At 41.3% G+C, this 288,358-nt stretch overlaps 3 protein-coding genes across 7 annotated transcripts in view; 2 read left to right on the forward strand and 1 right to left on the reverse strand.

Moving 5' to 3' along the window:
* Nucleotides 1–32,023: 32,023 nt before the first annotated feature.
* Nucleotides 32,024–180,523, reverse strand: wdfy3 (WD repeat and FYVE domain containing 3). 5 transcript variants are annotated; one of them, XM_072915982.1, is made up of 68 exons: nt 180,255–180,523; nt 147,492–147,687; nt 147,305–147,428; nt 142,849–142,958; nt 142,355–142,585; nt 142,090–142,282; nt 136,214–136,400; nt 135,977–136,143; nt 131,858–132,337; nt 129,337–129,447; nt 128,022–128,215; nt 121,645–121,916; nt 121,388–121,576; nt 116,979–117,062; nt 111,832–112,003; nt 111,551–111,765; nt 108,494–108,606; nt 103,175–103,412; nt 97,978–98,078; nt 96,637–96,855; nt 96,385–96,566; nt 93,967–94,198; nt 93,741–93,901; nt 93,269–93,380; nt 92,999–93,189; nt 92,703–92,855; nt 87,061–87,134; nt 86,821–86,982; nt 86,662–86,756; nt 79,730–79,850; nt 79,447–79,664; nt 77,974–78,164; nt 77,763–77,897; nt 77,507–77,686; nt 77,216–77,449; nt 77,051–77,150; nt 75,807–75,967; nt 75,000–75,229; nt 74,833–74,942; nt 73,858–74,040; nt 71,906–72,063; nt 71,754–71,831; nt 71,456–71,683; nt 66,022–66,190; nt 65,781–65,944; nt 65,378–65,526; nt 59,817–59,937; nt 59,658–59,743; nt 57,849–57,929; nt 57,730–57,784; nt 57,539–57,658; nt 57,353–57,470; nt 53,818–53,924; nt 53,595–53,748; nt 53,433–53,524; nt 53,161–53,373; nt 51,444–51,585; nt 51,225–51,379; nt 45,319–45,477; nt 45,061–45,240; nt 44,820–45,002; nt 44,657–44,750; nt 44,445–44,591; nt 40,544–40,780; nt 39,553–39,664; nt 39,289–39,486; nt 33,984–35,888; nt 32,024–33,502 (listed from the first exon to the last, which is right to left on the reverse strand). In XM_072915982.1, exons 2-67 carry the CDS (start codon nt 147,669–147,671, stop codon nt 35,771–35,773), a joined length of 10,623 nt encoding a protein of 3,540 aa, XP_072772083.1. In that variant the 5' UTR covers nt 147,672–147,687; nt 180,255–180,523; the 3' UTR covers nt 32,024–33,502; nt 33,984–35,770. The 5 variants fall into 5 exon arrangements, with proteins under 5 accessions (XP_072772083.1, XP_072772082.1, XP_072772080.1 ...); XM_072915981.1 differs by having other exon boundaries at nt 74,833–74,939; nt 77,968–78,164; XM_072915979.1 differs by having other exon boundaries at nt 77,968–78,164.
* A 27,442-nt stretch (nt 180,524–207,965) lies between these two features.
* LOC133620612 (rho-related BTB domain-containing protein 2-like) lies at nt 207,966–229,749 on the forward strand. The gene is made up of 11 exons (XM_061982207.2): nt 207,966–208,117; nt 208,229–208,322; nt 211,555–211,756; nt 214,956–215,059; nt 215,123–215,308; nt 219,036–219,976; nt 220,159–220,277; nt 223,551–223,701; nt 223,768–223,856; nt 223,920–224,025; nt 229,405–229,749. The coding sequence occupies exons 3-11, from the start codon at nt 211,577–211,579 to the stop codon at nt 229,608–229,610; spliced, it is 2,082 nt and encodes a 693-aa protein (XP_061838191.1). The 5' UTR covers nt 207,966–208,117; nt 208,229–208,322; nt 211,555–211,576; the 3' UTR covers nt 229,611–229,749.
* Nucleotides 229,750–244,404: 14,655 nt separating this feature from the next.
* Nucleotides 244,405–288,358, forward strand: part of LOC140679808 (phosphatidylethanolamine-binding protein 4) — a 224,441-nt gene continuing 180,487 nt past the window's right edge. Inside the window, exons 1-2 of the mRNA XM_072916029.1 lie at nt 244,405–244,508; nt 246,773–246,899. Of these exons, the coding sequence (XP_072772130.1) occupies nt 244,405–244,508; nt 246,773–246,899 (231 nt within the window). The remainder of the gene's footprint in view (nt 244,509–246,772; nt 246,900–288,358) is intronic.

The raw sequence follows: 288,358 nt of genomic DNA on the forward strand, positions 1-288,358 counted from the left end.
AGTAGACAGGAAGTAGTTGACAGGAAGCAGCTGACAGGAAGTAGTTAAGAGAGGGGTCAATAAAGATTTATTGGAAGACATAATCAATGATCAAGTTGAGTTGTTGGCGTCTCTGACGGCACTGCACACATTCTACATCCAGCAGCAAGGAAGTGAGGACTTTTCGAAATAAGATCGTGAAACAAACCATGAATATTTTCTTGGTGCACATGTTCTTCTCCTCTTTGATCCTTGGAGCATCTTTGGAGGCACACCAGGCTGAGGAGGAGAGGTTGTAAAATGTGTCATTCAACGGGAGTCAATGAGGACCAAAAGGGGCCTAAGGGTAATAGTGTAGAGTGAATTGTAAAATGTGTCTTAAAATGGGAGTCAATGGGGACCAAAAGGGGCCAAAGGGTAATAGTGTAGAGTGAATTGTAAAATGTGTCTTGTAATGGGAGTCAATGGGGACCAAAAGGGGCCAAAGGGTAATAGTGTATAGTGAATTGTAAAATGTGTCTTACAATGGGGACCAAAATGTCATGGCGCGGACTCGAACCCGCGTTTCCTCGGCAGCTGGAGCTGCCGGCACCTCCGCTGGCAGACAGGCCCCTGCTCGCGCTGAGCGCAGCACGCCCATGCAGCAACAAGCTTGCAGACGATCACTAATTAACGCACCTGGACCTGATGAGAGGGAGCGGCATAAAGACCAGCGGACCCGAGAAACATTTGCCAGAACGTCGCTCATCTTCCCAGTAAGCATCACGTCTGGCATTCCCTCCCCTGTGCTTTGCTCGCCTTCTCTGTGCTCTCTCCGTGTCTCCCTTGTTCATGTCCCTTGTGTCTTCCCCGTCATCTGTGATTGTGTTTTGCCTCTCGACATCCATCCGGATCTCTGACTCCCTTCCTCGATCCTCGACCCCTGCTCGGACACAGACTTCGCTGCCTCGCTCCTACCCTCGAACCCTTGCCTGTTTACGGACTGCCTCTTCGCCTTTCCCCCCTTGACTTGACAAAGGATACATCCAGCACTCACACAACAACCTCTGGTAACACTTACACATTTAAATCCACACATTATCTACACCCATTCGCTTAGAGTAGCATACACACCCCACGTACTCATCAAAGGTTTAAATAAACCTTGTGAACCGCATTTCTGCCTGGGTTGTCGCCTCCTTCCCTTCTCTGTACATAACACAAAAAGGGCCAAAGGGTAACAGTGTAGAGTGAATTTTAAAATGTGTCTTACAATGGGAGTCAATGCGGACCTAAAGGGGGCCAAAGAGTAATAGTGTATAGTGAATTGAAAATTGTGTTGATTGGGACCAAAACGGGCCAATTAACCGTATAGTAAGGGTGTAACGGTACACAAAAAATTTGGTTCAGTACGTACCTCGGTTTAGAGGTCACGGTTCGGTTCATTTTCGGTACAGTAAGAAAACAACAAAATATACATTTTCTGGTTATTTATTTACCAAAATTTGTAAACAATGGCTTTATCCTTTTAACATTGCTTTAAAATAGCTCTGTGTGTGATGGATGTGAGTCACCACTAGGCTGATCAGTGCAACAGCAGGCAGTCATGGATAAGGATAACAATAACATACATATACACAAAGGGTCGATTGCCAGGGTTAATGCATTCAACATATATAAAATAAAAACTAAATAAGATAAGGCTCGGAATTGGTTTCTTAACAAAACCTTTCTACATATAAAGTGACCCCCCCCCCTCCCAGCCTTTAACCCTGGTGACTTTCACTCAATTTTCATGTTTTTTGCCAGAAAAATCAGTTTATCCACATTGTCTGCAGAAAGAGCAGACCTGCTTGCAGTTACAATGTCTCCAGCTGGGGAAAACACCCTTTCGCTGGGCACGGTGGTAGCAGGTATGGCGAGGTAGTGCCTGGCTAACTTGGCAGTAAGAGGATATATGGGCTCATTGTTCTTCCACCATAGAAGTGGGTCAAAATCTAGTTTTTAATGCCATATGGTCTTAAATCTGCTGCTATAAAAACACCAACGGCATTTGTTATTGCTTTAGCCCTGCCTGACTCGCCGAGGAGAAGCTGCTGGAATGCGGTGGGAGCTGTGTTTGTTCGTATTTCTCTTCGTTTAAGCGATGTTATCCATTGTTATATCGCACCGCGAAGCCGAAATGTTCCCAAACGGGAGATCTTAATGAGGCAGGAGGGTCTTCCAGCTCTGGCTTTTGCATGTTGTAGTAGCACGGTCGTTGCTAGCATGCCGTGTGTTGTGCCTCAGTGTGCATTGTTTACACAATGTGCGGTGCGCTACTTAATATGTCCGTGTGGAAACTCGTTCGGGACACCTCCGAACCGAACCGAACCCCCCCGTACCGAAACGGTTCAATACAAATACACGTACCGTTACACCCTTAGTGTATAGTGAATTGAAAAATGTGTTTTACAATGGGTGCTAATGGGGACCAAAAGGGGCCAAAGGGTAATAATATATAGTGAATTGAAAAATGTGTCTTATAATGGGAGTCAATAGGGACCAAAAGGGGCCAATGGGTAGTAGTGTATAGTGAATTGTAAAATGTGTCTTACAATGGGAGTCAATGGGGACAAAAAGGGGCCAATGGGTAAAAGTGTAGAGTCAATTGTAAAATGTGTCTTATAATGGGAGTCAATGGGGACCAAAAGGGGCCAAAGGGTAATAGTGTAGTCAATTGTAAAATGTGTCATACAACGGGAGTCAATGGGGACCAAAAGGGGCCAAAGGATAATAGTGTAGTGAATTGAAAAATGTGTCTTACAATGGGAATCAATGGGGACCAAAGGGGTCCGAAGGGTCATAGTGTAGAGTGATTTGTAAAATGTGTCATTCAACAGGAGTCAATGGGGACCAAAAGGGGCCAAAGTGTAATAGTGTATAGTGAATTGAAAAATGTGTCTTATAACGGGAGTTAATGGGGACAAAAGGGGCCAAAAGGTAATAGTGTATAGTGAATTTAAAAATGTGTCTTACAAAGGGAGTCAATTGGGACCAAAGGGGGCCGAAGGGTCAGAGTGTAGAGTGATTTGCAAAATGTGTCATTCAACGGGAGTCAATGGGGACCAAAAGGGGCCAAAGGGTAATAGTTTATAGTGAATTGAAAAATGTGTCTTATAACGGGAGTTAATGGGGACCAAAAGGGGCCAAAAGGTAATAGTATATAGTGAATTGAAAATTGTGTCTTTCAATGGGGACCAAAAGGGGCCGAAGGGTAATAGTATATATACTATTACCCTTCGGCCCCTTTTAGGGTGATTTTAGGGTAATTTAGGGTGATTTACTCTATAAGGGTAAATCACCCTTATAGAGTGATTTGTAAAATGTGTCATTCAACGGGAGTCAATAGGACCAAAAGGGTAATAGTGTATAGCAGTGGTCCCCAACCACCGGGCCGCGGCCCGGTACTGGTCCGTGAACCGATTGGTACCGGGCCGCACAAGAAATAAAAAAAAATATATATAATTTTTTTATTTAAAAAAAAAACACTTTAAAAAAAATAATAAATGTATTTTATTAAATCAACATAAAAAACACAATAAATACATTATATATCAATATAGATCAATACAGTCTGCAGGGGTACAGTCCGTAAGCACACATGATTGTATTTCTTTTTGACAAAAAAAAGAAAAAATATATTTATATATATTTAATATGGGACACATTTTCAAGCGTTGACCGGTCCGCAGCTACAAAAAGGTTGGGGACCACTGGTGTATAGTGAATTGAAAAATGTGTCTTATAACGGGAGTCAATGGGGACCAAAAGGGGCCAACGGTAATAGTGTAGAGTGAATTGTAAAAGGTGTCTTGCAATGGGGACCAAAAGGGGCCAAAGGGTATTAGTGTAGAGAGAAGACGAGAGAGAGATGATGCAGTATTATCTGCCCACAAGTGCTACCTGGTGGTTGTGTGAGCACACTGCAGCTAGTCCTGCAAAGTCCCGCCCCTCAATGCTTCAGTTGCATGCAGGATTCTTACAGGACTGAGGCCAAAACAGCGGCCAGACCACATTAGTGAGACACAAAGTTTGAAGGGAAAGAAGACAAGAGACTTTATTCACACAACTTTTGTCACCTTTTTCACCTGCAAACTCTTCATGCTAACATAATCACATTAATAATTTATAACATTAATTAATAATAATAGTAATTAATAATAATGGTAATTAATAATAATAAGGCACATTAAAGAGACAGAAACAGGAAGTGACAAAACGTTTTCTGATCTTCCAGAATCAGCAAGATAATCAACTTTAGCAACGTGAGTGCTCGCTTTTCTTCTTCAGGTAGGCGATGGCTCTTCGAACACAGCGGCTCTGGTCGGGCGGGGGGGCACACAGCTTCTTGCCCCTCTTGGTCATCAAGCTGGGAAACACAATTTTTTTTATAACTGTAACATTTTGTTAAACATTTTTAATGACTATAAAAATCACAACTTTTTAGAAACTATTAAGACCAAGCATTTTAATAACTATAAAAATGTAACATATTTAATAATTATCAAAATTATAACATTTTTAATAACTAAAAATCTATTTTTAACAACTTTACACATTTTACATTTTTAATAACTATAAAAATTGAATGTTTTTAATAACTATAAAAATTATTTAAAAAAAATAAAAAAATATACAAATCTAATATTTTTAATAACTACACATTTAACATTTTTAATAACTATAATAATCGAAAATGTTCAATAACTATAAAAATCTAACATTTTAATAACTATACAAATCAAACATTTTTAATAGTTATAAAACCTGAAAATGTTTAATAATAATACAAACCGAAAAATTGTAATAATGAAAATCGAACATTTTCAATAACTATAAAAATCTAACCTTTTTATTAACTATAAAAAACAAACATTTAAATAACAATAAACATTGAACAATTTGAATAACTATAAAAACCCAAACATTTTAATAATCATAAAAACTGAAAACATTTTATAACTATAAAAATGTAACATTTTAATAACTATAAAGACAACATTTGTCTTCCAATTGTTTTGTTGTGGTGTTGCTGGTCAAACAAGAAGATGCTGGTGCAGAAGGACAGGGAGAGTCGACAGCAACACGTTGAAATCCTAACAGGAAGTTAGAACTTGCTCTGTATTCACTGTCAAATACTTGGAAAGAAGGAATGTGCTAATTTAGCCTGCTAGTAAACATGCTAGTGTTAGCAGGGAGGCTAATGCTAGCAAAGATGCTAGCAGACACTTACATGGTGGCGCTATAATGGCAGCCCTTGTCAGCTTCCTGCAAGTGATAGCAGGCCAGCCGCTTTAGGGGGACACACTTGTGGTCGGCCATCTCCAGACAGCAGTCCAGCAGTTTCTGTCCTGCAGGGAGAAGAAGGTCACAAGGTGAAGTGGACAGGTGAGCAGAAGGTGACAAGGTGAAGTGGGCAGGTGAGCAAAAGGTGACAAGGTGAAGTGGACAGGCGAGAAGAAGGTGACATGGTGAAGTGGACAGGTGAGAAGAAGGTCACATGGTGAAGTGGACAGGTGAGAAGAAGGTGACAAGGTGAAGTGGACAGGTGAGAAGAAGGTCACAAGGTGAAGTGGACAGGTGAGAAGAAGGTGACAAGGTGAAGTGGACAGGTGAGAAGAAGGTCACAAGGTGAAGTGGACAGGTGAGAAGAAGGTGACAAGGTGAAGTGGACAGGCGAGAAGAAGGTCACATGGTGAAGTGGACAGGCAAGAAGAAGGTGACAAGGTGAAGTGGACAGGTGAGAAGAAGGTCACATGGTGAAGTGGACAGGCGAGAAGAAGGTCACATGGTGAAGTGGACAGGTGAGAAGAAGGTCACATGGTGAAGTGGACAGGTGAGGCAGGTGTCTTCCTCTACCTGCTGCAGCGTGGAAGCAGAGCGCAGCCAGCAGGAGCACACATGCCAGTCGGGCGTCCATTTTGGCTCCTGGAGGTCTTTGCTGCAGGTGAGAAGGTGAGAAGGTGTGTGCTGCTCTGCACAGCTGCAAGTGTATTTATGCAGGTGTGCAGGTGAAAGTGAAAGTCACATTGCTCAAGATCACACACACACACACACACACACACACACACGCGTGCGCACGCACACATTTTCCCAGAAGGCCTCGCCCCCATCATCTGCCTCCCCCAGCTTCACAGAAATTGATCCCAAAAGAAGAAATGAAAGTTTTCTTCCTTGCAAACTTTCAGTTTCCATAAGAAATGCAGCGTCCCTCACACAAGCTTTACTACTTCAAACGGTTTGTAAGTGTAAAAAGAAGTGAAGTTGTGTTTGCTGCATCAAACCTAGAAGGAGCACTTTCAGCAGAAACTGTGTGTGAATGTTGTAGGTGCTAATGCTAACATTAGCATGTTGACAGCTGTGATAGCAAGTTGTATGACATATGTCAGTACCCACTCTGGGGTCAAACCTTGGAGAATAAGTCAAAAAAATGTTTGCACACTAATTGTAGCATGCTAACGTTAGCATGCTAACAGTTAGCATGTGTGACTAGCATGTTCTATGACTTTTAAGTGTGCGGCTGCGAAATTAGCTAAAAAGTGATATTGCGATAAGTGATAAAAAAGTACTTTGATGTATGAAAAAAGTACTTTAATGTATGATAAAAGTACTTTAATGTATGATTTTAAAAAGTACTTTAATGTATGATAAAAGTACTTTAATGTATGATAAAAGTACTTTAATGTATGATTTAAAAAAGTACTTTAATGTATGATAAAAATGTACTTTGATGTATGAAAAAAGTACTTTAATGTATGATAAAAGTACTTTAATGTATAATAAAATTGTACTTTGATGTATGAAAAAAGTACTTTGGTGTATGATACAAGTACTTTGGTGTATGATAAAAGTACTTTAATGTATGATAAAAAGTACTTTAATGTATGATAAAAGTACTTTAATGTATGATAAAAAAAAAGTACTTTAATGTATGATAAAAAGTACTTAAATGTATGATAAAAGTACTTTAATGTATGATTTAAAAAAAGTACTTTAATGTATGATAAAAGTACTTTAATGTGTGATAAAAAATACTTTGTCTAATAAAAGTACTTTAATGTATGATAAAAGTACTTTAATGTATGATACAATTGTACTTTGATGTATGAAAAAAGTACTTTGGTGTATGATAAAAGTACTTTGGTGTATGATAAAAGTACTTTAATGTATGCTAAAAAGTACTTTAATGTGTGATAAAAGTACTTTAAGGTATGATTAAAAAAAAGTACTTTAATGTATGATAAAAGTACTTTAATGTATGATAAAAGTACTTTTTATGTATTATGAAAGTACTTTAATGTATGATAAAAAAGTACTTTAATGTATGATAAAAGTACTTTAATGTATGATAAAAGTACTTTAATGTATGATAAAAATATACTTTGATGTATGAAAAAAGTACTTTGGTGTATGATAAAAGTACTTTGGTGTATGATAAAAGTACTTTAATGTATGATAAAAAGTACTTTAATGTGTGATAAAAGTACTTTAAGGTATGATTAAAAAAAAAGTACTTTAATGTATGATAAAAGTACTTTAATGTATGATAAAAAATACTTTAATGTATAATAAAAGTACTTTGGTGTATGATAAAAGTACTTTAATGTATGATAAAAGTACTTTAATGCATGATAAAAGTACTTTAATGTATGATAAAAATGTACTTTGATGTATGAAAAAAGTACTTTGGTGTATGATAAAAGTACTTTAATGTATGATAAAAGTACTTTTCTGTATAATAAAAAAGTACTTTAATGTATGATAAAAAGTACTTTAATGTATGATAAAATGTACTTTTGATGTATGAAAAAAGTACTTTGGTGTATGATAAAAGTACTTTAATGTATGATAAAAATACTTTAATGTATGATAAAATGTACTTTGATATAATGATAAAAAAATAACTTTGATGTATGATAAAGGTACTTCGATGTATGATAAAAATACTTTGATATTTGTATTAAAGTACATTTCCATCTTTTTGTTTTGATGTTTAAAATAATATGTGAACTAACTGAAAAACTGCTATATTGTATTGTAGTAGTATTTGACTGTGGTAGTATTTTAAATATATATTTTCATGTATTTTGTGTATCAGTTTCATTTTCCAACAAGTAGAATATTTCTTTGAAAAAAAAACAAAAAACATTTGACTTGTTTGTGCTCGCAGTTTTCACCTTTTTCTTCTACTTTCTCTTTTCTACATTGCAGTAGTGCAATACTATTGTGTATCAGCTTCATGTAGTATTACCTCCCTGCTTGGCACTCAGCATCAAGGGTTGGAATTGGGGGTTGAATCACCAACCGCTGCTGCCCACTGCTCCCCTCACCTCCCAGGGGGTGATCAAGGGTGATGGCTCAAATGCAGAGAATAATTTCGCCACACCTAGTGTGTGTGTGTGTGTGTGTGTGTGTGACAATCATTGGTACTTTAACTTTAACTTAACTTAATATTTGACTGTGCTAGTATTTTAAAGATACAGTATATATGCATATTTAGTATAGTATTATATGTTAGTTTACTTGTGTGTGATATCATGTGCGATACAAGCAGACCTGAAGCATGTTTACATGTGTGTGATATCATGTGCGATACAAGCAGTCCTGCAGAGCGTTTACTTGTGTGTGATATCATGTGCGATACAAGCAGTCCTGCAGAGTGTTTACTTGTGTGTGATATCATGTGCGATACAAGCAGTCCTGCAGAGTGTTTACTTGTGTGTGATATCATGTGCGATACAAGCGGTCCTGAAGCATGTTTACTTGTGTGTGATAACATGTGCGATACAAGCAGCCCTGCAGAGCGTTTACTTGTGTCAAAATGTTGTTTCACCTCAATCCTAGTTTACTAGGACAGGTGTCAGGATGACATCAGTGAATGAACCAGAATGTAGTCACAATAAGACCCAGGATAGGTCAATGGTCAAAACTGCTGCCTCTCAGTCAGTAATTCTGGGTTCAAATGTGGATCTAGTTTTTTGTTTCACCTCCATCATGGTTTACTGATTGCATTTGGATATGAGAGAAAATCATATCTTGATGGGACCCAGAATAGTTCAAAGGTCAACACTGTGGTCTGGGTCTTGTGAAAGGAAGATTTTGTTCCATACACAAATGCAATGGAGGACACCTTGCTCAGTAAAGTATGATGGAGGTGGAACAAAATACTGTCAACCAGAGTGGGATTTGAACCCATTACCTTTCATTCCAAGTCAACAGTCTTAACCACTGGGTTGTCCTGGGTATTGTGAAGGGAGTATTTTGTTCCATACACAAAAGTAATCAAGTACATCAGTACTTTTTATTCACACATCAAAGTACTTTTTAGCATACATCACTGCTATAACTCATCATACTAATGTTAGCATGCTAACGTTGAATGCTAGCATTTTTGCGAATTGATTGTTAAAACCTAAAAATCAAGTCTTTCGATACTTGGCGCTATCTTAGAAGTACGCTAACCTTTTCTTCGTCATCATGTCAACATTTTAGCTAATGATATTATTTTTAATCTAAACATCACATGGCTTTTGATACACGGCACCATCTTAGAAGAACGCTAACGTTACCTATGTCATCAGACTACTGTTAGCATGCTAACCTTGTATGCTATCACCGTTGCTAATTTGATCGATTTCAACCTAAAATGTGAACTTTTCGCCATGTTGCAAACATGCCCACTGTTCACATAATAATATGCCAAAGTTAGCATGCTAACGTTTTTAGCGTCAATCAACCCCAGGCCGGAGGTTCACAGCACAGACAGCAGGCCCATCAAAATGTCTGCGGGAATTTTGCTAAAGCTAATGCTAATGTTGACTGTGCATTTACAGTAAGTACATCTTCTCGCAGTAAAATGCCGTATTAATGCAGTATTTTAGAGAAGAGGAATTGCTGAGACAAAAAAAAGAAATGTTCTTTGTGGTGATAGTTGTTGTACATAATGGAGCCACTAGAGGGCACACTAGGACCATGTGTGTGGGTGACTGCTTTAGTATACGTATATAGCCCCGCTGCCTTGTAGGTTAGTCTGGGAAGACAAAAGGCTAGGGGAGCACACCCTGAGAGAAAAGCAAGTGGTGGTAGGTGCACCATAGACGGTCGTCCGACAGACCGGAGCTCCGGCAGCTGTGAGGAGGTGCCGGTCGTCCTGGGTTTCCCTTGCCATCGGATACAGCTCCCCACAGCCAAGAAGTGACGTTAGAGTCTGCGCGTCTCCCTTGTCGTAAAAGACCTCAACCGTGGAGTGGGCGGATGATGGTTGTAGGCAAGCTCCACAACGGTCACAAAGGATGGAGGGAGGCTGCAGCAAAGATGGGGCCTCAATTGTCTTGGTCTCCATGCCATTGGACCATGGCCTTCTCTTTGCCAAGGACAGTGTGGTGGCTGACTGTGTACCAGTCTCCCCACTTTAGAAGATTCCACGCACAGGCGTTCTCCTGAAGGCAGTCCCACCAACAGGAGGACAATCATACTTGTTTCGAGTGATTGCCGACGACGATATATATGGCCAAGAAGAACAAAGCACATTAGCTGATGTCCTACCTGATGGCATCAAAAACGCGTTGGTGAAAAATCAAATGATTGTCTTACATAACATTCCTGTCATACTGAGAGAGAAGTGCTCTTATGAATTGTGAGAGAATGAACTTTTGGGAGGGTGAAAGTCGAGCACAAACATGCTCGACGCTCGTTACAGTCCTTCATAATGAAAGCAAAGAGTTGAAAGTGAAAAGAAGAACTTGGCACACATCCGCAATAAGCAGCTCTGATAATATTCATCTTCATATTTGAAGCTTCAAGGAGACTCCAGTGGTGATAGATCACCAACAGAAGACATACAAATGGCCAACAAGTTAAAGTAAAAGACTTTATATCCCACATCATTTGGGAATGACGCCATTACCGAAGGTAGTAGGCCAGCAAGGCCATCGTTGTGACAGCATTAATGTTGCGGTTGCTAAAGCAGTTATTACTAGCTTGTTGACAATGAGTCACAACTTTATATAAGGTAATGATCCGACATTTCTTTAGTATACGGAAGTATCATAACTTTGGAGGTGGTGACCCCCCTGACCAGCACTAGATCTATCGTATTACCGTTGCGATGCGTGGGTTCATTTATTATTTGTGTAAGACCACAGCTATCAATTATAGTCTGGAGCGCCACGCACGGTGGGTCCAATGGGGTATTCATATGGACATTAAAGTCCCCCATTATGATTATATTGTCGGCGTGCGTCACTAGATCAGCAACGAACTCTGAGAATTCACTGATAAAGTCCGAATAGGGCCCTGGGGGTCGGTAGATAGCAGCCAGGTAGAGAGGCAGCGGTGCGACAGACCTCATAGTAAGCACCTCAAACGATTTATATTTATTATTTAGGTTAGGGGTAAGGTTAAAGTTTTCATTGTATATTAGTGCAACCCCCCCACCCCTTTTAAGGGGACGGGCAATATGCGCATTCGTATAGTTAGGAGGAGATGACTCATTCAGCGCAAAAAAATTGTCTGGTTTGAGCCAGGTTTCGCTGAGACCAATGACGTTAAGATTGTCGTCTCTGTCAAATACAAATAAGGCAACAAGAGAAGTATCCTACACTTCTCTTTTGTAAAGTAAATCTGAACAGCCGATATGGGCATCTACATCAACTATATGATTTGCCTGAGAAGCTGGACAGGACAAAAAAAACAAACAAAAAAAAGATTGTTGTCTCAAATGACCTCATTAACTAGTAACCTTTTGGGAGACAATGATCTTATGTTTAAAAAGCCCATATTATAGGTAGTGGGCTGTTTTGAGGAGTTTTTGTTAAAATTATCCGTAGTAGTAATATTAATAATGCTGCGTTTATTTTGCCTAGTGCGCTTTGAATAATTTCGACTATATCTAGAAATTGATATGACGGGAATTTTCAGATTGTTTGCTTGGTGCTGCAATACACTGAACGCATCATAATTTGCCACCTCAGTAGAATGCATGTCCACCTCTGGCCCAGTCACTGCAGAAAAAACATGATGTGAGTTGTGTATTATTCTAGGAGAAATGTTATGTGTGCAGGGATTTTCCAGCCCGGCGCTGGCTAGTTCTAGCTTAACTCAATCAATCAATCATCCATCAATGTTTATTTATATAGCCCTAAATCACAAGTGTCTCAAAGGGCTGCACAAGCCACAACGACATCCTCGGTACAGAGCCCACATAAGGGCAAGGAAAAACTCACCCCAGTGGGACGTCGATGTGAATGACTATGAGAAACCTTGGAGAGGACCGCATATGTGGGTAACTTTCCCCCCTCTAGGGGAGACCGAATGCAATGGATGTCGAGTGGGTCTGACATAATATTGTGAGAGTCCAGTCCATAGTGGATCCAACATAATAGTGAGAGTCCAGTCCATATTAGGGTCAGCAGGAAACCATCCCGAGCGGAGACGGGTCAGCAGCGCAGAGATGTTCCCAACCGATTTACAGGCGAGCGGTCCACCCCGGCTCCCGACTCTGGACAGCCAGCACTTCATCCATGGCCACCGGACCTGTGTGTCTCCCCCTCCATAAGGGATAGGGGGGAGCAGAGGAGAAAGGAAAAGAAACAGCAGATCAACTGGTCTAAAAAAGGGGGGCTATTTAAAGGCTAGAGTATACAAATTAGTTTTAAGATGGGACTTAAATGCTTCTACTGAGTTAGCATCTCTAACTGTTACCGGAGGGCATTCCATAGTACTGGAGCCCGAATAGAAAACGCTCTATAGCCCGCAGACTTTTTCTGGGCTCTGGGAATCACTAATAAGCCAGAGTTCTTTGAACGCAGATTTCTTGCCGGGATATATGGCACAATACAATCGACAAGATAGGATGGAGCTAGACCGTGTAGTATTTTATACGTAAGTAGTAAAACCTTAAAGTCACATCTTAAGTGCACAGGAAGCCAGTGCAGGTGAGCCAGTATAGGCGTAATATGATCAAACTTTCTTGTTCTTGTCAAAAGTCTAGCAACCGCATTTTGTACCAACTGTAATCTTTTAATGCTAGACATAGGGAGACCCGAAAATAATACGTTACAGTAATCAAGACGAGACGTAACGAACGCATGAATAATGATTTCAGCGTCGCTAGTGGATAAAATAGAACGAATTTTAGCGATATTACGGAGATGAAAGAAGGCCGTTTTAGTAACACTCTTAATGTGTGACTCAAACAAGAGAGTTGGGTCGAAGATAATACCCAGATTCTTTACCGAGTCGCCTTGTGTAATTGTTTGGTTGTCAAATGTTATGGTGGTATTATCAAATAGGTGTCGGTGTCTAGCCGGACCGATAATCAGCATTTCCGTTTTCTTGGCGTTGAGTTGCAAGAAGTTAGCGGACATCCATTGTTTAATTTCATTCAGACACGCCTCCAGCTGACTACAATCCGGCGTGTTGGTCAGCTTTGGGGGCATGTAGAGTTGGGTTTCATCACCATAACAGTGAAAGCTAACACCGTATTTGCGTATGATGTCGCCTAGCGGCAGCATGTAACTACTAAAAAGTGCAGGGCCAGGAACCGAACCCTGGGGAACTCCACACGTTACCTTAACATAGTCCGAGGTCACATTATTATGGGAGACGCACTGCATCCTGTCAGTAAGATAAGAGTTCAACCACGACAAGGCTAAGTCTGACATACCAATACATGTTTTGATACGCTCTAATAAAATGTTATGATCGACGGTATCGAAAGCAGCGCTAAGATCAAGAAGCAGCAACATAGATGACGCATCAGCATCCATCGTTAGCAAGAGATCATTAGTCATTTTTGTGAGGGCTGTCTCCGTAGAGTGATTTGCCCTGAAACCGGATTGAAAAGGTTCACAGAGATTGTTAGACACTAAGTGTTCATTTAGCTGCTGTGCAACAATTTTTTCGAGGATTTTCAAAATAAACGGAAGGTGGGACACCGGTCGGTAGTTTACCAAGAGGTCAGGATCGAGGTTAGGTCTTTTGAGCAGAGGATGAATAACCGCTTTCTTGAATGCTAGGGGAACAGTGCCAGAGGAAAGTGATAAGTTTATAATATTTAGCACTGATGGACCTAATAATACAAAAAGCTCCTTGATAAGTTTCCCAGGAAGTGGCTCAAGTAAACATGTTGTATGTTTTATCCCACTTACACGCCGTAATAGTTCCTCTAATGTTTTTTCATCAAAAAGACAGAGACTATTTTGGAGGGCAGTATCCGTCGTATATACAGTCGTATCTGTGTTAATAGAACCCAATTGTAGCTGGGATACGTTGTCTTTAATCTTCTTTCTAATGAGTTCAATTTTCTTATTAAAGAAATTCATAAAGTCATCTGCCGAGTGGGTGGAGCTATTGGAAAGAGTCCCTTGTTGGGTTAGCGATGCTACTGTACTAAACAAAAATTTAGGGTCGTTTTTGTTGAGGCGGATGAGATTTGAGTAATATTTAGCTTTAGCTAACTGACTCCTCACCCGGACTAGCAGACTCTGTAATTGCTCCCTCCCCCCGTTCTCACCACATTCTACAGAGGCACTATAGAGACCAACAGCATCTCTGTCTGGACTGGAGCCTGCAGTGCCTCAGACTGGAAGTCTCTGCAGAGAGTGGTGAGGACGGCGGAAAAGATCATCACGACTCCTCTTCCTCCTATCCAGGAGATTGCAAAAAGCCGCTGCCTGACCAGGGCTCAGAAAATCTGCAGAGACTCCTCCCACGCCCACCAAGGACTCTTTTCACTGCTGGACTCTAGAAAGAGGTACCACAGCCTCCGTAGCAAAACCTCCAGGTTCTGTAACAGCCTCTTCCCTCAGGCCATAAGACTCTTGAACGCATCATAATAATCCCCTCAATTCCCCCCAAAATGGATTAAGTGGCTGGAATATAAAGACAATATAACATACATCCATAAACATGGATGCATATGCAAAAGTGCAATATATTTATCTGTACAGTAATCTATTTATTTAGATCTGCACCTTATTGCTCTTTCATCCTGCACTACAGCCAGCTAATGCAACGAAATTTCGTTCTTATCTGTACTGTAAAGTTCACATTTGAATGACAATAAAAGGAAGTATAAGTCTAAGTCCTTTGTTTGCGCAATCCAATGGGAAGACAGAGAAAGGAGTCCACATAGTCAGCATAGCTACTGAAAAATGCACAAGTCAGACCCATATTTGGCTCTGCTCAGTCATCGCTGCACTCCGCTAGAACATCTCCTGCTGAAATACTGATGGGACGTCAACTGCGCACCACTCTACCTTACACTGCAAAACTAAATAAAAACAAGGAGTTGAGGCAGAAATGGACAAATCTCCAAAGAAGACAAACATCTAATTATGATAAATGTACAAAAGATCTAGTGCCACTGACTTGACATGACACAGTGAGAGTAGAAGATGCAAACATCTGGAATAGGAACGCCACTGTCCTCGAAGAAATAGCTCTGAGATCTTATATTGTCAAAACTGAAGACGGACACATTCTGAGAAGGAATCGACGAAGTTTGCTCAAAATTAAAGAGACAATGGAGGACACAACTGGAGAAGATGTGACTACTGTTGTTACGGCAACTGCAAAGGACACCAGGACTGGTGAAGATGTGACTACTGCTGCTACAGAGACTGCAGAGGATATCAGGACTGGTGAAGATGTAACTACTGCTGTTACGGAGACTGCAAAGGACATCAGGGCTGGAGGGACTGCAAAGGACACCAGGACTGGAGAAGATGTGACTACTGCTGTTATGGAGACTGCAAAGGACACCAGGACTGGTGAAGATGTGGCTACTGCTGTTATGGAGACTGCAAAGGACATCAGGACTGGAGAAGATGTGACTACTGCTTTTATGGAGACTGCAAAGGACACCAGGACTGGAGAAGATGTGACTACTGCTGTTATGGAGACTGCAAAGGACATCAAGACTGGAGAAGATGTGACTACTGCTGTTACGGAGACTGCAAAGGACATCAGGGCTGGAGGGACTGCAAAGGACACCAGGACTGGAGAAGATGTGACTACTGCTTTAACGGAGACTGCAAAGGACACCAGGACTGGTGAAGATGTGGCTACTGCTGTTATGGAGACTGCAAAGGACATCAGGACTGGAGAAGATGTGACTACTGCTTTTACGGAGACTGCAAAGTACACCAGGACTGGAGAAGATGTGACTACTGCTGTTATGGAGACTGCAAAGGACATCAAGACTGGAGAAGATGTGACTACTGCTGTTACGGAGACTGCAAAGGACACCAGGACTGGAGAAGATGTGACTGAGCCAACAACAATCACTGTGCCTGAAGAGACTGGACCAGCTGACCAGATGGACACATGAACTGTGCTGAGAAGATCTGAACGCAGAGTTAAACCCCCTGATATACTGAATCTTTAATGATTCATGTTGCACAATTAGAGGGTTTAATGGTATAAATAGTGTTTTAAGTGAAAAAAAACCCATTTAAAAATGGGTATAGATAATGTTAAAAAAGGGGGGATGTGGTGATAGTTGTTGTAGATAATGGAGCCACGAGAGGGCAGGCTCGGATCATGTGTGTGGGTGACTGCTTTAGTATATATGGCCAAGAAGAACAAAGCACATTAGCTGATGTCCTACCTGATGGCATCAAAGACGTGTTGGTGAAGAATCAAAATGATTGTCTTACATATGTTTTCACTGGAAACATAACATTCCTGTCATACTGAGAGTCATACCAAAGACTATAAAAATGGGACCCATTGCCTCCCTGCTTGGCACTCAGCATCAAGGGTTGGAATTGGGGGTTAAATCACCAAAATGATTCCCGGGCGCGGCCACCGCTGCTGCCCACTGCTCCCCTCACCTCCCGGGGGGTGATCAAGGGTGATGGGTCAAATGCAGAGAATAATCTCGCCACACCTAGTGTGTGTGTGACAATCATTGGTACTTTAACTTTTTAACTTTAACTTTAGAGAGAAGTGCTCTTATGAATTGTGAGAGAATGAACTTTTGGGAGGGTGAAAGTCGAGCACAAACATGCTCGACGCTCGTTACAATCCTTCATAATGAAAGCAAAGAGTTAAAAGTGAAAGTAAGAACTTGGCACACGACCACAATAAGAAGCTCTGATAATATTCATCTTCATATTTGAAGCTTCCAGGAGACTCCAGTGGTTATAGATCACCAACAGAAGACATACAAATGGCCAACAAGTTAAAGTAAAAGACTTTATATCCCACATAATTTGGGAATGGCGCCATTACCGAAGGCAGAAGGCCAGCAAGAGTCGTAGTTGTCAGGTTCAAACACCGATGACATCTAATAAACAAGACAAGAAGCAAAGAAATCAAACAGAGACAGGATTCAATTTAGCTCATGAGGAAAACGCGTAGACCTGTACCCTTGTACAGTGTCATCCCACTTTTATTTGGGCATTTCCTGATTACATTACATTATATTACGCAGCTGTTCCTAAGGGGAGGTGGTCATAAACAGCTTTTGCACTCGGTCATAAACAGTTCAAAGAAAAGGTGCCCAGAGCGAGGTCAGGTCTGCTCCCTCTCTGCTTTGTAGATCTCAGGTCGTGACAAGGTCTTCCTGTGGCTGTCCAATAGATCAGGGAGACCGACACCTCCACGTCGCATCCCATCGCACACAGTGGAGGTTTACAAGTGGCAGGCCTTTTGCTTGATAAGGACAAAGACAGCTTTTGTCTTCTCGCAGGGCAGCCTGAACTAATGGGAAAACAAGTTGTGTGATAACTTCTATACAATTATCCTGACAGTAGTTGTGGCAGCATTAATGTTGCGGCTGCTAAAGCAGTTATTGTTAGATTGTTGACAATGAGTCACAACTTTATATAAGGTAATGATCAGACATTACTTTAGTATACGGGAGCAGGCCCGGCCCTAACCAATCTGGCGCCCTAGGCAAGATTTTAGGTGGCGCCCCCCCACATCGGCAGTGAAGTGTATATACTCACAAGAACCCGAATAGCTTTGTCTTTGACCTTTTTTTTTTACTTACAACTATACCTAATATATAAAGGGGTGGAAAAGTGACGATTACCTGCAGGGCAAACATTAGCTAACCAGAAGGCAATAACAATGTAAACAAAAAACACCTGCTTAAAAGATCTAATACAAACATTTATATGCACGTACAACACTTAGAACTTTCAGCATATCAGTATGTGGAATTAAATTATGGAATTGATTAAGTAAAGAAGTTAAAAATTGTACTGATATGATCCAGTTTAAGAGGTTGTTCAAAATAATAGTGCTTACAGAGTACAAAGAAGAAGAATTATGAGAAATACTTTCAACCTTATTGAAAATAAGATATTCTTCATCTCAGTATGTTAATAATGACTGAATTAATTAATTAATTACATATTACAAAACTGTTGTATACTAATTCATAGATGTTATTTTATTATATAAAAAGGTCAGTAAATGATTCTATATATTTGTAAACGCTTTGAAGTGGGAAAGGGGTAGGATTAAATAAGCTTTGCTTCTTCCTACTCCTTTTCGGGCATGATGTAAAATGAAATGATATGAAATTGTGTGATGTATTATGATGTAAGTGTGTTCATGTTCGAAATAAACTAAAGAAAGAAAGAAATGTCCCTGAGGAATGTAAGGTGGGAGTACTGTAATTACCTAACGTTACATTATTATTTTCCATAATTTAGCCACCTCCACAATATTAACCCGACGTTAAAACAGAACTAGCTATTTATTGATTAGCAATTGCCGAATCATGTAACATTAGCTTAATGCTAAAAAGCCAGGTTACTATCACATTCTGTAACAGACAAATAATTTCATGTAGGCTAACGTTACCTACCTGCTACCTCTGTCTTTTCTCGTTTCTCCTCCTCTTCTTTTCTCTTTTTTCTTCCCTGGGCACCTGACAGTTTTGACATCTTGTGTTGATTTTTTGATGTGGTGACGTCCAAAAAGAGTCATGATACGGGAAGGGAGGGGGCGCACCGTGCGGGGGGGAGGAGGGGGGGGGGGGGGGGCGTAATGTTGTAACAAATAATATTTCTATTAAATAGGCTTTACTTTGCATTTTAATTAACGTGGGATTATTTTTTGTATTTAGAAATAATAGTACCAACTTCTTCTTCTTTTTTTTTTTCTCCAACATTTGTGGCACTGGCGTGGCGCCCCCTGATGGACGGCGCCCTTAGCATTTGCCTATACGGCCTATGCCACGGGCCGGCCCTGTACGGGAGTATCATACCTTTGGAGGTGGTGACACCCCGGACAAGCACTAGATCTATCGTATTACCGCTGCGATGCGTGGGTTCATTTATTATTTGTGCAAGACCACAGCTATCAATTATAGTCTGGAGCGCCACGCACAGAGGTTCTGAAGGGGTATTCATATGGATATTAAAATCCTGCATTATAATTAATTATATTATCTGCATATGTCACTAGATCAGAGACAAACTCTGAAAATTCACTGATAAAGTCCAAATAGGGCCCAGGTGGGCGGTAGATAACAGCCAGGGAGAGAGGTAACAGAGCTTCATGCTGTATTTACAAGCGACTGGACTGGATGACAAAAAAAATAGCACTGTTACTCACCGTGGTGGATCTCAGGCTGTGGAGGTATACAATATCTTTGTGTTTGCTGACGGCGAAGGTTGGAACGCATTTGACACCATCATATGAAAGGGGGTCGGTAGATAACAGCCAGGTAGAGAGGTAGCTGTGTGACAGACCTCATAGTAAGCACCTCAAATTATGTATATTTATTACTTAGTTTAGGGCTAAGGTTAAAGTTTTCATTGTATATTAGTGCGTTCCCCAGGCAGGGGGCCAGGGACAAGTACTCCATGCCTGGACATCTTTCTAGGGAGATTACAAATCCTAGCTATGTTCCTCTTTGTAATCTCTGACTGTCTCATCCTAGTGTCATTGGAGCCAACGTGTACAACTATGTTCGCATAGCTAGTGGTGCAATTAGCCTGTCGTACGTGTTTACTAGGCCTTTTGCGAGCTAGCTCCCTGTCTTGTTCCGTGTTGTGGAAATAAGTTGAGCCAACACACGACGTGCTGCTAACTGTACTTTTATTCACGACTCGTGGGAATAACACATCACATGTCCGGCAACGCTTAAACAGGAAGTACCTCATTTCTTGGGCCAATCATATTCGTGTATACTTCAGGGACCGCTCGGAGATCGTATTACCTAAGAATATTACATCCCCCTTCTTTTAGAAAAATATGGAACACAACATTTAAGAAAACACACTCTGTGCAATAACCATTACTGAAACGTATTGAAATTCAAGTAGCACATGTACGACTGCCATAAAGTAAGAATTCATCAACAGATTTCAATTATCACTTAACCTGCTCGAATGTCATACTGTTGTAAATAGAAACACAATCACAATGTTATTGAATTGTACGTATCTGAACACCATTGAGCATAATTTTTATAAGTCCATAACCAGAGGTGGGTAGAGTAGCCAGAAATTGTACTCAAGTAAGAGTACTGTTACTTTAGAGATTTATTACTCAAGTAAAAGTAAGGAGTAGTCACCCAAATATTTACTTGAGTAAAAGTAAAAAGTATGTTGTGAAAAAACTACTCAAGTACTGAGTAACTGATGAGTATCATACACACTCATATCATATATATATATATATATATATATATATATATATATATATATATATATATATATATATATATATATATATATATATATGTATATATATATATATATATATATATATATATATATATATATATATATATATATATATACATACATACATATACATTGATATATACAGTATATAATTTATAAGTATTTATTTTGCTGTTTTTGTTTACATGTTAAAGGTGTTTTAATGAATATACATGCATGTTTAACATATAGATTCCTTTCTTTAATGAAGACAAGAATATAAGTTGGTGTATTACCTGATTCTGATGACTTGCGTTGATTGTAATCAGACAGTCGTGATGATAATGTCCACGTTTTCAAATGGAGGAGAAGAAAAGTTCCTCCTTTCTGTCTAATACCACATGAAAGTGGTGGGTTTTTGGCATCCTATTTGTCCAGCTTCCATATTTGTTTTTATACACTTTGCAAGAAATATATTGGCGTCAAACTCCGTAGCTTGCTAGCTTGTTTGCGCTGGCTTTCGGAGACTCTTGTTTTGAAAGCGCAGGCGCGATGGAGCGGCACTTTTATTGTGAAGACAGGAACGTCCTCATGTGCGGTCAGTCTTGAGGCTTTTGACGGTACGGTTGAAATAAAACAAGTATCTTTTTTCCTTCACACTTTTGATTGATTGATTGGAACTTTTATTATTAGATTGCACAGTACAGTACATATTCCGTACAATTGACCACTAAATGGTAACACCCCAATAAGTTTTTCAACTTGTTTAAGTCAGGTCATGTGACCACCTGGCTCTGTTTGATTGGTCCAACGTCACCAGTGACTGCATCTGATTGGTGGAACGAAGTGAAACGTCACCAGTAAGGCAGGCACTTTGAAGGTCTGTCTGACAGACCAAAACAAACAAAGCGTGCATTAACAGATCGATAAAAATTAGTAGCGAGTAGCGAGCTGAATGTAGATAAAAGTAACGGAGTAAAAGTAGCGTTCCTTCTCTATAAATATACTTAAGTAAAAGTAAAAGTATGTTGCATTAAAACTACTCTTAGAAGTACAATTTATCCCAAAAGTTACTCAAGTAGATGTAACAGAGTAAATGTAGCGCGTTACTACCCACCTCTGTCCATAACAACTCTGGGCTTAACCTCACGTCCAGACCTTGTCTGATACCGCACAGGCTGTGGGGCTGTTTCTTCTGTTATCTTTGAGGTGTGTGGTGTGTCAGTGTGCGGTGCATGTTGTGTGTCATGTTTTGTGTTTTCTTCAGTCTGAGTGGTCAGTGTCTCTCTTGTGTCCAAGAGATGTCGTCTATTTCGCCTACATTCTTGTCCTCCTGATGCACGTATGTGGTATGATCTTTCGGTATCAGCTGAACGAATGACAACTGCTGGTTTCCAGTAGCCTTTCTCCTGAAAACGGATGTATTGTCCTTCATGCAAAGGTGACATTTGCTTAGCTGATCTGTCATAGTATTTCTTCTGCTGGTGTTGTTTGTTGGTTCTCATGATGTGAACATCCTTGTGGCTGCTAGTTTTAGGTTGCAGCTGCTGATGGGTGTGAGGCAGGATTGAGCGTGTGCGACGACTCATGAGCAGCTGAACTGGTGATTTGAAGTTGTCCACTGGGGTATTGCGATATTCAAGCAGACTCAGATAAGGGTCTTTCTGATCAGCTTTGGCCTTTTCCATAAGGGACTTTGCAATGTGAACCGACTTCTCGGCTAACCCATTACTTTGAGGATAGCATGGGCTGGAGGTAATATGTGTGTGAACCTCCATGTGTTGGCAAAAACATCAAACTCTCTACATCTGTACTGTGGACCATTGTCTGATATAACAGTCTCTGGTATCCCGTGTCTTGCAAAAGAAGATTTTAGTTTATGTATAACAGCAGCAGCTGTGGTGCTGTTTAATCTGTTTAGCTCAAAGTATCTGCTGTAATAGTCTACTGTGACAAAATAATCATCATTGTTCCAAGTGAACAGGTCAGTAGCCACTGTTTGCCATGGCCTGTCTGGGATCTTGTGACTTATCATTGGCTCTTTAGTGTTTGATGGTTTATGTTCATTGCAGATGTGGCATTTACCAACTAACTCCTCAATCGGTTTGTTCATCCCAGGCCAGAAGATGATGTCACGCGCTCTTTGTTTACACTTTTCCATACCCATGTGACCTGCATGGATACGGGATAACATCTCTGTGCGCAGTGAGTTGGGTATGATGATTTTTTCCCCCTTGAACAGGATGTTATTCATCTGCGAGAGCTCGTCCTGGTAGTTCCAATACTCCGCTATGTTCTGAGGGCATCGTTTCCTCTCCTCGGGCCATCCTGACTTAATTATCTTTTTCAGCAAGATGAGTTGAGCATCTTTTCCAGTCTCCACCTTGATGTCTTCAAGTCTGGTGTCACTGACAGGTAGGTTGCTATAAACGGTGTGCACCTGCATGTCCATACCTTCACTGAGGCTGGTGTCCTGGTCAGGCAGTGACTTTCTGGAGAGAGTGTCTGCGACAGGAATGTCTTTGCCTGGTCTGTGAGTGATGGTGAAGTTATACCTCTGTAGCTGTAGCATCATTCTTTGTAACCTTGGAGGCGCTGCTGCAAGTGGTTTTTGCAAAATGGATTCAAGTGGCTTATGGTCACTTTCCACGGTGATTTGGCGACCATATATGTACTGGTGGAAACGCTTGCACCCAAACAGAATAGCAAATAACTCCTTCTCAGTTTGTGCATAATTGACTTCACAATCACTTAGTGACTTAGATGCATAGCCTATGGGCTTTCCTTCTTGTAATAGTACTGCCCCTAATCCATATTTTGATGCGTCAACTTGGAGTCTGAGTTCCTTGCTCGGGTCAAAATACCTTAACACTGGACCTGGTTCCTGAGTGAGGAGCTCTTTAATCTTTCTGAATGCTTCCTCCTGCTGTGCATCCCATCTGAATTCACTCGAATCTTTTAATAGGTGACGCATGGGTGCATTGACATCAGACAGTCCAGGGGCAAATTTGGACAAGTAGTTAATCATGCCAAGGATTGTTTACAGCTCACCTTTGTCTCTTGGTGGCTCCATGTCCTTCACAGCTGCAATCTTGGTTGGATCAGGCTTGATTCCATCCTTGGTGATTCGGTGCCCAAAGTAACTGACTTCAGTAGCACATATTGTACTCTTATCTGGGTTGAGCTTAACTCCTCGCTCCCTGGAGCGCTGCAACATTGCACGGAGGTTGGTATCATGTTCTTCTTTAGTCTTGCCATAGATGAGGATATCATCGACTATTGCTGTGACACCCTGCAAACCCTCATAAGTCTCGTCAACTTTACGCTGAAACTCATCTTGAGCCGAAATCAGTCCAAAAGGAGGAATCAGTATCGTCCGAAAACAGTGTTGAAGGTTGTCAGCTTTGAGGACTCATCTGAGAGCTTGATGGCCCAGTAGCCTGACCTTGCATCCATTACACTGAAGAAACAGGCTCCTGCCAATTTGGATGTGGTGTCCTCAAGGGTAGGTAAGGGGTAGTGCGGGCGTTTGATGACTTTATTTAGATCCCTTGGATCCAGACATACTCTTAGTTTTCCTGTGCGTGGTTTTTCTGCTGCTACCATTGAATTAACCCATTCGGTTGGTTCAGTGACTTTTACAATGATGTCTTGTTTTTCCATGTTTTGTAATTCCTCTTTGAGGCGGTCACGAAGGGCCAGAGGGACGCGCCTACGTGGGTGAACTACAGGTACTGCTTCGGGTTTAATGTGAATTGTACACTCTCCAGGAAACAGTCCTATTCCTGTGAACACATCAGCAAACTGATCCATAACCGATGTCTCAGGTGTGCTGTGCACGGACAGTATAAGTTTAATGAGTCCAAAATCCAAACAGGCTTTTAATCCTAACACAGGAGCAGCTTGTGTGTCAACGATGTGGACCTTTAATGTCAGATGGATGCTTTTGTACTGGCATTTAATGTTGCATTTTCCTCTGACGGATAACTTCTCACCCCCATAGCCATAGAGAGGGCGTGTTGTTGGTTGTAGTGTGTCCTGTATCCCAAGCCTTTGGAAAACATTAGTGGGAATGACATTAGCTGAAGCTCCGTTGTCTAGCTTGAAGGTGACAGTAGTTTTACTTGGTCCAACCAACACATCTGCATATGCCTGTTCAGTTTCTCTTTTGTTACCGCTGCCTTGTGTAACTGCATCAATAAATAATTCTTCATTGTCTGTCTTGCTGAGTGAGTCAATTTCACTTACAGTGTGCACTCCTGTACTCTGCTTTGAGCAGCATACTTTTACGAAATGGTTCCATTTACTGCATATCTTGCACTGTTTACCTTTGGCTGGACAGCTGTCTTTTGCTCCATGAGGCTTGTTTCCGCAATAGCCACAACTTTTATGAAGCTCTCTGTCCCCATCAGGTCTGTAGGTGTGCTCTGTTGCCTTGTCGTGGCGCGTTTTCCAAGCTGTCTTCCTTGGATAATGGCGACTGATAGCATGGACAGTCTGCTCGTGCAGGCCGCTAGCTATAGTTTTGAGCTGTGCTTGTGCCATGTCATGAGACCTGACTATATCTATAGCTTTATCCAACGTCAAATCGGAACCGACACTCAGTAGCTCTTCTCTTACTTTAGGTGAGTGGATCCCAAACACGACACGGTCTCTCACCATCTCCTCCTTGTTTGCATAATTGCAGTCCTTCACAAGCAGTCTCAAATCCGTCAAAAACTGTTCAAATGGCTCGTTAGCTCCTTGGACTTTTTCGTGAAATTTATAACGAGCAAATATTATGTTTGACTTCGGCATGACGTATGCTTCATAGCGCTCATAGTACGTAATCAGTACCTTTCGTTCGTCGTCTGTAAGTGTCCATGTGTTATATATGTCCCGTCCTCTTTCGCCAATTCAAATGAGAAGATAGCTGCACTTTTCGTCCTCTCCTTTTTTCTTAAAACGACCAGAAAACATCAACTCTACGTGGAGCTTAAATTTCCTCCATGCTTCGGGCAGGTTGCTCGCATCCCAATCCATTCGAGGTGAAGGAACTCCGGCGACGTCCATCTTGTTGCAAAGTTCTTCTTTCCTTTTATTCTGACACCATGTCTTGTTCCGTGTTGTGGAAATAAGTTGAGCCAACACACGACGTGCTGCTAACTGTACTTTTATTCACGACTCGTGGGAATAACACATCACATGTCCGGCAACGCTTAAACAGGAAGTACCTCATTTCTTGGGCCAATCATATTCGTGTATACTTCAGGGACCGCTCGGAGATCGTATTACCTAAGAATATTACACTCCCTAAGAAAATCTTCAATGTCAGGTGCTCGTGGCTGGTTTGCTAAGCTGTATGTTTCGGGTGATGGAGTCCCCTATGACTAAGGTGTGGTGCCGGGTAGACTGGGGTGTAGAACTAGCTAAAGGGCTAAATCTATTATGCATCTCAACCGGTTCACCGTTGCTTATAAGCTGCTTAGGGCTGCTACAAACATGCTTGCTTTTTTAGCGAATTCAGAATATATATATATATATATATATATATATATATATATATATATATGTACATATCGCCTTTTCAAAAGATAAAAGATAAATGTTGTTGTAATAGTTCTTTAAATGGGATGGCAATATGTGCCCATCAACACGAACAAACGCGCGAGAATGCTGTGATACAACAACAAACAGACACACACGCTACTACTACTACTACTACTACTGCTACTACTACTACTACTACTACTACTACTACTACTACTACTACTACTACTACTACTGCTACTACTACTACTGCTACTACTACTACTACTACTGCTACTACTACTACTACTACAACAGGGGAATAATACACACTGAATAAAGTGTGAATCATCAACAATAATATTACTATTTGTGGACAAGAAGACTACAGTCACTGACCAACGTTCAATCGCTTTTTTAACGATCACGAAAACATTCCACAGGCGCTAACGGCAACAATCCACGACAATGCTGAGCTCTAACAGCCAAGGCGCGCCCTCGCGAACGTCACGCTTTACTTGGCAACAGGACCCTCTCCTTTAAAGGCACACACTCCCGCACTCTTCTCTCATGAAACGTCCCTCAGCTGCTTACACCACGTTTAGGAAAGTTCAAACAAAATCAAATCAAATCAAATCAACTTTATTTATAAAGTCAAGTATTAGTATGGATGGGGACCATTCGCATTTGAACCGATACCGTACCAATTGTCATTGCCTGGTAATCGATTCCGGTACTCAACGGTACCAATTTAGTAAATATTGTTAGTAATGTTAGTAAATGGTAATTAGTAAACGGCCTCAAACCGTCAGGGGGTAGGGGGGTGGACGGAGACAAAGAGAGGGCCAATGAACTAAACCAGGTTTGACACAGTGGCTCCGACAAGCTCCTGCCCCCCCCCCAAGACATGTCAGCCGGCCCCCTGACAACTTCAGCGAACCAATCCATCCCCCTCTCCCCTCCTCACAGCCCCCCAACAACCTGAGACCCCCCCAGAGTGTCTGTCTGCAGAACAGGTGAATGCACAGCTAAATAAGTTAAAAACAGGCAAGGCCGCCGGTCCTGACGGTGTGAGCCCCAGGGTGCTCAAAGCCTGCGCCCCACAGCTGTGTGGTGTGCTCCAGCACATCTTCAACATGAGCCTTAGGCTGCAGAAAGTCCCCACACTGTGGAAAACCTCATGCGTGGTCCCCATCCCCAAGTGCACGCAACCCAGCACGTCGAAGGACTACAGGCCGGTGGCTCTAACCTCCCATATCATGAAGACCATGGAGAGGTTGGTCCTGGAACAACTCCGCCCTACAGTCAAGCCCCACCTGGTCCCACTCCAATTCGCCTACCAGCCCCGACTGGGAGTGGAGGACGCAGTCATCTACCTGCTGAACCGAGCCCACACCCACCTAGACAAGCCTGCGAGCAGTGTGAGGGTCATGTTTTTTTGACTTCTCCAGTGCTTTCAATACCATATGGCCTGGACTACTGGGTGTAAAGTTAGAGACGATGCAGGTGGAGGCCCCCTTGGTGTCCTGGGTTGTTGATTACCTGACTGACAGACCACAGTACGTGCGACCGCAGGACTGTGTGTCTGACAGGCTGGTCAGCAACACCGGGGCCCCACAGGACACAGTCCTCTCCCCCTTCCTCTTCACCATCTACACCACCGATTTCCACTATCACTCAGAGTCCTGCCACCTTCAGAAGTTTTCTGATGACTCTGCGATAGTGGGGTGTATTGAGGATGGTGACGATGAGGAATACAGGGCACTGGTGGAGGACTTTGTCACATGGTGTGGAAAGAACCACCTCCAGCTCAATGTGACGAAGACCAAGGAGCTGGTTGTGGACCTGAGAAGGAGGAGGAGTACTGCGGCGACCCCTCTTTCCATCAGGGGGGTCGATGTGGACATGGTTGAGGATTATAAATACCTGGGAGTACACATGGACAACAAGCTGAATGGGTCAAAACACGCAGAGGCACTCTACAAGAAGGGACAGAGCCGCCTCTACTTCCTCAGGGGGCTCGGATCCTTCAACGGCTATACAAAGATGTGTCTTAGGTGCCGTTTTCATTAATACATTTGGAAGTGTGGAAATTCAAAAAGTTAAAATTGCTAATGCTAATCAGTAGCATGTCAATAGCAAAGCCAATGCATATTAGCATCAAGCTAGCACATTTTTGTAGCCTTACTTTACTTATGTTGGAGTGTCTTGAGTACATTTCTGTGTTGACATGTAAAATGTAAACATTACCTGGAGGTCATTGGGCCAAGTTTGCTCTCAGTGCTGCTGGAGTGATCGCCAACTGCCCAAGTGAGTTAGCATTATTACATTAATAGTAATTAATAGTTCCCTAGTAATTATTACATTATTATTACATTAATTACTTTCCCTAGTAATTATTACATTATTACTACATTAATTACTCTCCCTAGCAATTATTACATTATTATTCAATTTATTAATTTCCCTTGTAATTATTACTTTTTTTTTTACATTAATTACATTCCCTAGTAAATATTACATTATTTTTACATGAATTACATTCCTGAGTAATTATTACATTATTATTACAGTCATTACTTTCCCTAGTAGTTGTTACATTATTATTACATTAATTATTTTCCTTAGTAATTATCACATTTACTTTCACTAGTAATTATTACATTTACTTTCCCTAGTAATTATTATAATAATGACTTTCCCTAGTAATTATTACATTAATGACATTCCCTAGTAATTATTACATTATTTTTACATTGATTACTCTCCCTAGCAATTATTACATTATTATTGAATTTATTACTTTCCCTAGTAATTATTACATAATTTTTTACATTAATTACATTCCCTAGTAATTATTACATTATTATTACATTAATTACATTCCCTAGTAATTAATACATTATTATTACAGGAGTTACTTTCCCTAATAATTATTACATTATTATTACATTAATTAATTTGCCTAGTAATTATTACATTATTATGACATTAATTAATTTCCCTAGTAATTATTACATAATTACTACATTAATTACTTTCTGTAGTATTTGTTACATTATTATTACATTAATTTCCCCAGTAATTATTACATTATTTACTTTCCCTAGTAATTATCAGAGGTGGGACCAAGTCATTGCTTTGCAAGTCACAAGTAAGTCTCAAGTCTTTGCCCTCAAGTCCCGAGTCAAGACAGGCAAGTCCCGAGTCAAGTCCAAAGTCAAGACTGGAAAGTCTCAAGTCAAGTCCCAAGTCCTGCATTTTGAGTTTCGAGTCATTTCAAGTCCTTTTACCCTCAGACTAATATATTTACACAGATTGTGTATGTTTTTAAAACGCTGTATTTATTTATTAAAACAAGTGCATTTGAAATTGCAGGGGAAAAAATAGTGCTGACATTGCACTTCATAATAGCACTATAAACCAGTCATTTTAAACATTTAACTCATTCCTTTACAGAATAAACATAATTGCAAAAACAAGTGCAACTGTACTTATTTGCCCAAAAGTGTTAACATTTTTTTTACATGGCATATTGCATTGTAACTAGTTCCACAGCAGTTTCTATCCTGTTCTTACCTCATCTCATTGATCTCATCTCATACTGTATGTGTGTTGATGTGTGCGTACACATGAAAAACACAACAAATACATGAACATAACAATGAACAGAGTTGTACTTTTTAGATGTCAAGGCCCTATGCAATATGTACACAAATTGTTAATATAGTATACATTTTAACAGACCTTTATTTGACTGTTTGTCTTTTTGTAGGTGGCTAAAATACGCGGTGCTGCTGACCGCCGTCTAACGTTACGTTACTGTGTGTGATACATTGACTAACGTAACGTTATGTGTAGGTACCTCATGCAACCCTGCTTGAAAAAAATCACTTGACAAAAAGTATGAGTAAGGTAGCGAACTGCAGTGGACGCAACAGATTGCCGTGTTTGCAATGACGTTATAACCATAGACATCTTATAAGTAGACGCAGCTGCTGTGACACGAGCAATTTGGCCGCCATCTTGAAGTGGTGATGAGGAACCGGCGAGCAGCCTAAACTGACAGTTGACTGGTAGAAAACAAAGATGCCGGTGCTCGGCGTTTTCCTGCTCAAATGAGCGGACTGTTGAAAATAGGAATCGGGAGATTACTTTTCACAAGTAAGATTTAACATTAACATACTATTGGTTGTATTTTATGAAAAGGATATTACCACAGAGTTGAGAAGGAGCAAAGATCTTCAATATTTGTATGTGAAAATCATAAATTAATCTTCTGGGGGAGGATGACGCCCCTACAGGGGTTTGCTTTACAAACTTTCAGCCCCACCTAAAAGAAAATTCACCAGCCGCCACTGATTATGATGCACTCTCATTTTAGGCAAAATATAAGACAATACTTTCTTAACAGTATAATTGTAACCATAAATAAGTCTTCAAGTAACAATATTCAAATACTAACATTGTTGGGTAAGACAGAATTTGGTTTTATTCTGAATCCAGTGAAACAGATTGGTGGTTTTAGCTGATATGAAGACTTTCAGGTGTTTATATATGTTGAAGTATTTGGCAGACGCTTTTATCCAAAGCGACATACATAAAAAATACATATATAACAATCACTGTAAACATTATCATTTAAGGGAAGAATGTGATACAAAATATCAATACAAAGTGTCAAGACAGAATAAACTCTACTGCTGCAGCAACAGAGATACAGTCTATAAGATATATAGATATCTAAAGTATTCATACATTGTTTATGTAGAATACACGCATGTATATATAACCTAATCATACTGTTTTTTGAACTTAAAAATAGCTGACCGTTTTTTTCCCCCTTCTCTGGGATTATATTCCCAGTTTTGATCTCGGACGTCTGGTCACTTATAGCGTATAAGAATATTCTATTACCGGTACTGTTAAGCAAACTATGAATAATAAAACACGCCAAAACATGTGTCCTTTATCATAGCTACACGTATGACAAAAAAAGCGCGTGAAAATCAGTGGTATTTAGTGAGGTAAGATTAATTAAATGCGCTGACAGTTCATTGTTCCTGCCAAATGAATTGCACTGAGTGGAGCGGATCACCACTCCAAGATGGCGGCCCCGCGTCTCGTCTGCGCCAGTAGGCAGTCTACTTATAAGATGTCTATGGTTATAACGTTAGCAGTGAGTTTACAGCCTCACTGATTTAACGACACAGCAAATAAAATTCACGTTACTTACACAATAAACGTTATCTTACATTCAAAACTTACCCTTCTTTGTGCAACTTCAAATGTCGAACGAAGTTGGAAGTTGTTGCGTCTCCGTCTGTAATATTCGAACTGCGTGATTTGCATTCGGCAATTCGTTTTTTATTGACCAAGTCGTAGTTTTTATACCCGAACAAAACCAACTTTAATATAATTGTTTCTCACTGGCACGTTGTTTGACAACTCTTGTTCATTGGTTCTTCTGCAATTTGATTGGATGAATGTGTGATGAAAACAACGTAGATCTAATTTGATTGGCTGTTGTACTGACAGCACACCAACTGACAGGAACAACACGCTGATCGACACAGACATAGAAAATGAAAAATACGGAGCGCTCCCAAATAACTTTTTAAGCTTTGGATTTTGGGGAAAGTAGCAAGTCATGTCAAGTCAAAAGGCTCAAGTCCAAGTGAAGTCACAAGTCATTGATGTTAAAGTGTAAGTCGAGTTGCAAGTCTCTTTACATTTGTCAAGTCGGGTCTAAAGTCATCAAATTCATGACTCGAGTCTGACTCGAGTCCAAGTCATGTGACTCGAGTCCACACCTCTGGTAATTATTACATTATTATTACATAAATGACTCTGCATGCTTTATAAAAAAGGAGACACTTAGCGGTGGACAACATTTTATTGAAAGTAGTTTAGCATCGTTGAACATCTTGTTTGAATGTCAACACAAACACTCCACAGTCACACACTGAACACCACACTTTATCACTCATATCTCTCTCTCTCTCTGGCTTGTTTGTTCCTCGCTCGCCCCGCCTTCTTTGCACAAAGAACACAAAGTTGTGCGACAGGAAGTCAGCGACATGCAGGAGGATCCAACAAAAACATAAATACTTTGTACACTTCCTGTCTGCATTAAATATAAACATAATAGTTCGAGGGACATCTGATTGACAGAGGCTGACTCCGCCTCCCGCGGCGGAAACACCTGATTGGACGCTGGTTGGCAGTCGGAGGAAAGATGGCCGCCTCGTCTGAGGCTTTAGAAAACTTGGAGGTTGAAATGAAGAATGTCTGAGTTGTGATTCAAATCATTTGCTGCCATCAAGTGGGCCAAAGGTCAATTGTTTTTTAACACCTTTAATTTTAGGCGCTGAGTGGGCGTGTCCCTGTGAGGTCGCCCCCCCCCCCCCCCCAAACACACAACCAGTAGCTAATTTGCATATTCAAATGAAGGAACACCACAGTGTCCAAACTGTGGGCAGCTTTGATGCTTGTTTCCACTCCCAGTGTTTATGCAGGTGTGACTCACGACATCTCTCCCCCAAACATTGTCTCATGACACTAAACACTTGTTTGTAAACAACCTTTTAGTTTGTTGTTTGTAAACAACTTCTTAGTTTGTTGTTTGCAAACATCATTTTAGTTTGTTGTTCGTAAACAACCTCTTAGTTTGTTGTTTGTAAACAACCTCTTAGTTTGTTGTTTGTAAACAACCCATTTGTTTGTTGATTGTAAACAACCTTTTATTTTTTTGTTTACAAACAACCTCTTAGTTTGACAATGACCATTTAGTTTGTTGTTTGTAAACAACCTTTAAGTTGTTTGTTTGTCAACATTTTAGTTTGTTTGTAAACAACCTTAGTTTGTTGAGTGTAAACAACCTCTTAGTTTGTTGATTGTAATCAACCTCTTAGTTTGTTTGTAAACAACATTTTAGTTTGTTGTTTGTAAACAACCCAATTGTTTGTTGATTGTAAACAACCTTTTAGTTTTTTGTTTATAAACAACCTCTTAGTTTGACGATTACCTTTTAGTTTGTTGTTTGTAAACAACTTTTAAGTGGGTTGTTTGTCAACATTTTAGTTTGTTTGTAAACAACCTCTTAGTTTGTTGTAAACAACCTCTTAGTTCGTTTGTAAACAACCTCTCAGTTTGTTGATTGTAAACAACCTCTTAGTTTGTTGTTTGTAAACAACATTTTAGTTTGTTGTTTGTAAACAACACATTTGTTTGTTGATTGTTATTAACCTTTTAGTTTTTTGTTTACAAACAACCTCTTAGTTTGACAATGACCATTTAGTTTGTTGTTTGTAAACAACCTTTAAGTTGTTTGTCAACATTTTAGTTTGTTTGTAAACAACCTTAGTTTGTTGAGTGTAAACAACCTCTTAGTTTGTTGATTGTAATCAACCTCTTAGTTTGTTTGTAAACAACATTTTAGTTTGTTGTTTGTAAACAACCCAATTGTTTGTTGATTGTAAACAACCTTTTAGTTTTTTGTTTATAAACAACCTCTTAGTTTGACAATTACCTTTTAGTTTGTTGTTTGTAAACAACTTTTAAGTGGGTTGTTTGTCAACATTTTAGTTTGTTTGTAAACAACCTCTTAGTTTGTTGTAAACAACCTCTTAGTTCGTTTGTAAACAACCTCTCAGTTTGTTGATTGTAAACAACCTCTTAGTTTGTTGTTTGTAAACAACATTTTAGTTTGTTGTTTGTAAACAACACATTTGTTTGTTGATTGTTATTAACCTTTTAGTTTTTTGTTTATAAACAACCTCTTAGTTTGACAATGACCTTTTAGTTTGTTGTTTGTAAACAACCTTTAAGTTGGTTGTCAACATTTTAGTTTGTTTGTAAACAACCTCTTAGTTTGCTGTAAGCAACCTTTTAGTTTGTTTGTAAACAATCTTTTACTTTGTTGATGGTAAACATCTTAGTTTGTTGTTTGTAAACAACCTCTTAGTTTGTTGTTTGTAGACAATCTCTTAGTTTGTTGTTTGTAGACAACCTCTTAGTTTGTTGTTTGTAAACAACCTCTTAGTTTGTAAATAACCTCGTAGTTTGTAAACAACCTTTTAGTTTGATGTTTGTAAACAACCTTTTAGTTTGTTGTTTGTAAACAACATCTTGGTTTGTAAACCTTTTAGTTTGTTGTTTGTAAACAACTTTAAAGTTTGTTGTTTGTCAAAAAAACTTTTAGTTTGTTGTTTGTAAACAACCTCTAAGTTTTTTGTTTGTAAACATCCACTTAGAATGTTGGTTGTAAACATACTTCGTTTGTAAACATCTTAGTTTGTTGATGGTAAACAACCTTTAAGTTGTTTGTAAACAATCTCTTAGAACGTTTGTAAACAACCTTAGTTTGTAAACAATCTCTTAGTATGTTGTTTGTACACAACTTCTTAGTATGTTTGTAAACGACCTGAGTTTGTTGTTTATAAACAACTTAGTATGTTTGTAAACAAGCGGTTAGTATGTTGATTTTAAACAAACTGTTTTTTCAACAAGCTGTGAGAATGTTTAGCAGCAACATGGCGACCTCCTCCAGGGAACACGAGCTAAAACAACAACAAGTGATATTGTTTGTCACGTTTCAGCACATAAAGTTCATCAAACTGAGTAGAAGAGAAGATGACAACCATGTTGTTTTCCTGCTGGGGTCAACAAGAGGAGATTTGTTTCCCTCTAGTGGTGACATCACTAAGTGACACTTCTCTTCCTCTTTGAACTTCAATGAAGTCTTATTGTGTTTTAGCTTTTAGTTTCATTTTTGGCACAAAGCGTTGCAACAAGTGTTGTTGTGATTGAGTTGTGTGAACAACAAGAGAGACAAAGGAGTGTTTTTGACGTGTTGGGAAACATTTTCATCTTTGTGTTGAAGGGAAAGAAGAGAAAAAATAAAAGTCTGTACAGTAAATGTGTTAAACATAAAGATATGACTTTTGTGTTTTCTATAAAAGCAGCAACTCAAGTCTTTAAGAACTCAATCATTTTGCTGACTTGGCAAAAGGAAAGAAAAAGAAGCACATGTTACATCAAGTCCATGAATATGTGCAGAGTGGCGCCCTCTGGTGGTGATGGCGAGTACTTCTTTTCCCACGCTGAAAAAGTCTTGCTGGGATTTGTACATATGGACAAGTTTGTCTGGGAGGTCACATGACCGTGATGGGGGCGGGGCTAGTTGAAGTTTGTCTGGGAGGTCACATGACCGTGATGGGGGCGGGGCTAGTTGAAGTTTGTCTGGGGAGGTCACATGACCCGGTGATGGGGGCGGGGCCAGTTGAAGTTTGTCTGGGGAGGTCACATGACTGTGATGGGGGCGGGGCCAGTTGAAGTTTGTCTGGGAGGTCACATGACCGTGATGGGGGCGGGGCTAGATGAAGTTTGTCTGGGGAGGTCACATGACCCGGTGATGGGGGCGGGGGCCAGTTGAAGTTTGTCTGGGGAGGTCACATGACTGTGATGGGGGCGGGGCCAGTTGAAGTTTGTCTGGGAGGTCACATGACTCGATGATGAGGCGGGGCCAGTTGAAGTTTGTCTGGGGAGGTCACATGACCCGATGATGGAGGCGGGGCTAGTTGAAGTGTGTCTAGGATAGGTCACATGACCCGGTGACGTAGGCGGGGTCAGTTGTTGTCATGGTTGGTGCTGCGCTCGTGTTGCAGGTTGTAGTAACAGTTCTGACAAACTCTCACAGGGGACGAGATCTTCAGCCTCTTGATCTCTGACTGGAAGCGACTACACCTGACACACACACACACACACACACACACACACACACACACACACACACACACACACACACACACACACACACACACACACACACACACACACACACACACACACAATCAATAAACAACACAACAATATTGCTTGTGGTGTCCCCCAGGGGTCAGTGTTGGGGCCAAAATTGTTCATCCTGCATATCATGCCGGCCCAGTCACAAGATATGTGCGGCTTCTGTACGCACACACGCGTGAATGCAATGCATACTTGATCAACAGCGATACAGGTTACACTGAGGGTGGCCGTATAAACAACTTTAACACTGTTAGAAACATACGCCACACTGTGAATCCACACCAAACAAGAATGACAACCACATTTCGGGAGAACATCCGCACCGTAACACAACAGAACAAATACCCAGAACCCCTTGCAGCACTAACTCTTCTGGGACGCTACAAAATACACCCACCGCTACCACCAAACCCCGCCCCCCCACACACACCTTGTAGCGTCCCGGAAGCTGCACATATTATGTGACTTGGCCAGCACTCGGACTGGATAAAAAGCGGACGTGACGATTTCCGGAAGGGTCACTGAAATTTGGGAGTCTCCCGGGAGGGTTGGCAAGTATTAGAATTAGCGGTGAATGCGGTGTTACCGCGGCAACGCCGCTGTATATAATCGGCGGGCCAGCTCTAGTGTTATTTTGATATTGCCTCAAGGGCCAAGTGAAATTACATGGCGGGCCAAATTTGGCCCACGGGCCAGAGTTTGACACCCATGCTGTATATCAATGATATATGTAAAGTGTCTAGCTTAATGAAATTAGTGTTATTTGCTGATGACACTGATATTTGTTGACTCAAATCAATTGCAGGAAGTCATTATGGAAAAAATGAGTAAACTAAAAACTTGGTTTGACTATAATAAATTGTCGATAAACCTGACTAAGACTAAGTTAATGCTGTTGGGAAATAGGACAAGTGAAACACGGGTGCAGATACAAATAGATGTGGTGGATATTGAAAGGGTTTTTGAAATAAAAATCCTTGGAGTTACGATTGACTATCAAATAAACTGGAAACCACATATAAAACAAGTATAAACTAAGCTGTCAAGAAGCATCTCAGTAATAAATAAAGCAAAGCAGGTTCTGGATCACAACTTACTCCACATTCTCTACTGTTCATTAGTCTTACCATATTTAACCTACTGTGTGGAAGTCTGGGGGAATAATTAAAAAAGCTGATTAAACTCAATATATATACTTCAGAAAAGAGCTGTACGCATCATCAACAAGGTTGGATATCAGGACCATACTCATTCTCTATTCTTACAGTCCAAAATATTCACATTTAATGATACCATTTGGTATCAAGCTGCACAAATAATGTATGAAGCCAAAAATCAATAAACTCCCAGGAAGCATTCAAAAATGGTTCAGCACACGAGAGGGGGGTTACAATTTAAATGCTTAGTTATAGAACGACCATTAAAAGTTTTTGTATTTCAATTTGTGGAGTGAACCTATGGAAAGGTTTGAATGTGGAGTGAAAGCAGTTTAAAAAGAAGTATAGGCGCATGGCAGTCCAGAGATAGAGAGATGAAGGAGGGGTTGAGTGTGTCACAGAAGAGTGTGGGTCTGCCCATTGAGGCAGTGGTGCTGTGGCATGATCACTAGTGGTAGTGTGGCATGATCACTTGTGGTAGTGTGGCATGATCACTAGTGGTAGTGTGGCATGATCACTAGTGGTAGTGTGGCATGATCACTAGTGGTAGTGTGTATATGTATGTATCATTTATGTAGATACAAGTCCATGAAGATTGTACATAGAGTGAACAGGTAGTTCTAGCTAAGAGTAATCTATGATTTAAAGAAAAGGGGTTGGATTAAATAGGTGTAAACTTCATCTCACTCCTTTTCAAATATGTAAAAAAATAAAATTAAAATAATAAAAAAAAAAGTCCATTGCTCATTTTGTTTATTTTTTCGTTTTTATTCTCCATTGTTTTCATTTTGTTATAATGGCTGTTAAGGCTGTAGCACTGTATTGGATCAGGATTGCTCTTATGTTTTGCATATTTAAAATAAAATATATCAAAATAAAATAAAAAATCAAATCAAAATATCATGTGCGATACGAGCAGTCCTGAAGCATATTTACTTGTGTGTGATATCATGTGCGATACAAGCAGTCCTGCAGAGTGTTTACTTGTGTGTGATATCATATGCAATACGAGCGGTCCTGCACAGTGTTTACTTGTGTGTGATATCATGTGCGATACAAGCAGTCCTGGAGCATGTTTACTTGTGTGATATCATGTGCGATACAAGCAGTCCTGCAGAGTGTTTAATTGTGTGTGATATCATGTGCGATACAAGTGGTCCTGCAGAGTGTTTATATATGTGATATCGCTGCTGCTCACTGCTTCCCTCACCTCCCAGGGGGCGAACAAGGGGATGGGTCAAAAGCGGAGGACAAATTTCACCACACCGAGTGTGTGTGTGACAATCATTGGAACTTTAACTAACTTTAACTTTATAACCCAAAGACCAACCCTCACTGGAAACGTGTCCCACTTACTGCCGGCAATGCGGACCAAGCTCTGATACTGATCATACAGAGAGCGGACCGCCACAATCAGACAGTCCGACACCCCATACTCTCTGTGCACTCCCCACAGGACTTCCCGAGGGACACGGTCGAATGCCTTCTCCAAGTCCACAAAGCACATGTAGACTGGTTGGGCAAACTCCCATGCACCCTCAAGGACCCTGCCGGGAGTATAGAGCTGGTCCACAGTTCCACGACCAGGACGAAAACCACACTGTTCCTCCTGAATCCGAGGTTCAACTATCCGGCGTAGCCTCCTCTCCAGTACACCTGAATAGACCTTACCGGGAAGGCTCTGGAGTGTGATCCCACGATAGTTGGAACACACCCTCCGGTTCCCCTTCTTAAAGAGAGGAACCACCACCCCCAATCCAGAGGCACCACCCCTGATGTCCATGCAATGCTGCAGAGTCTTGTCAACCAAGACAGCCCCACAGCATCCAGAGCCTTAAGGAACTCCGGGCGGGTCTCTGCCACCCCCGATGCCCTGCCACCGAGAAGCTTTTTAACTACCTGGGCAAGCTCAGCCTCAGAAATAGGAGAGTCCACGACAGATTCCCCAGGCACTGCTTCCTCATAGGAAGACGTGTTGGTGGGGTTGAGGAGGTCTTTGAAGTATTCCCTCCACCGATCCACAACATCCCAAGTCGAGGTCAGCAGAACACCATCCTCACCATACACGGTGTTGACAGTGCACTGCTTCTCCCTTCTGAATTTCTGGACATGCGTGTGGACTAAAGATGGTAGAAAACACCGAAGAACCCCAAGTCTTGAATGTACCGAGACCAAAGACCTACTTGTGACAAAAGAGCTGTCCACAGTTCCTGCAGTGATGGCGTCTCTCGGTGAGGGAGAATCGCACGCCGCATGCCGAGCAGGCGTCCACCACCTCGTCCTTCACCCAGTGGTCGGCGGCCGAGCGACCCGGCTGCTCGCTGACGGACCAGCTGAAGACTCGGCCGCGTCCGTCCCCCACCAGGATCTTACTGTGGTCCCTGCGAGAAGACCATGAGTGGCAGGAGAGCGAGAGGAAGGGGAGACGAGAAGGTTGCCGGTCTTACTTGGAGATGGCGAGCGACGTGACCTCGGCGGGCTGAGCGTTGTCCTTGCGATCGAAGGCCGTGTGCATGGTCAGCTTGCTCCTGAAAACTAGCTGGCGCTCCCACCTGTATCCTGCGAGGACACGTCAACATTTAGCCAGGACAGGCCAACGCTTAACGAGGACACGCTAATAGTTAGCCAGGACAAGCTAACGCTTAGCGAGGACACACCAACGGTTAGCGAGGACACGTGTACAGTTAGCCAGGACAAGCTAACAGTTAGCCAGGACAAGCTAACGCTTAGCGAGGACACATGAACAGTTAGCCAGGACACGCTAACAGTTAGCCAGAACAAGCAAACGCTTAGCGAGGACACGTGAACAGTTAGCCAGGACAAGCTAACCCTTAGCGACGACACGTCAACAGTTAGCGAGGTTCACGTGAACAGTTAGCCAGGACAAGCTAACGCTTAGCGAGGACACGCCAACGGTTAGCGAGGACACGTGTACAGTTAGCCAGGACATGCTAACAGTTAGCAAGGACAAGCTAACAGTTAGCCAGGACAAGCTTACGCTTAGCGAGGACATGCCAACGGTTAGCCAGGACACGCTAACAGTTAGCCAGGACAAGCTAACAGTTAGCCAGGACAAGCTAACGCTTAGCGAGGACATGCCAACGGTTAGCGAGGACACGCTGACAGTTAGCCAGGACACGCTAACGGTTCATGAAGACACACTAATAGTTAGCCAGGACACGCCAATGGTTAGCCAAGACACGCTAACGCTCGGCGAGGACACACTAACGGTTAGCCAGGACACGCTAATGATTGGCGAGGACACGCTAACGGTTAGCGAGGACATGCCAATGGTTAGCCAAGACACGCTAATGGTCAGCGAGGACACGCTAACGGTTAGCCAGGACACACTAACGCCTAGTGAGGACATGCGAACGGTTAGTGACGCCACTTGTTAGCGAGGACACGTTGGTTGGCTAAGAAGCGTGGGACACATACCCGCCCTCAGCTGGTTGTACGTGCGCGTCTCCACAGCGGGGGGGTGCAGGAGCTGAGTGACGGCGTTGGGGCCGTGATGGGCGGCGTGGAGGTGCGGCGGCAGTCCTTTGCCGTGTTGTCCTTCGGAGTAGTTGACAAAAACGAAGCCGTCCTTCTCATCGATGCTGAGGCTGTCTGACCAGCGGCGGGAATCGTCTGAGCCGCTGTCCACCGACCACGATGCTCCCGCTCGCGCTCCTGAAACGTAAACGTGCTTTGTAGCGACACGCTAACTAACTGACTAGCTAGCTAACTGACTAGCTAGCCAACAACTGCTAGCATGGACACAACATTCATTCGTTTATAACTACTGTAGTCATTGTTGTGTACTATGTTGTGTACTGCAATCATTGTAGTAATACTACTATGTTGTGTACTGCGGTCATTGTAGTAGTACTATGTTATATAGTGATTGTAGTAGTACTAAGTTATGTATTGTAATCATTCCTGTAATACTATGTAATGTATTGTAATCATTGTAGTAATAATAGGCAGTACCTTTGGGTAGTAAGCAGTAAAAAAAGTACTTTTAAAAGGTAGTAAGAAGTAGTTAAAAGTACTTTTGAAAGTTGTAAGCAATAATGAAAAGTACTTTTAAAAGATAGTGTGAAGTAGTAAAAAGTACTTTTAAAAGGTAGTGTGAAGTAGTAAAAAGTACTTTTAAAAGGTAGTGTGAAGTAGTAAAAAGTACTTTGAAAGGTGGTAAGCAGTAGTTAAAAGTACTTTAAAGCTAGTATCTTTGGGTAGTACGCAGTAGTTAAAAGTACTTTGAAAGGTGGTAAGCAGTAGTTAAAAGTACTTTGAAAGGTGGTAAGCAGTAGTTAAAAGTAGGGATGTCCGATAATGGCTTTTTGCCGATATCCGATATTGTCCAACTCTTTAATTACCGATACCGATATCAACCGATACCAATATCAACCGATATATACAGTCGTGGAATTAACACATTATTATGCCTAATTTGGACAACCAGGTATGGTGAAGATAAGGTACTTTTTAAAAAAATTAATAAAATAAAATAAGATAAATAAATTAAAAACATTTTCTCGAATGAAAAAGAAAGTAAAACAATATAAAAACAGTTACATAGAAACTAGTAATTAATGAAAATTAGTAAAATTAACTGTTAAAGGTTAGTACTATTAGTGGACCAGCAGCACGCACAATCATGTGTGTTTACGAACTGTATCCCTTGCAGACTGTATTGATATATATTGATGTATAATGTAGGAACCAAAATATTAATAACAGAAAGAAACAACCCTTTTGTGTGAATGAGTGTGAATGGGGGAGGGAGGTTATTTGGGTTGGTGCACTAATTGTAAGTGTATCTTGTGTTTTTTATGTTGATTTGATAAAAAAAAAAAAAAAAAAAAACGATACCCATAAAAAAAAACACGATACCGATAATTTCCGATATTACATTTTAACGCATTTATCGTCCGATAATATCGGCCGGCCGATATTATTGGACATCTCTAGTTAAAAGTACTTTGAAAGATGGTAAACAGTAGTTAAAAGTACTTTAAAGCTAGTACCTTTGGGGAGTAAGCAGTAGTTAAAAGTACTTTGAAAGGTGGTAAGCAGTAGTTAAAAGTACTTTAAAGCTAGTACCTTTGGGTAGTAAGCAGTAGTTAAAAGTACTTTGAAAGGTGGTAAGCAGTAGTTAAAAGTACTTTAAAGCTAGTACCTTTGGGTAGTAAGCAGTAGTTAAAAGTACTTTGAAAGGTGGTAAGCAGTAGTTAAAAGTACTTTAAAGCTAGTACCTTTGGGTAGTACGCAGTAGTTAAAGGTACTTTGAAAGGTGGTAAGCAGTAGTTAAAAGTACTTTAAAAGGTGGTAAGCAGTAGTTAAAAGTACTTTGAAAGGTGCTAAGCAGTAGTTAAAAGTACTTTGAAAGGTGGTAAGCAGTAGTTATAAGTACTTTCAAGCTAGTACCTTTGGGTAGTAAGCAGCAGAGGTGGGACCAAGTCATTGTTTTGCAAGTCACAAGTAAGTCTCAAGTCTTTGCCCTCAAGTCCGAGTCAAGTCCCGAGTCAAGACAGGCAAGCCCCGAGTCAAGTCCAAAGTCAAGACTGGAAAGTCTCAAGTCAAGTCCTAAGTCCTGCATTTTGAATTTCGAGTCCTTTCAAGTCCTTTTAACCACAGACTAATTAACACAGATTGTGTATGCTTTTCAAACGCTGTATTTATTTATTAAAACAAGTGCATTTTAAATTGCAGGAAAGAAAATTGTGCTGACATTGCACTTTATAATAGCACTATTAACCAGTCATTTTAAACATTAACTCATTCCTTTACAGAACAAACACATTGAAAAATAAAGTGCAAATGTACATACTTGTACAAAAGTGTTAACATTGAAAAAACATGACATAGACGTGAACATAACAAAAAAGTTGTACTTTTTATATGTCAGGGCCCTATGCTGCATTGCATTTGCAAAAGACCAAATTAGCCAAGAGTCTGTCAGTCATTTGTGCACGATGGGGACGTAGTATGATGCCACCATGGCTGAAAACTGGCTCCACTGGAGCACTGGAGGCAGGCACTGCCAAGACTCTCATGGCCACTCGGAACAGTGAAGGAAGAGTCTTCATGTTCAATGCCCAGAACAAAAGGGGGGAGAGAGTTGTTTTGGGTTGGTGCACTACTTGTAAGTGTATCTTGTGTTTTTTATGTTGATTTAATTAAAAAAAGAAAAAAGAAAAAAAGTAATTCTTGTGCGGCCCGATACCAATCGATCCACGGACCAGTACCGGGCCGCGGCCCGGTGGTTGGGGACCACTGAGGTAAACAACCAACAGTATGTCAGAAAGCTAGCTAAAACGGTACACATATTCATAATATAGTATACATTTTAACTGACCTTTATTTTACTATTTTTGTCTTTTTTTAGGTGGCTAAAATACGCGGTGCTGCTGACCGCCGTCTAACGTTATGTGTGATATATTGACTAACGTAACCCTGCTTAAAAAAAATCACTGAACAAAAAGTATGAATAAGGTAGTGAACTGCAACAGATTCCCGTGTTTGCAATAACGTTATAACGTTAGCAGTGAGTTTACAGCCTCACTGATTTAACTACACAGCAAATAAAAGTCACGTTACTTAGCCAATAAACGTTATCTTACATTCAAAACTTACCGTTCTTTGTGCAACTTCAAATGCCGGACGAAGTTGGAAGTTGTTGCCTCTCCATCAGTAATTTTCGAACCGCATGTGTTGCATACTGCAAACCGTTTTGTGTTGACCACCTCGTAATTTTTATACCCAAACAAAATTATTTTAGGTATAATTTTTTGTTCACTGGCGTGTGGTTTGGACATGTCTTCTTCGTTGGTTGTCCTGCAATTTGATTGGATGAATGCTGTGTGATGAAAACAAAGTAGATCTAATTTGATTGGCTGTTGTACTGAGACCACACCAGCTGACACACGCAACGCTGATAGACAAGTACACAATGAAAAATACGGAGCGCTCCCGAATAACTTTTTCATCTTTGGGTTTTGGGGAAAGTAGCAAGTCATGTCAAGTCATGTCAATTCAAAAGGCTCAAGTCCAAGTGAAGTCACAAGTCATTGATGTTAAAGTCTAAGTCGAGTTGCAAGTCTTTTTACATTTTGTCAAGTCGAGTCTAAAGTCATCAAATTCATGACTCGAGTCTGACTCGAGTCCAAGTCATGTGACTCGAGTCCACACCTCTGGTAAGCAGTAGTTAAAAGTACTTTGAAAGGTGGTAATCAGTAGTTTAAAGTACTTTGAAAGGTGGTAAACAGTAGTTAAAAGTACTTTAAAGCTAGTACCTTTGGGTAGTAAGCAGTAGTTAAAAGTACTTTGAAAGCCAGTACTTTGAAAGTACCTTTGTGTGCCTGCAGGGCACCGGCAGGCTGAGCGGTTCCTGCACCAGAAGAATTGTGTGCAGTTTTGTGTTCCTGACCCAGAAGACTTTCTTCTCCGTCAGACTCGCTGCTGTCCTCGTCGGCGCCGTTGTGGGCGTGGCCTCCCTCTGGTGGACGAGCGAGCAGCGAGTGAGACTTCCTTTCTCCAGACTTGTGTTTTGTGTCATCTCACCAAGTTTGTCTTCGCCGCAGCATTCCGCCACGTCCACTTCCACGGGTTCCGGGGCGGGGGTCTCGGGGACCTGGAGGAACTCCATCCTCCAGAACTGCAGGGAGGAAGAAGGGCAGGCATGAATGTAGGGGTTAGCGTGGCGGAGGCGTGGGGATGCGGTTACCCTGACGACGCCATCCGAGTGTCCAGTGACGATGACGTTCTGCGTGTCCCACTCATTCATCTCGGACACGCAGCAGCAGGCGATGTGCTGGCTGCGGCCGGTGAAGGTGTTGGCGCTGGCGATGGGGTTGCCGTTGATGCTCCACACGTGGATGTAGGTGCCGGCGCAGGATACGATGTCGCCCTGCGGGACACAACACCGGGTCACGCCACCAGAACAGCGGGTGTGGGTGAGTATTTACCGTCAGCTCGTTGATGCAGAGGGCGGACACGGGGGCCCGGTGGCCCCTCAGCTGCGTGACGAAGGACAGCGTGTTCAGGTCCCAGACGATGCACGTCCTGTCCCGCGAGCCGCTCACCACGATGTGGTACGCCGACGACGCCGTCAGACACGTGACCGCCTCCGTGTGACCGAGCAGCGCCTGCGAGCAGAGGGCGGGGCTCTGTTGCGGTCCTTCCGCAAAAAAAACAAAAAACGCTTGTCCGAGTGCACCCTTTACCTGTTTGAGGGCCAGAGACTTGGCTCGCTCTTTGGACGTCCCCACCTCCCACACGCAGACGGCCGTGCTGGTCCCGCCCGTGATCAGCAGCCTGGGGTTGGGGCAGATGGAGCACAGGATCTGGCCCCACTCGGACAGACACTCGTAGACCACCAAGGCCTGGAAGACAACCATACTTAACTGGCACCAACCAACAGGGGGAGTACTACTGAGCATGAAGCTCATTTTCTTGCTGGCTCTCAGCAGAGGCGGACGCATTCCCCCCCTCTCCCTTGACTTTGTAAGAGGCTCTCTTCTGCACTGTTCTTGGGATTGGTTGACCGAACTCTTCTTGACCAGAAGCAAAGGTTTGGTGACCGGATAGGACCGGATGCTTCCTGTTGCAAGTCTCGTGTTTTCAGTGTGCTTATCAATCTACATTTTTAAATAATAAATGACAAAATTTAAATTTCATAAGAAATTGCGTGTGAATGCTAGCCAGATAGCGTCAGGTAACAAAATATAAAACAGTTAGCATGCGTCAAGTACCAAAACTCTGAAGTGTAAAAAAATATCTGAAAAAGCTAACATACTGTGAGCATGCCAACACGAGGTGTATCTCTAAAAAATTGGCCAAAAAAGTTACAAAAAAGTTAACATGCCAACAGTAAACACGCCTCAAGGACCAAAATCTATGACGCTGAGGTGTAAAAAATATCTGAAAAAGCTAACATGAACAAATGTTGCCAAAAAAGTTAGCACGCTAATGTTAACATGGTTACATGCTAACAGTCAGCAGATGTCATGTACCAAACTATTAGACTGAGGTGTATACCTGCAACATTTGCGAAAAAGCTAGCATGTTAATGTTAACATGCTAACAGTTAGCAGACATCAAGTACCAAAATATTAGACTCTGAGGTGTAATAAAATGACTAACATGCTAACGTTAGCATGCCAACAGTAAACACGCCTCAAGCACCACAAGAAATATATGACTGCCGTATTTCTAAAATTCATCAAAAAAGTTAGCATGCTAATGTTAACATGGTTACATGCTAACATTCAGCAGATGCCATGTACCAAACTATTAGACTGAGGTGTATACCTGCAAAATTTGCGAAAAAGCTAATATGTTAATGTTAACATGCTAACAGTTAGCATACATCAAGTACCAAAATATTAGACTCTGAGATGTAATAAAATATCTGAAAAAGCTAACATGCTAGCGCTAGCATGATCACAGTAAATACCGCTCAAGTACCAAAATCTATGACTGAGGTGTAAAAAAAAATCTGAAAAAGCTAACATGATAACGTTAGCACACCAACAAAAAGTTTGCCAAAAAAGTTAGCATGCTAATGTTAACATGGTTACATGCTAACAGTCAGCAGATGTCATATACCAAACTATTAGACTCTGAGGTGTATACCTGCAAAATTTGCAAAAAATGTAGCATGTTAATGTTAACAAGCTAACAGTTAGCATACATCAAGTACTAAAATATTAGACTCTGAGGTGTAATAAAATGGCTAAAATGCTAACATTAGCATGCCAACAGTAAACACGCCTTGAGCACCAAAATAAATGTATGACTGCCAGGTGTGTATTAAAAATTTCACCAAAAAAGTTAGCATGCTAATGTTAACATGTTTAGATGCTAACAGTTAGCGTATTTGTCAAGTACCAAAACATTAGACTCTGAGGTGTATACTTGCTAAATTAGCTAAAAAGCTGCAAGTGCTGGCACCAACCAGCAGGGGGAGTACTACTGAGCATAAAGCTAATTTTCTTGCTGGCTCTCAACAAAGGTTTGGGGACCGGATGGGACCGGATGCCCCATGTTGCAAGTCTCTGGTTTTCAGTGTGTCGGAACACGTGTTCATATGTGCTTATTAATATACATTTTAAAATAATACACTACAAAATGTAATTTCATAAGAAATTGCGTGTAACTAGCCAGATAGCGTCAGGTAACAAAAGATATAACAGTTAGCATGCGTCAAGTACCAAAACCTATGACTCTGAGGTGTAAAAAAATATCTGAAAAAGCTAACATACCTATGTTAGTATGCCAACATAAGGTGTGTATCTAAAGAATTTGCCAAAAAAGTTAGCATGCTAATGTTAAAATGCTTACATGCTAACAGTTAGCATATGGCATGTACCAAACTATTAGACTCTGAGGTGAATACTTGCACAATTAGCTAAAAAGCTAGCATGTTAATATTAACATGCTAACAGTTACCATACATAAAGTACAAAAATATTAGACCTGAGGTGTAATAAAATATCTGAAAAAGCTAACATGCTAACGTTAGCATGCCAACAGTAAACATGGCTCAAGTACCAAAATCTATGACTCTGAGGTGTGAAAAAATATCTGAAAAAGCTAACGTGGTAACATTAGCATGCCAACAAAAATGTTGCCAAAAAAGTTAGCATGCTAATGTTAACATGCTTACATGCTCAAAGCTAGCATACATCAAGTACCAAAATATTAGATTCTCAGGTGTAAATAAAATATCTGAAAAAGCTAACATGCCAATAGTAAACACGCCTCAAGTACCAAAATATATGACTGTCAGGTGTGTATTTAAAAATGTCACCAAAAAAGTTAGCATGCTAATGTTAACTTGCTTACATGCTAATAGTTAGCATATGTCATGTACCAAACTACTAGACTTTGAGATGTACAGTCGTGCTCATAAGTTTACATACCCTGGGAGAATTTATGATTTCTTGGCCATTCTTCAGAGAATATGAATGATAACACAAAAACCTTTCTGCCACTCATGCTTAATGGTTGTGTGAAGCTATTTATTGGCAAACAACTGTGTTTACTCTTTTTAAATCAAAATGACAAAAGAAAGTACCCAAATGACCCTGATCAAAAGTTTACATACCCCAGTGACTTTGATCTGATAACATGCACAAAAGTTGACACAAACTGGTTTGAATGGCTAATCAAGGTTCCAATCCTCACCTGTGACATGTTTGTTTGTAATTAATGTGTGTGTATAAAAGGTCAGTGAGTTTCTGGGTTTCTGACAGACCATTGCATATTTCATCCAGTGCGACACAGAGGTTTCTGGATTCTGAGTCATGGGGAAGGCAAAATAATTGTCAAAGGATCTGCGAGAAAAGGTAATTGAACTGCATAAAACAGGAAAGGGGTATAAAAAGATATCCAAGGAATTGAGAATGCCAATCAGCAGTGTTCAAACGCTGATTTTGAAGTGGAAAATGAGGGATTCAGGTAGACCAGCAAAGATTTCAGCCACAACTGCCAGGAAAATTGTTCGAGATGCAAAGCAAAATCCACAAATAACTTCAGCTGAAATACAGGACTCTCTGAAAAATTGTGGTGTGGCTGTTTCAAGATGCACAATAAAGAGGCACTTGAAGAAAAATGGGCTGCATGGTCGAGTTGCCAGAAGAAAGCCATTTCTGCGCAAATGTCACAAAGTATCCCACTTACATTACGCCAGACAGCACAGAAATAAGCCTCAAAACTTCTGGAACAAAGTAATTTGGAGTGATGGCTTTCTTCTGGCGACTCGACCATGCAGCCCATTTTTCTTCTAGTGCCTCTTTATTGTGCATCTTGAAACAGCCAAACCACAATTTTTCAGAGAGTTATTTGTGGATTTTTCTTTGCATCTCGAACAATTTTCCTGGCAGTTGTGGCTGAAATCTTTGCTGGTCTACCTGAATCCTTCATTTTCCACTTCTTAATCAGCGTTTGAACACTGCAGATAGGCATTATCAATTCCTTGGATATCTTTTTATACCCCTTTTCTGTTTTATGCAGTTCAATTACCTTTTCTCGCAGATCCTTTGACAATTCTTTTGACTTCCCCATGACTCAGAATCCAGAAACATCTGTGCAGCACTGGATGAAAGATGCAATGGTCTGTCAGAAGCCCAAAAACTCACTGACCTTTTATACACACACATTAATTACAAACAAACATGTCACAGGTGAGGATTGGAACCTCGATTAGCCATTCAAACCTGTTTGTGTCAACTTTTGTGCACGTTATTAGATCAAAGTCACTGGGGTATGTAAACTTTTGATCAGGGTCATTTGGGTACTTTCTTTTGTCATTTTGATTTAAAAAGAGTAAACACAATTGTTTGCCAATAAATAGCTTCACACAACCATAAAGCATGAGTGGAAGAAAGGTTTTTGTGTTATCATTCATGTTTTCTGAAGAATGGCCAAGAAATCATAAATTCTTCCAGGGTATGTAAACTTATGAGCACAACTGTATACCTGCAAAATTTGCGAAAAAGCTAGCCTGCCAACAAAACTTTTGCCAAAAAAGTTAGCATGCTAATGTTAACATGCTAACAGCTAGCATACATTAAGTACCAAAATATTAGACTCTCAGGTGTAAAAAAATATCTGAAAAAGCTAACATGCCAATAGCAAACACGCCTCAAGTACCAAAATGTATGACTGTCAGGTGTGTATCTAAACATTTCACCAAAAAAGTTAGCATGCTAATGTTAACTTGCTTACATGCTAACAGTTAGCATATATCATGTACCAAACTATTACTTTGAGATGTATACCAGCAAAATTTGCGAAAAAGCTAGCATGTCAACAAAAAGTTTGCCAAAAAAGTTAGCATGCTAATGTCAACATGCTAAAAGCTAGCATAGATCAAGTACAAAAATATTAGACTTCCAGGTGTAAAAAAATATTGGAAAAAGTAAACATGCCAATAGTAAACACGCCTCAAGTACCAAAATATATGACTGTCAGGTGTGTATCCAAAAATGTCACCAAAAATGTTAGCATGCTAACGTTAACTTGCTTACATGCTAACAGTTAGCATATGTTATGTACCAAACTATTAGACTTTGAGATGTATACCTGCAAAATTTGCGAAAAAGCTAGCATGCCAACAAAACGTTTACCGAAAAGTTAGCATGCTAATGTTAACATGCTAACAGCTGGCATACATTAGGTACCAAAATATTAGACTCTGAGGTGTAAAAAAATATCAGGAAAAGCTAACATGCCAATAGTAAACACGCCTCAAGTACCAAAATATATGACTGTCAGGTGTATATCTAAAAATTTCACCAGAAAAGTTAGCATGCTTACAAGCTGACAGTTAGAATATGATATTTACCTACTCAGTGACCTAGTGGTTAGAGTGTCCGTCCTGAGATCGGTAGGTTGTGAGTTCAAACCCCGGCCGAGTCATACCAAAGACTATAAAAATGGGACCCATTACCTCCCTGCTTGGCACTCAGCATCAAGGGTTGGAATTGGGGGTTAAATCACCAAAATGATTCCCGGGCGCGGCCACCGCTGCTGCCCACTGCTCCCCTCACCTCCCAGGGGGTGATCAACGGTGATGGGTCAAATGCAGAGAATAATTTCGCCACACCTAGTGTGTGTGTGTGACAATCATTGGTACTTTAACTTTAACTTTTTAACATGTACCAAACTATGAGACTCTGAGGTGTATACCTGCACAATTAGCTTAAAAGCTAGCATGCTAACATCAACAGTTAGCACGTGCCAAATACCAAACTTTATACAAAAATAGCTAAACGAGCTAGCAAAGCATGCTAGCATGCTAATGTTAGGTTTGAAAAATTGCTCATGAATGGGGAAAATCGTCCTGGAAAATGTGGTAATTTGTAAATGTTTGTACAAACATAAGTGGTAGCAGGTGTGTGACAAACAAGTGGAATGGTGGGAATGGGATTAGAGATGTGAGAGAAGAAGGTGTGTAAGTAGAACATATCTCACACAATAAGTCACCAGGCTTGAGAAGCAGCAATTGATATGAAAATACAAATATTGATCATCCCTAATTGATCAACACGTTCCAATACACAAACACATGGGTGCAGTAGCACCACCTGTTGGTGACTTGTGGAATTAGCGGTTTCTCACTGACCTTGTCGGACTCGTAGTTGGCCAGGCGGCAGCTGAGGTCGGCGTAGCCCCAGGCGAAGGTCTTGTTCCAGGTGGGCGGGACCAGCGCCTTGTTCTGCTCCACGGCCAGGACGCCTTTGTCCGTGCACACGATCTGACCCACGGGCTCCTTCAGCTCTGCGGCGCAGGACAGGAAGTGGTGAGTGGGGAGGTCCCACCAGGTGTGCTGACTGGACACTACCTTTGACGGGCGTCAGCGAGGGTCTGAGGTTGTCCAGGTGGTAGAAGAAGATCTTGTCACTGCTGGAGCCGGGGAGGACATTGGCCGTGTCGCCGTTGGCTTTGCCACGCACGCGCTTGGGAGGGTGTGGCTTCTTGAACAGCTGCCACACACACACACACACACACACAAAGTCAGCACACCTGCTCTGCCAGAGCATAAGAAGACTTGGCAGGACGAAGCACAACTTTGTTATTCCGACACCCGTATCAAAAAAGTACTTCTGGAGAACAGCACGTACGCATGTATCGCTCTTTTCCCCTGTTAGCATAAACATTAGCATTAGCATTAGTCGCGCGTGCTGACAATCGATAATTTTTCATACATCCGATTAATTACACTTTAAAATTGTGATTAATCACGATTAATCAAAGTTGTTACAAAAGCCTTGCTTATCTTATGTGTGGTACTTTTGTTGATGTGCTAATAGCATTCTTGCTAGTGGCTGCAATAAAAAGGTTGATTTTTTTTTTCATTATTCAGTTAACCAGGTAACCATATAACACACCTTTCAGATAACCAGGTCACTGTTAAACAACACAGCTTTCAGACACCCAGCTAACTGTTAAACAACATGCCTTTCAGGTAATCAGGTAACCTTGTAACAACACACCTTTCAGGTAACCAAGTAACCGTATAACAACACACCTTTCAGGTAACCTTATAACAACACACCTTTCAGGTAACCAGGTAATTGTTAAACAACACACCTTTTAGGTAACCAGGTAACTGTTAAACAACACACCTTTCAGGTAACCAGGTAACCTTGTAACAACACGCCTTTCAGGAAACCAGGTAACTGTTCAACAACACACCTTTCAGGTAACCAAGTAACTGTTAAACAACACACATTTTAGGTAACCAGGTAACTGTTAAACAACACGCCTTTCAGGTAACTAGGTAACCTTGTAACAACACACCTTTCAGGTAACCAGGTAACTGTTAAACAACACACCTTTCAGGTAACCAGGTAACCTTGTAACAACACACCTTTCAGGTAACCAGGTAACCGTATATCAACACACCTTTCAGGTAACCGTATAACAACACACCTTTCAGGTAACCAGGTAACCTTGTAACAACACACCTTTCAGGTAACCGTATAACAACACACCTTTCAGGTAACCAGGTAATTGTTAAACAACACACCTTTTAGGTAACCAGGTAACCTTGTAACAACACACCTTTCAGGTAACCAAGTAACTGTTAAACAACACACATTTTAGGTAACCAGGTAACTGTTAAACAACACGCCTTTCGGGTAACCAGGTAACAACACACCTTTCAGGTAACTGTATAGCAACACACCTTTCCGGTAACCAGGTAATTGTTAAACAACACACCTTTCAGGTAACCAGGTAACTGTTAAACAACACACCTTTCAGGTAACCTTGTAACAACACACCTTGCAGGTAACCAGGTAACTGTTAAACAACACACCTTTCAGGTAACCAGGTAACTGTTAAACAACACACTTTTCAGGTAACCTTGTAACAACACACCTTTCAGATAACCGTATAACAACACACCTTTCAGGTAACCAGGTAACTGTTAAACAACACACCTTTCAGGTAACCACCTAACAACACATCTTTCAGGTAAGCATTGCGGTGAAGGTAAAGGTATTCCTCTGCATGTGATGAAGACTGATACTTGGATGTTGAAGAAGACCTGGTACCTGCTTGGGGATCTGGCCAAAGTTGTTGATGAAGCCGATGGTGGCGGTCTCCTTGAGCGGGTCGTTGATGTTGTAGATGTCCACCTGGCCCTCGTAGAACAGGTGGTGGAAGACGTTGACCGCCTCCACGGCGGGCGGGCCCTGCTGCTTGAAGCCGAAAATCAGGTCGATCCACTCGTGGAGGTGAGCTGACACGTAGTCGCACTCCAGCGCCTAAGATCAAGCAGGAGTGAGAGGATGTCCAAACGCAGGTAAAGGTGTGGCGCTCGCACCTCTCTGTGGACCCGGATGAACTCCCGCGGGTCTCCTTTGGCCCAGGGCGGCAGGATGACGTCGCCCAGCTTGGTACCGTTCTGCTTGGCGCCTGGTACCCCCAAACAGGAAGTCATTAGCATACGTTCGAGATGTCCGCTTCGATGTCGCCCCCTACTAACCCAGGTCGAAGTTGTTGGAGTTGAGCAGGAACTCGGGCAGGTAGAAGAACTCGGGGATGAGCTCCTTGACGTCGGCCATGTTGTGTTTGGAGGCAGAGAGCCAGGCCTCGCGCACGCTGTGGAACATCCTGTCGGCCAGGTCGAAGTGTCCTCCCTGTGAACGCCGGCACGGTTACTGAGGTGTGACCGAGGAGAGACTACCGCTCCTGTGCCAGAAACCAACCTGCAGTCTGAGGAAGATCTGCGTGAAGGGCTCCATGCGCACCAGGTAGGAGGCCACGATCATGGCAGAGGAGTAGTGTGTGCCGTAGTGGTAGGCGGGAGTTTCACCTGCGACACCAGGTCAGGTCGTCACTTTTCATAAAAGAACTCGCTAAGTCAGTTGTGTTTCTCTTCAAGTCCTCTACCCTCAAACTTCACTCAGTCATTACTCACCACCAGGACGCCCATGTCAGTGCAACCTCCATTTAAGAACCCTCTTTTTTATACAAACTTTTCATTTGACAAACTTTTAGATGGAGCCAAATGTGCTACTGTGTGAGAAGCATGTCTGTGCACAAACACCTCATTCATTCTTTCTGAACCCTCTAATTTCAAACTTTTCATTTTACAAACTTTCAGATGGAGCCTTTCTGCTTCTGTGCGAGAACAATGTCTGTGTACCAACGCTTCAATCATTCTTTTTGAACCCTCTATTTACAAACTTTTAGATGGATCCACATGTGCTTCTGTGTGAGAACAATGTCTGTGTACCAACGCTTCATTCATTCTTTTTGAACCCTCTATTTACAAACTTTTCAATTTACACTCTTTTAGATGGAGCCAAATGTACTTCTGTGTGAGAACCATGTCTGTGTATAAACGCTTCATTCATTCTTTTTGAACCCTCCATTTACAAACTTTTTAATTTACACATTTTTAGATGGAACCACACGTGCTTCTGTGTGAGAACCATGTCTGTGTACCAACGCTTCATTAATTCCTTTTTAACCCTCTATTTACAAACTTTTTAATGTGCAAACTTTTTAATGTACAAACTTTTAGATGGAGACAATTTGCTTCTGTGTAAGAACCATGTCTGTGTACCACCACTTCTTTTATTCATTCATTCTTTTTAAACCCTCAATTTACAAACTTTTCAGTTTACAAACTTTTATATGGAGCCAAATGTGCTTCTGTGTGCAAACCATGTCTGTGTACCAACGCTTCATTCATTCATTGAACCTTCTATTTACAAAATTTTCATTTTACAAACTTTTAAATGGAGCCAAATGTGCTTCTGTATGAGAACCATGTCTGTGTACCAACGCTTCATTCACTCATTTTTAACCTTCTATTTACAAACTTTTCATTTTACATACGTTTAAATGGAGCCAATTGTGCTTCTGTGTGAGAACCATGTCTGTGTACCAACACTTCATTCATTCTTTCTGTGTAACAATGTATCTTCCTTTCATTCATTATTTTTTAGCCCTCGTTTTACAAACCTTTCATTTCACAAACTTTTAGATAGCGCCAAATATGTTTCTGTGTGAGAACTATGTCTGTGTACCAACGATTAATTAATAAATTATTTATTTTATTCATTCTTTGTTTACCAACATTTCTTTCTTTCATTCATTCATTATTTTTTAACCCTCTTTTTAGAAACTTTACAACTTACATACTTTTAGATGGAGCCAAATGTGCTTCTGTGTGAGAACCATGTCTGTGTACCAAGGCTTCATTCTTTTGGTCGTTCGTTCCTGTATTTGTTTGTTCATTTGTTTATTCTTTCATTAATTAATTTGTTCGTTCATTAATTGATTCGTTCGTTTGTTTGATCTTCCGTTCTTTCATTAGTTCATTCGTTTGTTCATTCATGTACCTTTTCTGTGTTTTGGTCCATTTTGCTAACACAATGCGAGTCCAAAAAAGACAACAGACCAGCATGGAAAGGAGGGAATCGCTGTGGAGTTCAAAATGTTTGTGATTTCTGATCGTTTGTGAGGGCACCAAAGAGACTTCTGCGTGTGTTGGCAGAGCAGCGCATACAGGACAATTCAGCTTGTTGTTGTTGTTGTTGTTGTTGTTTTAGCTAGTTAATAAAGAGAAACCGCAAATCTCCTTGCTAAGTTTGCTTGATAAACAGTACTGTATAGCACTTGATATTATACACTAACATATGGACTTTTTTTTACAGGCTGGAACCAATTATTCATTTTGACATTGTTTCTTATGGAGACTTTTGCTTCACTATACGAACTTTTACATTTACAAACACTGTTCAAGAACCAATTTTCATTTCGACATTGTTCCTTATGGAGACTTTTGCCTCACTATACAAACTTTTACATTTACAAACCCTGTTCAAGAACTAATTATTCATTTTGACATTGTTTCTTATGTAGACTTTTGCTTCACTATACAAACTTTTACATTTACAAACCCTGTTCAAGAACTAATTATTCATTTTGACATTGTTTCTTATTTAGACCTTTGCTTCACTATACAAACTTTTACATTTACAAACCCTGTTCAAGAACCAATTATTCATTTTGACATGGTTTCTTATGTAAACTTGTGCTTCACTATACAAACATTTACATTTACAAACCCTGTTCAAGAACCAATTTTCATTTTGACATTGTTCCTTATGGATACTTTTGCTTCACTATACAAACTTTTACATTTACAAACCCTGTTCAAGAACTAATTATTCATTTTGACATTGTTTCTTATGTAGACTTTTGCTTAACTATACAAACGTTTACATTTACAAACCCTGTTCATGAAACAATTATTCATTTTGACATTGTTTCTTATGGAGACATCTGCTTCACTATACAAACTTGTACATTTGCAAAAACGTTCATGAACCAATTATTCATTTTGACATTGATTCTTATGGAGACACATGCTTCACTATACAAACTTTTAAATTTACAAACCATGCTCAAGAACCAATTATTCATATTGACATTGTTTCTCATGAAGACATTTGCTTCACTATACGAACTTTTACACATACAAACCCTGTTCAAGAACCAATTATTCATATTGACATTGTTTCTTATGGAGACATTTGCTTCACTATACAAACTTTTACATATACAAACCCTGTTCAAGAACCAATTATTCATTTTGACATTGTTTCTTGTGGAGACGTTTGCTTCACTATACAAACTTGTACATTTATAAACCCTGTTCAATAACCAATTATTCATTTTGACATTGTTTCTTATGGATACTTTTGCTTCACTATACAAACTTTCATTTACAAACCCTGTTCAAGAACTAATTATTCATTTTGACATTGTATCTTATGTAGACTTTTGCTTGACTATACAAACTCTTACATTTACAAACCCTGTTCAATAACCAATTATTCATTTTGACATTGTTTCTTATGGATACTTTTGCTTCACTATACAAACTTTTAAATTTTACAAACCCTGTTCAAGAACTAATTATTCATTTTGACATTGTTTCTTATGTAGACTTTTGCTTCACTATATAAACGTTTACATTTACAAGCCCTGTTCATGAAACAATTATTCATTTTGACATTGTTTCTTATGGATACTTTTGCTTCACTATACAAACTTTTACATTTACAAACCCTGTTCAAGAACTAATTATTCATTTTGACATTATTTCTTATGTAGACTTTTGCTTCACTATACAACCTTTTACATTTACAAACCCTGTTCAAGAAGTTACTCAATGGAGGTTCCACTGTCTCGATAGAAGACGATGTCACTGGGTCTGGTTCTTACCGGTGGGGTCCTCCCAGTCCTTGTAGCGTTTCTTGTACTGGGTCAGTCTGTCGTCCGTCTGAGCTCCCATGGGCTTGGCCAGGTTACGGAAGGTCTTGGGGTTGTTCAGGTCCAGCTCCTACGCCACAAACAAGAAGAGTCACCACGACCGAACAAGGCGCGGTTCATGCCGACCCTGGCGCTCACCTCGGAGTCGAAGTCTGCCAGGATCCAGGGGAAGACGGGGTACTGCATCAGGTCGTTGTAGGAGCGCCCCGCCAGCGTGTTGAGATGCATCAGGTACTGGAAGTTACTGATCTCGCCCCGCTGGCAACACAGGAAGTAGTGAGGGTCAGGCCAGGACAGGGAGGGTGAGACATGTGAGACCAGGACCTTACCTCCCACCTCTGGGTCACAGACTTCTCCCCCACTAGAGTGCTGAGGAGACCCGAGCTGAAGCGAGAAGTGACATGAGACATGCTGGTGTGTTTATGCGTCAGCTGGTGAAGCAACATACCCTTGTTCCACGCTGGTGTTGGGTCTCTGTCCTGACACCGACTCAGAACTATCTGCCAGGGAAGGAACCACCGCCAGGAACCTACAAGGACTTACTTTTAAATATACACTCATGCAGCGTGTTCACCCACATTTTTAATAATAATAATATTCATATTAATAATACTACTACTAATAATAATGATGATAATAATAAACACCTTCATGGTGGTAAGCTACATTTAATAATAATTATAATCATAATAATAATTAACACATAATGGCAGTAAACTACATTTAATAATAATAATAATCATCATCATAATAATAATGATAATAATAATTAACATGTTGATGGTGTTAAGCTACATTTAACAATAATAATAATAATGATAGTAAAAATAAACATATTGATCGTGGTAAGCTACATTTAATAATAATAATAATAATAATAATAACAACAACGATGATAATAAAAATAAACACATTGATGTTGTTTATTATGGTGTAAGCTACATTTAATAATAATAATAATAATTAACATGTTGATGGTGTTAAGCTACATTTAACAATAATAATAATAATAATGATAATAAAAATAAACATATTGATCATGGTAAGCTACATTTAATAATAATAATAACAACGATGATAATAAAAATAAACACATTGATGTTGTTTATTATGGTGTAAGCTACATTTAATAATAATAATAATAATAATATTACACTTAAACACCTTGATGATGGTAAGCCACATTTAATAATAATAATAATAATAATAATAATAATGATGATAATAATAATAAACATTAATTGGTGGTAACCTACATTTAATAATAATAATAATAATAATAATAAAAAACACATTGATGATGTAAGCTACATGTAATAATACTACTACTACTACTACTAATAATAATGATATTAAAAATAAACACATTGATAGCAGTGAGCTACATTTAATAATAATAATAATAATAATAATGATAATATTAATAAACACCTTGATGGTGGTAAGCTACATTTAATAATAATAATAATAATAATAATAATAATAAACACAATGATAGCAGTAAGCTACAAATAATAATAATAATAATAATAATAATAACAATAATGACAATAAAAATAAATGGTAATAGATGGTGGTAAGCTACACAGCTGCCAGTTTGATTTCTGGCCTGTGTGACCAGCAGCAAACATTCACACATACAGCAAATATTCACTCATACAGCAAACATTCATTCATTCATTCATGCGGCAAACATTCACTCATACAGCAACATTCATTCATACAGCAAACATTCATTCATGCAGCAAACATTCACTCTTACAGCAAACATTCATTTATGCAGCAAACATTCATTCACTAATACAGCAAACATTGACTCATACAGCAAACATTCATTCATTCATGCAGCAAACATTCACTCATACAACAAACATTCATTCAATCACACAGCAAACATTCACTCATACAGCAAACATTCATTCACTCATACAGCAAATATTCATTCATATAGCAAACATTCACTCATACAGCAAACATTCACTCATACAGCAAACATTAATTCATTCATGCAGCAAACATTCACTCATACAGTAAACATTCATTCATACAACAAACATTCACTCATACAGCAAACATTCACTCATACAGCAAACATTCACTCATACAGCAAACATTCACTCATACAGCAAACATTCATTCATTCATGCAGCAAACATTCACTCATACAGCAAACATTCCTTCATACAGCAAATTTTCATTCATACAGAAAACATTCATTCATTCATACAGCCAACATTCACTCATATAGGACAAGTACCTTTGGTAGACTTTGTTGCGGACTCCCTTCTGGAAGGCCAGCAGGTAGTTCCTGCCGTCAGCAGAGAAGACTTCCACTGCCATGGGCTGCACACACACAACACGTTTAAGCTAACTAAGCACGCTCTGGTCAAGGCAAGAAGTGCTAACAGGAAGTCACCTGCAGCAGGTAGCGTCTCTTGTGCACTTCCTTGATGTCCTCGTAGGCAAAGATGCTGCACGTTCTCTTCAGCTGACTCTGACCTTGTCTGGCTCCTCGCGGGATGATAGCCTCCTGCAAACTACACAATGACACCTCATCACAATAATGGCATCACACAGGTCTCCATTATTATTATTATTATTATTATTATTATTATTATTATTATTACTATCATAAGGATAATAATGACACTGTCACAGAGGCATTGCTGCAACAATTCCTCCATTAATATTATTATTATTCCTGTGCACTTAAGATGTGACTTTAAGGTTTTACTACTTAGGTATAAAATACTAAAGGGTCTAGCTCCATCCTATCTTGCTGATTGTATTGTACCATATGTCCCAGCAAGAAATCTGCGTTCTAAGAACTTATTAGTGATTCCCAGAGCCCAAAAAAGTCTGCGGGCTATAGAGTGTTTTCTATTGGGGCTCCGGTACTCTGGAATGTTCTAGCAATAACAGTTAGAGATGCTACCTCAGTAGAAGCATTTAAGTCCCATCTTAAAACTCATTTGTATACTCTAGCCCAGGGGTCAGCAACACGGTGCCCGCGGGCACCAGGTAGCCCGTAAGGACCAGATGAGTAGCCCGCTGGCCTGTTCCAAAAATAGCTCAAATAGCAGCACTTACCAGTGAGCTGCCTCTATTTTTAAAATGTTATTTATTTACTAGCAAGCTGGTCTCGCTTTGCTTGACATTTTTAATTCTAAGAGAGACAAAACTCAAATAGAATTTGAAAATCCAAGAAAATATTTTAAAGACTTGGTCTTCACTAACTGACTAAGAAACAGATAACAGATTTGGTGTCCAGTTCAAAGTGTGACATGATTTATTTAAACATTTTAGAGTTGATTTTTGTATTTTACATGAGTTATTATTTGTACAAACATGGTGCAAAGTAATTCATGATTTGTTAAAAAATGTTAGTGGCTAGCTAGTTAAAATGGAATATTGTGATTTTTCAAGACTGTCTTAGAAGTGATCATTTGAAAATGTTAAATTTGAAAAATGTGCACTTAGAGAAAATATAAAAATAAAATGTTGCATATTGATATTTATCTGTTTCTATATATATTTATTGTGAGAAATCATTAAGATGATCAGTGTTTCCACAAAGATAAATATCATTAATTATTAATAATAACTCCTCTCTGAGCTGCCACCTTAACGTGGTAGAGGAGTTTGCGTGTCCCAATGATCCTAGGAGCTATGTTGTCCGGGGGCTTCTATGCCCCCTGGTATGGTCTCCCAAGGCAAACTGGTCCTAGGTGAGGGATCAGACAAAGAGCAGCTCGAAGACCTCTATGAAGAACACAAACAAAGAACCCAGATTTCCCTCGCCCGGACGCGGGTCACCGGGGCCCCCCTCTGGAGCCAGGCCCGGAGGTGGGGCACGATGGCGAGCGCCTGGTGGCCGGGCCTGTCCCCATGGGGCCCGGCCGGGCACAGCCCGAAGAGGCAACGTGGGTCCCCCCTCCAATGGGCTCACCACCCATAGCAGGGGCCATAGAGGTCGGGTGCAGTGTGAGCTGGGCGGCAGCCGAAGGCAGGGCACTTGGCGGTCCGATCCTCGGCTACATAAGCTAGCTCTTGGGACGTGGAACGTCACCTCGCTGGGGGGGAAGGAGCCTGAGCTAGTGCGTGAGGTGGAGAAGTTCCGGCTAGATATAGTCGGACTCACTTCGACGCACAGCAAGGGCTCTGGAACCAGTTCTCTTGAGAAGGGCTGGACTCTCTTCCACTCTGGCGTTGCCGGCAGTGAGAGGCGACGGGCTGGGGTGGCAATTCTTGTTGCCCCCCGGCTCAAAGCCTGCACGTTGGAGTTCAACCCGGTGGACGAGAGGGTAGCCTCCCTCCGCCTGCGGGTGGGGGGGACGGGTCCTGACTGTTGTTTGCGCTTACGCGCCAAACGGCAGCTCAGATTACCCACCCTTTTTGGATTCACTCGAGGGAGTACTTGAGAGTGCTCCCCCGGGTGATTCCCTTGTTCTACTGGGGGACTTCAACGCTCATGTTGGCAACGACAGTGAAACCTGGAGAGGCGTGATTGGGAAGAATGGCCGCCCGGATCTGAATCCGAGTGGTGTTTTGTTATTGGACTTTTGTGCTCGTCACAGATTGTCAATAACAAACACCATGTTCAAACATAAGGGTGTCCATATGTGCACTTGGCACCAGGACACCCTAGGCCGCAGTTCCATGATCGACTTTGTAGTTGTGTCATCGGATTTGCGGTCTCATGTTTTGGACACTCGGGTGAAGAGAGGGGCGGAGCTTTCTACCGATCACCACCTGGTGGTGAGTTGGCTGCGATGGTGGGGGAGGATGCCGGACAGACCTGGCAGGCCCAAACGCATTGTGAGGGTTTGCTGGGAACGCCTGGCAGAGTCTCCTGTCAGAGAGAGTTTCAATTCCCACCACCGGAAGAACTTTGAACATGTCACAAGGGAGGTGCTGGACATTGAGTCCGAGTGGACAATGTTCCGTACCTCTATTGTCGAGGCGGCCGATTGGAGCTGTGGCCGCAAGGTAGTTGGTGCCTGTCGTGGCGGTAATCCTAGAACCCGTTGGTGGACGCCGGCGGTGAGGGATGCCGTCAGGCTGAAGAAGGAGTCCTATCGGGTTCTTTTGGCTCATGGGACTCCTGAGGCAGCAGACAGGTACCGACAGGCCAAGCGGTGTGCGGCTTCAGTGGTCGCGGAGGCAAAAACTCGGACATGGGAGGAGTTCGGGGAGGCCATGGAATAAGACTTCCGGACGGCTTCGAAGCAATTCTGGACCACCATCCGCCGCCTCAGGAAGGGGAAGCAGTGCAGTGTCAACACCGTGTATGGTGGGGATGGTGCTCTGCTGACCTCGACTGCGGATGTTGTGGATCGGTGGAGGGAATACTTCGAAGACCTCCTCAATCCTACCAGCACGTCTTCCTATGAGGAAGCAGGGCCTGGGGAATCCGTGGTGGGCTCTCCTATTTCTGGGGCTGAGGTTGCCGAGGTAGTTAAAAAGCTCCTCGGTGGCAAGGCCCCGGGGGTGGATGAGATCCGCCCGGAGTTCCTTAAGGCTCTGGATGTTGTGGGGCTGTCTTGGTTGACAAGACTCTGCAACATCGCGTGGACATTGGGGGCGGTACCTCTGGATTGGCAGACCGGGGTGGTGGTTCCTCTCTTTAAGAAGGGGAACCGGAGGGTGTGTTCCAACTATCGTGGGATCACACTCGTCAGCCTTCCCGGTAAGGTCTATTCAGGTGTACTGGAGAGGAGGCTACGCCGGATAGTCGAACCTCGGATTCAGGAGGAACAGTGTGGTTTTCGTCCTGGTCGTGGAACTGTGGACCAGCTCTATACTCTCGGCAGGGTCCTTGAGGGTGCATGGGAGTTTGCCCAACCAGTCTACATGTGCTTTGTGGACTTGGAGAAGGCATTCGACTGTGTACCCCGGGAAGTCCTGTGGGGAGTGCTCAGAGAGTATGGGGTAACGGACTGTCTTATTGTGGCGATTCGCTCCCTGTATAATCAGTGTCAGAGCTTGGTCCGCATTGCCGGCAGTAAGTCGGACACGTTTCCAGTGAGGGTTGGACTCCGTCAAGGCTGCCCTTTGTCACCGATTCTGTTCATAACCTTTATGGACAGAATTTCTAGGCGCAGTCAGGGCGTTGAGGGGATCTGGTTTGGTGGCTGCAGGATTAGGTCACTGCTATTTGCAGATGATGTGGTCCTGATGGCTTCCTTCGGCCAAGATCTTCAGCTCTCACTGGATCGGTTCGCAGCCGAGTGTGAAGCGACTGGGATGGGAATCAGCACCTCCAAGTCCGAGTTTATGGTTCTCTCCCGGAAAAGGGTGGAGTGCCATCTCCGGGTTGGGGAGGAGATCTTGCCCCAAGTGGAGGAGTTCAAGTACCTCGGAGTCTTGTTCACGAGTGGGGGAAGAGTGGATCGTGAGATCGACAGGCGGATCGGTGCGGCGTCTTCAGTAATGCGGACGCTGTATCGATCCGTTGTGGTGAAGAAGGAGCTGAGCCGGATTTACTGGTCGATCTACGTTCCCATCCTCACCTATGGTCATGAGCTTTGGGTCATGACCGAAAGGACAAGATCACGGGTACAAGCGGCCGAAATGAGTTTCCTCCGCCGAGTGGCGGGGCTCTCCCTTAGAGATAGGGTGAGAAGCTCTGTCATCCGGGGGGAGCTCAAAGTAAAGCCGCTGCTCCTCCACATCGAGAGGAGCCAGATGAGGTGGTTCGGGCATCTGGTCAGGATGCCACCCGAACGCCTCCCTAGGAAGGTGTTTCGGGCACGTCCGACCGGTAGGAGGCCACGGGGAAGACCCAGGACACTTTGGGAAGACTATCTCTCCCGGCTGGCCTGGGAACGCCTCGGGATCCCCCGGGAGGAGCTGGACGAAGTGGTTGGGGAGAGGGAAGTCTGGGCTTCCCTGCTTAAGCTGCTGCCCCCGCGACCCGACCTCGGATAAGCGGAAGAAGATGGATGGATGGATGGATTATTATCATAAGGATAATAATGACACTGTCACGGAGGCACTGCTGCAACAATGACTCCATTATTATTATCATCATCATCATCATTACTATTATCATTATTATTGTTATCATTATTATTATTATTATCACCATCATTATTATTATATTTATTATTAAAATAATAATAATAATAATAATAATAATAATTATTATTATTGTCATCATCATTATTATTATTGTTGTTAAACACAATAGGATCTGCTCCGTCAGAAAGTAAAAAGACCTTACAGAAGGATCAAAGTTAGTTAGTAGTAACTTATTTAGCCAGTAATCACTTACAAACTAACCAATTAATTAACAAACCAACCCATTAACTAACTAATTAACTGACTAACTAACCAATTGACCTACCTAAATAACTAACCAATCAACTACCTAATTAACTAACTAACTAACTAACTGAATCACTTGTTCCCTTTGAGACATTGAAAACCTGCAAGTTTAATGAAACCTTTTAGCTATTTTGCTAACTGACTAAAAAAAAACTAACATACAAACTAACCAACTAAATAACCAATTGCCTACTTAAATCATACTTGCCAACCCTCCCGAATTTTTCGGGAGACTCCTGAATTTCAGTGCCTCTCCCGAAAATCTCCCAGGACAACCATTCTCCCGAATTTCTCCCAATTTCCAGCCGGACAACAATATTGGGGGCGTGCCTTAAAGCACCTTATTGCCGTGAAACTTGCCAAGGGACATGTAAGCAAATATTAACATTGCTGTATGTATACTTTTGACCCAGCAGATTTGCTCACATTTTCAGTAGACCCATAATAAATTCATAAAAGAAGCAAACTTCATGAATGTTTTTTGTGACCAACAAGTATGTGCTCCAATCACTCTATCACAAAAAAATAAGAGTTGTAGAAATGATTGGAAACTCAAGACAGCCATGACATTATGTTCTTTACAAGTGTATGTAAACGTTTGACCAAGACTGTATGTATATACAGTAAGATAATAGTAGATGAACATACTTTGCAGGCAGAGTGTCAATGTCCCTGATCTCTCTAGACAGAGTCATGGTGTAACCGTCGATCACGTAGAAGTGTTCCTTGCCGAACAGCAGCAGACCCTCACTGGTGTCCAGACCCTGCACCCGGGCACAGCGGTACATGTGCTGGATCTACACACACACACACACACACACACACACACACACACACACACACACACACACACACACACACACACACACACACACACACACACACACACACACACACACACACACACACACACACACACACACACACACACACTACAGATTAGTGGACAGAAAAACCATCATGTGTCTTCCTATCAACTCATTAAGCTGTGTGTGTCTGTAAATGTGTGTGTGTGTGTGTGTGTGTGTGTGTGTATATGTGTCCGGCGCACCTTCTCTCCCTCCTCCAGGAGGCGCAGCAGGGAGGTGTTGTCAGTACGCTGCTCTTCCTCGGGCCCACCAGACTCCAGCAGCTGGTCCTGGATCTGATCCTGAGCGTCCTCGTCGCCGCCGTCCGCCGTGGAGCGAGACCTCTTGAGGGGAGCCTTGACCAGGCCTGAGGGGAAGACCACACAGACCCAGAGTTAGTGGAGGTTCTCACATTGAAGCAAGTACTTCCTGTGGGTTTCCGACCTTTCACCCTGGCGATTGTGTCCTCGCCGTGCTCGGGCTCGTGCTGCGTGGTCTCGCCCTCAGTGCTGTGCTCCACTGAGTGCTGGTACATGCCAGGGTTCCCTGACAACAGTCGCATGTAGTACTCCTTGCTGTCATAGCTGATGGCACGCCTGTAACGCACCGGCTTCTGTGGAGACATGGCAGTGTGTTATACAGTACTTTATACAGATATATACTGTATACATATATATATACTGTATACATATATATATACACTGTATACATATATATATACTGTATACATATATGTATACAGTATATATATGTATATACACACACACATATATATATATATATATATATATATATATATGTACACACACATATATATGCTGTATATACACACACACACACACACACACACATATATATGTACACATTTTTGTACACTCACGCAGTCACGGGGGAGGACATGCAAACTCCACACAGAAAGATCCCGAGGCCGGGATTGAACTCACGACTACTCAGGACCTTCGTATTGTGAGGCAGACGCACTAACCCTTCTTCCACCGTGATGCCCACACACACCGTGCTGCCCACACACACATATATATATATATACACATTATATATATATATATATATATATATATATATATACATATGTATATATATATATATATATATATATATATATATATACATATATATACACACTAGAGATGCGCGGTTTGCGGACACAACCGCGGAGTCCGCGGATTATCCGCGGATCGGGCGGTTGAAATAAAAAAAAATTAGATTTTATCCGCGGGTCGGGTCGGGCGGTTGAAATAAAAAAAAATTAGATTTTAAATAGATTCAGGCGGGTGGCAGTTAAACCAATTCGGAAATATATATACATAGTTAAATGTTGGTACCCACATACGAAAAACGAGCAGGCACCTGCAGCATATGCCACAACAGAAGAAGAAAAAAAAAAAAGAGATGGACACTTTTACGGAGCGGAGAAGGGACGCCTCGCCGGGGTCCGGGACCGAGGCCCCTTCCCCCGAGAGGGCCCCACCGGGAGCCGTAGCTGAGGCGATCCGCGAGAAGGGCCCGACGCACGTCCAGGGTCACCACCGCACCGACACCCCGCCTCGTCCGCCTTCGCCGTGGCCGGCGTCACGCGCAGCAGGTAAGCAGCTTACCTGCCCGCCACCCCCGTGGCCGGGGGCTCGTAACAGGGGTCACTCCGCGCGCTCCGCCCGCGCAGCTTACCTGCCCGCCACCCCTGTTGCCGGGGGCGCGTAACAGGGGTCACTCCGCGCGCAGTGCGCTCACGAAAGGGGTGGGGCTCACCCTGGTTGATATAGACAGCAGGACGGTGGCCATGGAAGTCGGAACCCGCTAAGGAGTGTGTAACAACCCACCTGCCAAATCAACTAGCCCTGAAAATGGATGGTGCTGGAGCGTCGGGCCCATGCCCGGCCGTCGCCGGCAGCGAGACGCGTTTGGAGGTGCGCTCAGCGCGGCTCCCATATGATTGCGCACTGGTGTGCGTCTGGGCCGTGACAGCGTGGCACGCGAATGTCTGTACTGCATTGGATCAGTCTCCTTTCTTTAACAGGCAAAAGCTTTATAACCTCACTAATGCCTTGCATCGTCTATATTAGATATATAACAACGGGCGGGTGCGGTTCTGATTAAATGTTAGATCAGGTGGATGGCGGATGGTTGACGACTTTCTGATGCGGTTGCGGATGAAATAATTGCCTATCCGCGCATCTCTAATACACACACATATATATATACACACATATATATATACATATATATATACACACATATATATATATACACACATATATATATATATACACACACATATATATATATACACACATATATATGTACACACATTATATGTACACATATATATATATACACACATATATATGTACACACATTATATGTACACACATACATACATATATATATATATATATATATATATATATATATATATATATATATATACATATATATATATATATATATATATATATATATATATATATATATATATATATATATATATATATATATATATATACACATACAGTGCATGCATACATAAATACATACATATGAATGATGAGTAATAAATGAGTGAATGAATGACTCTATGTCAAGGTACCTGAGCAGGTGCTCTCTCACCTTGATAGTCGTTAGAGGTGTTCCTAACGAGGTACCTGAGCAGGTGCTCCCTGACCTAGATAATTGTTAGCGGTGTCCCTAACGAGGTACTTGAGCAGGTGCTCTCTCACCTTTAAATCGTTGGAGGTGTTCTTAACGAGGCACCTGAGCAGGTGCTCCCTCACCTTTAAGTGGTTATAGGCAACATTCCCTCTAAGGTGCGCGCCTGCGCAATTGCGCACTGCTCAAGCGTCCTCTGCGCACAGCAAATATATGCCGCGCACCAAATCAAATACCATCTGAATTCTAAACAAAATAAACACATTTATTCGGTGTAATTTTGCAATGCAACTCTGAGTGACAGTGACAACAACGGCCCTAACGGTGTTCGTCAACACCGTTCAATTGAACACCGTTCAATTATTGTAACGTCCATCGAGATGCTTCGAGGACGGGAATTATATCGATCACTTTATTGAGCAAAACAGTTTATATTCGGCCATAACCACACCAAAAACATGAGTAAAACACTTCTATCTCGAAAAACTAGTCATTTTCTGCCGTACAAACCAGGCCAAAACCAACTTTCATCTGTCACCAACACGCATACCACTAAGCCACTGGTGCGTTTATGGCCACACAAAAAGTCAGACAAGTCAAACACCACACAAAGTTACACTATGACTCCTCAGTCATATGTGTGCTTATTCTACTGTCATTTATTATTAATGTTAATTTATTTATATTAATCATGGAATGCTGTTACTCGAGAAAGTTACAGGAATGCACACTTCATCCTATGCTTACATTTCATTGTGCAACTTGAGGATGTTTAAGGGGAACTAAATGTGATCTCTGAAAGGGGTACAAATGATTTCCAAAGCAGGACCCCCACCCAGACATATTGTACAATACTAATCCATAACTTATGAAAAACAAGATTTATTTTCTTTTCATTACAAGTGTGCCAAATCACTAATATTACAAAATAATCTCATGAAAATGACTCCTCTCATTTGAGTGTTATTATAAAAGATTGGTTTGAGACAGGTGTGCTGCTGGTATTGCCACGTGTGATGTTGCTCACATGTGCTCCACTGAATGCTCAGGGAGTTTTTATGTTTGCTCAGACACATGAACAATTAGAGGAACATTGGTTATAGGTGTTCCTAACGAGGCACCTGAGCAGGTGCTCCCTCACCTTCAAGTTGTAATAGGTGCTCCCTCACCTTTAAGTGGTTATAGGTGTTCCTAACGAGGCACCTGAGCAGGTGCTCCCTCACCTTTAAGTAGTAATAGGTGTTCCTAACGAGGCACCTGAGCAGGTGCTGTCTCACCTTTAAGTGGTTATAGGTGTTCCTAACGAGGCACCTGAGCAGGTGCTCTCTCACCTTTAAGTGGTTATAGGTGTTCCTAAGGAGGCACCTGAGCAGGTGCTCTCTCACCTTGAAGTCGTTGGAGGTGTTCCTAACGAGGCACTTGAGCAGGTGCTCCCTAACCTTTAAGTAAATAAATGATAAATGGGTTGTACTTGTATAGCGCTTTTCTACCTTCAAGGTACTCAAAGCGCTTTGACACTACTTCCACATTTACCCATTCACACACACATTCACACACTGATGGAGGGAGCTGCCATGCAAGGCACTAACCAGCACCCATCAGGAGCCAGGGTGAAGTGTCTTGCTCAGGACACAACGGACATGACGAGGTTGGTACTAGGTGGGGATTGAACCAGGGACCCTCGGGTCGCGCACGGCCATTCTTCCACTGCGCCACGCCGTCCCCAGTGGTTATAAATGTTCCTAACGAGGCACCTGAGCAGGTGCTCCCTCACCTTTAAGTGGTTATAGGTGTTCCTAACGAGGCACCTGAGCAGGTGCTCTCTCACCTTTAAGTCGTTATAGGTTTTCCTAACGAGGCACCTGAGCAGGTGCTCTCTCACCTTTAAGTGGTTATAGGTGTTCCTAACGAGGCACCTGAGCAGGTGCTCTCTCACCTTTAAGTGGCTATAGGTGTTTCTAACGAGGCACCTGAGCAGGTGCTCTCTCACCTTTAAGTGGTTATAGGTGTTCCTAACGAGGCACCTGAGCAGGTGCTCTCTCACCTTTAAGTCGTTGGAGGTGCTCCTAACGAGACACCTGAGCAGGTGCTCCCTCACCTTTAAGTGGTTATAGGTGTTCCTAACGAGGCACCTGAGCAGGTGCTCCCTCACCTTTAAGTGGTAATAAGTGTTCCTAATGAGACACCTGAGCAGGTGCTCTCTCACCTTTAAGTGGTTATAGGTGTTCCTAACGAGGCACCTGAACAGGTGCTCTCTCTCACCTTTAAGTGGTTATAGGTGTTCCTAACGAGGCACCTGAGCAGGTGCTCTCTCACCTTTAAGCGGTTATAGGTGTTCCTAACGAGGCACCTGAGCAGGTGCGCTCTCACCTTTAAGCGGTTATAGGTGTTCCTAACGAGGCATCTGAGCAGGTGCTCCCTCACCTTTAAGTCGTTAGAGGTGTTCCTAACGAGGCACCTGAACAGGTGCTCCCTCACCTTTAAGTGGTTATAGGTGTTCCTAATGAGGCACCTGAGCAGGTGCTCCCTCACCTTTAAGTGGTTATAGGTGTTCCTAATGAGGCACTTGAGCAGGTGCTCCCTCACCTTTAAGTGGTTATAGGTTTTCCTAATGAGGCACCTGAGCAGGTGCTCCCTCACCTTTAAGTGGTTATAGGTGTTCCTAACGAGGCACCTGAGCAGGTGCTCTCTCACCTTTAAGCGGTTATAGGTGTTCCTAATGAGGCACCTGAGCAGGTGCTCCCTCACCTTTAAGTGGTTATAGGTGTTCCTAACGAGGCACCTGAGCAGGTGCTCTCTCACCTTTAAGCGGTTATAGGTGTTCCTAACGAGGCACCTGAGCAGGTGCGCTCTCACCTTTAAGCGGTTATAGGTGTTCCTAACGAGACATCTGAGCAGGTGCTCCCTCACCTTTAAGCCGTTGGAGATATTCCTAACGAGGCACCTGAACAGGTGCTCCCTCACCTTTAAGTGGTTATAGGTGTTCCTAATGAGGCACCTGAGCAGGTGCACCCTCACCTTTAAGTGGTTATAGGTGTTCCTAAAGAGGCACCTGAGCAGGTGCTCCCTCAGTTTTAAGTGGTTATAGGTGTTCCTAACGAGGCACCTGAGCAGGTGCTCTCTCACTTTTAAGTGGTTATAGGTGTTCCTAACGAGGCACCTGAGCAGGTGCTCCTTCACTTTTAAGTGGTTATAGGTGTTCCTAAGGAGGTACCTGTGCGGGGTTGCAGTTCTCCGTGTCAGGCATGTAGGGGTAGTGGATGTAGAACATGTCGTTGCGCACCATCTTCTTCCTCATGCGACACGGACCCTCCGTCATCTCCAGCATGAACTTGTCCAGGTGCGAGCCGATGGGGGGTCCCCACAGGCCGCGCTCCCGCAGCAGCTCGTACTCGATGGCCGCCCACTCCTCCGTCACGTACTTCAGGGCGTTCTGCTGGCGCTGGCGGACGCAGACGACCACGTGTTAGACAAATGTCACCATCCAATATTGTCATGAAGGCGCGTGGCACCTCTTGATGTTCCTTGTACTGCATGGCCACCAGGTCTCGGACCACGGCGATGTGCGTGAACATCCACTGGAAAGCTTCCTGTTGGCGCGCCAAGGAAACATTGTCGTTGCTGAGTGAGAAGGGCGAGGGGGCATGGCCAAGGCGGAGCTGACCTGTGCCGAGAGACTGTTCTTGTTCAGGCTGTTCTCCTTCTTGTGACGCCGCACGCCTGTCAGCTTGGACAGGGCGAAGCCGCTGCTCACGCGGGACAGCTTGGACTGGCTGGCCGGCGCCACCGCCTCGCCACGACTGATGCACTTTTTCTCGTGAACTGAGGAGGACACAAACCGCAATCAACACCCTCTCTGCACCTATACACCAAGATTTCTTGACCATAGGGTTTGAGACCAAAGGTTTTTTATATATATATATATATATATATATATATATATATATATATATATATATATGTATATATATGTATATATATATATATATATGTATATATATATATATGTATATATATATGTATATATATATATATATATGTATATATATATATATGTATATATATATATGTATATATATATATGTATATATATATATATGTATATGTATATATATATATATGTATATATATATGTATATATATATATATATATGTATATATATATATATGTATATATATATATGTATATATATATATGTGTATATGTATATGTATATATATATATATATATATATATGTATATATATATATGTGTATATGTATATGTATATATATATATGTATATGTATATATATATGTATATATATATATATATATGTATATATATGTTTTTTTGCACTAAGACTAGGGAAGGTTGTTTGCATTGGGTCATACAAATAAATGCTGTGCAAGGGTTCACTCACAATTAAAGGTCATTGACCTGAATTACTCACACTGCCCTGTATATGGCAACTAAATAACATCATCCCATTTAACAAACTTTTAAATGAATGCAATTTTGAGACAACAGGAAGTTGAATAAATAAAACAGGAAATTGAATAATAAATAATACAGGAAGTTGAACAGATCATTAACACAGGAAATTGAATAAATAATACAGTAAGTTGAATAATAAATAATACAGGAAGTTGAACAGATCAATAACACAGGAAGTTGAATAATAAGGAAGTTGAATAGATCAATAATACAGGAAGTTGAATAGATCAATAACACAGGAAGTTGAATAAATAATTAATACAGTAAGTTGAATAATAAATAATACAGGGAGTTGAATAGGTCAATATTCAGGAAGTTGCATAGATCAATAACACAGAAAGTTGAATAAATAATACAGTAAGTTGGATAATAAATAATACAGGAAGTTGAATAGATCAATAATACAGGAAGTTGACTAGATAATACAGGAAGCTGAATAATAAATAATACAGGAAGTTAAATAGATCAATAATTCAGGTAGTTGAATAAATAAATAATACAGGAAGTTGAATAATAAATAATACAGGAAGTTGAATAGATCAATAATACAGGAAGTTGAATAGATCAATAATTCAGGAAGTTGAATAAATAAATAATACAGGAAGTTGAATAATGAATAATACAGGATACAGGAAGTTGAATAATAATACAGGAAGTTGAATAGATCAATAATACAGGAAGTTGAATAATAAATAATACAGGAAGTTGAACAGATCAATAATACAGGAATTTGAGTAGATCAATAATACAGGAAGTTGACTAGATCAATATTACAAGAAGTTGAATAGATCAATAATGCAGGAAGTTGAATAATAAATAATACAGTAAGTTCAATAGATCAATAATACAGGAAGTTAAATAGATCTATAATACAGGAAGTTGAACAGATCAATAATACAGTAAGTTGAATAATAAATAATACAGGAAGTTGAATAGATCTATAATACAGGAAGTTGAATAGATCAATAATACAGTAAGTTGAATAATAAATAATACAGGAAGTTGAATAGATCAATAATACAGGAAGTTGAATAATAAATAATACAGGAAGTTGAACAGATCAATACTACAGGAAGTTGAATAGATCAATAATGGTGTTGAATGTGAGGAATAGGTGCAGGTGTGAGTAAGCTCCTCACCCAGGTGGTTCTGCCAGCTCTTGAGGGCAGGCTCCTCCAGGGCGGGCCGGGCGGTGCTGATGTCCACGTGTCCTCTGTCATTGCAGGGCAGGGACACCTTGAAGATGTCCTCAAGCATCTGACGCTTGCTGTGCATTAACTCTGTCCACACCCGGTTCACCGCCTTCAGCAGCAGCTGCCGCCCTGCAAGCAGCTCAGTCAACGCATGCTAAATAATAATAATAATAATAATAATAACAATAACAATAAATATATTATATTTTGGTGTACAATCTTAATGTGTGAATGTTTGGACAATCACACAATAATAATAATAATAACAATAATAATATTGATAATAATAATAATAATAATAATAATAATAATGATAATAGATTGTATTTTGGTGTGCAATCTAATTGTGTGAATGTTTGGACAGTCGCACAATAATAATAACAATAATAATAACAATAATAATAATAATAATAAATAATTTGTATTTTGGTGTAGAATGTTATTGTGTGAATGTCTGGACATTCACACAATAATAATAATGATAATAATAATAATAATAAAGAATTTGTATTTTGGTGTAGAATGTTACTGTGTGAATGTTTGGACATTCACACAATGAACTCCATAAAGTGTAACAAATGGAGTAGATGAGTTATTGTGGTGTAAACAAATGTCATATTTTGACCAATATTTAAAAATCAAATGTTGATGTTCCTCTTAGACACCTAATAAAGATGCTGCTAAATGAAACACAACATCAAACATTATGTTCCACCTTTCCTACAAAATAATGTTCAACAACAACTTTGTCCAGATGTTGACCGACATTTAACATTCATCTTTAATAACTTCATATCCATCATCGGCTTCCTTGGCGACTAATAATCGGTATCGACCCTGAAAAAAGTGTGTGGGTCCATCTCTGGTGGGTACTTTTGTAGACCACCAGCAGGTACCCCAGCAGGCATTGTGCGTCCTCACCCTCGCTGACGTCGTGGTTGTTAGTGGCATCGTGCTCGCTCTCCGGGGACATCATGACGTGCCAGGTGGTCATCCTGGCCTCCGCCTCCAGGCCGAAGCCCTCCACGCTGCTGCGGACACACCAGGCGGTCAGCGGGGGTGTGAGGGGGTCGCCAGGAGGGACTTACCTGCCCGAGTGCAGGCAGATGAAGCAGTGCGCCAGGCAGGCCACAAAGTCCTGGTCGTGGTTGCCCGGACCCAGCACCAGGTTGCGGTTGACGGTCAGCACCCGCAGGGCGTCCAGCAGCGCCACCTGCTGGGCCACGGTCTTGTGGGGGCGGCACAGTTGGTAGAGAACGGTGCGGTTCAAGCAGTGGTAGATGGGGTCCAGCGACAGACCCTGGGAGCGCCTCTTGGACTGAGGAGAGAAGGTGCACTCGAAATTAATTTCATCTTCTCAAGTAGAACTACACACCACACAAAGTCCATGTGGACACTCTTCTTACTGCATGTGTGTGAAGTAGAACTACACACCACACAAAGTCCATGTGGACACTCTTCTTACTGTGTGTGTGAAGTAGAACTACACACCACACAAAGTCCATGTGGACACTCTTCTTACTGCCTGTGTGAAGTAGAACTACACACCACACAAAGTCCATGTGGACACTCTTCTTACTGCGTGTGTGAAGTAGAACTACACACCACACAAAGTTCATATGGACACTCTTTTTACTGTGTGTGTGTGTGTGTGTGCGTGTGTGTGTGTGTGTGTGTGTGTGTGTGAAGTAGAACTACACACCACACAAAGTCCATGTGGACACTCTTCTTACTGTGTGTGCGTGTAGAACTACACCCTACACAAAGTCCATGTGGACACTCTTCTTACCGTGTCTTCCACCAACAATGACACTATTCAGAAACACTAACACACCATTGGTCAATGCAGCTAGTGAGTGTGCCAGGCACTCACCAGTCCCAGGTGTGTGGTGTACCTGTCCAATGAGCTGCACAATGAAGTCCACCACAAGCTTGGAGTCCTTGTTGAACATCCCCTGCCACAGCTTGTCCACCACGCGCTGGCTGAAGTAGAAGACGTTGTGCACCAGGACCTGGTAGCTGCCCCCGCTGCCCAGCGGCAGTGTGGAGTCCTCGCCTGAAGGGAGGACATGGCGTCACACCTTCTACTTCCTGTATTAATCAACTTTACAGTTCTATCAGAAGGTCACCAGGGCTGTCATGCATGCCATTAATCACAAAAAGAGATCACATTTATCATCTAAACGCAGATTAATCACACTATTTACTTACATAATATGTCATTTACTTGCTACCGTCCCTTTAAGACATTATTTTCATTACAAAATCACCTGCAGGGAGGACGTGGCGTCACACTTTCTACTTCCTGTCTCATGTGTCAACTTTACAGTTGTATCAGAAGGTCATCGGGGCCAACAACAATTACTTTGGGACAAATCATGATCCAGAACCTTGTATTTTTGAGCCCGAACACAAAGAGGATGAACAATAAGTTTTAGAAGCTGAGTGCTAAACGGATGTAACTTTATTGTGACACTACAACATTAGCAGTATTGCATCCTCTTTGGGACATCTTCAAATGACGTGATGTCACTTGTTGCTAGGCAGAATTCATGCGCTTGAATAAATGGATTATGGAGATTCTTTATCTACGTGATGTCACTTCTTGTAGGCAGAATTCATGCGCTTGAATAAATTGATTATGGAGATTCTTTATTTTCGTAATGTCACTTGTTGCTAGGCAGAATTTACGCGCTTGAATAAATGGATTATGGTGATTCTTTATCTTGGTGATGTCACTTGTTGGTAGGCAGAATTCATGCTTTTGAATAAATTGATTATGGAGATGCTTTATCTTCTTGATGTCACTTGTTGCTAGGCAGAATTCATGTGCTTGAATAAATTGATTATGAAGATTTTTTATCTTGGTGATGTCACTTGTTGCTAGGCAGAATTCATGCGCGTGAATAAATGGATTATGGACATTCTTTATCTTGGTGATGTCACTTGTTGCTAGGCAGAATTCATGCGCTTGAATCAACTGATTTTGGAGATTTTTTTATCTTCGTGATGTCACTTGTTGCTAGGCAGAATTCATTTGCTTGAATAAATTGATTATGGAGCTTCTTTATCTTGGTGATGTCACTTGTTGCTAGGCAGAATTCATGCACATGAATTAAAAAGTGCCTTTTGTTCTCACCGAGTAGGACGTCAGCGGCCAGTAGGTGCTCCATGACCCCGTCCAGGAGGTTGGACTGGAACTCCTTCTGCTGGGTTCTGGTGGAACGCTCCGGAGACGCCTGACAGGAAAACGTGCGGTCAGGCTGGCGTGGAAACGACCGACAAAGACGGGCGCAGGACGTACCTCCAGCAGCAGGTCGATGACGGGCGTCTGCTTGCTGGCAGGCGTCATGCACAGGTTGTCCATGATGAGCGCCCGCATGAAGTCCAGGACATACTTCTTGGCCGGGTGGTTGGTTAGCGAGGTCTTGGCGCCCACGTTGCAGTACTCCGACTGGCTGCGGTTCATCCCAGAGTCCCCGGCGAAGGCCTTGAACTCCTCGATGGGCGAGCTGGCTTCGTCGTCCAGGTCGCTGACCTGGGACACGGAGAGGTCTGTGGGCGGGGAAATGAGCTCATTTGCATAAAGACTTACCATCTCGGAGTACGGCCGCATGTTGAACGGGAAGACGGCGGCGGCCAAGGCGCACAGGAAGTCGGGGCTGTGCCACATGGGCGCCAGGTCGGGCACGTTGTGGTAGAGATAGCGAAAGAACTGCATGAGGGTCACCGGGTACTCCCTCAGCCAAGACCCCTCCTCCTCGGACTGCCAGGGCTGAAGGACGCAGCACAGGAGTCCGGTTAGCCTTCACGCCGGCTAGCTAACCTTCAGCGGCGGCGGCAAGCGTCACCAGGTTGAGCATGCTGCGCAGCATGGCGAGCAGCAGGAAGGCAGCCTCGGTGCACACGCTGTGGATTGAGCCCACCACCGTCCCGCTGGAGGCCTGCAGGCCGAAGATGAAGGTCCAGATGGAGTCCAGGTCAAACTGAGGAGAGAAGAGACTTGTTGGTGTGTCCCCAGGTGAGGTGGGAAGAGTCAGAGGAGGGCGTACTGACATGTACCTGCAGGCTGTCCGGCAGCTGGCTGACCGGCTGCTGCAGGAAGAGCGCCATCAGCAGGAAGTAGAGCTCCGGCACGCTGGTGTGCTTGGGCAGCAGCGTCTGCAGCACCGGGAACCCCGGGAAGTGGCAGGCGTCCCGGTTGATCTCACGCAGGGTGGAGCGCCCCCCGGCGCTGCGGCCCACGTTGAAACCTGGAGGGAGCAGACGGTCAGTTGGACGTCGCTGCTGGCGACCAGTCCGAGGAAAGTGAGAATACGCTGCTCATAAACGCATTTTAACACACCTGCTCTGCCAGAGAGTAAAAACACGTGGCAGGAGGAGTCAGTGTTGCCAACTTTTTAGTGACAGGCGACGCCATCTTGTTTGTGTCATTCATATAGAAAGCGACAGAAGAAAGTCACATTTTTTGTGATTTCTGATCAGTCGTTAGGGCGCCAACAGGACTTCTGTGTGGAAGTTTGTCCAGGCCGTAACCAATTATTCCCATTGTCATGATTTTTGCGTGTGCGAGTTTGCTTCACGAGACCAAGTTTCTATTTACGAACCCAGTTAAAGTCAAATTTTTTGTGATTTCTGATGAGTCGTGAGGGCGCCAACAGGACTTCTGTGTGGAAGTTTGTCCAGGCCGGAACCAATTATTCATATTTACATGATTTTTGTGTGTGCGAACTTGTTTTCACGAAGCCAAGTTTTCATGTACGAACCCTGTTCAAGAGCCAATTACCGCATGGAACCACGAGCTGCGCAAGCTAGCGCTCCAATCAGCTAAACAGACTCAATAACTCCACGGTGACACTTTGGTGGATTTACTGAGGAATTTGTGAAACTGAAACAATACAAAAAGAATGCCATTATAAGTTAATACTTATAGACATATTAGCATATTCGCTAATGCTAAAAGCGCTAGCTTGATTACATTACGATATCACGTACAAATGAGCATGAAAACACTCCCACAGACATCACACATGAGACGGCTTCGTAGGTAAGAATTGCTTTAGTTATATTGTAAAACTTGCAAAGGATTCTCGGAGCGATGAACGAAGAATCCATGCGAGTAGCCTCGCTATGGACGGCTAGAAGACAGTACTTCCGATAGGTACATAGCTCAGTCTACACAGAAGCGCAATGTAAATTGGTCCAAAAGAAGGTTGAGTGTAAAGCGTTTGATACATGGCTGCCACCTGCAGGATTGGAGTGGCACTGCGTGCAGCGTATTCCCAGACTAAGCGGGATGCTATCTAGCGCTACTTCCCGCTAGAAGACAGTTGGACCCGGGGGACCACTGGGGACTACGAAGGTGCAGGGTCAAGAAAGGAGAGAACCAACCCTTGTGCGCGTGGCGCACCAAATGTGCGGCTTTCTGCTGAGCGAACGACGGCCAACCCCGGCGGAGAGCGTTAGCAGAGTGAGCATCTGCCAGGCCATAGGGCAAGGTCAAGGTCTTGTGGACGCGGGCGGAGCTGCACTCACCCAGCACCGTGCCGATCTTGTTGGTGAGGACAGAGTCGGTGTGGTCCAGCCAGCCCCCGCCACACAGGCCCTCCTTGAAGCGGTTGAGGATGGACTGGTTGGAGAGCAGGACCACCAGGATCCACAAAGCCGCCACCACCGTGCTGGAGTGCAGGTGCTCCTCCATGAACATGAGCAGCCAGTCGAAGCCCAGCGTACGCACCAGTTCCTCACACGCCCTGCAGGGGGAGACACAGGTGTTTATATGTCATACAGGACCTGCTGGACCAGGTGGCGGTCCTACTGGGCGTTGACGCTGCACTTCTCCTTGCTGGTGAACAGCAGGCACAGCAGGTTGTCCAGCAGGCGGTTCCTCAGCAGGATGAGGTTGGCCGACAGGAGGCCACCAAAGTCCTCCTCGGTACCTGGAGAAGGAAAGGTGGTTACGAGTTCATTTCGCTCAAATGTCAGGGGGGAGGAGCCACAGCCACAACTGCGTGTTGGGATCCATCATCAGCCCTGCACTACACATGGAAAACTTAGCTAACGTGCGCTAGCATGCTAAAATCCTCACAAGCATGATAACGTTTTTTCCTGGCTTTTTAGCTCATTTTGTATGTTTACACCTACAAATATTTCCTCCTAGCATGCTAACATGTTATACTAGCTGTTTAACCTGATAACCATGCTTTTTGATACTTGGCCACATCTTAGAAGTATGCTAACGTCACTTATATTAGCATTTGAACTTTTTATTTTTTACAAACTTTTTAACAAGTATTGTATGTTATGTATAAAAATTATGCCTTTTAATACTTGCCGCCTTCTATGCTAACTTGTCCTGTATCATCATACTGACATTAGCATGCTAATGTTTTATGCTAACTCTTCTACCGAGTGGGGACCCTACATTACTACACAATATGACCTTGTGGGGACCCTACATTACTACACAATATGACCTTGTGGGGACCATACATTACTACACAATATGACCTTGTGGGGACCACACTTATTACACAATATGACCTTGTGGGGACCCTACATTACTACACAATATGACTTTGTGGGGACCCTACATTACTACACAATATGACCTTGTGGGGACCCTACATTACTACACAATATGACCTTGTGGGGACCCTACATTACTACACAATATGACCTTGTGGGGACCCTACATTACTACACATTATGACCTTGTGGGCACCCAACATTACTACACAATATGACTTTGTGGGGACTGTAAATTACTACACAATATGGCCTTGTGGGGACCCTACATTACTGCACAATATGACCTTGCGGGGACCTTACATTACTACACAATATGACCTTGTGGGAACCCTACATTACTACACAATATGACATTGTGGGGACCCTACATTACTACACAATATGACTTTGTGGGGACTGTAAATTACTACACAATATGGCCTTGTGGGGACCCTACATTACTGCACAATATGACCTTGCGGGGACCTTACATTACTACACAATATGACCTTGTGGGAACCCTACATTACTACACAATATGACATTGTGGGGACCCTACATTACTACACAAATATGACCTTATGGGGACCCTACATTACTACACAATATGACCTTGTGGGGACCCTACATTACTACACGATATGGCCTTGTGGGGATCCTACATTACTACACAATATGGCCTTGTGGGGACCCTACATTACTACACAATATGGGCTTGTGGGGACCCTACATTACTGCTACCGTTAGCTGTAGCGAGCTAACAAGCCCAGCTTATAGCAGCCCTAAGCGGCCTACAAGCAACGGTTAACTGGTTGAGACGCATAATAGATTTAGCCCTTTAGCTAGTCCTACATCCCAGTCTACCTGGGCACTACACTTGAGTCATTGAGGACTCCATCACCCGAAACATAAAGCTTAGCAAACCAGCCACAATTAAGTGTATTCCCAGGGCACCTGACATTGAAGCTAATCTTAGGGCGCTAACTCACAACAGGCCTAGTAAACACGCACGACAGGCTAATCGCACCACTAGCTATGCGAACATAATTGTACACGTTGGCTCCAATGACACTAGGATGAGACAGTCAGAGATGTCAAAGAGGAACATAGCTAGGACTTCTAATCTCGCTAGAAAGATGTCCAGGCATCGAGTACTTGTCTCTGGCCCCCTGCCTGCGAGAGGCAATGATGAGAGATATAGCAGATTAGTCTCGCTTAACATGTGGCTGGCTAGTTTTTGTAGACAACAGGGACTAACGTTTATTGATAATTGGCCCTCTTTCTGGGGCAAACCGGGCTTGTTGATGAGAGACGGCCTTCACCCTAACCAGGAAGGCGCCATCATCCTGTCTAGGAACATCGATTTTTGTTTGAGTCACACTTGACTAACTACACTAGAGCAAACCCGGTCACAGGCAATTACACTGTCTGTTAGTCCGGGTGAGGAGTCAGTTAAGCTAGAACTAGCCAGCGCCAGGCTGGAAAATCCCTGCACACATAGCATTTCTCCTAGAATAATACACAACTCACATAATGTTTTTTTCTGCAGTGACTGTGCCAGAGGTGGACATGCATTCTACTGAGGTGGCAAATTATGGTGCGTTCAGTGTATCGCAGCACCAAGCAAACAATCTGAAGATTCCCGTCATATCAATTCCTAGATATGGTCGAAATTATTTAAAGCGCACTACGCAAAATAAACGCAACATAATTAATATTACTACTACGGATAATTTTAACAAAAACTCCTTAAACAGCCCACTACCTATAATATAGGCTTTTTAAACATAAGATCATTGTCTCCCAGAGACAACAATCTTAACGTCATTATTCTCAGCGAAACCTGGCTCAAACCAGACGATTTTTTTGCGCTGAATGAGGCATCTCCTCCTAACTACCGTATTTTTCGGATTATAAGTCGCTCCGGAGTATAAGTCGCACCGGCCGAAAATGCATAATAAAGAAGGAAAAAAACATGTATAAGTCGCACTTTTTGGGGAAATTTATTTGATAAAATCCAACACCAAGAATAGACATTTGAAAGGCAAGTTAAAATAAATAAAGAATAGTGAACAGGCATATTTCACTACTTCCAGCTTGCAACCTGCAGTATATGATTTCCTTTTCAGTGCCATTTTTGTTCAGCCCTTCCCAGTTTTTATCAGTTACCGCCAATGTTGAAATTATCAATTTTCATAGGTACAGAAATAGTTGCAGGTAGCAACTTTTTTTTCACAATGCATTTCCGTCATTTTACTTAAATATCCATATGAATACCCCATCGGACCCTCCGTGCGTGGCGTTCCAGACTATAATTGATAGCTGTGGTCTTACACAAATAATAAATGAACCCACGCATAGCAACGGTAATACGATAGATCTAGTGCTTGTCAGGGGTGTCACCACCTCCAAAGTTATGATACTCCCGTATACTAAAGTAATGTCCGATCATTACCTTATAAAATTCGAAGTTCTGACTCATTGTCAACAAGCTAATAATAATAACTGCTTTAGCAGCTGCAACATTAATGCTGCCATAACTACGACTCTTGCTGGCCTACTGCCTTCGGTAACGACACCATTCCCAAATTATGTGGGCTCTATTGATAACCTCACTAACAACTTTAACGACGCCCTGCGCGAAACCATTGATAGTATAGCACCACTAAAGCTAAAAAGGGCCCCTTAAAGCCGTACCCCATGGTTTACAGAAGAAACTAGGAAACTAGAGCTCTTAAATTATCATGTATAAAGCTGGAACGCAAATGGCGCACGACTAAACTTGAGGTTTTCCATCAAGCATGGAGTGATAGTTTAATAACTTCTAAATGCATGCTTACATTAGCTAAAGCTAAATACTACTCAAATCTCATCCGCCTCAACAAAAACGATCCTAAATATTTGTTCAGTACAGTAGCATCACTAACCCAACAAGGGACTCCTCCCAGTAGATCCACCCACTCGGCAGATTACTTTATGAATTTATTTAATAAGAAAATTTAACTAATTAGAAAGGAGATTAAAGACAACGCATCCCAGCTACAATTGGGTTTTATTAACACAGAAACTACTGTATATACGACGGATATTGCCCTCCAAAATAGTCTCTCTCTTTTTGATGAAATAACATTAGAGGAATTGCTACGGCGTGTAAGTGGGATAAAACAAACATGTTTACTTGACCCACTTCCTGGGAAAGTTATCAAGGAGCTTTTTGTAATATTAGGTCCACCAGTGCTAAATATTACAAACTTATCACTTTCCTCTGGCACTGTTCACCTAGCATTCAAAAAAGCGGTTATTCATCTTTTGCTCAGAAGACCTAACCTGGATCCTGACCTCATGGTAAACTACTGGCCGGTGTCCCACCTTCCGTTTATTTTGAAAATCCTCGAAAAAATTATTGCACAGCAGCTAAATGAACACTTAGCGTCTTACAATCTCTGTGAACCCTTTCAATCCGGTTTCAGGGCAAATCACTCTACGGAGACAGCCCTCGCAGAAATGACTAATGATCTATTGCTAACGATGGATGCTGATGCGTCATCCATGTTGCTGCTTCTTGATCTTAGCGCTGCTTTCGATACAGTCGATCATAATATTTTATTAGAGCGTATCAAAACACATATTGGTATGTCAGACTTAGCCTTGTCTTGGTTTAACTCCTATCTTACTGACAGGATGCAGTGCGTCTCCCATAACAATGTGACCTCGGAGTATGTTAAGGTAACGTGTGGAGTTCCCCAGGGTTCGGTTCTTGGCCTTGCACTCTTCAGCATCTACATGCTGCCGCTAGGTGACATCATACATGTTAGCTTTCACTGTTATGCTGATGACACCCAACTCTACATGCCCCTAAAGCTGACCAACACGCCGGATTGTAGTCAGCTGGAGGCTTAATGAAATTAAACAATGGATCTCCACTAACTTTTTGCAACTCAACGCTAAGAAAACGGAAATGCTGATTATCGGTCCTGCTAGACGCCGACACCTATTTAATAATACCGCCTTAACATTTGACAACCAAGGCGACTCGGTAAAGAGGGCAGCACGGTGGTAGAGGGGTTAGTGCATCTGGCTCACAATACGAAGGTGCTGAATAGTCTGGGGTTCAATCCCAGGCTCGGGATCTTTCTGTGTGGAGTTTGCATGTTCTCCCCGTGACTGCGTGGGTTCCCTCCGGGTACTCCGGCTTCCTCCCACCTCCAAAAAAACATGCACCTGGGGTAGGTTGATTGACAACACTAAAATTGGCCCGAGTGTGTGAATGTGAGTGTGAATGTTGTCTGTCTATCTGTGTTGGCCCTGCGATGAGGTGGCAACTTGTCCAGGGTGTACCCCGCTTTCCGCCCGATTGTAGCTGAGATAGGCTCCAGCGCCCCCCGCGACCCCGAAGAGAATAAGCGGTAGAAAATGGATAGATGGATGGACTCGGTAAAGAATCTGGGTATTATCTTCGACCCAACTCTCTCGTTTGAGTCACACATTAAGAGTGTTACTAAAACGGCCTTCTTTCATCTCTGTAATATCGCTAAAATTTGTTCCATTTTGTCCACTAGCGACGCTGAGATCATTATTCATGCGTTCGTTACGTCTCGTCTCGATTACTGTAACGTATTATTTTCGGGTCTCCCTATGTCTAGCATTAAAAGATTACAGTTGGTACAAAATGCGGCTGCTAGACTTTTGACAAGAACAAGAAAGTTTGATCATATTACGCCTATACTGGCTCACCTGCACTGGCTTCCTGTGTACTTAAGATGTGACCCTAAGGTTTTACTACTTACGTATAAAATACTACACGGTCTAGCTCCATCCTATCTTGCCGATTGTATTGTACCATATGTCCCGGCAAGAAATCTGCGTTCAAAGAACTCGCTTATTGGTGATTCCCAGAGCCCAAAAAAAGTCTGCGAGCTATAGAGCGTTTTCTATTCGGGCTCCAGTACTCTGGAATGCCCTACCGGTAACAGTTAGAGAAGCTACCTCAGTAGAAGCATTTAAGTCCCATCTTAAAACTCATTTGTATACTCTAGCCTTTAAATAGATCCCCCTTTTAGACCAGTTAATCTGCCGTTTCTTTTCTGCTCTGACCCCCTCTCCTTCGTGGAGGGAGGGGCACAGATTTGGTGGCCACGGATGAAGCGCTGGCTGTCCAAAGTCGGGACCCGGGGTGGGTCTGTGCATCGGTTGGGGACGTCTCTCCGCTGCTGACCTGTCTCTGCTCGGGATGGTCTCCTGCTATCCCCACTATGGACTGGACTCTCACTATTATGTCAGATCCACTATGGACTGGACTCTCACAATATTACGCTAGATCCACTCGACGTCCATTGCACCGGTCACCCAGGAGGGGTTCCTCACATCTGCAGTCTCCTCCAAGGTTTCTCATTGTCCCATTGGGTTGAGTTTTTCCTTGCCCTGATGTGGGATCTGAGCCGAGGATGTCGTTGTGGAGGATGTCGTTGTGGCTTGTGCAGCCCTTTGAGACACTTGTGATTTAGGGCTATATAAGTAAACATTGATTGACATTGATTGATTGATTACACAACCTTGTGGGGACCATACATTACTACACAATATGACCTTGTGGGGACCCTACAGTACTACACAATATGACCTTGTGGGGACCTTGCATTACTACACAATATGACCTTGTGGGGACCCTACAGTACTACACAATATGACCTTGTGGGGACCTTGCATTACTACACAATATGACCTTGCGGGGACCTTACATTACTACACAATATGACCTTGTGGGGACCCAACATTACTACACAATATGACCTTGTGGGGACTCTACATTACTACACAATATGACCTTGTGGGGACCCTACATTACTACACAATATGACCTTGTGGGGACCCTACATTACTACACAATATGACCTTGTGGGGGACCCTACATTATTACTCAATATGACCTTGTGGGGACCCTACATTTCTACACAATATGACCTTGTGGGGACTCCACATTACTACACAATATGACCTTGTGGGGACCCTACATTACTACACAATATGACATTGTGGGGACCCTACATTACTACACAATATGAACTTGTGGGGACCCTACATTACTACACAATATGGCCTTGAGGGGGCCCTACATTACTACACAATATGGCCTTATGGGGACCCTACATTACTACACAACATCACCTTGTGGGGACCCTACATTACTACACAACACCACCTTGTGTAATTGCGTGTGTGTGTAAGTGTGCGTCCACCCACCTGCGTCCACCTTCTCCTGGTCGTTGACCTCCATGACCACAAACTTCTCGAAGACAGCGAAGGTGGGCAGGGTGGAGGAGATGAACTGAGCGACCCTGCGTGAGGAACAGGACATGAGACAAGTGTGTTCCAGGTGTGTTAGTCTGCAGGTGTGGGTACCTGAGCAGGTCGTAGGGGTTGGGGAAGCCCTGCAGCAGCAGACTCAGCACGTTGCAGATGGAGGCCAGGGTGGCCTGAGACAGAGAGGGGTCCCTGAGGGTCAGCAGCAGGCGAGGGATCAGCTGGAAGTCCCGCAGCAGTTTGGCGTTCTTGGCCGCCTCGCTGTGGGAGCGCAGGTAGGGAGATGAGTGTTTGCATGGCCTGTGAGCGCGGCCGGGCGGAGGAGGAGAAGAGACTCACCTGGACTCTGTAAGCAGCTCGATAAAGTGCTCAAAGAGGGACAGGTGAAGCTCGTAGGGCGCGTGCAGCCACACCTGTGGGCAAATGTCTCTGTCTTCATGGGCTGACTATCATTCATACCATTATTAATACCTTCAAATATGATTTCTAATATCTTCAAATACTATTATTAATACCTTCAGATATTATTATTAATACCTTCAAATATTATTACTAATACCTTCAAGTATTATTACTCATACCTTCAAGTATTATTACTCATACCTTCAAATATTATTACTAATACCTTCAAATATTATTATTAATACCTTCAAGTATTATTACTAATTAGGGCTGGGCGATATGGCCTTTTATTAATATGTGGATATTTTTAGGCCATGTCACGATATATATCTGGATATTTTGCCTTAGCCTTGAATGAACACTTGATGCATATAATCAGAGCAGTATGATGATTCTATGTGTCTACATTAACACATTCTTCTTCATACTGCATTAATATATGCTCATTTTAAACTTTCATGCAGAGAGGGAAATCACAACTAAGTCAATTTACCAAAACTGTATTTATTAAACAGTTATTAAGCAGTGGCACAAACGTTCATGTAATTTCCAAAACAGAAAGTGCAAGAGTGTCAGAGACATTTTAAAACAAGCTATTAGTGCACTTTTGTGCATGATGTCACTAAGATGACATATCAAAGCAACACTAAATTAAAGTGCACTTTTTGTACAGAACGCCACGACAATATTTTTAAACAAATAAAGTGCACATTTGTGCATGATGTCACACAAGATATTTCAATAACTGTCAAATAAAAATGAGCTGCATAATAGGAAATCAAATAGTGTATGTCCTTCGCTATGTGGTAGTTTACTGCGGGCATTATCTCCTTCTGTTGTTGACTATTTTTTTCATACAGTGTTGATGTGGAAATGGTTGCTTCGGCATTTTGTGGGTGTGGCACCGGCTGAGATGTTTCAAGCACTCTTCATTCTCTAGCGGATGACTTTTCAAATGATGCTACAAATTAGTAGTGCTGCTACTTTTTGTAGCAACGCTTTTGCCGCATACTTGACATATTACGGTTGTCTGTTCAACATCTTCCCGCTTGAAGCCAAACCACCGCCAGACGATGGACCCCCTGCTGTTTTTCTTCTGCGGTATAGCTCGGTTGGTAGAACGGCCGTGCCAGCAACTTGAGGGTTGCAGGTTCGATCCCCGCTTCCACCATCCTAGTCACTGCCGTTGTGTCCTTGGGCAAGACACTTTACCCACCTGCTCCCAGTGCCACCCACACTGGTTTAAATGTAACTTAGATATTGGGTTTCACTATGTAAAGCGCTTTGAGTCACTGGAGAAAAGCGCTATATAAATATAATTCACTTCATTTCACTTAGGAATTAATTCTTCCTCCATTTGTTACCAGATGATCACCTTCTCTCTCTCGTAATACCACTCGCACCGCTCCGTTAGCACCACAGCTAACGTTACCCATGCTGCTACCTCTCTGCTCCGCGAGGGTGTATGACGTATGACGTATGTAAGAAAGCGCGCTTGTTTTATGTCTCGGTGAGAAGAAGAGACAAGAAAGAGTGAGAAAAGCCTGTAGTGTAATCAGTGTTGGGAGTAACGCCGTTAGTTTTGGCGGTAACTAGTAATCTAACGCGTTATTTTTTATATTCAGTAACACAGTTACTGTTACTACATGATGCGTTACTGCGTTATTTTACGTTATTTTTTATGTAGTATTGGCTAGAAACAGAATATCTGAGTGTGTTTTATTGGAGCGCTGCAGTGTCGTCCTTCTGAATCTCTTGTGTCTAAAAGAGGCACGCCCTGTGTGTGTCTGGGTGTGGGGAGGGAGGGGTGCGCGCAGCAGCATTCGTGAGGGAGGGGCGGAGACAGAGAGAGCAAGAGAGTTATGATAAACGCGCATGCGTCGCCAGGCTCTGCTTTTTAGCCATAGATTTATCAGATTCAATTTTTTATAATCTATAGCAGGGGTGTCAAAAGTGTGCCCCAGAGGCCATTTGCGGCCCACAGCTAATGTTTTAAAAGCCCACAACACATTCTAAAAATACTATTAAAATAAACAAAAACATAACAAAAGTGAAATAAAAAAGCTTAAAGGTGAAATGTAATTTTAAAAAAGTTGCAATGTTGACTAATAAAACAAAGCTGTTTTTTTTTCTTTCAAACTGTCATTGCTCAAAACATAATATTGTTATTATTATTATTATGACGTATTGACTTATCCAAGGTTCCGATTACTTCACATCAAATATTCCACTTTGAAAAATATTTATGGTGGAAGATTTTGCATATTTTGTGTGTTTGCCATTTAAAACAGTTTTGTTTGACAAAAAAGGGTGGAACACAAACAAACAAAAAAACAACATAAAAAAAACTAAAACATTTTGAAATGAGGGATAGATCTGAAGTTGATGTAGACTCCAGAGATTTAAGCGTTAAATATAAAATGTATGTATGCCCTGGCACACCATTATCATCATTTCATGACCGAAGCAAAACACTTTTTACACTTTTATACTGAAATAAATACACCTACAACTTATTAAATAAAAACATAGAAAAAACTACCAGCAGCGGTAAAGTTTAGATCCATGAAGGAAAGAAGAAAGTGAATGAATGTTTATAACTGAATAGATTTACATATGTATACAAATTAGTTTTCTTTTTTTATAATTTTTTTTTAATGAATAAAGTAACATTTATGACAACCTTTTTCCAAAACACAATATAGAATGTGAGATATAACAGAATAATGCATACATTTGTCATTTGTTTTCAAAACGCTTACAAAAAAGTGGCACCCCCAAAATTTAATGTGGGACCCCATTTTTATGATTTGATGGGGTCCCTGGTACCCCATTTTGAAAATTCCTAGCGCCAACACTGCTGTCAACAGAGGAGAAAAAATGCTTTATTTAATGATAATAATAAATGATAAATGGGTTGTACTTGTATAGCGCTTTTCTACCTTCAAGGTACTCAAAGCGCTTTGACACTACTTCCACATTTACCCATTCACACACACATTCACACACTGATGGAGGGAGCTGCCATGCAAGGCACTAACCAGCACCCATCAGGAGCAAGGGTGAAGTGTCTTGCTCAGGACACAACAGACATGACGAGGTTGGTACTAGGTGGGGATTGAACCAGGGACCCTCGGGTCGCGCACGGCCATTCTTCCACTGCGCCACGCCGTCCCCTTTAAATAAATATATTATTTATAAAGCAAGTTCAAGTATCATTGGCAAATTTTCACCTAGTCCCGGCCTTGGCGTGCTGCCCGCCTTGGCACGCATATATGTGTCCTCATTGGCAAATTTTCACCTAGTCCCGGCCTTGGCGTGCTGCCCGCCTTGGCACGCATATATGTGTCCTCTTTTTGGGATTTCAGAATATGGAAAAGAACATTTTAGTTAAATGTAAGTTGTGTCTTGGATCAAAGATCCCATCTGCTGCCCAAAACAGCAATTCAAATCTGCTGAAACAGCTACAAAAGCAACATGCTTCAACGAAGCTAGTAAAGAGAGACACACTTCACCTCCTAAGCAACAGCGGCTGGATTTGAACGAGGCACTGCTAGCCAGGACAACATTGATAGAGCCATTGCAGCGTATGTGCTAGAAGACATGCAGGCTATTTATACAGTGGAGTCACCCACTTTAAGGCAGCGAATTAGCATGATACCAGCATCAAACAGCAAATGGCACGAAAACATTTTCCAAGCTCCTGGACACAGTGGACAGTGAGTACATAAACATGGAAAGCAAGCTAAAGAAGACATTTCAAACTCATCATTCAGCACTGAAGGTACACACTGTCAATTCTCTTATACACTCTTTCATTCTAGACTTCTAGAGTGTTTGATTATCACATCACTCTAAATGTATAGACTATAAAGTTCACAAACATAAAGAGGGATCCTAGTGGGCCAGGCCAATCTTTCCTTATCTCTAAACTAAAACTGTGGAATTGCGTAGAGTGTTCTGGGCTTCAGACATGATTTTATTTCATAATTCTTTGAGAGAAAAAACGCCTGGTTAAGCTTTGTGTATGTAAAGTTAAAGTTAAAGTACTTCCTTGGTTTACAGCTATGTTGTTGTAATGCTGTTTGTTACTTATGTATGTTATGTTGCAGCTATTTAAAATAGTTTTGTCAATTTGTTCTGGCCTGAAATAAATTGGCCCTTTGAAACATATCTTTGTCTTTGTGTGTTGTATGTAGACCACATTGCTTAGCAGAGTTCAGTGATGCAAATGCATGTCAAGTTGATCAACAGATTGTATTATTCTGCAGTGCAATAACAATACTGAAATGAAGGCTAAAAGGGCATTAATGGGAGCTTTAAAAAAAAGAAGAAGAAAAAAAGAAGTAACTAAATAGTTACTTTTCACAGTAACGCATTACTTTTTGGTGTAAGTAACTGAGTTAGTAACTGAGTTACTTTTGAAATAAAGTAACTAGTAACTGTAACTAGTTACTGGTTTTCAGTAACTAACCCAACACTGAGTGTAATGCCCGCAGCTAAAAGCAACTGCCTAAGAACGTATACTCCAATATCACGATATAGTCATTTTCTGTATCGCACAGAGACAAACCCACGATATATCCAGTATATTCCATATATTGCCCAGCCCTATTACTAATACCTTCAAATATTATTATTAAAACCTTCAAATAGTATTACTAATACCTTCAAGTATTATTATTAATACCTTCAAGTATTATTATTAATGCATTCAAATATTATTACTAATAACTTCAAGTATTATTACTAATACCTTCAAATATTATTATTAATACCTTCAAATAGTATTACTAATACCTTCAAGTATTACTATTAATGCATTCAAATATTATTACTAATACCTTCAAGTATTATTACTAATACCTTCAAGTATTATTACTAATACCATCAAATATTATTACCAATACCTTCAAGTATTATTACTAATACCTTCAAATATTATTAATACCTACAAATGTTGTTACTAATACCTTCAAATATTATTAATACCTGCAAATATTGTTACTAATACCTTCAAATATTATTACTAATACCTTCAAATATTATTATTAATACCTACAAATATTGTTACTAATACCTTCAAATATTATTACTAATACCTTCAAATATTGTTCCTAATACCTTCAAATATTATTACTAATACCTTCAAATATTATTTATACCTACACATATTACTATTAATACATTGAAATATTATTACTAATACCTTCAAATATTGTTACTAATACCTTCAAATATTATTACTAATACCTTCAAATATTATTATTAATACCTACAAATTGTATTATTAATACATTAAAATATTATTACTAATTCCTTCTAATATTATTACTAATTCCTTCAATTTTACAATAAACATTCACCTTCAAATGACATCTCCTGACAATCATGTGTATGTAAATATTATTAAGTATTATTACGTGCATGTAAATATCAATAAATATGACCATGTGTAGGTTAATTTTAGTAAGTTTTATTATCTGTATGATTAGTAAATATGATAACGAGTATGTAAATATGAGTCCATATGATAATGAGTATGTAAATATAATTATGATTATGTAAATATGAGTCACCTCAAAGTCACAGAGCAGGTCCTGGAAGGCGGTGCAGTTGGGGATGATGGAGGTCTCATGGCCACTGTCCACCGTGCCCACTAGGGAGAAGGTCAGGTGCAGGATGTGACTGTTGAGCAGCGAGCGCTTCTTCTTCAGCAACATGGCCAACAGCTGTGAGGGTCACATGACATGTCAGCGCCAACATGTGAGGGTCACATGACATGTCAGCGCCAACATGTGAGGGTCACATGACATGTCAGCGCCAGCATGTGAGGGTCACATGACATGTCAGCTCTTCTGCTGGCCACGCCCACCTGGTAGCCTTTGATGCGCTCCATCTCCTTGCTGGCCAGCGGGTTGCTCTTCACCACGCACACCAGCGCCTTCACCGCCGCGTACAGACCCTCCACGTCTGACGCCATGGCCACCAGGCCCAAGATGGCCGCCGCCCCGCCCACGTACTGCAGGTTGTTGGCCACGGGCTTCGGGGAGAAGGCGCGCACGCCTGAGGAGCGACAGGAGAGGAGGCGTTCATCGTCCTGTTAGCGTCGTCGGCGGGAGGGATCGCGTGCAAGCTAGCTCACCCAAGTAGCCGATGACGGCGGCACCCACGGTGCGCGCCGCTCCATTGAGGTGTCCGGCGGCGTTATGGATCAACTTGACTGGCGTGGCGTTTTCATGAGACGACACGGCCAGCTACGGAAGAAGTCATGTTTCACTATTAGCTTCTTTTTACACTTTAAATACAACTGTGCCTGTACAGTCAATAAATGTTCGCTTCTTTTTACACTTTAAATACAACTTTACATGTACAGTCAATAAAGGTTTGCTTCTTTTTACACTTTAAATACAACTGTACCTGTACAGTCAATAAAAGTTAGCTCCTTTTTACACTTTAAATACAACTTTACCTGTACAGTCAATAAAGGTTAGCTTCTTTTTACACTTTAAATACAACTGTACCTGTACAGTCAATAAAGGTTAGCTTCTTTTTACACTTTAAAACTTTACCTGTACAGTCCATCACCATGGCGACTGCGTGTGTGTGCGTGTTACCTGTTTGGCGATGGCCTTGCTGTCCAGTTTGTTGTAGACCTTCCTGATCTTGGCCACGGTCAGAGTGGACACGGAGACGGCGTAGAGGCTGAAGGACACCTTCTCCTCCGGCACCAGCGCCACAGGGGAGGCGGGCGCCACCTCGGCCTTGGAGTCCTTACCTGTGCGAGCAGACCTTCAGTGGGTGGCGTGCGAGGGAGACAAGAGAGAAAGGCGGGGTCCTCACAAGGCAGGTAGACGGCCTGCAGACTCCCCACGTTGGTGGGTCCCAGGTCGAAGATGGCTGTGACGCTGGCGGCGGGCAGGACCTCCTCCAGGAAGTGGCTGGGCCCCAGGCGCCAGACCAGGCTGGAGAGCTGGCGCTGGGCTGGCGGGGTGCCCACGTAGCCGTACACGCTGCTGACCACTGGCGGGTTGGCCGATCCAGAACCCCCCGGAACACTGTGGACGTAGTGTAGCTGGAAGACACGGAAAAATGGGTGTCTTTCATGAAATTACACTTTTATGGGGGATTTTTAACACTTTATAGACATTTGACAACCAAACAATTACACACCTATTTATTAAAACTACCTTAACATTTGACAACCAAACAATTATACACCTATTTAATAATACCACCTTAACATTTGACAACCAAACAATTACACACCTATTTTATAATACCACCTTAACATTTGACAACCAAACAATTATACACTTATTTAATAATACCACCTTAACATTTGACAACCAATTACGCACCTATTTAATAATACCACCTTAACATTTGACAACCAAACAATTATACACCCATTTAATAATACCACCTTAACATTTGACAACCAAACAATTATAAACCTATCTAATAATACCACCTTAACATTTGACAACCAAATAATTATACACCTATTTAATAATACCACCTTAACATTTGATAAGCAAACAATTATACACCTATTTAATAATACCACCTTAACATTTGACAACCAAATAATTATACACCTATCTAATAATACCACCTTAACATTTGACAACCAAACAATTATACACCTATTTAATAATACCACCTTAACATTTGACAACCAAATAATTATACACCTATCTAATAATACCACCTTAACATTTGACAACCAAACAATTATACACCTATTTAATACCACCTTAACATATGACAACCAAACAATTATACACCTATTTAATAATGCCACCTTAACATTTGACAACCAAACAATTATACACCCATTTAATAATACCACATTAACATTTGACAACCAAACAATTATACACCTATTTAATAATACCACCTTAACATTTGACAACCAAACAATTATACACCTATTTAATAATACCACCTTAACATTTGACAAACAAACAATTATACACATATTTAATAATACCACCTTAACATTTGACAACCAAACAATTACACACCTATTTAATAATACCACCTTAACATTTGACAACCAAACAATTACACACCTATTTAATAATACCACCTTAACATTTGACAACCAAACAATTACACAAAGTGACTCGGTAAAGAATTTGGGTATCATATTCGACACAACTCTCTCATTTGAGTCACACATTAAGAGTGTTACTAAAACAGCCCAATATCTACGTAATATCGCTAAAATGTGTTCCATTTTGTCGACCAGCAATGCTGAGATCATTATTCACAGTCTAGCTCAGGCCTGGGCAATTATTTTGACTCGAGGGGCCAAATTTAGAGAAAAAATTTGTCTGGGGGCCGATATATCTATTTTTAGGAACACTAATACAAAACCTCACAATAATGTCTGATTGAATGCTAAAAACGTTATGACAGACCGCCTTAAACGGAATGAAATTTTATATTTTTTTACTGAATGAAAATAAAGAACTGGGTATTTACAATATTAACTATGAACGATAAAACACTGAATATTGACAACATATGAACGTTACAACCCCACTCGATCGACATGTTTTACAATCAAGCGAAACGCAACAAAAATGCAACAAACAGAGCGAAATATGAACGCGAAGGGTAAGACAAACCCTACCTACTATCTGATATATCACTAAACTTTAGAACTTTGTTGTAAAAATCTCCTTTCACGTCTGTCCCCTGAGCTGCTGTTACTTAGATAACCATAGTAACTAGTATATAATGCAAAAGCGCAGATTCCAACCATTGAAATACTTTGTATAGTTCAATACTTACGGTAATTTGAAAACATCACTGCACATCATAATGGCAGCTACAGTTTCCATCTTAAAGAGCAAAAAAAATATTTGGGAATGTCCGGCGGGCCAGTTTGAAAAGCTTAACGGGCCGCATGTGGCCCCCGAGCCTTAATTTGCCCAGGTCTGGTCTAGCTCCATCCCATTTTGCTGATTGTATTGTACCATATGTCCCGGACAGAAATCTGCGTTCTAAGAAGTTATTAGTGATTCCCAGAGCCCCCAAAAAGTCTGCAGGCTTTAGAGCTTTTACTATTGGGGCTTCGGTACTCTGGAATGTTCTAGCAGTAACAGTTAGAGATGCTACCTCAGTAGAAGCATTTAAGTCCCATCTTGAAACTCATTTGTATACTCTAGCCTTTAAATATTGTTAATGGATTAAGGATCGTTACAAATAAGAGTCGTGATTGATTTGAAAATGAATGATTTGTGATACCTTGACGGTGTTGATGAGCTGCCCGTCCAGGTAGAGCGTGGCCATGCTGTTTTTCAGCATGCCCTTGCTCATCACCAACACCAGGTGGTGCCACTGGCCCTCCGCGATGAGCTCGCCACAGCGAAAACGAGCGCAGCAAGGCAGGATCTCATAGAAGGATGCTTCCTCGCTGGACTCGTCCGCTGAAGAGAGAGAGAGAGAGAGAGAGGTGTTATTGGTGAAGAGCGGCAGGAGAGGTGTGGGTGTTCTCACAATACGTCTGCAGCAGCTCCTCCTTGGTGGAGACGCTGAGCGAGCGGTCTTTGGCTGACAGCACCAACGCCAAGCACACGTAGTGCTGCTCCGACGAGTTGGCCCGCCGCACCACCGTCAGCAGGCGCACCGGGTGGGCCTGGGGCGCCGTGCTGAAGCGCTCCACGCAGAACCAGGTGGAGTAGCTAAGGCCGGAGGGTGGGGGAAACAAGCGCTCCCCTAGTGGTGGCAGAAGGGAAGTGGGTCAGTAACATCTCTTGCATTGTTAGCGCCCCCTAAAGAATAGGTGAAGACACCTGTCCTGCAGATACAGACTGTACCTTTATAGTACAGCAGTGGAAAGAATGAAAATACAAGCAGTACACAGCACTGAAGGTAGAGGGCGCCAAACACAAAGAAATAACCTGCTGCAGTGTTATTGCAAGCAATGACCACATATTACATGTGAAAAAAAAAGATGCTTCTGACATTGTGTAGGTTGTTCTCTCACAATTATTCTGCTGAGTCATGGAACAAAAAGTCTGAAGATGGCAGATAAGAGCAGCGACACAGGGAGGGAGGCGGGATAAAAGATGGGAGGAAGAATGCTAACGAGTGGAGAGATGGAAATAATGTTGTTATTAAAGTAACAAATAATAGGCATGAAAAAAGTTCACTTTTAGCTGGAGACCAAATATATGAATTTGTAATAAAAATGAATTTGATAGTTAATTAATACAATAATAGCCAGGTTCCAACAAAGTCATGTTAGGGACAAGGAAGTCTGTCAAAAACTAAGTTTTCTGTGTGGGTTTATGTCATACATACATACATGTGATGATGTCATACATGTGATGATGTCATACATGTGATGTCATAACCAGTGACTTCATACATGTGATGATGTCATAACCAGTGACAGCATACATGTGATGATGTCATAAACAGTGACTCCATACCCCTGATGATGTCATACATGTGATGATGTCATAACCATTGACTTCATACATGTGATGATGTCATACATGTGATGTTGTCATAACCAGTGACTTCATACATGTGACGATGTCATAACAAGTGACGTCATAACCAGTGACTTCATACATACAAGTGATGTCATACATGTGATGATGTCATAACCAGTGACTTCATACCTGTGATGATGACATAACCGGTAACTTCATACCTTTGATGAGGTCATACATGTGATGATGTCATAACCAGGGACTTCATACATGTGATGATGTAATAACCAGTGACGTCATACATGTGATGATGTCATAACCAGTGACTTCATACATGTAATGATGTCATAACCAGTGACTTATACATGTGGTGATGTCATAACCAGTGACGTCATACCTGTGCCGATGCCGCTCAGCACCGCGCCGTCGCTGACCCCAGAGGCGTTGGCGTTGTTGGTGGGGGCATTGTGTGGCGCCAGACTGGGCAGGAACAAACACCTACACAATGTCAACACAAGAAGACTTGATATCAGTCAATCCACACAGTATCAAATGCATCATCATGGGTGTTAGAGTCATCTTTATACAGGTCATCTATATATATATATATATATATATATATATATATATATATATATATATATATATATATATATATATATATATATATGTGTGTGTGTGTGTGTGTGTGTGTGTGTGTATATATATATATATATATATATATATATATATACACATATATATATATATATATATATATACATATACATATATATACATATATATATACATACATATGTGTGTATATATATATATATATATATATATATATATATATATACATATATATATACATACATATGTGTATATATATATATATATATATATATATATATATATATATATATATATATATATATATATATATATACATACATATATACATATGTACACATATATACACACATGTCTACATATACATATGTATATGTCATACTTGCCAACCCTCCGGAATTTTCCGGGAGACTCCCGAATTTCAGTGCCTCTCCCGAAAATCTCCCGGGACAACCATTCTCCTGAATTTCTCCCGATTTCCAGCCGGAGGACAGCCTGTCGTCACGTCCGCTTGGCCAACCAAAAAGTAAACACAGAACGCTATACCGTATAGTGTTCTGTGGTTACTTTTTGGTTGGCCAACGGTTTACGTTGTATTGCGCACCCTGATATTTATAGCTAGAATTCACTGAAATTTAAGTATTTCTTATATATATATATGTATATATATGTATATATATGTATATATATATATATATATATATATATATATATATATATATATATATATATATATATATATATATAAGAAATACTTATGTATATCTATATATATATATAAGAAATACTTAAATTTCAGTGAATTCTAGCTATAAATATACTCCTCCCCCCTTAACCCCTCCCCCTCCTAAAAAAAATCTCCCGAATTTGGAGGTCTCAAGGTTGGAAAATATGGTATATGTACACGTGTGTGTATATATATTTTTATATATATACATTCAATATACATTCATACAGTAGAAATACATATACTGTATATGATTATATATACACATACAGTGATATATATATAGATACATATATTCATATATGTATATATATTTTTATATATATACATTCAATATACATTCATACAGTAGATATACATATACTGTATATGATTATACATACACATACAGTGATATAAATATATAGATACATATATTCTTATATGTATTTATATGTATATATATATATATATATATATATATATATATATATATATATATGTTAATATATATATATACACATATTCATATATATACACATACATACATATTAAATATACGTACATACATATATAAACACATAATATATACAAAATAATATATATAAAATCCAAGTATATAAGTGTTATGTTGGGTTGATAAATGTGTGATTAATTACACATTAGTACACAAAGAAAAGTGATTTCAGACTTTGTGTGATTAAAGGAGTAAGGTGTTAATACAGTATGTGGAAAAGTACAGTTACACACGTGAGGATGTGCTGAAAAAAAGCAAAAGCAAGATAAACAGATTAGTACACAAAAGTTATTCAGGAAGTGTAGCACTGAACACGCAACAAATGTATGTAGATGTGTATTCTTCATGGTACTACTGCAACAATGTAGTATGTTTTGTCATGAGGGTGTTGTTGAATTAATGATGAAATAAATGTTTTCATTCTGAGCTGGCACACATTGAAAACTCTCAAGGGCAGACTCACAATGAGATGTTTGACTTGCTCTGCTACCTGGAGTCTCCTTGCGATAACAGTGATGTCTGACTTGGAAATGAAGAGTACCGACATTCACTATGTGTGTGTGTGTGTGTGTGTGTGTGTGTGTGTGTGCGTGTGTGTGTGTGTGTGTGTCGTGAAAAATAAAATGAATTTGCACATTTAAAAAGATGGCAGAAAGCTGAGACGAGGATCCACTCGCCTTTTCTCTCTGCAGAGTAGATGTTTGTCAACATGTCTCCAATAAAACCTTTATTAACTCTTTGTACACACTCCAATGTCTTTGACCTACTGACCTGTGACATCATCATTCTTAAAAATTGCTAAACAACTCTTACACAATCAGGCTAGCTCACCACACAGAGGTGTATATCAGGTGATTGTTACTGCCATCTTTCTACAACCATGTACACAAAGAGTATGTGAAGAGTGTGTATGTGTGTTATTAGGTGATTGTTGCTGCCGTCTTTCTACAACATGTACACAAAGAGTATGTGAAGAGTGTGTTCGTGTGTTATTAGGTGAAACAAGTCAAGAAGACTTTTACAAACCAAGAAACAGAACTTCACTGTAGAAGATGGACTCATGGACTTTTTATACAAACAAAGTAAGATGAAAAAATGCTTTTAAGTTTGATAAAAAGTGGGAATAAAAATTATTGGACTTCAAGTGAATTATTATCTTCTTATAAGCAATTTGTACTTCATTGATTAGAACACGATACCTTCAAAACAATATCAGTGCCTCACCAAGCAGAACACTCACTAGTGTGTGTGTGTGTGTGTGTGTGTGAGGTAAGAGTGCTATTCCTAATAGCAGAGGGGAGCATCAATATTTCATGTTGACAGATGGAAGAGAAAGGAGGGGTTTGTGTGTGTGTGTGTGTGTGTGTGTGTGTGTGTGTGTGTGTGTGTGTGTGTGTGTGTGTGTGTGTGTGTGTGTGTGTGTGTGTTCATGCTGTGCAGAAAGTGGGCCAGCAGTGCGTTTGTCGCCCATGTGCTGCAGTTTGAAACTTCATGTTCTATTCTGATGTGATTCAAGCACACGCATACGCACACACATATTTAGGACAATATGTCGTACGCACAAAACAGAAGTGCTAAAAAAAAAGAAGTGAGTTGGTAAAATATTTTGATCTCACATGACAATTATGATAAGTTTATTGTACTTTGTATTATTTCCTGTCCAGGACTCTTATTTTGTTCCATTTCCTGTTTTCCACCCTTTGCCACCACTTTAGTGTCCCTGACTGGCAATCTGGACACACCTGTCACTGACTGGCAAAGCACGACACACCTGTCACTGACTGGCAATCGGGACACACCTGTCCCTGACTGGCAATCAGGGCACACCTGTCACTGACTGGCAATCAGGGCACACCTGTCACTGACTGGCAATCAGGGCACACCACTCACTGACTGGCAATCGGTGCACACCACTCACTGACTGGCAATCAGGACACACCTGTCACTGACTGGAAATCAGGACACACCTGTCACTGACTGGAAATCAGGACACACCTGTCACTGACTGGCAATCGGGACACACCAGTCACTGACTGGCAATGAGAACACACCAGTCCCTGGCTGGCAATCAGGACACACCTGTCACTGACTGGCAATCAGGGCACACCTGTCACTGAGTGGCGATCAGGGCACACCTGTCCCTGACTGGCAATCAAGGCACACCTGTCACTGACTGGCAATCAGGACACATCAGTCACTGACTGGCAATGAGGACACACCAGTCCCTGACTGGCAATGAGGACACACCAGTCCCTGACTGGCAATCAAGACACACCAGTCACTGACTGGCAATCAGGACACACCAGTCACTGACTGGCAATCAGGACACACTAGTCACTGACTGGCTATCAAGGAACACCCTGTCATTGACTGGCAATCAGGGCACACCTGTCATTGACTGGCAATCAGGGTACACCTATCAATGACTGGTAATCAGGACACACCTGTCATTGACTGGCAATCAGGGAACACCAGTCATTGACTGGCAATCAGTTCACACCTGTCATTGACTAGCAATCGGGGCACACCTGTCACTGACTAGCAATCGGGGCACACCTGTCACTGACTGGCAATCGGGGCACACCTGTCCCTAACTGGCAATCAGGGCACACCTGTCCCTGACTGGCAATCAGGGCACACCTGTCCCTGATTGGCAATCAGGACACACCAGTCACTGACTGGCAATCAGGACACACCTGTCACTTGTATAGCACTTTCCCAAAGCTGCAATGATACCCAAACATTCAAACACTGATGGCGGAATGCAAGGCGCTAATAACCAAAGCCCATCAGGAGCAAGGTGGGTGACATGTGCGCTGGAATTGAGCCTCGAACCCTCAAGTTGCGAGCACGGCCGCTCTATCATCTGAGCCACGCCGCTTTGCATTGAAATGTTTCAGAGCTTTCCCTCTGCTTTTTGTGCACTCTCCTGCTGCACTGTCCGGACCAGGTTCATGGGTTTGCACTTTTAATAGTGAAAGTAACAATATTAACAGTGCAAACGCTAACTTTGACTTTGACTTACATCAAATATATCGATATAAGTCCATGGTCCTTTGGAAGGACTCTGAGAGCTTCCTAAAGAACTTAATCTACCCAGGTAGTTTTTATTGGAAACACAAAGGGAACTTTTATGCATTATGTCTAAAATATAAAAAACAGTAAGTGTGTATGTGTCACGGTGTAAGTGTGTGTGCGTCACGGTGTAAGTGTGTGTGCGTCACGGTGCAAGTGTGTGTGCGTCATAAGTGTGTGTGCGTCACGGTGTAAGTGTGTGTATGTCACAATGTACATGTGTGTGTGATGCGTAAGTGTGTGTACGTCACAGTGTAAATGTGTAAGTCACAGTGTAAATGTGTGTGTCACAGTGTAAGTGTGTGTGTTGTGTATGTCACAATGTGTGTGTGTGACGTGTAAGTGTGTGTACGTCATTTTGTAAGTCATGGTGTAAGTCATGGTGTAAGTGTGTGTGCGTCACAGTGTAAGTGGGTGTGTGTCACTGTGTAAGTGTGTGTGAGTGTGCGCTTGTGTGTGTGAGAGCACCCTGTTGAGGTCCTCCTGTGTACCCTCAGTGCATGCTGACACCGCCACATATCGGACATAAAAGGTGTGAAATACCTTATTTGTATGCAGCTGCCTGCAGGCACACTGAAGTGTGTGCGTGTGTGCGTGTGTGTGTGTGTGTGTGTGTGTGTGTGTGTTGACGTTCCAGCCCATTGTGCTCCCAGCGTGACCCAAGAAGAAAGCGCGACTCACCCGAAGCCCTCCAGCGAGGTGTCGAACTCCACGAAGGCGGGCGTGTCGGCGGAGCCGTGCAGGCGGATGTCGTGGGGTGTGGTCATGGACACCAGACACTTGACGCGGGTGAGCGGCACCGTGCTGTCCTCAGCCGAGCGCACCAGGCTGCGGCTGATGCGGTATTGCCCGTTGTCCTCGGCCGGCGTGGCGAACACGCTGTCGGCGCCAAAGCCCTCCATGGACGTGGTCATGCTGTCTGCAGGGGGGGGGACATTTACACTTAGACAGACTGTTCATAAGTACAGTGCAACCTCTATTTACAAACATGTACAGTGCAACCTCTATTTACAAATGTGTACAGTGCAACCTCCATTTACAAACGTGTACAGTACAACCGCCATTTACAAACTTGTACAGTACAACCTCCATTTACGAACTTTCACACGGTGAGAACCTTGTCTCTGGGGACCAAAATTATGTCTTTTTGGCTCACGCCTGCAGGCAAAAAGTAGGGCGCACTACACGACTAGTCACTTCTCAGCGCTTCAGTGTGTACCTTTTCTGTGTTTTTCATCTTTTAACAAGTTTCCTCCATTTTGCTAACTCGAGACGAGTCCCAAAAAGACATCAGACCAGCGTCGAAAAGTTTAAAGTAAAAAAAACAAAAAACAAAAAAAAAGACCATTTGAATCGACAAAGTAGCCACAGCAAGTTTTAATTGTGATGTGACCCGACTTTCCTGGAAAATATGCCAGAGCAGACCTTTTTCACAGCAGTAGAGAAGAGTTACTCTCGTTCAGCGGTGCCTCTTTCAAGAGGGCACACACACACACGGACCCTTTTTTTAAAATGTGTATTATTGTAGCAATATGGTTGTTAAATTTAAGGATTTTTGTGATTACTGACCGTTTTTGTGGGACTTCTACTTGTGTGTGCGTTGGCAGAGCAGCACATACAGGACAGTTGAGCTTGTTGTTGTTGTTTTAGCTTGTTAATAAAGAGAATAAAGAGACAGTGGATCCATCACCTCCTTGATACGTGTATTTGATATACAGTACTTTATAACACTTTGTATTATTTACTGAGGTTGGAACCAATTACTCTTATTGAAATTGTTTCTTATGGAGGAATTTGCTTCACTATACAAACTTTTAAAAGTTAGTTAATCAAGGTTCTAAAATTACTTTTAATGTATGCGACTGAGTCAAAATGTATATTACAGTATTTATATATCCTCAATGTTTTTTAATTACTTGTATTTATTGTCTCCATTTCTTCTAATGTATTAAACATTTCTATTACATTTCTATTACATATATATATATATATATATATATATATATATACATACATACATACATACATACATACATACATACATACATACATACATACATACATACATACATATATATATATATATATATATATATATATATATATATATATATATATATATATATCAATTCTGATTTTTAACTCCTACTTTCTAATCGTTTGTGAGGGCACCATGTGTCCATCACTGCACACGTGTTGAGTACAACATGCAAGTAGTATAATTGTACACACTTCTTACGGTATACATCAAAAGTCGAAGTACGAGGGATGGGGACTGAATCTGGTACTTTTTTGGTCCTGTATGAATCCTGCCCGTCCTACCAGGCACCAGTTCACGTAAAGTCTGAGGTAGTTTCGGTACCTGGGTGGCGCATGACCATACTTGCCAACCTTGAGACCTCCGATTTCGGGGGGTGGGGGTGGGGGCGTGGCTAAGAGGGGAGGAGTATATTTACAGCTAGAATTCACACAGGTCAAGTATTTCATATATATATATATATATATATATATATAACAAATACTTGACTTTCAGTGAATTCTAGCTATATATAATTATTTATATATATATATATATATATATATATATATATATATATATACATATATATATATATATATATATATATATAAAAGAAATACTTGAATTTCAGTGTTCATTTATTTACACATATACACACACATAACACTCATCTACTCATTGTTGAGTTGAGGGTTGAATTGTCCATCCTTGTTCTATTCTCTGTCACTATTTTTCTAACCATGCTGAACACCCTTTCGCAGGTACCCAGAAAGGTTTCGAGTACCACCAAAAAAACTGAATCTCTGAAGACAGTATAAAAATCTGTGTTAAAGGTGTACAAATACTGTTTGTATAATAAGCATGTTATTGTTTACAAATGAGGGTTAAGAGTTCAGTACTAAAAAAAAAAAAAAAAAGAATGGCTTAAGTACAGTTTTTTAATTGAGCTGCTGCATTTTTTGGTTGGGTTGTTTATTTATTTTGAGGAACTTCTCCATTTCTAAAAGGGGAGAAATGTTATAGAGTGATCTATGTTTGTCTGTTGCCATCTCCTGGTGAATGTTGGCTATAGCGTACTGGGGTTACTTTTTGGTTGGCCAACGATTTACGTGGTGTTGCGCACCTGACGTCAAGTGTGTAAGTCTGTTCTGAAGTCTACAGTAAAGAGACGTACTTCATCACCTCGCCTGGTTATTGCCTCCAACTCAATATATTACAACAACATTGCTGTTTACGGCAGACGAACTGCTTTACGGTAGAATAAAACATGACTGCTGTTGTTGTGTGTTGTTACCACGCTGGGAGAACGTTAATGAAACTGCCTAACAATAAACCCACATAAGAAACCAAGAACTCGCCCTCGATCATTCTACAGTTATAACGTGTGTTGTGGGAAAGCGGACGTGAATACAGGCTGTTGACACGTCACTCAGGTCCGCATGGAGCTGGAGGGGGCGTGGCTTCCAGCTCCGCCTGAATTTCGGGAGATTTTAGGGAGAAAATTTGTCCCGGGAGGTTTTCGGGAGAGGCGCTGAATTTCGGGAGTCTCCCGGAAAATCCGGGAGGGTTGGCAAGTATGCGCATGACGTCACACCCACTTGCCTACTCACTTGGCGATCACTCCAGCAGCACTGAGAGAAAACTCGTCCAAACCACCTCCAGGTCATGTTGACATTTTACATGCCAACAAAGAAACTGACTCAAAAAAACGCAACAATGTGAGTAAAATAAGGCTTCACTTTTACAAAAACGCGTTAGCTTGATGTTAATAGACATTAGCTTTGCTACTGACATGCTACTGATTAGCATTAGCAAATTTTACATGGCGATTTCAACACCTCCAAATGTGTTAATGAAAACTACAACTAAAATGCACGTTACAATCAAACAACTGGTGCGGAACCTAAACCTTTATTTTATTTGTATTTATTTATTTTCCTTTATTTTATTTTTGTGGGTGTCTTGTTTTTTTGGGGGGGGAAAACCAATAAAAAGAACAAAAACAGCTGGTGCATGAAAACTACAATACTTACAGTATTAACACTTTTAGGACGCAACAAAAACACACTATGAACCAGATAGAGTATGGCCAAGTTGGTTTCGGAATTGGTCCCCAACATGGCGCCCTGTCGTCACGATGGTGGGCTTTTGATCAATCATTGAGGAGATAGTCTGTGATTGGTCAAAAGCCCGTCACATGACTACAGGCCTTGGGGACCAACTCTGAAGGCCCACTCTCTAGACTACTGCTATCTAAATGTCTTGGACCTGCAACTGTAATTTGGTACTGAAAACCACAACTAAGATGTACGTTACAATCAAACAACTGGTGCTTAATAAGTACAATACTTATAGTATTAACACTGTTTAGGGTGCAACAAAAACACTCCACAAACCAGATAGGGAGAGTATGGTCAAGTGGGTTTCAGAGTTGGTGCCTAACATGGCGCCCTGTAGTCACGTGGGTGGGCTTTTGACCAATCACAGACTATCTCCTCAATGATTGGTCAAAAGCCCACGCCATCTTGGGGACCAACTCTGAAGGCCCTACTCTCTAGACTCTTGCCATCTAATGTCTTGGACCTGCAACTGTAATTTGGTACTGAAAATCACAACTCAGATGTACGTTACAATCAAACAACTGGTGCTTAATAAGTACAATACTTATAGTATTAACACTGTTTAGGGTGCAACAAAAACACTCCACAAACCAGATAGGGAGAGTATGGCCAAGTTGGTTTCAGAGTTGGTCCCAAACATGGCGCCCTGTAGTCACCAACTCTGAAGCCAAGCTGCTCTGCCACAAACGTTAAAATACGGCCATCTTGGACTTGCAACTGTAATCGAGAGTCAGAATTGTGATAATAAAACAAGATATACCGTATTTTTCGGACTATAAGTCGCTCCGGAGTATACGTCGCACCGGCCGAAAATGCACAATAAAGAAGAAAAAAAACATATATACGTCGCACTGGAGTATAAGTCGCATTTTTGGGGGAAATTTATTTGATAAAATCCAATTGGACAGCAGTTACTCTAATCATTTTATTTTAAATGTTGCAATAAAAAAATGAGGCTTTATTCTGAAGACCACACAGAAAAGTAGTGTTAAAGGTGAACGGTGGCCCAGTGAGTGCCAGTGTCAGACAGATGGCGCTGTGCTAACGAGCAGTAATGATTAACATGCACTAATGAGGCTTGATAATGACAGCAAACAAAGCATTAGCATGTTTGCGTCTTTAAACAACCACTTGACACATGTTGCTGCCGTGTTGCTCTTAAGAATATAGTCAGAGTTCGCCCAATTCTCTCTTTAGGCAACACGGAGACGCTAATGCATGCTTTTATTACAAGTGCTATAGATGATTGTAACACCCTGCTTTCTGCTCTTCTAAAAAGGTTATTACACCAGTTTTAAAATATCTGCAGTGTTTCAGGATAATTTTTAAGGTTCTTCTTATGGTTTATAAATGTTTTTATCTTTATCTTCATATGTCTTACTTGTATTTTATTCTTTATCTCTACACATGGTTCTTACTATTTTACAAGTTTTATTATTGTTATTTTCCAACGTTCCTCAGATGAGCCATCTGCCTCAGGGGTTATCGGCCGTGCTTGTGGGGTCCTGGTGTGATGACCTCCTGGTGCATATGTGATAGTGTTTACTCACATGTCTCCTCTGTACTCAGCCATGCGATCATTGGTCTATATACCGGTAGTTGCATGTGTGTGTATGTTGTGTGTGTGTGAGTGTGTTTGGTATGTGTGTGCATGCGTACGTATGTGATAATGGGGGATATGGGTCACCGGGGTATTGTTTTTAACTTTGTAAAGCACTTTGCCTTGCATTTCTTTTATGTATGAAAGGCGCTTTATAAATGAAGCTTGATTTGATTTGACTTGACACACATGCAGCGCTCTGTACTCTGCGTGCCGAAGGAAAGGCTTCGCTACACTCCTCATTTCACTTCTGGCCTTACTTCTCATGTCGCCGTCGTAGCTGAGCGAGCTGGGCTTGTGCACGCGGTACTGCTTCAGCAGCTTCTTGTCCCAGGCGCCGCAGTTCAGCGGGTTCCCCAGACGCAGGAACTCCCTGTGGGCAGAGACATGGCTCACATCCTCAATTTGGCAAATACACCACGGGGCACCTCCTCACTTATCAGTGTTAAATACCTTTGATTAAACACACCACATAAGTGCCACAAACATGCCCAGTAAAATAATGTTGGTGAAATACACCTAATCAGTGCCACAAACAAATAACACGCACAGAAAAACAACTTTTCTAAGGGACTGCAACATGCTCATGACCATAAATATGCTAATGAGTCACTCCTGTCAGTCCCACAAGAAGTAGACACGTGTGTGTGGTCACATGACAAGAAGTAGACACCTTGACAGGAGTGTGTGTGGTCACATTACAAGTAGAAGACACCTTGACAGGAGTGTATGTGGTCACATGACAAGAATTAGACACGTTGACAGGAGTGTGTGTGGTCACATGACAAGAAGTAGACACCTTGACAGTCGTGGTCAAAAGTGTACATACACTTGTAAAGAACATAATGTCATGGCTGTCTTGAGTTTCCAATCATTTCTACAACTCTTATTTTTTTGTGATAGAGTGATTGGAGCACATACTTGTTGGTCACAAAGAACATTCCTGAAGTTTGTTTCTTTTATGAATTTATTATGGGTCTACTGAAAATGTGAGCAAATCTGCTGGGTCAAAAGTATACATACAGCAACATACATGATCAATGTTGGTGACGTAGAAAAGTTCCAATCAAATGAGCTTCATGGCCTCTTAACTTCATGTGAGTGACTTCTCTGAGCCCATTTAAATAGGGCTCATGTGATGCAGTCATTAGACTTGGTTACAAACGCCACAATGGGAAAGTCAAAGGAACTCAGCACAGATCTGAAAAAATTAATCATTGACTAGAACAAGTCAGGAAAGTCACTTGGAGCCATTTCAAAGCAGCCTAAGGTCCCAAGAGCAAATGTGCAGACAATTGTAAGTATAAAGTGTATGGCACAGTTTTGTCACTGCCACGATCAGGAAAAAAACGCAAGCTATCACCTGCTGCTGAGAGAAAATTGGTCAGGATGATCAAGACTCAACCGAGAACCACCAAAAAGCAGGTCTGCTATGAACTGGAATCTGCTGGAACACAGGTGTCAGTGTCCACAGTCAAGCGTGTTTTGCATCGCCATGGACTGAGAGGCTACCATGCAAGAAGGAAGCCCTTGCTCCAGAAGCCACACTTTAAGGCTTGTCTAAAGTTTGATGCTGATCACATGGACAAAGATAAGACCTTCTGGAGGAAAGTTCTGTGGTCAGATGAAACAAAAATGGAGCTGTTTGGCCACAATACCCAGCAATATGTTTGGAGGAGAAAAGGTGAGCCCTTTAATCCCAGGAACATCATGCCTACCGTCAAGCATGTTGGTGGTAGTATTATGCTCTGGGCCTGTATTGCTGCCAATGGAAATGGTGCTTTAAATGGGACAATGAAAAAGGAGGATTACCTCCAAATTCTTCAGGACAACCTAAAATCATCAGCCCGGAGGTTGGGTCTTGGGCCTTTCCCAAACACACGTCAACAGTGGTAAAGGAATGGCTAAATCAGGCTAGAATGAAGGTTTTAGAATGGCCTTCCCAAAGTCCTGACTTAAACGTGTGGACAATGCTGAAGAAACAAGTCCATGTCAGAAAACCAACACATTTAGCTGAACTGCACCAATTTTGTCAAGAGTAATGGTCAAAACTTCAAGCAGAAGCTTGTGGATGGCTACCAAAAGCGCCTTATTGCAGTGAAACTTGCCAAGGGACATATAAGCAAACATTAACATTGCTGTATGTATACTTTTGACACAGCAGATTTGCTCACATTTTCAGTAGACCCATAATAAATTCATAAAAGAAGCAAACTTCATGAATGTTTTTTGTGACCAACAAGTATGTGCTCCAATCACTCTATCACAAAAAAATAAGAGTTGTAGAAATGATTGGAAACTCAAGACAGCCATGACATTATGTTCTTTACACGTGTATGTACACTTTTAATCATGACTGTACAAATAATACACATATATATAAATATTAAAGGTGTCCAAAAAAAATTGATTTTCGAATGAATTAAGATTGTTATTTGTAATGATTCTTAATGGGTAAAAAAGTATATATATTTGTTTGTGTCCTGTCAACCACTCAGACAAATCCTATAGTACAGGGGTGTCAAACTAATTTTAGATGGGGAGGCCACATGGAGACAAATCTACTCCCAAGTGGGTCAGACTGGTAAAATCACAGCACGATAACTTGAAAATAAAGACAACTTCAGATTGTCTTCTTTGTTTAAAAATAGAACAAGCACATTCTGAAAATGTACAAATCATAATGTTTTTTTTATTTTTTATTACACTTACATGTTGCGGTTAATAGCATTTTATCTTTATTTGTCCTTATTTATACTTTCTGAATAAATGATGTGAGAATGTCATCAGTCAACTCATTGCTGTTCATTTTCAATCTATCAGGATGAAAAAATAATATCAAAATCAAATTACAGGATGTTATTTATGTAGTTTGATCATTTTCCTCGACTGGTGCACTGGTTTATTTTTGTTTACATATATATATAGTATATATATCTACAAAGATACAAATAACTGCTATTGAGACATCTAGTGGGCACATTTAGAGCAGCAGTTTCTTTCATTCAAAAATTTTGGCTCATTTTTATACTTAGCAAACTCATCCCGCGGGCCGGATAAAACCTGTTCGCGGCCCTGATCCGGCCCTCGAGCCTTACGTTTGACACCCCTGCCATAGTTGATACACATTTAACTGTTGATACTTCTGTTGTCTTATTTGTATTTAACTTTATTAAATGTTTGGTAGAATTGTCAACACAGCTGTTTATGGAGAATGTCCATCACAGAACTGACACCAATGTTGTAGTATGGATTTTAAATCCAGATTGGGTGTGAGTGTAATGGTTCCCCCCAAGAATGGAATGTGATGTGAGCACCTGAGCGCCATGGGCTGCAGCGCCTGCGACGCCAGCCTTTCGAACATGCGCTGCAGCGGGGGGTGCAGCGGGTGGTCCTCGTCGCCCAGCGCCTGACTGCAGCGCTGGAGCAGGCGCTGATGGAGAGAGGCCTCGCACAGGACCTGCTGGTTCCTCTCGCTGTTCACCAGCAGCTGCAGGATGTTGGCCACCGCCAGCTGCAGGTCCAGGGCGTGCTGAGGAGGGACCAGAGCCACACCGTCAACCCACCTTAACCTCTTCCTGTCTTCCCATGTCCTCACCTCCGGCTGGCTGTCCGAGCAGACCGAGGGCAGCAGGTCTACCATGGCCAGGACGGCCCCCGGGTGGATGACCACCGTCTCGCTGGAGGACCAGGAGGGAGCGGCGTGCAGCTTCAGCTCGCTCAGCAGCTTGATGGGGGCCGGAGGGCCCGATGAAGCCTGGTAGCCGTGTCTGCAAGAAGAACCCAGGTGAGTCCGCCTGGAGGTCCACTGGGCCTACACGTCACACACAGAGGTCCTGGTGCAAGAGTGCTGCTGCTGTTCTGTTAGCACAACAATGACGTTTGATAGGCACGCTAAATCCCCCTCAGGGTCTGTCAGAATTAAATGTTCCTATTTTTTCACAGCAGAGGCTGCAATTTGTTGACTGTCTGGGTACAGTGTAGCATACCAGCTAGCAACCATGTAGCAAAAGAGCTAGCAACCATGTAACATACCAGCTAGCATCTATGTAACATGTCAGCTAGCAATGATGTAGCATACCAGCTAGCAACCATGTAGCGTAATAGTTAGCAACCATGTAACATATTAGCTAGAAACCATGTAGCAAAATAGTTAGCAACCATGTAACATACCAGCTAGCAACCATGTAGCAAAATAGCTAGCGACCATGTAACATACCAGCTAGCAAACATGTGGCAAAATAGCTAGCAACCATGTAATATACCAGCTAGCAACCATGTAGCAAAATAGCTAGCAACCATGTAGCAAAATAGCTAGCAACCATGTAACATACCAGCTAGCATCTATGTAACATGTCAGCTAGCAATGATGTAGCATACCAGCTAGCAACCATGTAGCGTAATAGTTAGCAACCATGTAACATATTAGCTAGAAAACATGTAGCAAAATAGTTAGCAACCATGTAACATACCAGCTAGCAACCATGTAGCAAAATAGCTAGCAACCATGTAGCAAAATAGCTAGCAACCATGTAACATACCAGCTAGCATCTATGTAACATGTCAGCTAGCAATGATGTAGCATACCAGCTAGCAACCATGTAGCGTAATAGTTAGCAACCATGTAACATATTAGCTAGAAACCATGTAGCAAAATAGTTAGCAACCATGTAACATACCAGCTAGCAACCATGTAGCAAAATAGCTAGCGACCATGTAACATACCAGCTAGCAAACATGTGGCAAAATAGCTAGCAACCATGTAATATACCAGCTAGCAACCATGTAGCAAAATAGCTAGCAACCATGTAGCAAAATAGCTAGCAACCATGTAACATACCAGCTAGCATCTATGTAACATGTCAGCTAGCAATGATGTAGCATACCAGCTAGCAACCATGTAGCGTAATAGTTAGCAACCATGTAACATATTAGCTAGAAAACATGTAGCAAAATAGTTAGCAACCATGTAACATACCAGCTAGCAACCATGTAGCAAAATAGCTAGCAACCATGTAGCAAAATAGCTAGCAACCATGTAACATACCAGCTAGCATCTATGTAACATGTCAGCTAGCAATGATGTAGCATACCAGCTAGCAACCATGTAGCGTAATAGTTAGCAACCATGTAACATATTAGCTAGAAACCATGTAGCAAAATAGTTAGCAACCATGTAACATACCAGCTAGCAACCATGTAGCAAAATAGCTAGCGACCATGTAACATACCAGCTAGCAAACATGTGGCAAAATAGCTAGCAACCATGTAACATACCAGCTAGCAACCATGTAGCAAAATAGCTAGCAACCATGTAGCAAAATAGCTAGCAACCATGTAACATACCAGCTAGCATCTATGTAACATGTCAGCTAGCAATGATGTAGCATACCAGCTAGCAACCATGTAGCGTAATAGTTAGCAACCATGTAACATATTAGCTAGAAAACATGTAGCAAAATAGTTAGCAACCATGTAACATACCAGCTAGCAACCATGTAGCAAAATAGCTAGCGACTATGTAACATACCAGCTAGCAACCATGTAGCAAAATAGCTAGCAACCATGTAACATACCAGCTAGCAACCATATAGCAAAAGAGCTAGCAACCATGTAACATACCAGCTAGCATCTATGTAACATGTCAGCTAGCAATGATGTAGCATACCAGCTAGCAACCATATAGCGTGATAGTTAGCAACCATGTAACATATTAGCTAGAAACCATGTAGCAAAATAGTTAGCAACCATGTAACATACCAGCTAGCAACCATGTAGCAAAATAGCTAGCGACCATGTAACATACCAGCTAGCAACCATGTAGCAAAATAGCTAGCAACCATGTAACATACCAGCTAGCAACCATGTAGCAAAGTAGCTAGCGACCATGTAACATACCAGCTAGCAACCATATAGCAAAAGAGCTAGCAACTATGTAACATACCAGCTAGCATCTATGTAACATGTCAGCTAGCAATGATGTAGCATACCAGCTAGCAACCATGTAGCGTAATAGTTAGCAACCATGTAACATACTAGCTAGCAACCATGTAGCAAAATAGTTAGCAACCATGAAATATACCAGCTAGCAACCATGTAGCAAAATAGCTAGCGACCATGTAACATACCAGTTAGCAACCATGTAGAAAAATAGCTAGCTACCATGTAACATACTAGCTAGCAACCATGTAGCAAAATAGTTAGCAACCATGTAACATACTAGCTAGCAACCATGTAGCAAAATAGTTAGCAACCATGAAATATACCAGCTAGCAACCATGTAGCAAAATAGCTAGCGACCATGTAACATACCAGTTAGCAACCATGTGGCAAAATAGCTAGCTACCATGTAACATACCAGCTAGCAACCATGTAGCAAAATAGTTAGCAACCATGAAATATACCAGCTAGCAACCATGTAGCAAAATAGCTAGCGACCATGTAACATACCAGTTAGCAACCATGTAGAAAAATAGCTAGCTACCATGTAACATACTAGCTAGCAACCATGTAGCAAAATAGTTAGCAACCATGTAACATACTAGCTAGCAACCATGTAGCAAAATAGTTAGCAACCATGAAATATACCAGCTAGCAACCATGTAGCAAAATAGCTAGCGACCATGTAACATACCAGTTAGCAACCATGTGGCAAAATAGCTAGCTACCATGTAACATACCAGCTAGCAACCATGTAGCAAAATAGTTAGCAACCATGAAATATACCAGCTAGCAACCATGTAGCAAAATAGCTAGCGACCATGTAACATACCAGTTCGCAACCATGTAACAAAATAGCTAACTACCATGTAACATACTAGCTAGCAACCATGTAGCAAAATAGTTAGCAACCATGTAACATACTAGCTAGCAACCATGCAGCAGAATAGTTAGCAACCATGAAATATACCAGCTAGCAACCATGTAGCAAAATAGCTAGCGACCATGTAACATACCAGTTAGCAACCATGTGGCAAAATAGCTAGCTACCATGTAACATACCAGCTAGCAACCATGTAGCAAAATAGTTAGCAACCATGAAATATACCAGCTAGCAACCATGTAGCAAAATAGCTAGCGACCATGTAACATACCAGTTCGCAACCATGTAACAAAATAGCTAACTACCATGTAACATACTAGCTAGCAACCATGTAGCAAAATAGTTAGCAACCATGTAACATACTAGCTAGCAACCATGTAGCAAAATAGTTAGCAACCATGAAATATACCAGCTAGCAACCATGTAGCAAAATAGCTAGCGACCATGTAACATACCAGTTAGCAACCATGTGGCAAAATAGCTAGCTACCATGTAACATACCAGCTAGCAACCATGTAGCAAAATAGTTAGCAACCATGAAATATACCAGCTAGCAACCATGTAGCAAAATAGTTAGCAACCATGAAATATACCAGCTAGCAACCATGTAGCAAAATAGCTAGCGACCATGTAACATACCAGTTAGCAACCATGTGGCAAAATAGCTAGCTACCATGTAACATACCAGCTAGCAACCATGTAGCAAAATAGTTAGCAACCATGAAATATACCAGCTAGCAACCATGTAGCAAAATAGCTAGCGACCATGTAACATACCAGTTCGCAACCATGTAACAAAATAGCTAACTACCATGTAACATACTAGCTAGCAACCATGTAGCAAAATAGTTAGCAACCATGTAACATACTAGCTAGCAACCATGCAGCAGAATAGTTAGCAACCATGAAATATACCAGCTAGCAACCATGTAGCAAAATAGTTAGCAACCATGTAACATACCAGCTAGCAACCATGTAGCAAAATAGCTAGCAACCATGTAGCAAAATAGCTAGCAACCATGTAATATACCAGCTAGCAACCATGTAGTGTAATAGCTTGCAACCATGTAAGATGTCAGCTAGCGGCAATGTAACGTATCAGCTAGCGATGATGTAACATAATAGCTATCAATAATGTAAGATGTCATCTGGAAGCAATGTAACGTATCAGCTAGCGATGATGTAACATAATAGCTATCAATAATGTAAGATGTCATCTGGCAGCAATGTAACGTATCAGCTAGCAATGGCTATCAACGATGTAAGATGTTAGCTGACAGCGATGTAGCGTATCAGCTAGTGATGATGTAACATATTAGCTTTCAACAATGTAAGATGTCAGCTAGCGCCAATGTAACGTATCAGCAATGACGTAACACATCAGCTCGCACTGATGTAACATATCAATGAACAGCTGTGTAACATGTCAGCTAGCAACGACCATTTATTCCTGAGAAATATTATTTGGAGCCCACGATGGCTGCTCTCAACCATGGAGCAAAACCAACTCATTAGCTTGCTAGCTTGTGAACTATGTCCACAGGGGGTACTTCCACATTGCACAGATGCTAACAAAGTCGTACCTGAAGAGGAGCGAAATATTCAAGAGTCAAAATGCTAACTCTCTAGGAGGAAGGATACATTTGTATTTGTACTGATACTTTCTGGATGACTACTTCAATATAATAGGAGCTAAATAATCCCTCCTGCCCCCTCTCCTTATGCTCTGGCAGACCATGGGCCTCATGCATTAAGAGTTCCTACTAAAACCCAAATATGACTCCTTCATTCAGAAATATTCAATGACACAGAAATGAGTCATTATTAAGTAGCAGCACGTGTGAGTCATTGGGGCCAGGTGCATTGTGGGTCAGGTGTGTTTGGAGGTGGGGGATGGAGGGGAGAAAAGAGAGAAGCAACACCTCTTCCTGGCGAGGGCGGGGGTGCCCCACGGCGAGGGCAGCGAGGTCTCGTGAGTCAGGCAGGGAGGAACCTGATCCGCCCGACTGAGGCGCCGTCAACAAGCACACACACACACACGCACACATACGCAAACATGCACACGTGCGCACACATAAGCATGCGCACACATACACATAAATAAACACAAAAATACACATTTGCAAACATGCACACGCACACACACACACACACACACACACACACACACACACACACACACACACACACACACACACACACACACACACACACACACACACACACACACGTAGCCAGGTGAGGATGGACAGTGAGGGTTAGAGGAAGAAGAAAAGAGAAGTTGTTAGTGTGAAGCAGAAAGGAAACAAGACATTGTCTTCACTCATGTGGAATTAAAGGGGAACTGCACTATTTTTTTTTTTTTTAATCATTCACAATCCTTATGTGGGACAATAACACCTTGTTTTTGTTTTTTTTATGCATTCTAAATCGTAGAAAAACACTAGCAAGACTCAGCTAACATTGGAGCTCATGGAAGTGACTCTATTTCACATATAAAGTGCTGTAAAAACATCCAAAAACCTCCATTAATGTTTTATATACTCACTGTAAGTGCAAACCCCGTTTCCATATGAGTTGGGAAATTGTGTTAGATGTAAATATAAACGGAATACAATGATTTGCAAATAATTTTCAACCCATATTCAGTTGAATATGCTACAAAGACAACATAATTGATGTTCAAACTGATAAACTTTTTTTTTTGTTGCAAATAATCATTAACTTTAGAATTTGATGCCAGCAACACGTGACAAAGAAGTTGGGAAAGGTGGCAATAAATACTGATAAAGTTGAAGAATGCTCATCAAACACTTATTTGGAACATCCCACAGGTGCGCAGGCTAATTGGGAACAGGTGGGTGCCATGATTGGGTATAAAAACAGCTTCCCAATAAATGCTCAGTCTTTCAAAAGAAAGGATGGGGCGAGGTACACCCCTTTGTCCACAACTACGTGAGCAAATAGTCAAACAGTTTAAGATCAACGTTTCTCAAAGTGCAATTGCAAGAAATTTAGGGATTTCAACATCTACGGTCCATAATATCATCAAAAGGTTCAGAGAATCTGGAGAAATCACTCCACGTAAGCGGCATGGCCGGAAACCAACATTGAATGACCGTTACCTTCGATCCCTCAGACGACGCTGTATCAAAAACCGACATCAATCTCTAAAGGATATTACCACATGGGCTCAGGAACACTTCAGAAAACCACTGTCACTAAATACAGTTCGTCGCTACATCTATAAGTGCAAGTTAAAGCTCTACTATGCAAAGCGAAAGCCATTTATCAACAACATCCAGAAACGCCGCCGGCTTCTCTGGGCCCGAGATCATCTAAGATGGACTCATGCAAAGTGGAAAAGTGTTCTGTGGTCTGACGAGTCCACATTTCAAATTGTTTTTGGAAATATTTCACATCGTGTCATCCGGACCAAAGGGGAAGCGAACCATCCAGACTGTTATCGACGCAAAGTTCAAAAGCCAGCATCTGTGATGGTATGGGGGTGCATTAGTGCCCAAGGCATGGGTAACTTACACATCTGTGAAGGCACCATTAATGCTGAAAGGTACATACAGGTTTTGGAACAACATATGCTGCCATCTAAGCGCCGTCTTTTTCATGGACGCCCCTGCTTATTTCAGCCAAGCCACATTCAGCACGTGTTACAACAGCGTGGCTTCGTAAAAAAAGAGTGCGGGTACTTTCCTGGCCCGCCTGCAGTCCAGACCTGTCTCCCATCGAAAATGTGTGGCGCATTATGAAGCGTAAAATACGACAGCGGAGACCCCGGACTGTTGAACGACTGAAGCTCTACATAAAACAAGACTGTGAAAGAATTCCACTTTCAAAGCTTCAACAATTAGTTTCCTCAGTTCCCAATCGTTTATTGAGTGTTGTTAAAAGAAAAGGTGATGTAACACAGTGGTGAACATGCCCTTTCCCAACTACGTTGTCACGTGTTGCAGCCATGAAATTCCAAGTTAATTATTATTTGCAAAAAGAAAATAAAGTTTATGAGTTTGAACATCAAATATCTTGTCTTTGTAGTGCATTCAATTGAATATGGGTTGAAAAGGATTTGCAAATCATTGTATTCCGTTTATATTTACATCTAACACAATTTCCCAACTCATATGGAAACAGGGTTTGTATATACAGTATGTAGTATCTAGTAACATTCATAATAACATTCAATATTTACATATTTTTATATACACACTGTAAATATATGTCATGTAGTAACATTCATAATAACATGTAATATATACATGATGTAAGTATAAATGTCATGTAGTAACATTCATTATAACATGCAATATATACAGTACATGATGTAAGTATATATGTCATGTAGTAATATTCATAATAACATGTAATGTATACATGATGGAAGTATATGCCATGTAGTAACATTCATAATAACAAGTAATATATACATGATGTAAGTATACATGTCATGTAGTAACATTCATAATAACATGTAATATATACATGATGTAAGTGAATAAGTCATGTAGTAAAATTCATAATAACATGTAATATATACATGATGTAAGTATATGCCATGTAGTAACATTCATAATAACAAGTAATATATACATGATGTAAGTATGTATGTCATGTAGTAACATTCATAATAACATGTAATATATACATGATGTAAGTGAATAAGTCATGTAGTAAAATTCATAATAACATGTAATATTGACATATTTTCATAATTTTAAGTATTAATTTCACAAACACATCACAACCTTCACTTTTCCTTCAACAACAACAAGACTACTACCGTAATCATGACAGACTTGATGAGAAACAACAAACATAATAAACATTCAGTTACTGTAAAATGTCTGCTCTCACTGGGAAAAAGACTGATGGGATGTTTATATCTTCCCCTTTACATGAACAATTCATCATAATCCTCACAAAGGGATTAAAAAAACAACAACCTTCTTTTTGGCCATCTCCGGGTCTAAGTTGGATGTCAAAGTGGACCAACTTGTGGGTTTATGTCCACAACCTTCTACTATCCAGTTTAGAGGCATAATTTATCATCTAGAATTCACTTTCACCAACTCAGAGGCCATGCAGCAGCTCAATATGTCAATATAGCAGCATAAGCTAGTTAGCTCTCTAAAAGTAGTTCCTCTGCGTTAGCACTTATAATAACAATATTACTAATACTTGTTCATATTCAGGTCAAGACATGTAAATGGAGGATTGTTGGTGGGATGTTTCTTAGAGGACGTTATGAGGGCAGTAGTGTACTCTAATTGGAAACAGACTTTTATTTACATTTATTTACCAGTTACAATACATTAAAATAAATAAATCTGTCTTCTTGTCTTACATAATAATTGTGAATGATAGGCAACATAAAAAAAAAATTGCAATTCCCCTTTACGATGAAGAAAAAGAGTGGAAAATTGTTATTTATTCCAAGTAGATGAGGTGTGCGTGTACCTGTCAAATGAGTGTAAAGGTGAGGTGTGTGTGTACCTGTCAAAGGAGTGTAAAGGTGAGGTGTGTGTGTACCTGTAAAGGAATGTAAAGGTGAGGTGTGTGTGTACCTGTCAAAGGAGTGTAAAGGTGAGGTGTGTGTGTACCTGTCAAAGGAGTGTAAAACGGAGGTGTGTGTATACCTGTCAAAGGAGTGTAAAGGTGAGGTGTGTGTGTGTACCTGTCGAAGGAATGTAAAGGTGAGGTGTGTGTGTACCTGTCGAAGGAGTGTAAAGGTGAGGTGTGTGTGTACCTGTCGAAGGAGTGTAAAGGTGAGGTGTGTGTGTACCTGTCGAAGGAGTGTAAAGGTGAGGTGTGTGTACCTGTCAAAGGAGTGTAAAGGTGAGGTGTGTGTGTACCTGTCGAAGGAGTGTAAAGGTGAGATGTGTGTGTACCTGTCGAAGGAGTGTAAAAGTGAGGTGTGTGTACCTGTCGAAGGAGTGTAAAGGTGAGGTGTGTGTACCTGTCAAAGGAGTGTAAAGGTGAGGTGTGTGTGTACCTGTCGAAGGAGTGTAAAGGTGAGGTGTGTGTGTACCTGTCGAAGGAGTGTAAAGGTGAGGTGTGTGTGTACCTGTCGAAGGAGTGTAAAGGTGAGGTGTGTGTGTACCTGTCGAAGGAGTGTAAAGGTGAGGTGTGTGTGTACCTGTCGAAGGAGTGTAAAGGTGAGGTGTGTGTGTACCTGTCAAAGGAGTGCAAAGGTGAGGTGTGTGTGTACCTGTCGAAGGAGTGTAAAGGTGAGGTGTGTGTGTACCTGTCGAAGGAGTGTAAAGGTGAGGTGTGCGTGTACCTGTCAGAGGAGTGTAAAGGTGAGGTGTGTGTGTACCTGTCGAAAGAGTCTGTGGCCATCTTGTACATGTAGATGAAGAGCTTGCTGCAGTGTCTGAGCGTAGGACACACCCCCTCTCCTGCAGGCCCCGCCTCCTCCTCCAGCAGCCTCTGGAAAGGCTCAGAGTTGGAGGGGAAGACGCTGGTGGGGCTCAGCTTCTTCACGTCAGAGAAGCATCCCAGCAGCCTGGCGAAGTGCAGGCGGTTACAGGACGCCAACTTAGGGCAGAAAGGAAAAAGGGGGGGGGGGGCTACCTGACGGCGTCGGCCAGCTTCTCGTACTGGATCTCTGTTCGGAAGAAGTGGGAGTTGGCGGGCTCATAGCGCATGGCGGCCGTGAGCGTGCAGAAGACGGTGTGCAGCAGCTCGAAGACCTGGTTCTGGTTGACGCGCTCCCAGCCGTGGCGAGGGGGTTGGCACAGCGAGCGCTCCATGGCCACCAGCAGCGAGGTCACGTAGACGAAGCCGCCCACCTTGCGGAAGACGGTGCGCGTGCGGTGGCTCTCTCGCAGCACGGCCAACAGTGCCTGCAGGGGAGGGAGGCGGAGCTTACGTTTACTGACGGATACATTAGGAACTTGTGGGAGAAGTGGCAAGTCCTGTGCCTGGCGGTTGTTTCCGTCTAAGACTTGAACCTTATCCATCTATTTGCAACTGTGATGACATCTGCTGATTGGACCCTTGCTCTGGTTTATACACAAATTCGGAGGATCTCGGATTTGAATCACAAATTGGATAACATCTAAGAGAAGCTTTTCACTCTGCAAGGCGAAATTATGAACGCCAGTCCAACATCCACATAAAAGTATCTAAGATACATTTCTGCTCTTGTTCAAATAGTGCACATTCCCTGTCGTATTCTGGAACTGTATTTGATTTTGATAAATGTATGACTAAATATTCAAATGACTATTCTGTGTAACTGGCATGTCACAAAAAACTGAAGAACATTTTTTTTCAGTTTTTGGACAGTTTGGATTTTTTGTTTTCTTTTTCAAAATAAAAAATATAATTATGTGTCCATCTCATAAAAATACGAGAATGAAAATAAACCCCACTAAAACGACCAGACTAACTTGCTATGCTAACGTCATTTCATTGGTCAAGAGCTGCGTCCCAATACTTTAGTCCATATCCTGGTCAAGCCTGATGTAGGAAGTGAAATCAGTGGCAGCTGCTACATTCTGCCATTTCACTTCCTGTCATGTGACCAGCAGCCTGCAGGCTAGTTTGTTGATGTTTTGTGTCAACAACCCAGTCCCATCACTTCTTTCCATGACTGAAATAATATTTCCACGCCCAAGTCCTTATTTCTAAGCTGAAAGGTTGCTGCCGTCGTGTATTACTTGCGAGAGCACACCAATGTAGTGTGTTTGTTATCATCAATAACCTGCGAGGAACCATCACATTACATGGAGCCTTGGCTCAATGAAACCACGCGCACAGCTCGGCGTGAGTGGCGAAGTGCGGAGCGCAAGTGGAAAGGGGATCACTTGGAGGTCTCTTATTAAATTTTAAAAGAAAACTGTCGGAATTATCAAAGTGTGGTTAAAACTGAGAAAACAAAATATCTGTCAGACTTAATTTCAAATAGTATCAGCAAGCCACATGTTCTTTTTAAAACTATTAGTTATGTTCTTAATCCGGGAAGCACGGTGGAAGAGGGGTTAGTGTGTCTGCCTCACAATACGAAGGTCCTGAGCAGTCTTGGGTTCAATCCCGGGCTCAGGATCTTTCTGTGTGGAGTTTGCATGTTCTCCCCGTGACTGCGTGGGTTTCCTCCGGGTACTCCGGCATCCTCCCACCTCCAAAAACATGCACCTGGGGATAGGTTGATTGGCAACACTAAAATTGGCCCTAGTGTGTGAATGTGAGTGTGAATGTTGTCTGTCTATCTGTGTTGGCCCTGTGATGAGGTGGCGACTTGTCCAGGGTGTACCCCGCCTTCCGCCCGATTGTAGCTGAGATAGGCTCCAGCGCCCCCCGTGACCCCGAAGGGATTAAGCGGTAGAAGATAGATGGATGGATGGATGTTCTTAATCCGAATCCAGCCACTTCACTAGAGATGACACGTGAAACTTGTGAAAAATGTCTCTGCTTTTTTAACGACAAGGTTGCTTTTATTCGGGCAAATCTTTCTCGTTCTCCATTGAGTTTTAATGTGGCCACTCAGTGCTCGGCTGTGTTTTGTCAGTTTGAGCCTTACAGGAATAGTTGACAAACTAAAACCCTCGTCCTGTCCCACAGACCCAGTCCCCCCTCGCTTTTTTAAAGAAGTCTGGTATTCTATTGACTTGTCTGTTAGGGACATCATCAACAGCAGCTTGATTTCTGGCAGTGTCCCCTCTTTTTGTAAAAGAGCTGTTGTTGAGCCTTTGATCAAAAAAGAGGTCTTGATCCTACAAGTTTGTCAAATTATCGTCCCATTTCCAAATTACTTTTTGTGTCAAAAATTTTGGAGAAATGTGTTTGGCGCAACTGCAGCCTTTTTTAGATGAAAGTAGCACTTTAGATCCATTTCAGTCTGGATACAAAGCTTTGCATAGTACTGAATCTGCACTTTTAAAGGTTTTTAATGACTTGCTTTTAATGTCTGATTCTGGCAGCTCTGCCATTTTAGTGCTTTTAGATCTTACAGCTGCTTTTGACACAGTCGACCACACAATTATTTTAAACCGCCTGAAAGACTGTGTGGGTGTCAGGGGGACTGCATTAGAGTGGTTCAGATCCTACCTGTCAGAGAGGTCCTTCTCTGTCAGGCTGGGGGACACCACCTCTTCTTCTGCTCCACTTTACTGTGGTGTGCCCCAGGGATCTATTCTAGGCCCCATCCTGTTTTCATTATACCTTCTCTCTCTTGGAGAGATTTTTAAGAGGCATTGAGTGTTTTATCACTTTTATGCAGATGACTGCCAAATTTACATGCCGATTTCAAAAGGCCACGGCCCCCTGACACCCCTTCTCAACTGTCTATGCAACGTCAAGGCTTGGTTAGCCCAGAATTTTTTAATAATGAATGAGAGAAAAACGGAAATTTCAGTTTTTGGTCCGGCCCTCACTGACTTGGGACCATTGCAAAATTATGTGTGTCCCAAAGTCACCAGCCTTGGCGTCACTATAGACAGCGATTTTAAACTTGACAAACAAGTCAATGGCGTTTTAAAATCGTGTTTTTATCATCTTCGTCTTTTAGTAAAGGTAAAACCGTTTTTATCTTTTAACCTTTTTGAACAAGTCGTGCATGCTTTTATTTCAAGTCGCCTGGACTACTGCAATGCACTTTATGCTGGCATTAGCCAAAAAGCTCTCTCCCGGTTGCAGTTAGTCTAGAACGCGGCAGCAAGACTTTTAACAGGGGCCAGGAAACGCGAGCATATAACCCCAATTCTTCAGAGTTTGCACTGGCTCCCTGTTCATTTTAGAATTGATTTTAAAACCTTGCTGTTTGTTTTTAAAGCTTTACATGGACTAGCACCTCAGTATATCTCGGACCTCATCCAAATTTACACTCCTGCGCGCGCTCTGAGGTCCGAGAGCCAGCTCTTGGTGCCCAATACCAGACTTAAATCTAGGGGAGACAGGGCCTTCTCTGTGGTCGGCCCTAAGCTCTGGAACACCCTGCCCCTCCATGTTCAAACTGCTCCCACAGTGGAGTGTTTTAAGTCTCGTCTTAAGACCCACTTTTATTCTTTGGCTTTTAACACTACGTGAGTTGTGTGGTCCTCTGTCCTCTGTTGTCCTCTGTGTTTTTTATAAATTTTGATTTCTATTTACTGTTTTAATTGGTTTTACCCTTTAAAATAGTTTTTAATCATATTTATTTTATATTTTTACAGTTATATTGTTTTTACATTGGTTTTATATCTATTTATATATTTTTTTGTTTTATTCAGTCATTGGTGGAGCTAAGGGTAATATTTGAATATTGTTTTTAATATTGTTGTGCAGCACTTTGGAAACATTTTTGTTGTTTAAATGTGCTATATAAATAAAGTGGATTGGATTGGATTGATACATCCCATCATTCACTTGAAGTGTCAAATGTGGCGAGAGGATTGTGGCAAAAATAATCATCAACATTAATAATGAATGATTACCGTAAATTTCAGCCTATAAGCCGCTGCTTTTTTTCCCCCAGGGTTTGAACCCTGTAGCTTATAAAACAGTGCAGCTATTTGATGGATTTTTCTTCGCTGACTATGATGTAAATAGTTAAAAAATACCAGGCAAACGCACTGAAAAGGTGTGTTATTGTTCTTGGTAAGGTGCCATCTTTTGGACAAGTTCGATCACTACTGGTGCTGCAGTGCCCTTCTGTTTACACTGAGCTATGAACCTACTGGAAGTACAGTCGCCGTTCCGTCTTCTAGCTGTCCAAAGCGTTTCTACTGGCATGGATTCTTCATTCATCACTCCAAGCAACGTTTGTAAGTTTTAAAATATAACTACAACAATTCTTACTTACTAAAGCGTCCCATGTGTGATGTCTGTAGGAGTGTTTTCATGCATATTTGTATGTGCTATCTTACTGTAATCAAGCTAGTATAGGTAGCCTTAGCTAATATGCTAACATGTTTACAAGTGTCTGTGTTAGTATTATTACCTTACAATAACATTTGTTTTGTATCGTTTCACATTCACAAATTCCTCAGTAAATTCACCAAAACGTCACCGTGGAGTTATTGAGTCTGTTTAGCTGACTGGAGAGCTAGCTTGCGCAGCTAGTGGGTCCATGACCATGACTTCTGTTTTGTTTGATCAGCCGTTTTACCGCCGTGTTACAGACACCGTTTGGAAACAATTAAGGTATGTAAATAAACATTTACATTCACTATCTGCGACATATTCCCTGTGATGAGGTGGCGACTTGTCCAGGGTGTACCCCGCCTTCCGCCCGAATGCAGCTGAGATAGGCTCCAGCACCCCCCGCCACCCCAAAATGGGACAAGCGGTAGAAAATGGATGGATGGGACTTATATATATATACATATATATATATATATATATTAGTGTGTGTACTCTCTGAGTTGTGTTAGTGTGAGTACGCCCTGAGTTGTGTTAGTGTTAGTGGGTGTTCGCCCTGAGTTGTGTTAGTGTGTGTATGCCCTGAATTGTTAGTGTTAGTGGCTGTTCGCCCTGAGTTGTGTTAGTGTTAGTGGGTGTTCACCCTGAGTTGTGTTAGTGTTAGTGTGTGTATGCCCTGAGTTGTTAGTGTTAGTACGCCCTGAGTTGTGTTAGTGTTAGTGGGTGTTCGCCCTGAGTTGTGTTAGTGTGTGTATGCCCTGAGTTGTTAGAGTGTGTACGCCCTGAGTTGTGTTAGTGTTACTGGGTGTTCGCCCTGAGTTGTGTTAGTGTTAGTGGGTGTTCGCCCTGAGTTGTGTTAGTGTATGTACTCTCTGAGTTGTGTTAATGTGTGTACTCTCTGAGTTGTGTTAGTGTTAGTACGCCCTGTGTACTCTCTGAGTTGTGTTAGTGTTAGTACGCCCTGAGTTGTGTTAGTGTTAGTGTGTGTACGCCCTGAGTTGTGTTAGTGTTAGTGGGTGCTCGCCCTGAGTTGTGTTAGTGTGTGTACTCTCTAAGTTGTGTTAATGTGTGTACTCTCTGAGTTGTGTTAGTGTGAGTACGCCCTGAGTCGTGGTAGTATTATTGGGTGTTCGCCCTGAGTTGTGTTAGTACGCCCTGAGTTGTGTTAGTGTTAGTGTGAGTACGCCCTGAGTTGTGTTAGTGTTAGTCGATGTTTGCCCTGAGTTGTGTCAGTGTTAATGTGAGTACACCCTGAGTTGTGTTAGTGTTAGTACGCCCTGAGTTGTGTTAGTGTGAGTACGCCCTGCGTTGTGTTAATGTGTGTATGCTCTTAGTTGTGTTAGTGTGAGTACGTCCTGAGTTGTGTTAGTGTGTGTACGCCCTGAGTTGTGTGAGTGTTAGTGCTAGTACGCCCGGAGTTGTGTGTGTGTGTGTGTGTGTACGCCCTGAGTTGTGCTAATGTGTGTACGCTCTTAGTTGTGTTAGTGTGAGTACGCCCTGAGTTGTGTTAGTGTTTGTACGCCCTGAGTTGTGTGAGTGTTAGTGCTAGTACGCCCGGAGTTGTGTGTGTGTGTGTGTGTGTGTGTACGCCCTGAGTTGTGTTAGTGCTAGTGCGCCCTGAATTGTGTGAGTGTTAGTGGGTGTTCGCCCTCAGTTGTGTTAGTGTGTGTACGCCTTGAGTTGTGTTAGTGTTAATGTGAGTACGCCCTGAGTTGTATTAGTGTGCGTACACCCTGAGTTGTGTTAATGTGTGTACGCTCTTAGTTGTGTTAATGTGTGTACGCTCTTAGTTGTGTTAGTGTGAGTACGCCCTGAGTTGTGTTAGTGTGTGTACGCCCTGAGTTGTGTTAGTGGTAGTACGCCCGGAGTTGTGTTAATGCTAGTACGCACTGAGTTGTGTTAGTGTTAGTGTGTGTATGCCCTGAGTTGTGTGAGTGTTAGTGCTAGTACGCCCTGAATTGTGTGAGTGTGTGTGTGTGTGTACGCCCTGAGTTGTGATAGTGCTAGTACGCCCTTAGTTGTGTGAGTGTTAGTGCTAGTACGCCCTAAGTTGTGTGAGTGTGCGTGTGTGTACGCCCTGAGTTGTGTGAGTGTGCGTGTGTATTCACCCGCAGGATGTCCGTCTTGAGCTGGAGTTCTCGGGGCGGTGCAGAGTGCATGAGACCCAGCAGGGTGCCCATGTCGTCGTCCCCGCTGGGCGACAGGACCAGCTGCTGGATGATGAGCAGGGCGTGTTCGCGACACTGCCGGTACTTGATGATGTTGTGCACGCAGCGGGCGCCGCCAAACTCCCTGAACAGGGCTGGGGGGGCGGGAGGGAGAAAAGTCAAGATGTGGCTTGATCTTAGGAGGACAACACCACATGGCAGCATGAGGGATCCAACACACCATTCTCCCAAAGCCGAAAAACACAAATAATGAACATGTCTATTTTGATTTTTAAATCTCTTTAATGTGACCTTCAGTGTTATTAAACACATTCAAGTTAGGTAGGTCCTCATACCACTTTTAGACTTCTAATACAATACTGACACAGCACCATGATATCACACTCAAGTGAACAATCTGCAGGACTGCTTGTATCGCACATGATATCACACACAAGTAAACACACTGCAGGACTACTTGTATCGCACATGATAACACACACACAAGTAAACACTCTGCAAGACTGCTTGTATCGCACGTGGTATCAACACAAGTAAACACTCTGCAAGACTGCTTGTATCGCACATTTTACATGCAAGCAACTGATATTGGAGTGATATCAGATGGGGACACCCCTTAGTACGGACAGTATACAGTATAGTACTTATAAAAGGTGTAGTAGTCCAAAGACTCAAACCCTTAACGAATCAATATGATTCCTATTCATTGGGTGACGATTCGATTCAGGGTTGATTCTCGATTCAAACCGATTCTTACAAAGTAAAAATTGGTATAATAATTATAATGAAACTTTTTAAAACAGGTTACAGATTAGAACATATTCTTCTGCTTGAATGGAAATGGCATAAAAAAATGTAATCTTATTAAAAAGTACATATATTATTTTATTTCATTTTGCAAAATGTATTTCTTTAGAATGGGGATGAATAATAAGAATCACAGTTCAGGTGTGAATCATGTTCTTGTGTAGCCCGAGTAGGTCTTGTTAAGAAATGTTGACTGGTAACACCTACGCTGTAGAGCTGCAGCACTCTTCTTCCCTGCAGATAGCGCCATCAAAGCAGTTCTTATTTAAGTAACCACAAACAAATCTGAATTATTTATGATTTCAAGCAGAGGAAAGAAATACCCAAATATGGAAGAAGCCACTGTGTGTGTGGCTCTAGTGCACATGTCATGTTTGTAACTAACACACACATACACACAGAGGATGTGCTGTGTAGATATCCCAGTGTGTGTGTGTCTGTGTGTTACCTGCGTTGGTGTTCATGGTGTGTGAGCCTTGCAGGAGCACCATCAGAGTCTCCATGACCAGCCAGGCCAGCTGCTTCTGCTCCTCCACCACACTGTTGTTTGCACTTTCAGCTGCACGCACACACACACACACACACACACACACACACACACACACACACACACACACACACACACACACACACACACACACACACACACACGTCATGCACAGAATTTATACAAACTTTCATACAATTAGGGATCAACCCAGTATCGGCCGGGATGATATTTGCCATTTTTACATACACCGCATCGGCCTATTTTTATCAGTATCGGCTTTTTAAAATGTATATATTGCTAATGAATAGTAATATTTAACATCTATTATTATAAATGTAACCATCATCAAAGAAGTGTCGGTCAGACACGTTTAAAACTGGTCAGTCGCACATGCGGCATTGTCCCGCCCACGGCACCGTCTGATTGGTTACGCCAACTGCGCACAGGTCAGTAAGGAGAAAGTGTGCGGGACCAAAACAATAAGTGTTTCTCAGGTGTAATACACTTTTCCACCACTTGTGGCAGTAGTGACAATATCAGACAAACCGAAGAAGTCTGGAGATAAAGTTATAAAGAAGTTTCTTAAGCGCAAAAATGATGACTAAAGTGGTGAAACTGTATTTTGATTTACACTTTAATTTTTATTGACACTTTATTTAAGAAAATATTCATTATTAATTTTGGTTATTTTACCACACACATTTACATGTAATTTTTTACGTCAGTTATATGAGTCCCTTGTTATAGTGTTATATATATTATATATACATATACATATTTAGTGTTACATTTATTTTAATATATATGGATATACATATATATACACACACACACACACACACACACACACACACACACACACACACACACACACACACACACACACACACACACACACACACACACACACACACACACACACACGTATGTATATAGATGTGTATAATAGGGCTGCAACTAACGATTAATTTGATAATCGATTAATCTTTCGATTATTACTTCGATTAATCGATTAATAATCGGATAAAAGAGACAAACTACATTTCTATCCTTTCCAGTATTTTATTGAAAAAAATACAGCATACTGGCAGCATGTTCTTTCAACTTGCCAAATAAAACAAGGAAAATGTTACAAAAATGCACACTTTTGACACTCCTGCTATAGATAATAAAAAATTAAATGTGATAAATGTATCGATAAAAAGCAGAGCCTGACGACGCATGCGCATTTATCATAACTCTCTCGCTCTCTCTGTCTCTCCCCCTCCCTCACGAATGCTGCTGCACGCACAATTTGTTGTGTTTTTAACCTTTTTAACCCTGAACGTACATTGAAAATACACACAACCCTAACTCAAAATGCCGGACATTTGAGGCATTTAAGAAACTCCGCCCTGACAGCTCCGCAAAAGAGGACATGTCCGGTGAAAAGAGGACGTATGGTCAGTCTATCCTAGCCCGGTCGCTGCTATCGGTTTCACGTCCGGTGAAACCGATCGCTGCTAGTCCTCTTTTGCTAGCATGCTAGCAGCTAACGGGCTATGATAGACTGACCATACGTCCTCTTTTCACCGGACATGTCCTCTTTTGCAGAGCTTCAAAAATGCCTCAAATGTCCGGCATTTTGAGTATTGTTTACACAACGTGCAGTACGCGACTTAATATGTCCGTGTGGAAACTCGCTCGGTACACTTCCGCACCGAAACGAAACCCCCGTACCGAAATTGTTCAAAACAAATACACGTACCGTTACACCCCTATTATTTTGATTATTGTTTCTCAGCTGTTTGTAAATGTTGCAGTTTATAAATAAAGGTTAAAAAAAAAAAAAAAAAACGTAGCCTCTGCGCATGCGCATAGCATAGATCCAACGAATCGATGACTAAATTAATCGGCAACTATTTTTATAATCGATTTTAATCGATTTAATCGATTAGTTGTTGCAGCCCTAGTGTATATATATATATATATATATATATATATATATATATATATATGTATATATATACACATACTGTATATGTATATATATATATATATATATGTATATATATATATATATATGTATGTATATATATATACACATACAGTATATATATATATATATATATACATACATATATATATATATATGTATGTATATATATACACACACTGTATATATATATATATATATATATATATATATATATATATATATATATATATATATACACATACATATATACATATATATATATATATATATATATTTATTTTTTTAAAGGGTTGATACTGTGCCAAGGAACTCCCTGCACTTTTGATTAATTTGTTTATTAAATAAATGTGCTTCATGCATTCAAACAAAGTCAAGTAATAGTATTCTTCTCAATTGTGACACCAATATGTCACTTTTACAGCTTCAAATTTGGGTATTGGTCCATGGGTAATATAGAAGACTGGATCCAAGCGAGGAAAGAGTTTTTGAGGTTGGACTCACCCTGCTCGTTGTCGTGCGCCTGGTGCTGCGAAGCCGGGTCCTTGAGCAAGGCAGCGTACTTGTGCAGCAGGTTGACCAGCACCTCCAGCAGGCCCACCTCACGCAGCACGTCGCTGAAGACCAGGTCGTGGCGCGCCAGCTTGAGCAGCGTGCGCACGGCCGTGATGCTGCAGGCGTGCGAAGTGCTGGACTTGAGCAGCACGCTGACGCTGAACAGCTCCTTGCATGGCACGTAGTTGAGGCTGAACACCACCAGTTCCAGCAGCTCAAAGTACTTGGCCTGCGCCTCGGGGACCCGGCCCACGCGCTCGGCCAACTGCGACAGCGTGTGCTGCGACTCGAGGATGAAGTAGTTGGCCGGCTCGGCGCCGTAGATGTTGCCGATGGCGTCCAGCAGCATGCAGGCCAGGCGGCTGCTCTTCGCCTGCAGGAAGGCGTTCTGCAGCACCGAGAAGGCCTGGATGTTGCGCACTGTGTGTCCTGTGAGCAAAAACTGGATTTAAGAAGGTGTTCTGCAGCACCCAGAAGGTCTACATGTTAGGTATCATGTGTCCTGTAAGAAAAAACTGGATTCAAGAAGGTGTTGTGCAGCACCCAGAAGGTCTAGATGTTAGGTATCATGTGTCCTGTAAGCAAAAACTGGATTTAAGGTGTTCTGCAGCACCCAGAAGGTCTAGATGTTGTCCTGTAAGCAAAAACTGGATTTAAGAAGGTGTTCTGCAGCACTCAGAAGGTCTAGATGTTAGGTATAATGTATCCTGAAGCAAAAACTGGATTTAAGATATTTTTTTTGTCATAAAAAATAATCATGTGTGCTTACGGACTCTATCCCTGCAGACTGCATTGATCTATATTGATATATAATGTAGGAACCAGAAATATTAATAACAGAAAGAAACAACCCTTTTGTGCGAATGAGTGTGAATGAGTGTAAATGGGGGAGGGAGGTTTGTTGGGTTGGTGCACTAATTGTAAGTGTGTCTTGCGTTTTTTATATTGATTTAATAAAAAAATAAAAAAAGGTTTTTTAATTTTTTTAAATTTCTTGTGTGGCCCGGTACCAATCGATCCACGGACCGGTACCGGGCTGTGGCCCGGTGGTTGGGGACCACTGCTCTACAGCACCCAGAAGGTCTAGATGTTAGGTATCATGTAAGCAAAAACTGTATTCAAGAAGGTGTTCTGCAGCACCCAGAAGGTCTAGATGTGAGGTATCATGTGTCCTGTAAGCAAAAACTGGATTTAAGAAGGTGTTCTGCAGCACCCAGAATGCCTAGATGTTAGGTATAATGTGTCCTGTGAGCAAAAACCGGATTCAAGAAGGTGTTCTGCAGCACCCAGAAGGTCTAGATGTTAGGTATCATGTGTCTTGTAAGCAAAAACTGGATTTAAGAAGGTGTTCTGCAGCACCCAGAAGGTCTAGATGTTAGGTATCACGTGTCCTGTAAGCAAAAACTGGATTTAAGAAGGTGTTCTGCAGCACCCAGAAGGTCTAGATGTTAGATATCATGTGTCCTGTAAGCAAAAACTCGATTTAAGAAGGTGTTCTGTAGCACCCAGAAGGTCTAGATGTTAGGTATCACGTGTCCTGTAAGCAAAAACTGGATTTAAGAAGGTGTTCTGCAGCACCCAGAAGGTCTAGATGTTAGATATCATGTGTCCTGTAAGCAAAAACTCGATTTAAGAAGGTGTTCTGTAGCACCCAGAAGGTCTAGATGTTAGGTATCATTTGTCCTGAAAGCAAAAACTGGATTTAAGAAGATGTTCTGCAGCACCCAGAAGGTCTAGATGTTAAGTATCAGGTGTCCTGTAAGCAAAAACTGGATTTAAGAAGGTGTTCTGCAGCACCCAGAAGGTCTAGATGTTAGGTATCAAGTGTCTTGTAAGCAAAAACTGGATTTAAGAAGGTGTTCTGTAGCACCCAGAAGGTCTAGATGTGAGGTATCATGTGTCCTGTAAGCAAAAACTGGATTTAAGAAGGTGTTCTGCAGCACCCAGAAGGTCTAAATGTTAGGTATCATTTGTCCTGTAAGCAAAAACTGGATTTAAGAAGGTGTTCTGCAGCACCCAGAAGGTCTAGATGTTAGGTATCATTTGTCCTGTAAGCAAAAACTGGATTCAAGAAGGTGTTCTGCAGCACCCAGAAGGTCTAGATATTAGGCATCATGTGTTTTGTAAGCAAAAACTGGATGTAAGAAGGTGTTCTGCAGCACCCAGAAGGTCTAGATGTTAGGTATCATTTGTCCTGTAAGCAAAAACTGGATTTAAGAAGGTGTTCTGCAGCACCTAGAAGGTCTAAATGTTAGGTATCATTTGTCCTGTAAGCAAAAACTGGATTCAAGAAGATGTTCTCCAGCACCCAGAAGGTCTAGATGTTGTCCTGTAAGCAAGAACGACCTACGGTGAGACATGCTAGCATGCTACATTCTGAGCCGTGGTCCGTATTGTAATACACTTTTCCACCACTTGTGGCAGTAATGACAATATCAAAATAAAAGAAGAAGTCTGGAAGTCTGTAGATAAAGTTAAAAATAATTTCTTAAGCGCAAAAATTATGACTTAAGTGAAACTGTATTTTTATTTGCACTTCAATTTAATGGGCAGTTTATTTAAGAAACATAATTATTATTTCTTATCAATTTAGTTTGAGGCAGCACGGTGAAGAGGGGTTAGTGCGTCTGCCTCACAATACGAAGGTCCTGGGTTCGATCCTGCGCTCGGGATCGTTCTGTGTGGTGTTTGCATGTTCTCTCTGTGACTGCGTGGGTTCCCTCTGGGTACTCCGGCTTCCTCCCACCTCCAAAGACATGCACCTGGGGATAGGCCCCTCCCACCATCAAAGACATGCACCTGGGGATAGGCCCCGCCCACATCCAAAGACATGCACCTGGGGATAGGTTGATTGGCAACACTAAATGGTTCCTAGTGTGTGAATGTTGTCTGTCTATCTGTGTTGGCCCTGTGATGAGGTGGCGACTTGTCCAGGGTGTACCCCGCCTTCCGCCCGATTGTAGCTGAGATAGGCTCCAGCGTCCCACCCGCGACCCCGAAGGGATTAAGCGGTAGAAAATGGATGGATGGATGGATGTATTTGTGAGCACTGTGTGATTGTGTGGCTAAAAATCATTCACACAATCACATTCTACACCAAAACACAATCTAGTTATTTTTATTATTATTTGTATTATTATTATTATTATTGTGCGACTGTCCAATCATTCACACAATCACATTCTACACCAAAACACAATCTAGTTATTTTTATTGTTATTATTTTGTGACTGTCCAATCATTCACACAATCACAATCTACACCAAAACACGATCAAGATATTTGTATTATCATTATTATTATTATGTGACTGTCGAATCATTCACACAATTAAATTCTACACCAAAACATGATCTAGTTATTTTTATTGTTATTATTATTATTATTATTAGTAGTAGTAGTAGTAGTATTTTTATTACTATTATTATTTTTATTATTATTATTATTATCATCATTCCGCCACAAAAGTTAGGCACGTTCCACAGCCCCCAGTTTTCATACGATCAGAACCGTTTCATTATCAAAACATTCAGCTCGATCGGGAATTGTGAGCTCCCCAAAAACATTTCTTTAAAAATATCCCAGATTACCCTAAATTCTCGGTTTTCCGGGACATTTTGCCCATTGAAAATTAATGGGCCTTTTTTTAAACATGCACAACTCCCACATTTCTCACCCGACTGGAAGCGTTCTCCATCCACACACTCCACTCACCTTGGACAATCTAACTACCATCACATGCGTTCATATCATGTGATAAGCTTTATCCTGTTAAACTGTCAGTAGGTTGGATAGAATGATTGAATAAGTTATAAAATAAGATGATTAATTCAGCGTTAATATTGGAGTGGGAGATGAGGTCATTAGGAGAGTCAACAGTATTTACAGTCAATACACGTCTGAGACCAGGAGGGAAACTGAAACATTTGTGGGTCTCCATGAGCCAGACAGGAAGTGGACTTGACAAGTCGAATCAAGCATCACTGAGCCTTGTAGACACGTTACATGAATCAGCTCTTCCTGTGCAGTTACTTTGGAGCAAAGTGAAAGTGAAAGTGAAAGTGTCACCTTTGCCCGAAGGCTGCGGGAGAACAAATCCGGGCAGCAAGAAGGGGGCGCCGGTGGTCAGCCCGGCCGGTTTGAGCTCCGTCACACCGTAGGTGGTCAGACATGTGACCAGGTTGACCAGGTCCTTCAGCGCGTCCCTGGATTCGTCCTCCTTGGCTTGCTCCAGCCTGTCCACAGGGAGGTCCCAGGTCTTAGCGTGTCCACGGCGTGTGCGCACGTGTCCCCGGCCCTACGTACCTCAGCATGAGATTGCACAGGAAGTTGTAGCCTTGGCACATGCGGAAGTCGTCCAACAGCGTCTGGGACACGTCGCTGGAGTCCTTGAGGAAGCAAGAGAGGCCGGCGAACATCTCCACGATCTCCAGAGGTGAAAGGTCGTCCGACTGCTGCATGTTCTGCACGCATATGGCCAGGCATTTTTTCTCTAAGGACAAGAGACAGGAGGTGGAAGAGTTGCAGGACGTGACCAACATGGCGGCGACAAAATCGCTTTACTTTTCTCGTCAAGAAGTCAAAGTCTGAGTTTGATCTCGCACAAACCACCAGGAGCTGACATGATCCCTAGAAAGTCTGGAACTTGGTTTATCTCAGCAGGCTGTAAAGTGCTTTTCTAATGACCTGTCTGATGGAACCCAATGTGTCCAGTTCTCCTCTTCCATCTATGGAAATCACCTCTGTGATCATGTGTTTTATGCAGCTGACTCGCTCATATATTGTTCCCCCCCCTGTGGCGCAAACCTTTCAGCTTCTGCAGTCGGCTTTTGATGTTGTCCATACCAGCTTTTGATGTTGTTCAGTACCAGCTTTTGATGTTGTTCAGTACCAGCTTTTGATGTGACATGCTAACAACACACATGGCATGCTAACATGTGTCACATGCTAGCAACACATGTGACATGCTAACAACACATGCTAACAACACGTGTGACATGCTAAAAACACGTCACATGCTTACAACATGTGTGACATGCTAACATGTGTCACATGCTTAAAACATGTGTGAAATGCTAACACCTGTCATATGCCAACAAAATTTGTGACATGCTAAAAATGTGTGAAATGCTACCAACATGTGTTTTACACGTGTCACATGCTAACAAAATACGTGATGAGCGAACACATGTTACATGCTAACAACACATGTGACATGCTAACACGATGTTGTTCAGTCCCAGCTTTTGATGTTGTTCAGTCCCAACTGACTAAGCTGAGACAATAATAATAACAATAATTGCTGAGACCAGTGCTAAAGGCAGAGAAATCTAAGGTGATGCTACTTTCAAATGGCAAACGACTGCCATTGATTTCAAAAATATTAACTGCTCATGAGGTTGAACTTGAAATGGTCACGACATGTAAGTACTTGTGGATTGTTATTGATGACAACTTGTCTTTTATGTTTTATTACTGCTTGTGCCAACTTGGTCCACCATTGCACTTTGTATGCAAAGGCAAACTGTTCATCTTTGTCAGTCCCTAGATTTTCTCAAGGGATGATTTTTATTTAACTCTCCCAACTGCGTGGCGCTGTTGGAAGAGTGGCTGTGCCAGCAACCTGAGGGTTCCTGGTTCAATCCCCACCTTCTACCATCCCAGTCACGTCCGTTGTGTCCGTGAGCAAGACACTTCACCCTTGCTCCCGATGGGTCCTGGTTAGCGCCTTGAATGGCAGCTCCCGCCATCAGTGTGTGAATGTGTGTGTGAATGGGTGAATGTTGAAATAGTGTCAAAGCGCTTTGAGTTCCTTAAAAAAAGGTAAAAAGGCGCTATACAAGTATAACCCATTTAAAAACAACTTCTTGGTCTGGTTCCCCCTTAGTTCTCTTCCGTTATGTGGAGAGACTCATGTCGCTACAGTTCAAGGTCGCAGGACATACTTTGAACGTTTATTCTGGTAAAACAATCTTGGTAGATTCGCTGCTCCACGGTCATGGAATGAAATACTAAAGGATCTGAGGTTACCTGAACTCATCACTTTGGGGTATTTTAGGCCATTTGAAAAGATGGAGAAGCTCTACTTGTTTTTATTGAAACATTTTAAGTTTCTTTCAAGTAGCATAATCACTGGAGGACGAGGAATAGCTAAACATGCTTCACTACACACCCTAGGAGGATACAATAGCTCACCGGCGTCACAATGTAAATAAACGCCATGGGTGGATCTACACCTGACATCCACTGTAAGTACAGTAGCGTATCTAGTCGATACTACTATGATTACGTTGATATTTTTTGGCATTACAAAATCTTACGTTTTTAAAAAATTCATATTACGTTTATAAAGTCAGGAAATATGTCCCTGGACACATGAGGACTTTGAATATGACCAATGTATGATCCTGTAACTACTTGGTATCGGATCGATACCTAAATGTGGTATCATCCAAAACTAATGTAAAGTATCAAAGAAGAGAAGAAAAAGTGATTATTACATTTTAACAGAAGTGTAGATAGCCCGGAGGTGGGGCACGATGGCGAGCGCCTGGTGGCCGGGCCTGTCCCCATGGGGCCCGGCCGGGCACAGCCCGAAGAGGCAACGTGGGTCCCCCCTCCAATGGGCTCACCACCCATAGCAGGGGTCATAGAGGTTGGGTGCGATGTGAGCTGGGCGGCAGCCGAAGGCAGGGCACTTGGCGGTCCGATCCTCGGCTACAGAAGCTAGCTCTTGGGACGTGGAACGTCACCTCGCTGGGGGGGAAGGAGCCTGAGCTAGTGCGCGAGGTGGAGAAGTTCCGGGTAGATATAGTCGGACTCACTTCGACGCACAGCAAGGGCTCTGGAACCATTTCCCTCGAGAGGGGCTGGACTCTCTTCCACTCTGGCGTTGCCGGCAGTGAGAGAAGACGGGCTGGGGTGGCAATTCTTGTTTCCCCCCGGCTCAGAGCCCCCCGGCTCAGAGCCTGTACGTTGGAGTTCAACCCGGTGGACGAGAGGGTAGCTTCCCTCCACCTTCGGGTGGGGGAACGGGTCCTGACTGTGGTTTGCGCTTACGCGCCAAGCCGCAGCTCAGAGTACCCACCCTTTTTGGATTCACTCGAGGGAGTACTTGAGAGTGCTCCCCCGGGTGATTCCCTCGTGCTACTGGGGGACTTCAATGCTCATGTTGGCAACGACAGTGAAACCTGGAGAGGCGTGATTGGGAAGAATGGCTGCCCGGATCTGAACCCGAGCGGTGTTTTGTTATTGGACTTTTGTGCCCGTCACAGATTGTCCATAACAAACACCATGTTCAAACATAAGGGTGTCCATATGTGCACTTGGCACCAGGACACCCTAGGCCGCAGTTCCATGATCGACTTTGTAGTTGTGTCATCGGATTTGCGGCCTCATGTTTTGGACACTCGGGTGAAGAGAGGGGCGGAGCTTTCTACCGATCACCACCTGGTGGTGAGTTGGCTGCGATGGTGGGAGAGGATGCCGGACAGACCTGGCAGGCCCAAACGCATTGTGAGGGTTTGCTGGGAACGTCTGGCAGAGTCTCCTGTCAGAGAGAGTTTCAATTCTCACCTCCGGAAGAACTTTGAACATGTCACGAGGGAGGTGATGGACATTGAGTCCGAATGGACCATGTTCCGCGCCTCTATTGTCGAGGCGGCTGATTGGAGCTGTGGCCGCAAGGTAGTTGGTGCTTGTCGTGGCGGTGGACACCGGCGGTGAGGGATGCCGTCAAGCTGAAGAAGGAGTCCTATCGGGTTCTTTTGGCTCATAGGACTCCTGAGGCAGCGGACAGGTACCGACAGGCCAAGCGGTGTGCGGCTTCAGCGGTCGCAGAGGCAAAAACTCGGACATGGGAGGAGTTCGGGGAAGCCATGGAAAACGACTTCCGGACGGCTTCGAAGCAATTCTGGACCACCATCCGCCGCCTCAGGAAGTGGAAGCAGTGCACTATCAACACCGTGTATGGCGGGGATGGTGTTCTGCTGACCTCGACTGCGGATGTTGTGGATCGGTGGAGGGAATACTTCGAAGACCTCCTCAATCCCACCAACACGTCTTCTTATGAGGAAGCAGTGCCTGGGGAGTCTGTGGTGGGCTCTCCTATTTCTGGGGCTGAGGTTGCTGAGGTAGTTAAAAAGCTCCTCGGTGGCAAGGCCCCAGGGGTAGATGAGATCCGCCCGGAGTTCCTTAAGGCTCTGGATGCTGTGGGGCTGTCTTGGTTGACAAGACTCTGCAGCATCGCGTGGACATCGGGGGCGGTACCTCTGGATTGGCATACCGGGGTGGTGGTTCCTCTCTTTAAGAAGGGGAACCGGAGGGTGTGCTCTAACTATCGTGGGATCACACTCCTCAGCCTTCCCGGTAAGGTCTATTCAGGTGTACTGGAGAGGAGGCTACGCCGGATAGTCGAACCTCGGATTCAGGAGGAACAGTGTGGTTTTCGTCCTGGTCGTGGAACTGTGGACCAGCTCTATACTCTCGGCAGGGTCCTTGAGGGTGCATGGGAGTTTGCCCAACCAGTCTACATGTGTTTTGTGGACTTGGAGAAGGCATTCGACCGTGTCCCTCGGGAAGTCCTGTGGGGAGTGCTCGGAGAGTATGGGGTCTGATTGTGGCAGTCCGCTCCCTGTATGCTCAGTGCCAGAGCTTGGTCCGCATTGCCGGCAGTAAGTCGGACACGTTTCCAGTGAGGGTTGGACTCCGCCAAGGCTGCCCTTTGTCACCGATTCTGTTCATAACTTTTATGGACAGAATTTCTAGGCGCAGTCAAGGCGTTGAGAGGATCTGGTTTGGTGGCTGCAGGATTAGGTCTCTGCTTTTTGCAGATGATGTGGTCCTGATGGCTTCATCTGGCCAGGATCTTCAGCTCTCACTGGATCGGTTCGCAGCCGAGTGTGAAGCGACTGGGATGAGAATCAGCACCTCCAAGTCCGAGTCCATGGTTCTCGCCCGGAAAAGGGTGGAGGAGTTCAAGTACCTCGGAGTCTTGTTCACGAGTGAGGGAAGAGTGGATCGTGAGATCGACAGGCGGATCGGTGCGGCGTCTTCAGTAATGCGGACGCTGTATCGATCCGTTGTGGTGAAGAAGGAGCTGAGCCGGAAGGCAAAGCTCTCAATTTACCGGTCGATCTACGTTCCCATCCTCACCTATGGTCATGAGCTTTGGGTTATGACCGAAAGGACAAGATCACGGGTACAAGCGGCCGAAATGAGTTTCCTCCGCCGGGTGGCGGGGCTCTCCCTTAGAGATAGGGTGAGAAGCTCTGTCATCCGGGAGGAGCTCAAAGTAAAGCCGCTGCTCCTCCACATCGAGAGGAGCCAGATGAGGTGGTTCGGGCATCTGGTCAGGATGCCACCCGAACGCCTCCCTAGGGAGGTGTTTAGGGCACGTCCGACCGGTAGGAGGCCGCGGGGAAGACCCAGGACACGTTGGGAAGACTATGTCTCCCGGCTGGCCTGGGAACGCCTTGGGGTCCCACAGGAAGAGCTGGACGAAGTGGCTGGGGAGAGGGAAGTCTGGGCTTCCCTGCTTAGGCTGCTGCCCCCGCGACCCGACCTCGGATAAGCGGAAGAAGATGGATGGATGGATGGATGGTGTAGATAGAACATGTTAAAACAGAAAATAAGCAGATATTAACAGTAAATGAACAAGTAGATGAATAATCAATTTTTACAGTTTGTCCCTCATAATGTAGACAAAATAATAGGTAGATAAATGACACAATATGTTACTGCATATGTTAGCAGACTAATTAGGAGTCTTTGTTTGTTTACTTACTACTAAAAGACAAGTTGTCTAGTATGTTCACTATTTTATTTAAGGACTAAATTACAATAATAAACATATGTTTCATGTACACTAAAATTTTTTTGTTACAATAAAGACAATAATGACATTTTTTGTGGTTCCCTTTATTTAGAAAAGTACCGAAAAGTATTGAAATAATTTGGTAATATAAAATATTGGTATGGGGACAACACTAATGTATATATATATATAATACACACACACACACATATATATATATATATAATAGTGGTGCACACACACATCTTATTCATTCTTATTCTAAATCGATTCATCATTAATTTGTTTTTGCTGACTTAGTTGCCCTGAGCGTCCATAAACAAGATGTCAACTAGACGATGACATGAATGAAGGTGTGTGAAAGTACCGTGGATGTATTTGACCACGTTGACGCTGAGGCCGTGTCGGGAGATGGTGGTAAGGACCTCCCCGGCGCTGTGCCTCCAGGGCAGGTTGTGGGGGGGGCACCAGGAGGTGATGGCGCTGAACAGCAGGTGGAGGTCGTCCTTCTGAGCCAGCTCCTCGGCCGGCGACACAAAGGCGCACAACTTGACCAGGATCTGGGGCCAGGTCCAAGGTCAACTTGTACCAAAGGAACAAAGATCCTTTATTTCGCCGCGACCTTCTCTCACCTGCACAAAGACCTTCTGGAGCAGCGCTCGGCGGTCGGCCAAGGGCAGCTCTGTGGGGGCGTGGCCCGGGCCCGCTGTCTTCTCCTGGGGTGGTGGCGGCGGCGGCGGCGGCGGCGGAGGAGGCGGGGGCGGGGCGGGGGCCTCGGCCATGTGGGGGAGGTCGAAGAAGAGATAGAGACATTTGACCAGCGTGGACGGCACCGACATGGTCGTCATGCAGTCCACCGTTTTCTGAAAAAGGAGCAATACTTCTTCACCTGCGATATCACAGCCTTTTGATACCGATACCATATCAGCAGGAAAGGACTTCTTCCACATTTTCTTCTCACACAACCTTATTCCAAAATGGAATGTTTGTCCTCAAACTTCTACACACAATACCCCATCATGACAAAGTAAAATGTTTTTTCTTTGCAAATGTATTACAATTAAAAAAGTATTCAAAAGAGCATATTGTAGTTTTGGTCAGGTGTTTGCTGAGAGGTAAGACGCACCTGTCCTGAACAGGCCAACAGGTTGATGGTGGTGAGGAGCATCCAGCCGCGACTGGCCTCCTCGCTCTGGTTCACTTCCAGGAACTGGACTATGGCTCGACTGGCCGCCTCTGAACCAGCACATGAGGGGAAAAGTGTTTAGACACGCCCCCTTTATGACATCTGTATCACGCAAACTGCTCCAACACTAAAAGCACAACTACAAACCCTGTTTCCATATGAGTTGGGAAATTGTGTTAGATGTAAATATAAATGGAATACAATGATTTGCAAATCCCTTTCAACCCAAATTCAATTGAATGCACTACAAAGACAAGATATTTGATGTTCAAACTCATAAACTTTATTTTTTTTTTGCAAATAATAATGAACTTAGAATTTCAAGGCTGCAACACGTGCCAAAGTAGTTGGGAAAGGGCATGTTCACCACTGTGTTACATCACCTTTTCTTTTAACAACACTCGATAAACAATTGGGAACTGAGGAAACTAATTGTTGAAGCTTTGAAAGTGGAATTCTTTCCCATTCTTGTTTTATGTAGAGCTTCAGTCGTTCAACAGTCCGGGGTCTCCGCTGTCCTATTTTACGCTTCATAATGCGCCACACATTTTCGATGGGAGACAGGTCTGGACTGCAGGCGGCCCAGGAAAGTACCCGCACTCTTTTTTTACAAAGCCACGCTGTTGTAACACGTGCTGAATGTGGCTTGGCATTGTCTTGCTGAAATAAGCACGGGCGTCCATGAAAAAGACGGCACTTAGATGGCAGCATATGTTGTTCCAAAACCTGTATGTACCTTCCAGCATTAATGGTGCCTTCACAGATGTGTAAGTTACCCATGTCTTGGGCACTAATGCACCCCCATACCATCACAGCTGCTGGCTTTTGAACTTTGCGTCGATAACAGTCTGGATGGTTCGCTTCCCCTTTGGTCCGGATGACACGATGTCGAATATTTCCAAAAACAATTTGAAATGTGGACTCGTCAGACCACAGAACACTTTTCCACTTTGCATGAGTCCATCTTAGATGATCTCGGGCCCAGAGAAGCCGGCGGCGTTTCTGGATGTTGTTGATAAATGGCTTTCGCTTTGCATAGTAGAGCTTTAACTTGCACTTACAGATGTAGCGACCAACTGTATTTAGTGACAGTGGTTTTCTGAAGTGTTCCTGAGCCCATGTGGTGATGATATCTTTTAGAGATTTATGTCGGTTTTTGATACAGTGCCGTCTGAGGGATCGAAGGTCACGGTCATTAGATGTTGGTTTCCGGCCTTGCCGCTTACGTGGAGTGATTTCTCCAGATTCTCTGAACCTTTTGATGATATTATGGACTGTAGATGTTGAAATCCCTAAATTTCTTGCAATTACACTTTGAGAAACGTTGTTCTTAAACTGTTTGACTATTTGCTCACATAGTTGTGGACAAAGAGGTGTACCTTGCCCCATCCTTTCTTGTGAAAGACTGAGCATTTTTTGGGAAGCTGTTTTTATACCCAATCATGGCACCCACCTGTTCCCAATTAGCCTGTTCACCTGTGGGATGTTCCAAATAAGTGTTTAATGAGCATTCCTCAACTTTATCAGTATCTATTGCTACCTTTCCCAACTTCTTTGTCACGTGTTGCTAGCATCAAATTCTAAAGTTAATGATTATTTGCAAAAAAAAATGTTTATCAGTTTGAACATCAAATATGTTGTCTTTGTAGCATATTCAACTGAATATGGGTTGAAAAGGATTTGCAAATCATTGTATTCCGTTTATATTTACATCTAACACAATTTCCCAACTCATATGGAAACGGGGTTTGTAAAAGATGCTTGTGACGTGTCAAAAACACCTGCCTCACGCTAAAATAACACCTGTGTCCTGGTAAAAAACCTTTGCATTGTGCTAACAAAAACATCTGTGTCATGCTAAAAACTCCTGCAATATGCTAAAAAAAATATCTGCGTTATGCTAAAAAACACCTGTTATATGCTAACAAAACATCTGTGTCATGCTAAAACTCCTGCAATATGCTAACAAAACATTTTTTGTTATGCTAAAACTCCCGCAATATGCTAACAAAACATCTGTGTCATGCTAAAAAAGTCCTGCAATATGCTAACAAAACATTTTTGTTATGCTAAAACTCCCACAATATGCTAACAAAACATCTGTGCCATGCTAAAAAAGTCCTGCAATATGCTAACAAAACATTTTTGTTATGCTAAAACTCCCACAATATGCTAACAAAACATCTGTGCCATGCTAAAACTGCTGCAATATGCTAACAAAACATTTTTATTATGCTAAAAACTCCTGCAATAGGTTAACAAAACATCTGTCATGCTAAAAACTCCTGCAATATGCTAACAAAACATTTTTGTTATGCTAAAACTCCCGCAATATGCTAACAAAACGTCTGTGTCATGCTAAAAACGCCTGCCATATGTTAACAAAACATCTGTGTTATGCTAAAAAACACCTGCTATATGCCAACAAAACATCTGTGTCATGCTAAAAACTCCTGCAATATGCTAACAAAACATCTGTGTCATGCTAAAAACTCCTGGAATATGCTAACAAAACATCTGTGTCATGCTAAAAACTCCTGGAATATGTGAACAAAACATCTGTGTCATGCTAAAAACTCCTGCAATATGCTAACAAAACATTTTTGTTATGCTAAAATCTCCTGCAATATGCTAATAAAACATCTGTGCCATGCTAAAACTCCTGCAAGATGCTAACAATACATTTTTGTTATGCTAAAAACTCCTGCAATATGCTAACAAAACATCTGTGCCATGCTAAAACTCCTGCAAGATGCTAACAAAACATTTTTGTTATGCTAAAAACTCCTGCAATATGCTAACAAAACATTTTTGTTATGCTAAAACTTCCGCAATATGCTAACAAAACATCTGTGTCATGCTAAAACACCTGCATCATGCTAGCAAAACATCTGTGTTATGCTAAAACAAACACCTGCAATGTGCTAACAAAACATCGGTGTCATGCTTAAACATCTGCAATATGCCAACAAAACATTTGTGCCATGCTAAAAACTCCAGCATTATGCTAAAGGCATCTATGTCATGCTAACAACTCCTGCAATATGTGTCACATGCTAACAACATGTGTGAAATGCTAACAACACCTATCACATGCTAAAAAATGTGTGACATGCTAAAAATGTGTAAAATGCTAACACGTGTTACACGTGTCACATGCTAACAAGATATTTGACATGCTAACACATGTGACATGCTAACAACATGTCCCACATGCTAACAACACGTGTCACATGCGAGCAACGTGTCATATGCTAACATGTATGACGTGCTAACATGCGTGACATGCTAACAATTGTGTGACATGCTAACTTGTCATATGCTAAAATGTGTGACATGCTAACAATATGCGCTAAATGCTAACAAAACACGTGACATGCTAAAAACGTGTGAAATACTAACAACATACCATATGCTAACATGTGTGACATGCTAACAACACGTGTCACATAATAACGTGTCATATGCTAACATGTGTGACATGCTAACAATACGCGTCACATAATAACGTGTCATATGCTAACATGTGTGACATACCAACAGATATGACAGGCTAACACAGATCTGGGCAAATTAAGGCCCGGGGGCCACATGCGGCCCGTTAAGTATTTCAATCTGGCCCGCCGGACATTCCCAAATATTTTTTTTAGATCTTTAAGATGGAAACTGTAGCTGCCATTATGATGTGCAGTCATGTTTTCTACTGACCGTAAGTCTTGAACTATACAAAGTATTTCAATGGTTGGAATCTGCGCTTTTGCATGATATACTAGTGACTATGGTAATTAATTAGTTACTATGGTAATCTAAGTCACAGCAGCTCAGACGAGGCACCAAGCAGTGGGGGTGGGGAGCGTTTCCACAGAGTGTCAGCCTGAAATGTGGGTGTCAGGGACAGACGTGGAAGGAGATTTTCACAACAAAGTTCCAAACCTTAGTGATATATCAGATTGTATATTGTATTTTTACCCTTTGTGTTCATATTTCGCTGTTTGTCGCATTTTTGTCGCGTTTTGCCCGATTGTGAAATATGTCGATCGAGAGGAAGTGTGATGTTCATATGTTGTCAATATTCAGTGTTTTATCCTTCATAGAAAAAAAAATTCCATTCCGTTTTTTTAAGGCGATCTGTCAAAAAGTTTTTAGCATTCAGTCAGACATTATTGGGAGGTTTTGTATTAGTGTTCCTAAAAATAGATATACCGGCCCTCAGACACATTTATTTCTCTAAATTTGGCCCCCCAGTCAAAATAATTGCCCAGGCCTGGGCTAACAACATGTGTCACATGCTAACAACATGTCCTCTGCTAACATGTATGACATGCTAAGAACAGGCATGACATGCTAACAACATGCATTGCGTGTTGCATCGGGTGTTTTTTGGGTGCAGACTCACCCGTGGACTTGTTGGAGGCTCTGCGCCTGATCTCGGTCACCATGAGGCGCGACACCTGGGTGGTGAACTGGAGCAGGTCGGAGAACTTGTCCGTCATGCTGCCGGGCGCCGCGTTGCCAAACACCTGCGGAGGAGCAGGAAGTGTTAGCGTCGACAGGAGGTTGAACTTGCAAACAAGATGGCGGACCCGGTTGAAGACGGGCAGCATCATGTAGAGCTTCTCCTCCTGCTCCTTCTGGGTCATGTGACGAGGAGGGTGGCACAGCTCCGAGAAGAGGCGGCGCAGGTGCATCAGACCCAGGGCGTTGTCCTGCGGGCTGCACTCCTCCTGCCGCGGACGCCCCATGATCCTCTTCATCATGTTCATCTTCACAAAGCTCGCCCTGACGCACACACACACACACACACACACACACACACACTTCCATTAAACAGGGGGCTACATTAACCACTACACACCACAGTAGCAGACAGCCGCGTACAAACTGGTTCATTAACACCTTATAATGGGACTGTCCTGTACTAAAATTCACTCTGTTGTTACAGTTGATGAACTTTTTCAATGAAGGCCAATTTGACGTCAGATGAGGAAGAAGCGACCCCCAGAGCTGTCGCTATGGCGACAGGCAGATGAAACCCAGGTATATGTCTTATAGACATGTGACACCCTCTCTCACGTTGATGGCAACATCCACAAGTGCTAGCCGCTAACGTTAGAGACTGGTTGCTAGGAGGCGCCATCTACGCTAACATTTAGCACAAATCAGTAACTTTCTCACTTCATGACTGATGGAAAAATGGCTTCCGTCTTTCACCTGTCAAAATGGAGGGTATTTGTTGCTAGAGATGTCCAATAATATCAGCCTGACGATATTATCGGCCGATAAATGCTTTAAAATGTAATATCGGAAATTATCAGTATCAAAAAGTAAAATTAATGACTTTTTAAAACGCCGCTGTACGGAGCGGTACATATCCCAGTCAGCAGCCCCTCCCCTCTCCCCTCTCCCACACACAACACAGGAGTTGACGACTGCAGCATGAGAGGTTTACGGGCGACGCTTGATGACCTCATCAAACCGCCACGAGCGGAGCATAACAACAACAAGAGTGTGTTGTTGCCGGTGCTGTAGCCGTGGCTAACAAGCCAGCTAGCTCGATGACTGAGGAACAACACCATGTCTATGGTTTGGGATTATTTTAAAGTGTGTCTGACGAATAAAAAACTGGCAATTTGCAATAACTGCAAAAAGTTGGTTATGCGAGGAGGAACCAAGACGTCTTCCTTTAATACGAGCAATTTGATCTCCCACCTCTTCAAGAATCACAAGGAGATACACGATGAATACAAGCGGAAGATGGATGAAAAGCAAACACAGAAAAAAAGTAGTACCACACAGTTGTCGCTTAAAGACTCCGCCGAGAAAAAACAAAAATACAACAAAAACCACCCCAGGGCGAAAGCTCACGTTGTGGTCAGGGACAACGCACGCAGTATGTCAAAAGCTACGGTGGAGTTTGGTATGGCTAGTCTGCCCTGCATGGCGCACACGTTGCAGCTTGCAGTGAACGGAGGTGCCCTGTCTCAACGCAGCATTTCAGAAGCTCTGGCTGACTGCTAGGCCACTTCAAGCACTCACCACTAGCTTGCAGCACATTTGTGTTACTCATACAAATATGTTAGAGCAGGGCAGATTGAGCCCAGTTTATAATTTCCTGTTATACAGTATACCAGGCAGTCTTGCACTAAAGGAGGACTATGTTATTGTTTACTTTATTACTCTAGTATACTCTGGACTGAAGCTGTGTGCCTTCATTGTTTATGTAGCTGTTGTTTTGAAAAAAAAAAAATAAAAATAATGCACTTTGTGAAAGTCAAAGTATAGTATTTCCCATGGTTGTAGTGGGTGTCAGGATTATCTCAGGGAGGGCATGTCCCAAATTCCAAGGTGCTGTTTTGAGGCATGTTAAAAAAAATAATGCACTGTGTGACTTCAATAATAAATATGGCAGTGCCATGTTGGCACTTTTTTCCATAACTTGAATTGAAGTTGTTCTCTTATTTTGGAAAACCTTGTTACATCGTTTAATGCATTCAGAAGAGCATCACAACAAAATTAGTCATAATAATTCCACGACTGTATATATCGGTATCGGTTGATATCGGAATCGGTAAGTAAGAGTTGGCCAATATCGGGATATCGGATATCGGCAAAAAAGCCATTATCGGACATCTCTAGTTGTTGCACTTCCTCTTAAACGGGATGTGCACCTTTTTTGATTTGACTTATCATTCACATAGACAAGAACACATATGTTTTTCTTTTTTTATGCATTCTAAAGCGTAAATAAACGTTAGCAAGAGTCATCTAACAATGGAGCTATTGAGAGTTGCTTTATTCCATCTATTAAGCGCTCTAAAAACATCCATCAATGTTTTATATACACACTGTAAGTATATATGTCATGTAGTAACATTCATAATAACATGTAATATATACATGATATAAGTATATATGTCATGTAGTAACATTCATAATAACATGTAATATATACATGATATAAGTATATATGTCATGTAGTAACATTCATAATAACATGTAATATATACATGATGTAAGTATATATGTAATGTAGTAACATTCATAATAACATGTTATATATACATGATGTAAGTATATATGTAATGTAGTAACATTCATAATAACATGTTATATATACATGATGTAAGTATATATGTAATGTAGTAACATTCATAATAACATGTAATATATACATATTTTATATACACACTGTAAGTATATATGTCATGTAGTAACATTCATAATAACATGTAATATTTACATATTTTTATATACACATTAAGTATATATGTCATGTAGGAACATTCATATTAACATGTAATATTTACATATTTTATATACACACTGTAAGTATATATGTAATGTAGTAACATTCATAACAACATGTAATATATACATGATGTAAGTATATATGTAATGTAGTAACATTCATAATAACATGTAATATATACATGATGTAAGTATATATGTCATGTAGTAACATTCATAATAACATGTAATATATACATATTTTATATACACACTGTAAGTATATATGTCATATAGCAACATTCATAATAACATGTAATATTTACATATTTTATATACACACTAAGTATATATGTCATGTAGTAACATTCATAATAACATGTAATACATACATATTTTATATACACACTGTAAGTATATATGTCATGTAAGGCTGCAGCTAACGATTATTTTTCTATCGATTAATCTATCGATTATTTTTTCGATTAATCGGTTAATCTATAGATTATTTTTTTCGATTAATCTATAGATTATTTTTCCTTTTACCGATTTTTTTTTTTATTTAAAATGAAGATGAAAAAATAAATGTAGGCCAGTTTTTTCAAAAGGCATGGCTTTTATTTACAAAAAAAAAAGTATGGCCACTCAGTCAACATTGACAACAACATGACAAAATATTCTGTAACAATGTAAACATTTAACAAAATTAAAAGTAGCTTATTTGCTTTTAATGTGCAAATATAAAAGTAAACATCCAGTGCAAATCTTAATATTCTGCAATAGTATAAGCATTTCAAAAGTAAAAGTATTGCTTATTTTGCTTTAAAATGTGCAAAAATAAAGATAAACATCCAATTTAAAAAAGTGCAAAACGGAAATATTCTGTAACAACAGTGTAAACATTTCAACAAAAGTAAAAGTATTGCTTATTTGCTAAAATGTGCAAAAATAAAGATAAACATCCAATACAAAAAAGTGCAAAACGAAATATTCTGTAACAACAGTGTAAACATTTCAACAAAAGTAAAACTTTTGCTTATTTTGCTTAATAACACAACAATGATAGTATGATTAAAGTGAAAGTTAATTGTTCGTTTGTACATAGTATACGTAATTGTTAATGTTGTAAAAGGTATTTGCACAACTAATTAACGTTAGCGTTAAAGAGGAGCGCGTCTTTGTAAACACTGAACAGGCACGCCAAACGCTCCTCTCAGAGCGAAACGGTGCTTTAGTTTATGAATTTACAACGCAGATACAAATGACACATTCATGTTTTTGTGTAATGATGACAACGTATACTCACGCGGACGATTGACTAGTTGATGGTGATGGCAAGAACGCTGCCGTTGTGCTGCTATGATAGGCCATTTCCGCTCGACACAGTGTGCATACAACAACATTATTAGCAGAGGTGGGTAGAGTAGCCAGAAATTGTACTCAAGTAAGAGTAGTTACTTTAGAGATTTATTACTCAAGTAAAAGTAAGGAGTAGTCACCCAAATATTTACTTGAGTAAAAGTATGTTGTGAAAAAAATACTCAAGTACTGAGTAACATACACACACATATCATATATATATATATATATATATATATATATATATATATATATATATATACACACACACACACACACACACTTATATATATATATATATATATACATATATATTTATATATATATATACATACATTGATATATACAGTATATAATTTATATTTATTTATTTTGCCGTTTTTGTTTACATGTTAAAGGTGTTTTAATAATTATACATGCATGTTTAACATATAGATTCCTTTCTTTCATGAAGACAAGAATATAAGTTGGTGTATTACCTGATTCTGATGACTTGCATTGATTGTAATCAGGAAGTAGTGCTGGTAACGTCCACGTTTTCAAATGGAGGAGAAAAAAAGTTCCTCCTTTCTGTCTAATACCACATGAAAGTGGTTGTTATTTGGCATCTTATTTGTCCACCTTCCATATTCGTTTTTATACCCTTTACAAGAAATACATTGGCGGCAAACTCCGTAGCTTGCTAGCTTGTTTGCGCTGGCTTTCGGAGACTCTTATTTTGAAAGCGCAGGCGCGATGGAGCGGGACTTTTATTGTGAAGACAGGAACTGTGCAGTCAGTCTTTACGGTTGAAATAAAAAAAGGGTCTTTTTTCCTTCACACTTTTGATTGATTGATTGGAACTTTTATTAGTAGATTGCACAGTACAGTGCATATTCCGTACAATTGACCACTAAATGGTAACACCCGAAGTTAGCTCGGAGCCAGTCAGGTCATGTGACCCCTGGCTCTGTTTGATTGGTCCAACGTCACCAGTGACTGCATCTGATTGGTGGAACGAAGTGAAACGTCACCAGTAAGGCAAGCACTTTGAAGGTCTGTCTGACAGACCAAAACAAACAAAGCGTGCATTAACAGATCGATAAAAATTAGTTGCGAGTAGCGAGCTGAATGTAGATAAAAGTAGCGGAGTAAAAGTAGCGTTTCTTCTTAGGCCGTTTATTGAAATACTCCCACACTTTTGACGACTTTTGGCGTGCTTTTTTCCCCTCGCTCGCACCGCTCGCATCGTCTGCTTTGCGCTCCGCCATGACGGTAGTGTGACGTAAATATGCGACGCGTCGACGAACAAAAACGTCCTCGACGTATTTACGTAACCGATGACGTCGACTACGTCGACGCGTCGTTTCAGCCCTAATGTCATGTAGTAACATTCATAATAACATGTTATGTTTATACATTTTATATACACACTGTAAGTATATATGTCATGTAGTAACATTCATAATAACATGTCATATTGACATATTTCATCATTTTAAGTATTCATCACATCACTTTTACTTTTCCTTCAACAACAACACAACTATTAATCATGGCAGACTTGATGGGACAACAAACATAATAAAACAATCACATTCTGTACAATGTCTTCTCTCACTAGGATTTTTATATCTTTCAGCACTAGACTTGTGTTCCCCGTTTAGCTTCTAAATTCAACATAATACTCAAACTCAGGTAAAGCATGTTTTTGTGTATTTCCACTAGTGATGTCTCCGGGTCTATGTTGGATATCAAAGTTGACCAACTTGTCAGATTATGTCCACAACCTTCTACTATCCAGGTGAGAGACATGATTTATCATCTAGAATTCACTTTCACCGACTCAGAGACCATGCAGCAGCTCAATATGTCAATATAACAGTTAGCGCTCTGTGATCACGGCGCTGTGTTACTAAAAGTAGTCCCTCTGCGTTAGCTCTTATAATAGCAATGTTGCCAATACTTGGTTATTATTAATCAATATTCAGATTATGACATGTAAACAGTTTTGTTGGCGCTTTTTTGAGAGCCATATAGGTGGAATAGTTCATTTCCATTAGCTACATTGTTAGCCACCTCTTGCTAAAATTGTTTTGTGATTTAGAATACAGAAAAAAAGGAAAGACATATGTGTTGGGTTGCAGTTCCCCTTTATAAGAAGAAACATCATGAAGTGCTTTTGGTTCATCTGGTTTGCATAACAGGGTCCTATAATAATAATATAATAATAATAACTAGAAAATTGTGATGGGCCTGCTATCTGTGCCCTGGACCTCTGGCCGGGGGTTGCCGGAAGCCGCCATACTTATTAAATGGTGCAGAGGGTCTGAATCTATGAGTTTTAGGTGTAACTGTACATAACAAGCCACAGAGCTAGCCTAAAACAGTAGCATGTTTACATAAAAATGCTAACACTTAGCATGTGTGCTAACGATAGCATGATAACACTCAGCATGTTTCATATACCAAGCTGCGGAAAAAGAATTGTTTTTTTAAATTAGATGAGAAAGTTAGCATACTTAATTTACCTTGCTAGCATGCTATTGTTTGCATGCTAACAGGTAACAAGTGTCACATACCAAGTTATATGACTCTGGGTTAAACGTTTGCAAAACTAGCTCAAAAAGTTAGTATGCTAATGTTACCATGCTAGCAAGCTAACGTGAGCATGATAATATTTATTTTATGTCACATACCAAGTTATATGACTCTAAGGTGTATGGCTGGGGAATTAGAGAAAAAAAGAGTACATCTAGCAAATAAAAGTTAGCTCTTTAATAAAAGCATTCTAACGTTGGAATGCTAACAGTTTACAAGTGTCACGTACCAAGTTATATGACTCTGGGGTAAATGGTTGCAAAACTAGCTCAACAAGTTAGCGTGCTAATTTTAGCATGCTAGCAAGCTGACAATAGCATGCTATCAGTTAGCATGTGTCACATACCAAGTTATATTACTGTAAGTTGTATGGCTGTCTAAGTAGAGAACAAAAGGTAAAGTTAGCTAAAAAGGTAGCATGTTCATATTAGTATGCTAGCATGCTAACATTAGCATGATAACAGTTAACAAGTGTCACATATAAAGTTATATGACTCTAGGGTAAACGGTAGCAAAATTAGCTCATAAAGCTAGCATTTCAATGTTAGCATGCATACAGTTAGCATGTTTCAAATACCAAGTTATATGAGTGAAAGATCAATTTAGACTTAGACTTAGACTTCCTTTTTTAATGTCATTCAAATTTGAACTTTACAGCACAGATAAGAACGAAATTTCGTTACATAAGCTCATGGTAGTGCAGGATAAAAAAAAGCAATAAGGTGCATATATAAATAAATAAATATATATAAATAATATTTAAATATATATATTAAATAAATAAATATATATAATATATATAAATAAATAAATAGATTACTGTACAGATAAATATATTGCACTTTTTCACATGCTTCCACGTTTATGGATGTATGTTATATTGTCTTTTTTATTCCAGCGAGTTAATCCATTTTGGGGGGAATTGAGGGGATTATTATGATGCGTTCAAGAGTCTTACGGCTTGAGGGAAGAAGCTGTTACAGAACCTGGAGGTTCTGCTTCGGAGGCTGCGGAACCTCTTTCTAGACTCCAGCAGTGAAAACAATCCTTGGTGGGGGTGGGAGGAGTCTTTGCAGATTTTCTGAGTCCTGGTCAGGCAGCGGCTTTTTGCGATCTCCTGGATAGGAGGAAGAGGAGTCCTGATGATCTTTTCCGCCGTCCTCATCACTCTCTGGAGAGACTTCCAGTCTGAGGCATTGCAGGCTCCAGTCCAGACAGAGATGCTGTTGGTCAGCAGCCTCTCTATAGTGCCTCTGTATAATGTGGTGAGAATGGGGGGAGGGAGCTGTGCTCTTTTCATCCGACGCAAAAAGTGCATGCGCTGCTGAGCTCTTTTTACAAGAGCTCCGGTGTGTAGGGACCAGGTTATATTGTCAGTTATCTGCACCCCCAGGAACTTGGTGCTGCTTACTATCTCCACCGCTGTGCCGTTGATGTAGAGTGGAGCGTGGCTGGACTGGTGCTTCCTGAAGTCAAAGATGATCTCCTTGGTCTTGTTGACATTCAGGACCAGGTTGTTGGTTCTGCACCAGTCAACCAGATGTTTCACCTCCTCCCTGTAGTCCATGTCATTGTTGTCACGGATGAGGCCCACTACTGTCATGTCGTCCGCATACTTCACAATGTGGTTAGTAGTGAACCTGGCGCAGCAGTTATGAGTCATCAACGTGAACAGCAGCGGACTCAGGACGCAGCCCTTGGGGGAGCCGGTGCTCAGGGAGATGGCACTGGAAGTGTTGTTGCCCACTCTCACAGATTGGGGTCTGTCTGTGAGAAAGTCAAGCAGCCAGTTGCATAGGGGGGTACTGAATCCAAGGGGGGCCAGTTTGCCCACCAAATGTTGCGGGATGATGGTGTTGAATGCTGAGCTGAAGTCCAGGAACAACATCCGCACGTGTGTGTGTCCTTTCCTTCCAGATGTTCTAAGCTCAGGTGGAGTGCAGAGGAGATGGCGTCCTCTGTGGAGCGGTTAGGGCGATAAGCAAACTGGTATGGGTCGAATGTGGGGGGAAGTCTGGAGACAGAATATTCCTTTACCAGCCTCTCGAAGCACTTCATTATGATGGGGGTGAGTGCAACGGGGCGGTAATCATTGAGGGAGGAGATTGTGGGTTTTTTTGGCACTGGAATGATTGTGGCCGTCTTAAAACATGATGGTACCACAGCCTGGGTCAGCGAGATGTTGAAGATGTCTGTGAGAACCCCAGCCAGCTGGTCTGCACATCCCTTAGCACCTTGCCGGGAATGTCATCAGGTCCTGGTGCTTTCCGGGGGTTCACTCTCCTCAGGGTTTTCCGGACATCCGCTATATCCAGGTTGAGCAGCTGCTCATCAGGGCGAGGGATGGATTTTTTCGCCGGAGTGGTGTTGAGTGCCTCAAACCTTGCAAAGTAGTTGTTAAGGTCATCTAGGAAGCTGATACTGTGGTCACAGGGACAGGGGGCTGCTTTAAAGTCCGTGATGACCTGTATGCCCTGCCACATTCGTCTAGTGTTTGTGGAGTTGTCGAAGAAGTCCTGCACTTTCTGACAGTGAGCCCGCTTTGCAACCTTAATGGCACGGTTCAGGTTAGCTCTGGCTGATTTTAATGCCACCATGTCACCAGACTTGAAAGCCTTGTTCCGAGCCTTCAGCATTGCACGTACCTCATTGTTCATCCAGGGTTTCTCGTTGGCACGTGTGGGGATGTTCTTGATCACACTGACATCCTCCATGCACTTCTGAATGTATGCGGACACAGACTCTGCATACTCCTCTACACATGTGTGGTGATTTTCGGTGGCGGCTGCTTTGAACATGTCCCAGTCTGTGATTTTGAAGCAGTCTTGTAATGCTGACATTGCTCCCTCTGGCCAGGTCCTCACCTGCTTCACTGTAGCTTGCTTCCTGATCAGCAGGGGCTTGTATGCAGGAATTAGCATCACAGATAGATGGTCTGAGGAGCTGAAGTGGGGGTGTGGTGCAGCTTTATACGCCTGTTTAATATTACTATACACCAAGTCCAATCTGCTTCCACCCCTGGTTGCAAAATTCACATATTGATGGAATTTGCTGCGGAATTAGACAAAAAAAGCATAACATTTGCAAAAAACAGTTAGCACTTTGATGTTAGCGTGTTAGCATGCTAAAAGATAGAAAAATTATATGTTTAATAAACTGTGAAGTATGGGCTGCTTGCATTGCAGCAGGCCCATAATAACAATGATAACATATATTCCAATAATATAATGCTCATTCCATAGGTAAAGGTATGGAGAGGGATCCGAATACTCGCTATGTATAAATTGGCAGCACTTGACCCCTCCTGCTGTGTCTTCTTATTCTCTGGCAGACCAAGAGGCAGCGTTGACTGTAGCCACAAACTACAGTCCCAGACAGTCCCGTTGTAATGTGTTAAAGAGTTCCGTGAGCATCCAGAATTGACTGTCAGTCAGCAGGAAACTCTTACAACAGGACGTTCAACTTTTCTGCTGCTGCAATGTTTTGTCTTCCTCAAACTGCAACCTTTCACACAAACAGGAAGTGGACTGCAATGACCTCCAGATGCCGGACGCTGCAGGCATCTCGTGATGTTGTGTTTTCATCGACTCCTTTTAATTTACAAACCCTGTTTCCATATGAGTTGGGAAATTGTGTTAGATGTAACTATAAACGGAATACAATGATTTGCAAATCATTTTCAACCTATATTCAGTTGAATATGCTACAAAGACAACATATTTGATGTTTTTTGCAAATAATCATTAACTTTAGAATTTGATGCCAGCAACACGTGACAAAGAAGTGGGGAAAGGTGGCAATAAATACTGATAAAGTTGAGGAATACTCATCAAACACTTATTTGGAACATCCCACAGGTGAACAGGCAAATTGGGAACAGGTGGGTGCCATGACTGGGTATAAAAGTAGATTCCATGAAATGGTCAGTAATTCACAAACAAGGATGGGGCGAGGGTCACCACTTTGTCAACAAATGCGTGAGCAAATTGTTGAACAGTTTAAGAAAAACCTTTCTCAACCAGCTATTGCAAGGAATTTAGGGATTTCACAAAGGGTTCAGAGAATCTGGAGAAATCACTGCACGTAAGCAGCTAAGCCCGTGACCTTCGATCCCTCAGGCTGTACTGTATCAACAAGCGACATCAGTGTGTAAAGGATATCACCACATGGGCTCAGGAACACTTCAGAAACCCACTGTCAGTAACTACAGTTGGTCGCTACATCTGTAAGTGCAAGTTAAAACTCTTCTATGCGAAAACCGTTTATCAACAACACCCAGAAACGCCGTCCGCTTCGCTGGGCCTGAGCTCATCTAAGATGAACTGATACAAAGTGGAAAAGTGTTCTGTGGTCTGACGAGTCCACATTTCAAATTGTTTTTGGAAACTGTGGACGTCGTGTCCTCCGGACCAAAGAGGAAAAGAACCATCCGGATTGTTATAGTCGCAAAGTTGAAAAGCCAGCATCCGTGATGGTATGGGGGTGTATTAGTGCCCAAGACATGGGTAACTTACACATCTGTGAAGGCGCCGTTAATGCTGAAAGGTACATACAGGTTTTGGAGCAACATATGTTGCCATCCATGCAATGTTACCATGGACGCCCCAGCTTGTTTCAGCAAGACAATGCCAAGCCACGTGTTACATCAACGTGTCTTCATAGTAAAAGAGTGCAGGTACTAGACTGGCCTGCCTGTAGTCCAGACCTGTCTCCCATTGAAAATGTGTGGCGCATTATGAAGCCTAAAATACCACAACGGAGTTCCCCGGACTGTTGAACAACTTAAGCTGTACATCAAGCAAGAATAGGAAAGAATTCCACCTGAGAAGCTTAAAAAATGTGTCTCCTCAGTTCCCAAACGTTTACTGAGTATTGTTAAAAGGAAAAGCCATGTAACACAGTGGTGAACATGCCCTTTCCCAACTACTTTGGCACGTGTTGCAGCCATGAAAATCTAAGTTAATTATTATTTGTAAAAAAAAAAAAAAAAAAGTTTGTGAGTTTGAACATCAAATATGTTGTCTTTGTAGTGCATTCAGATGAATATGGGTTGAAAAGGATTTGCAAATCATTGTATTCCGTTTATATTTACATCTAACACAATTTCCCAACTCATATGGAAACGGGGTTTGTATACCACTTTATGGATTTAACACATTGTAACTGCTCTCCTTTACTAATTATAATAATCTCATATTTGTCAAGATATTTACACAAAGTTTGCATTTTCTGTCGTCTTCATGTCCGTCCCTGTGGTGTTATTATTTGACTGAATGACGGAACATGAAACTGGTGGCGCTCCTTTAATGAGACCCCACTGCGGGTGTTGCGGGCGGAGGCTTGTCGAGCAACACCATCGCTGCCATGGCCAAAAACAAACAAAACGGGAGCAGGAAGATGCCAGAAAGTAAGGACAAAATCGGGATTTCCTGGCAATAATTGAGAGTTGTGACAGGCAAGCAGAGGAGGCGTACTTTGGGCAACCAGTACTGCATGGAGCGGCATCAGAGAAGAATTCTCACAAGAACTCAAATAAACGCCCGGTCAGATATCAAAACATTTTTGGGGAGAATTATTGATGGTGAGAGTCCCATAAAGTATAAATTGATACTTTTTTCCTACGCTTTGAAACCTGCGGCTTATAAGACGGAGCGGCTAATTTATGGATTTTTCCTCGCTGACAGCAATAATGAAAATAATTTTATGTATAAAAAAAAATAATAAGAAAAAACGCTAACATAAACTTTATTGTTTATGCTATGGCGCCATCTTTTTGACGAATTTGCTCACTGCAGGTGCTACAGTGTCCTTCCATTTATCGGTAGTGCTTTTTTTTTTTCCAACTGGAGCGCTGTTCAATCTTCTAGCCATCCATAGCGTATCTACTCATATGGATTCTTCATTAATCACTCCAAGCAACGTTTGTAAGTTTTAAGAGTCCCTCCTCCATCTCATTGGTAAGCAGGTGTGGATCCAGACTCATGGACCACAGGATCTTTCCAGGACACGCTACAGGAAGTCAGCACAGAACCTGCTAAAAAGACCAGTTGTATCTGCAATGGTTGAAGCAGCGCCACATTCACCTGTCCCGATACTTTTGTCTCTGCTGGTTCTAATTGACTGAACAAGAGTCCAGGGGCCTTCCTATGTCCGGGACCCGCCTAGGCCACGCCTACCTAATAAATAGACAAATCATATTGAAAGTAGCCACGCTGGCCAATTAGCTTTCAGTAGGACTCAGTGGGAGGTGCTTCTTCCTCATCATGGCTGGGAGGTCTGCCAGAACTGTACACAGGCCGGAATAAAAAGGGACTGGTCAGGACAGGAAGAAGGTGAAGAAGAAGATGGATGGGCAGGGCATACAAAAGTCAATGGAGACCGGAGATAAAGTAAGATGGTCGCTGCAATGATACGTACAACTTTAGCAGAGGAGGATTCTGACTACACCCATAAAAATATGAAGAAAGTAGTTGTCTCTATATTGAAGTTATCATCATATATATCTGATGTATCACACCTAAAGACTTGCAAAGTTTGGGAATAAATAGATATGATCAAAATAGTATCAATCTCACGGAGATTACCGGGACATTTTGAGAGATAATGAGGAAGTCAGTCACGTGGTCGTGTGATGTAGAGGAGGAAGCACAGATCCCTTCCCCATCAACAACAATGCTAATCAAGCAGACTTCATGAGAGACAACAACAATTAATTTAGGACAAATTATGATCCAGAGCCTTATAGCTTGAGCCTGAACACGAAGAGGATGAACAATAAGTTTTAGAAGCCGAGTGCTAAACGGATGTAGCTTTATTGTGACACTATAGCATTAGCAGCATTGCTGGCTGCTAAACATACAAACTAACCATAATAAAACAAACACTTACTGTAATATTTCCACTCTCACTGGGATCACATAATTCCGTTTAGATGAAGAATTAATCACACTAAAAAAAGTTGTTCAACTTCTTGGCCATCTTGGGGGATGTGAGAGTGGACCAGCCTGTGGGTCCATGGTCACATTTCTCTCCTAGCAGGTGAGCGATGCATGAATTATAATCTACAATTTACCTTTAGCAAGTTTGACACCAAGCAGAAGTAGCTGTGTGTCAACAATAGCAGCGCAAGCTAGCATTAGCTCACTGCTATCAATGTGTCACTAAAATAGTCTGTCTGCGTAGGAGCTTATAATAACAATACCATTCATATTTGCTTCATATTCAGGTGACCACATGTACATGGAGAGGACCTTCCATCTGTTGACTCAATTGTTTCATATTTATTTACCATTTAGAATGCATAAACATATATAAAAAAATGTGTGTTATTGTTTTGTGAATGTCTTTATTTCCAGTATGACTGCTCTAATAATATGGTCAGAATGCAGACGTGTTACTTTAGTGACGTAGGATCTACGGAAATTACCGATGATAAATGTTAGAATAATTATGTGTAAGTTATCACACAATTCTTATGCTTAAAGGCCGTTGCTATAGTTATTATCAATTGTGCTGAAGTTGTACATTTCTATCTGTGCAAAGGGACAACTTGCAATCTTGGATTGCGAGTCGTCTCGTATCAGTGTTTGTGTCCAGGCCCGGCCTGCTGACTGCCAAGGGCGAACATCGAGTATCTTGACGCAGACAAGGCAGAGACAGGGCGATATCACGAGTGTCAGCACATTTCCATTTCTGAATAATCATATATTGTGTCTAACTGGGTCTGCTGAAATTACCCCCTTCCTTCAGAAGCAGCCTCAGTGATGTAACCAGGGACCTCCCGAATAAATAGTGGAGCACGTGGGCTGTGCCTTAGAGCGTAGGTTGGAACTGTAACTAAGTGTACAGCCCAATACGTCTCTCCTCATGAGTAAAATTTAACTCTGTCTCTGCATGATTCCTTGCTTATTGTCTGTTTGATAGATGTCATCAGTGTTTCAACCTGACAACATTTGGAACGGAAGTTTCAAAATGGCCGACTGAATTTGTGTCATTTTGTGATGTTTCGAGTGTATTTTCACATACTTTGCAGAATGTAAATACAATTGATATGTTTAATCATACAATGAAACACACATAAGCATATACAGTCAACTACTGGTAGTTTAATTTGCAAATAATAATTTACAACACAAAATGTGTTCATGCTGCTTACAGCCATATTGGAGTTTCATGTGAAACTCCAATCTCCAAACATTTCCACGTCAACGTCAGTCTGGACACATCTCAACTTGGTGGTGAAAAATGGCAAGCTTGTTACACGAGGGCCCAGGTGTTGTTGCTCACTGTGGAAAGCCGTGGTTCATCACTTTGTCGTAATTGTCTCTTTGGCAACAAGTGATGGAACAAGTCAGCAGGCACACATGTGAGTCACTGTCAAGCACCCACCAGAAATAGATCTGGGTCTGGGTGGGGGCGACCAGCGTAGAGCCGTGCTAGCACACCCCTGACTGAAGAAGGCCTCACACACAACGAAGCACAATAACAAGTTCCTCTATAGAAGACAGGCTAACTGGCGAGCTAACAAGCTAAATGTTGTTTTTCTAATGACCACTTGAAAGACCTGGTCTGGGCTGAAGGCATGCATGGAATGTGGACTCCTCAGCAAGCAAACGTCAAGTGCCATGAGCATCGCGGGGAGTTAGCGCCAAGAGATGGAGGCAGCCCGTGTCCTGGAAAAGCCCAAAGTCTTCAAAGCGCTCCCGAGAGAGCGTGACGTAACCACGGGAAGGGATTTGGAAGCCGAGGACCGCCAACAGAAAAGAAAGAGGCTCGGTGAGAAAAAGCCCGATTTACATTTGGAGAGAGCTGGACCTCCAGCACCATGATGGAGGACAAGGAAGGGGGTTCATATATATAATGTAGTAACAGACACCTTCATAACAATATGAGACACTTGTGATTTAGGGCTGTATAAGTAAACATTGATTGTGTACAATATACACACTGCAAGTATATATATCATGTAGTAACAGACACCTTCATAACAATATGTAATATGTACAATATACACACTGCAAGTATATGTATAATGTAGTAACAGACACCTTCATAACAATATGTAATATGTACAATATACACACTGCAAGTATATATATAATGTAGTAACAGACACCTTCATAAATTTATGTAATATGTACAATATACACACTGCAAGTATAAATATAATGTAGTAACAGACACCTTCATAACAATATGTAATATGTACAATATACACACGGCAAGTATATATATAATGTAGTAACAGACACCTTCATAACAATATGTACAATATACACACTGCAAGTATATATATAATGTAGTCACAGACACCTTCATAATATGTAATATGTACAATATACACACTGCAAGTATATATATAATGTAGTAACAAACACCTTCATAACAATATGTAATATGTACAATATACAAACTGCAAGTTTATATATACATATATATATATATATATATATATATATATATACAGTGTTTCCCACAGGACAGGCATCTATTTGTGGTGGTGTGGTCGGGGGGTGGGGGGTGGCGGCGGCAGCGGCGATGACCAAGAAGAACACGGAGTTGGAATATAATTACAACATTTTATGTACATATTTATATACAGATTTGAACAATTAGTGATTCACTGAAATATATTTATTAATTGTGGTTCTTACAAAAAATATATCTTATAAAATATAGAAGCTAAAATGTCTCTTAAAGCTCTGCCCCTTTAATTAGTGAATACTAAATAATTTAACTTTAGCCTACTACTACAACCATATTATTTACCAGCAACATGAAGTGAAACAGAGGCAGAGGTGTCCTGCCACAGTCAGTCAACCTCCTTCTCCTCCTGCTGCTGAACAGGTCGCACCTGTGGTCCGGACTGTAGGCCTACCTCCTCTCCAAGTCGAGCCCTTTTCGGCCGTTGAAAATATTTTTCTATACTCATCTGTGTGAAGGAGTGAACATCCAACATTAGAATGTATTACTAACGAGCAGAAGCGCTCTATGTACAGTGCCGTCTAACCTTAAGTGGCAGCAGCTCAACACATGCAGGGTTCAACGTTAAGGTTTTTTTCTACTTGCCCGACTTCTCAAATCTACTTGCCCCAATATTTTTACTTGTCCTGCCTAGGTTTTTTTCTGGCTGTGTAGTGCTCATGGCTTATATCTTACTAAAATTCTTCCCGTTGACTATTTACAACACTACACAGTATTTATTATTATTATTATTATTATCTATAATTACATTTAAATGGCATTGCATACATGTAAAATTAAATGGTATTTCACATTATTTGACCAGTAGCAGTAACACTCATCTGAACAGGTCAGCCACCTGTTTAAAGCCCGATCACAGTTGAAATCTTAAAATGAAGGGCTTTTAATGGCCAAAACATTAACCTGGACAACATTTTAACAGCTGGTTGGCTCAGATTGTATTCTTTTCATTGCATTCACATGCTGCAGTGGACAGTGGACAATTTAGCTTCAGTCCATGTGTGTTTATTGACAACATGGTTATAACCTGGACACGTTAGCTCGTCGGTAGGGTAACACGTGACTTTTACTACGTTCGTCTGCCCCGGCCCACAAGTCAAACAGCGGCGGTGTTAATGAAGCAGCGGATTAACGTTAAATATATGACGAGCCGCGAGCGATGCAGCTATAACATATCTACCTAGAACCTATATTACCCTCGTATTTTGATCCCGTTTCGTCCGTCCCTCTTCTTCTTCTTCTTCTTCTTCTGGCCCACCAGGTGAATTAAGTGCTATTGGCGGAGTTACCGCCACCTACTGCACCGGAGTTGTAACTACAAGCAACATTCACAGACAGTCCCATTGCTTTTATGAGCGGTCGAGCGAGTCAAAAGCCGAAAAATCCATTTGTGGCGGACGTAATTCTTTCGTGGCGGGCCGCCACAAATAAATGAATGTGTGGGAAACACTGCATATATATATATATATATATATATATATATATAATGTAGTAACAGACACCTTCATAACAATATGTACAATATACACACTGCAAGTATATATATAATGTAGTAACAGACACTTTCATAATAATATGTACAATATTAACTTTATTTTAGTCATTTTAATCATTGCCGGAAGTAATTTCCTCTGCGCATTTATTTCCGTTCCCGTAGCAACACACTTCCGATTTCTGGCAACAGCTGTGTTCCTACATTTGGTAACAAAGGCGTGTGTGTTCTAATCATGGCACACTCGGTAACAGACAACAAAGACGACTATTTTTGGACAAATGAGATTTCACAACCTTATCTTTTTGAAGCTGAATATACTTAGGATGAACTGCTGCTTCTAGAAGTGAGCACATAGTAAGGGTGACACGATGGATCAGATGGAAGCCGAGAGAGTGAGGTGAAAGTGACTTTGACAATATAAATGTGGAAATCGAAGCCAAGCTATTTTGACATACGTAAATTGAGTGCTTACCCAAATAAACCGGAAAAAATGTCCCAGGCCAGCTGGACCACACAGACAACTATCCATCAAGTGAGTCACACTTTAAATATTGATCATTATACATCACCATACACTACAGTACATATGCTGTCTGGTTAGATGTGTACAAACAAAACATGAAATAATACTTTACAGCTACTGTAATATGATTGTTCATGTTTATTACTCAGTACAGATTGGTGTCTTATCACATTGTGTTGTGTTTTAAAACTCAAACGTGTTGCACGCACCCGTTGTTACAATAACAATGTTGCTACAGTTTGTTATTATACAGGTTACACAACGTAAATGAAGTATTGTTGACGGTTTTTGAATGCATTTTTAAAGTGATTTAGAGGTAGAATTGATTGCTCCTATAAGCTGCATTACTATCCACCAATAAAGAGACTAATTTTACAAATTAGAATGCAGAAAACCTATTGTCATCTTGTCTCTCATAATGATTGTGAACCATAGGCGAAAAAAAAAGTGCAGTTCCCCTTTAAGAAGAAATACTTCTCACAGGACTTTTCTTCACCAAGGTGGACTTTTACAGTGATTTCATATCACGGTTATCATTATTAAAGCCATATTGTTGAATGTGCTCAAAACTTACTTATACACACACTGAAATATTTAGAACGTTTTTTTGGGTTGTTTTTTTTATAAATAAAATAGACACACTGTTAAAAAAAGGCACTACTTTGTCTTAATATTTTATCTGTTTTAATGGCTAAACGTTTATTGTGTTAAATATTAAAATTTAATGTAGCACTTTAACATTTATTTTAATGAAAAGTGCTAACAAATAAAATATTTTAATATTACATGGCGTCCTACTCTATTCAGCGGTCCTTGAATGCACCGTAAAACACCTCCATCTGGTATAGAAGGATGACTCACAGCTTGTAGGTTCAACGTACAGAAATAAATATCTTAGTTGCTCACACAGTAATGTGTTTATATACGTTTAGATTAGGGGATGTCCTTTCTTCATGGGGAAAGTCATTGATGTCTCTTGTTTTCTTGTTAGCATTTAAGCTAGTGAACTGGTGCCAGTCAGTCTGTGAGTTTATCAAATTGCAGTCATAAATCTCGCTTTTTCTACCATTTTCATTTCAAAGAGTGGGGAGTTTTACCGCAGTCATCATTGATAGCGTTTATTGTCCGGCCCCTATCACGTGGAGACATTTATTTTTTTTAACCCAGCAGCAAAAGGAAACATGCACGTTACCGCAAGCCGTTAAGCAGTGTGAAATGTAGACAAAAGGTTGCAACGGCTGATTGTCATCAAGTCCAAACAGGAGTAGAGGTGACACCTCGGCCTTGTTTATTTGGGCCTTTAGCAAACATTGTCTGGCTTGGGGGACATAAAGGGCGGAGTCATGGCATCCACCAGCAGCTCGTAAACTTGCCATGCGGTTTCTCATCCAGCTGTTTGCCCCGATAAACGCTTTTAAAAAGGCCAATGTGGAGGTCAGCAGCTGAAAGATTTCCAGTGGAGGCTGACATTTGCATGGCTATCTGCCACAAAGATACACTGTAACACACCTGGGGCCTCATGTAACAAGCGTGATACTTGATAATAAATTGAGTAATCAGACGAGAGTCAAAGTCTTCCGTATCCTTTTTGATATGCTGGTATGTGTACATAAAAAAAAATGCAAACCAAATAATTGTATATTTTTCACATGAAACTAATCTGGCTGTGAGCAGGGGACTTTGTAAATTATAAAAATGATATTAATACTGGGATCAAAGCCATGTTGATTGCGATGTAAAAAAGAAACGTGCATGGATTTGTGCGTGTGTACACTTGAATACATCTGAATTTTTTCTTGCGTACAATGTTTTCTGGGTTTGGATATGTGTATATTTTTAGTAAGAAATACACTCAGCTCTTCATTGCTTGGATTTTACTGACGTCACGTCCTGACCATTAAACATGCGTGCTGGTCAAGCTAGTTTTGTTCTCAATGGCCACTCGGCGCCATTTAACCTTTCTCGAAGAAAAAATGCACTTTGCTAGTGTTGTTTTCGGCTGTATGAGTCATTTAAATTGCAAAAAGGATCAACGTTCCATCAGAGTTCCTCGAGAGCAAATCAAAAAGAGAGGAAGAGTGCAAGATTTTACAAAACAGCGACGAGAAAATCATGCAGCTCACATTCCAGTCCAAGGGAGCACAGTCGAAGAATGTTTGCAGTGACCACTTTGTTAAAGGTTTTTAGATATATTTTAACGGTTATTAGGTCCCATTTAAGTATTAACTTGATATTATTTGTATTTCTTAAACACATGTTTGTGTTTCCAAAAGAACCAACTAGCAAGTCTTAATCAAATGTGAGCAAAACCTAAAGGAGTTAAGCTTTTACCAAAGACAATCATATAAATGAATCTTTCAGCACATACACAATGTTGACATCTACAGTATAGTTATATTTTGATAAACAATCATACATGAATCTTTCAGCACATACACAATGTTAACATCTATAGTTATATTTTGATAAACGATCATAAATGAATCTTTCAGCACATACACAATGTTGACATCTATAGTTATATTTTGATAAACAATCATAAATGAATCTTTCAGCACGTACACAATGCTGACATCTAAGGTTATATTTTCATAAACAATCTTAAATGAATATTTCAACACATACACAATGTTGACATCTATACTTATATTTTGATAAACAATCATAAATGAATCTTTCAGCACATACACAATGTTGACATCTATAGTTATATTTTGATAAACAATCATAAATGAATTTTTCAGCACGTACACAATGCTGACATCTAAGGTTATATTTTCATAAACAATCTTAAATGAATATTTCAACACATACACAATGTTGACATCTATACTTATATTTTGATAAACAATCATAAATGAATCTTTCAGCACATACACAATGTTGACATCTATAGTTATATTTTGATAAACAATCATAAATGAATTTTTCAGCACGTACACAATGCTGACATCTAAGGTTATATTTTCATAAACAATCTTAAATGAATATTTCAACACATACACAATGTTGACATCTATACTTATATTTTGATAAACAATCATAAATGAATCTTTCAGCACATACACAATGTTGACATCTATAGTTATTTTTTCATAAACAATCAAATTAATATTTCAGCACATACACAATGTTGACATCTATAGTTATATTTTGATAAACAATCATAAATTAATATTTCAGCACATACACAATGTTGACTTCTATAGTTATATTTTGATAAACAATCATAAATGAATCTTTCAGCACATACACAATGTTGACATCTATCGTTATATTTTGATAAACAATCATAAACGAATCTTTCAGCACATACACAATGTTGACATCTATAGTTATATTTTGATAAAAACACTACTCGTAAACGGCGCGTGGAACAACAACAACAACAAACATGGCTGTAGACGCGAAGTTAAATCTTTAAATACAACTTTACCCTTACAAGAATGATACATATTTATCGGGGAGTGTTGCTACCAATGTCCTTGACCCAGACACACACAAAGAAGTTGTAGACCTCATGCTTTTACAAGTTGTCATCTGTTTTGTCCTGTAAAATTATGTCTTGAGCACAATAGTTCAATATGTCTGAGAACATATAATCACTATCACTCCACAAATCTTTGTGTTCATGTCATCATCATTGCACGTAACGTCACAAATGTACACACCCCCCTTACAGACACTGCAAATGTCCAACGTCTATGCTAATTCTACAGCATTGGAAGTAGCATAACGCCTGAAGACAACTAGGAAGCAGAAAGGGATCATGGAGTGGTGTGCTTGTGCACATCATGGTCTTCCTGTGTCACTACTTCCTGCCTGCCGGGTGCTGATGCTGACCGTCTCCCGGCACCACGCCGTACATGTTGAGTATGGATGCTCACGGCTGCGGCATTGAACGGGAGGGCTCAAGCACACCGATAAAAACAATACAAATATCAAGACACTACCCTACGGCGAGTAAGAGCAAACATCCGTCACCGCGGAGACCGCTTGTTGTTTTTCTCTCTCTCCCCTACCTGCTGTTCTCTCGCTGGCCAGCCAGCATCTCCCCTCAGCAGAATACAACCGTCTGATTGACAATCTTTTGACGCTCGGCTACAGACGCTCACTTCCTGGGAACGCACGTCTGTCTGACGAGGAGAGGCAGTGATGGCCGTGTCATGCCTTGCCCTTGCCGCCGCGTGAGAAGGGGGGGAAGAGCGGAGACATGGCGGTGCCGGTGGCTTTGTTTGCCAGACCGTCCAGTGTGTGTGTGTGTGTGTGTGTGTGTGTGTGTGTGTGTGTGGCTCGCAGGGACTGGTGCAGCTGATCCCCCCCTGACACTGGTAGGGTGTACGCAGCCTTGAAGAGGAAAGGGTGGAGGCGAGCGGCCAATGCAGCCCGAGGAACACAGCATTTAGCCAAGAATATAAGACTTTTTACCACCAAACACTAGTTTGTTACACAACAAGATGGTACATTACACATACATTAAATATGATGTAAATATGGTACATTAAATCTGATGTAAATATGGTACATTACAGGTACATTAAATATGATGTAGGTATGGTACATTACACGTACATTAAATATGATGTAAATATGGTACATTAAATATAATGCAAGTATGGTACATTACAGGTATACTAAATATAATGCAAGTATGGTACATTATAAGTACATTAAATCTGATGTAAATATGGTACATTACAGGTAAATAAAATATGATGCAAGTAGGGCTGGGCGATATATCGATATACGCGATATATCGCGGGTTTGTCTCTGTGCGATATAGAAAATGACTATATCGTGATATTCAAGTATGCGTTCTCACGCAGTTGCTTTTAGCTGCTGGCATTACACTACAGGCTCTGCTCGCTCTTTCCTGTGTCTCCTTTTCACAGACAGACAAGCGCACCTTCTTACACATGTTACATACTGTCACGTCATACGTCACATACGTATACGCCCTCGCGCAGCAAAGAGGTAGCAACATGGGTAACGTTAGCTGTGATGCTAGCGCAGCCGTGCGAATGGTAATACGAGAGAGAGAAGGTGCGAATCTGGTAACAAATGAAGGAATAATTAATTCCCCCAAAAAAGAGCAGGGAGTCTATCGTCTGGCGGTGGTTTGGCTTCAAGTGGGAATATGTCGAACAGACAACCGTAATTTGTCAAGTGTGGGGCAAAAGCGTTGCTATAAAAAGTAGCATTCCTGCTAATATGTAGCATCATTTGAAAAGTCACCTGCTAGAGAATGAAGAGTGCTTACTCCGCATGTCAACATCTCCGTTCGGTGCCACACGCCCACACCATCAAAATGCAGAGGCAAACATTTCCAGATCAACACCGTATGAAAAAATAGTGATTTTTTTAGTTGTGATTTCCTTTTCTGCATGAAAGTTTTAAAGTAGCATATATTAATGCAGTATGAAGAAAAATGTTTTAATGTAGACACGTAGAATCATCATACTGCTGTGATTATATTAGGGCTGCAACAACTAATCGATTAAATCGATTAAAATCTATTATAAAAATAGTTGGCGATTAATTTAGTCATCGATTCGTTGGATCTATGCTATGCGCATGCGCAGAGGCAATTTTTTTTATAAACCTTTATTTATAAACTGCAACATGTACAAACAGCTGAGAAACAATAATCAAAATAAGTATGGTGCCAGTATGCTGTTTTTTCCCCCCAATAAAATACTGGAAAGGATAGAAATGTAGTTTGTCTCTTTTATCCGATTATTAATCGATTAATCGAAGTAATAATCGATTATCAAATGAATCGTTAGTTGGAGCCCTAGATTATATGCATCAAGTGTTCATTCAAGGCTAAGGCAAAATATCGAGATATATATCGTGTATCGCGATATGGCCTTAAAATATCGCGCTATTAAAAAAAGGCCATATCGCCCAGCCCTAGATGTAAGTATGGTACATTATAAGTACATTAAATATGATGTAAATATGGTACATTAAAGGTACACTAAATATAAGTATGGTACATTATAAGTACATTAAATATGATGTAAGTATGGTACATTACAGGTATACTAAATATGATGTAAGTATAGTACATTATAATTACATTAAATATGATGTAAGTATGGTACATTACAGGTACATTAAATATGATGTAAATATGATACATTCCAGGTACATTAAATATGATGTAAGTATGGTACATTACATGTACATTAAATATGATGTGAGTATGGTACATAACAGGTACATTAAATATGATGTAAGTATGGTACATTACAGGTATACTAAATATGATGTAAGTATGGTACATTATAAGTACATTAAATATGATGTAAGTATGGTACATTATAAGTACATTAAATATGATGAAAATATGGTACACTACAGGTACATTAAATATGATGTAAGTATGGTACATAACAGGTACATTAAATATGATGAAAATATGGTACATTACAGGTACAATAAATATGATGTGAGTATGGTACATAACAGGTAAATTAAATATGATGTAAGTATGGTACATAACAGGTACATTAAATATGATGTAAATATGGTACATTATAAGTACATTAAATATGATGTAAATATGGTACATTGCAGGTACACTAAATATGATGTAAGTATGGTACATTATACGTACATTAAATATGATGTAAATATGGTAAACTACAGGTACATTAAGTATGATGTAAGTATGGTACATTATAAGTACATTAAATATGATGTAAGTATGGTACATTACAGGTACATCAAATATGATATAAATATGGTACATTACAGGTACATTAAATATAATGTAAGTATGGTACATTACATGTACATTAAATATGATGTAAGTATGGTACATAACAGGCACACTAAATATGATGTAAGTATGGTACATTATAAGTACATTAAATATGATGTAAATATGGTACACTACAGGTACATTAAATATGATGTATATATTGTACATTATAAGTTCATTAAATATGATGTACATATGGTAAATTACAGGTACATTAAATATGATGTAAGTATGGTACATTACAGGTACACTAAATATGATGTAAGTATGGTACATTACAGGTACATTAAATATGACGTAGATATGATACATTACAGGTACACTAAATATGATGTAAGTATGGTACATTACAGGTACATTAAATATGATGTAAAAATGTTTATTTACATACTTTAATTGTTTCCAAACCGTGTCTGTAACGTGGCAGTAAAATGGATGATCAAACAAAACAGAAGTCATTGTCATGGACCCACTAGCTGCGGAATCTAGCTTTCCAAAAAGCTAAACAGACTCAATAACTCCACGGTGACATTTTGGTGAATTTAGTGAGGAATTTGTACTGTACAAAAAGAATGAGAATAAGTTAAAAATACTAACACAGACACTCGTAAACATGTTAGCATATTAGCTAATGCTAACGGCACCAGCTTGATTACATTACAATAGGACGTACAAATATGCACGAAAACACTCCTACAGACATCACACATGGGACGCTTTAGTAAGTAAGAATAGTTTTAGTCATGTTGTAAAACTAACAAACGTTGCTTGGAGTGATGACTGAAGAATCCATACGAGTAGAAACACTATGGACGGCTAGAAAACTAAACTTCCGGTTGAAAGTACTAAATGGAAGAACACTGCAGCACCTGCAGTGAGCGAACTCGTCCAAAAGATGGCGCCACAGCACAAACAATAAAATGCTTTCTCACTCTATATGCTTGTTGTTTTTGTTTGAAATTAGTTTTAATAATACACCTCATGGTGCAACCTGGACACATCATCAGTGATTCTCCCGGGGTCATAGGGTGTTTCGGGTCTTAATCAAACACCCTTACCCGGGCGACCCAGCTGAGGGTGATCAGTCCCTCGACTTGTGTCCAGGTAGCGCTCTACGCCACGCGTCCCCCCTCCGACGGTCTGCCCTGGGGCTGCGCCGGTGGTGCTTGGAGGTTCTGGGCACTGTGGGGAGTGTCCGGGCCTAGATCCTCCTCCATCTCATCAGGTATAATTTATATTATGGCCAATCTATAAATTAGCCACACCGTTTTTATAAGCCGCAGGATTCAAAGTGTAGGAAAAAATTATACGGAATTTGCAGCATATGTTGTTATCTACAGCTGAAATTAACCTTAAGGACTCACCTGACCCTCATGAATTCATCCGACGGTCTCACTGTTGGACACCGCGGACTAAAGCCTGACTTTTTATGAACAATTCGGTACACTTCATTTTTGAAATCATATCATTTTGTACAGGATATTATTGCTTTGTATTCCATTTACTGACACTTCAGTAAGGGAAATATGAGCTGAAATGTTCCATTGGTATCAGTGTAGAACTCCATACGTCATCGGCCTGATTTGTAGAAACAACCTGAACTGTGAAGTGTGGTGGAAACATGAACCACACACTTCTACAGGAACCTCTAGTTCCAGGAACCTACATTTCCAGGTACGAGAGGAACTTCAAGTTAGTGAACCTTTGGTGGGAAGAGGCCTCATGTTTGTTTACTTCCTGATGTTACCCATGTTTGTGCAGCAGTATCTAGTTGTTGTGGACCATTACACAATGTGTTGTGGATCATCTGAAAGTAAACGAGACAATAAATCTCGGAGATGGTTAAAGGAGCCATATGTGAAAATGTGGCCAGAAATGGTACTGCAATCACGTTCAAAATTCTGCAGTCCCCTCCCTCTCTCCCTGACTGAGGTTGCCAGATACGTAGCCGAATCCAGCTGGATGGACTGGGCTACTCCAAGGAACTTCAAACTTCCACAGCCTCTTACTAGGGGTTGAGGTGCTGGGACCATAATAGCTGAATAGACAATGTCAATAACAGCTGAATAGACAATGTCAATAACAAATCAATAACCAACACATTTTACACAGCAACGAGGCTATTTTCAGGAAGAAGTACATCATGCCTGCGGACAATATCACAACAAATGGCAATCATATGGTTATTATCAGTACTATCACAAAACAAAGACTAAAACCAACTACAACCAACGAGTATAGGTTGATTGGCAACACTAAATTGGCCCTATTGTGTGAATGTGAGTGTGAATGTTGTCTGTCTATCTGTGTTGGCCCTGCGATGAGGTGGCGACTTGTCAAGGGTGTACCCCGCCTACCGTCCGAATGTAGCTGAGATAGGCTCCAGCGACCCCCCGCCACCCCAAAAGGGAAAAGCGGTAGAAAATGGATGGATGGATGCTTAGCAGCCTAATGTACGCCCAACACTAAAAAAGAGACATCTTACCATGGTATGCGTATAGGCTACTGTTTCAAACCTTTCATATTTCATATTATGTAGTCCACAATATGCAAACACCAATGAGGAATTCTTGGCTGTCTCCATACGTTTCACATTGCCATGACAGCCGTGCTAATGTTGGAACCATTTCCTCAGCGTATCAGCATATTGAGGAGGAAATAGGCACTGACACTACCCATATCCACACAGGTTTTATTTGTTCAAAATATATGTTGCCCTGTCAGTTGGATGACACATGCACATACAGGCTAACGAGCATATATTTCCCCTGTTAGGCTGTATGTCCATGTATGGGACGGCGTGGCGAAGTTGGTAGAGTGGCCGTGCCAGCAATCGGAGGGTTGCTGGTTACTGGGGTTCAATCCCCACCTTCTACCATCCTAGTCACGTCCGTTGTGTCCTTGGGCAAGACACTTCACCCCTTGCTCCTGATGGCTGCTGGTTAGCGCCTTGCATGGCAGCTCCCGCCATCAGTGTGTGAATGTGTGTGTGAATGGGTGAATGTGGAAATACTGTCAAAGCGCTTTGAGTACCTTGAAGGTAGAAAAGCACTATACAAGTATAACCCATTTATCATTTATTTATCATTGTCCGGGCTAGCATGCTAACATTGGCTGCAGGAACATACTATCTTTGTTAGACAAGATCATAGACTGTATTGGACAATATAGTTGACATACCAAATGTCCATTTCCATTTATTACAAGTAATAAGAAAAGGTAATGATGACTTGACATGAAAGTATTACATATGGCTCCTTTAAGTGAGGCATACGTAGAGCAAGTCTTTCTGGAAGTGCAACACGGCCTTAAGCAAGTAAGAAGATACTGTTGCAGCTCTGCTCTTTGTTACCTCTTGTTTTTATGGGTTTGCCACTTTGTCTCACCTGGATCAGGTGCCTTTAAGGCTTGGCCACGCCCCACTCTCTTCTGGAAACCACCTCCCATTTTTATTTGTCCTGAATATCGGTTGGATGTTTTCACGACGGCGGAGAGACAGAGGATGAAGCCCGTCGCTCTGATATCTGCAGCAGTGGCGCCTGGAATTATTCAACTATTCAGATGAGAAACCAGTTCCAAAGAACCTGAGGGCCCTCCAAATGTGACAAAGTGATTACTGATGAAATCTGCACTGATTTCAACAACCAGCATACAAAGGTTCATTTTGACCAAGACCTCATGTCAAATAACAACACACACAACATCTCCAGCGCACTCAGCATGGAACATGTTTTTGCCGCTCAGCTGGCTCGGGTGACAAGCGTGACGTTCCCCTGGTACTAATTAACTTTTATTCTCTCCTGCTTTATTACAACCGCTCCTTCTCCATAAACAACAACCAGCTCACACACACACACACACACACACACACACACACACACACACACACACACACACACACACACACACACACACACACACACACACACACACACACACACACACACACACACACACACACACACACTTGGAGTGGGACTCCTCCAGGGACGAAGTTTGCATGTGTAACAACATAGCTTCACATCATTCAATACCAGCAAATAAACTACCTGTATGTTTGTATTACACGTGTAACGCAATAAGTGCAACACTTCATGTTTCTATTACACATGTTGCCATGCTTTCAATGGAAACATACCAATGTACTACTGGTACATGTGTAACAGCATGTGTCTATTACACCTGTTACCATGCTTTCATTAGAAACTTACCAATGTACTACTGATACATTGTGTAACAGCATGTGTAACCCTTCACGTTTTTATTACACATGTTACCATGCTTTCATTAGAGACATACCAATGTCAGTGTTTCCCACACATTCATTTATTTGTGGCGGCCCGCCACGAAAGAATTATGTCCGCCACAAATGGATTTTTCGGCTTTTGACTCGCTCGACCGCTCATAAAAGCAATGGGACTGTCTGTGAATGTTGCTTGTAGTTACACCTCCGGTGCAGTAGGTGGCGGTATGCATTGTAACTCCGCCAATAGCACTTAATTCACCTGGTGGGCCAGAAGAAGAAGAAGAAGAGGGACGGACGGACGGGACCAAAATACTCGCCGACTACTTTTCATAATGATGGCGCTTCCTACGTTTCTACCTCAAACGTCCAAAAGCTGCTGAAAGCCTTGATCCAGGATGCCATGGGGAAAAAAACTTAAATGGTGCCTTTTGGCGATAGTTAGCAGCTTGGTGGCTCATAGCCGGCTAGCTAACGCTTGCTAGCGTGGTAGCATTGCTTCATTTTTACAGGTGTTATAGGTAGATAGGTTATAGCTGCATCGCTCGCGGCTCGTCATATATTTAATGTTAATCCGCGATTTCACCGAGCGTTTCACTGACGGTTTCGCCTGACGCTGCTTCATTAACACCGCCGCTGTTTGACTCGGTCACCTGTTTTCATACCGACGAGCTAACGTGTCCAGGTTATAACCCTGTTGTCAATAAACACACATGGACTGAAGCTAAATTGTCCACTGTCCACTGCAGCATGTGAATGCAATGAAAAGAATAAAATCTGAGCCAACCAGCTGTTAAAATGTTGTCCAGGTTAATGTTTTATTAAAGGCCCTTCATTTCAAGATTTCAACTGTGATTGGGCTTTAACCAGGTGGCTGACCTGTTCAGATGAGTGTAACTGCTACTGGTCAAATAATGTGAAATACCATTTAATTTTACATGTATGCAATGCCATTTAAATGTAATTATAGATAATAATAATAATAATAAATACTGTGTAGTGTTGTAAATAGTCAACGGGAAGGATTCTAGTAAGATATAAGCCATGAGCACTACACAGTCAGAAAAAAACCTAGGCAGGACAAGTAAAAATATTGGGGCAAGTAGATTTGAGAAGTCGGGCAAGTAGAAAAAAACCTTAACGTTGAACCCTGCATGTGTTGAGCTGCTGGTTAGACGGCACTGTACATAGAGCGCTTCTGCTCGTTAGTAATAAATTCTAATGTTGGATGTTCACTCCTTCACACAGATGAGTATAGAAAAATATTTTCAACGGCCGAACAGGGCTGGACTTGGAGAGGAGGTAGGCCTACAGTCCGGACCACAGGTGCGACCTGTTCAGCAGGAGGAGGAGGAGGAGGTTGACTGACTGTGGCAGGACACCTCTGCCTCTGTTTCACTTCATGTTGCTGGTAAATAATATGGTTGTAGTAGTATGCTAAAGTTGAATTATTTAGTATTCACTAATTAAAGGGGCAGAGCTTTAAGAGACATTTTAGCTTTTATATTTTATAAGATATATTTTTTGTAAGAACCACAATTAATAAATATATTTCAGTGAATCACTAATTGTTCAAATCTGTATATAAATATGTACATAAAATGTTGTAATTATATTCCAACTCCGCGTTCTTCTTGGTCATCGCCGCTGCCCCCCCCCGCCGACCACACCACCACAAATAGATGCCTGTCCTGTGGGAAACACTGAATGTACTACAGATACATGTGTAACACTTCATGTTTCTATTACACATGCTTTCATTAGAAACATACCAATGTACTACTGATACATGTGTAACACTTCATGTTTCTATTACACATGTTACCATGCTTTCATTGGAAACTTACTAATGTACTACTGATACATTGTGTAACAGCATGTGTAACACTTCATGTTTCTATTACACACGTTACCATGATTTCATTAGAGACATACCAATGTACCACTGATACACGTGTAACACTTCATGTTTCTATTACACATGTTACCATGCTTTCATTATAAACTTACCAATGTACTACTGATACATGGGTAACAGCATGTGTAACACTTCATGTTTCTATTACACATGTTGCCATGCTTTCATTAGAGAAATACCAATGTACTACTGATACATGTGTAACACTTCATGTTTCTATTTCACATGTTACCATGCTTTCATTAGAAACTTACCAATGTACTACTGATACACGTGTAACAGCATGTGTAACACTTCATGTTTCTGATACACATGTTACCTTGCTTTCATTAGAAACATACCATAGCACTACTGATACATGTGTTACAGCATGTGTAACACTTTGTTTCAATTACACAACAGTTACCGTGCTTTCATACTGTAACATGTCATGTATTACTGCTATAAGTGTAACAGGCTTGCAAACAGTATATCATGCATGTAACATTAAATAAATTAGTAATAGGTCTGATTGTACTGGAGGACAATATGAAAATACTATATTTGTGTTACACAAGTAACACATAAAAAATAAAAACATCATGTGTTTGTATTACACGTATAATGCATACAGTAAATCATGCATGTAACACCAAAGACATATACGTGCTAGGTGTGTTGTACAGAGGAGGACATATGAAAATAGTATGCTTGTGTTACATGAGAGTGTTACACCAAATAAATAAGTATGAAGTGTGTTGTACAGGAGGACATGAAAGTATTGTTTGTGTTACACATGTAACACCTTAAGAGTGTAACACCTAATGTAACATCAAATAAATAAATAAAAAGTGTGTTGTACAGGGGGACATAGGAAAATATTATGTTTGTGTTACACATGTAACACTTTAAGAGTGTAACATAAACATAACATAAAATAAGTACTAGGTGTGTTGGTACTGGAGGACATATGAAGAAAACATGACTGGGCTCAGTTCTGGTTCTGGCTGAGTAAGCAGCCCGCATCCAGAGACAAACTACAACAAGACCATAGATCATTAATAAAATGCTAGTCATTTCCTTTGTAACGTAACCGTCGAACCGAGTCACCCCTGCGACTGTACATGTAGTTAGTTAGCAATGAAGGGTAGTTAGTTAGCAATGAAGGGTAGTTAGTTAGCAAGAAAGGGTAGTTAGTTAGCAACAAAATGATAGTTAGTTAGCAATGGAGGATAGTTAGTTAGCAATGAAGGGTAGTTAGTTAGCATGAAGGGTAGTTAGTTAGCCAGGGTAGTCTGTTAGCAACGAAGGGTAGTTAGTTAGCATGAAGGGTAGTTAGTTAGCAATGAAGGGTAGTTAGTTAGCATGAATGGTAGTTAGTTAGCACCAAGGGGTAGTTAGTTAGCATGCAGGCTAGTTAGTTAGCAATGAAGGGTAGTTAGTTAGCATGAATGGTAATTAGTTAGCAATGATGGGTAGTTAGTTAGCATGAAGGGTAATTAGTTAGCATGGAGGGTCGTTAGTTAGCATGAAGGGTAGTTAGTTAGCATAAAGGAGATCCGTTAGCTAGCAGCCTCGCAGCATCTGCAGCACGACTTGGGCTAAAGTGTGACATTTAGCAGAAAGACGACGCAAGAGGACTCTTCTGTCCGTGAAACACAACACTTTGTAAGCGAGCTGCCTTCAGAAAGAGACGAGATTAAACACTTGTGTCGATGCTAAGTGCTAGCAGCGCCAAGCTAGCTAAGCTCCATGTAGCCTAGAACCTACCAGCCAGCAGCGGTCACAGCTCAACACTCAGCCCGCTATGACACACTGCGTAGGTTAGCTCCAGGCGGGGCCCTCCGTGTCCATCCATAGGTTACATTCGACGTGTTAGTCCACGAGTGATCGCAACGCCCTCTTCTCCTTCATCGCTGGTAGCCATTTTTCTCCCCTCGACATCCACATAATAGCAAGGATCGTCCCGACAACGTCCTGACCGCGAGCATCCTCCTGTGGAGCGCAGCAGCCCGGACAACATTGTGAGGAACACAGCTGACATCTAGCGGAGGAACAGAAGAAGACACCACCCGGGCAACATTATGAGGAACACAGCAGACATCTAGTGGAGGAACAGAAGAAGACACCACCCGGACAACATTGTGAGGAACACAGCTGACATCTAGCGGAGAAACGGAAGAAGACACCACCCGGACAACATTGTGAGGAACACAGCTGACATCTAGCGGAGGAACGGAAGAAGACACCACCCGGACAACATTGTGAGGAACACAATGGCGTCAAGTAGTGATGGGTTGATGAGGCGTCATGAAGCGTTTCGACACATTGCAAAACTGTATTGATACTGTGTCGATACTGTGTCACTAAATACTGACATCTGCTGGACATTAAAAATCCCTACAGGCAACCTATGGACCGACTCAACTGACACTGATTTTATGCCCTAGTACAGGGGTCACCAACCTTTTTGAAACCAAAAACTACTTCTTGGGTACTGATTAATGCGAAGGGCTACCAGTTTGATACACACTTAAATAAATAAATATATTGTCATTTGTAAGTTACACGTAAGTGTGATTTAAACAAAAATAGCTAAATAAATAAATGTATATATATAAAAAAAAAAAGGGTATTTCTGTCTGTCATTCCGTCGTACATTTTTTTTTCCTTTTACGGAAGGTTTTTTTGTAGAGAATAAATTATGAAAAAAAACACTTAATTGAACGGTTTAAAAGAGGAGAAAACAAGAAAAAATTTAAAATAACATTTTGAAACATAGTTTATCTTCAATTTCGACTCTTTATAATTCAAAATTCAACCGACAAAAAGAAGAGAAAAACTAGCTTATTTGAATCTTTTTGAAAAAATTTAAAAAAGAATTTATGGAACATCATTAGTAATTTTCCTTAAGGCTCTGGATGATGTGGGGCTGTCTTGGTTGACAAGACTCTTCAACATCGCGTGGACATCGGGGGAGGTACCGCTGGATTGGCAGACCGGGGTGGTGGTTCCTCTCTTTAAGAAGGGGAACCGGACGGTGTGTTCCAACTATCGTGGGGTCGCACTCCTCAGCCTTCACGTTAAGGTCTATTCAGGTGTACTGGAGAGAAGGCTACGCCGGATAGTCAAACCTCGGATTCAGGAGGAACAGGTTGGTTTTCGTCCTGGTCGAGGAACGGTAGACCAGCTCTATACTCTCGGCAGGGTCCTTGAGGGTGCATGGGAGTTTGCCCAACCAGTCTACATGTGCTTTGTGGACTTAGAGAAGGCATTCGATCGTGCCCCCCGGGAAGTCCAGCAGAGTCTCCTGTCAGAGAGAGTTTCAATTCCCACCTCCCGTAGAACTTTGAACATGTCACGAGGGAGGTTCTGGACGTTGAGTCCGAGTGGACTCTGTTCCGTACCTCTATTGTCGAGGCAACCGATTGGAGCTGTGGTCGCAAGGTGGTTGGTGCCTGTCGTGGCGGTAATCCTAGAACCCGCTGGTGGACACCAGGGGTTGAGGGGTGCCGTCAAGCTTGGGTCCTTTTGGCTCATGGGAATCCAGAGGCAGCGGACAGGTACCGACAGGCCCAGCGGTGTGCAGCTTCAGCGGTCACGGAGGCAAAAACTCGGACATGGGAGGAGCTCGAACCCGTTTCCAGTGAGGGTTGGACCCCGCCAAGGCTGCCCTTTGTCACCGATTCTGTTTATAACTTTTATGGACAGAATTTCTAGGCGCAGTCAGGGCGTTGAGGGGATCTGGTTTGGTGACTGCAGGATTAGGTACCGTATTTCCTTGAAATAGCGCCAGGGCGGTAATTAATTTAAAACCTCTTCTCACTCCGGCGCTTACCAAAGGCATGCGGTAAATTTAGGCATGCGCTAATTAATTTAAAACCTCTTCTCACTCTGGCGCCTACCAAAGGCATGCGGTAAATTTAGGCATGCGCTTATACATTTGAGTGTGATGTAAGGATACCATCATGACATCGCTTAATGCAGCAATAAAATTTAAAGCACAATGAAACATCCCGGGAGTTCTTTTTGTTTCGGTCTGAAAAGGCAATTAAAATAACATTATCACCGCCTGTTAGCAGGTTTTCTTAGCTCATGATTTGTTTCTGAAATGTTACTCGTACAACTGCATCAAAATGACTCATATTTGACACATGCAGCTATATTAATAAAAACTTTTTTCAAAAATCTCCTCTCTGAGCTGCCACCTTACCGTGGTAGAGGAGTTTGCGTGTCCCAATGATCCTAGGAGCTATGTTGTCCGGGGGTTTCTATGCCCCCTGGTAGGGTCTCCCAAGGCAAACTGGTCCTAGGTGAGGGATCAGACAAAGAGCAGCTCGAAGACCTCAATGAAGAACACAAACAAAGGACCCAGATTTCCCTCGCCCGGACGCGGGTCACCGGGGCCCCCCTCTGGAGCCAGGCCCGGAGGTGGGGCACGATGGCGAGCGCCTGGTGGCCGGGCCTGTCCCCATGGGGCCCGGCCGGGCACAGCCCGAAGAGGCAACGTGGGTGCCCCCTCCAATGGGCTCACCACCCATAGCAGGGGCCATAGAGGTCGGGTGCAGTGTGAGCTGGGCGGCAGCCGAGGGCAGGGCACTTGGCGGTCCGATCCTCGGCTACATAAGCTGGCTCTTGGGACGTGGAACGTCACTTCGCTGGGGGGGAGGGAGCCTGAGCTAGTGCGTGAGGTGGAGAAGTTCCGGCTAGATATAGTCGGACTCACTTCGACGCACAGCAAGGGCTTTGGAACCACTTCTCTTGAGAGGGGCTGGACTCTCTTCCACTCTGGCGTTGCCGGCAGTGAGTGGCGACGGGCTGGGGTGGCAATTCTTATTGCCCCTCGGCTCAAAGCCTGCACGTTGGAGTTCAACCCGGTGAACGAGAGGGTAGCTTCCCTCCGCCTTCGGGTGGGGGGACGGGTCCTGACTGTTGTTTGCGTTTACGCGCCAAACGGCAGCTCAGAGTACCCACCCTTTTTGGATTCACTTGAGGGAGTACTGGAGAGTGCTCCCCCGGGTGATTCCCTCGTTCTACTGGGGGCCTTCAACGCTCATGTTGGCAGCGACAGTGAAACCTGGAGAGGTGTGATTTGGAAGAATGTCCGCCCGGATCTGAACCCGAGTGGTGTTCTGTTATTGGACTTTTGTGCTCGTCACAGATTGTCGATAACAAACACCATGTTCAAACATAAGGGTGTCCATATGTGCACTTGGCACCAGGACACCCTAGGCCGCAGTTCCATGATCGACTTTGTAGTTGTGTCATCGGATTTGCGGTCTCATGTTTTGGACACTCGGGTGAAGAGAGGAGCGGAGCTTTCTACCGATCACCACCTGGTGGTGAGTTGGCTGCGATGGTGGGGGAGGATGCCGGACAGACCTGGCAGGCCCAAAGGCATTGTGAGGGTTTGCTGGGAACGCCTGGCAGAGTCTCCTGTCAGAGAGAGTTTCAATTCCCACCTCCGGAAGAACTTTGAACATGTCACGAGGGAGGTGCTGGACATTGAGTCCGGGTGGACGATGTTCCGTACCTCTGTTGTCGAGGCAGCCGATTGGAGCTGTGGCCGCAAGGTAGTTGGTGCCTGTCGTGGCGGTAATCCTAGAACCCGTTGGTGGACGCCGGCGGTGAGGGATGCCGTCAGGCTGAAGAAGGAGTCCTATCGGGTTCTTTTGGCTCATGGGACTCCTGAGGCAGCAGACAGGTACCGACAGGCCAAGCGGTGTGCGGCTTCAGCGGTCGCGGAGGCAAAAACTCGGACATGGGAGGAGTTCGGGGAGGCCATGGAAAAAGACTTCCGGACGGCTTCGAAGCAATTCTGGACCATCATCCGCCGCCTCAGGAAGGGGAAGCAGTGCAGTGTCAACACCGTGTATGGTGGGGATGGTGCTCTGCTGACCTCGACTGCGGATGTTGTGGATCGGTGGAGGGAATACTTCGAAGACCTCCTCAATCCTACCAGAACGTCTTCCTGTGAGGAAGCAGGGCCTGGGGAATCTGTGGTGGGCTCTCCTATTTCTGGGGCTGAGGTTGCCGAGGTAGTTAAAAAGCTCCTCGGTGGCAAGGCCCCGGGGGTGGATGAGATACGCCCGGAGTTCCTTAAGGCTCTGGATGTTGCGGGGCTGTCTTGGTTGACAAGACTCTGCAACATCGCGTGGACATCGGGGGAGGTACCTCTGGATTGGCAGACCGGGGTGGTGGTTCCTCTCTTTAAGAAGGGGAACCGGAGGATGTGTTCCAACTATCGTGGGATCACACTCCTCAGCCTTCCCGGTAAGGTCTATTCAGGTGTACTGGAGAGGAGGCTACGCCAGATAGTCGAACCTCGGATTCAGGAGGAACAGTGTGGTTTTCGTCCTGGTCGTGGAACTGTGGACCAGCTCTATACTCTCGGCAGGGTCCTTGAGGGTGCATGGGAGTTTGCCCAACCAGTCTACATGTGCTTTGTGGACTTGGAGAAGGCATTCGACCGTGTGCCCCGGGAAGTCCTGTGGGGAGTGCTCAGAGAGTATGGGGTAACGGACTGTCTTATTGTGGCAGTTCGCTCCCTGTATAATCAGTGTCAGAGCTTGGTCCGCATTGCCGGCAGTAAGTCGGACACGTTTCCAGTGAGGGTTGGACTCCGCCAAGGCTGCCCTTTGTCACCGAATCTGTTCATAACCTTTATGGACAGAATTTCTAGGCGCAGTCAAGGCGTTGAGGGGATCTGGTTTGGTGGCTGCAGGATTAGGTCTCTGCTATTTGCAGATGATGTGGTCCTGATGGCTTCCTCCGGCCAAGATCTTCAGCTCTCACTGGATCGGTTCTCAGCCGAGTGTGAAGCGACTGGGATGGGAATCAGCACCTCCAAGTCCGAGTCCATGGTTCTCTCCCGGAAAAGGGTGGAGTGCCATCTCCGGGTTGGGGAGGAGATCTTGCCCCAAGTGGAGGAGTTCAAGTACCTCGGAGTCTTGTTCACGAGTGGGGGAAGAGTGGATCGTGAGATCGACAGGCGGATCGGTGCGGCGTCTTCAGTAATGCGGACGCTGTATCGATCCGTTGTGGTGAAGAAGGAGCTGAGCCGGAAAGCAAAGCTCTCAATTTACCGGTCGATCTACGTTCCCATCCTCACCTATGGTCATGAGCTTTGGGTCATGACCGAAAGGACAAAATCACGGGTACAAGCGGCCGAAATGAGTTTCCTCCGCCGAGTGGCAGGGCTCTCCCTTAGAGATCGGGTGAGAAGCTCTGTCATTCGGGGGGAGCTCAAAGTAAAGCCGCTGCTCCTCTACATCGAGAGGAGCCAGATGAGGTGGTTCGGGCATCTGGTCAGGATGCCACCCGAACGCCTCCCTAGGAAGGTGTTTCGGGCACGTCCGACCGGTAGGAGGCCACGGGAAAGACCCAGGACACGCTGGGAAGACTATCTCTCCCGGCTGGCCTGGGAACGCCCCGGGAGGAGCTGGACGAAGGGGCTGGGGAGAGGGAAGTCTGGGCTTCCGTGTTTAAGCTGCTGCCCCCGCGACCCGACCTCGGATAAGCGGAAGAAGATGGATGGATGGATGGATGGATTTTTTTCAAAATAAAGCGCTTTGAAAGACGCAACTCCAACAACAAAAAGTCAGCTCTCCACCACTACAAACTAACACAATATTAATAATAAGAATTGCAATTACCTTAAATCCTACTGAAAAGCTCTTTATCTTCTTCCCTTTATGCAATTTTAAATTATTGAAATTAGCCTCCTCCATTTTGAAAATGATGCCTTGAAAGGTGAAGTGTCACTCGTGATGTGACGAGTTTGACCCGGCGGTAATTCTAGGCATATGCTAATTATTTTGCGAAACGAGTTTGACCCGGCGGTAATTCTAGGCATGCGCTAATAATTTTAAGAAACGATTTTGACCTGGCGGTAATTCTAGGCATGCGCATATTATATACCTGGCGGCAATTCAAGGAAATACGGTATTTGCTTTTTGCAGATGATATGGTCCTGATGGCCTCATCTGGCCAGAATCCTCAGCTCTCACTGGATTGGTTCACAGCTGAGTGTAGAGCGATTGGGATGGGAATCAGCACCTCCAAGTCCAAGTCCATGGTTCTCGTCCGGAAAAAGGTGGAGTGCCATTTCCAGGTTGGGGAGGAGATCTTGCCCCATGTGGAGGAGTTCAAGTACTTCTGAGTCTTGTTCACGAGTGAGGGAAGAGTGGATCGTGAGATCAACAGGCAGATCTGTGTGGCGTCTTCAGTAAAGCCAACGCTGTATCGATCCATTGTGGTGAGGAAGGAGCTGAGCCGGAAGCTCTCAATTTACCGGTCGATCTACAAACGTTTGTACGTTCCCATCCTCACCTATGGTCATGAGCTTTGGGTTATGACCGAAAGGACAAGATCACGGGTACACGCGTCCCAAATGAGTTTCCTCCGCCGGGTGGCGGGTCTCTCCCTTAGAGATAGGGTGAGTAGCTCCGTCATACGGGAGGAGCTCAAAGTAAAGCAGCTGCTCCTCCACATCAAGGGGAGCCAGATGAGGTGGTTCTGGCATCTGGTCAGGATGCCACCTGAACGCCCCTCTGAGGCGGCGGATGGTGGTCCAGAATTGCTTCGAAGCCGTACGGAAGTAGTTTTCCATGGCTTCCCTGAACTCCTCCCATGTCCGAGTTTTTACCTCCGCAACTGCTGAAGCCGCACACCGCTTGGCCTGTCGGTACCTGTCCGCTGCCTCTGGAGTCCCATGAGCCAAAAGGACCTGAGCTTGACGGCATCCCTCACCGCTGGTGTCGACCAGCGGGTTCTAGGATTACCGCCACGACAGGCACCAACCACATTGCAACCACAGCTCCAATCGGCCGCCTCCACAATAGAGGTACGGCACAGGGTCCACTCGGATTCAACATCCAGCGCCTCCCTCGTGACATGTTCAATGTTTTTCCGGAGGTGGGAATTGAAACTCTCTCTGACAGGAGACTCTGCTGGACGTTCCCAGCAGAGCCTCACAATGCGTTTGGGCCTGCCAGGTCTGTCCGGCATCCTCCCCCACCATCGCAGCCAACTCACCACCAGGTGGTGATCGGTAGAAAGCTCAGATCAATGTTATGTTTGAGTTGCTCCACGTCAGGAACTAAGCATAATGTAGCAATTCATTTTGCAAGAAGATTATGTGCCTCTAAAGGGAGGGAGGGAAGCGGGGGCTGGCTTTATGACCGGTAGTGAGGGGGGGTAATATCCATCCATCCATCAATTTTCTACCGCTTGTCCCTTTTGGGGTCGCGGGGGGTGCTGGAGCCTATCTCAGCTGCATTCGGGCAGAAGGCGGGGTACACCCTGGACAAGTCGCCACCTCATCACAGGGCCAACACAGATAGACAACATTCACACTCACATTCACACATTAGGGCCCATTTAGTGTTGCCAATCAACCTATCCCCAGGTGCATGTCTTTGGAGGTGGGAGGAAGCCGGAGTACCGGGAGGGAACCCACGCAGTCACGGGGAGAACATGCGACTCCACACAGATCCCGAGCCCAGGATTGAACTTAGGACTACTGAGAACCAACGTTCCCTCTAAGGTGCGCGCCTGCGCAATTGCGCACTGCTCACGCGTCCTCTGCGCACAGCAAATTAATGCCGCGCAGAAAATCAAAAATCCCATCTGAACTTTAAACAAAATAAACACATCCCTATGTCTAGCATTAAAAAATTACAGTTGGTACAAAATGCGGCTGCTAGACTTTTGACAAGAACAAGAAAGTTTGATCATATTACGCCTATACTGGCTCACCTGCACTGGCTTCCTGTGCACTTAAGATGTGACTTTAAGGTTTTACTACTTACGTATAAAATACTACACGGTCTAGCTCCGTCCTATCTTGTCGATTGCATTGTACCATATGTCCCGGCAAGAAATCTGCGTTCAAAGAACTCCGGCTTATTAGTGATTCCCAGAGCCCAAAAAAAGTCTGCGGGCTATAGAGCGTTTTCTATTCGGGCTCCAGTACTATGGAATGCCCTCCCGGTAACAATTAGAGATGCTACCTCAGTAGAAGCATTTAAGTCCCATCTTAAAACTCATTTGTATACTCTAGCCTTTAAATAGCCCCCCTGTTAGACCAGTTGATCTGCCGTTTCTTTTCTTTTCTCCTCTGCTCCCCTTTTCCTTGAGGGGAGGGGGGCACAGGTCCGGTGGCCATGGATGAAGTGCTGGCTGTCCAGAGTCGGGACCCGGGGTGGACCGCTCGCCTGTGCATCGGCTGGGAACATCTCTGCGCTGCTGACCCGTCTCCGCTCGGGATGGTGTCCTGCTGGCCCCACTATGGACTGGACTCTTACTATTATGTTGGATCCACTATGGATTGGACTCTCACAATATTATGTCAGACCCACTCGACATCCATTGCTTTCGGTCTCCCCTAGAGGGGGGGGGGGGTTACTCACATATGCGGTCCTCTCCAAGGTTTCTCATAGTCATTCACATCGACGTCCCACTGGGGTGAGTTTTTCCTTGCCCGTATGTGGGCTTTGTACCGAGGATGTCGTTGTGGCTTGTGCAGCCCTTTGAGACACTTGTGATTTAGGGCTATATAAATAAACATTGATTGATTGACATTACAATTTATTCTGTATGACTTTGCAATGCAACTCTATGAGTGACAAGTGAGAACAAGAGTGGCCCCAATGAATAAAACAATCTTTGTCAACACAGTTCAATTATCGTCTGTCGAGACACTTTACGGACAGGAATTCCATCAATCACTTTATTGTGCACAACTGTTTGTAAACACACCAAAAACATGAGTAAAAAAAACTTTTATCTATAAAAACTGGTAATTTTCTGCCATACAAACCAGGCTTAAACCAACTTTGTCATCCGTCGTTTCAACAGAAGCCGCTCGCTCTCTCTCACCTGCACCAACACACACACTCATGGCACTTAGCCAGTGTTGCGTTTATGGCCACACAAAAAGTCGGACAACTCCAACGCCACACAAAGTGTAAATGCCAGTTTGTAACACTCTGACTCCTCAATCAGATGCGTGCTTATTTTACTGCCATTTATTAAGAATGTTAATCTAAGGATATTATTCATGAAATATTATCACTGGATTTAATAAATGCTAATAAAAAGATGTATTTTACAGACAGAAAGTTACAGGAACTAAATGTAATCTCTGAAAGGGGTAACATTTCTTTTAAAGGCAGGACCCGCAGCCAGACATACAATACTAGCACATAGGTCATGAAAACATGTTTTTTTTGTTATTGTCATTGTAAGAGGGCAAAATCACTTACATCAGAAAATTATTTTAATAAAACATTTAAATTGTTATGATGTCAGGTTTGGGAGAGGTGTGACGCTGGTGTGGCCACAGTGTGCACATCTGATGCTGCTCACATGTGCTCCACTGAATGCTCAGGGAGTTTGTGCAATTGCTGACAAACATTAAAAATTAGAGGGAACATTGCTCAGGGCCTTCGTATTGTGAGTAATATATTGGTATAAATATTAAAATTATTAAAAAAATACTAAAAAAAATGTTTTTTGTTAATGGATGTATTTATTGGAGTACATCATACAAAATATTTAAGGTTCGGATTACAGTTAGGTTAGCATTTCCAACTTATGACGGGAAAAGTGATATGGTTAGCATAATTTATTTCAACATCAGGGTTAAGGGTTGAACAGTAAAAAGGTTAGTGTTTAAGGATGTGCTTAAGAGGGAGTGAATAAGAAACAAAGTTAGGGTTATGCGTTAGTGATTTGATTTATCTTGGTAAAAAATATTTTTGAAAGACAGTATGCAAGTTTAGTGAAAAAATTTTTTTTCACACTTTCCATGTAAAGTCAATGGATTTTAGAAAAATAAAATGGCACTTTTGAGACATGTTTTGCAAGTTTGGGGGAAAACAAGCCAAAACATAAAGGTTAGGTTTAAGAAAAGTATACAACCATGAGGAAATTCCAAACTAATAGGCTAGAAAAAATGTTTTCAGCTAATGAAAGGGAAAACATGTTATGGTTAGCATTTAAGAAAAGGGTTGGAGTTAGCATAATTTATTTAAACAATGATCTAATGAGTTAAAGAAATAAAATAAAACTATAACAATGAGTCAGGGTTAGGAGATGTATTTAGTACGTCATAAAATATATTTAAGTAATTAAAAATGTTTACAACTTATGAAGTCTAACAGCCATAACTGCATGTTATGGCTAGCATTTTAAAAAAGTTTACAAAGGGTCTGGGTTAGTATAATATATTTAAACATAATGATGTAATGAATGAAATAAATTATATTGTAAGTACTAAAAAAAAATTGCCTGTAATGTTAACTCTGCAGTAATGTTTGCAGCTATGGAACTTTGTATGCAACATCTCACAACATGGACACAAAGTGAAAAGGTGGGCCAGGTGACAATGGTCACTATTCCAATCCATTAATACATCTTTAAACTGTCAGACATGTTTGAGATGTTATTTTCTCCTGCCTTCTCCTTTATTGTGATGTCTGCATTTGTTCCTATGGTCTGTTTCTTCGGGAGGTGGGGGGTGGGGGCGTGGTCGGGGGTGGGGCGGGGCGTGATTGGGGGCGTGGTTAAGAGGGGAGGAGTATATTGACAGCTAGAATTCACCAAGTCAAGAATTTCATATATATATATATATATATATACAGTGTTGGGTTAGTTACTGAAAACCAGTAACTAGTTACAGTTACTAGTTACTTTATTTCAAAAGTAACTCAGTTACTAACTCAGTTACTTACACCAAAAAGTAATGCGTTACTGTGAAAAGTAACTATTTAGTTACTTATTTTTTTCTCCTTTTTTTTAAGGCTCCCATTAATGTCCTTTTAGCCTTCGTTTCAGTACTGTTATTGCACTGGAGAATAATACAATGTGTTGATCAACTTGACATGCATTTGCATCACTGAACTCTGCTAAGCAATGTGCTCTACATACAACACACAAAGACAAAGATATGTTTCAAAGGGCCAATTTATTTCAGGCCACAACAAATTGACAAAACTATTTTAAATAGCTGCAACATAACATACATAAGTAACAAACCGCATAATAACAACATAGCTGTAAAGCTGGCTTCACCCAAGGAAGGCACACATGACATACACAAAGCCTAATCAGGCATTTTTTTTCTCTCAAGGAATTGTAAAATAAAATCATGTATTCAGGAGATCAACACTGTAGTGAAGCCCAGAAGACTCTACCGTATTTTCCGCACTATAAGGCGCACCTAAAAACCACAATTTTTCTCAAAAGCTGACAGTGCGCCTAATAACCCGGTGCGCTTTATTACGATTCATTTTCATAAAGTTTCGGTCTCGCAACTTCGGTAAACAGCCGCCATCTTTTTTCCCGGTAGAACAGGAAGCGCTTCTTCTTCTACGCAAGCAACCGCCAAGGAAAGCACCCGCCCCCATAGAACAGGAAGCGCTTCACCCGCCCCCATAGAACAGGAAGCGCTTCACCCGCCCCCGGAAGAAGAAGAAAAAACGCGCGGATATCACCGTACGTTTCATTTCCTGTTTACATCTGTAAAGACCACAAAATGGCTCCTACTAAACGATCCGGGTCATAAAAAGACGCAATCTCTCCATCCGCACACGGATTACTACCGTATTTCACAGCAACTGAACCGCACTGTGGAACGGGAGCACGTACGGTGAATATTCGCTCCACAGGGAATGAGAAGTCATCCTTCACTGTGGTTCTAGCTTGCCATGCTAACTTCCACTCATGGTGATATTCAAAAGGAAGACCTTGCCAAAAGAGACCTTTCCAGCCGGCGTCATCATAAAAGCTAACTCGAAGGGATGGATGGATGAAGAAAAGATGAGCGAGTGGTTAAGGGAAGTTTACGCGAAGCGGCCGGGTGGCTTTTTTCACGCTGCTCCGTCCATGTTGATATATGACTCTATGCGCGCCCACATCACAGATGGTGTCAAAAAACAAGTGAAGCACACAAATACAACACTCGCCGTCATTCCGGGTGGATTAACCAAAGAACTCCAACCGCTGGATATTGGTGTCAACAGGGCATTCAAATCACGACTGCGAACTGCGTGGGAAAAATGGATGACCGAAGGCGAACACACCTTCACTAAGACGGGCAGACAACGCCGGACAACATACGCCAACATCTGCCAGTGGATTGTAAATGCCTGGGCAGATATTTCTGTCACAACTGTGGTCCGAGCTTTCCGGAAGGCAGGATTCACAGAACTGCTGCACAACAACAGCGACACTGAATCCGATGATTTCGAAGAGACGGAGCCCGCCATTTTGGAAGCCACGCTAGCGCAACTTTTCAATTCGGACACCGAAGACGAAGAATTCGAAGGATTTACCGGTACGAATGAAGAATAACTTCAGAAAGTGAGCGCTATGTTTATTTTGTGTGTTGTGTGTTGTGACATTAACGTTCGAGCAACATTACCGGTATGTTGCTATTGCTCTACACCATTTTGAATTTTACTATGTTTGTGATTGCACATTTGTACATTTTGGGACAGAGTTGTTAGAACGCTGGTTTTCAATATATTATTAAAGTTTGACTGAACTATCTGACTGTTTTTTTGACATTCACTTTAGCGCAGCGTTTTTTTGACATTCACTTTAGCGCAGCGTAGGCGCGGCTTTTAGTCCGGGGCGGCTTATTGGTGGACAAAATTATGAAATATGTAATTCATAGAAGGTGCGGCTAATAATCCGGTGCGCCTTATAGTGCGGAAAATACGGTACACATTTCCCCAGTTTTAGTTTAGAGAAAATGAAAGATTGGCCTGGCCCACTAGCATCCCTCTTTATGTTTGTGAACTTTATAGTCTATACATTTAGAGTGATGTGATAATCAAACACCCTAGAAGTCTAGAATGAAATAGTATATAAGAGAATTGACAGTGTGTACCTTCAATGATGAGCAGAGGCAGAGTTTGGAGTGTTTTCTTTAGCTCGCTTTCCATGTTTATGTACTCACTGTCCAGGTACTTGGAACATGTTTTCTGTGCCATTTGTTGTTTGATGCCGGTATCATGCTATTTAGCTGCCAGAAAACGGGTGACTCCACTGTAGAAATAGCCTGCATGTCTTCTAGCACATACGCTGCAATGGCTCTATCAATGTTGTCCTGGCTAGCAGTCCCTCCGTTAAAATCCTTAGGTGGAGGTGAAGCGGCATCGGAGTCTGTGTCTCTCTTTACTAGCTTCGTCAAAGCATGTTGCTTATGTGGCGTGGCGAAGTTGGGAGAGTGGCCGTGCCAGCAATCTGAGGGTTACTGGTTCAATCCCCACCTTCTACCATCCTAGTCACGTCCGTTGTGTCCTTGAGCAAGACACTTCACCCTTGCTCCTGATGGGTCCTGGTTAGTGCCTTGCATGGCAGCTCCCGCCATCAGTATGTGAATGTGTGTGTGAATGGGTGAATGTGGAAATAGTGTCAAAGCGCTTTGAGTTCCTGAAAAAGGTAGAAAAGCTATACAAGTATAACCCATTTACATTTATGTAGCTGTTTCAGCAGATTTGAATTGCTGTTTTGGGCAGTATTCCCGGGTGCGGTCACTGTTGCTACTCACTGCTCCCCTCACCTCCCAGGGGGTGATCAAGGGTGATGGGTCAAATGCAGAGAATAATTTCACCACACCTAGTGTGTGTGTGACAATCATTGTCACTTTAACTTTAAGTAGATGGGATCTTTGATCCAAGACACAACTTACATTTAACTAAAATGTTATTTTCTTTGTGCTCGACAAAAGAAAAGTAGTGACAATGTCTCCATGTAACTCGACTTCTGGCTTCGCCATGTCTTTTTAGTTGTTATGAGAGTAGCGTGTGTGTGTGTGTGTGTGTGTGTGTGTGTGGCCCTTTAAGATATGACAGCATGTGAGGTGAGTGACGTCAGTGAGTGAGTGGGCGAGAGAGGCGAGGGAGCGCAACAGTGGATGCGTGCAGGTGCTCTAGCTTGGTGGATGGCTGCGTGCAAGACACCAATAAAGTCACAAAATTGCAACAAACCGCCGGCCTCGTCATTCACCCTCGAGTCCGGAGCTGTAAAGACCCACTGCCGGGTAAAGTGAAGGGTGTTAGCCCCGAAGTACATAGGCCCTGGAGGAACGTCTCCCCTGCGCTCCGCTCCTCGGTCGAGGAAAGCACGCCTTTTCTTTTCCTTGTGAGACAGAAGGACGACACTTCTTCTGTTTCTAGCCGATACTACATTAAAAAATAACGTAAAATAACGCAGTAACGCATCATGTAGTAACGGTAACTGAGTTACTGGATATAAAAAAATAACGCGTTAGATTACTAGTTACCGCCGAAACTAACGGCGTTACAGTAACGCGTTACTTAGTAACGCGTTAGTCCCAACACTGTATATATATATATATACAGGTAAAAGCCAGTAAATTAGAATATTTTGAAAAACTTGATTTATTTCAGTAATTGCATTCAAAAGGTGTAACTTGTACATTATATTTATTCATTGCACACAGACTGATGCATTCACATGTTTATTTCATTTAATTTTGATGATTTGAAGTGGCAACAAATGAAAATCCAAAATTCCGTGTGTCACAAAATTAGAATATTACTTAAGGCTAATACAAAAAAGGGATTTTTAGAAATGTTGGCCAACTGAAAAGTATGAAAATGAAAAATATGAGCATATACAATACTCAATACTTGGTTGGAGCTCCTTTTGCCTCAATTACTGCGTTAATGCGGCGTGGCATGGAGTCGATGAGTTTCTGGCACTGCTCAGGTGTTATGAGAGCCCAGGTTGCTCTGATAGTGGCCTTCAACTCTTCTGCGTTTTTGGATCTGGCATTCTGCATCTTCCTTTTCACAATACCCCACAGATTTTCTATGGGGCTAAGGTCAAGGGAGTTGGCGGGCCAATTTAGAACAGAAATACCATGGTCCGTAAACCAGGCACGGGTAGATTTTGCGCTGTGTGCAGGCGCCAAGTCCTGTTGGAACTTGAAATCTCCATCTCCATAGAGCAGGTCAGCAGCAGGAAGCATGAAGTGCTCTAAAACTTGCTGGTAGACGGCTGCGTTGACCCTGGATCTCAGGAAACAGAGTGGACCGACACCAGCAGATGACATGGCACCCCAAACCATCACCCAACCATGCAAATTTTGCATTTCCTTTGGAAATCGAGGTCCCAGAGGAAGACAGGAGAGGCACAGGATCCACGTTGCCTGAAGTCTAGTGTAAAGTTTCCACCATCAGTGATGGTTTGGGGTGCCATGTCATCTGCTGGTGTCGGTCCACTCTGTTTCCTGAGATCCAGGGTCAACGCAGCCGTCTACCAGCAAGTTTTAGAGCACTTCATGCTTCCTGCTGCTGACCTGCTCTATGGAGATGGAGATTTCAAGTTCCAACAGGACTTGGCGCCTGCACACAGCGCAAAATCTACCCGTGCCTGGTTTACGGACCATGGTATTTCTGTTCTAAATTGGCCCGCCAACTCCCCTGACCTTAGCCCCATAGAAAATCTGTGGGGTATTGTGAAAAGGAAGATGCAGAATGCCAGACCCAAAAACGCAGAAGAGTTGAAGGCCACTATCAGAGCAACCTGGGCTCTCATAACACCTGAGCAGTGCCAGAAACTCATCGACTCCATGCCATGCCGCATTAACGCAGTAATTGAGGCAAAAGGAGCTCCAACCAAGTATTGAGTATTGTACATGCTCATATTTTTCATTTTCATACTTTTCAGTTGGCCAACATTTCTAAAAATCCCTTTTTTGTATTAGCCTTAAGTAATATTCTAATTTTGTGACACACGGAATTTTGGATTTTCATTTGTTGCCACTTCAAATCATCAAAATTAAATGAAATAAACATTTGAATGCATCAGTCTGTGTGCAATGAATAAATATAATGTACAAGTTACACCTTTTGAATGCAATTACTGAAATAAATCAAGTTTTTCAAAATATTCTAATTTACTGGCTTTTACCTGTGTATATATACAGTGTTGGGACTAACGCGTTACAAAGTAACGCGTTACTGTAACGGCGTTAGTTTCGGCGGTAACTAGTAATCTAACGCGTTATTTTTTTATATTCAGTAACTCAGTTACCGTTACTACATGATGCGTTACTGCGTTATTTTACGTTACTTTTTATGGAGTATAAAGTGTGTTTTATCGGAGCGCTGCGTTCTGATTCTTCTTGTGTCACAAGCCGGAGAAGAGAGAGAGACATGCGCTCTGTGTGGGTGTGTCTGAGTGTGAGTGTGGGGAGCGAGGGGGGGGGGGCGTGTCTGATCATGGCGGAGCCAGAAGTCGAGTTTGCTAACATGGAGATATTTTCACTACTTTTCTTTTGTCGAGCACAAAGAAAATAACATTTTAGTTAAATGTAAATTGTGCTTTGGATCAAAGATGCCATCTACTGCCCAAAACAGCAATTCAAATCTGCTGAAACAAGCTACATAGCAACATGCTTCGACGAAGCTAGTAAAGAGAGACAGAGACTCTGATGCCACTTCACCTCCACCACCACCACCATTCACCGCTGAAGGTACACACTCTGTCAATCAATGTTCCCTCTAATTGTTCATGTGTGAGCAAACGCAAAAACTCCCTGAGCATTGAGTGGAGTCCATGTGAGCAACTTTAGACGTGCACACTGTGGCTACACCAGCAGCACACCTGTCCCAAACCTCACTAAATAACAACTTACATCTCCATCCATCCATCCATTTCCTACCGCTTGTCCCTTTCGGGGTCGCTGGAGCCTATCTCAGCTGCATTCGGGCGGAAGGCAGGGTACACCCTGGACAAGTCCCCACCTCATCACAGGGCCAACACAGATAGACAGACAACATTCTCTTATTATTATAATCAAATGACAGCAGTCATTTCCATTTCTAATATAAGTGTTTAGGCCCACTTATAATGACAATAACAAAAAATATTGTTTTTCATGGACTGTGTACTTGTATTGTTTGTCTGGGTGGAGGTCCTGCTTTGGAAATAATTTGTACCCCTTTCAGACATTGCATTTGGTTCCCATTAAAACATTCACATGTTGCACAATGAGATGTAAGCAGGGGATCATGTGTACATTCCTGCAACTTCCTGTTTGTAAAAAAAATATTTTTATTAGTATTTATTTAATATACTAACAGCATTTAATGATTAATATTTATAAATTAAGATTCCTAATAAATGACACTAGAATAAGCACACATTTGATTGGTAAATCATAGTGTAACGACCTGGAATGACACTTTATGTGTGGTGTTGGAGTTGTCCGACTTTTTGTGTGGCTGTAAACGCATCACTGGCTAAGTGCCATATGTGCAAGTGTTGGCGCACGTGAGAGAGCGAGCGGCTGCTGTTGATATAACAAAGTTGCTTTTGGTCTGGTTTGTACTGCAGAAAATGACCAGTTTTGCTAGATATCATTTTTTTTACTAATGTTTTGGTGATGTGTTTATGGCCGACAGTAAAGAGTTTTGCTCAGTAAAGTGATGGATGGAATTCATGTCCTCAAAGCGTCTCGACAGACGTTACAATATTTGAACAATGATGACGAAAACGGTTTTCTCTGTCGTGTCCGTGTCGTGTCGAAAATTGTTATGCGCTTATTTTTTTATTTGATTTTGTGCATGGCATAGATTTGCCGTGCGCAGAGGACGCTTGAGCAGTGCGCAATTGCACATGCGCGCTCCTGAGAGGGAACGTTGCTGTCAATTCTCTTATATACTCTTTCATTCTAGACTTCTAGAGTGTTTGATTATCACATCACTCTAAATGTATAGACTATAAAGTTCACAAACATAAAGAGGGATCCTAGTGGGCCAGGCCAATCTTTCCTTATCTCTAAACTAAAACTGGGGAAATGTGTAGTGTTCTGGGTTTCAGACATGATTTTGTATAAGAATTACTTGAGGAAGAAAATGCCTGGTTAGACTTTGTGTATGTAGTGTGTGCCTTTCTTGGTTTACATCTATGCTGTTATTATGCTGTTTGTTACTTATGTATGTTATGTTGCAGCTATTCAAAATAGTTTTGTCAATTTGTTCTGGCCAGAAACAAATTGGCCTTTGTAACATATCTTTGTCTTTGTGTGTTGTATGTAGACCACATGGCTTAGCAGAGTTGAGTGATGCAAATGCATGTCAAGTTGATCAACAGATTGTATTATTCTCCACTACAATAACAGTACTGAAATGAAGGCTAAAAGGGCATTAATTGGAACTTAAAAAAAGAAAAGAAAAAAGAAGTAACTAAATAGTTACTTTTCACAGTAACGCATTACTTTTTGGTGTAAGTAACTGAGTTAGTAACTGAGTTACTTTTGAAATGAAGTAACTAGTAACTGTAACTAGTTACTGCTTTTCAGTAACTAACCCAACACTGTATATATATATATATATATATATATATATATATATATATATATATATATATATATATATATATATATATATATATATATATATAGATATCTACATCCTGAAAATATGCAAACAAAACTGTGTTTAGATAATTGATACTTCAAACTTGCATAAATAAATATTAAGGACAATAACATAACTTGGCTTCTGAGAGTTTCAAAATGTAATGAATAAAATGCTAAAGTTGTTGATAAACTAGCAATTATTTTAATAATTAAATATGGTCATTTTAAATGAATTATTATGATGATTTAAAATCAATTATTTCAAATATGTTTATTTTAATGTATAATTCTATGGCTGGATGTAATAAGGAGTCAGGAAAGAATACAAATAAAAATACAATTAATTTTGATGTTTTTAGCAAAATATAGTAAAAATGTATTTATTTATTTTTTTAAATTAATAAATATATTTATTTTTAGGTAAGATAAACATAATAATACAATTTATCTCTAGTCTGGATGATTTAGTTCTTGTCACCCTGTTGTCCTCCCGTCATGAAAAAAGGCTGTCCTCAGTCAGGTCCGCATGGAGCTGGAGGGGGCATGGCTTCCAGCTCCGGCTGAAAATCGGGAGATTTTCGGGAGAATATTTGTCCCGGGAGGTTTTCGGGAGAGGCGCTGAATTTCGGGAGTCTCCCGGAAAATTCGGGAGGGTTGGCAAGTATGTCTGCAAGGGGTGGACACTAAGGCACACCTGCAACCAGTATTTAAGTTTGTCACTGACAGCTTGGCCTTGCTGGTCATTGTCTCCTGAACCTCTCTCGTTCATGCGCCTGTTTCACCTCGCCAGTCCTGGTACGTTGTCTCTCCTTAGTCCTGTAATCCCTAAACTCCTTGTGTTTGCTTCCTAGCCTCCCTGAGGTAAAGGGGATTCTGTGTTGGACTTTTTGCTGTATTCAGTGCGCCTTGGTCTTTTCCCCTGCTGACCACCGAGGAACCTGTTGTCTGTAATATATGGTGTGCGCTTCTGCCCCATCGCCTTTTGTTACACCTTTAGGACTGATTAAATGTTTCCCTTTTTGTAATTCTACCTTGCCTCCTGTCTCTGCATCCTGGGGTCAACACCTTGATTGATATCTTACCATGAGACATGTGAACAACATTCAAAATCCCACGGGACAGTTTGTGGTGCCAAAGTTCTTGCTCCTTGCATAAATTTCTCCATGATTCTAATGTCCTCGTCTCTGGGTGTGTTGGAAGTCCTTGACAGAATGTCCATCCACTGGTGTGTGACTATGTGGTGCAAGTCCACCTTGGCCAGGTAACCACCCATGTTCTTTAGTTCCCTTGTGTAAATTAGTCTCATGTCACTGCTCTCCCGATGGAGAACTATTAAATATAAAATGCAGGCCATTTTATTTACCCCGGGAATTCAGTGCTATGATCTTCACAGCAGTGTATATTCCTCCCAGTGCTAACATCAAACAAGCCTTGAATGCTTTGTACTGCTCTATCAATGAACTGCAATCTACACATCCAGAGAGAGTTTTCATCTTGGCAAGGGACTTTAATCAAGCTAACATGAAAACTGTGTTCCCCCATTTTCAACAATATGTGAATTTTGCAACCAGGGGTGGTAGCACGCTGGACATGGTGTTCAGCAATATTAAGCACGCGTTCAAAGCTGCACCCCGCCCCACCTCGGCTCCTCAGACCATCTATCTGTGATGCTAATTCCTGCATACAAGCCCCTGCTGATCAGAAAGCAAGCTACAGTGAAGCAGGTGAGGACCTGGCCAGAGGCAGCAATGGAAGCATTACAAGACATGTTCAAGGCAGCCGCCACTGACAATCATCACACGTGTGGAGGAGTATGCAGAGTCTGTGTCCGCATACATTCAGAAGTGCATGGAGGATGTTAGTGTGATCAAGAACATCTCCACACGGGCCAACAAGAAATCCTGGATGAACAGTGAGGTCCGTGCAATGCTGAAGGCTCGGAACAAGGCTTTTAAATCTGGCGACATGGTGGCACTTAAAACAGCCAGAGCTAACCTGAACAGTGCCATTAGGGTTGCAAAGCCTGCTCACAGTCTGAAAGTGCAGGACTTCTTCGAGAACCCCACGAACACAAGACGAATGTGGCAGGGCATACATGTCATCACGGACTATAAATGGTAAATGGTAAATGGATTATACTTGTATAGCGCTTTTCTACCTTCAAGGTACTCAAAGCGCTTTGACACTATTTCCACGTTCACCCATTCACACACACATTCACACACTGATGGCGGGAGCTGTCATGCAAGGCCCTAACCGCGACCCATCAGGAGCAAGGATGAAGTGTCTCTCTCAAGAACACGACGGACGTGACTGGGTTGGTAGAAGGTGGGGATCGAACCAGGAACCCTCAAGTTGCTGGCACGGCCACTCTCCCAAAGCTGCCCCCCGTCCCTGTGACAACAGCACCAGCTTCCTTAACGACCTAAACAACCACTCTGTAAGGTTTGAGGCACTTAACACCACTCCGACGAGGAAATCCATCCCTCGCCCTGATGAGCAGCCGCTCAACCTGGACACAGCGGATGTCCGTAAAACCCTGAGGAGAGTGAACCCCCGGAAAGCAGCAGGACCTGATGACATTCCGGGCAGGGTGCTTAAAGGATGTGCAGACCAGCTGGCTGGGGTTCTCACAGACACCTTCAACACCTCGCTGACCCAGGCTGTGGTACCATCATGTTTTAAGACGGCCACAATCATTCCAGTGCCTAAAAAACCCACAATCTCCTCCCTCAATGATTATCGCCCCGTGGCACTCACCCCCATCATAATGAAGTGCTTCGAGAGGCTGGTAAAGGAATACATTGTCTCCTGACTTCCCCCCACATTCGACCCATACCAGTTTGCTTATCGCCCTAACCGCTCCACAGAGGACGCCATCTCCTCTGCACTCCACCTGAGCTTAGAACATCTGGAAGGAAAGGACACACACTTGCGGATGTTGTTTCTGGACTTCAGCTCGGTGTTCAACACCATCATCCCGCAGCACTTGGTGAGCAAACTGTCCCCCCTTGGATTCAGTACCTCACTAGGCAACTGGCTGCTTGACTTCCTCACAGACAGACCCCAGTCTGTGAGAGTGGGCGACAACACCTCCAGTGCCATCTCCCTGAGCACCGGCTCCCCCCAGGGCTGCGTCCTGAGTCCGCTGCTGTTCATGTTGATGACCCATGACTGCTGCGCCAGGTTCACTACTAACCACATTGTGAAGTATGGGGACGACACAACAGTAGTGGGCCTCATCCATGACAACAACAACATGGACTACAGGGAGTAGGTGAAACATCTGGTTGACTGGTGCAGAACCAACAACCTGGTCCTGAACGTCGACAAGACCAAGGAGATCATCGTCGACTTCAGGAAGCACCAGTCCAGCCACACTCCACTGTTCATTAACGGCACAGCGGTGGAGATGGTAAGCAGCACCAAGTTCCTGGGGGTGCAGATAACTGGCAATATGACCTTGTCCCTACACACCGGAGCTCTTGTAAAAAGAGCTCAGCAGTGCATGCACTTTTTGCGTCGGATGAAAAGAGCACAGCTCCTTCCCCCCGTTCTCAGAACCCCCGTTCTCAGCATATTCTACAGAGGCACTATAGAGAGCCTACTGACCAACAGCATCTCTGTCTGGACTGAAGCCTGCAGTGCCTCAGACTGGAAGTCTATGCAGAGAGCGGCGAGGACGGCGGAAAAGATCATCAGGACTCCTCTTCCTCCTATCCAGGAGACCGCAAAAAGCCGCTGCCTGACCAGGGCTCAGAAAACCTGCAAAGACTCTTCTCACCTCCACCAAGGACTGTTTTCACTGCTGGACTCTAGAAAGAGGTTCCGCAGCCTCTGTAGCAGAACCTCCAGGTTCTGCAACAGCGTCTTCCCTCAGGCCATAAGACTCTTGAACGCATTAAAATAATCCCTTCAATTTCCCCCAAAAATTGATTAACTGGCTGGAATATAAAGACAATATAACCTACATCCATAAACGTGGATGCATATGCAAAAGTGCAATATATTTATCTGTACAGTAATCTATTTATTTATATCTGGACCTTACTGCTCTTTTATCCTGCATTACCATGAGCTAATGCAACAAAATTTAGTTCTTATCTGTAATGCAAAGTTCAAATTTGAATGACAATAAAAGGAAGTCTAAGTCTAAGTCTAAGTCTAAGTTAAGTACGACAGGGAGGAAGGAGACAGCACTACAGCAGGAGGTCTAGCTCAACTGGTTTTATTGAGCTTTTGATGGATACGTAGGGTGTGTATGCTACTATGTGTGTGCATGCAAGTCTATGTGTAGATTTTAACCATGTAGGATTTACCGGAGGTTGTTGTAAGTGCGTGTTGGTTGTGGCAGCAAACAAGTCTAAAGGGGCAAAGCAAAAGAAGTGCGTGATCCGAGCGAGGTCCGCGTCCAGAGGTCCAGGTCCGAGAGCGGGGAAGTCGAGGATCGAGGAAGGCAGTCTGGGTCCAAGGGGAGATCAGCAGGTGAGGCGCACGGCTCACTGCTGAGACACGGAGACAACTGCAGGAAAAGGAGACCACAAGGACAGGTAAGTACGGGGCACAAAGTAACAAGGAGAGAGCAGAAACAGGAGAGGAGCCATAGACGCAAAGCTTACTGTAACAGAGGCTACGTTCCGGCAGTAGTCAGCAGAGTGAGCCTTTATGCTGCTGCTCCTCATCAAGTCCAACTGCGTTGATTAAAGATTGCCTCCGGCTCTGGAAGCGCGTGTGGGGGCGTGTCCTGCGGTGCTCGCAGCGGAGCCTCTAGGTTCCCTTGCCATGTAGGGATAAGCAGACTGCGCGGGCACCGTAACAGTGACCCCCGTCTTATAAGACGAGGCTCCCGACGAGCGCCGCAGAGCTCCAGAAGGGAGGGGTCAGCAAGGTAGGAGGCCGGCACCCAGGATCTGTCTTCTGGACCATACCCCTCCCAATCTACCAAAAACACCAGGCCCCTACCTTGCCAACGGACCCCGAGGATCCTGGGTCCTGGGTCACCGTTATCCAGGATTCTAGGATGGGGGCGTAGGGTCAGGAGAAGAAAGTGGGCTGATAGAAACAAGTTTGATCTGAGAGACATGGACCACCAGATGTCGTTTCACAGACGGGGGAAGAGACAGTCTCACAGATGCAGGATTGATGATGGCCTCCACCGTATAAGGGCCTACAAACCAGGGTGCAAGTTTATGGGATGGTACCTGTAGGTGGAGGTCCTTAGCTTGTAACAGGACTTGTTGTCCGGGAGTGTAGGATGGAGCCGGAATGCACCACCGGTTGGCACTGCGGGACCATCTCTCTCAGGGGCCCTCAAGAGGGCAGCATGGGCGGTCTTCCAAATCTGCCGGCATCTCTTGATGTGTCTGCGAGAAGAAGGACGGCCGCTTCGGCCTCCTGTGGGGCGGTATAGCTCGGTTGGTAGAGTGGCCGTGCCAGCAACTTGAGGGTTACAGGTTCGATTCCCGCTTCCGCCATCCTAGTCACTGCCGTTGTGTCCTTGGGAAAGACACTTTACCCACCTGCTCCCAATGCCACCCACACTGGTTTAAATGTAACTTAGATATTGGGTTTCACAATGTAAAGCGCTTTGAGTCACTTGAGAAAAAGCGCTATATAAATGTAATTCACTTCACTTCACTTCACTTCACTGTTGGGGAAATATAGGGGGTTGATAGCCAAGGGAGCATTCAAATGGTGACAAACCGGTCGCCGAGCTCTTCATGGAGTTGTAGGCGAACTCGACCCAGGGCAAGAACTTGCTCCAAGAGGCAGGTTGGCGGACGGCAACACAGCACAGCATGGTCTCCACACACTGGTTAGTTCTCTCTGCTTGCCCGTTACTCTGTGGGTGGTATCCTGAAGTAAGACTGACCGTGGCCCCAATGCCCTTTCAAAAGGTCTGCCACACCCGGGAAGTGAACTGGGGGCCACGGTCAGAAACAATGTCCACAGGTATGCCGTGCTGCTTAACCACATGAATGGTAAGGAAGTCGGCCGTCTCAGAAGAAGAGGGGAGTTTCGACAGGGGAACAATATGTGCGGCTTTGGAGAAGCGCTCGACGATGGTGAGAATGGTGGTGTTACCTCGAGATGGGGGAATCCAGTAATGAAATTCAGAGCGATGTGTGACCAGGGACGACCGGGGACAGGTAGAGGTAGGGGGAACAGCAGGCCCGCCGGCGGTCTGTGGGAAGATGTGTTGCGAGAACAGGTACTGCATGCAGCGATAAACTCACAGGTATCCATGGCCATCGATGGCCACCAGAACCGCCGGCGGATGAACGAGAGTGTGCGCTGTAATCCCAGATGGCAGGAGACGATGCTGGAAGGCCCCCAGTCAAAGAATCTGGGGCGTAGCTCTCGGGGTACAAAGAGTTTGTTGGGAGGTCCGCCCCCTGGTCCGGGATTGGGGTGCAGAGCGGCCCCAACCTGGTTCTTCAATTCCCAGGTGATCATGCCGATAATTCTGGCAGGAGGGAGGATGGGTTCTTCAGGAGCGGTGCAGGCGGGCTCCTCCGAGAACTGCCAGGACAGGCCGGCAGGTCGGGGTTGGGATGCCGACGAGAAGCTGGCGGAGGTAAGGGCTCGCTCTGCTGCACGTTCCACAAGTCCTTCACAGCACTCTGTGTTAAGATGAACAGTCTTTAAAAAGTGTATGGCATGAGAAATATATATTCTTTATTATTGGTGAGTGTATTGTTAGCACTTACCAGCTGAGTGATACATATTGATTTGGATCACGATGGAGGTTCTTTAGCCTTGTGTTGGTCTCAGAGTGGTGTGTTCTGGGCGTTAGAAGAACTTGTGTCTCGTATGATCGTGTACTTCTAACTATCTGCTCAATGTGGGCGTGTCCTCATGCGGACCAATAGGCCGGATGGACATGTTCATGTGTACTAGGTTTGTCCCCATACCAATATTTTGGTACCGGTACCAAAATGTATTTCCATACTTTTCTAAATAGATGGGACCACAAAAAATGTCATTATTGTCTTTATTGTAACAAAAAATCTTATTGTACACGAAACATATGTTTATTATTGTAATTTAGTCCTTAAATAAAATAGTGAACATACTAGACAACCTGTCTTTTAGTAGTAAGTATACAAACAAAGACTCCTAATTAGTCTGCTGACGTATGCAGTAACATATTGTGTCATTTATCTACCTATTATTTTGTCTACATTATAAGGGACAAACTGTAAAAATGTATTATTAATCCACTTGTTCATTTGCTGTTAATATCTGCTTATTTTCTGTTTTAACATGTTCTATCGACACTTCTGTTAAAATGTAATAATCACTTATTCTTCTCTCTCTTCTTTGATACTTTACATTAGTTTTGGATGATAACACACATTAAGGTATCAATGCGATACCAAGTAGTTACAGGATCATACATTGGTCATATTCAAAGTCCTCATGTGTCCAGGGACTTATTTCCTGACTTTATAAACATAATATAAATTAAAAAAAATTAAAAAATATTTTGTGATGCTAAAAAATATTGATGTAATCATAGTACTATCGACTAGATACGCTCTTGTACTTAGTATCATTACAGTGGATGTCAGGTGTAGATCCACTTATGGAGTTTGTTGACATTGTGACACCAGTGAGCTATTGTATCTTCCTAAGGTGTGTAGTGAAGCATGTTTAGCTATTCCTCGTCCTCCAGTGATAATGCTACTTGTAAGAAACGTACTTTATTTGTCGCCATGGAGACAAGGATTAGTGGTTTTTATACTGAACGACGCTAGTTTGTGTACATACAGACAAAGTACTTTATATTTGCCTTTAAAAAAGAATTAGAACTCTATGTTAAAACACTCTCTTCCTCTAACAACCAAAAAGCTGTGAAAACGATGATGCTGTGTTCCAAATTTAAATGATTTACTGAACTTGTGTGAGCCTATGGCTTTGCACTTTGTTTTATATATATATATATATATATATATATATATATATATATATATATATATATATATATATGTATATATATATATATATATATATATATATATATATATATATATATATATATATATATATATATATATATATGTATGTGTGGGGAAAAAAAATCACAAGACTATTTCATCTCTACAGGCCTGTTTCATGAGGGGGGTACCCTCAATCGTCAGGAGATTTTAATTTTAAGATTAAAATCTCCTGACGATTGAGGGTACCCCCCTCATGAAACAGGCCTGTAGAGATGAAATAGTCTTGTGATTTTTTTTCCCCACACATACATATATTGCGCTCTACTACGGTATCGAGCACTATTTTTTGGATAACCTTATTAAGACATATATATATATATATATATATATATATATATATACACACATATATATATATATATGCTGAGATAGGCTCCAGCACCCCCCGCGACCCCGAAAGGGACAAGCGGTAGAAAATGGATGGATGGATATATATATATATATATATATATATATATATATATATATATATATATATATATATATATATATATATATATATATATATTTATATATATTGCATTCTATTTTAGTTACTTTATTGAGTTTACAACCCCCTGGCGCTGATTTGTACTGTTTTTGTACTTATTTTGAACATCATTGTTTCTCGATTGTTTTTAAATTTTGCAATTTATAAATAAAGGTTTATAAAATTCAAAAACATAAATAGATAAATAAAATTTTTTTTATCATTCGTTCGTTTTTACATTTAAAACCAACATTAAAAAGGGTAACTATATATAAAAAAAAGTACTTTATATTGGGAGCCACATAAAATAACATAGAGGGCCACATTTGGCCCCCGGGCCTTGAGTTTGACACATGTAACCCAAAGTGTGTGAAGACTGCTGAATGCATGACAGGTAGACACGGAGACCACGTGACCACAAAGCGGTGTTTGCGGCGCCAGATTAAGGATCAGTGTTTTGTAACGAAGGTTGTTTTTTTCTCCCTTGCTGGCTATTATTAGCCGCCGAGGCCTGGACGAGCGCGCGGAGGAGGCGGAGGCGGAGGAGGACGCATACATGACGGCCACTGCTGCAGCTCTGCACCGTGACTGAGGAGGAATTATTGCACGCGACTTGTGAATGATTCCACCAATGCCCCGGGGATGACGTTCAATACGCCTTGCGGCCAGCAGGTGCGACGCCGCATCCGGTGGAGACGTGCTTTGTGTCTCCTCGTCGCTCCGCAAACCCCCTGCGCCACTTTCTTGCATCACGGTAAGAGGACGCCACTTCCTATGCGGGGGCTTCTTGCTGCATCTTTGTTTTTTTTTAATTCCAATAATCCCTGAACGCTAATCGATGTTGTTTGGCTGTGATTGCTTGCAGACGCAGAGTCGGAGTGTTACGTAACGCGTGATGCGGCACGACCTCGGCACTAGACCGCCTGGCTGCAGGGTGGAGGGACTGTGCGGTCCTTCTGGTAGGAAACAACCTTTCATTGTCTCTCACCTGCACGTTGACTGTCAGATAATCGATCAAATACAGATAATGGATCAAATACAGTGTTTGTGGTCATGTGTCACGTGACATGTCGGCTTATGACGCTGTCTGGTCCGTGCAGTCAATGACGGATCTTTTTATGAATGGCGGACAGTGCGTGTGAAGAGGAGGCATCTCCTGTGTCATAAACCAATGGTTTTCAACCTTTTCTGAGCCGAGGATGCTCACCACCTGCAGAAATCATTCAGAAATGAAACTCAGTAGACATTAAAAAGTCGTTGTCACAATAGTTGGATATGACTTTAAAGCATAACAAGCATGCATGACTATAGTATATATATATATATATATATATATATATATATATATATATATATATATATATATATATATATATATATATATATATATATATATGTATATATATATATATATATATATATATATATATATATATATATATATATATATATATATAAGTGGTCACAATAGTTCGATATGACTTTAAAGCATATCCAACTATTGAACTATTGTGACACTATATATATACAGGGGCGCCGAAAAGGGGGGGTAAATGAGACGGATTCTAGGGGCCCATGATGGAGGGGGGCCCAGAGAGGCCCCTAATGATGATGATAAATAAATGATAAATGGGTTGTACTTGTATAGCGCTTTTCTACCTTCAAGGTACTCAAAGCGCTTTGACACTACTTCCACATTTACCCATTCACACACACATTCACACACTGATGGAGGGAGCTGCCATGCAAGGCGCTAACCAGCACCCATCAGGAGCAAGGGTGAAGCGTCTTGCTCAGGACACAACGGACATGACGAGGTTGGTACTAGGTGGGGATTGAACCAGTGACCCTCGGGTTGCGCACGGCCACTCTTACACTGCGCCACGCCGTCCCTGAAATGATAATACAGAAAAAATAATGACACTGTGTTGGGGGCCCTGTAAAGATTCTTTTCATGGGGCCCAAAATCCCTAGCGGCGCCCCTGTATATATATATATATATATATATATATATATATATATATATATATATATATATATATATATATATATATATATATATATATATATATATATATATATATATATATATATATATATATATTTGTATAAATATATTTATATATATATATATATATATATATATATATATATATATATATATATATATATATATATTTATATATATGTATAAAGTTATTGATACAGTGCTATATTGATACAGTACACCTACTTTGAGACAAGACCTATAGTGATGCATGCTTGTTATGCTTTAAAGTCGTATCCAACTATTGTGACCACTTATATATATATATATATATATATATATATATATATATAAATATATATATATATATATATATATATATATATATATATATATATATATATATATATATATATATATATCACTGTTGCGTAAGCAGTCCGCCAGTCTCTCCACTCGACATTTGTCCAATCGGTGTCACCTGTGCACACCTATATGCTCTCCTCACAGGTGCTGTAAATGACACAGAACGTAAATGACTTTCTAATTCAAAAAATTAATAACTTAACTTAATATATGCAGTACCAGAGAAAAATAAATAACACCAAAATGGCTAACAAAACTTTAATGACCAACACCAAATTGAAGTAGCACAGTAGGCCCAAGTATTCATCAATCACCACCACAATGACCACCACCAAAGTGCAGTAGTGCAGTAGGCCCAAGCATCCATCAAACAACAAATAATTAATTGAACTTAATATAAGCAGGACTACCGAAATATGAACAACACAAAAATGGCTACCACAGGGGCACTCACCTTTTGTTTATTTTTGGTTTAATTATTAGATACCTTTTTACTTGCATACTGCCTCCCGCTGTCGCCTGCATATTGTGATCACCACAAACCATCGTCGTCTCACACGACGAGTTCCCGACATCTACAAAGCAATTAGCTGCCAGCTGCCGCCTACTGATCTGGAAGAGTATTACATGGCTACTCTGCCGAGCTCTAGACACACCAACACTCAACAACGGCACATAATTTACACATTATAATTACTGGTTTGCAAAATTTTTTTTTAACCCAAATAGGTGAAATTAGATCATCTCCCCCAGCACACCAGACTGTATCTCACGGTACACCAGGTTCTGACGATTTGACATAGAATTTTGGTCATTTCCCAACCAATATTCCATCCATCCATTTTCTTCCGCTTGTCCCTTTTGGGGTCGCAGGGGATGCTGGAGCCTATCTCACATTTTACAACACAAATACAACGTTGAAACGACATGCTTTTTGACGACGTTTAATCAATGTCAGGTTGTGATGTTGATTTGTCATTGAAATTTGGTCATTTTGCAACCAATATTCTGCAACACAAATACAACGTTGAAACAACATGCTTTTTGACAACGTTTATTCAATGTCAGGTTCTGACGATTTGACATTGAATTTTGGTCATTTCTCAACCAATATTCCATCCATCCATTTTCTTCCGCTTGTCCCTTTTGGGGTCGCGGGGGGTGCTGGAGCCTATCTCACATTTTACAACACAAATACAACGTTGAAACAATATGCTTTTTGACAGTGTTTGTTCAATGTCAGGTTGTGACGTTGATTTGACCATTGAAATTTGGTAATTTCCCAACCAATATTCTACAACACAGATACAATGTTGAAACAACATGCTTTTTGACGACGTTTAATCAATGTCAAGTTGTGATGTTGATTTGTCATTGAAATTTGGTCATTTCCCAACCAATATTCTACAACACAAATACAACGTTGAAACAACATGCTTTTTGACAACGTTTATTCAATGTCAGGTTCTGACAATTTGACATTGAATTTTGGTCATTTCCCAACCAATATTCCATCCATCCATTTTCTACCGCTTGTCCCTTTCGGGGTCGCGCGGGGTGCTAGAGCCTATCTCACATTCTACAACACAAATACAAAGTTGAAACAACATACTTTTTAATCAATGTTGGGTTCTGACGTTGATTTGACCATTGAATGATTATTTTAAGTACTATTTTAAGTTAAGGACCATTTAGAACATTGATAGCAAATTTATCAAATGAAATAAAACATTTTCCGACAAAGCCGTGGCAAATTGGGAGGTTTTAGCCAACAAACTCCTGTCAGGACTGAGGAGGTGGCCATGCAACGCTGGTCTTTCTTCTTGCTGTCGCCACAGGTGGCCTTTGACAGACTTGGACATGGACTATGAGAGGCCAAACGTTGAAACCATCAAGTGCGTGGTGGTGGGAGACAACGCCGTTGGGAAGACACGCCTCATCTGCGCCAGGGCCTGCAACGCCACGCTCACACAGTACCAGCTGCTGGCCACACACGTGCCCACAGTCTGGGCCATAGACCAGTACAGAGTCTGTCAGGAGGTAAGAAGTACTAGCCCACTTGAAGATTACAGTGAAGGTATTCACTTCTTTCCAATGTGAAAACATTTCTTTACAGCTCTTTGCAAATGTTTAAAAATGTGAAAAAACAAAGCAATCACACATGAAAATGTATACTGTCTTGTTGGCCATGAAGCTCAATATATATATATATATATATATATAAAAAATCAGGGGCAGCACGGTGGAAGAGGGGTTAGTGCATCTGCCTCACAATACGAAGGTCCTGAGTAGTCTTGGGTTCTATCCCGGGCTTGGGATCTTTCTGTGTGGAGTTTGCATGTTCTCCCCGTGACTGCGTGGGTTCCCTCCGGGTACTCCGGCTTCCTCCCACCTCCAAAGACATGCACCTGGGGATAGGTTGATTGGCAACACTAAATTGGCCCTAGTGTGTGAATGTGAGTGTGAATGTTGTCTGTCTATCTGTGTTGGCCCTGCGATGAGGTGGCGACTTGTCCAGGGTGTACCCCGCCTTCCGCCCGATTGTAGCTGAGATAGGCTCCAGGGCCCCCCGCAACCCCAAAGGGAATAAGCGGTAGAAAATGGATGGATGGATGGATTTATAATCAGTCGTGGTCAAAAGTGTACATACACTTGTAAAGAACATAATGTCATGGCTGTCTTGAGTTTCCAATCATTTCTACAACTCTTATTTATTTGTGATAGAGTGATTGGAGCACATACTTGTTGGTCACGAAAAACATTCATGAAGTTTGGCTCTTTTATGAATTTATTATGGGTCTACTGAAAATGTGAGCAAATCTGCTGGGTCAAAAGTATACATACAGCAATGTTAATATTTGCTTGCATGTCCCTTGGCAAGTTTCACTGCAATAAGGCACTTTTGATAGCCATCCACAAGCTTCTGGCAATCTTCTGCTTGAATTTTTGACCACTCCTCTTGACAAAATTGGTGCAGTTCAGCTAAATGTGTTGGTTTTCTGACATGGACTTGTTTCTTCAGCATTGTCCACATGTTTAAGTCAGGACTTTGGGAAGGCCATTCTAAAACCTTCATTCTAGCCTGATTTAGCCATTCCTTTACCACTTTTGACGTGTGTTTGGGGTCATTGTCCTGTTGGAACACCCAACTGCGCCCAAGACCCAACCTCCGGGCTGATGATTTTAGGTTGTCCTGAAGAATTTGAAGGTAATCCTCCCTTTTCATTGTCCCATTTAAAGCACCACTTCCATTGGCAGCAAAACAGGCCCAGAGCATAATACTACCACCACCATGCTTGACGGTAGGAATGGTGTTCCTGGGATTAAAGGCCTCACTTTTTCTCCTCCAAACATATTGCTGGGTATTGTGGCCAAACGGCTCCATTTTTGTTTGATCTGACCTCACATGGACAAAGATAAGACCTTCTGGAGGAAAGTTCTGTCAGGTGTGGACCTTATATACCGTATTTTCCGCACCATAAGCCGCCCTGGGTTATAAGCCGCGCCTTCAATGAACGGCATATTTCAAAACTTTGTCCACCTATAAGCCGCCCCGTGTTATAAGCCGCATCTAACTGCGCTAAAGGGAATGTCAAAAAAACAGTCAGATAGGTCAGTCAAACTTGAATAATATATTAAAAACCAGCGTGATGTGGGCGCGCATGGAGTCGTATATCAACATGGACGGAGCTGCGTGAAAAAAGCCACCCGGCCTCTTCGCGTAAACTTCCCTTAACCACTCGCTCATCTTTTCTTCATCCATCCATCCCTTCGAGTTAGCTTTTATGATGACGCCGGCTGGAAAGGTCTCTTTTGGCAAGGTCTTCCTTTTGAATATCACCATGGGTGGAAGTTTCTGGCCATTAGCATGGCAAGCTAGAACCACAGTGAAGGATGACTTCTCATTCCCTGTGGTGCGAATATTCACCGTACGTGCTCCCGTTGTATCCACAGTGCGGTTCACAGGAATATCAAAAGTCAGTGGAACCTCGTCCATGTTGATAATGTTCTCTGGCCGGATCTTTTTTTCAGCTATCTTGTTTTTACAATATGCACGGAAAGTAGCCAGCTTTTCTTGAAAGTCTTTAGGCAGTTGCTGTGAAATAGTAGTCCGTGTGCGGATGGAGAGATTGCGTCTTTTCATGAACCGGAAACCTGTCGCTTAGTAGGAGCCATTTTGTGGTCTTTACAGATGTAAACACACAAAGGAAATGAAACGTAATATCCGCGCGCTTCTTCTTCTTCTACGGGGGCGGGTGGTTGCTTACAGTAGAAGAAGAAGCGCTTCCTCTTCTATGGGGGCGGGTGCTTACCTTGGCGGTTGCTTGCCGTAGAAGAAGAAGCACTTCCTCTTCTACGGGGAAAAAAGATGGCGGCTGTTTACCGTAGTTGCGAGACCTAAACTTTATGAAAATGAATCTTAATATTAATCCATATATAAAGCGCACCGGGTTATAAGCCGCACTGTCAGCTTTTGAGTAAATTTGTGGTTTTTAGGTGCGGCTAATAGTGCGGAAAATACGGTACAGACAGGTGTGGACCTTATATACAGACAGGTGTGGACCTTATATACAAACAGGTGTGGACCTTATATACAGACAGGTGTGTGCCTTATATACAGACAGGTGTGTGGACCTTATATACAGACAGGTATGGACCTTATATACTGACAGGTGTGTGCCTTATATACAGACAGGTGTGGACCTTATTTACAGACAGGTGTAGACCTTATTTACAGACAGGTGTGGACCTTATATACAGACAGGTGTGGACCTTATATACAGACAGGTGTGTGGACCTTATATACAGACAGGTGTGTGGACCTTATATACAGACAGGTGTGTAGACCTTATATACAGACAGGTGTGTGGACCTTGTATACAGACAGGTGTGTGGACTTTATATATAGACAGGTGTGGACCTTATATACAGGCAGGTGTGTGGACCTTATATACAGACAGGTGTGGACCTTATATGTAGACAGGTGTGGACCTTATATACAGACAGGTGTGGACCTTATATGTAGACAGATGTGGACCTTATATACAGACAGGTGTGGACCTTATATACAGACAGGTGTGGACCTTATATACAGACAGATGTGGACCTTATATATAGACAGGTGTGTGGACCTTTATATGTAGACAGGTATTCCATTGTAGATTAGGAAAATGTGGGAAAAGGTGAAGCGCGATGAATACTTTAGGGATGCACTGTATGACAACTTCTGATCTCTCAGGTTTTGGAACGCTCCAGAGACGTGGTGGACGATGTCAGTGTGTCCCTTCGTCTCTGGGACACCTTTGGAGACCACCACAAGGACAGACGTTTTGCATACGGCAGGTGAGAGTGACATCAAGGTTTATTTAGGTGACTGTTTGTAATCATGCACAATCTTCCATGCAGGTCTGACGTGGTGGTGTTGTGCTTCTCCATTGCCAACCCCAACTCTCTGTACCACGTGAAGACCATGTGGTACCCTGAGATCAAACACTTCTGCCCCCGGGCGCCTGTCATCCTGGTGGGATGTCAGCTGGACCTACGCTACGCTGACCTGGAGGCAGTGAACAGGGCGCGCAGGCCGCTCGCTCGGTAGGAGAAATCACATTCTGAGAGATAACCACTTTGAAAAAACCATTAAACACCAAACGTGACATACACTATATTGCCAAAAGTATTTGGCCCCCCATCCAAATGATGAGAATCACTAATCACTTGGCCCGGCCACAGGTGTATAAATTCAAACACTTAGGCATGGAGACTGCTTCTACAAACATTTGTGAAAGAATGGGCCGCTCTCAGTGATTTCCAGCGTGGAACTGTCATAGGATGCCACCTGTGCAACAAATCCAGTCGTGAAATGTCTTCGCTCCTAAATATTCCAAAGTCAACTGTGGGCTTTATCATCGGAAAAGTGAAGAGTTTGGGAACAACAGCAAGTCAGCCAGCAAGTGGTAGGCCACGTAAACTGACAGAGAGGTCAGCATAGTGCAAAGACTTTCTGCACAATCAGTTGCTACAGAGCTCCAAACTTCATGTCACCTTCCAATTAGCCCACGTACAGCATGCAGAGAGCTTCATGGAATGGGTTTCCATGGCCGAGCAGCTGAATCTAAGCCATACATCACCAAGTCCAATGCAAAGCGTGGGATGCACTGGTGTAAAGCACGTCGCCACTGAACTCTAGAGCAGTGGAGACACCTTCTCTGGAGTGATGAATCACGCTTTTCCATCTGGCAATCTGATGGACCAGTCTGGGTTTGGAGGTTGCCAGGAGAACTGCATTGTGCCGAGTGTGACATTTTGTGGAGGAGGAATTATGGTGTGGGGTTGTTTTTCAGGAGTTGGGCTTGGCCCCTTGGTTCCAGTGAAAGGAACTTTGAATGCTCCTGGGTACCAAAACATTTTGGACAATTCCATGCTCCCAACCTTGTGGGGAACACTTTGGAGCGGGCCCCTTCCTCTTCCAACATGACTGTGCACCAGTGCACAAAGCAAGGTCCATAAAGACATGGATGACAGAGTCTGGTGTGGATGAACTTGACTGGCCTGCACAGAGTCCTGACCTGAACCCGATAGAACACCTTTGGGATGAATTAGAACGGAGACTGAGAGCCAGGCCTTCTCCACCAACATCAGTGTGTGACCTCACCAGTGCGCTTTTGGAAGAATGGTGGAAAATTCCTATAAACACACTCCGCAACCTTGTGGACAGCCTTCCCAGAAGAGTTGAAGGTGTAATAGCTGCAAAAGGTGGACCCAGATCATATTGAACCCCATGGGTTAGGAATGGGATGGCACTTCAACTTCATATGTGAGTCAAGGCAGGTGGCCAGATACTTTTGGCAATATAGTGTATATGCAAGACTTAAAAACTCTAATTCAATAGAATCAAATATCTCTGTTGTCATTGGACTTCAAAACAAATATAACAAGATTGATTTTCCGTTCAAGCGTATAAGGGCAGAATACAACACAGTTTACAGAAGTGATGAGTCCTACCTATGGGTTTAAGACTGGGAAGGAAAAGGTAAACACCTACAGTTTTAGCACATGCCACCACACACTAGGTCTGTCCCAATATCATCCATCCATCCATCCATCCATTTTCTACAGCTTGTCCCTTTCAGGGCCGCGGGGGCGCTGGAGCCTATTTCAGCTGCATTTGGGTGGAAGGCAGGGTATACCCTGGACAAGTCACCACCACGTTGCGGTGTCCCATAACCAATATTTACAAAAAAACTATAAAAAAAACCAAACAAAAAACCCGACATTTTGGTACCCGTACCAAAATGTATTTTGATACTTTTCTAAATAAAGGGGACCACAAAAAATGTCATTATTGTCTTTATTTGAACAAAAAATCTTAGGGTACATTATTGCAATCCAAGAACATGTGTTCATTCAAACAAAAATGTGCCTCAAAACATTGCAACTTTAAAAACAAAAGCTGCCGCGAATTCAGGCATTTTTTTTGCAGCAATCACAAAAAAAAGCCTGCAAAATCCTGGTTGGATGAATAGACAAAGTTTAAAGGTCCAGAATTTTTTTTTTCAAACAGTCAAAGGTTGACTTTTATATTATTTATCATAGTCGACAAAATATGGTCAGGTTAAAAATAAAAGTCAATTTCATTAGAAGCATGAAAAAATAACATGCTAAAGTAAAATACATTTTTAAAAAGTTGTTTTATTTGAAAGAAATGTATAATTAATCGACCATATTAATTGTATTATTAGTATCGGTCTCAGCAATATTGGATTATATCGGATTGCATATAAAATCTGCATTATGAGCTCCAACAAAAGCAGCCATTAAACATCTAATTGTCCTCCAATGAGCACACAAGGTTGGTCTTTTCTTGCATTTTAAAGGTAAACAAAGTTGACATTATAATGTTGACAGAAAATTACTAAACAGTGGTACTCTCTCTACATTTACAGTAATATACTGTCAAAATCAAAGCAGATTTTACAGTGAAAATCTGGCAACTGAGCTGCCAATTTTTTATCATAAAAAACTGGTACTGTTTTTCCATTTACAGTAATATGATGTAAAAAAAACACAGTGCATTTTACAGTAAAATTCTTACAACTGAGCTGCCATTTTTTCACCTCAAAAACAGTGGTACCATTTTTGCATTGACAGCAACACTCTGTAATAACAGCAACCATAGATTTTATGGCAAAGAAAAACTGGCAACTCAGTTGACAAAAAAAATACAAAACAGTGGTACTCTCTCTACATTTACAGTAATACACTGTAAAATCGACTTTGGTTTTTACAGTATATTACTGTAAATGTAGAGAGAGTATCACTGTTTTGTATTTTTTGTTAACTGAGTTGACAGTTTTTCTTTTACCATATCTGCCAACTGAGCTGCCAAATTTTTATCATAAAAAAACTGGTACTGTTTTTCCATTTACTGTAATATGATGTAAAAAAAAAGTTTTTTTAGGTGTTTGTTAAATAAGAAAATTAAATGCATAGGCAAGTATGAGGTGAATCCTTACATTTATATTGTAATATTCATAATTGGACACCCTGCTTGGTGGTTATGACTAAGTATTAAGTAAGTAAATGTTATTTATAAAGCACTTTTCACAGATCAAATGACAAAGTGCTGTACACAACATAGGTGAAGTAAAACAACAATTCAATGAAAACCAAAACATCATAAAAAGGTGATTAAAAATTATAGTTAAAAGGTGCATTAACTAAAATCTCTACTAAAAACAGAAGTTTTCAAATGTTTCTTCAAAGTGTCAACACAGTCAAGATGACGGAGGGACTGGTGTAAGTTGTTCCAGAGTCTGGGAGATATAGTCTGGAATACCAGGTTTTAACATGGGGTCTTTAGAAGACTGAAGACCCTGAAGAGTAGGGGCCTAACAAGTCAGTGATGTACTGAGGGGCCCCACCATGCAACTGAAAAGTAGGGAAATAACAAGTCAGTGATGTACTGAAAAAGTCAGGACTAAAATCTTCAACTGAATTTGACTAGAAGCCAATGAATACTGGATCAAACGGGGGTGATATGGACGGGTTTGGGTGTACTGGTCTAAAGTCTGGCAGCTGCATTTTGTAGAGTCTGAAATCTCTTTAGTGTTGACTTGTTGAGAAGAGAGAAGAGAGAACTGCAGTAGTCAACACGAGATGATATGAACGTGTGAATGAACATTTCCAGATCCAATTTTGACAGCAAATTTCTCACTTTAGAAATATTTCTGAGGAGATAAAAACAGGTTTTGACCCTCCAAAGACTTGGACTGATCCAAAACAAGTGCAAGGTCACTTGTGTGTTCTTTGTCTTTTGCAGGCCCATTAAGTCCAACGAGATCCTTCCCCCGGAGCGAGGACGGGAGGTGGCCAAAGAGTTGGGAGTGCCGTATTATGAAACCAGTGTTGTCGCTCAGTTTGGAGTCAAGGACGTCTTTGACAACGCCATCCGAGCTGCGCTCATCTCGCGCCGCCACCTGCAGTTTTGGAAATCTCACCTGAGAAATGTGCAGAGGCCTCTTCTTCAGGCCCCCTTTCTTCCGCCAAAACCCCCGCCGCCCATAATCACTGTGCCGCCTCCCCCGACCACCACCGAGGAGCATCCGGCCGGTCTTCTGGAGGACCCCCACTGTGCCGATGTCATTCTGGTGCTACAGGAACGGCAGAAGATATTTGCGCACAAAATCTACTTATCCACGTCCTCCTCCAAGTTCTACGACCTCTTCATCATGGACACGCAAAACGAGGAGACGGAGAGACCTTCTCGCGGTCCTCTCTCGGGCCGAGAGCTGCTGATGCGCGCCGCCAGCTTCGACGTGTGCGAGAGCAGCGACGAAGGGGACCGGGCCAACCTGAGGGCCTGCACCAGTGACGGCACCCTGAAAGACTCGCAGGGCGGACGGCGGGGACGCCTGCTGTCCTCCTGGAGTCGGGCGTTTGTCAGCATCCAGGAGGAGCTGGTGGACGACCCCATAACGTACAGTCCCAGGCCCATGACCGTGGTGCACATGGACCAGTCCATGCAGCTGGGACCTTTCCGAGCGGTGCTGCGCTACCTGTACACGGGCCAGCTGGACGAGAATGAGAAGGAGCTCATGCACATCGCACACATCGCAGAGCTGCTGGAGGTGTTCGACCTGCGCATGATGGTGGCCAACATCCTCAACAACGAAGCCTTCATGAACCAAGAAATCACCAAAGCCTTCCACGTGCGCCGCACCAACCGAGTCAAGGAGTGCTTGGCCAAAGGAACCTTTTCTGGTAAGTACGACCCAGCAGGCACACAACATTGAAACTACGTGGAAAACTTGTTGAGTTAGGTCCATAGTGTTGGAAACAACATGCTTTGACCACAGGACCACAACGCATGAAAACAACAACTAGTACCAGTTGACAGTTTTATGAGTGCTGTCTAAAGTCCTCTGCCAACCTTGGCCCTGCAGATGTGGTCTTCAAGTTAGACGATGGAACCATCATGGCCCACAAGCCTCTGCTCATCTCCAGCTGTGACTGGATGGCGGCCATGTTTGGCGGACCCTTTGTGGAGAGTTGCACCAAAGAGGTAAGCGATGAAATAAGCAGGAACTAGACCGGGGCATGTATGATGAGTTGGCTAAGTATGAACATGAGCTGCACATTTTCATGAAAGATGTCCCCTCCACATGAAATCTGAAGTCAACCCCTTTGAATAGATTCTACCGCCGTTTGTATGGTTTTGGAGTTAGCACAGGATTAACACATGGAAGTGACAAATTAGGTATTAGATACCTAGAAGAGTTTTTATTATTTAATACAGTCGCGATCAAAAGTGTACATACACTTATAAAGAACATAACCTACTCAGTGGCCTAGTGGTTAGAGTGTCCGCCCTGAGATAGGTAGGTTGTGAGTTCAAACCCCGGCCGAGTCATACCAAAGACTATAAAAAATGGGACCCATTGCCTCCCTGCTTGGCACTCAGCATCAAGGGTTGGAATTGGGGGTTAAATCACCAAAAATGATTCCCGGGCGCGGCACCGCTGCTGCCCACTGCTGCCCACTGCTCCCCTCACCTCCCAGGGGGTGAACAAGGGGATGGGTCAAATGCAGAGGACAAATTTCACCACACCTAGTGTGTGTGTGACAATCATTGGTACTTTAATCTTTAATGTCATGGCTGTCTTGAGTTTCCAATCATTTCAACAACTCTTATTTTTTGTGATAGAGTGATTGGAGCACATACTTGATGGTCACAAAAATCATTCATGAAGTTTGCTTCTTTTACGAATTTATTATGGGTCTACTGAAAATGTGAGCAAATCTGCTGGGTCAAAAGTATACATACATGATCAATGTTGGTAATGTAGAAAAGTTACAATCAAATCAAATGAGCTTCATGGCCTCTTAACTTCATGTGAGTGATTATGATTGTTGACTTCTCTGAATTCATTTAAAGAGGGCTCATGTGATGCAGTCATTAGACTCGGTTACAAACGCCACAATGGGAAAGTCAAAGGAACTCAGCACAGATCTGAAAAAAGGAATCATTGACTTGAACAAGTCAGGAAAGTCACTTGGAGCCATTTCAAAGCAGCTTAAGGTCCCAAGAGCAACTGTGCAGACAATTGTTGGTAAGTATAAAGTGCATGGCACAGTTTTGTCACTGCCACGATCAGGAAGAAAACCCAAGCTATCACCTGCTGCTGAGAGAAAAATTTATCAGGATGATCAAGAGTCAACAGAGAACCACCAAAAAGCAGGTCTGCAATGAATTGGAAGCTGCTGGAACACAGGTGTCAGTGTCCACAGTCAAGCGTGTTTTGCATCGCCATGGACTGAGAGGCTACCATGCAAGAAGGAAGCCCTTACTCCACAAGCCACACCTTAAGGCTCGTCTAAAGTTTGCTGCTGATCACATGGACAAGGATAAGACCTTCTGGAGGAAAGTTTGGTGGTCAGATGAAACAAAAATTGAGCTGTTTGGCCACAATACCCAGCAATATGTTTGGAGGAGAAAAGGTGAGGCCAGTAATCCCAGGAACACCATTCCTACTGTCAAGCATGGTGGTGGTAGTATTATGCTCTGGGCCTGTTTAGCTGCCAATGGAACTGGTGCTTTAAATGGGACAATGAAAAAGGAGGATTACCTCCAAATTCTTCAGGACAACCTAAAATCATCAGCCAGGAGGTTGGGTCTTGGGCGCAGTTGGGTGTTCCAACAGGACAATGACCCCCAAACACACGTCAACAGTGGTAAAGGAATGGCTAAATCGGGCTAGAATGAAGGTTTTAGAATGGCCTTCCCAAAGTCCTGACTTAAACGTATAGACAATGTTGAAGAAACAAGTCTATATCAGAAAACCAACAAATTTAGCTTAACTGCACCAATTTTGTCAAGAGGAGTGGTCAAAAATTCAAGCAGAAGCTTGTGGATGGCTACCAAAAGTGCCTTATTGCAGTGAAACTTGCCAAGGGACATGTAAGCAAATATTAACATTGCTGTATGTATACTTTTGACCCAGCAGATTTGCTCACATTTTCAGTAGACCCATAATAAATTCATAAAAGAAGCAAACTTCATGAATGTTTTTTGTGACCAACAAGTATGTGCTCCAATCACTCTATCACACAAAAATAAGGGTTGAAGAAATGATTGAAAACTCAAGACAGCCATGACATTATGTTCTTTACAAGTGTATGTACACTTTTGACCACGACTGTACCTATTTGGTCATTTGTTCAAGCCTCAATAGGTTTAACGGCTTTGTAGTTACTCTGAGAAACTTAAACATAAGTGCAAATAGTTTTATTGTATTTTTACCGATAAAAGTGTAAATTAATGCGACAGGCCTGAGATACATCATGAATATTTTTGTTGAAGAATTGCATCATTCGTTCTTCACTGCTCTTAATTGTGACTCTTTAAAAAGCAGTAACAGAATGTAATGATACAGGGGTGTCAAACAAATTTTTGCTCAGGGGCCACATTGAGAAAAATCTATTCCCACGCAGGCCGGACTAATAAAATTGTGGCATAATAATTTGAAAATAAAGACAACTTCAAAAAATTTTGTTTTTCTTTTACTTTGGCAGAAAATAGAACAAGCACAGTCTTAAAATGTACATGTCACAACTAATCCTTTGGGCCAAACACTTCAAGCTGGTTGAAAATTCAGAGGAAACAAATAGGTGCCGTTTCAAAACAACCATGAAGAACACCAAGAACTTAGACTTTGTCTCAGTGTATCTACAAAGCCCTTCAACTTTGAGCACTTCTTGTTTAGCATTCTCATGTGGGCAGTTCACTATCAAAGACATGTTTGGAAAAACAATCAAGTGTTTCCTCAAACCACCGCATTGGTGACATCCACAACTGCCACAACACATTCATTTATCATCATTCAAGTATTACAATTATAATGTAAACAAAACAATTGTCCAAAAAATGACACCATAATAGCCGAATTAAAGGTAACGTAACTACAAAGTGATCATGCTAGATTTATTTAACAAATGTAGAAACACACATTTTTACAATGGAGTTCAGGGTGCACATTGGGCCGTCAACCAATTGCCAGCGCTGCACGGAACTCTAACTACAAAGATGATGGTCAAGTTGACTTAAGTCTTTGCATCTTACCGTTTGGTAATTTTATCGGTTGAGTGGATTAGATAATTTATTCGCGGGCCGGATCTGGCCCGTGGACCTTGACTTTGACACATAGTGGAGCACATTTCACTGCCTAAGAAGTAAACCACCAAAGGTGGAATTCAATTTGAGGATGGCAAATGTGCCGTAATAGAATGACTGCGGTTCAGCTGTTAGTAAAGATGGATTTCTGCATGTGTGTCCAAGGTGCTGTTCCCTAACACCACCCGCAGCTGTATGAGGGCGGTGCTGGAGTATCTCTACACAGGGCGCTTCTGTTCTCGCTCAGACCTGGATGCAATGGAGCTTATAGTTCTTGCCAACCGTCTGTGCCTGCCCCACTTGGTTGCACTGACAGGTAGTGCCTTTTGTTTTATGCCTTGTTCAGTGAATGGCCCATGTTGTATTGCGCATCGTCTTGCAGAGCTCTACACAGTGACGGTACTCACAGAGGCAGCCATGATGGGGGCTGACATCGACGGGGATGTTCTGGTCTATCTGGACATGGCCCAGGTACTGCAGGCTCCAGGAGTGTCCTGGCACTCAGCAGTAAACATTGTGCTTCCTTGCCCACAGTTCCACGGGGCCCAGCAGCTCACTGGCTGGTGCCTTCACCACATCTGCACCAACTACAACAGTGTTTGCCGCAAGTTCCCCAGAGACATGAAGGCCAAGTCAGCAGGTAACCCAATCCAATCCAACCCAACCTAACTTAACCTAACCTAACCCAACTCAACCCAACATAACCCAACCCAACCCGACCCAACCTGACCCAATCCAACCTAACCCGACCTAACCTAACCCAACCCGACATATTCCTCGTCCGAAGTAAATGCTGTACAACAATACAATCCAACATTGGATGAATAGGAAATAATGTTATGGCTGCTTTGTTTACAACACTGGTGTCAAACTCAAGGGCCAAGGGACAGTTTTTATGTGGCCCTCGAAAGCCTGGAAATAATGTGTTTTAGTTTTTCTTACTAAATGTATTCGTTTTTCCATTTTGACGACAAAAAAAAATACATGTAGGACATGCAGTTGCATATCTTTTAAACTTTAATATTACCGAAATTCCGGACTATAAGCTTTTACTTTTTCCCCATGCTTTGAACCATGCAGCTTATACAACAGTGCGACTAATTTAAGGATGTTTCTTCACTAACAGCCATAATGTTTTGTGTTTGATAGTTTGATACCACTGATATGGTGTGTTATTCTTTGTGCAATGGCACCATTTTTTGGACACGTTTTGCTCACTTCCTGTTTAATACCTTGAACCGCAAGTAAGACAGTCCATAACGTTCTACTCATATGGATTCTTCATTTATCATTCCAAGCAACATTTGTAAGTTTTACAATATAACTAAAACAATTCTCACCTACTAAAGCGTCCCATGTGTGATGTCTGTAGGAGTGTTTTCATGCATATTTGTACATGCTATTGTAATGTAATCAAGCAAGTGTTGTTTGCATTAGCTAATATGCTAACAAGTTTACTAGTGTCTGTGATGGTATTATTAACTTACAATGACATTTTTTTGGTATTGTTTCACTTTCACAAATTCCTCAGTAAATTCACCAAAACGTCACTGTTGAGTTATTGAGTCTGTTTAGCTGATTGGAGAGCTAGCTTGCGCAGCTAGTGGGTCCATGACCATGACTTCTGTTTTGTTTGATCAGCCGTTTTACTGCTGTGTTACAGACAGCGTTTGGAAACAATTGAGGTATGTAAATGGACATTTACAAAATATTGAAAAAAAAAACCTAATTTGGCAACTTATATATTTGCAGCTTATGTGTTACAGCTAATATATGGAAAAATATTTGTTTCTTCTAAAATTCTTTGGGTGTGACTTATATCCCGGTGTGCCATATAGTCGGGAAAATAAGATATTTAACCATGCAAAAAACATTACCGTAATTTCTGAGCTATATAGCACACCGGAATTTAAGCTGCATTTTCCAAATTTGAAAATAAATACATATTATTCCATATATTAGCGGCACCAGACTATAAACTACAGATATATACGTTTTTGAAATGAGTTACACGGAAATATTCTGTAAATGTTTATTTACATACCTTAATTGTTTCCAAACTGTGTCTGTAACACGGCAGTAAAACGGCTGATCAAACAAAACAGAAGTCATCATCATGGACCCACTAGCTGCACAAGCTAGCTCTCCAATCAGCTAAACAGACTCAATAACTCCACAGTGACGTTTTGGTGAATTTATGAAAGTGAAACAAGAAGTGAAAATAGAATGTCATTGTAAGTTAATAATACTAACACAGACACTTGTGAACATGTTAGCATATTTGCTAATGCTTGATGGATGACATTACGATAGCACGTACAAATATGGATGAAAACACTCCTACAGGCATCACACATGGGACGCTTTAGTAAGCAAGAAATGTTTTAGGTATATTGTAAAACTTACAAACAGTTTGAGCAAATCGCTACGGACAAATATTTTTGGTTCAGGGAATTATACAGGAAGTGCATTTTCAACTCGTCCAAAAGATGGCGCCATAGCACAAACAATACCACACCTATTTAGTGCATCTGTTTTTTATTTATTTTATGAAAACTATTTGTTAAATACAAAACATTATGGCCGTTAGCCAAGAAAAATCCCCAAATTAGCCGCATGGTTTTACAAGCCACAGGGTTCAAAGTGTAGGGAAAAAAGTAGCGGCTTATAGTCCGAAAAATACAGTATATTGACGTACATGCCCAACATATTTTGAGGTTAAATTATAATTAAGTATTAAAATATCCATCAAATTGTAAGCTGTAAATACAAACTCCGTTTCCATATTAGATTTTAGATTAGATTAGATTTATTGGTCCCCTTAGGGAAATTCATTGTCACTGCCGTACATTTAAACACTAGACATTACACATTACACATCACACAAAAAAAAAATAACAAAAAGACATCATACATGACTAACACACATTTACAGGCTTGTCAGACAGGTCGGCCGGGCCTGCTGTTAAGGGCGGCTATAGCTGCAGGGATCAGGCTTTTCCTGAGGCGGGCCCTCCGGAATTTGATTGTTCTGTACCTGCGCCCTGATGGTAGTGGGATGATGTATTGGTGTAGTGGGTGAGTGATATCCTGAACTATTGTTTTTGCCAGTCGGGTGATGGACCTGTGGTTTATGTCTGAAATGTTGGGTGTGGGTAGGCCGATGATTTTAGCTGCTATGTTTGTAATGCGTGTGAGTTTGGTCCGGTTGGTTACAGAAAGCATGGTGAAAAAACATGTGGAACAGCTCAGAAGGATGGGTTGAACAATGCTTTGGTAAAGTAATAACAGGAGATGAGGTGCAACGTATAGTCCTTTAAGTTTCCGGATGGCTGACAGTCTTTGTTGACTTCTTTTTTGAATGTCCGTGGTGTGTTGATCAAAGGTGAGTTTATTGTCCAAGGTTATGCCCAGGTATTTAAAAGTGTCAACTGTTTTAACTGTTTGTGTGTTTATGATGATGGGGTTCTGAGGTGAGGGGGGGTTGAACCATATTTCTTTTGTTTTATTGACATTGATTTCCAGATAACTGGCTGTGCATGACTCTGTGAAATGTTTGACTGTGTTATGATAGTCCAGGATAGATTGACTGTTGGAGAGGAGTGCGAGAATGGCTGTGTCATCTGAGTATTTTAAGTATGTTGTGGTGGGTGAGATGCTACGGCAGTCATTGGTGTAGAGTGTGTACAGGAAAGGGCTCAACACACATCCCTGTGGGACCCCGGTGTTGATGGTAAGCATCGGGGATGTGTTTGAGCCCACCCTTACTGCTTGCAATCGGTCGGTGAGGAAGTTGTGGGTGAGGTGGATCAGCTGAGGGGGGATGTTGAGCTGGTGTAGTTTCCGGATCAGTAGATGCTTCTGTAGGGAGTTGAAGGCGGAGCTGAAGTCCACGAAGAGGATCCTGGCAAAGTTGCCTGGGGAGTCCAGATGCTGGAGGAGGAGATGCAGCAGGCAGGCCACAGCATCCTCTGTGCCCCTCCTGGCCCTGTAGGCAAATTGGAGGGGGTCCAGGTGTGGGGTGACAACTGGAAGGATGTTGTGAAGCAGCAGTTTCTCCAGGCACTTCATAATTATGGATGTGAGGGCTATGGGGCGGTAATGGTTGAGTTCTGTGGGTCTGGATTTTTTCGGTACTGGGATGATGGTTGCAGTTTTCCACAATGTAGGTATTGTTATGAGTTGGGAAATTGTGTTAGATGTAAATATAAACGGAATACAATGATTTGCAAATCCTTTTCAACCCATATTCAATTGAATGCACTACAAAGACAAGATATTTTGCAAATATTAATAAACTTAGAATTTCATGGCTGCAACACATGCCAAAGTAGTTGGGAAAGGGCATGTTCACCACTGTGTTACTTGGCCTTTCCTTTTAACAACACTCAGTAAACGTTTGGGAACTGAGGAGACACATTTTTTAAGCTTCTCAGGTGGAATTCTTTCCCATTCTTGCTTGATGTACAGCTTAAGTTGTTCAACAGTCCGGGAGTCTCCGTTGTGGTATTTTAGGCTTCATAATGCTCCACGCATTTTTAATGGGAGACAGGTCTGGACTACAGGCAGGCCAGTCTAGTACCCGCACTCTTTTACTATGAAGCCACGTTGATGTAACACGTGGCTTGGCATTGTCTTGCTGAAATAAACAGGGGCGTCCATGGTAACGTTGCTTGGATGGCAACATATGTTGCTCCAAAACCTGTATGTACCTTTCAGCATTAATGGCGCCTTCACAGATGTGTAAGTTACCCATGTCTTGGGCACTAATACACCCCCATACCATCACAGATGCTGGCTTTTCAACTTTGCGCCTATAACAATCCGGATGGTTCTTTTCCTCTTTGGTCCGGAGGACACGACGTCCACAGTTTCCAAAAACAATTTGAAATGTGGACTCGTCAGACCACAGAACACTTTTCCACTTTGTATCAGTCCATCTTAGACGAGCTCAGGCCCAGCGAAGCCGACGGCGTTTCTGGGTGTTGTTGATAAATGGTTTTTGCCTTGCATAGGAGAGTTTTAACTTGCACTTACAGATGTAGTGACCAACTGTAGTTACTGACAGTGGGTTTCTGAAGTGTTCCTGAGCCCATGTGGTGATATCCTTTATACACTGATGTCGCTTGTTGATGCAGTACAGCCTGAGGGATCGAAGGTCACAGGCTTAGCTGCTTACGTGCAGTGATTTCTCCAGATTCTCTGAACCCTTTGATGATTACGGACCGTAGATGGTGAAATCCCTAAATTCCTTGCAATAGCTGGTTGAGAAAGGTTTTTCTTAAACTGTTCAACAATTTGCTCACGCATTTGTTGACAAAGTGGTGACCCTCGCCCCATCCTTCTTTGTGAATGACTGAGCATTTCATGGAATCTACTTTTATACCCAATCATGGCACCCACCTGTTCCCAATTTGCCTGTTCACCTGTGAACAGGCAAATGTGAGGATGTTCCAAATAAGTGTTTGATGAGCATTCCTCAACTTTATCAGTATTTATTGCCACCTTTCCCAACTTCTTTGTCACGTGTTGCTGGCATCAAATTCTAAAGTTAATGATTATTTGCAAAAAAAATTTTTTTTTATCAGTTTGAACATCAAATATGTTGTCTTTGTAGCATATTCAACTGAATATGGGTTGAAAATGATTTGCAAATCATTGTATTCCGTTTATATTTACATCTAACACAATTTCCCAACTCATATGGAAACGGGGTTTGTAGATTTGATGGTAAAAAAAATGGCAGCTCAGTGGCCAGAATTCTACTGTAAAAAACAACCTGTGATGCATTTACAGTGTAATACAATTACAGTGATACATTTACAGTAATACATTTACAGTAATCCAGCAACCATATGTAAAAAAGAACTTGCAGAATTTTAACCTAAAATAGTAGTAGTCCCCAACTTATGCTCCCAACCTGACCCTGGTACTCCTAGGCCGAGGTGCCATGTGTTCATTTTATTCTTCAGCCACATTGCTAGTTCCTGAAGCAGGTATTTCATCCTTGCCAATGCAGAGAACCAGGACTACTTTGAGAAACACCGCTGGCCACCAGTGTGGTACCTGAAGGAGGACGACCACTACAAAAGAGCACGGAAAGAGCGTGACAAGGAGGACTATTTGTACCAGAGGCGCCAGTGTAAACGCAAGTGGCTCTTCTGGAACCTTCCCTCATCCCCCAACTCTAACTCCTCTTCTTCCGGCTCGTCTGCTGTCATCTGAGCAAAGTCTGCGATGGAGCGTCGTGAGTATGTGGATGTGAGGATGTACCGTCCAAACATGGCAGACTAATGGCACCATGGAACACTTCCTGTTCATGGTGGTTATTCCACCACCTTAGGACTATACACATGTGTGTGTGTGTGTACATACATATACATATATATACATATATATATATATATATATATATATACACATATACATATATATATATATATCTATATATATATATATATATATATATATATATATATATATATATATATATATATATATATATATATATATATATATATATATATATATATATATATATAATTTTAATCATCTTCATCATCATTGAAGCTGATACAAGTGCTGCTTATCAGCTGCAACAACCAGCAAACCAACACAGTTGTCTCAGAGATAAAGCACTTTGCCCTTAAGTCTTGGTACAATCTCCCATCCAATGAGGACAGTCCACATCAACTGGACCACCTGACACCTGACACGTGTCAACCACGCCCTATGAGAAGAATGACACTGACTTTTCTCTTTCTGTTGAATGTTTGTGTTTGCCTTGCCAAACTACACCTGAGTTATGTTGTTGTTGTTCTCCTTGACCAAAAAGGGCTGTGGTCGACATGAAGGCATCATGTCCCCGGACACAAGTCACTCCACTTGTTGGACATGATCAGTGTTTTTAGTTGTGACACACAAAGATGGCTACTATCAGCAGAGATGGGCATCATACTTCATTCATCACTGGCTTGGTGGACCACATTGTGGATTTTCACCTTCTGTGGAACCTCGATTTACCAACTTCATTGGTTCGTAAATGGAAAAGTTTGTATACTGAAGCAAATTTCTCAAATAGAAACATAATAAAGTTAAAGTTAAAGTACCAATGATTGTCACACACACACTAGGTGTGGCGAAATTATTCTCTGCATTTGGCCCATCACCCTTAATCACCCCCTGGGAGGTGAGGGGAGCAGTGAGTGGTGGCCGCGCCCGGGAATCATTTTGGTGATTTAACCCCCATATGAATAATAGATTACAACCCGGACAAAAGTCCATATTTTTGTGAAGGTTTGTACAACACAACATAAAGTGTTTACACTACTGTGTATCACACATAACAAGGAAGTGATGGATCAACTGTCTCTTTATTAACCAGACAAAACAACAACAACGACAAGCTAAACTGTGCTGCTCCACTAGCTTGCGCACACACAAAGAAGTACCTTTGGTGCTCTCACAAACGATCAGAAATCACAAAAATCCTTGACTTTAACAACCATATTGATACAATAATTTTGCGGGAAACTTTCAAAACATACATTTTTACGTCAAAATATCACTTCTGCGTTTAAAAAAAAAAGAAATATCAATAAAAACATGATCTAAACAAAACTTGTTAAATGCTCAGCTGCAGGTCATTGCGGTTCCTCTTGCACCTAAATAAGCTCGCGTGTTAGTGAACCAACTAGCTAGCTTACTTGTTGTCGCCTCAGTTTCGCTCTCTTGTCCACTTTGCTGCAAATCATATTTGGATGATTAGAATTGTGCCGATAGAAATGTTCCTCTTTTTTTTCCTCAATGTTCCTTTTTTTTTTTTTTTAAAAAGGGTGCTCACATTCCTGAATAACAAACACCTTGAAAAGTAAAATCCACTTCCAGTACAAAGGTCCTCTTGTGAGGAGAGAAAAGAGTAGAGACAAAGGTGGGCGGGGAGGGGCCGTGTGTGTGTGTGTGTGTGTGCGCTCTTGGAAGAGGTGCCGCAGAACCAGAGATGGTCTTCTCCTCCGCTGTGAAATAGGTCTGCTTTGGCATATTTTTTCAGAAAAGTACATTACCATCACAATTAAAAACTTCCTCAATCTCTTCAATATGAGCACACAAAATGGCTGCGTTCGTATTTGGTGCGATCCAAAAGTCTGTAAACCAGAAAGTTTGTAAATCGAGGTTCAAACCGAGTGCACTACTGGGCTGCCACCAGCAGAGGTGCTGTTTAGTCTCAACCAGTTTGCAGTCTTTAGAAGAGTTAAACTGCAGACTTCTTTCATTTAAAAAACAGTATTTTTGAAATGAATGTAGAAAAACATGCTTTCTACCTAAGTCAGAGCCAGGACTACATACCAAAAAAATAAAAGGACTTGGGGGCCATTTTGATATTTTCCATTTTGTAAACAGGCTCCAACTAATCCAATGAAATTACCAGGGATGCCCCAATACATATTTGTCCACTCTAATGCCGTTCCGATTTTGGAGCCTTTAGTATTGGCCAATAATGATATTGATCCGATACGATATCAGCATGTTCTTACCTATATGTATTATATCTTAGTGTGGAATGTTAGAAAAGGCTTAAACTGTAGATATGAAAAACACTAACCTATTCATTTATTAACCATCTGAAACGGACTTGTGCTGTCTTTAAATTTAAATGGAGTGGTAATAGTTTTTTCATGACGCAGTAAGTTGAATGATGCGGACACGTTTGTTACTGGATAATTTGTCATATGCTTCTGCCTTGGACACTTTGTGTGTGTAAGTAATATGCAACTGTAATGACTTGGTATTTGTTTATGTCGACAAATGTGCTGTTTTAGACCGCAATGTTGTTCAATGAAGGACAGCTTGTGTGCTATTGTGTGCTTAGCTGTTGTGTAGCTGCTAGCCCCTATAGCCTAGCATGTTTACCGCTTATAAATGACTTGAGTAGAATAGAAGAAAAGACCAACATTGTGTGTTTGTTAGAGGACATTTAGATGCTAACTGGCTGTCCAAGTATGCAGGACTTCTTCTATCGGATATTTTAGATGCAAGCCGATATCATCTTGTTTTTTTGCTGATCACGAACCGATATCAGTATCAGATCGGGACACCCCTGGTAAATATCTGTGTTATATGTATTACAGTATTAGGTAGGTATTATTAGTAGTAGTGTCAACTTCTTGTCATTATAATATGCCTTTTTTGCTGTTGTTTGTAGTTTTCACATTTCATTGTCACAATGAACACCTCTGATGTACAAAAGCCAAAAGCAGTGAAGTTGTCACGTTGTGTAAATGGTCAATAAAAAGAGAATACAATGATTTGCAAATCCTTTTCAACTTATATTCAATTGAATAGACTGCAAAGACAAGATATTTAACATTCAAACTGGAAAACGTTGTTATTTTTTGCAAATATTAACTCATTTGGAATTTGATGCCTGCAACATGTGTCAAAAAAGCTGCCACAAGTGGCAAAAAAGACTGAGAGAGTCGAGGAATGCTCATCAAAGACTTATTTGGAACATCCCACAGGTGAACAGGCTAATTGGGAACAGGTGGATGCCATGATTGGGTATAAAAGCAGCTTCCATGAAATGCTCAGTCATTCACAAACAAGGATGGGGCGAGGGTCACCACTTTGTCAACAAATGCCTGAGCAAATTGTTTAAGAACAACATTTCTCAACCAGCTATTGCAAGGAATTTAGGGATTTCACCATCTACGCTCCGTAATATCATCAAAAGGTTCAGAGAATCTGGAGAAATCACTGCACGTAAGCGGCAATGCCCGTGACCTTGGATCCCTCAGGTGGTACTGCATCACAAAGTGACATCGATGTGTAAAGGATATCACCACATGGGCTCAGGAACACTTCAGAAAACCACTGTCAGTAACTACAGTTGGTCGCTACATCTGTAAGTGCAAGTTAAAACTCTCCTATGCAAGGCGAAAACCGTTTATCAACAACACCCAGAAACGCCGTCGGCTTCGCTTGCCTGAACTCATCTAAGATGGACTGGTGCAAAGTGGAAAGATGTTCTATTGTCTGACGAGTCCACATTTCAAATTGTTTTTGGAAACTGTGGATGTCGTGTCCTCCCGACCAAAGAGGAAAATAACCTTCTGGACTGTTCTAGGTGCAAATTTGAAAAGGCATGGGTAACTTACACATCTGTGAAGACACCGTTAATGCTGAAAGGTACATACAGGTTTTGGAGCAACATATGTTGCCATCCAAACAACATTACCATGGACGCCCCTGCTTATTTCAGCAAGACAATGCCAAGCCACGTGTTACAACAGCGTGGCTTCATAGTAAAAGAGTGTGGGTACTAGACTGGCCTGCCTGTAGTCCAGACCTGTCTCCCATTGAAAATGTGTGGTGCAATATGAAGGCTAAAATATCAGAAGGGAGACTGTTGAACAACTTAAGCTGTACATCAAGCAAGAATGGGAAATAATTCCACTTCAAAAATGTGTCTCCTCAGTTCCCAAACCTTTACTGAGTGTTGTTAAAAGGAAAGGCCATGTAACATAGTGGTAAAAATGCCCCTCTGACTACTTTTTTGCAACGTGTTGCTGTCGTTAAATTCATGATTATTTGCCAAAGAAAAACACGTTTCTCAGTGTGAACATGAAATATATTGTCTTTGCAGTCTGTTCAATTGAATATAAGTTGAAAAGGATTTGCAAATCCTTGTATTCTCTTTTTATTTACCATTTACACAATGTGACAACTTCACTGCTTTTGGCTTTTGTAAGTAGGAGAACAACAACAAGTGATTCATGCACATTCTAAATGCCCATCCCTGTTGTCAGTAGGGATTAATTACAGTGAACCTTTTCAGCATGCTGTGGATGACCCTCGTCTTCATATTCTGTCTTGACTCTTGACAGGAGAACACAACATGCAGTGTGGTGTCATTGAGAGATGCTGCAAATATTAACAGAATTCAGGAGTGCTTGTAAGAAAAAACAAAAAAATTATTAAGAAGTACTTTTTCACATGTTGCACTTTATTTTTAAGATTTTGTTGGATGGTAGGGTGGACAGCTAACATGATGTTGGAATGATGTATTGTAAATTGTACAGAATGTCAGATTAACTGCATTATTATTATGTGCAGTTGGATGACATGTGCCAGCAGAACAGCACACTATGAACACGGACTTATGTGCAGCTAACGTGTGCAAAATAACTCAATGGCTGGCTAGTACATTACACGCTAACATCGAAGTACATTTACACAACCAGGACACATCCTTAAAACATGTGTTGTTTTCAAAATTAATGTATGAGTCTGATATTTGCTATCACAGTTGAATGTTATTCATATTTTGATTCATAAAGAGCCTAAATTGGTGATATGATTGAAATTAGTGAAATGGGACAAAATTAAATAAATAGATGAATATTTAAATATTTACCTAAATGTAAATTATTAGGTTATTTGAATTAGAATTAAATACGTAAATGTGTCATTATTTTTTTTAACGTAAAAGTACATTTAATCATTCTATATTTAATTAAGTATTTAATCATTTGTTTGTTTTTTAAAATATTTGTTTTATTTTACGATTTAATTAATTAATTAACGACTTATTTAATTATTTCATGAACCTGTGTGTCAGTGCTTTATGAAAGTATTTATTGACGGATAAAATAAATTCATGAAACAATTCAATAGTATTAATAATTACTTAAATATGAAATGAAATCAATACTAAATAAACTGGTAAAAAAAAATAAAACATATTGAAATAATTAAATGATTAAATAATTTAATATACTTTTACATCAAATAATTTAATGACACATTTAAAAAGAAATGTATATATATGTTCAAATTCTAATTAATAAATGAGACATTTAACTAATTATTTCAAGATGTTAATTATTTTGTCCCATTTGACCCTCCATAGAAAATGTGACAAATTGCTACACTTAATGAAAACTAGACAAATGCTATTTACCATCATTTCATGAACAAACATTGGTGATTTGAAGGACAGTAGCGATGCTTTAAGCAGTACCTCGAAATGAGGCCCATATTTACTGACCCTTAACGTCACCGTTTGGCCTAATTGCGGCCAATACTTCATATGATAGCAATCTTGAATCCCACAAAAACAAACACACATTGAGCAACTTCCGTTAAGCAAGCAGACGTCTCTTGGGAACTCAACATTGTCAAAATATCACATTTTTGCATCCAATTTTACATTTATATTGACTTAAGCCAGACCTGGGCATTTATTTGGACTCTGGGGCCACATTTAGAGAAAAAAAACGTGTCTGGGGGCCGGTATATCTATCTATCTATCTATCTATATATATATATATATATATATATATATATATATATATATATATATATATATATATATATATATATATATATATATATATATATATATATGCACACACACACACACACACACACACACACACACACACACACACACACACACACACACACACACACACACACACACACACACACACACACACACACAAATCAGCTGTGAACATGTGCTGTTCAGTATGTGTGTTTGGGTCCTAAAATTAATACAAAACCTCACAATAATGTGTGATTGAAAGCTAAAAACTTTATGACAGACCGCCTTAAAAAACGGGATGGAATTTTACATTTTCTACTGAATGAGACACCCAGAAAGTACATGACGATAATGTGGGATTTACAGTATTAACTATGAACGATAAAACACTGAATATTGACAACATATGAACGTCGATCCTCTTTTACTGCTCACACCCCTTCTCGATCTACATTATTTACAATCAAGCGAAACACAACAAAAATGCAACAAACACGGCAAAATATGAATGCGAAGACTAAAAAAAACCCCACCTACAATCTGATATAGTATCACTTTTATTGCAGAACTTTGTTGTAAAAATCTCCTTCCAAGTCTGTCCCTGACACCCGCATTTCAGGTTCTGGAAACACTCCGTAGAAACGCTCCCCACCCACACTGCTTGGTACCTCGTCTGAGCTGCTGTGACTTACATTACCATAGTAACTAATTAGATGACCGTAGTAACTAATTAGATGACCATTATATCTAATTAGATTGCCATAGTAACCAATTAGATGACCATAGTAACTAATTAGATGACCATTGTATCTAATTAGATGACCATAGTAACCAATTAGATGACCATAGTAACTAATTAGATGACCATTGTATCTAATTAGATGACCATAGTAACTAGTTAGATTACCATAGTAACTAATTAGATGACCATAGTAACTAGTATATCATGCAAAAGCACAGATTCCAACCATTGAAATACTTAGTATAATTGAAGACTTACGGTCATTAGAAAACATGACTGCACATCATAATGGCAGCTACACTTTCCATCTTAAAGATCTAAAAAAAATATTTGGGAATGTCCGGCGGGCCAGATTGAAAAGCTCAACGGGCCGCATGTGGCCCCCTGGCCTTAATTTGCCCAGGTCTGACTTAAGGCCTACGAGAGCTCCTGGCCACTGTAGCTGTTGGTAGAAGTAGTTGACAGATGTAGTCAGGGGCCCCCAGGTACATTGAGTTTGCGACCCCTGCTCAAAATAATGTCAAATTCCAAAAGCTCACCCCTGCTAACACATTGCTGCTCTAAAAAAATAACAAAACATGCTTTCGTTTTGAGGAGCCAATTGACAAAATGTGGCGCTGCGTGTAAAGTAGAGTTGTGACTCGACATAGTTGTGTTGTGTTGACGTGGTGTGATTGAGACTCGACATAGTTGTGTTGTGATTGACAAACATTTCATGCCTCAGTGCATTGCTTGGACAGAATCTCACCTGGCGCCTTAATGTACAGTGTCTGGTCCTGAATGTAACGTAGCGTCAATGTTCATATTTTCATCAAGCGTGTTCATATTTTCATCAAGCGTGGAAAGCAATTGGCGCGCTTTAGTTCCAACTCTGCATCTCCTTTTCAAGCCCAAAACACAAAGCGACATGTGGTGAGTCTCCATCTCATGAATGCAGGGATCATTTATTTGCAACGACTCACAATTGTGCGGCCGAGGGGAATTGGACTGGAAGACGAAAGTGTAAATAACAGCGAGCAAAATGAGTTGTTGTTTTTTGTTCAGTGTTTTTCTACTCTGCATTGTGAAATGTCCCATTTTGACAGGACAAATTTGCACTGCTTTATAGCACCAGGTTCTAGTCAAATTACATGAAACGGTATATAAACGTCATCGTATATTACAAAGGTGTGTTGGGGTTACACTGAAAAGAGAAAATTAATTAGGAGTTTTTACAGTCAGGATTGTATCAGCATTGCAGTTCTTAGTTGTATTGTCTATTTTTGGGGGGATGATATTTCAGCTTCCCTTTAGTTTTATTGTTCTAAGATTAAGACCTTTTGTCAATTTTTTCCTTCCAAAAATACAATTTTATTCTGAAATTACAACTTTTTAAAAAATGTTTTATTAATCAGTCCAACAAATCAATACACAATAATGCAATAATAATACAATTCCAATTCCAAAACCAAACCCGGCCCAGCAACATTCAGAATAGCAATCAACGGAGCAATTGAGAGGACACAAACATGACACAAAACAATCCAAAAGTAGTCAAACAAAAATGAATAATATCAACAACAGTATCCATATTAATAAAAATTCCAACATAGCAGTGATTACAAATCCCTCATTTACTAATGTTGATAATAGAGGTAAATTATTGTTATTGTTCATTATCAATAGCGTTATTTGTATTGATATTTGTATTGCTCCATTTGTAGTGTAACAATGCTCATTGTTATTTCGGTATTATTATTTATTTAGCTAACTGCTTCTTTGCTATCACTTTTACCATCATATTTGTACATATCCTATTTGCTGATGTTGCTCTATTGTTGTTGTTGTTATTGTTGTGTTTGCTGTTGTTGTTTTTGTCTCTCTGTCTTATCCCCTTCTTGTCCTCACAATTTCCCCCTCTGTCCTACTTTTTTCTCTTTCTATCCCCTCCTGCTCCTGCACCAAATAATAATGTAAATACATTTAATAAAGTCAAATACAAATAAGGCAACAAGAGAAGTATCCTACACTTCTCTTTTGTAAAGTAAATCTGAACAGCCGATATGGGCATTTACATAAATGATAATGGGTTGTACTTGTATAGCGCTTTTCTACCTTCAAGGTACTCAAAGCGCTTTGACACTACTTCCACATTTACCCATTCACACACACATTCACACACTGATGGCGGGAGCTGCCATGCAAGGCGCTAACCAGCAGCCATCAGGAGCAAGGGTGAAGTGTCTTACTCAGGACACAACGGACATGACGAGGTTGGTACTAGGTGGGGATTGAACCAGGGACCCTCGGGTTGCGCACGGCCACTCTCCCACTGCGCCACATCTACTATATGATTTGCCTGAGAAGCTGGACAGGACAAAAAAATAAAATAAATAAAAGAAATCCCTCATTTACATTATCATCACAGCCAAATTACAATTTTTTGGAAATATTCTGAATTTTAAAAATAAATAATATTTAGTTAAAAAAAAGACATTTGTATTCAAAAATATAACTTGATTATTTGTCTTTGTAAAATCAAATATTGTCTTGTAAAATATTTATTTCTCTTAAAATTATGTGAATAATTTTCTTCCCCTTAAAATACAATAAAAAAAAAACCTGTTTTGTTTATCTTCTTACAGGATTTAGGATTCTGACTTTCCCCCCTGAAAATATGCCATTTTTTGTTTTCAGTGTGACCCTAAAACCTCTCAAAATGTGTACATCATATCAGGTAAAAAAAATAATTAATGATAATAAAAAGATAAGCAAATCTGTAACTAGTTCCATGTATTTGGGTGCTATTGATGTTCACGCTGCAGAGAAGCACAAACCAAAGGGAGCTTGAGCAGCAGCAGGAATAAAAAGGATAACAATGCTGCACAATCACTACTGCATAGATTTAAGAGGCCTTGTTGAAAAATGACAAAAACATCAATGGATCAAAAGAACTTGAATATGACTTTTCTCAGTGTTCAAAGACGTGCTTTGTTTTTGTTTGTATTCTTTCATGATCTGGACTTCTGTAGCATGTCTTCTTGAAAATATGTACATCATTTACTAAATAAAAGAAATATGAAGCATCTTGGTCACGTGTTGCCCCCCCCCCCCCTTTTGAAGTCACCGACAGGACGTTTGCGGCTCTGACGTCACACAGGTAGGAGAAGGAACACCTTCGACAACAACTTCCACGCGATGGTATACAGAATAATATCATTTTTTAATAAGTCATTTAAACTTTATTTGCGTTAGTAAACTGAAATACACGCACAGTAAAGTGTACTCGAGTAAAGCTGGAAAGTTAAGGACTTCCGGTGTCTATTCCGGCAAAAGTGTCAAGAAGCTAAAATAGCTGCTTTAGCTCATACAATGTTGTCTTTTTTAGCTCATCCAGTGACGTCTTTTTAGCTCATACAATGTCGTCTTTTTACTGTTAGAACGTGAGTATGACTGGAATAAGGCCAAACATAGTTGTGGAATGTGTGACTATTTAGTCTACAAGTTTGTAAAACCGACGTCAAGCTAGCAATGGCCGCCAAACAAATAATAATAACATTGGAGTGTAAACAAGGTCGCTTAGCATTCATCATTTCTTTTTATTCCTTGCATGAACATGCATACATACAAATATATAAAATGCATACATACAAGTATATAAAATGCATACATACAAGTATATAAAATGCATATACACAAGTATATAAAATGCATATATACAAGTATATAAAATGCATATATAAAAGTATATAAAATGCATATATAAAAGTACATAAAATGCATATATAAAAGTATATAAAATGCATATATACAAGTATATAAAATGCATATATACAAGTATGTACAATGCATACATACAAGTATATAAAATGCATATATACAAGTATATAAAATGCATGTATAAAGGTATATAAAATGCATATATAAAAGTATATAAAATGCAAACATACAAGTATGTAAAATGCATATATAAAAATGTGTAAAATGCATATATACAAGTATATAAAATGCATATATACAAGTATATAAAATGCATATATACAAGTATATAAAATGCATATATAAAAGTACATAAAATGCATATATAAAAGTATATAAAATGCATATATACAAGTATATAAAATGCATATATACAAGTATATAAAATGCATATATACAAGTATGTACAATGCATGTATACAAGTATATAAAATGCATATATACACAAGTATATAAAATGCATATATACACAAGTATATAAAATGCATATATACACAAGTATATAAAATGCATATATACAAGTAGAGATGTCCAATAATGGCTTTTTTGCCGATATCCGATATTCCGAAATTGTCCAACTCTTAATTACCGATTCTGATATCAACCGATACCGATATATACAGTCGCGGAATTAACACATTATTATGTCTAATTTAGTTGTGATGCCCCGCTGGATGCATTAAACAATGTAACTTTACCATGAATTGATTAACGAGGACCCCGACTTAAACAAGTTGAAAAACTTATTCGGGTGTTACCATTTAGTGGTCAATTGTACGGAATATGTACTTCACTGTGCAACCTACTAATACAAGTTTCAATCAATTAATCAAAAACAAGGTTTTCCAAAACAAGAGAACAACTTCAACTCTAGTTATGGAAAAAAAGTGACAACATGGCACTGCCATATTTATTATTGAAGTCACAAAGTGCATAATTTTTTTTCACATGCCTCAAAACAGCAGCATGGAATTTGGGACATGCTCTCCCTGAGATAATCCTGATACCCACTACAACTATGGGAAATACTATACTTTGACTTTCACAAAGTGCATTATTATTTTTTTTTTTTAAACATACCTCAAAACAACAGCTACAATAACAATGAAGGCATACAGCTTCAGTCCAGAGTATACTAGAGCATACTTGCCAACCTTGAGACCTCCGAATTCGGCAGATGGGGGGGTTTGGTGGTAGCGGGGGTGTATATTGTAGCGTCCTGGGAGAGTTAGTGCTGCAAGGGGTTCTGGGTATTTGTTCTGTTGTGTTTATGTTGTGTTACGGTGCGGATGTTCTCCCAAAATGTGTTTATCATTGTTGTTTGGTGTGGGTTCACAGTGTGGCGCATATTTGTAACAGTGTTAAAGTTGTTTATACGGCCACCCTCAGTGTGACCTGTATGGCTGTTGATCAAGTATGCGTTGCATTCACTAATGTGTGTGTAAAAGCCACATATATTAGGTGACTGGGCCGGCACGCTGTTTGTATGGAGGAAAAGCAGACGTGACGACAGATTGTAGAGGACGCTAAAGGCAGTGCCTTTAAGGCACGCCCCCAATAAAGTTGTCCGGGTGGAAATCGTGAGAATGGTTGCCCCGGGAGATTTTCGGGAGGGGCACTGAATTTCGGGAGTCTCACGGGAAAATTGGGAGTTTGAAACCGATACCGATAATTTCCGATATTACATTTTAAAGCATTTATCGGCCGATAATATCGGCAGGCCGAAATTATCGAACATCTCTATATACAAGTATATAAAATGCATATATACAAGTATATAAAATGCATATATACAAGTCATGTACAGTTGACACTTTCATTCTTTTTTGTTTCTTATACATTTCCATGATCAGAAAGTAGCAGATGGAAGAATACTATTATTATACTTATCTGCCTCCTTTTTTAACACGACTTATTTGAGATGACTTCATCACTGTTCCCTCCACCAACTCCAACATACTTTTCATTTTCTTTGAAGCATTTTCACAATTCCAATCAAAATCAAAAATCAGTTTGATATAATTCCAGTTGTGCGCTACATTCGTTAACCGTGTTACAAAAAAAGATCAATTAGACTGATACATAATGTTGGATATAGAGAACATACAAACACTTTATTTATTGAGTCAAAAATATTAAAGTTCGATGATTTGTTAAAATTGCAAACATCTAAAATGATGTACAAAGCAAACTATAACCTGCTAGCCAAGAATGTACAACAATTCTTCTCAACTAAAGAGCAGAAATATAACCTTAGAGGAAAATCTCTTTTAAAACATGTGTATGCTCGTACAACACTTAAAACCTTTAGCATATCAGTATGTGGAATTAAATGATGGAATGTATTAAGTAAAGAAGTTAAACATTGTACAGATATGATCCAGTTTAAGAGGTTGTTCAAATTAAAAGTGCTTACAAAGTACAAAGATAAAGAATTATGAGAAACACTTTCAACCTTATTGAAAATAAGATATTCTTCATCTCAGTATGTTAATAATGACTGACTTTATTATATATTACAAAACTGTTGTATTACTCATTCACGGATGTCATTTTACTATAAAAAAAAAGTCAGTGAATGAATGTATGTGTTTGTAAACGCTCTGAAGTGGGAAAGGTGTAGGATTAAATAAGCTTTGCTTCTTCCTACTCCTTTTTGGACATGATGTAAAGTGAAATGATATAAAATTGTGTGATGTATTATGCTGTAAGTGTGTTCATGTTCCAAATAAACTAAAGAAAGAAAGAAAAGAAAGAATATAACATTCTCATTGTATTATACGGGAAACTGTATTCAACCTTGTTCAAAATAAATACGTTTATTTTTCACATGCAGTATATGAACTTTCATGTCAACTTTTCATCTAAGATGACCCCAAGAAATCTGATTTTAGTCACAATGTTCACGTTGTTTATGGATAAACTAACTTCTACCTTTCTTTTATTACTGAATACCATCCATTTAGTCTTTTCCATATTTAAAGATCATTTATTTACATCAAACCACAATTTTAAGTTTAACCATTTCCTCTTCAATATTATCAGCTAAGATTTTCAAGTCATCTCCTGAACAGTATACATTTGTATCGTCTGCCAATAATGCGTACTCTAACATTTTCGAAAACCTCACAAATATCATTTATATATAAAATAAAAAGTTTGGGTCCTAAAATGGAACCTTGTGGAATTCCACATTCACTATTCCTACATTCTGACCTACAATCATCAATCTCAACATATTGTTGTAAATAGCTGCTTAACAACTTCTCTAACTCCATAAGTATATAATTTAAAAATGAGAATTTGATGATCTACAGCAGAGGTCCCCAAACTTTTTGACTCGGGGGCCGCATTGGGTTAAAAAAATTTGGCCGAGGGCCAGGCTGTATGTATATATATATATATATATATATATATATATATATATACATTGTCTTTTTAATCTGTTTTGTCATTTAACATCAATTAACATTGATGTTCATCAACATTTAACATTGTCACGTTATCGATGGGAAAATTAATTTTTAGACAATATGATTTGCCTGAGCGGCTAGGAGACACCAAGAGTAACAAGCGGTAGAAAATGGATTAGAAAGGAAAGATTAACAAAAACAAAAAACAAAAAAATAAAACAATTTAAAAAAAATTAAAAAACATTAAACTTTTTTTTTAACTTGGGACTTCCTGTGGGCCGGATTTTGGATGCTAGGGGGCCGGATCCGGCCCGCGGGCCGTAGTTTGGGGACCCTTGATCTACAGTGTGGAATGCCTTCTTTAAGTCAATGAACACTCCTATTGTGTATTTATTTTGATCAATTGCAGTTGTAATCTCTTCAATAAAGTTCATGATGGCCGAGCTTGTAGACCTATTTGATCCAAATCCATACTGGTTTTCATTTAATAATTTATGTTTTTCAATAAAGCAGTCTTAATTTATTAACAAACAGTTTTTCAAGCACTTTTGAAAATTGAGATAGGCGAGATACTGGTCTATAATTACTAAATGTATGTTTATCTCCAGTTTTAAAGAAAGGTATGAACTTAGCTCTTTTTATAATGTCTAGAAAAACTCCTACTTTAAAAGAACAATTAATTATATAATGTAATGGTTTAATGATGCAATCAATTGTGTTAGTTGTGTTAGTTAACGCAATAGTGTTTGAAAAAGGTGCCATGCGTGCACGTAATTAACATAGTATGACCTTTTTTAGGCCATGCTGCCCCTCCTGCTGGTCTTATGTGGCCATGTATGGGGGTCTCAGCACCACGTGGAGGCCTCAGCACAGATCTCGAGCTCGCAGGATTCTTCCTTTTGCTTGTAAGTAGTCACAGGTTGCTAGAAAAATAGGAAAAGACTAGACAATAACCTGATAAACACATGTTCGAAAGATGAGGTTTCCTACTACACAGGTGTCAAAGTCAAGGCCCACGGTTCAGATCTTATCATTTTATATTGGCCGCAAATATTATGCATCAATAAAGTACTTCATCTTTTCTTACTAAGTGCTTTTGTGCCTTCCATTTTGACAGAAAAAAATACACATATTCTGCATGCAATGGCATATCCTTCAATATTCTGTAATACTGCAACAAATATTATAATATACATTGCAAACTTTTTTTTTGTTAAAGTAAAATCAATCACTTAAATATATGCTTGAATTATGATTACAAAGCAAGTTATCCAACAAATCGTACCCTCTAACAATTACAATAGTTATTACAGTTAAATAATACAACTGAGCTGCCGTTTTTATTTTTGTTTACTGTAAATTTTACAGTTTTTTTTTACTGTGAAGTGAATTATATTTATATAGCGCTTTTCTCTAGTGACTCAAAGCGCTTTTACATAGTGAAACCCAATATCTAAGTTACATTTAAACCAGTGTGGGGGGCACTGGGAGCAGGTGGGTAAAGTGCCTTGCACAAGGACACAACGGCAGTGACCAGGATGGCGGAAGCGGGGATCGAACCTGCAACCCTCAAGTTGCTGGCACGGCCGCTCTACCAACCGAGCTATACTGCATATTATTGTGAAAGGAAAAATGGTGCCACAGTTTTGCTTACAGTAAATTTCGGGCAACCGATCTGCCAGTTGTTTTCCGCAAAACCCCCCCCCACAAAAACCTGTGATACCGTTTTTCCACTTACAGTAATGAACTGTAAAAACAATAACCTTAGATTTTAGGGTTTAAAAAATGTCAGCTCATTTGCCAGAATTTTACGGACAGTTTTTTTTCCGTTTACAATAATACGCTGTTAAAACCCACCATAAAGCTTCTAGTGAAGGTGTGACACCTGAGCTGCTAGTTTTTTTTTACAGTAAAAAAAAACGTGGTACTGGTTTTTCCATTTACAGTAATATGCTGTAGAAAAACACTATACATTTCTGGTGTTTTAACATAAAATCCACATTTTTTTTACACTGTTCATAAAAATATACTGTATAATAATCAAATGCACAGGAAATGGTGTAATAATTTCATGAGGTGAATCCTAAAAATGTATATTCATATATTATTTACGGTTAACTTTTCATTTATTCAATATTATCATTGTCTAATCTTCCAATTGTGTCTATATGGACAATTGTATGATTTTGACTATATATAGTAAGACATAGGTATTAAATGTGTTTTAAGTTGCGTTAAAAAGCATTAAATCAGATTTTTTGGTACCCGCAGAAACCCTGTATTGGCTTGCATAATTTAAATTGCCTTAAAAAAGAGCCCAATATTTAAATACAAATGCATTTTCATTGTCAGAATGTATATACAGTAGGAGCATTTTTTTTAAATGTTTTACTTAACTCCACGTCATTTATTTGTCAAAACCTTGTACCAGTTTTATCTAAAGTCCCGCCGGGGTGTATTTTTACATTTAAATGTTGTGATTAATCTGCGTATATGCATGATTACGGTCAATTTATGGCAACCGATCCTTCAGTTTTTTCTGCAAAAAAAACCTGTGATACCGTTTTTCCACTTACAGTAATGCACCGTAAAAACAATAACCTTAGATTTTAGGGTTTAAAAAATGGCAGCTCGTTCGCCAGAATTTTACCGTAAAAAAATAGTGGTACTGTTTTTTTCCTGTTTACATTAATACGCTGTTAAAACCCACCATACAGCTTCTAGTGAAGGTGTGACACCTGAGCTGCTATTTTTTTTACAGTAAAAAAAACTGTGGTACTGGTTTTTCCATTTACGGTAATATGGTGAAAAAAAACACCATACATTTCTGGTGTTTTACCATAAAATCCACATATATTTTTTTACACTGTTCATAAAAATATATAATAATCAAATGCACAGGAAATGGTGTAATAATTTCATGAGGCGAATCCTAAAAATGTATATTCATATATTATTTACGATTAAAATGGCATAACTGTGATGTGGCCCTCAATGAAAATGAGTTTGACAAACTGAATGTAAACTAACTCTTAACAGTGTGAAAACTAAGCATTACTTATTTTTTCTTTCCCCAAAAATGGAGCACAGAAAAAGATTGAGGGCCGTGTTTGATTAGTGTCAGTATGGTATGAAACATATCTGAGTGTGACACTTGTCTTTACTGAAGTGATGGTCTGGAGCTAAGCTATCCAGAGATGGACGTGTACAAGTGCCTCACTTTACCAAAGGACCTGGGACAGAAGATCAGCACAGTCTGGGGAGCACCACTGGTTAGATGGTCTGCAGCTGATGAGGTAAGACATACAGTCACAATCAAAAGTGTACATAGACTTGTAAAGAACATAATGTCATGGCTGTCTTGAGTTTCCAATCATTTCTACAACTCTTATTTTTTTGTGATAGAGTGATTGGAGCACATACTTGTTGGTCACAAAAAACATTCATGAAGTTTGCTTCTTTTATAAATTTATTATGGGTCTACTGAAAATGTGAGCAAATCTGCTTGGTCAAAAGTATACATACAGCAATGTTAATATTTGCTTACATGTCCCTTGGCAAGTGTCACTGCAATAAGGCGCTTTTGGTAGCCATCCACAAGCTTCTGGCAAGCTTCTGCTTCAATTTTTGACCACTCCTCTTGACAAAATTGGTGCAGTTCAGCTAAATGTGTTGGTTTCCTGACATGGACTTGTTTCTTCAGCATTGTCCACATGTTTAAGTCAGGACTTTGGGAAGGCCATTCTAAAACCTTCATTGTAGCCTGATTTAGCCATTCCTTTAACACTTTTGACGTGTGTTTGGGGTCATTGTCCTGTTGGAACACTCAACTGCGCCCAAGACCCAATCTCCGGGCTGAGGATTTTAGCTTGTCCTGAAGAATTTGGAGGTAATCCTCCTTTTTCATACATACACATATATATGTATATATATATATATATATCCATATCGAGAGGAGCCAGATGAGGTGGTTCGGGCATCTGGTCAGGATGCCACCCGAACGCCTCCCTCGGGAGGTGTTTCGGGCACGTCCGACCGGTAGGAGGCCACGGGGAAGACCCAGGACACGTTGGGAAGACTATGTCTCCCGGCTGGCCTGAGAACGCCTCGGGATCCCCCGGGAGGAGCTGGACGAAGTGGCTGGGGAGAGGAAAGTCTGGGCTTCCCTGCTTAGGCTGCTGCCCCCGCGATCCGACCTCGGATAAGCGGAAGAAGATGGATGGATGGATGGATGGATATATATATATATATATATGTATATATATATATATATATATATATATATATGTATATATGTATATGTATGTATATATATGTATATATGTATATGTATGTATGTATATATGTATGTATGTATGTATATATATATATGTATGTATGTATATATATGTATGTACATATATATATGTATGTATATATGTATGTATGTATATAAATATGTATATATGGATGTATGTATATATATGTATATATGTGTGTATATATGTATGTATGTTTATGTATGTATATATGTATGTATGTATGTATGTATATATGTATGTATGTATATATGTATGTATATATGTATGTATGTATATATATGTATGTATGTATATATTGTGGCAAATGCAAGAAACACAGCGTTGTTTCTCTCAGGTCTTTATTGTAAGACTGCCAACATGAGAATGAACAATAATCCCAAAATATGCACTTTAATAGTGTGCCCAAGAAGACACACAAACCACACCCATTCTGCTGAGTGTGAGCATGGTCCTAGTGCCCGCCACACAGCCTCCCCCCGAACACCCAGACAGCAAGTTATGGGGAAAACTAAAACCTCTCAGGGGGCCTCACTCGCCTGCCGTAACGGCTACAATGTCCATCCTGCGGAGGAGCAGGTGTACCTTGTGGGGCAGAAGAAATATCAGGGCCCGGTGGAGGCGAAGAACATTCAACCCTAACAGATCTTGGAGGGCGACCTCGGCGGGGGACTTGGCCCGCCAGTATTTCTTCACCTGCAACACAATGCGCCGGTTTAAGCCTGTCCAGAGAAACGCATTCCCTGCGCCCGCCCATATCCAGCACAAAGTTTTTAGGACCGCGTTCCAGCACCCTAAATGGGCCATCGTAAGGGGGTTGGAGGGGTGAACGGTGAGCGTCATGACGTACAAAGACAAAACGGGCAGACTTAAGCTCTGACGGCACAAACGACTTAGGGAAACAGTGGTGGACCGGGCCAGGAGCCAAGGACCCCCTCGACAAAAAGGGAAAAGGTCGCGGGGTGCAACCCTCAGGTAAAAATTCCCCTGGGACACGAAGTGGCTGACCGAACACTAATTCAGCGGGGGCCGCTGCGAGATCCTCTTTAGGGGCTGAGCGCAACCCGAGCATAACCCAAGGTAAACGGTCAACCCAATTGCTATCAACGAGCGCCGCACGCAATGCTGCCTTAAGCGACCGGTGAAAACGTTCACATAAGCCGTTAGCTTGGGGATGGTAGGCTGTAGTACGGTGCACCTGCACACCCAAGGACTGCGCCAACGCTGACCAAAGCTCCGACACAAACTGGGATCCCCTGTCCGAGGTGATGTCGGACGGCGTGCCAAAACGCGCAACCCAAGCTGACAGAAACGCGCGAGCAACGTCTACAGAGGCAGTGGAGGAAAGAGGAACTGCTTCTGGCCATCTGGTAGTACGATCTACCATCGTGAGCAAGTGCGTATAACCTTGCGACGGAGGGAGGGGGCCAACTAAGTCCACGTGCACGTGGTCAAACCGCCTGACCGGAATCGGAAATGGTTCGAGGGCCGTCTTAGTGTGCTGGTGGACCTTGGCGCGCTGACATGCCACGCATGCGGCTGCCCACTGCCTAACATCCTTCCTAAGGCCAGGCCAAACAAACTTGGCACCAACCAACTTGACGGAAGCCCGAACGCCAGGGTGCGACAGGGAGTGTATTGCGTCAAAAACCCGGCGGCGCCAGTCTACTGGGACAACCGGCCGAGGGCGGCTAATGGAAACATCGCAGAGGAGGGCGGGACTGCCATCCTGAACCACCACCTCCTCGAGCACAAGCGCCGTACCTTCAGTTTTTAGTGCACGGATGTCGGGGTCGTCGGGCTGGTCAGCGGCCATTCCCGAAAAATCTAAACCGAGCTGCACGGGACACACGAGTACGCGTGAGAGACAGTCAGCCACAGGGTTGGCCTTACCGGCCACATGCTGAATGTCCGTAGTGAACTCGGAGATGGCCGACAAGTGACGCTGCTGACGGGCTGACCAAGGCTCTGTGACCTTTGACATGGCAAACGTCAGGGGTTTGTGGTCAACAAAAGCCGTGAAGGACCGACCTTCCAACAGAAAACGAAAATGGCGTGTTGCAAGATACAGTGCCAACAACTCTCGGTCAAATACACTATACTTCCGCTCGTTATCTCGCAGTTTACGACTGAAGAACGCAAGGGGCTGCCATACATTCGCCACCCGCTGCTCAACCACAGCACCCACGGCGACATCAGACGCGTCCGTTGTCAAAGCCACGGGTGCCGCGGAAACAGGGTGGGCGAGGAGAGCAGCCTCTGCGAGCGCGGATTTAGCCCTATGAAAAGCTTGGACTCGCTGAGGAGTCCATTCGATGGAATCGCTGGCCTTTTTGTTCCGTAAGGCACCATAAAGAGGCTGCAGGAGGTGGGCAGCGCGAGGAAGGAATCGATTATAAAAATGAATCATGCCCAAAAATTCCTGCAGAGCTTTGACAGTGGAGGGGCGAGGAAAATCTGCCACCACTTGCACTTTCGAAGGCAAAGGGATTGCACCCAGCGACGAAATACGGTGACCTAAAAAATCGATCTCTGACAGCCCAAACTGACATTTAGAAGGATTGACGATCAGGCCGTGCTCGTCTAGACGCGTGAACACTTGTGTTAGGTGTGCCTGGTGCTCCTCGGCTGAAGGACTCGCCACCAAAATGTCGTCGAGATAAACAAACACAAAATTGAGGCCGCGCAAAACTGAGTCCATTAATCTCTGAAAGGTTTGTGCTGCCCCCTTCAGGCCAAAAGGCATACGCAGGAACTCAAAAAGCCCAAACGGGGTTATTACTGCGGTCTTGGGCACGTCCTCAGCACGTACCGGCACCTGGTGATAACCACGAACTAAGTCTACCTTCGAGAAAATGGCGGCGCCAGCCAGGCGCGCCAAAAAGTCCTGGATGTGCGGAATAGGGTAGCGGTCGTGCGTTGTGATGTTGTTAAGGCGGCGAAAATCCCCACACGGCCGCCAGGAACCGTCTGACTTAGGCACCATGTTCAAAGGCGAGGCCCACGGGCTATTAGAACGCCTAACCATGCCTAAACGCTCCATAGTAGCAAACTCCTCTTTAGCAATGGTCGATTTAGCCGCGTCAAGACGGCGCGCGCGCGCAAAAACTGGCGGGCCCACCGTGGGAATGAAATGTTCAACACCGTGTTTAGTGTCCGCGGTAGAAAAAGCGGGAGTCATTAATGACGGAAAATCCGCCAGCAAACGCTGAAAAACGTCACCGGATACCAAATAATTAGCGTGTGTTAACGGTCCAAGTCCCCCCGCCTGACATGTAAAAGTTGAAAAAAACACAGCATCAATCAATCGGCGGTTAGCAATATCAACAAGCAGTCCATTAGCACACAGAAAATCCGCGCCAATAATGGGGACCGTGATGGCGGCGATGACAAAATCCCACTGGAATTTGCGTCCATGGAAGCACACAGTCACCAACCCGGAGCCAAAAGTGTCGATTGACGAGCCGTTGGCGGCATTCAGCAGCGGCCCACATCCACCTGTCGCCTTGTCCGCGTCCGTGGCAGGTAACAGGCTGACTTGCGAACCGGAGTCCACCAGGAAACGTCTCCTTGACGATGAGTCGGCGATGAAGAGCAGCTCGCTTGCTTCGCCGGCGCCCACAGCCGCTACGGAACGCCGGCGTTGGAGTTTCCCAGGGCCGTGAAGGAGCATGGAGGAACACACCGTCGCGCTTTGGCGCCAAATCGTTGATGGGAGAAGCACTGGCTCGCTTCGCGCCTTTTCCGGGTAGCGACTCCCGCCACTACCGCTGGGTCCGCATTCTCCATCGTCTGCAGGGGAGGCGCTTCTACGCTCTGCACGGCAAACCGTCTGGAAGCCAGAAGCACCCGGTCAGCTTCTTCAGCCAAGCCCCGGTAATCGCCGGAGGCCAAAGAAGTGGAGTTAGCTAGCACCGCACGGGCCGCAGGTGGTAGCTGCCGCAAGAAAAGATGCGGGAAAATGAACCCGCCCTCCTCGGAGCCCAGCAGCGACAGCATACTGTCCATTAAATCCACGGCGGTGCTATCGCCCAAACCCGGCAGGGAAAGAAGTCTATCCACTCTCTCAGCGTCAGTTAGAGTAAATCGCCGAAGTAGAAGAGTCTTTAGTGCAGCGTACTTGTCGCGCTGTGGAGGCGTTCGCAACAGCTGCATTGCGCGGCGAGTGGTCGCCTGGTCGAGGGCTGTTACGACCAAGTAATACCGGGAGTCGTCGCCGGCGATTCCTCGCAGGTGGAAAAGTGCCTCGATGTGCTGGAACCATGATGCCGGGTCGCTCTGCCAGAACTACGGAAGCTTTGTTCCCGCGGGTAATGCAGGTTGCTGGAGTTGGGGCGACATGGCCGGCGACATGGCCGATGAAGACACTGCTTCCTCTTCTGCGTGAAACATTGTCGGGGTCACCAATGTGGCAAATGCAAGAAACACAGCGTTGTTTCTCTCAGGTCTTTATTGTAAGACTGCCAACATGAGAATGAACAATAATCCCAAAATATGCACTTTAATAGTGTGCCCAAGAAGACACACAAACCACACCCATTCTGCTGAGTGTGAGCATGGTCCTAGTGCCCGCCACAATATATGTATATATGTATGTATGTATATATATGTATGTATGTATATGTATGTATGTATGTATGTATATATATATGTATGTATATTATGTATATATATATATATATATATGTATGTGTATATATGTATATATATATATATATATATATATATATATATATATAATGTATATATATATATATATAATGTATATGTTGTAGCGGTTGCTTTAAGGACCAAATTCACCACACCTGTTTACTTGACTTTGTCGTCATTATTCATTGTTCTATTGTTCACATAACAAAGTTGTTCTTGTTTAGCATTCATATACAGTATGCAGTTAAGAGTGAGTAATTTGGTGCGGCCCCTTTACGTGACGGTCAAGCGATTTACCCAAAGGTGGGGGTTTGTTGTGACCACCTTTTTGAGTGTCTTTGATGTAAGCAGTCATTCAGTCTCGTCTTTGATGGAATAAACGCTGCACACATTATTGAGTGTCAACAGATACTTCAAGTTGTCTTGTTTTCGCGTTACAAGCGCAACAATATATATAATATATAAATATATATATATATATATATATATATATATATATATATATATATATATTTAAAAAAAATATATATATATATATACGTGTGTGTGTGTGTGTGTGTATATACTGTATGTGTATATATAGCGTATATATACGCTATATATATATATATATATATATATATATATATATATATATATATATATATATATATATATATATATATACTGTATATATGATATATATATATATATAGATGCATATATATATATATACACGATATATATATATATATATTATATATATATATATGTGTATATACTGTATGTGTATATATATATATATATATATATATATATATATATATATATATATATATATATATATATATATATATATTAGGGATGTCCCGATCCGATATTTGGATCGGATCGGCTGCCGATATTTGCCAAAAATTGCGTATCGGCAAGGCATGGGAAAATGCCGATCCATATCCAGTTTAAAAAAAACCTCCAGTCCGTGTTTTCCAACGCACCGATTTAAATAATACATTCCACTTTTCTGCTGCTCCGTAATTTCCGTTCCGCATTTTCCAGCACACCTTCAACACATCCACAGGTCTGTGAATTCTCACGCAGTTGCTTTTAGCTACTGGCATTACACGACAGGCTCTTCTCACTCTTTTCTGTGTCTCCCTCTCACAGACAGCAAGTGCACCTTCTTACACACGTCACATACTGTCACGTCATACGTCACATACTGTCACGTCATACGTCACATACGTATACGTCCTCCGCGAGCAGAGAGGTAGCAGCATGGCTAACGTTAGCTGTGATGCTAGCGCAGCCGTGCGAGCAACGCTCCCTCTAAGGTGCTCGCCTGTGCAATTGCGCACTGTTTAAGCGTCCTCTGCGCATAGCAAATCTATGCCACGCACAAAATCAAATAAAAAAATAAGCGCATAACAATTTTCGACACACGGACACGACAGAGAAAACAGTTTTCGTCATCATTGTTCAAATATTGTGACGTCTGTCGAGACGCTTATCTCCATTCGGTGCCACACGTCCACACCATCAAAATGCTGAGGCAAAAATTTCCACATCAACACCGTATGAAAAAATTAGTGATTTTTTTAGTTGTGATTTCCTTCTCTGCATGAAAGTTTAAAAGTAGCATATGCAGTATGAAGAAGAATGTTTTAATGTAGACATGCAAGCCTTGAAAGAAACTTTTGAAAATCAAGACTACATTTCCTGCAAATGGGTGCATTTCTACCCTATATTTTAACTTTATATTTATTCTCATATCAAACTCTTTTGGCTGTCTTTTTGACACTTACATCCGGCGCCCCCCTCCACACCCTGGATTATAAATAATGTAAATAATTAAATGTGATTATCTTGTGTGATGACTGTATTATGATGATAGTATATATCTGATAGTATATATCTGTATCATGAATCAATTTAAGTGGACCCCGACTTAAACAAGTTGAAAAACTTATTGGGGTGTTACCATTTAGTGGTCAATTGTACGGAATATGTACTTCACTGTGCAACCTACTAATAAAAGTCTCAATCAATCAATCAAAACACATAGAATCATCATACTGCTGTGATTATATGCATCAAGTGTTCATTCAAGGCTAAGGCAAAATATCGAGATTTATATTGTGTATCGCAATATGGCCTTAAAATATCGCAATATTAAAAAAAGGCCATATCGCCCAGCCCTAGTTTCAATGATGCCATTTCTGTTTGTCATATATAATTTTGTCTATTTTGTGTTTATCCTTGAATAAACAGGTCAGTTTCTTGTTACCACCATTGTGTATTATTCAAACTCCCCTAATTCAGCTGGCTAGTAGTTATCAAGAGTACTAAAACCCTTTTCAACATGATTCTGACAACTAAGTAGGCTAAATAACTTTAAACTTTAATACATGCTCGGATAGGCCAGTATCGGTCAGTATCGGTATCGGTCAGTATCGGTATCGGATCGGAAATGCAAAGACAATATCGGTATCGGATCGGAAGTGCAAAAACCTGGATCGGGACATCCCTAATATATATACATATATATATATATATATATATATATATATATATATATATATATATATATATATATATATATATATGTATATATATTGTATATATACGCTATATATACACATACAGTATATTCACACACATCTATATCCATCCATCCATCCATTTTCTACCGCTTGTCCCTTTTGGGGTCGCGGGGCGTGCTGGAGCCTATCTGAACTGCATTCGGGCGGAAGGCGGGGTACACCCTGGACAAGTCGCCACATATATATATATATATATATATATATATATATATATATATATATATATATATATATATATATATATATATATATATATATATACACATATAGTGTGTGTTTGTATACACTGTATGTGTATATATAGTGTATATATGTATATATACATATACACACACACACACACACACACACACACACACACACACACACATATATATATATATGTATATATATATATATATATATATATATATATATATATATATATATATATATATATATATATATATATATATATATATATATGTGTGTGTGTATTAAGTGTATATATATGTGTGTATTATGAATTTTTATTTGTACCTGTATTTATTTTGTCATTTATTTAAATTTTTATTTGGATTTACTTTTTTGGTTGCTAAATCTCAAGGCTAGTAGTTCAAGTGTACACACACTGGGCATGGTAGTATAATTTTGTACTTAGTTTTATTATGTCCTACTTTTTGTTGTAGTTGTTTTTTATTTATACTTTTTATACGCATTAATGCATTTTATTCTTGCTTATTGTGTATTGTTTTTGACATTGTTAAAATGCCACACATTTTCTTAAGTGAGGGTAAATTCAAACTAGCGATTTCACTGCCAAAGCATGGAAATGTAGGCTACTTGCTGGATTGGTAATGACTGTACAGGACACATATTTTACAGGACACAATCATTCCCACTAATGGACAATTTTAGATGACAATCTCCCAATTTCCTTGACATCCATGTTTTTTGGATGTGGGAGGACAAAAATCCACACAAATAGAAATGTGAAATGTGCACACCCATGTTTTGACCACTAGAGTGCGCTAAAGTATCACTAGTGGCCATAAAGTGACCCAAGTCTACTGATTGACTGCAGTACTGTATTGCACCAGCGGGGGGTGGTAGCGCGTCACTAACCACTACACGTCAATGTACAGTAATGTCATGTTTGTCACATGTACTGTGAAAACTGTGATTTAGGTCCGTATTTGTTCATTTTTCAGTAGATAGTTGCATCCCTATGTCATGAATAGTCCAGTTTTAGTCCAATACAATTTTCAAGATATTATACTTTATGATAACAAGAAATACAAATACAGGGGAAACTCAAAACAATTGAATTTAATGCAATGGTTTGTTAATTACAGCAATCAGATTTACAATTTTAAAGTAATATATTATATAGGCTCATAACATGCAACTCAAGATCCTTTTGATATCATGTCGATGATTCTGGCTTCCAGTTTGTGTAAAATTAGCTCCAACTGAACATCTCAGAAAATTGGGGCTTTTCAAAACTGTGAACCATGATCATCAAAATGATAAGAAATAAGCTTGACATATGTCGCTGTAATGAGTTGTTGTCACATATTCATTTCACATGTGAAGTTGAATTGCTGATGTAAATCAACTTTAGCACAATATTACATATTTTGGGGTTTCACATGTATGTTAACTTGGCTATTAAAATACGTAATAATGTGAGCAGATGGCTTGATTCATGTTGTTTGGTATCTGACAGGCTATACCCTAGTTTTTGAATGATAAGAAATTAGTCATCTGTGGTATTTTAATAGTGTAAATTGTATTATATTTATTATATCCTGAATACTTTCTTTACACCCTAAATCTTGCTATGCTAGTTAACAAAATGCTTCTTTCAGGTGATGGCCTCCTATTCAACTGGCGATGACACCTTACCAGCCCCATAGTTCACTTCCAAACTTGGGAGACAAACATGTTTGCAGCAAATTCCTAAAAACACTATAACTTGGACCACTACAAACATGTTGGCATTGAGATTCAAACTGGGGTTCAAAATTGTGATTTACATAACGGAGGCGTTCCTCAAGGTACCCTTCTCAATACTTTCTTTTTTGGCACTTACTTTTTTCTTTACCATACCGTAATTTTTTGCAACTAAGGTGTTGCTGTGGCTTGTTAACTTCAGATGCAGTCAGTAGTTATTTCCTCAACTTCTCAAGTTATACTAGTGGTGTTCCTTAAGGTTCCATTTTAGGTCCTCTATTTGCCACCATTTGGGCTGCCACTGGTGGCCTGCCAGTTTAGTTAAAAAAAGTAACTTGTGAGAGACTCGCATTTTTGCTGCAAATTTTTAGAACCACTGCAGTGCTGTCATAGAGATGATCTTTGACTACTAGGGGTGTAAACAAAAAATGCGATTTTCGAATTAATCCCGATTTTTATTTGTAACGATTCTTAATCGATTCAAAAATCGTACTATTATTTTATTTTTATTTTTTTATATGTCCTGTCGAGCCACTCAGACAAATCATATAGTTGATGTAGATGATCTATATCTGCTGTACACATTGACCTTAGAAAAGAGAAGGGTTGGGTGCTTCTCGGTCCGTGTACTTTCTGTTCATTCTATTTCCAATTTTTAAACACAAATCAAAAAACAAAATTAGGGCCGTTTTTCGATTTTTATTATATACAGTATGGCAGATTTTAAAACAAACAAAAACGGGTTGATTTTCATTAAAATATTGCCATAAAATTGGATTTTGTGCGGTTTTCCTTTTATGGATTTTTATTTTTCTAGATAAACACAAAAATCTAAAATATGTTCATCCAAAATGCAAAAATGCCTGGAACTGGAAGCAGTATTTTAGCTTTTCCTTTCCTTTTAGCATGTTTTTAGCATAACAATAACATCTTTGTTCAGCAGGAGTCCTATTGTTGTTTTAAAAAAGTCTCATTAAATTGTTGTCCAGCTTTTGTTTCAGAAATGAAAATGGGAAAAATGGCCCGAAATGTGTTTTTTAATTTGCATTTAAGAATTGGCAATAGAATAAACGGAAGGTACACGGAGCCTTCTCTTTTTGTCTTATTTGTATTTGACTTTATTCAATGTTTGGGGAGAAGTTAATTCAACAACACCAGTTTTCTTTGAAGTAATATAGAAAGCTGTTTATTTATTTAATGGAGGAATGTAGTTAATCATAAAACTGCCACCCAATGTTATTAAAAGGTATTGATTTTGAATCGGGTGGTGGCGAAAGATTCACAGCCCTACTGTTACTTTTTTTGCAGAATGTTCTTAAAAACAGCAGAGTGCTCCTGTAACTCTGACAAAATAAAGGAACTGATGTCTACTGTAGTGGAGGTTGGTTCTTTGGAATATACAAAATAATAATAAGAAGAAGTCTGGACCCCCGTGCTTAGCTTTCTGGAGATGTGGCGCTTAAAACAGTTTATTTAATACCCCATGCCTACTGAGAGTTTGGAGAAAAAAGACAAAAGTGTAATTAAAATGTGTTTTAGGAGCTACTCTAAGAACTGAACAGCTAAGCAGTTTAGATTGAACATGATCTATTGGCCAAACTCCATTTGATGTATGGCGGTATTTCCCATAATGCTGTCTGGCCTGATTCACTGTTATGGCCAGAGTCTTGTGTCCCACAACAAAAGCGATTACTGGTAAGATTCAATCAATACAAACTTTACTTTCGGCGTTTTTTGAAATGGAATTCTCCCATTTTTTCTGACACCCCAGCAAATTGGCGGCGTGGCGAGGCTGAGATTGTTGCCGGTGTTGTCGGTCTGCCAGTCAGCCCATCCACGCGTTCTGTCACAATGCCGGTGCGTCGCTATTCTCTGCCACTCAGTCTTTAAAAGCCGTGGCAGCGCTACAGAATAGGGGCGGCTCAGGCTCCAATCCACCCACTGTAACACCCACTTCATTACTGCATGCCTGCTGAGTAATTGGAATGGAGGCTGATGGCCAGTCGCTCTGTAAACACGACCTGCGGCCAGGGGGCCCTTTGCTCCTTTTCTTTTACATCAAATAAAAAAAACAATTTTAAAAAAGCACAATGTAGAGAGAAAAAGTTAAAAGATTGCCATTAGTAACTACATTGTGCTTAAGTAAAAGTAGTGTTACTATAGAGCAGTGCTTCTCAAGTATTTTCCCTCACGTCCCCCAAGGAAGAAGAAAACTAATTCTATAATTTGTCCAGAAATTTGTTATAAATACACCTCTGCATAACATTGTATCCTTATTAACATTAAAGAAAACAAAAAATAAATATAGATCAACAAAGAAGAAATTTATTAACATTATTTCTAGTGTATCTGTAACAGAAATGATTTAAAGGACATCAATTTGATGGAAAGAAAAAAAAGATATATATTGAATCCTTTTTTAAACTATAAACTAGGGCTGGGCAATATGGCCTTTTATTAATATCTGGATATTTTTAGGCCAAGTCACGATACACGATATATATCTGGATATTTTGCCTTAGCCTTGAATGAACACTTAATGCATATAATCACAGCAGTATGATGATTCTATGTGTCTACATTAAAACATTCTTCTTCATACTGCATTAATATATGCTCATTTTACACTTTCATGCAGAGAGGGAAATCACAACTAAGTCAATTGACCAAAAGTGTATTTATTAAACAGTTATTAAGCAGTGGCACAAACATTCATATCATTTCCAAAACAGAAAGTGCAAGATTGTCAGAGACATTTTAAAACAAGCTATTAGTGCACTTTTGTGCATGATGTCACTTAGATGATACATCAAAACAACACTAAATAAAGTGCACTTTTTGTACAGAACGCCACTACAATATTTTAAAACAAATAAAGTGCACTTTTTTTGTGCATGATGTCACACAAGATATTTCAATAACTGTCAAATAAAAATGAGCTGCATAATAGGAAATCAAGTAGTGTATGTCCTTCGCTATGTGGTAGTTTACTGCGGACGTTATCTCCTTCTGTTGTTGACTATTTTTTTCATACGGTGTTGATCTGGAAATGGTTGCTTCGGCATTTTGTTGGTGTGGCACCGAACGGAGATGTTGACATGCGGAGTTTCAAGCACTCTTCACTCTCTAACGGGTGACTTTTCAAATGATGCTACAAATTAGCAGTTCTGCTACTTTTTGTAGCAATGCTTTTGCCGCATACTTGACATATTACGGTTGTCTGTTCAACATCTTCCCGCTTGAAGCCAAACCACCGCCAGACGATGGACCCCCTGCTGTTTTTCTTGGGAATTATTTATTCCTCCATTTGTTACCAGATTCGCACCTTTTCTCTCTCGTATTACCTCTCGCACGGCTCCGTTAGCACCACAGCTAACGTTACCCATGCCGCTACCTCTCTGCTCGGCGAGGGCGTATGACGTTGCACGCGCGACAGTATTTGACGTATGTAAGAAGGTGCCCTTGTTTTATATCTTTGTGAGAAGGAGAGACAAGAAAGAGTGAGAAAAACCTGAAGTGTAATGCCCGCAGCTAAAAGCAACTGCGTGAGAACGTATACTCGAATATCACAATATAGTCATTTTCTATATCGCACAGAGACAAACCCGCGATATATCGAGTATATTCCATATATCGCCCAGCCCTACTATAAACATTTTTTGACTGACCTTGAACCATTTGATACTGAAAAATAAACGTAACAAATAAACAACAATGTGAGAAGGACAGCTTTAGAGTGACACGACTCAAGTAATAGTAGAAAGTAGTCATCCAATAATTAGGAGTAAGAGTACAGTAGGTAAGGTTGTATTTTTGCCTCATTCCTGTGAGAATCCTGCATGTAACTGAAGCATTAAGACTAGCTGCAATGTGCTCAAACAACCACCAGGGAGCATCTGCGGGCAGATAAAACTGTGCGACCTCTATCTCTTTTCGGACTTACCAGGTCGGTAGTGCATTTTTACACATTTTTCACTTACGCTTGAAGTGAGGGATGAGGCAAAAACTAACCCAGACCCACTAAGTATTCCATGAAAAGAACACTCAAGTACTGAGTAACTTTGGATTCATTTAGTAGAAGTAGTTAGAGACAGTATTACTGCATGTACTATAAGAAATGCACATTTCAGTTGCTTACAATGTTATTGTTTTTATGTTATGATGCTATTGTTGGCACATGCGCAGCTAAAACATTAAACAATAAATCTACAACATGTTTACTCCAATTGGAAGTGGAATTTTGGTAGGCTGAAATGTGAATATTTCTACTGACACAGATGACAGCGCATTATATAAATGTTATTTTTTCCTCGTTTGTAAGCAAACATTGAAGAGGTATGTCCACATGCTACTTTTTACAGTGTATAGGTTATGGCGGTCATGTGACTGCCAGGCTCCGTTTGATTGGTTAAATGGAGTCAAAGGTCACGAGTGCTGACGTTGTATTTGTTAAACATGTGGAAGAAGTCTCTCTAACGAGCCAAAAGTACATATTTGCAAGAAGTAATCAATAGATGGTAAATGAATAAATATAATAATGATGTAAATAAGTGGAGCGATACGCAATGAAAGTCAATGTAACAGTAAAAGTTCACAAAAGTACTCGGGTAGAAGTAAAAAGTATGTTGCATCAAAACTACTCAGACAAGTACAATGTGTACAAAAAGTAGCATTTTACAACCCTCCTCTGATTGCAGGTGTATAAGATCTTACCTTCTAGGCCACTCATGAGAGTCCTTCTACAATTATTTATTTATATGTTTACAGACTGACATAATTTAGTATGACAATATTGTTTCTTTTGTTAATATCAGAGTCGGTTCTGCAAAAAGGTCATCCCTAGAAGCGCACAGCTTATGGACAGTTTAAATATACTGTACATCATCATATACCGCTCCACAGAGGACGCCATCTCCTCTGCACTCCACCTGAGCTTAGAACATCTGGAAGGAAAGGACACACACGTGCGGATGTTGTTCCTGGACTTCAGCTCAGCATTCAACACCATCATCCCGCAGCACTTGGTGAGCAAACTGGTCCCCCTTGGATTCAGTACCCCCCTTTGCAACTGGCTGCTTGACTTCCTCACAGACAGACCCCAATCTGTGAGAGTGGGAGACAACACCTCCAGTGCCATCTCCCTGAGCACCGGCTCCCCCAAGGGCTGCGTCCTGAGTCCGCTGCTGTTCACGTAGATGACCATGACTGCTGCGCCAGGTCCACTACTAATCACATTGTGAAGTATGCAGACGACACAACAGTAGTGGGCCTCATCCGTGACAACAACGACATGGACTACAGGGAGGAGGTGAAACATCTGGTTGACTGGTGCAGAACCAACAAAGCACCAGTCCAGCCACGCTCCACTCTTCATCAACGGCACAGTGGTGGTGATAGTAAGCAGCACCAAGTTCCTGGGGGTGCAGATAACTGACAATATAACCTGGTCCCTACACACCGGAGCTCTTGTAAAAAGAGCTCAGCAGCGCATGCACTTTTTGCGTCGGATGAAAAGAGCACAGCTCCCTCCCCCCATTCTCAGCACATTCTACAGAGGCACTATAGAGAGCCTGCTGACCAACAGCATCTCTGTCTGGACTGGAGCCTGCAATGCCTCAGACTGGAAGTCTCTCCAGAGAGTGGTGAGGACGGCGGAAAAGATCATCAGGACTCCTCTTCCTCCTATCCAGGAGATCGCAAAAAGCCGCTGCCTGACTAGGGCTCAGAAAATCTGCAAAGACTCCTCCCACCCCCACCAAGGACTGTTTTCACTGCTGGACTCTAGAAAGAGGTTCCGCAGCCTCCGAAGCAGAACCTCCAGGTTCTGTAACAGCTTCTTCCCTCAGGCCGTAAGACTCTTGAACGCATCATAATTCAATTAAATTATCCCTTCAACTCCCCCCAAAAAGGATTAACTCGCTGGAATAAAAAAGACAATATAACATACATCCATAAACGTGGACGCATGTGAAATAGTGCAATATATTTATCTGTACAGTAATCTATTTATTTATTTATTTATATATATATATATATATATATATATATATATATATATATATATATATATATATATATATATATATATATATATATACATATATATATATATGCACCTTATTGCTTTTTTACCCTGCACTACCATGAGCTTATGTAACGAAATTTCGTTCTTATCTGTGCTGTAAAGTTCACATTTGAATGACAATAAAAAGGAAGTCTCAGTCTAAGTCTAAGTCTAATACACAAAATACAGTACAATGAAATTAATTTCTAAATCTACCCACCAAATAGCCATTTACAACTTCATACCAACCTACCAACAGGTTAACATTTATAAAAAGGAATCTTTAAATCCAACAAATCAGTCTCAATATCCTATTGTTCAAATTTGATGAAAACGTTGCATCTTGGATAAAATTGCCTCATTACTAGTCCCACATTTCCCAAGAGTTGTTATTTCAAGGTGAGATCTAGTGATAACTGTGTGTGTCTGCTTGCATGAGGCTGAAACAAGATCTACAAACCCCGTTTCCATATGAGTTGGGAAATTCTGTTAGATCTAAATATAAACGGAATACAATGATTTGCAAATCCCTTTCAACCCATATTCACTTGAATATGCTACAAAGACAACATATTTGATGTTCACACTCATAAACTTTTTTTTTTTTTTTGCAAATAATAATTAACTTAGAATTTCATGGCTGCAACACGTGCCAAAGTAGTTGGGAAAGGGCATGTTCACCACTGTGTTACATGGCCTTTCCTTTTAACAACACTCTGTAAACGTTTGGGAACTGAGGAGACACATTTTTTAAGCTTCTCAGGTGAAATTCTTTCCCATTCTTGCTTGATGTACAGCTTAAGTTGTTCAACAGTCCGGGGGTCTCTGTTGTGGTATTTTAGGCTTCATAATGCGCCAAACATTTTCAATGGGAGACAGGTCTGGACTACAGGCAGGCCAGTCTAGTACCTGCACTCTTTTACTATGAAGCCACGTTGATTCCTTGCAATAGCTGGTTGAGAAAGGTTTTTCTTAAACTGTTCATCAATTTGCTGACGCATTTGTTGACAAAGTGGTGACCCTCGCCCCATCCTTGTTTGTGAATGACTGAGCATTTCATGGAATCTACTTTTATACCCAATCATGGCACCCACCTGTTCCCAATTTGCCTGTTCACCTGTGGGATGTTCCAAATAAGTGTTTGATGAGCATTCCTCAACTTTATCAGTATTTATTGCCACCTTTCCCAACTTCTTTGTCACGTGTTGCTGGCATCAAATTCTAAAGTTAATGATTATTTGCAAAAAAAAAAAAAAGGTTTATCAGTTTGAACATCAAATATGTTGTCTTTGTAGCATATTCAACTGAATATGGGTTGAAAATGATTTGCAAATCATTGTATTCCGTTTATATTTACATTTAACACAATTTCCCAACTCATATGGAAACAGGGTTTGTAGTAATAACAGTGTGTGTCTGCTTGCATGAGGCTGAAACAAGGCAGGACCATCGACCAAAAGGCCCAATGTGAGACATGTTGTCTTTCCTTTTGCTCCACATTCCTCTCATCTGATGTTTCTATTCCAACTTCATGGATGCTTCCTCTTCTCTTCCTAATAGCTTTCTTCCTGCCTTTCTCTTTCCACTGTCAATGATTTTTATGCTTTGCTAAAACGTGTGGGGGCGTTGGTAGAGGATTTTAAATGAGAACCCCCCCCTCTTATTTCTGTGTGTTTTGTTTTGGTGAATCTCCGCGTTCTCTCCTGCGAGCATCTGATGACGACAGGGCAGCTTTAAGCCTGGCAGTGCCCACGTCTCCATGCTGCCCACTCACCCCCGTCTTTGGCACGGCGAAGAAGCGAGGGTGGGGTTCCTCTCCAGTCAGACCCTGTCATTCCCAGGGAAACCTACTGACAGGCCCCATTTTGGGAATAGAAGAGGTTTTATTAGACTGAACATTCACATCACTTTTATTGAGGGCCACATCGCAGTCATGGCTGCCCTCACAGGGCCACTTGTAACAGTGGCTGTATATGAATAGGTTTTTAATTATTATATTTTTTATAGATTGATGGATAACTTTCTTTCAAATTGTCAGGCAAGATGATGAGCAGATATTTAAGTGGTGACAAAAACAATTATTGGAACATTTTTCTGTCAAAGTTGAAAGAACAAATACGTTTTGACCAACAAGTGCTTTCTTACTTCTTGTGGGCCAAATAAAATGATTTGGCAAGCCGCATTAAAAAAAAAGATGTAGCTACATAAAATTATGTGACGGACCATTTTAAATAATGGGCCATTTAAAAATATGTAGCTGGCTACATTAATGACATGTCGGAATACATAAAATTATGTGGCAGACCGTTTTGAATAATGGGCCACTTTTAAATGATGGGCCACTTGAAAAATGTAGCCGGCCACATAAATGATGTGACGGGCCACATTAAAAAGATGTAGCTGGACACGTTAATGACATGTCGGACTACATCAAATGATGTGGCGGACTGTTTTAAATGATGGGTCACTTTTAAATGATGGACCACTTGAAAAATATGTAGCCAGCCACATAAAAGAAATGGTGGGCCACATTAAAAAGATGTAGCTGGCCACGTTAATGACATGTCAGACTACATAAAATGATGTGACGGACCATTTTAAATAATGGGCCATTTAAAAATATGTAGCCGGCCACATAAATGATGTGGCGGGCCACTTTAAAAAGATGTAGCTGGCCACATTAATGACATTTTGGACTACATAAAAGTATGTGGCAGACCGTTTTAAATGATGGGCAACTTTTAAATGATGGGCCACATAAAAAATATGTATCCGGCCACATAAATGATATGGCGGGCCACATTAAAAAGATGTAGCTGGCCACATTAATGACATGCCAGACTACATAAAATGATGTGACGGACCGTTTTAAATAATGTGCCACGTTAAGAATATGTAGCCGGCCACATAAATGACGCTGCGGACCAATTTAAATGATAGGCCACATATATGTAGCCAACCACATAAAAGATGTCGAGGGTCACTTTTTAAAAAGATCTAGCTGGCCACTTAATGACATGTCGGACTACATAAAATGAGGTGGCAAACTGTTTTAAATGATGGGCCAAAAATATGTAGCCGGCCACATAAATGATGTGGCGGGCCAAATTAAAAAGAGGTGGTGGGCCACATTAAAAGATGTTGCTGGCTACATTAATGACAGGTCAGACTACGTAAAATGATGTGGCGGACTGTTTTAAATGATGGGCCAAAAATATGTAGCCGGCCACATAAATGATGTGGCGGGCCTCATTAAAAAGATGTAGCTTTCCACTTAATGATTCCAAATGATTCCTGGGCGCGGCCACCACTGCTGCTCACTGCTCCCCTGTGGTGATGGGTCAAATGCAGAGGATAATTTCACCGCACCTAGTGTGTGTGTGACAATCAATGGCACTTTTACTTTAAATGATGTGGCGGGCCACATTAAAAAGATGTAGCTGGCCACATTAATGACATGTCGGACTACATAAAATGAGCATCTACCCGGCCACATTAAAAAGATGTGGCGTGTCAAGTTAAAATGATGTAGCTGGCCACATTAATGACATGTCGGACTACATAAAATGATGAGGCGGACCGTTTTAAATGATGGACCACTTAAAAATATGTAGCCGGCCACACAAATGACGTGGCGGGCCACATTGAATGGGCCACAATGAAATGGAATGGCAAACAACATAAAATTATGTTTGGGCCAGATTTGACTGAGTTTGACACCTGCGTTGTAGGGCTTTTGATATGATGATAATGTGGTGGGCCACATAAAATAATTTGACGGGCCAGTAAAAATGAAAATGACATGTCTTTTACATAAAATGACGTGGTGGACCGTTTTAAATGTTGTGGCCGGCCATATTAAATAATTTGGCATGCCGCTTTAAAAAGATGCAGCTGGCCACATAAATGATGTGGCGGACCACATAAAATGATGAGCAGACCAGATTTGGCCCCTGGGCCTAGAATTTAACCCCTGTGTTCTAGAGTCTTTTATATGATGATGACCTGGTGGGCCACATAAAATGATTTAGCAGGCCACATTAAAAGGATGTAGCTTGCTTTGACATCTGTGTTCGAGAACCTTTTATATGATGATGACCTGGTGGGCCACCCTTTTATATGATGATGACCTGGTGGGCCACATTATAAAGACGTGGCGGACCGTTTTAAATGTTGTGTTTGGCCACGTAAAATCAATCAAACTTTATTTATAAAGTGTTCTTCATACATAAGAGAAATGCAAGGCAAAGTGCTTTACAAAGTTAAAGACAATACCCCCATGACCAAGATCCCCCATTATCAATCTCACACACACACACGCACGCACGCACGCACGCACGCACGCACGCACGCACACACACACACACACACACACACACACGCATGCAACTATATGAATAAATGAATGCATGGCTGAGTAGAGAGGAGACAAAACGCCCCCACAGCACGAAGTAGATGGCTCCCTCTGGGGAACGTTGGAAAGTAAAAAGAATAAAACCTGTAACATAGTAAGAACCATGAGTAGACATAAAGGATCAAATACAAGTAAGACATGAAGATAAATAAATAAAATAAATATTTAATAAATAAATAGAACTAAGTCAAATCTTGCACAACTAATAAGATAAAAAGTCAAGTAGAAATGACTTCAATAAAATGAATGAACATTAGGTAAAAGCCAAATCAAAAAAGTGGGTCTTAAGGACACTTTAAATGATTTGGCGTGCCACATTAAAAAGATGGAGCTGGCCACATTAAAATGTAAAGGCAGACTACATAAAAATATTTGGCCCCCGGGCCTTGAGTTTGACACCTGTGTTCTAGAGTCTTTTACATGAGTATTTGCTGTAATATAGCTATTTGTGTTTAAAAATGAGCATAACCCCCCAAACATTTCACCTTTTTGCCGTGAATATAAATAGTATCATTTGTGTATAAAATGTTCTAAGTACACCTCTGCATACAACAGTATCCTTATTAACATTCAAGAAAACACAAAAGAAAAAACTTACAACTTACAACAATGAATAACTTTATTAACATTGTTTTTTAGTCTGTAACAGAAAAGATTTAAAGTGCATCAATTTGCCTGAAATAAAATATAATTAAATCCTTATTCAAACTGTTTACATTTTTTGACTGACTTGAACTATTTGATACTGAAAAATAAAATTGAATAATTGCAATAATTATAATAAAGTCAAATTGATCAGCAACATTACCTCAGGAGTAAAGATGTCCGATAATGGCTTTTTTGCCGATATCCGATATTCCGATATTGTCCAACTCTTAATTACTGATTCCGATATCAACCGATACCGATACATACGGTCGTGGAATTAACACATTATTATGCCTAATTTTGTTGTGATGCCCCGCTGGATGCATTAAATAATGTAACAAGGTTTTCCAAAATATATCAACTCAAGTTATGGAAAAAAATGCCAACATGGCACTGCCATATTTATTATTAAAGTCACAAAGTGCATTTTTTTTTTTTTAACATGCCTCAAAACAGCAGCTTGGAATTTGGCACATGCTCTCCCTGAGAGAGCATGAGGAGTTTGAGGTGGGTGGGGTGGGGTGGGGGGGGGGGGGGGCGGTAGGGGGTAGCGGGGGGTGTATAATGTAGCGTCCCGGAAGAGTTAGTGCTGCAAGGGGTTCTGGGTATTTCTTCTGTTGTGTTTATGTTATGTTATGGTGCGGATGTTCTCCCAAAATGTGTTTGTCATTCTTGTTTGGTGTGGGTTCACAGTGTGGCGCACATTTGTAGCAGTGTTAAAGTTGTTTATACGGCCACCCTCAGTGTGACCTGTATGGCTGTTGACCAAGCATGCATTGCATTCACTTGTGTGTGTGAAAAGCCGTAGATATCATGTGATTGGGCCAGCACGCAAAGGCAGTGAGTGCCTTTAAGGTTTATTAGCGCTCTGTACTTCTCCCTACGTCCGTGTACCACTCCGTACAGCGGCGTTTTAAAAAGTCATACATTTTACTTTTTGAAACCGATACCGATAATTTCCGATATTACATTTTAAAGCATTTATCGGCCGATGATATCGGCAGTCCGATATTATCGGACATCTCTACTCAGGAGCACAATATGTAGGCGAAAGTCAAAAAAATTTGAATATTGTGTCATGGTTTGTTTATTCCAGCAAGTAGATGTAGAAGGTAAAACTGATATATGACATATTTCAGGGCATTTACTCAATGGCAACTGTTTGGTTTGTCTTAGAAGACGTTTGGTCAATCCAAGTCTTAGCAGAACTGATGAAGCCTACTTGGATGAGAGGCCAAACGTCTGCCAACACAATCCAAACATCGCTTAAATACCCTGAGAATACAATTGACAGGAATATGGATCGCTGCTATTTGTGGGGGTTACCCTTACGTTTTAAAGAACAAGTCTTTAGCTTCTAATTGAAGGACATTTTCAGAATGGGACCACCTGTGATGGTTATAAAATACATCATTTGTATTGAAATGCGCCCACAAAGTTCACTGAAGCAATAAAAAGGTGAACTTCCTGAATAATATTGGGTAGTTATCTTTTCAGTTCATATACATTGGCAGCGAGCTCTGTTCAAACAGATGGGAACTGCAACTGCCGCTGTTGAAACTTAGACAAACATGCAAGATTAAAATGTCTATTTATAAGAGACACGGGAATGTAACATTTACCTGGGAATCATTGTCGTATGACTAGAAAGCTCAGTAAGACATTTCTAGTCAGGAGATGTACAATATCAATCTTCACTTTTCCTTTGTGATTTTCAGCATTATGACATATTAAACCTTCTTCTTTTTTGAAATATTCAAGGCCGATCTTAAAGTCCTGATCTAAACTTGCTTTAAGTTTGTAGAATAACCCATCTTCAAAACTTTTCCAAAGGATTACTGTGGTGCTAATGCTTAAAACTGGGTTAATTTATTTTTCTCCGTCTTGACAGCCTCTTTTCTCTTAGAACCAAGTAATCCTGAAGTGAAGTGATCATGTGAAGTTTACTTTAAGAAGACACAGATGCTTGGCTTAGTGGCATTTTGCCCAAAATGTTTTGTTGCTTCTCATTCGTGGTCCGGCCCAGGGTTTAGTTACACTTGTGTCCCAATCCTCTGATTCACCTTCTTTAAAAAGAGCTTCAGGGCTGCTCATTATGCTTAACGCTCCATAATGCCATCCCCTTCATCTCCCAGTGGTCTTATTGTCTTAACTCCGGATGGAGAGACTGGAAAAACAGGTTGATACTGATTTGGCACATGCAATGCCATGTTCAGGCTTTCTTTCGACGTTTTTCAGTCTCCTAACTTGCTTTGTCTCGTTTTGAATGATGTTTTTAAATGTGCAGTAGTTATTGACAATGTAGGTGCTGCTAACAATAAGGTCCATTGAGGCTTTAATGCAGAGGTGTCCAAAGTGCTGCCCGGGGGAAAGTTATTATTTTAGCGGCCCAACATTCTAAACATACCATTACAAAACCATGTAACGGGAAAAAGTTGCAATGCTGACTCTAATAACACAAAGCTGCCGTGCAACTCTTAACTGTCATTGCTCAAAAATAATAATGAATCACAATCAATGTTGTTATGAATTTTTGCCCTATTGAAGGTTCAGATTATTTGTATTTATTACCCATAGGTAACCGATGACAAATTACATAAGACTTCTAGCCACAGGCTAATTTGCAACCCTCGTTCCTGGTTAGGCTTTAAAAAAAGAAAAGTAGAAAAAAGTGTAAAACACATACAAAAAGATGAAGACAAGTACAAAATAAAAATACATGAAAAAATAATTGGCTCCATTTGTGCATACTACACCCAGTTCTAGTGCTCACACTTCTCATTTTCCTTAAGCCACTTTTTCAGTTTTGTGGAGAAAAGTTTAATGTTTACTTTCACATCAAATATTCCACTTTGACATATCGGGGTAAGATATTGCATATTTTTGGGGGTTGCCATAATTTTATTTAATTTTTTGGAGACAAAGAGGGCATATAACAAACAAAAATAAATTAAAAACTTATTGACGGATAAATCTGAAGTTTATCCCGAGCAGGGGCGTCCAAGCACTGAACAATCGAAGCCAGGGCCATTTTTGATGTTTTTTATTTTTAAAACCAACATAATGTATAGATTTTGTTTAACCTTTAGCGCTCTCTTCAACTTTGGTCTCGGGGACCCAGAAGGGTCTCTGTCATAAAAATGTTTGAAAAAAGGTCATTTGTGTCCTTGTGCGTTGTTTTTTCTTCTTATTCAACGTAGGGCTAGGCGATATATCGATATACTTGATGTATCGCGGGTTTGTCTCTGTGCGATATAGAAAATGACTATATCGTGATATTCGAGTATACGTTCTCACGCAGTTGCTTTTAGCTGCGGGCATTAAACTGCATGCGTTTCTCACTCTATCTTGTCTCTCCTTCTCACAGAGACTTAAAACAAGTGCACCTTCTTACATACGTCACGTGTGCAACGTCACACGCTCCCGCGAAGCTGAGAGGTAGCGACATGGTAACAGTAGCTGTGATGCTAACGGAGTGGTGCGGGTGGTAATACGAGAGAGAGAAGGTGCAAATCTGGTAACAAATGGAGGAAGAATTAATTCCTAAGAAAAACAGCACGGGATCCATCGTCTGGCGGTGGTTTGGCTTCACGCGGGAATATGTTGAACAATTATGCGGCAAAAGCGTTGCTACAAAAAGTAGCAGCACTGCTAATTTGTAGCATCATTTGAAAAGTCGCCCGCTAGAGAATGCAGAGTGATTCAAACTCCGCATGTCAACCTCTCCGTTCGGTGCCACACCCACAAAATGCCGAAGCAACCATTTCCACATCAACACCGTAGGACATATACTATTTGATATGCAGCTCATTTTTATGTGACACTTATTGAAATATCTTGTGTGACATCATGCACAAAAGTGCACTTTATTTGTGTTAAACTATTGTAGTGGCGTTCTGTACAAAAAGTGCACTTTAATTTAGTGTTGTTTTGATATGTCATCTTAGTGACATCATGCACACAAGTGCACTAATAGCTTGTTTTAAAATGTCTCTGACAATCTTTCACTTTCTGTTTTGGAAATTACATGAATGTTTGTGCCACTGCTTAATAACTGTTTAATAAATACACTTTTGCTAAATTGACTTAGTTGTGATTTCCCTCTCTGCATGAAAGTTTAAAAGTAGCATATATTAATGCAGTATGAAGAAGAATGTTTTAATGTAGACACATAGAATCATCATACTGCTATGATTATATGCATCAAGTGTTCATTCAAGGCTAAGGCAAAATATTGCGATATATATCGTGTATCGTGACATGGCCTAAAAATATCGAGATATTAATAAAAGGCCATATCGCCCAGCCCTAATTCAACACTTAAATCTCCAGACCAACTTCAGGTTTATTTGTTGATATTTAAATTATAATTTATGCCCTTTTTGTCAGAACTCTGGTTTTTAAAATATGCTATATTTTCCTTAAAAAAATCAAAGTGGAATACTTGATGTGAAGTAATTGGAATCTTAACTGGGTTAAGAATTTATAACAACATTGGTATTTGGTGATAGGTTGTTATTATTTTTTGAAGAATTATTTTTTATTTTTTATTTAAAAGACCCCCTAAAATCTTTGGGAATCCAATAGGGCCCCACACATAAAAGTGTTAAAAATGTTTTACTTTCAACTAACTATTAATTAACTAACTATTAAATGTTATTTATGTTTGCTTTGTGCCCTTTTTGTCAACAAAAACATTGTTTTTTATATGGCAAACACACAAAATATGCAATATATTTTTGCCAAATACTGACCTATTAAAGGTTTCAATTACTTCACATCAATAATTACATTTTTTTTAAATTGTGAGGAAAAAGTGGCATTTTTTTCCCAGTAACATAACAGTGTTTTAATGGAAAAAAAAAAATGGGCATACATTTTTTTTTTTAAATCACACCTTTATATCAACAGATTTGAAGTGGATCTAAGTATTGAAAAAATTCATATGATATATGACTTATTTTTTCGTGTTCCCGGGACCAAACTTGAGTGGATCCTAAAAGGTTAAAGAAATTTACGTAGTGTAATGGTTTTGAAAAAGAAAAATATCAAATGGGCCCCCGCATGCTTTGAATTTGAAGTGTCAACATGTTGGACTCCCCTGCTTTAATGAATAATCTGAGGGCAGGTGATGGTAAAAAAAAAATGCATTCCTTCTCTTTCACCTCATTCTATAGTTTAGAAGCAGAGCAAATGATATGCAAATGTGTTGTTAATCCCCTTACATTATTTGTTCCATTTCTACCTCTTCAGTTTGTAGCAGAGCAAGCTGACAGGCGGACCCTCACATGGCTGTCTGCTTGAGGGGGGAGAAACAAGCCCAAGCGTCTATCTTGCATTAGCAAAAGACCTGATTCAATTAACCAAAACGACTTAAAAGATTCAATGAGGAATGAATATTTCCAACTTGAACCTGCAGCACTTCCTTTCAGTGTTTGCCGCCATGCAGCAGATTAGGAAGGCAAACATTGACCTACACAAATGAGGCTCCAGTGTCAGGATAAGACGACTGTGACCAGTAGATTGGAGCGCAGTTTTCTCATCCCAAAGGTTGGTGTTTATAAAATATTAAGCAAAAGGTGGGATGGTCTTAGATTCAAGAAGCTTAAAATGGGAAAATCTCAAATAAGCCGCGATTTTCACTAGCCAATCGCCTTGGAATTTGGTGGGCTTGTGTTGACTCACACAACACCCCTCCCCCAAATAAAACACGAGAGATTTAGGTGGCTTTTCCAAAAAAAATGTATCTCGACATTTATCCATCTTAATCTTCTTAACATATTAAAGTGATTTGCTTTGCCCTGAAGTGGCTGAAACCAGGAGCTCACCGCCCCTCACGACACTAAGACCTTCAAGGCTTTGTGGACACCTTCTGCTGTTGAATAAGACAGGTGGGCACAAGTCAACATGTGTGGCCATTTTTATTATAATAATATATGTTTTTATTCAGTCATTAGTCCAATTGTTGCACTCAGTCAGTGTTCTTGGGCAGGACTCTGCCAGAACTGCCCACACTGTGGTGTGGAGGTTTTGGAGCTGAAATGAAAGAGCAGAGTAGGTGTTGGCAAGATGCTTGCTTTCTTTCTTTGTGGGAAAGTCAGGAGAGCTATCGATATAGAGGGACCTAAAGATGATTTAGCTGGATGTCATTTCAAAGCCTTACTCAAGATGAAGGCTTTCTCAGATGCTGCAGATGATGTCTTTAACCTTTTCTTCAGCCGTGACACAAATCTGCATCTATGCAGTGACAATTCCAATGTGTTGGTCTTAAAACAGGCTTTCACCAAGCAGGCAGCTAAAAGGTCCTGGCTAGTGTCCTGATTGTGTGGCTGTGCCTCAGGGCTGACGTGTTGGCTGATTGCATCAGTAGAAGTGAAGTTTACACATGGAGACCTTCATCGCAGCTGATGTCTGACACCGTCCTGGTATTTAGCTTCACGTCTCTCCAAATCCAAGCGGACAATTTGCGCTTTCATAATTCAACCATAATGCGGGATCAAAGTTATTGTTGTTTCTAGATTTTTTTGTGCATTTACCAATTTCCACAAGGAAATATGTTGGCCCTATATGCTCAGTTCAAATGCTGTAGTTAGTGAACTTGGCCCACTGGCCTGGTGTTGCAATAGGTGGTTAGATACACCTACAGCCGGTTTATTATGGGTCTACTGAACATGTGAGCAAATCAGATTTGCTCACATGTTCAGTAGACCCATAATAAATTCATAAAAGAAGCAAACTTCATGAATGTTTTTTGTGACCAACAAGTATGTGCTTCAATCACTCTATCACAAAAAAATTAGAGTTGTAGAAATGCATGCGCACTAGCATCATTTGGCTTGATAATCATGGCGGACTAACTATACAGACTTTGTTCGGGAGATTTCCCCTCTGTGCGCTTGGTTTAACGTTATTTTTCCCTCGCTTCCCGGCATGCGTTTAAAAGCGCACTGCTGTGTTTAGATGGAGACAGGTGTGGACAATATTGTCCCCACACAGTATACAGCGAAGGAGAAAACTATTTGATGTGTCGTAAACGTTGTCACAACTTGTTTATAAAGTCTTTAGTTTTTTACTGGGATGTTCACTCCTCCTTTATTTAACTGCAAACTGTATCAATATAATCAAATAACATCAATACTAGCTAAACTGTTTTGTCATCTCATCGGACTGAACGAAGGCGGTGAAGATTGTATATTCGATGTGAGAGGTGTCACTCCTCTTTAATTGTGATGGCCAAACTGTTGTACTGAACCAAGAGAAGAACAAAGCTTATTTATTAGACTTCATCTTCAGTAGCCAAACTGCTTTGAGTTTTATTTTGATATCAAAAAGTAAACACCATGTTTTTTTTAACATTACTTGTGTTTTTCATGTCACAAAGGTATTACTTCAAAAAACATTCATGTGACAGAGCATTTTGTTAATGTTTTATTGTGTATAGTTAATTCCTACATGACATATTTCTGCTAACTCTTAATGTATCTGTCCCCATACATCGTCGATATGAACATACCTTAAATTAAACAATACAAAAAAATACCTCCCATCAAAATGTAAAAATAGAGATAAAAGCATTATGTAATGACAAGAAACTGACAAGTTGATATTAATAATGAATGAAAAAAATAAAATAAAATAAAAACAATATATATACTGTATTTAACAGCTCCTATGCAAATTCCGAGTGAGGAACATGACAACATGACAGCACTTTGAAGTTTTAAAAAACATGAAATGGCAGAACGTCTTTGACCATCACTTTCTGTGAGCGCACACTATTTTGCACTTCTGCACTGTGTTGTTTACACTGACCCGACTTGTTCACCAAAGGCCAAGTGAATGTGGTGGTTGTGTTTTCAAGTGGGCGTGCAGGTGTGTTGTATACGCACACATTTGGCAAACTGGCTACTGTGTTGATCGTCTCATCTTGTTCCAAAGGTTTCAACTCAAATATTCCCACATTGTTGCGGTGGAATTTGGTTCGCTGCTACATGCTAACTAGTTGCACTGTGTCATGCTAGCGTGACTCCACACAGAGTCCAACAGACATAATTCACACCCTTTTTTTCATTCTGTTATGGCGTAGCGGCTAAAAGCGAGGAAAAGTGCTAATGCTCTTGAAGCATGCACATGGCATTTTTTCGACGCTGGAAAACTTAGCAACTTTAATTTTCATTGATCGCCGGTTAATTGACTTATGGAATATCGGCCCTGGCCTGTTCAGGACACTTATAGCATGACTATGAATATTGTACTTGGGACTACTGTGCCTTTACTGTATATCTGACAGGTGTTATATCCTATGAATATCATTGCAGCTACACGCAGACAAGCACTTCAAACAAACTGCCAGCTTCTTTTCATGTCGCAGCCAATAGGAAAAATTGATTGGAACAGGGTGGCTTAGGACTGGATTTTCTTCAACCATAATATATTTCCTTAACAACTGCAGCTTACATTAGAGCGTTTTTTCTTTTTCTTTGTCCATATCCCATCGAGTGGTGCTTCAGGTTTTTTTCCTTAAGTGAAAAGTTTATATTGTTGTTGGGAGGGAAAAAGGACTTTTTTCATGTGTGCAGGAATGTAGATTTCTTCCCCCCGTGAAATCCTAATTGTGCCTTGGAGGGCTGCGAGGGTATCTGCGCTGCGCTCCGCTCAACAGGATTTGTGTCTGCGTGTGTGTTAGAATGTGTCTCCTAGCTTGAATGCGGATATAACCCCTTTCATTTGCACAAGATGCCGATTATATTTGTACTTGCCGATAGGCTGATCCCTTGCATCTGTAGTTTTATATTTGTTTTCCTCAAAGACATAAAAGTTTTTGTCGGACAAGTTTGTATCTGATATGAAATTTGGCAACAGGTGCAGCTTTGGTAGTTGGGTCCTGAGATCAGGTCTTCACCATCACTACTGCAATGTCTGATTGGAACTCGCCAAAGGAAATACATCTTGGGTCACCGCAGAGTTTGTCCGGTGTGTTTTTTTGATTATTGCTGTACATTTATGCAAATCCGGGATAAGATCCTGTCTGCCTGCAGCAAGGCATCCTCCTGGATTTGGTCTATGTGTGAAAGGCAGGTTGTTGTTGACAGTCTAAAAGGAATTGCAACATCATGCCAAGATCATCATTAATTGTTGCTTGAAAGGCGGATTAGGATTACCCCTCCTATAGAACCCTCCCAACACCTGTCCTTCCTTACATCTAACCATATTACATTTTTCTCCCCCTTCTTATTTCAGTATCAGTTCAAGTTGGCAAAATAAGAGGGACTGATTTATTCCAATGAATCATCAGTGCTGGAAACGATTCAATATGTGCCACATTCAGATGGGTGATATATTATTCCCTTGGGGAGAGGCAAAGATGGAGCTTCATTTGTGCCGTCTTTATCAGTGTGTCAGGCAGAAAGGCTGAGCTTGTTCTCTATGAATGGACGAGCCCTTGAACCATAAACCTGTACCTCGTCTGATAACAGTTCTCTGCATTGTGATTATAAGTGCCATTCTGCGGAATGTCCTTTCTGACAGCGCTAAATACGAACAACATGATCTGACAGATGATTTTTTTAAACATATTTGAAGCAGTTCTTCCAGATTGTCAGTCCTGCATGTACAATGTTGGGGATTTTGTTAAGAACTGAAAGCAAACCACATTATTGTTTTTACATTCCCCCCCAAGCTTTGCTGTTCCCTGGATTATTTGTGTTTGTATTCATATTGTGGGCCCAACTGACATCTATGTTTGCAGCATCCCGTAAGAGCGTTCCCTGAATTAGTCAGAACCCGAGTGATGACATGGCCCTGATTGTCAGACGGGTGGGCTGGTGACACCGGAACACAGACGGTGCTTGTCTGTTTGAAATATTCTCTTTCAAGCTTCCAAGCCTTGGGCAGTCCTCTCTCCTAGTCTCCCAACAGCCAGCTTCGCCCACAGAAAGGAGACTCTTCCATACTGGAAAATCCGACCCTGTCAACTGGCAGTCTGGACTATGTTCAGCTGACACAAACCTCCCTTGATAATCACTAGAGTTTGCCACCCCGTGTACAGTGGATGCCTTTTGGTCGCCATCCATGGATGGCGTCAATAGCATCTTCCTACACAACAGTGACTGTGCGCGGGGCACAAGAAAATGTGGGAATAATTTACACTTTCTCACTGTACTACCATCAGAAACCATAATTAATCATGATAGAAAAAATGTGGAAGCCATCTTGGCTGGTGAAACACACAGTGCCTGTGAACAGCCCTGACACCTTGAACAGCTCTGATGGCCAAATAGAAATGGGTGTCAAGAGTGCTTACAACTAAGCTAGTTCTCACTGCAGCATGTATCCCGTCAACTGAATTCTTGTTACAGTATGATGCTTTCAACTCGTAATGGAATGTATCGTATGTATGCCGGTCTTGACTACAGGTCCCCATGTGATCAACTCAAAACCTACTTGCATATATGTCAAACTAGGGATGGGCGATAAAACGGTATCAATATATTTCATCGATATCGATAAAAATTGCGTTCCATAAAATGTTCAGTATTTGTTTTCTTCTTCGTCGGAAGAAACAGGAAGTATGGAAGCAAGGTTGCTTGCATGAACAAAGGCACCCGCTCTCTGGTAACCGAGCAACGCAGGAAGTGATCACTGATCAGTGGGCGTGACACGCTTCAGTATTAACTATCATGTTCTGGCAGTTCATTGTTTGCATAGAGTGAGAAAAAAAAGTACAAATGAAAAATTCTGATAATTGATAGAACTGCAAAAAAAAAGCATGATTGAAACGTGTGTGCAAGTTTTATACCATGTCCAGTGAGCCTCACATAGTTTGTGTATATAATTGGTTCTACCTTTAAGTTACTCAAAGTGCTTTGACACTATTTCCACATTCACCCATTCACACACACATTCACACACTGATGGCGGGAGCTGCCATGCAAGGCGCTAACCAGGACCCATCAGGAGCAAGGGTGAAGTGTCTTGCTCACGGACACAACGGACATGACAAGGATGGTAGAAGGTGGGGATTGAACCAGGAACCCTCAGGTTGCTGGCACGGCCACTCTCCCAACCACGCCACGCCGTCCCCAAAGTTTGCAATCAAGGGAAATATTATTGAATGTTGGTGGAAGGGCATAATATGACTTCATAGCATGTGTCTTGCTTGACAGGGTAATTACGGGCAAACGTTATAATTTGGCCCCTTTTAAATGTAGTGTGTTCTGAACAGCCAAACTACTTGTCAACAAATATGTGTTGCCTCATTTAGCATCTGAAAGTGATATCCCAGTGTTTTGCTTCTAGTTGCCTCCGAGTAGTGGTTAGCGTGTACATTTGCAGGAATGTGCTTTCAAGGAGGTGTAGGCTACGTGTGTAGAGCAAGCACTAGAAAAGTGTCAGGAGCCTCGGCAAGCAAGGCAGCATCCAGGGTGACTAATGAGCTTAACATGAGCACGGCTGTGGTGAAAGAAGTCGTCAATGTTGAGAGAAATGCAGAAATTGTTCCCTAGGCTGATACTAATTCCTTCAACCCCCCCAAAGCGTCAATCAGATTGTGAACCATTTTAATGTTGGGTACGGTTTCATAGCAGCTCTTAAACGCAAAAGTACAGGACTTGCAGAAACAGACTGGATTGTAGTAGTGACAATCTGTAGTATTTAACAAAATAAGACAAGTGGAAATTACACAAGAATGCAACATTTAGTAACATTTTTAAAACTTAAAAAAAATATTTGTCATCCACCTAGAACATGGATGTCAAACTGGTTTTCATTGAGGGCCACCTCCAATTTGCCTCTGGATTTCATTATTAATTGTATACATTGTTTTAAGTAGATTGTTGATTTTACAGTAAAAACTTTACGTTTACATAATTTTTTTTACAGCATTTTACGATAAATGGAAAAACGGTACGACTGTTTTTTGGGGGGGTTTGCGGAAAAAGCTGGCAGCTTAGTTGCCAGAATGTTTGTGTTAAATTGACATTGGTTTTTACAATATGATATTGTTCATGGAAAAACTGTACAATTTCTTTTTTATTCTGGCAACTTAGCTGCCAGTTTTTCTACCGTAAAAACACATGTACCGTCTTTCCATTTACAGTAATACACCGTTAAAAACAACAACCCTAGATTTTACAGTCAAAAACTGGCAGCTCATAAATACAACATAACATAAATACAGTCTATTATACAGCATTATTCACATGTGAATAATATAAATACAGTCTATTATACAGCATTATTCACATGTGGAGTGGCCGTGCCAGCAACCTGAGGGTTCCTGGTTCGACCCCCGGCTTCCGCCATCCTAGTCACGTCCGTTGTGTCCTTGGGCAAGACACTTCACCCTTGCTCCTGGTGGCCTTGCATGTGTGAATAATGTCAAAGCGCTTTGAGTACCTTGAAGGTAGAAAAGTGCAACATAAGTATAACCCATTTACCATTGTGAAGTCTGTTTTCTGCTAATCTGTCATAGTTGTTTATTTGTTATGGGCGCTTAAGCTAGCTTTTATGACGAGCGATTTGAAAATGAAAACAACATTCAAAACATGGCAATATTGAAACTTCCATTGATTTATTTGCTTTCTACTCAATCTCCTTCTCATAGCCCTTGGTTAGGAACACACTTGGTTTCCACCCCTTGGCACTGAGCCCTTCCCTTGGCCTGACAGGAGAGTTGAGACACCACTTACTAGACGTGATGGTGAAACAAACCAGGGCCAAGGCCTAAGACCAGGGGTAAGGGGGAGGACTGTGTTTTTGGGCCCACACTGTGCCTTTTTATCAACATGTGACTTTCCCTTGACCATGTGGCTCCTGCAAAGCGCAGATTTCTAAGCCACTTCACGCTCCGCTCCTGTGTGGGAGGCAGGTTTAAATATAGGCAGGTTTGTAGGTAGTGAGCATGCCGTGCTGCAGAGGCACATATAAGAACACAATAGATTGTATTGGCATTCTCTTGTGTCAGTGTCCAATCTAAATGATTATGTCTCAACAATCATTTTGCAGAAAGTTCAATCTTGACATTTACAGGCAACATAGAGCTGCAAACCACAAAATAATGAGTTTGTTTAAGTGAAATCAATATTGTATTTTCATATTCATTCTAGTGCTGTCCTCCATGATGTTTCTATATACATGTCCCTCCCTGTACTGTAGTCAGGACAAACTCTTCCACTGCATAGCACTCATCTACTCGCTAGCAATGCTTTTCCATTGCCATTATTACTATTTCTAGTACCTAGACCAGGAGTGTCCAAAATGCGGCCTGGGGGGCCAACTGCGGCACATTCTAAAAATACTATTAAAAAGTGGAATAAAAGCAAACATGTTGCGGGGAAATGGTGCAACATTAACACTAATAGCACAAAGCTGCCATGCAGGCAGTTTTTCACTCTACAACTGTCATTGCTCCAAAAATATTACAAATGTATAATCAACGGATAAATCTGAAGTTGATCTATAGTTACTTAAGCGTTGAAAGTAAAAATTAATATTTTTAACACATTTTGGAGTGGGGGCCTTTTGGATCCCCGAGACATTTTTCAAAACTGTCATTGTTCAAAAAATATTTCAATCAAAAGCATGTTGTTGTGGATTTACATTTTTAAGCATCCAAATATTTTACATCAAATATTCCATTTTGAAAAAGGTTTTGGGGAAATATTGCGTATTTTGTGTTTTTGCCATTAAAAAAAAAACTAAGTTTCCTTTTAAAGTAAAAAGGGTATAAAACTTAAAAAAATAAAAACATTATGGCAAGGAATGGATCTGAAGTTGATCTATAGTTACTTAAATGTTGAATGTAATACATATATATTAATATGAGTTAGGGCTGGGCAATATGGCCTTTTATTAATATGTGGATATGTTTAGGCCATGTCACGATCAGTGTTGGGACTAACGCGTTACAAAGTAACGCATTACTGTAACGCCGTAATTTTCGGCGGTAACTAGTAATCTAACGCGTTACTTTTTATATTCAGTAACTCAGTTACCGTTACTACTAGAGATGTCCGATAACATCGGACTGCCGATATTATTGGCCGATAAATGCTTTAAAATGTAATATCGGAAATTATCGGTATCGGTTTCAAAATTATCGGTATCGGTTCCAAAAAGTACAATTTATGACTTTTTAAAACGCCGCTGCGTACACGGACGTAGGGTGAAGTACAGAGCGCCAATAAACCCTAAAGGCACTGCCTTTGCGTGCCGGCCCAGTCACATAATATCTACGGCTTTTCACACACACAATTGAATGCCATCCATACTTGGTCAACAGCCATACAGGTCACACTGAGAGTGGCCGTATAAACAACTTTAACACTGTTACAAATATGCGCCACACTGTGAACCCACACCAAACAAGAATGACAAACACATTTCGGGAGAACATCCGCACCGTAACACAACATAAACACAACAAAACAAATACCCAGAACCCCTTGCAGCACTAACTCTTCCGGTACGCTACAATGTACACCCAATCAGCAGTGCCTATTCAGAGTGCATGTAACAAGCTCATTTTGCGATGTGTGTGTGCGTACGTGTGTGTGTGTGTGTGTGTGCTACGGACAGCAAAGCCCTATCTGTCTAAGAGAAAGACAAGCATTATTGGCCTACAGTTAACAACTAAGTTATTTCACTTTACCTTTTTCTGTGTTGATTGAGCCGCGTTGAAGCAGCAAAAAAGGACATTATGTTAAATGAAGCGTTTCTGTCTCTGATAGTTGATATAATAATGTAACTGCATCATAAAGCCTACATGAACTCCATGGTGTTTAGGGATGAATAGTCTCTCCTATTGCTATTGTACTATTTTTTCAGCTATAGTTACATTAATCATTAGTAATGTAGCAGCCTAGTTTTGAATGGCAGGGTCCCTGCTATCACATGTTGATGAAAATATAACATTTACATAATAAAAATCAACTACAGGCTTCCCAAATGCTGCAATGAATTAAGCATGATGAGTTGAGCATATGTCAGCATGTGGCCCCACTTTTAACTCTTTTTTTTAAAACGCTTATTGCAAAAGCTTACTTACAGTAAGTCATTAATTTGACTTATTAACAGTGTTGGGACTAACGCGTTACAAAGTAACGCATTACTGTAACGCCGTTATTTTCGGCGGTAACTAGTAGTCTGACTCGTTATTTTTTTATATTCAGTAACTCAGTTACCGTTACTACATGATGCGTTACTGCGTTATTTTACGTTATTTTTTATGTAGTATCGGCTAGAAACAGAGAAGATCTGAGTGTTTTATTGTAGAGCTGCAGTGTCGTCCTTCTGAATCTTTCTGTGTCACAAGGGGGAGAAGAGAAGAGGTGCGGGGGGGGGGGGTGTATCTGTGTTTACTAACAAGACACGACATTTAGTTAAATGTAAGTTGTGTCTTGGATCAAAGATCCTATCTACTGCCCAAAACAGCAATTAAAATGTGCTAAAACAGCTACAAAAGCAACATGCTTCGACGAAGCTAGTAAAGAGAGACACACTTCACCTCCACCTCCACCTAAGCAACAGCGGCTGGATTTTAACGGAGGGACGGCCAGCCAGGACAACATTGATAGAGCCATTGCAGCGTATGTGCTAGAACAGTGTTTTTCAACCACTGTGCCGTGACACACTAGTGTGCCGTGAGATATTGTCTGGTGTGCCGTGGGAGATTATGTAATTTCACCTAATTGGATTAAAAATATTTTTTACAAACCAGTATTTATAATCCGCAAATGTGCCGTTGTTGAGTGTCTGTGCTGTCTAAAGATCGGCAGAGTAACTGTGTAATACTCTTCCATATCAGTAGGTGGCAGCAGGTAGCTAATTGCTTTGTCGATGTCGGGAACATGGTTTGTCATGATTACAATATGCAGACGACAGCGGGAGGCAGCGTGCAGGTAAAAAGGTATCTAATGCTTAAACCAAAAATAAACAAAAGGCTACGAAAACGAAAAACAAAACGCTAAGAAAAGGCATTGAAGCTTAGGGATGGCTATGCAAAACGAAGCTAAAACTGAACTGGCTGCAAAGTAAACAAAATTAGAATGCTGGACAACAGCAAAGACTTACAGCGTGTGGAGCAGCAGACGGCGTCCACAAAGTACATCCGTACATGACATGACAATCAACAACAAAATAGGAGCGCAAGACAAGAACTAAAACACTACACACAGGAAAACACCCAAAAACTCACAATAAGTCACGGCTCGTCACCTACTTTGAGACGAGCTATAGTGATGCATGGTTGGTTATGGTTTGAATTCATATCCAACAATTGCGAGCAGGGGCGCCGCTAGGGATTTTGGGCCCCATGAAAAGAATATTTACAGGGCCCCCAACACAGTGTCATTATTTGTTCTGAATTATAATTTCATCATCATTAGGGGCCTCTCTGGGCCCCGCTCCATCATGGGCCCCTAGAATCCGTCTCCTTTACCCCCCTTTTCGGCGCCCCTGATTGCGAGAACAACTTTTTATTGTCAATATTGGCGGCTGAGTTTAATTTTTTTATGTTTTCTGCTGGTGGTGAGCCTCGAGATTTTTTCAATGAAAAAAATGTGCCTTGTGTCAGAAAAGGTTGAAAAACACTGTGCTAGATGACATGCGGGCTATTTCTACAGTGAAGTCACTCGCTTTCAGGCAGCTAATTAGCATGATACCGGGCGTCAAACGGCAAATGGCACCTGGACAGTCAGTACATAAAAATGGAAAGCGAGCTAAAGAAAACACTCCAAACTCTGCCTCTGCTCATCATTCAGCACTGAAGGTACACACGGTCAATTCTCTTATATACTCTTTCATTCTAGACTTCTAGAGTGTTTGATTATCACATCACTCTAAATGTATAGACTATAAAGTTCACAAACATAAAGAGGGATCCTAGTGGGCCAGGCCAATCTTTCCTTATCTCTAAACTAAAACTGGGTAAATGCGTAGAGTGTTCTGGGCTTCAGTACAGTGTTGATCTCCTGAAGACATAATTTTATTTCACAATTCCTGGAGAGAAAAGAATGCCTGGTTAGGGTTTGTGTATGTAATGTGTGCCTTCTTGGGTGAAACCAGCTTTACAGCTATGTTTTTATAATGCGGTTTGTTACTTATGTATGTTATGTTGCAGCTATTTAAAATAGTTTTGTCAATTTGTTCTGGCCTGAAATAAATTGGCCCTTTGTGACATATCTTTGTCTTTGTGTGTTGTATGTAGACCACATTGCTTAGCAGAGTTCAGTGATGCAAATGCATGTCAAGTTGATCAACAGATTGTATTATTCTCCAGTGCAATAACAGTACTGAAATTAAGGCTAAAGGGGCATTAATGGGAGTCTTAAAAAAAAGAAAAAAAGAACTAAATAGTTACTTTTCACAGTAACGCATTACTTTTTGGTGTAAGTAACTGAGTTAGTATTACTTTTGAAATAAGGTAACTATTAACTGTAACTAGTTACTGGTTTTCAGTAACTAACCCAACACTGGTCACAATACACCATATATATCTGGATATTTTGCCTTAGCCTTGAATGAACACTTGATGCATATAATCACAGCAGTATGATGATTATATGTGTCTACATTAAAACATTCTTCTTCATACTGCATTAATATATGCTACTTTTAAACTTTCATGCAGCGAGGGAAATCACAACTAAGTAAATTTACCAAAAGTGTATTTATTAAACAGTTATTAAGCAGTGGCACAAACATTCATGTCATTTCCAAAAGAGAAAGTGCAAGATTGTCAGAGACATTTTAAAACAAGCTATTGGTGCACTTTTGTGCATGATGTCACTAAGATGACATATCAAAACAACACTAAATTAAAGTGCACTTTTTGTACAGAACGTCACTACAATATTTTAAAACAAATAAAGTGCACTTTTGTGCATGATGTCACACAAGATATTTCAATAACTGTCAAATAAAAATGAGCTGCATAATAGTAAATCAAATAGTGTATGTCCTTCGCTATGTGGTAGGTTCCTACAGACGTTATCTCCTTCTGTTGTTGACTATTTTTTTCATACGGTGTTGATCTGGAAATAGTTGCTTGGGCATTTTGTGGGTGTGGCACCGAAAGGAGATGTTGACATGCAGAGTTTCAGGCACTCTTTATTCTCAAGCGGGTGACTTTTCAAATAATGCTACATATTAGCAGTAATGCTACTTTTTGTAGCAACACTTTTGCCGCATACTTGACATATTACGGTTGTCTGTTCAACATCTTCCCGCTTGAAGCCAAACCACCGCCAGACGATGGACCCCCTGCTGTTTTTTCTTGGGAATTAATTATTCCTCCATTTGTTACCAGTTTCGCACCTTCTTTCTCTTGTATTACCACTCGCACCGCACCGCTAGCACCAGAGCTAACGTTACCCATGCTACCTGTCTGCTCCGCGAGAGCGTATGATGTTGCACGCGCGACACTATGTGACGTATGTAAGAAGGTGCGCTTGTTTTATGTCTCTGTCAGAAGGAGAGACAAGAAAGAGTGAGAAACGCATGTAGTGTAATGCCCGCAGCTAAAAACAAGTGCGTGAGAACGTATACTCTAATACCCACCATATAGTCATTTTCTACATCGCAAAGACAAACCCGCGAAATATCCAGTATATTCCATATATCACCCAGCCCTAATATGAGTTATTTTTAACACTTTAATGACTGGGACCCTTTTAGGTCCCTGGGACCTATAACATTCACCAACAGTGAGGGAAGCCCTAAGGGTTAAAATAAAAATCGCATTGCTTTTGAAAATCAAACATATCAAAATGGCCCCCACATGATTTAATTGTTCAGTTTGGACACCCCTGACATAGCCAGCGATGGCCCGAGCCTACCATAGAGCAGTGGTTCTCAATCTTTTTTCAGTGATGTACCCCCTGTGAATTTTTTTTTAATTCAAGCACCCCCTAATCAGAGCAAAGCATTTTTGGTTGAAAAAAAGAGATAAAGAAGTAAAATACAGCACTATGTCATCAGTTTCTGATTTAGTAAATTGTATAACAGTGCAAAATATTGCTCATTTGTAGTGGTCTTTCTTGAACTATTTGGAAAAAAAGATATAAAAATAACTAAAAACTTGTTGAAAAATAAACAAGTGATTCAATTATAAATAAAGATTTCTACACATAGAAGTAATCAACTTAAAGTGCTCTCTTTGGAGATTGTAATAGAGATCCATCTGGATTCATGAACTTAATTCTAAACATTTCTTCACAAAAAAATAAATCTTTAACATCAATATTTATGGAACATGTCCACAAAAAATCTAGCTGTCAACACTGAATATTGCATTGTTGCATTGTTGCATTGTAATGAATGGAATAGCCTACTTGATTTGATGTTCAGTTTATGAACTTACATTCATATTTTGTTGAAGTATTATTCAATAAATATATTTATATTTTTTTTAAATCTCACGTACCCCTTGGCATACCTTCAAGTACCCCCAGGGGTACGCGTACCCCCATTTGAGAACCACTGCCATAGAGTGTGTGCATGGCATGACTCTTTGGTCCCGCCCATTTTATAACTGCAACCTCATTCTTGGCATTTCTAAAAATGCCAACACACGTGCTAACATTAGCGTATCCTGTTGATGTGCCTTAGCTCTGAACTCAGCAGAAGTTTTCTTGCTCCTCCCCATCAACTCTCAAATAAAAGTGCATAAAAGGTTGGGAAAGGGAGGAATTAGTTTTTCTTGTATCCCACTGCTGCTCTTCCGATAGTGACTTTTCCTGGGGAGGTTTTCTAAAGCTGATATCTAGAGGAAAGATGAGGTTTTATAGCTTGTGAATACGGCTGCACAATTTTGAGAAGAAGAAAAAACCTCCTAGTAATTGATTAGATTTTTTTCCATAATAGTGCATAAAACTAAAAATATTGAGTGAAGGAAGTTGTTGCGTTTAGACTGTCAATCAACACATGTTTGTGTTTGTCTCAAGGGCCCAAACATTAGAACAATATGCAATAATTTACTTCAAAAAATATTTGGCTTTCTGCAGACAGACTCAGAGCTTTTGTCTACATCATGCTCTTCAACTGAAGAAACATTTGATAAAACTATACAGTGATTATAATGTAATCATAATGTATAATAATAATGCAAGTAAGTATTTAAAAGGATATAAACGTATTTCTCTTTACTGTAGAATTGTTTACTATTGTA

This window comes from Nerophis lumbriciformis, linkage group LG24, assembly GCF_033978685.3.
Source record: "Nerophis lumbriciformis linkage group LG24, RoL_Nlum_v2.1, whole genome shotgun sequence".
Classification (NCBI taxonomy): Eukaryota; Metazoa; Chordata; class Actinopteri; order Syngnathiformes; family Syngnathidae; genus Nerophis; species Nerophis lumbriciformis.

Coding starts and splice junctions, on each gene's coding strand:
- wdfy3 (XM_072915979.1), bottom strand. CDS start 147,671: ATGAACATGATGAAGAGGATCATGGGGCGTCCGCGGCAGGAGGAGTGC. Junction 87,135..92,702: donor ACCTGCTCTGTGACTTTGAG/GTGACTCATATT, acceptor ATTTGCCCACAG/GTGTGGCTGCACGCGCCCTA. Junction 40,781..44,444: donor TGCCCTGCAGGCACACAAAG/GTACTTTCAAAG, acceptor TTTACGTTTCAG/GAGCGCGAGCGGGAGCATCG.
- LOC133620612 (XM_061982207.2), top strand. CDS start 211,577: ATGGACTATGAGAGGCCAAACGTTGAAACCATCAAGTGCGTGGTGGTG. Junction 215,060..215,122: donor AGACGTTTTGCATACGGCAG/GTGAGAGTGACA, acceptor TCTTCCATGCAG/GTCTGACGTGGTGGTGTTGT. Junction 220,278..223,550: donor TGGAGAGTTGCACCAAAGAG/GTAAGCGATGAA, acceptor TGTGTGTCCAAG/GTGCTGTTCCCTAACACCAC.